The sequence below is a fragment of the Sminthopsis crassicaudata genome, chromosome 1, assembly GCF_048593235.1.
Source record: "Sminthopsis crassicaudata isolate SCR6 chromosome 1, ASM4859323v1, whole genome shotgun sequence".
Taxonomy (NCBI): domain Eukaryota; kingdom Metazoa; phylum Chordata; class Mammalia; order Dasyuromorphia; family Dasyuridae; genus Sminthopsis; species Sminthopsis crassicaudata.
Genome location: NC_133617.1, coordinates 572,942,735 through 573,187,734, shown reverse-complemented (window position 1 = coordinate 573,187,734; position 245,000 = coordinate 572,942,735). Strand labels below are relative to the sequence as shown.

General features: G+C 34.6%; 3 long non-coding RNA genes across 4 annotated transcripts; 2 read left to right on the top strand and 1 right to left on the bottom strand.

Annotated features, from left to right (window-relative positions):
• Positions 1 to 37,506: 37,506 nt before the first annotated feature.
• On the bottom strand, positions 37,507 to 84,223 carry LOC141555337 (uncharacterized). Its single transcript, XR_012486163.1, has 3 exons — positions 84,087 to 84,223; positions 46,413 to 46,501; positions 37,507 to 37,588 (listed from the first exon to the last, which is right to left on the bottom strand). It is a non-coding gene; the product is annotated as an uncharacterized LOC141555337 (long non-coding RNA).
• Positions 78,064 to 186,818, top strand: LOC141555332 (uncharacterized). Of its 2 annotated transcripts, XR_012486161.1 has the most exons (8): positions 78,064 to 78,218; positions 78,560 to 78,610; positions 79,501 to 79,708; positions 97,721 to 97,794; positions 102,206 to 102,315; positions 104,444 to 104,566; positions 185,118 to 185,164; positions 186,655 to 186,818. It is a non-coding gene; the product is annotated as an uncharacterized LOC141555332 (long non-coding RNA). The 2 variants fall into 2 exon arrangements; XR_012486160.1 differs by lacking the exons at positions 185,118 to 185,164; positions 186,655 to 186,818 and adding an exon at positions 110,357 to 110,686.
• Positions 92,209 to 97,005, top strand: LOC141555326 (uncharacterized). The gene is made up of 2 exons (XR_012486159.1): positions 92,209 to 92,333; positions 96,809 to 97,005. It is a non-coding gene; the product is annotated as an uncharacterized LOC141555326 (long non-coding RNA).
• Positions 186,819 to 245,000: the final 58,182 nt, after the last annotated feature.

Here is a 245,000-nt window from a genome sequence, read left to right as displayed (position 1 = left end):
ATTTCCAAATTAATGGGAACATAGATCCATTTAAGTAAGAAATTATGAATATGATGCATTTAAATTTAAAAATCACTGGAAGAATTTTGTGAATTGATACAAAATAAGCAGAACCATGAAAATAAAATCCACAATAATTATAGAATTTTACCTGAAAAGATCACTGAGAGGAAATAAAGCTGAATAATTGAAAAATCAATGAAGTTCTTCAAGAATAGGTAACATAGAATACCAGCCCTGAAGTCAGGAGGATCTGAGTTCAAATTTGACCTCAGACACTTAACACTCCCTAGCTGTGTGACCCTGGACAGGTCACTTAACCCCAATTGCCTCAGAAAAAAAAAGAACATATATATATATATATATATATATATATATATATATATATATATATATATATATATATATATATATATATATATCTCATATTATATATATCCTTTTGCAAACAAGAGAAATGGGGACAATAAGACAGGGTATTATTCACATGCAATTGTTTATGGTCACTCTATCAAATGTTTCACTTAATTGTTTTTCTTTGTCATTGAAGGATATAATCAGGATAGGAATTAAAATAGTTGTGATATAAATACCTAAAACATATTAAAACTTATATTTATAAGAAAGGCATGCCTACTAGTTCTGCTGCTGAAAATTACTTCTACAGTACATTGGTCTTAGCACATTGAAGCATTCAGTACGAAGCAAGAAACTGGTAATATGAAAAATATTGGCCTAGAATATTGAAGCAATTATTTTCTAATTGAAGCATAAGTAAACCCTCCCCAAGATAGCAAGCCAATTTTCACAAAGGAGTTTTTTTTTTTCTTTTCCTCTTGAATTATCTTCATTTCAATTAATGTGTGTAGATCCATTCCAGGACATATAGCAAAATGGCATAATGGGAAAGGTTTGGGTATGATCACTGCTCCTGACACTGACTATGTCATGGACTATGTCATGTTCCCATGCGCAAATCATGTAACTTTTCTGAGCCTAGTTTGTACTGGGTGAGTCACTTGACCCCACTTGCCTCTGTTTTTTTATCTGTAAAATAAACTGGAGAAAAAAATGGTAAACCACTTTAGTATTTGTTCCAAGAAAGTCCCAAAAGTCATCAAAAAAGTTAGATATAATTGAAATAATAGTAAAATGAGAATAATGATACCAGCAGTACCAACTTTATGTGGTTGTGAGGAGGAACAATTGGTATGTATCTATAGATATATGAAATACATAAGTAAATGAGAGAATGAATGAATGAAGCAATTGCGTGCAAAGCACTGTTCTAAATACTAGTAATACAAATAGGACAGTAAGACAGTTCATATTTATAAGGAATCAACTTTCTAATGGAGAGAAAAACACATTTGTAATGTTTCAGCTCCAATTTGGATGAAAAATTTCCATGATCCTCAGAGTACAATGGCAAAGAAAATGTGAAATAATATTTCTTTAATGTCATTTCCACTGATAAGGTCATATAAATTTTTACGCTTATTTGATAGTGTCAAGGACTTTACTGAAAAGAAGCTTCCTTTTCTGGGTCTTCAGGAATTGTTAATATAGCTTCTGCAAGCTGCATCTCCACAGATGTTGCTTCCCAGAATGATGGGTCTGGAAAAAGTGCTATTCTCGAGAGTCTTGGGATTGGGGTCCTGGGATGTCCCCATCAGTATCTGAGGGGAAAAAGTAGTCAAAGTGGACATGGTGGTTTGCTTTGCCTGGACACATGCTTCCACCTGTCTCTCCCATAGTAACCCTTCTATTTTAGCTAGAGTGGCTTACTTTCCTGGGGTTTCCAGTTGATGGTTGGTCGGTATGACTGCTGCCTTATCCAATGCATTTGCTTCCCTGAATGATGGCTGTGAGAGCTGCATTAGAAATAAGACAGGTGGTTTGGGGGTATTGCCCCTCCTGGGGCTTCAGGGCCTATCTGTATGTTCATGGCAAGATGTCCACAATGGTTTTTGGTGGTGATGAGGAAGGTAGTCCATGATGATTTCTTTCCTCAATAATGGCTTTGGGAACTCAGATGAAAGCAAGTGGGATAATACTCTTTATAGGTTCTTGGGCTCAAGTTGCCAGGTTGTCTCCATCAAAGTATATCTGTCTGTCTGTCTGTCTGTCTGTCTGTCTGTCTCTTGGCCTACATGTACATATGTATGTAAATTATTTTAAAGTGTTATTAAAAATTCCAGCTATCATTATTATTATTCTCATCAGAGTAAATTTAATGTTTTAATTAAAAGACATCTCCAAATACTAAATTTCAAATTTAAATCTTTGCGGCTTTGATTTTCTCAAATATAAAATGAGGATATTGGATTAGGTGACTTCTAAGGTCCATTTCCAATCCCAAACTGTGACTCTATAAGACACAAACAAAAGGAACTCTCAGGCAACAAATGCATTTTTATTCTGATCACATTGCTAAAATTTTTCATCCTAGCAAGGAAATATGCATAAAACCTTTATGAGTAGTTATATCTTTCTGATATGGCAAAGAGTTCAAATGCTTCTTCATTTGAGGGCAGCTAGGAGGTATACTAGATACAACACAGAATTTAGAGTCAGGAAGATATGAGTTCAAATTTTGCCTTAGATATTTAATTGTTTGTGATCCTAGGCAAGTCACTTGATACTATTTGCCTTAGTAAGCCATCTCTAAAATGGGGATACACTGGAGAAGGAAATGCAAAATCACTCCATTCATGGCCAACATCCATGAGAACAGATAGAGTTGGATGTGACTAAACGATTGAACAATAACAACTTTTAATCCTCAATTTAATCATCAAAGAGATAATTCCATGACATACCAGTGAATTGAATTTAAGGAAGAGCTCTGCAGTCATCAACCTCACTTTCCCCTCCAGAGCCAATTGTCCAGAGGCCAGATATAGGTCAGAATGACTGAAGATAACCCTCAATATCATTCCTACTTAATAGAAGCAAAGGATTGTTTTTTCTTCTTATTTGATGTCTTTTTTATAGGGGAGCGAGCCTTGTCATTGGCTCAAACATCTGAGTTTGCTGGCTTTTGGGGATTCTTTCCATGACCAATATTGCATTTTATTTTCCAAAAGTATTACAGCTCTCTAGGAGTTCTCTTTTGGATATTGCTTCACTTTTGACATTGTTCTAATGCATTTCTTTTGGTTCTAAAAGCTATTCCCCATGTCTAGAAACTCAATTTTCTTATTCTCAAAAAAAGCAGGTGGGATGAGGTAGAAAGGGAGGAGAACCAAAGTTGTTGCTAAGTCACAGAAGAAAAACAGACTAGCAACAAACTTATGGGTGAATATACCCACCACATCTATTTTTTGAATGTGTGTGCAGTGCTGAAAAGAAAGACAGATATGGACAAACAACAGACAGCTCTACCAGATCCCTCAAAACCTCCTTAGGGCTAGAAGGGACCCCTTAAATTGCCCCCATCCCTTGTCCTTCCTGCTTCCTCTGATGTGTTCCTGGCTTACATATGTTTCTGGTTATCCTGGCTTTTGTATGTCTAGTAAAGCAGACTGCAAGTCCAAAGTTCTATAGAATGATTGGCTCTCTCTCAAGCTGTTGGAGTTTACACCAATGAGCCAATATCCTTGAGAGAAAGCCAAAGATAATTTCATTTTGTTTAAAAAACAAAAACATTTTAAAAGATATTTAAAAAATAACTTCCAAGTATCAGAGACCAATGGAAAAGTTAAAGAATTTATGATTAAATTTTGACTTTTGGGAAACTGGCCCAGATCAATGGGATGGAGAAAATTTGATTCCATTTGAAGGTTAGGATTAAATGTATAGTTGCATTAGCCTCATATACAAAAGAACTTGCTCGCAGTGCTGAGATTGTGAGATAGGTTAAACACTTTTCTTGCAAGTTATGCTATATCATATTTTTATTCTAAATAGGTGTGGTTTGGAAATTACAATTTGATGTATAGTATAGCAATGTGATAACAAATAATGTCTTAATGACATTTTGTCATTTTTTTCCTGATATATTTTGGCATAGAGATCTAAAAGTCTCTTCTGTATGCTTAACTTTTTAACTGTATAATTTTTGATTCCTCTCTCTGGCTTCTATGAGGTAATGAGATAAATTGCCACCTTCCAAGCCTCACCAGAGCTTTCTGAAAAGCTCCAGGTTTCTAAAGAGAAAGAAAACCAATTCTATGCAATTACCTCCCCTTTTTGACTATTAACTGCAAACTCCAATGTGAGCTTTTATTCTTTTGAAGACTTAAAATAAGACAATTTAAAGTAAGGGTATAGTGGATAGAGGGCTGGACTTGGAATAAGGAAAATTCATCATCCTGAGTTCAAATTTGACCTCAGATACTTACTTGATAAAGTCATTTAATCCCAATTGCTTTTAAAAAGACTTAAGAATATTGAGAACAGAACTGTTTTCCTTCTTTGGTGAAGCATTCTGTCGTAGAAGGCAATAAGGCACAATGGAACATGCATTGGATTTGGCATGAGAGGTTGTGGGTTTGAGTCCTGCCTTTTGTTCCCTGCTGCCTGTATTCCCTCAGGCAAACATCTCTGGGCCTTAATTTCTTTCTTTTCTTTTCTTTTCTTTCTTTCTTTCTTTCTTTTTTTTTTTTTTTTGCTGATTTATATATATTTTTTGTTAATTTTTATAATTATAACATTTTCTTTGACAGTACATATGCATAGGTATTTTTTTTTACAGCATTATCCCTTGTACTCCCTTCTGTTCCGAATTTTTCCCCTCCTTCCCTTCACCTCCTCCCCTAGATGGCAAGCATTCCCATACATATTAAAAATCTTATAGTATATCCTAGGTACAATATATATGTGCAGAACTGAATTTTGTTGTTTTTGTTGCAAAGGAAGGATTGTATTCAGAAGGTAAAAATAATCTGGGAAGAAAAACAAAACAAAACAAAACAAAACAAAACAAAACAAAAAAAACAATGCTCACAGTTTACACTCATTTCCCAGTGTTCCTTTTCTGGATGTAGCTAATTCTGTTCCATCATTGATCAATTGGAATTGGATTAGCTCTTCTCTATGTTGAAGATCTTTATCTGTAAAATGAAGGAATTTGGATCAGATGACTATTAAGGTCTCTTCAGCTCTAGATCTATGATGTTTTACAAATGTTAATTATGTACAAGCAGTTTCAAGTTCATCTCAGAATATATCTAGATACTTCTCTCTTAGTTTATCAGTTCTCTACTACATATTTTCCATAGGGCTAACTGTGAGAAGAAAGGGTAAATAAGACAAGGAAACAGAAATAGCTGAAGCTGACATGCTCCATTTTGTAATTTTACCTTTACGATGTTCCATTGTATGGGACCACTATACATTAATCTTATGCCTGTATAATAATTCTGAGTATAATTTCAGTTTGCTCTCCAAAACACTTGGACCAGTTTACAATTCTACCAACAATGAATTAGTGTTCCATTTTTCCTCACATATCCTCCAACATTTGTTGCTTTCCTCTTCAATCATTTTATCCATTCTGTTATTTGTAAAATGAAATCTTGGTTATTTTAATTAGCACTTCTCTAACCCATACTATTTAGAATATTTTTTCATGGGATTTTAAGTTATTTTGACTTCTTCATTAGAGAACTGAAAAAAACAGACCAAAATAAGGTTGGATTCCATAGCTTTATATCTAAAACTAGAAGGAACCTTTTAAATCATCCAGTTTAGCACCCATTTTACATATGTGGAAACAGAGGTTCAGATAATGCATTCTCTTGTCTGATGTCATCTCATTAATTTTATCCAACATTATATTAAATATATATTTTAAAATATATCTTTATATTTGATAAATATACATTAAAGTCAATCAATTTTATTTTAAAATTATTTTGAATAAATTATTTTATTCTCCTGTACCATAACTTTCTGAATACTAAACACACAGAAATGTTAGTAGGATAGGGACTTGTTTTTTGACCATTTCTTCCTAAATTTCAGTGAACATAAAGATGAGAAGAATAAAATCAATAAACAATCAATCAATAAGCATTAATTAAATCTCTACTATGTTCCAGGCATTGTGCCAGACCCTAGAGATACAAAGAGAAAGATATGGGGTTTATGTTCTATTGCCAGACATAACACATATGTAAACACCTGTATTAATAATGGTTCATATTCATATGATAATATAAGGTTTTCATTTATTATTCTGCTAGATGCTCATAAATACTCTAAGACAGTTACAAGAATTGACATTTAACACCCCATTTCATCCACTTTCAACATAGAATTAACTTGTTTCTTCTTTAGAAATCCTTCCTCCCCAGTAGTCATTCCCCAGAATCTAATACCAAAGCAAGCAAACAGTTAATATCAAACAATTCCTCTTCTTCTTCCTTCTCTCTCTTTCCTCAACATTCTACTTATTAAAGTCAGTATTTATACACCTTTATAAATATATCCAGAAAATGGATCTTCCTTTTAGAGGACCAAGTAATAATCACTGGCTTAGAGAGTACAAAAATTTTCCTGCTTAGGTAAGGACAATGAAATTCTACTGTATAGTGATTTGATTATTGGGGAAAATAGAGAAAAAATGCCAGTTTCGTTTGTTTTTTTTTTTTCAGTATTATTCTCAAAGTTATTTAAATGGACTTGACCTATTAACCAGGAACATGATGAAGATAGAAATTAATCTCCTCTGCATAGCACCAACTCTGTTCTTTCAGACTTGATCCTGAGATGATTTACAGATTAGCAACCAAAGATCTACTAGGTATTAAAAGCAATTTTCTGATCATATTTCCTGCAAGAATTTAAACAAGGGCTTAAAGAGCAATAGGAGAAAAGCAACAGGAGAAAATTCAGCTACTTTTTCCCAAGCAAAAGGAGAAAAGTTCAGTTTAAAAATAAACCAGCAGATTTCACCAAAAATTGAAGGCTTCTGTTGGCTAGCCTACTGGCTGTGGTTTGAGGGTTTGAATCACAAAGGATCTAGTTAGTTCCTGAAACTAGATGCTAAAAGAGCTGAATAAGCTGTATAGCAGCAATACTCAAGTGAAGATCCCAACATACAGCCTAATGACATCATCAGAGAAGAGTTAGTGAAAGCTGGATATTTCATCTAGGATATCAACCTACCTAGCAGAACTAGCTTAGGTTCTATTTGCCATCTTCATACTCGCTCCACTAGTAATGTGGTAACTTCTGTATTCCAAACATAAGGAGACAAGTATGCAGTTTTTAATTTTGTTATTTTATATAAGTAAATGTATTTTGCTTTGAATTGTTTTATCTAGGTAAGTGGAAAAAGAAATCTGTTAACTTGGAGCATACGAACTATGGTTTGATTGTTCATGGATCTTGGAGTAACTTTTGGGGCTAACATGGAAGAGATGGGAATCCCCAAATATTGCCCCAGAATCAGGAGAATAGCTTGAGACACTTTTAAAACCCAAGTAGCAATTAATGGCATTGATCTTTTACACAAATGTTATATTTTCTCCACACATAGTAAGTAGCCAATCCACATCAGTCTTTGAATGAAATAAAACCAATATATCCATGATCTTTGTTATTCTCAATTTTAACTTATCTTTTGAGTATAAAATAATCCTCTGAGAGGTATAAATAATATTATTTTATGTAACTGCAATATTTGAAACATTTGATGTGGTAACACCACAGAAAATAAGAGATCCTAAGAATTCCTGTGATGGGAGGAACATTAGACATTATGTAACCCAACCACTCTTTTTTGAAATACTCAGAAAAATTAAGAGGTTTGACTAGGTTAGCATAAACAATAAGCATAAGGGCTGAGATTTGAATTCAGGACCTCTATTTATTTTCAAATCCAAAATCTTTTTTTAACCATCCACTATGCTATCTGAACACGTCAAGAGTCCTGGGAAGAACAGGCTGGAGGCCTGGCATCATTTTTTCAGACTTAAGTTTCACCTAACTGATCAAAAAATTTTCCAACACTCTGAAAACAGCAAGGGAAGCATAAGCTGTTTATAATTTATGTACCTCTGTAATAGCTTTTGGTAGAGAAGGCTTCTATTCAAGCTTGGGAACAGAAGCCTGGGATATTACTGTTATTAACATTAAGAAGCTGGAGATGGGTTTTCACTAGTATTACACAGTAGTAGCTTGGCTCGGGATGTTAATTTATATTAGAGAAAGAGAGGCAGACATAATTCGTCATGCTCATTTCTATATATTCTCCCCACTGAGGAGATAAGGATACCCTCTACCTTTACCTCTGTTAGATTATTCATGTAAGTAGAGACTTCCCATCTACTGTATTTCAGGAAGGTCCTATTCCCATGAAGTTGCAGAATTCTGAGCTTTTCCATATCCCTCCATAATTTGGAGTCTCATGAAAGTCATAATTCCATGAGACATTACTCAGGGTATGGGTGGAAATTGTTTGCAATGGGTCTCACTCAGCAACTCTGTGTGTTACTCTTTCTCTGTTTTTATAATGTCTGTAGCATTGATCTTAATAAAATTCACATGCCTAAGCACTGTGGTTGCCTGGAATTTTATTTCATTCAAAGATTAAGTGTTTGGATTGGCTACCATGAACTAGGCTACTAGGTAGGTAAGTACTAGTGAATCCAAGGGTGTTGAGATTTCATTATTGGGAGGATCTGGCATATGACTGACCCGCTGGTATGAAGAAGAATCATTGACAGGTATGTTTCTTTTGAATCTTATAACTTGAATGAGATGCTGTAAGATTTTAGATATTAATCAATCATAATAGATTAACAATTAATCATAATTAGATATCACTTAGATATCAATCAATCCTATCTTTCCAATGTTCTATATATGGAGTGTTCAGGGAGGGTCTCAAGTGTGAGAGCAGCTGAGTCAGTTTTAGAGCTGCTCATCCACCTTTGGTGTCTATCTGCCACCCGGTTCTCACTTGTAGCTCCAAGAAGCAGTGGCTCAGCAGCCACTAAACCGGGGTAATCAGTGGACCTCAAACCCATCAGTGAGGTAGACGGATGTCTATCCTAAGTGTGGGAAGCCTTCCCTTGACAGAATGGGCAGATTTGTTGAGGCTAAAGCAGGCCCGGTGGAGCTCTAACAGTTTGGTCTGATACCAAAGATTCCAAAGTCTTCCTGACTTTTGTCTTGCCACTGGATGTCAATGACTCTGGGGGAAAGAGTGAGGTTGGTGACTTTATGTAACTGCCTCAGTTAAATCCAATTCATGTGTAAGTTAAAGACATCACCCAGTAATGCTAATGGTTGTCTTTGAAAACATAGCCTACTCCCCTCCATATATTTTGCATTTCAATAGCATTGGTCTCCTTAGTATTCCTTGAACAAGATACTATCTTCTAAATCCTTTTCTTTTTTGCTGTTTGTTCCTCATTTCTGGAATCCCTCAGATCCACCTGCAGGCTTCCCAGATTTCAAGTCTCAGCTAAAATCTTACTTTCTAAGAGAAGTCTTTCTTAATCTTTAATATAACTGTCTTTCTTCTGAGATCTCCAGTTCACATTGTTTCTATAGTTTATCCATAGTTGTTTTTATATTGTTTTCCCCTTAGACTTGCCTTTTTGTTTCTCCAGTGTTTAGCATTATTCCTGCTATATAATAAATCCTTTCTAAATGCTGCTTGACTGAGAATCAACAAGCCTTCATTAAATGTCTTCTATGTACTAGGAACTGTTTTAGTGGCTAACAATTCTTTTAAAAGGAGAGAAAAAAGAGAGACTTACATTCCACTAGTGAAAAAACACACATATATAAATCTAAGGAATGTGTTACCCACATAGGTTTTCTAAGGGTTTATATAAATGCACCTTGCAGAAAGGTATGAATAAATATTTTTGGAGTGCCTACATTTCTCCAAGGGAGAGTTTGTCAAGAAAGAAGCAAGATAATGGGGCTTTGATGATGAACCACTGGTCTCCTCAGGAATCGAAAATCAGACTAGATCTATTTGTTCCCTTAAATTTTGCTAGTCTAGCAAAAAATATTTTTAGGTTCATGCCATTTCCCTGTTCTTTATCTCTTTTCAAAAAATAATAATAATAGCCTTTTATTTTTCAAAATATAAGCAAAGATAGTTTTCAACATCCACACTTACAAAATCTTTTGTTTTAAATTTTTCTCCCTTCTCTTCTGTTCTCCCTCCCCTAGATACCAAATAACCCAATATAGTTGTACATGTGCTATTCTTCTAAACATATTTCCACAATTGTTATACTGCACAAGAAAAATCAGATCACAGGGGAAAAAACGAGAAAGATAAAAAAGAAGCAAACAAACAACAACAACATTGAAAATATGTTCTGATCCACATTCAGTCCCCACAGTCCTCTTTCTGGATGCAGTTGGTTCTTTCTATCACAAGTTTATTGCAATTGGCCTGAATCATCTCATTGTTGAAAAGGGCCAAGTCCATCACAGTTGATCATCACAATCTTCTTGTTACTGTGTACAATGTTCTCTTGGTTCTACTCACTTCATTTAGCATCAGTTCCTGTAAGTCTTTCCAGGCTTTTCAGCCTGCTCCGCATTTACAATAATAGTCCATTCTATTCATATGCTATAACTTATTCTGCCATTCCTTTGATATCCACTAAGTTTCCCATGGCATCCACTAAGTTTCCAGTTCCTTGCCACTACAAAAAGGATTATATGTGCACATGTGGGTGCTTTTCTCTTTCTCATAATCTCTTTAGGATACAGACCCAATAGAGACACTGCTGGATCAAAGGGTATGCACAGTTTTATAGCCTTTCGCCATAGTTCCAGATTGCTCTCCAGTAGGGTTGGATCAGTTTGTAATTGTATTAGTATCCCATTTTTCCCACATCCCCTCCAACATTTATTATTACTTTTTTGTCATTTTAGCCAATCTGAGAATGTGAAGTGATGCTTCAGAGTTGTCTTAATTGTATTTCTCTAATCAATAGTGATTTACATCTTTTTTTTTTCTCATATGACTAGAAATGGCTTTAATTTCATCTGAAAATTATTTATTCATATCCTTTGATGATTTTTCATTTGAAACCTGGCTTGTATTCTTATAAATTTGAGTCGATTCTCTATATATTTTAGAAAGGTGGTCTTTATCAGAAACATTGGGTGTAATTTTTTCCCCATTTTCTGCTTCCCTTCTAATCTTGGCTGAATTGGTTTTGCTTAACAAACCCTTTTTAATTTAATATAATTAAAATTGGCTACTTTACATTTCATAAGTTTTTCTAGTTATTCTTTGGTCATAAATCCTTTTCTTTTCTACAGATTTGAGAATATCTCTGGTTCTCCTAATTTGTTTGTAGTATCACCCTTTATGTGTAAATCATGAACCCTTTTCAACTTTATCTTGGTATAGAATATTAGGTGTTGGTCAGTACCAACTATACTATACGATTTTCCAATTTTGCCAGAAATTTTTTTATCAAATAATGAGTTGTTATCGTAGAAATTGGAGTCTTTGAGTTTGTCAAACATTAAAGTACTCTAGTCATTTGTGTCTTGTGAACCTAACTTATTCTACTGATCCACTACTCTATTTCTTAGCTAATACCAAATGGTTTTGATTATCAATGCTTTATAATATAGTTTTAGGTCTGGTATAGCAAAACCATCTTCATTTGCATTTTTTTATTAATTACCTTTAAATTCTTGATTTTTTTGTTCTTCCTGATGAATTTTGCTATTATTTTTTTCTAACTTTATAAAATAATTTCTTGGCAGTTTGATTGGCATGGCACTGAATATGTAGATAATTTAGGCAGAATTGTCATTTTTATTATGTTAGCTAGGCCTACCCATGAGCATTTGATATTCTTCCAATTGTTTAGACTGATCTTTATCTTTTAATTAGGGAAAGAATGCCCCCAGCTTGACTATCTTCCCATTCCATGTTAGTTACTAGAAGACTATCATAAGCAAAGAGTACTGAATAAACACAGACTGATACAAATGAGGTACTAGCAGCTTCAGGGTTAGAAAAAGCTTCATGATGGAACTTGAACTCAACTTTACAGGAGCCTAAGAATTCTAAAATGTAGAAGTGAGCAATGGTGAGGGCCTCCTAGGCATGAGGGACAGCTTGGGCAAAGGCCCAGAAATGGGGCGTGGAATCATATATACAAAGAAAAGCAAGAAAACCAATTTAGCTAGTCTATATAGTATATAAATGGAGCATAAAGCATAATAAGGCTGAAAAAAGTAGATTGGAGCAAGGTTGCAAAAGACTTTAAGTATACAGAGAAATTTGTATTTGATTCCTTAGGTGTCAGGGACCTACTAGAGTTTACTGAATGGGTAATGACATGGTCAAATGTTTACTTGGTACTGAACCTGAGATATTACAGATTTAGTGTATGTATATAGAATTGTGGTGAAATGGAGGTCGTTCAGCTAGGTGAATTGCTTTGCAAATACAAATGGAGTCTTTGAACAACCTTTTCTCTCCTTTTAAATATTTACTTGTATTTCGAACATCATAATCCACTGATGGAAAAGAAAGATATTTTGTTATAGAAACAATGGTGGACTTGTTAGTGGCCCCAAAGTTAATTTCCTGAGGGACTATCTCTTTGTTTTATTATTTAATTCAGTTGGAGCTGGTACTATACAGAAAATGCATTCTCAGCAGGAGCAGCCTTATTCTTTTCACATGCAAGCTGATTCCCAAGATGTGCCTTTAGGGACACAAGAAGTGTATGTTGAAACCTTCATTGTTTTTCTTTCCTACATCACTCTGTATAATCTCAGGTTATTGAAGGGGTTTCTGCTCCAACTGAGCTCCTGGGGTTGGAGATTTACCAAGGTGATTTAGGACTTTGAGATCTTGGAATTTTCCCACAAAATAAGATTTACAACCCATAAATATAATGATAAAAGTGTGAAGATACATTTTTGTTCACACAAAGTTTACCAGGATAAACACATTATTTCATGGAAATTTCCAGCTCCTCCTTCATGTAAGAAAGAAGATTTAGTTATGGAACTTCAGTGAATTTTAATCCTGTTCGTGTAAGAAAAACATTTTCTTCCATTCACACACCTTCCTTTCTGAATAAGCACATGCATATGTGCATACACATGTACTTATACATAAACCACACTAAATACTACAAATGCAAGTAATTCCCTTTGAGAAAGATGCACAGATGTAGGAGGAATTGGAAGTTGGGGCATTCTATCAATGGGAAATGATGTGAAAATAAAGGCACTAGAAGTGATAATACTGATATGGGTGATATAAGCCAGGTGATGTTAGACATCAAAAGTTGGGATTCAGTCATGTGAGGAATGGCGATTCTCCTTGCCAAAAGATAGATTTATTTAAGGAAGAGCTTACAGACAAAATGAAAGGGTACAATAGACACTGGGAAGGGCAAATATGAAACAGAGTTGGGAGAACATAGAAAGATAAGTTCCTCAGTGGAACTCACAATTATCCCATGAGATAGGACTGGCAGGCTAAATCCTGGAAGGGATTTAACACCCAAAAAGATTTAGTTAACTATAAATAGAAGTGGAGTGAGAAGCATAGTAAAGGTAGGGAAGATACTGATGAGAGTTAGGAAAGGGGAAACCCCTTTTGGTTCGACACAAAGATACATAGTTAAATGCAGTCTAGTGACAGTGCAGAGTCCCCTGTAAAGGAATTTACAGGCCCAAAAACCTAGATTGATAAAAAAGATTTATTGTAGAGGTTTAGAAGTAAGGGTAAAGGTAGAAAGACACCAGGGCCAGAGCTGGTCATTGGGAGGACAGGAACCCTTTCATAGTCAGCGTAAGGACACGATGTTTAGGGCTCCTGCAAAAGAATGGACTCCAGGGTTTCCCTTTTTATAATGGGATTGTGGGGGTTGGGGAAACCTGAGCAGATAATGGGGGGGGGCTGGGAAAGCCCAAGTTAGCTCAGATCTCTTGGGGACTGGGAAAGCCTGGATATTATTGGAATTCAAATGGGTGCTTGTAGTGATCTTGAAGGTGGGTGGAGTCCCAGATTGGCCTCTGGCTAGAGCTTCAGCCAGGGTTAGAATTGAATAGAATTCAATGGGTTTTTAGATAAGGAGGAAGCTGTTTGTGGGGGTTGGGAATCAGAAAGGAATCTTAAAGGGACCTCAATCCACATCAATATCCCGGGATATAGGGAAAAGGGAAAGGGAAAAACACCATGAGTCAAGAGAGCTGTTGCAAACTGACCCAAGTGAAGGCAGCAGCCATGGGGATGGCCCATAAGTAGATTTTGTAGGGAAAACTAACCTCAGGGAAATGACTGGGATTTCTGATAGGACATCACAAGGTGAGACTGCTGGAGACCCCTATAGAGGGTGGACTTTAGAGGTTTAATAACTTGGATTTCTAGCTGGATGACCTATTTAGAGGGTAAGACCATAAAGCTAAATTGATCTCTCTTAATGCCTTCTCCCCTGTTTGCCTCAGGGATCAATCCTTTAGTTTCTCTCTGTCTAACACACCCTTCAGGACCTCATCATTAGACATGTCTTTTTATACCTGGTCATCCAAAGCAAAAGTCCTTCCCCTGATTGCCCTTTGACTATCACAGAAGTCACAGCTCCTAATCCCCCCAAGTGGTGAATCTCCATCCTTGCTAACATCATTACATCTTCCTTTGGCACTCACCTTATTTGGACATAGTTCAGTCCTTCCCTTGATCCCATATTGGCTGAGTTCTACAAAAGTTACAATCCATCTGAAGAGTCTAATTCCCCCATGTGAATCTCTACCCCAATTACATTATTATTTCTAAACCCCCCAATTTGTGTGTAAGTCCTTAATTAAATCTTCCCTTCCATTTACCAAAAAATCCCCACATCTGACTACATTTTACAATTAATTGCAAGATGGACTCCCCACCTACCCTGATTACATTTTCCCTCCATTAATTTTTGTTTCCTTGTTCTGAGTTCACCTCAAATTTTTTAGGTTTGAATTTTATTTTTTCTGATTTAAGTTTCATAACAATTAGAAAGTAAACCCTCATCCAATTTTCACAGTCATTACTTCTCTTCCCTGCTGATCCTGCTATTTGTTTCATTTTTCATTCTTCATCATCCAAAGAGTTGGATCTAAAGTAACACAGAACAGTGTGGAAGACATATAACAGGGAGTTAGAGTACTGGAAATGCAGTTAGGAAAACTTGAGTTCATATTCAGCTGCAGACCCTTGAGAATATGTTAACCTGGGCCAATTACTTAACCTCTCTGATTCAATTTCCACATCTGTAAAATTGGGATCAAATATGATATCTGTATAAAAGTACTCTGCAAACTCTACAATATTATATAAATTCTGAATGCTATCATTAAAGTTGTATGTTTTGAATAAATTCAATTCTGGGGCTTTTCTGGTTTAAATGTGTTTTGATATTCAAACATATATGGAAATTACTGATAAGGAGGGTAAGGTGAGCTCATGATGGTATATGGCATAAGATATGAGAATATCACAAGAGAAAGGAAAAGGGAAAAAAGGAAATTTTTATATATAATTATAAAAAGAGAGAAGGTAGAAAAATGTTTCCATTGATGATCTTTTTGCTCTTCAAGCAAATGATCACTTAAGAAAGCTTGGGAAAATGGTTGTATTAGTCAAAATCTTTTAGGACCACTCTTTTGGTTTTACCTAATCAACAATTTGATCAACTAATCATTACACGTGAGCATTTTTCAGGAAGTCACTGAAATGTGACACTTCAGATGTTTGATTTTAAAGACTCTTGTTGCTTTAATAGTCAAGTTAACAAGCACATATCAGGCACTTATATCAGACATTGTACTAATTGGAATTACAAAGGAAAGTGAAAAATTACTTGTCTTCAAAAAAATTTACATTCTAACCTTTTAATTTATGCCTTTTATATTTATACTAGTTATTTGCCACCCTGTTCCAGATTGTATATTTTCAATAAAGAAAAATGACTGAGCAAAACCATTTGAGACAATAACTAAGTCTGAGTATGTTTATATTTTTCTGTCCTAATAGTACTCACTGTTCTGCAGTAATATTTACTAAAGCTATCTGTCCTTCAGGAGCTTTAATTGGTTTTTCAATTTCTTTATTTATATCAGTGAAGTCATTTTGTATTTTGTTCTCATAATTCAACTTATTTAATTCTATATAATTAGCTGATAGAAATTTTATCATAATTCTCATAGTTATAATTTTTTTCAGTAAAGTAATATTCAAAACCATTCATATGCCATTCCTATCAACCCTTTGGCTATCAGTAGAAGGACACTTTGTTCTCAGTTCTTTGCTAGCACTAGTAATGTGTACTAGTAGATTTCTTAGGTCAAAGTGCACAGATAGATTAGATTCTTTTAAAAATAATTCCACATTGTATTCCAGAATGTTGGACTAGTTTACAGCTCCATCAATAATGCATTGGTGTGACTATCTTTCCCAGCCTTTCCAATACTGATTGTTCCCGTATCTTGTCATCTTTGTTGGTTTAAATGATCAGAAGTAAAACCTGAGCAGCTTTATTTGAACTTATTTTACTTTTAGTTACTTGGAACATGTTTTCAGGTGATCATTTATAAACTGAAACTCTTCTTTTGAAAATCATTGATATCCTTTGATAACATGTGAATCATTTATATATTAGGAATGGCTTATTAAAATAAAATCCTCATGAATTTTGGAAAATTAGCTTTTTTCAGCGATGTTTAGTCCAAATATTTTTTCTTAATTTATCATTTCTGTTTGATTATTATGATATCACAAATTATAATGGTATAATATTTAAGGAAAAATCTTGTTGAAAGTTGAAATCATAACTATAATTTACTTAATGGATCAAGGATTATTTGTCCTCCTAACATCATTAGTCAGCATTTTGGTATCTCATCTTCCAGGTGATCATCAGCCTTCACTTTCTGCTATTATCTGCAGATTATGAAAATTAGACCACATTTGAATACCTTTTGTTGATCCCTTGCCACTGCATACCCAATTTTCTCTACCATATGTGTTATATTGCTCAAATTCTCTCAACCATATGTGCTGATTGCTCAAAATCAATTCTCCTTTAATAAGTAAATGGAGGTTTATTACTAAATGCCTTATGTATGACCTCAATACAATAGGCTAGTAGTTTGGGAATAGTGGGAGAGGGAACATGATCTTAACTTTTTAAAAAATGTTATTACTATCATCTACTCCAAATGGAGGAATTGCAATCAAGTATTCATACCATTCTGCTGTAGAATTAAAAGATCATAGATCTGGCACCCCAGAGATCTAGTTCTAGGCCTGGATTTGTAATTGAGTCAGTCTAGACCTTGAACCCTTAAGGGATTTCAATTTTGTAGGCCTCAGTTTTCTCACTTTTTAAACAAGATGATTTGTAGCATTCCTTAGAGCTTAATATACTGTAATTTATGGGATAATCTCCTGTAAAAGGAGAAGACTTTGGTTTTATTAAAAAAAAAAAATCAAACCATCTCATCAATTTAGCAAAGCTCCTTCCTTTTTCTAGTGATTTGCAAAATAGCAGCTTTTTAGAACACATTTATTTTCCCAGAGGAGTACAGGAGAGTTGTCTATCAATAATATAGATGGGTTGGCTGCTGTAAGAGTGACTATGTGTCTGCTTTTAGTGCCTATGTTAGTAAAACTGTGAACACAACTATTTCCTAAGTGAAGCTATTTTTTCAATGGAATTTTGGGTTTCTGGCCTTCTTTAGAGAATTGAATCCATTCTTAATACTCAAAGAAAACAGGTACTGCTGGGGTACTGTATCAAAAGTGTGTGTGTGTGTGTGTGTGTGTGTGTGTGTGTGTGTGTGTGTGTGTGTATCCTAAGTTCTAAGTTCACATCACATTAGGTCTGCAGCATGGCAATCTTACTCCTCCCTCTTATTCTCAATTGCCTTCTTCATAAAGTCTATTCCAAAATTTCTTTTCTATTCTCAAGTTTTTCCCACACTATCATCTATTCTTGTTTTCTTAGATGATAATATTGCCTAATAATACACAAAAAAGTAGATGCTATTCACCTTGAGTTCCACCTTGAGTTCATTCTATTGGGCAAAACGGCATATACAATCACATTTAAAGTGAGTTAGTTTATGTTTTGTTTTGGACCTTCAAAATCATTAATATAAAAAGCAGGAGTGAAGAACTCCCTCTACAAATTCAAATAAATATATGTTCTGGGCATTAAGAGTATAGAGGAGTCACTTAGTGTTAGAAAGCTAGTATATGACAAGGTCTACCCTTGAATCCAGGTCTCACCATACTCCTAAACTTGTTCTTTATCCATTTTGTCACCCTGCTTCTCAGATAAATAGATATAAGGCAAATCCAAATTAATTTATTGAGAGTGGGGAACTATTAATAACTAGAAGGAAGCTTGGGTCAAAGAAGGACTTATGCAGAAGGTTGCATTGGAAAAGAGCTTTAAAAGGAGCTGGGGGATATTTGTAAAACATTTAGCACAGTACTTGGTGCATAGTAAGTGCTTAACAAAGACTTCCCCTTTATGATTGAGCACTTCTGTCAATGAAATAAAAAGAAAGAGTAGCTAAATGTAATTTGCAAGAAAGCCCAATTTTTTTCACTTGTGTTTTGGTATTCTCTCCAACAAATGGATTTTCTATATCAACATCTTCTTCTAAATTTTGTATTTTTAAGACTTCTAGAAAATTTACTGCCTTAGAATTATTCAATTCTGTATCATGCCTCTTGCTCTATATGATAGTAGCTAGAATTGATCATAGAAAGCAAATTTATATATGCTTTAAGGTTTATAAAGTGCCATACAAATAGTATCTCATTTTGTTTTTGTAACAACACTGGAGAATGTGTTATTTTTAATCATCATTTTATAAAGAAGGAAACTGTAATACATAGAAATTAAGTGATTTGTCCAAGATTACAGCAAGTGTCACTGGGTAGATTTAAATGCAGATCTTTCTAACTCTAGATCCAGTGGTCTATTTATGAATAAAATTGAATAATAATAAATTTATTTTGAGAATTCTAAAATATTATTTAAGATAATATGAGAATGATACCCTTGGTTATAAAAACAAAACAAGACAAACTAGGTTTAGGAATAATTGGTTAAATGGCTAATTTCAAACTTCTAGAATCCATTTTCCCCTTTAATTTTTAAAGGTGTTAAGCAACTAATAATGAGCAATATGAGTTATGTTATATCACTTTATTAATCTCTATTCATTAGTAAAATTAATCTAACATATTAATGATATGCATAATAGAGTATTTAACCATAAATAGTAAGTAGGTCTCAAATGGCTGTAATTAGTATTAAAGTTGGTACTAACAAGCTGGAAAAAATTATTGAGAGGATCCTTAATGAGGGGAGGATTATTAATAATAATAAATGTACATTTATTTAAATAGGAAAAAGTAGCACTGTTCAAAGTCTTATGCCTCCAAATTTTTGAGATCTGGTACAAAATTACAATTCAACTCATTCCAAAGATGTTCTTCTTTGTATTTAATTAATTTGTATCATTTGTCAGACACAATATACAGAGAAGTAATTGTGTCATAACATAGAAAACATTCTGTACAAAGAGACTGTTTGTAAGTTTGACTTAAATGAAGGAGGTAGAGAGGAGAGAAGGACAAACATTAAGACCTAAGGCACCATTCCCCTATAGAACTGGAGGGTGGGGTAGGATCAATACTTCATCTCCAGTACATGCAATCTCTCCACTTTCTTATCCACTTTTCTCCTACAAGTTCAAATTAATCTCCCATATTCAGTCATGCTTCTCTCTCATATCATGACAGGGAAGTTAGATGTGGTATCCTAGGGATTTAAGATTTCAATTATTCATATATCTCCTGAAAGTCTCATTCCTCTCAAAATAAAGGATCTTAAAAACTCTTCACTAATTCTTGTTGATAATTTCATTATTTGGAAGTTGTTGCAACACAGAGAAATGCTCCCCTGGATTTAATTCTGAACAAAGAATAACTGATTATAAAAATTAATGAAGTGGAAACCTATGTCCCAGAATTATCTTAGTTTAATGAGAAATGCTCAAAACCATAAGTAACACTTTTTAAAAATAATTATTTATTCATTTAAAACTTAAATACCAATGGGGCAAGGAGAGATGGGGAGAAGAATATTTCCATGTACACAGAAGACCATTAAGAAAGGAGTCAACTAATTTATAAGAAATCAAGCCATTCTCCAATTCATAAATGGTCAAAGGATATGAACAATTTTCAGATGATGAAATTAAAACTATTTCCACTCATATAAAAGAGTGTTCCAAATCACTATTGATCAGAGAAATGCAAATTAAGACAACTCTGAGATACACTACACACCTGTCAGATTGGCTAAGAGGACAGGAACAAATAATGATGAATGTTGGAGGGGATGTGAGAAAACTGGGACACTGATGCATTGTTGGTGGAGTTGTGAAAGAATCCATCCATTCTGGAGAGCAATCTGGAATTATGCCCCAAAAAGTTATCAAACTATGCATATCCTTTGATCCAGCAGTGCTACTACTGGGCTTATATCCCAAGGAAATACTAAAGAAGGGAAAGGGACTTGTATGTGCCAAAATGTTTGTGGCAACCCTTTTTGTAGTGGATAGAAACTGGAAAATGAATGGATGTCCATCGATTGGTGAATGGTTGGGTAAATTATGGTATATGAATGTTATGGAATATTATTGTTCTGTAAGAAATGACCAACAGGAGGAATACAGAGAGGCTTGGAGAGACTTACATCAACTGATGCTGAGTGAAAAGGGCAGAACTAGGAGATCATTATACACTTCAACAATGATACTGTATAAGGATGTATTCTGATGGAAGTAGATATCTTCAACATAGAGAAGAGCTAATCCAATTCCAATTGATCAATGATGGACAGAATCAGCTACACCCAGAGAAAGAACACTGGGAAATGAGTGTAAGCAGTTTGCAGTTTTTGTTTTTCTTCCCAGGTTATTTTTACCTTCCTAATCCAATTCTTCCTTTGCAGCAGCAGCAGCAGCAGCAGCAGCAACAACAACAACAACAACAACAACAACAACAACAACAACAACAACAACGGTTCTGCACATATATATTGTATCTAGGATATATTATAACATATTTAATATGTATGGGAATGCCTGCCATCTAGGGGAGGGGGTGGAGGGAAGGAGGGGAAAATTCGGAACAGAAGGGAGTAAAGAGATAATGTTGTAAAAAATTACCTATGCATATGTAGTGTCAAAAATGTTATAATTATAAAATTAATTAAAAAAGAAGAAAGGAGTCAATATAAAAACATAAATTTCCATTTCAGACTATTTATTTTTGTTCTTTTAAGTATGTAGTAAACACTATACATAGTTTGCAACACCATCCAGCTTGTTTGTGCTTCTGAATCTTATTGTTGTTCTCTGCTGTGACTTTTTTTTCCTCTTTTTCCCTCGCTAATTTTAGAGAAGACTACAATTAAACATATATATGCATATACATCTTTGTAAGATCTTACAATGAATGTTTATATTTCTCAATTTTTTCTCTGAAAATATATATCATCTTCCTTCATAGTTTACATAATGCAAAATTTTACATTTTTCTAATATCAATCACTTCATCATTTCTTTTAGAACAGGAGTATCCCATCACAATTATATACCGCAACTTGTTTAGTAATTCCCCAAGTGAAGGGCTTCAATCATTTCAGTCAATCTGTCAAATGAAGGTAATATCTCAAACTTAATTCTCTAATCAATGCTTTAGACTAGAATTTTACATGACTTTACATAATTTTGATTTCTTCTTTAAAAAAACTGCCTGTTCACATTGTGGGATAATCAACTTTGATGGGCTTCTCTCTTCTCAGTAATACAATAATTTAAGACAATTATAAAAGATTCCTAATGAAAAATGTTATCTACATCCAGAGAAAAACTGTGGAGGAAGTTTGAATGCATATCGAAGTATATTATTTTCACCATTTTTTTTTTGTTGTTGTTGTTGTTTTATCTTTCTTGTGATTTTTACCATTTGTTCTGATTCTTCTTACACAACATGAAACATATGGAAATATGTTTAATATGATTGTATGTGTATAATCTATATCAAATTGCTTCTCTTTTGGGGTAGAAGAAAGGGGAGGAGGGAAAGAAGAAAAATTGGAATTTAAAATCTTATAAATAAATATTGAAAACAATCTTTACATGTAATTGGAAAATAAAATAGTGTTAAGTGGAAAAATAAAATAAAATAAAAACACATTCATATTTAAAAATCACAACTGCTTCTTCTTTTCCTTTGACCATTAGTCAATTAGGGAATAATTCAAATTTTTATAAATTTGACAAAGTTCTTTATTATATTTAAGAAATGAGACCTTCAAAATTTCCCCCAATTTTCTAATCTTGGTTACATTGGTCTTATTAGTACAAGAACTTTTACATTTAATACAATTGAAATTATCCATTTTATATCTTACAATACTATTTTTTGTATATTCTTTTTTTAATTAATTTTATAATTATGACATTTTTGACAGTACATATGCATAGGTATTTTTTTTTTACAACATTATCTCTTGTACTCCCTTCTGTTCTGAATTTTTCCCCTCCTTCCCTTCACCCCCTCCCCTAGATGGCAGGCATTCCCATACATACTAAATATCTTATAGTATATGCTTGGTACAATATATATATGCAGAACTGAATTTTGTTGTTGTTGTTGCAAAGGAAGAATTGTATTTGGAAGGTAAAAAATAATCTGGGAAGAAAAACAAAAAACAAAACAACAACAACAACAACAACAAAAATGCTCACAGTTTACACTCATTTCCCAGTGTTCCTTTTCTGGGTGTAGCTGATTCTGTCCATCATTGATCAACTGGAATTGGATTAGCTCTTCTCTATGTTGAAGTTATCCACTTCCATCAGAATACATCCTCATACAGTATCATTGTTGAAGTGTATAATGATCTCCTAGTTCTGCCCTTTTCACTCAGCATCAGTTGATGTAAGTCTCTCCAAGCCTCTCTGTATTCCTCCTGTTGGTCATTTCTTACAGAACAATAATATTCCATAACATTCATATGCCATAATTTACCCAACCATTCTCCAATTGATGGACATCTGTTCATTTTCCAGTTTCTATCCACTACAAAAAGGGCTGCCACAAACATTTTGGCACATACAAGTCCCTTTCCCTTCTTTAGTATTTCCTTGGGATATAAGCCCAGTAGTAGCACTGCTGGGTCAAAAGGTATGCACATTTTGATAACTTTTGGGGCATAATTCCAGATTGCTCTCCAGAATGGTTGGATTCTTTCACAACTCCAGCAACAATGCATCAGTGTCCCCGTTTTCCCACATCCCCTCCAACATTCATCATTATTTGTTCCTGTCCTTTTAGCCAATCTGACAGGTGTGTAGTGGTATCTCAGAGTTGTCTTAATTTGCATTTCTCTGATCAATAGTGATTTGGAACACTCTTTCATATGAGTGGAAATAGTTTTAATTTCATCATCTGAAAATTGTCTGTTCATATCCTTTGACCATTTTTCAATTGGAGAATGGGTTGATTTCTTATATATTAAAGTCAATTCTCTGTATATTTTGGAAATGAGGTCTTTAACTGTAAAAATGTTTTCCCAATTTGTTACTTTCCTTCTAATCTTGTTTGCATTCGTTTTGTTTGTGCAGAAACTTTTTAATTTGATGTAATCAAAAGTTTCTATTTTGTGATCAATAATGATCTCTAGTTCTCCTTTGGACACAAATTCCTTCCTCTTCCACAAGTCTGAGAGGTAGATTGTAATGTGCTGTTGTCTCCAGAAACTGCCAGTCACTCTCTGGTCTAGAGGAGAGACTTCTTCCTTGGGAGAGCCGCCTTAAGTCTGGCCCAGACAAGACTCTCTCTATCTCTCGAAGTGCCACCCTTTTTTATCCTCCCAAAGAATGGGCAAGGGATAAAGCAAGGGTTTCTGGGAAAAATTATTTCAACCAATGTACTTGCTCCTCCTAAGCATGCAAGCTCCTCCCCAGGAGGTCACAGAAGTAAAACTCTCAATAAAGGCTGGAACTAGAGAATTGTCAAGTACGACTTAGCACTTAGTAAGAACTTATCATTTCATTATCTCATTAGCACTTAGTAAGAACCTAATAGTAGACTATCCTATTTTCCTCTAATTTATTTATGATTTTGTTCTTTATGCCTAAATCTTGGACCCATTTTGATCTTATCTTAGTATGTGGTGTTAAATGTGGGTCCATGCCTAGTTTCTGCCATATTTTTTGTATATTCATAAATTGTTCCTCTAACCATGAGTCTGATAGGTAATATATTCCACATTCTTCTTATTTTCTTGTGATATATCTCTTTATATATAGGTCATGTATCCATTTTAACTTTATGTTGGTACATAGTTTAAGATTTTGGTCCTTGCCCAATCTTTGCCAAAATGCTTTCTAGCTTTCCCAGAAATTTTTACCAAATAATGAATTCTTATCCCCCAAATTTAAATTTTGATGTGTGTCAAACACAGGGTTATTATAACTATTTACTACTGTATATTATATGTCAGTTCTGTTCCACTGATCTATCTTTCTATTTCTTAGTAGTACCAGATAGTTTTGGTATTTTCTGCCTTTTATAATAAATTTTGAGGTCTGGTTGTGCTGAACCTCCTTCTTTTTATCTTTTTTTTTTATTAGTTTCTTCAAAATTCTTGATCTTTTGTTCTTTCAAATGAATATTTTATTATTTTTTTCTAACTCAGGTAAATTTTTTTAGTAATTTAATTGGGATGACATTGAATAAGTAGATTAGTTTAAAACTGACATTAAAAATTATTGACTTTGCCTACCCAAGAGCAATGAATATTTTCCAATTATCTAAATCTGACTTTATTTGTATAAAGAGAATTTTATAATTATGTTCATGTAGGTCCCAATTCTGTTTTGGCAGCTATGCTTTCAATTATTTTATGCTGTCAATAATTATTTTACATGGCCTAAAAATATTGAATAATTTTGATGAAAGTGTAGTTTTCCTGTTTATCTTTCTTAATTAAATGTACTTTAGCTTTACCATTGTTTGAAATCATGGTTGCTACCCCTTTATTTTCTACATCAGCTGAAACATATAAATACTACTTTAGCCCTTTATTTCAACTCTGTGTTTAACTATTACTTTTTAATTGTATTTCTTATAATTGACATATTACTGAATTCAGACTTTTTATCCATTTTTATATATAGTTCTATTTGATGGTAAGTTTATCCAATTTACATTCAAACTACTAATTACTAGCTGTGTATTTCTCTTCAACCTATTTTTCCTCATTATCCTTGACACCCTATTTATACTATTCCTCCTCATCCATCTAATTTACTCCTAACTGTAAAGGGCTAGAACTGAGCAATGCACTTGGATGGTGAAGCACGTGAGACTAATTGCCAATTGGACGGTTCCCTATTAACTTGTTTAAGGTTGACCCTCCCCAGCTGTTCTGTGCTGACTTGATTGGTGGGACAAAGAGGGGGAAGTGACGTGTGTGGGAGGAGCAAGAGAAACTTGGGTGGTGGAACTCACGCTCACTTGCACTCGTGACCTGGCGTTGGAGGCGACGGTAAAGATCTAGAATAAAGACGTTTAGTGATCCTGACTCCTGCTGATTTCTGGAAAGATAGAGTTCCAGCATTTGGCGTCCAACGTGTGGCTGGCACCCTACTTCCACCGAAGTCCCCCTGTGACCAGGAGATTAGGTGAGTATTCTAATAGAAATAAGGAACTTACCTTGTTAAGGACTAAATCAGCAATCTCTAGTAACTGAGATGGGGCAGATGTTAGGTAAATCCTGGGCCTCAGCTGACCCTGCTCCAACCCCAGCCCCTGCCTCATCTAGCAATGCTATAGAGGATATAATTAAGATAATTGATGAGAAAAGTTTACTTGTTCCCATCCCACAAATGAATAATCTCATACACTCATTGATTCGCACGTCCCCTTGGTTCTTAAATGAAGAAAAACTACGTATAGATAAATGGAAGCTAGTGGGACTTGAAATGAAAGAATTTTACTCAAAAAATGGGAATTGTCAAATTTTCCCAGAGGTATTTTACCTATACAACTTGATTCTATTAGACTTAAGCTATCAAGAAGAGTTTAGAAGAAGGAAGAGTTCTAAAAAGGCTCTGAGAAGGAAGCGTGAGGAACAAAAGATAGAAGATAGGCAAACTCAGGACATTGCCAGAGGGCAAGGGGATTTGAATGAGGAATCTGAGGGTGTAGACTCTGATTGTCCTGAAGAAATTTCAACCCCACCTAGAGAGCAGATTATTGATCAGCCCACATCCACTCCACCTTCAGGGACGGAGGGAGGAGGAGTAGTGGGAGGGGCGGTGACCTCATCAGCGCCCCCCCCTCCTCCCACACAGAGCCCCCCCTCCCAACAACTGCCCACTCCTGTAACTAGATTAGAAAGAGGGCTTATTGAAGCAATTGAAAATGGAAAAGAAGTAGATAATGATTTCAAACTTCAAATTTTTCCCGTGATTCAACAGCGTAATTCTGCAGGTCAAGAGAGTAGAAGATATGCTCCTTTTAATATGGATGTCCTTAAAAACCTGAAAAAATCTTGCACTGTCTTTGGGGCTACATCAGATTATGTTAAAATGTTAATACACAATTTGGCTTATGAAACCTTAACCCCTAGTGACTGGAAAGTCATTGCAAAAGTGTGCTTAGAACCTGGACAAAATTTGTTGTGGCTTTCTGAATTTACTGAGCTCTGTAGAATTCAAGCCCAACAAAATAGTCAAAATGCAGCTAATACTTCCATCACCTATGACCTACTAATGGGTATAGGTTCTTATGCAGACGCTTTGGTACAGATTAATTACTCCATAACAGCATTTGAGCAAATTGCTGCTGCTGCTATCAAAGCATGGGCTTCTCTCCCCAGTAAAAACTACAAGGGTGAGACCTATACAAAAATTGTACAGGGACCAAATGAACCTTTTGCTGATTTTGTGGCACGTTTGCAGACATCTGTCATACAGGCAAATGGTGAAAATGAAGTAACAGACACTTTGGTGAGGCAACTTGCTAGAGACAATGCCAATGAGGTTTGTAGAAGGATTATACTAGGACTACGTAAGGATGCTCCTTTAGAGGAGATCATAAGACGCTGTGCCGCAATGGGCACAAATACCTTTTATAGCCAGGCTATGGTGCAGACTTCCCAAGATCCCAACATGGGGAGACAGGATCCCTTTTGGCAAGGGGTTTCCCGAGAGACTCGTCAATGCTTTCAATGCGGTAAAGTAGGCCATTTGAAAGCTCAATGTTGGCACAGAGACAGAGTGAGAAGACAGGCTGGGAGAACAAGACCCAAAACCCCATGTCCAAAATGCAACAGAGGACTCCATTGGGCCTCAGAGTGTAGACTGATTCAGGGAAACGGGATGAGGGGCCCAGCTCCAGGGCCCCAAGCAAAAAACACTTGGGGCATGATGGCAGCCGATGCCACACCCAGAGAGTTCCTCCAAGTCCAATACCCAGACATGATCAATCAGCCAGGAAGCCATCTGAGGGGAGAAAGGGATTACACAATCAGTCAGCCAGGAAGCAACATGATGGGAGAAAGGGACTACAATTAGGGAGGATAGAGTTGTATGCAGCTGGGACAATTGAGATACCCCCTGGAGAGGTGAAATCTGTTCCTCTCCAACCTATGGATCCCTTGCCTCCAGGCACAGTAGGCTTGACCATTTCACCTCCTGAGAGTACTTACAAGACAGTGTTCATTCATACACTGATGTGGGAAACTGGGGAATGTGTAGATAATATCCCAGTCACTAACACAGGGAGACAATGTGTGACTTATCAACCAGGGGAAGTAGTAGCATCGGGTTTATTGATACAGACTCCTAATAAGCAACCTGGTGACAGTCACCCATTTTCGGACTCCAAGCAGAAAAACCCAGGAATATACTGGACAGCAGCTGTGACAGCTGACCGACCTATGCTCACCATCTATATAAATGGCATAGCATTAGAAGGACTGGTGGACACAGGTGCAGATCGCACAGTCATTAGAAGTGCCAACTGGCCCAGTCACTGGCCAAAGACTAAGGCAGACACCTACATGTCTGGGGTAGGAGGATCAATAGCAGCTGAAGTTAGTGCTACCCCTTTAAGATGGGTATTTGAAGGTGAAACAGGAGTTTTTACTCCTTTTATAGTTGAAAAAATCCCCATCAATCTGTGGGGAAGAGACATTTTACAACAATTAGGGTTAAAAATGAGTACTTCGGTTTTTTAGGCAGGGCTGCTGTTGAAGGCCTGCCAACACTTTCACCTGTTCCTATCCAGTGGAAAACTGATACACCAGTGTGGATAGAACAGTGGCCCTTAGATAACAATAAAATTCAGGCCTTACTAGATATAGTACAGGAACAACTTGATCAAGGACACTTACAACCTTCTCTAAGTCCTTGGAATTCCCCAGTATTTGTTGTAAAAAAGAAATCTGGAAAATGGAGGATGTTGACTGATTTAAGAAAGGTAAATGAACAGATGGAAACTATGGGAACTCTTCAACCTGGACTTCCATCTCCTACTCAGTTGCCTAGAGAATGGCCTTTGTGGGTTATAGACATTAAGGATTGTTTCTATTCTATCCCTCTAGATAAGGAGGATATGAAAAGATTTGCCTTTTCAGTGCCCAGCGTTAACTTAGCTGAGCCTTATAAAAGATATGAATGGACAGTTTTGCCACAGGGAATGAAAAACAGCCCTACTATGTGTCAAATGTATGTTGCTGCTGCTCTTACTCCAGTAAGAAAAGCATTTCCAAAAGTAATGTTATTACATTACATGGATGATATATTGGGATGTGCACCTGAGGAACAAATGTTAGAAGCATGTCTACAAAAAACCATAGAAACACTAAGGAATTATAAATTGCACATAGCTCCAGAAAAGATTCAAAGACATGCTCCTTTTCAATATTTAGGATATGAAGTATATCCTAAGGTGCTTACAGTACAAAAACTCTCCTTAAGAACAGAGAAGCTAAACACCTTAAATGACTTCCAGAAATTGATAGGAGATATCCAATGGATGCGTCCCGTGCTAGGCTTGACTACCTGTCAATTGCAACCATTATATGACATTTTAAGGGGAGACAGTGCTTTAAATTCACCACGCCAGCTTACAAAAGAAGCTCAAGAGGCTTTGAGACAAGTTGAACTGGCTTTATCCAATGTGGTTGAAAGAGTCACTCAAAAACCCTTGGAAATATCAGTTTTTGCTACACAAGAGGCCCCCACAGCAGTCCTTCATCAAGGAGACAGTGTGATAGAGTGGGTGAACCTCCCAGCACAACCAGAACAAAGCCTTATTCCTTACCCAGTGCTTGTGGCTAGAATTTTATTAAAGGCCATTAAACGAGCAGTACAATTATCTGGGACAAGACCTGATAAGATATATACCTTTTATACTAATGCACAAGTTAATGTATGCTGTGAAACCATTCCAGAGTGGCAAATTTTATTAGCCATGGCTCCAAATTTTGCACACGGGTCTCCATTAAAGATAACCAGACTGCTACATAATTGGCAATGGATTCTTGAAGAAAAGGTTTCTAAAGTTCCTCTTAAAGGACCAACTATCTTTACAGATGCATCCAAACATAATATTTGCGCTGTGTATTCTCGTGACTTAACTATAAAGAGAGTAATCAGAACTCCTTTTCAGTCCACTCAGCAGAATGAATTGTATGCAATCATTCTAGCTCTTGCTTATTATCCGGGAGACATAAATATAATATCTGATTCAGCCTATTCAGTAGGTGTGGTACAAAGAATTGCCACAGCCCAAATAAAATTTGTAGCCTCCAATATATATCAGCTCTTTAAAGAGCTTCAAGAACAAGTGAGAAAGCATCCAGGTAAGATTTATATTTTGCATGTCCATTCCCATAGTGGACTTCCAGGTCCTATTTTTGATGGTAATTCAAAGGCAGATAGCCTTCTAACCATGCTGGCCAGTACTCCTTTATTTCAAGAAGCACAAGAGTCTCATTCTAAATATCATCAGGCTGCCCGAGCTTTACGTTTGCAGTTTGGAATAACAAGAGAAGAAGCTAGGAGCATAGTAAAAGCCTGTACAGCTTGCCTTCCTTTCCATGCTCCTACACTCCCTCCAGGGAAGAACCCTCGTGGTTTGAGACCTAATGAAATTTGGCAAATGGATGTGACCCATTATAAATCTTTTGGTCGTCTATCTTTTATCCATGTCGTGGTAGACACCTTTTCAGGATTCACATTTGCAATACCAGCAGCAAAAGAGACAGCCCGAGTGGTCACTGAATTCCTTATACAAGCATTTGCAATTATGGGCGTGCCACAAGCAATAAAAACAGACAATGGACCTGCATATACATCTAAACATTTTACACACTTTTGTGCACAGTATAAGATTTTACACACCACGGGCATACCCTTTAATCCTCAAGGGCAGGCAATAGTAGAGAGAAGAAACAGAGATATTAAGACACTCCTCCAAAAACAAAAGAAAGGGGGAGCCACGGGTAACCCTAGAGAACTTCTAAATTTAGTTCTCTATACCATTAATTTTTTAATTTTTGACAAAGATGCACTGGCTCCAGCAGACAGGTTTTATAACTCACCGGAAGGGCAGTGTCCAGTGCGAGCAGCTCCACTGTCTTTAGATAATCGCCAAGTGATGTGGAGAGACCCAGAAAGTGGTGAATGGAAGGGACCAGATAGGTTAACTGCTTGGGGGAGAGGGTTTGCTTGTATCTCTACAGATGGAGAAGGAATCAGATGGGTGCCAACGAGCCGTATTCGCCTTGTCCATCGGAGAGAGACAGAGCAGACCCTTGAAACGAAGGAGAAGGCCCAAGAAACATCGGGTGGTTCCGTTGCTGACTGTGCCCACCACTGAAAGAACCTGGCAGTTATGGCGTTTGACCCATGGACATCAAAAACTGTTGGACTTGAAAATCCTCAGAAATCATTGGATTCTCTGAGACATCATAAGACTATTGTAGAACTTGAAAGTCTCAGGAATCATTGGATTCTCTGAGACATCATAAGACTATTGTAGGACTTGAAAGTCTCAGGAATCATTGGATTCTCTGAGACATCATAAGACTATTGTAGGACTGAAATCCTCAGGAATCATTGGATTCTCTGAGACATCATAAGACTATTGTAGGACTGAAATCCTCAGGAATCATTGGATTCTCTGAGACATCATAAGACTATTGTAGGACTGAAATCCTCAGGAATCATTGGATTCTCTGAGGCATCATAAGACTGTTGTAGGACTGAAAGTCCTCAGGAATCATTGGATTCTCTGAGGCATCATAAGACTATTGTAGGACTGAAAAGTCCTCAGGAATCATTGGATTCTCTGAGGCATCATAAGACTGTTGCTGGACTTCAAAAACTTGTGGGGATCATTGGATTCCCTAACATATAAAAAGACTGATGTGGGATTTCAAAAACTTGTGGGGATCATTGGATTCCCTAACAGTGAAGCAATGGACAATAGATTGGTTTTGGACTATTTCTTGGTTGCTGAAGAAGGGGTATGTGTGTCTGGTGTCTACATACCCTCCTTCTAGGACTTCTGGAAATCTCTTACAATACCATGTTGATTTATATTGTTTGTTATGTCACTATTTGCATGTACAATTCCTGTTTGTTACACCACATCGAGTCTGCACTGATTGTGGGGAGAGTCACCACTAATAGCCTCTGCGTTATTGCTATGTGCTTGTGTAATAACTCCCATGCTGATGGGTTTGTGCATACTTGTCTCTAATAAGGCCCTTCAATCCAGAAACCCGCTAGCAAATCCCCACTTCTCTTTGGTGCTTCTCATCTCCCTTCCTGAGATGTCAGGGAGGGCGTGATTATCTCCTTTTTAGTGCTTTCATCTCCCCTCCTGAGAAGTCAGGGGGGGCGTGATCACGTCCTTTTTGGGGTTCTCATCTCCCTGAAAGGTCAGGGATGGCGCGACCTCCTGTGGTCTAAAACAAAAGAAAGCGGGAGATGTAAAGGGCTAGAACTGAGCAATGCACTTGGATGGTGAAGCACGTGAGACTAATTGCCAATTGGACGGTTCCCTATTAACTTGTTTAAGGTTGACCCTCCCCAGCTGTTCTGTGCTGACTTGATTGGTGGGACAAAGAGGGGGAAGTGACGTGTGTGGGAGGAGCAAGAGAAACTTGGGTGGTGGAACTCACGCTCACTTGCACTCGTGACCTGGCGTTGGAGGCGACGGTAAAGATCTAGAATAAAGACGTTTAGTGATCCTGACTCCTGCTGATTTCTGGAAAGATAGAGTTCCAGCACCTAACCATTACTTTGACCTTCTTTTCCTTAATCTACACCCCTCTAAGAGTCCCTCACTTATCTTCTCCTCCTAATTCTTAATGTACATGTCTATCTTGTCTCCTTCTTATTTCTTTATAAATTTAGAAGACTTTTATAATTTTCTATATGTTGTTTCCTCTTTAACTCATTTCCCATGAATGTTTACTTCATATTTCTTTTGGATCTTAGATGACGAATTTTCTATTAAGATCTGGTTTTTTAGTTTTTTTAGTTCATTAAGTAACCTTTTTCCCTCCATTCAGTATTATACTCAACTTTGCTGGGTAAGTTATTTTTGGTGGTAATCCCAATTCTTTTCCTCTTTGAAATATAATATTCCAAGACCTACAATCTTTTAATGTGGAAGCTGCTAAATCTTGTGATTGGTATTTATTTATTTTTCTTATTGTTTGTAAGGGTTTCCTCCTTAACTTGGGAGCTATGAAATTTGACCCAAGATATTTCTATAAGTTTTCCTCTTGGGATCTCTTTAAGTGATGAGGTGGATTTTTTTGTTTGTTTGTTTGTTTTCTATTTTTGCTTTACCTTCTTGTTCTAGAAGTAATAATTTTACTATCTTCCTCTGAATATGAACCTAAATCTTTTCTATTACCATAGTAACTGTCTATTGTTGCATTCTTTTTCCTTTGCTTACTTATTTTTACTTTATTTTTAGCAGCTTACTATTATAATCGGATTCTAGCCCCAAGTTGTGAGGAATGGTGGTCTTTTTTACTGTTATTTTCTAAATTCTATTTAAGGGCGTAATTTTGTTTTTTTCTCTGTACCCTGAACCGCAGTTAGGGCCTCCAGCCACACTGTCTCTACAAATGACCTTGCTTCCTACAGTCCCTCTGGGCAGCTACAAACTTCAGCTCTCCCCTCTACTCTGGAGCTAAAACCATGGACTTCACAACCATCCCTACTATTCTACTATGGCACTCAGAGGGCATGTGCTTGCTTCTTTCTCACCCCCAGCTTGTGTCAAAGTTTGGTCAGCACTAGGTCTGACATGCAGAGATAGCATAGAGTCTTTCAATTTTCCCTTGTTCAGTTTTCTGATTCTGACATTGTCCATAAAACCAAGGATGCTTCCAGGATGTTGTTTGGAGGTGTTTGCACTTCAGCCACTCCAAACCTCTGCTCCTGGAGGGCAAGTCTTTCCTGAGGTCCTCTCAAGTTGTCTTGGAAGGATAACTGCTTTATTTTGACTTTGCATTATTACTGTCACTCAAAATTCACATTGAGGTGATTTGTGAAGGAAATTTGGAAAACCTTAAGTTTTTTTTTTTTTTTTTTAATTAACCTACTCCTTACAACTTCCTCATATCTTCTCCAACTAAGACTTTTTTTATGGGAATAATTAGTTCAAGAATAAGACTAGACAGGCCTCTGATTAGGCCAGATAGTATGATGATAAAAACAAACAAAAAAATGTATAATTCACCTTTTTCCTATGTTGATGATTCAGTGGAAAGAAATCCATCTTCCCCAGGCCTTACCCTACCACCATCTAGAAGTTATGGAAGTGTGAATGAAGATCCCAATGGTACCTGAAATATTAAAGAATGTCAGAATGTAGTTTTCTGCCAGCAGGAAGAAAGGACTGGAAATCCCATGGATGCTGGGCACCAGCTCTCTGGTGGGATATGAGTAGAAATGGTACCTATTTGTGGACTAATTATTAGATTACAAATTCTTGAGATAAACAGCTATTTTTTATTGTTGTTGTTGTTTCTTTTTGTACCTCAGTAATTAGCACAGTGCCTGGCACATAGTAAGCACTTACTAAATATTTATTGATTGATTAAAATTACATTGAAAAGGACAATACTACACTTTTATTTCTTTTAAAAAAAGTAACTGTTGCTAATATTTCCAAAGATAAGTGTCATGGTCTAGTAGAAAGGGATTTTTGTGACCTAAGAACTTCTTGAAGTGAACATGAATTTTCCTTCTTCATATGAAAAAAGAAGCTTGGTAAAGTCCAATAAAATTATCTTTAAAATTTTTTTAAATGTATTTATTTTTAATATACATTGTTTCATAAATCATATTGGGAGAGAAAAATCAAAACAAAAGGGAAAAGTCATAGGAGAGATATAAAAAATAAAAAAAGAAGTGAACATAGCATGTGTTGATTAATATTCAATCTTTTTTCTGAATGCAGATGGCATTTTCTGTCCAAAGTCTATTGAGATTGCTTTGGATCATAGACCCCTATGAAGAACCAAGTCTTTCATTGTTGATCATCACACATTCTTACTATTACTGTGTACAATGTATCATTGGTTTTGCTTGTTTCACTCAGCATCTGTTCATATAAATCTTTCCAGGTTTTTCTAAAATAAGCTTATTCATCAGTTTTTCATAGGACAATAATATTTTCATATTATTTTCATATACCATAACTTGTTTAGTCCCCAGTTGATGGGCATTCACTCATTTTCCAATTCTTTGCTATCACAAAAACAGCTGCTACATTTTTGCATGTGTGGGTCTTTCCTCCTCCTTTATGATTTTCCTTGGGATACAGACTGCTGGATCAAAGGGAATTTACAGTTTTATTGCTCTCTGGGGATAGTTCCAAATTGCTCTCTAGAATGGCTGGATCATTTCACAACTCCACTAACAATGTATTAGTGTCCCAGTTTTCCCATATCCCTTCCAACATTTATCATCTTTTCCAGTCATTTTAGCTAATCTGAGAGGTGTGGGGTAGTACCCAGAGTTGCTCTAATTTACATTTCTCTAATCCATAGTGATTTAGAGCATTTTTTTCATATAATTATTGATGGCTTTAATTTCATCATTTGAAAATTGTTCAGTTCTTAGTTTTAAACCATTTATCAATTAGGGAAATCTTTTAAAATTTTAAATGTTTATTTATATCTTTTACTTTTACATTACGTCTTATCCCTATCCTAGTCATAATGAAGAAGAAAAAAGTATCATATGTGTATAGGAAACTTAATAGAACAGCTAACATTTTAAAAATAGGATATATTTAATATTCCACAGTCATAATTCCCTTCTTGTGCCTTATCATAAATCTTCCTATCTTTTTAATATTGATATAATTTCACAATATACAAATTCTATTGTGTTATTGTTATTGTTTCTTCCATTTACATTATTGTAGTTATAAATGTCATTTTCCTGCTTCTGCTTATTTCACTTTGCATCACTTCTTATAAATCATTCCAAAATTCTCTGAATTCATTAAGTTTGTTGGGTTTTTTTAAATAGCATGGCCATAATTTATTTATTGGTTTCCTAATCAATGGATATCTGCTTTGTTTCTAATTCTTTGCTAGGGAAAAAAATGTTGATAGAAATATTTTTATACACATGAATCTTTTATGATGTAGCCTCTTATGTGCACATCAATTATTCTCTGGGAATTCATTCTGGAATATGATACAATAAACTGATCTAGATTAATGTTTTGCCAAACTTCTTTCTAAAATATTTTATACATTCTGTAGTTATTTAAAATGGGATTTTATTTTCTCTTTGCCTATGTTTGCCCATGTCTCTCTCTTATTTCCATGATATTTTCATAACTATAGCAGTAATAGAGTAGACTGCCTTTTTCCCCTTGGATTTTGGCCAGGAAAGGGAGGGGATGACAGGCTATAATGAAGGATTTATTAAGGATAGAGGAGACTTGGGGCACAATTGTAAATAACAGTCAGTAGATGAAAAGAAACTGAAGATTAAAAAGTGAAGTGATGATTTGGATATCAATCTTCAGGTGAGAAAAGGAGAAACTAGAATCCAGAGTACTTATAGATGAATAAAAAAAAAAGTCATTTCACTATCAGAGTCAGGAGTAAAGAAAGAGAATAGTAAATGATGTGAATAGTTTTTGAAGAACTTATCCAAGTTAGCCAAAGCATCAACCAAAGAGGTAAATGAAATCAGAATATACTTAATGGTCTTAGAAAGTAGGAAATTGAGGAAACTAAAGTTAGGGTTTTTGAGAGAGGATTAACATATTCATTGAATATCCTCATACAAAGGCAGAAGTTGAAATGGAGAAGCATAGTGAGCCTGATACCAAAGTTCTTGGGAAGGAGAGAAAAAAAAACTTGAGACAATAGCTGCTAGGATCTGGATAGAAGGATAAATTTCTATATAGTTTATCTCAAAGGAGGAGACTTGGTGAGTAATAATGGCAAAGGGAGAGTTTTGAAGGGGCAGTAAGAAGCAACCTGATTCTTCTTCTGAGACCAGTATATTAAATATATAAGAAAAGATGAAACAAGTACTGGAAAGTCTGGCCAAGGGTATGTCTTCTGGAGGAACCAGATCTTAAATACTTTTCACCCCTGCATGTGCGCACACACACACACACACACACACACACACACACACACACACACAACTATACACAAAAGTTAATGTTTTATTATAACACCTTTTCTTTTCCTTCTTAGGCAATACCATTTCTTCTACTCCTCCCAATCCCTTCCCTCCATTGTTTTTTATTTTATTTGACCTTCACTTATATCTTTATTTAGAGATTCAAGCACAACTCATTTGGAAAAAGAATTGTCCAAAACCTATCTTAAATAATACTTCCATCCAGGGATTTCACCAGCATCAGGAAGTCAATAATTCAAATGGCTGATCTTGTTGACATGTTCAATTTTTCATGGATGCCAATGCTTGAACTTAGATTACTCATTTGATTACACAAAATGGCAGGAATTAAGAGGTAGGCGAATCCATAAAGTTCATAAACGTTTATAGTGCATACAGTTTCATTTTTAGTACATAGAGACCATCTGCTGTTTTGGAACAAGTACTCAGAACATAGGTTGTACAAAAACCAAAAGATGAGAATTCTTCAAAAGTATCATGAAGCCTCACATTTTCCTGTTGGAATAGAAAAGAATTGTAGTAGAAAGCAGATTTCCATTTACAGCCTTTGTTTTTAAAAAAAGACATTTTACCAAACCTACAGAAGGGGTTGGCATTTCAAATCTCTAAAAGGTTTTAGGTTTCAAAAATTACTTCGATATCACTTGTCAGCATACTGGAGGAAGAAATACAAATGCTGAAAGCAAGAGAATGATATTTTGAGGCTTGTTAGATTCTTTTGAAAAAAAAAAAAGAACATCAAACCTACCTTTATTTTGACAGTTTCATTTGTAATTCTCTTCCTTTCCTCTCTCATCACCAAAGACTAAATACAGAAAATCTGGAAAATACAATAATGACAATACCAAATGTAGTTAAATATAGGAAATTAAAACAACAACAACAACAACAACAATCTGTAAACAAACTACTCAAATGGCATTCAGTATATTGACAAATTAGTTCTATTGTTTATTTAGTCCAAATAGGCTGTTTTCTACATTTTCAACAGAACATCAGATTAGATTATAATAGGGGATAGGGATTGAACCTATAATTTAACTGGCAGAGAATTCTCCAGTAAGGTCAGCACCTTTTCTGTGACTGCTAGTCTTAGAGAGTTTCTTAATCCTAGAGACAATATTCAGAGCTTGAGTGATTTTCAGGGATCACACAGCCAGTGTGTGTGACAGGTCTTGCTGACTTTAGGGTCAGACTACCACTCACTAAACTAAAGTTATATATCTAAGATAGATAATTTACATAAACATTTAATATGTTTAAAAACATATTTTAATAGCATCTTAAGTTTTACAAAATACTTCTCATAAAAATCCCAGGAAGTAAATGCTATAAGAATCATTGTCTCCATTTTATAGATGAAGAAATAAGATTCAGAAAGGTGGTCATCTTCAAACTTAATGGCTTAAATGTGGGGGGAGTCTAGTTCAGTCCCTCTGTGTTGAGGGGGCCCTATATCTAGCTCTATCGTGAAAAGAGTGATCAATTTCTTCTACCTTGAAGCTCTTCACACCAGAGCTTCATTTGTTATAGAAATAATATAAAACAGACATTGATATAGCTATTCAACAATAGCCAGAAGTCCAAACCTGTGATTTCATTAGTGTTATGGAACACCTGATAATGAAACATTATCTACCAAAGCAAGTAAGCAACTTAAAACTTATAATGTTAGAGGGTTTCCTGGGAACATTGATAGGTTAAATGGGAGAGAGATGGGAAGAAGCATTTAAGAACCTACACTGTGCCAGACAACTTAAAAATATTTCCATTTGATTCTCTAAATAATACTGGGAGGTAGATTATATAATCTCATTTTTATATTATCTCATTTTGCAATTGAGGAAACTGGGGCAGTCAGAGGTTAAGTGACTTGCCTGGAATCACACTGCATGTATCAGGGTAAGACTTGAACCTAGAGCTTTCTGACTTCTAAGACAGCTCCCTACTGTACTACACTGTCTCTCACTGGTATCTGTCTCACTACTATCCCATAACCAACTGGAACTGGTAAGAATCTTTCATTCATTCCATTAAAAGAAAAAAAAACTTATTAAGCACCTATTATGCACTAGACACTGTACTAACTATTAGAGCTTAGACAATCCCTGCCCTCAAAGACCTTACAGTCTAATGGACTCCCTTTATCTGAGTTCTGTCACAGGTATATTTTGTGCAGAGTAAGATTAAAATTTACCCAAGTTGATGATTCTGTGTTCCTTCCCTATACATTAGGAGGCTTCACTAATTTTATTTCAATTCTAAGCCTCAACTCTGTGTTTATCCATTATGATTATATCTTTACTAGGAAAACAAAGTTATCCAAGAAAATTCTCTTTTTATTAATACTTCTCTTCTGGAAGATAGTCATTGAAATAAAAAGACCTACTCATTCCCTACTGCCTACAAACATGTGCTTATCATCCCCATTTTGAAAACCTCACTTAATCTTTTCATCCCCACTATTATGCTGTTTCTCCTGCTCTTTGTAGCTAAACTTCTCAGCAAAGGTTGTCTGAATCTGTGTCTTTGACTTCGCTTCTTTCACAGTTTTCTTAACCCCTTACAACCCAATTTCTTACCTTATCATTCTAGTAAAATTGCTCTCCCCAAAATAACCAATGATCTCTTAGTTTTCAGATCCAAAAAGCTTTTCTCAGTCATTGTCCTAGACCTCTCTGCACCCTTTGATATTATTGATTCCACTTTACTCAAAATTACCTTTTCTCTGGGTGTTTAGGACAATACTCTTTCTTAGTTCTTTTTCCTACTATCTTACCACTCCTTCTTAGTCTCTTTTGCTGGATCTTTATCCAGATTAGGCCCTTTTAATCATAAGTGTCCCTCAGGGTTCTCTCCTGGGCCTTCTTCTTGTCTTCCTCCACACTTCTTTACTTGGTAATCTTGTCAGCTCCCATGGTAACTTCTCAAATCTACCTATCCTCTTCCAACTTTTCTGCTGAAAGCTAATCTTGCATTTCCTTCTGTCTTTCATATATCTTAAATTGGATGTCCAATAGACATCTTAAATTAAACAAGTCCAAAACAGAATTTAGTATCTTTCGCTCTACAACCTCCATTCTTCTTCCCTTCTATAAAGTCTCAGAATTATCTTTGATTCCTTACTATCTCATCCCTCCTCCCCTGCCCTACCCATATTCAATCTAAAAGCCAAGATTTCATCTCTGCAACAGATTATTTTATCTACTCTTATCCTACACTGCTACCATTCTAGTACAGGCCCTCATACTTGTTGTTGATCCTTTGTTCTCAAAGAGGACCATGGCATCCCCTCCATGATGTCTTTTTGATGGCCAATCAATGAGAATCAGAGTGGTTTTTATTTAACTACTTGGTGGTTAGGTCTGTTTCAAATTCTTAATTTTTATGCTTTCCCTCGATTAATTATTTCCTATTTATAGCACACATATTTTGTTTTTGTAGATCATAAGTTCCTTAAGTGCAGGAACAGTCTTTTATCTCTTTTTGTATCTTCAATGCTTAATGTTTAGACATAATAGATGTGTAATGTTTATTAATGTATTGATTGACAAATTAAAATTTAAGTAGGACTATTTTTTTAACATTTTGGCAACATATTAATACACTGTTTGAGCCTTGATTCCCCAAATCACATAAGAATTTGAATTTAACCACCTCTTCATTTATCTATGCAACTTTTAAGAACAATTTATCTTTGACAAGAGAAACAAAAATAAGATTCTAATTTATGAATTTCTCAAGTATTCCTTTGCATTCAATGTCTTTTTATGTACAGAGTTCCATGTTCAACACAGGAACTGCACATATTAAGAAATATATGTCCTTTTCACAAGAAGCTTCAGATTTAGTAGAAGGTAATTCTAATACATAATTAAGTATAATATAATTTATTCTTTAAGTGCAGAGCATAGACTCAAATGTAATGATTTAAGATTTAAAATGGGAAAAAGTTCACAGAAGGGATGCATGAGGAAAGGGAGTTTGGTGAAGACATTAACAACTCTTTCTCCCCAATATATATATATATATATATATATATATATATATATATATATATATATATATATATATATACACACACACACACATATATGACATATGATATATCAAATGATTATGTATGTTTAAATATACACACACACATATATATATATATGCATATATATGTATATATATATATATATATATGTATATATATATATATATACACACACACATTCATATATCATTTGAGCCAGAATTAAAGCAAGGTTACTGGAGTTTTGCCCTAAGGTACCAAACTTAGGGGGAACTAATACCTCTTACCATCCTTCATCTACATAGGAATAGCTTTAGGACCTTACAAAAATAATTAAAGTAGGAAACTACCAGATGGTGCCCTAGTCTGAGCTGTTATCCTGTCTTGTCCCCCTCCTCATTGTAGTGGCCCCTCCAGCAGTGGTTTTCAACAAATATCAGCTAGTGGATCAATTTTATATCTCTCCCCTCACTCCTTTCCCAACCCCAATTAAACTGAAGGAGCCCTTTGTTAAGCTTGCCTGAGTGTGTTTTGTTATATTTAAACTCTGTTAAAATAACTCTTAGCAATATCTCCGCTTACTGTGTGGCAAAAGAAGAGAAAGAGATTATAGGTTTTTTTTTTTTTCATTTTGTGACAGCTATTAGGGTTAGTGGATAGACAGCTGATTTGAGTATCTGGAAGAACTAGGTTTTCATCCCACCTCTGATACATACAGGCTTCATGACCCTGAACAAATAACTTAACCTATCAGTGCCCCTAGGAAAATGTCCAAGGATATGGAGTTGCAATGCAGAGTGTAGCTCCGCATTGGTAGTAGAATCACCTGACTAAGAACTCTATGTGCCAATGAAATTCATAAGGATCTAATCAAAAATGATGATAGATAAATACTCTGAAGATATATATATATATATATATATATATATATATATCAAAAATATATTGACATACATAAGTATATGAATATATACATGTATACGTATGTAGAAGATGCTATATGTATCTTCATAAGTCTCTAGGATATAGCTCAGATGTGATCTGAATCTCTAAAATATCCATAATTCCAACTTTCTCCAAAGGAAATTTTTATTCTTTTTTTTTGATGGATAAAATCAAAAGTAATTTAATTTAATCCCCAAACAAAACCAAAATTTACTCTGTTAGTAGAAAAAGTCAGACAACATAAATCTCAGTGTATATTGTGAAATATTACAAGATTTACGAAATGCAATGAGAGACTCTTTTGTATTTTTATTATTGTCCTTATGGTTATCCATGTATATTAATTTTTTAAATACACATTTCTTCATGAATCATATTGGGAGGAAAAAAATCAAAACAAAAGGGGAAAACCATGAAAGTAAAAACCCAGAAAAAAAGTGAAAAAGTACCTTTATTTGTACAAAATTTTTTAAATTTAACATAATCAAAATTGTCCATTTTACATTTCATATGTTCTCTAGTTTTCCTTTAGTCATAAATTTCTTCTATTTCCAAAAATCTGAAAGGTAAACTATACCTTGCTCTCCTAATTTGCATATGGTATCACCCATTATGCCCAAATCATGTACCATTTTGACCTAACTTTAGTATGGGATATGAGAAATAGGTCTGTGCTGAGTTTCTGATATTATTTTTTCCAGTTTTCTCAGCAATTTTTGTGAAATGGTGAGTTTTTATCCCAGAAACTGGAGTTGGGGGTTTATCAAATACTACATTACTATAGTCATTGATTATTGTGTTATATGCATCTAATCTATTCCATTAACCACTACTCTATTTCTCAGCCAATACCAAATGGTTCTGATGATTGCTGCTTCATAACGGAGTTTTAGGTTTGGTACTCCTAGGCCACCATCTTTGTATTTTTTTTTTTTATTAATTCCCTTGATATTCTTACCCTTTGGTTTTTCCAGATGAATTTTATTCTAACTCTATAAAATAATTTTTTTGCAGTTTGATTGGTATGACACCAAACAAGTAGTTCAATTTAGGCAGAATTGTCATTTTTATTATATTAGCTAGGCTTGCCCATGAGCAATTGATATTCCTCCAGTTGTTTAGATTTGATTTTATTTGTGTGAAAATGTTTTGCAATTATGTTCATATAGTTCTTGGGTTTATCTTGGCAGGTAGACTCCCAAATATTTTATTTTGTCTAGTTATTTTAAATGGGATTTCTCTTTCTATGGAAATTTTTATTCTTGCTAGGAGGGGAACAGGAAATTGGGACCATGAGGTTAGCCCCTCTGTTCTGAGAAAGAGGAAGGAGTGAGGGAGAGAGAAAAAAAAAAGAGCTGGACAGACAGAGACAGAGAAAGACTGAAAGAAACACTCAGAGAGAGACAGAGACAGAGACACAGAGACACAGAGACACACAGAAAAAAAGAGAGAGAAATATAAAAAGAGACAGAAAGAGACAGAGGTGGAAAGAGACAGAGAGAAACAGAGAAAGAGACAGAAAGAAATTGAAACAGATAAAAAGACAGAGAAACAGAAAAAACAGAGACAGAGAGACAGAAAGATAAAGAGACAGATGGACAAAGATAGAGAGACAGAGAAAGACATAGGCAGACAGCTAGAAGAGAGACAGAGACTAGCCAAGAATTATATCAATTGACCCCCTTAAATATTGTTTGTTGTTGTACAATCATTTCATTTGTGTCTGACTCTTCATGATCCTTTTTGAAGTCTTCTTGGCAGATTCTGGAGTATTTCACCATTTCTTTCTCTAAATCATTTTACAAATGGGGAAACTGAGGCAAACAGGGTTAAGTGACTTGCCCAGGATCACACAGCTAGAAATTGTCAGGGTCCAGATTTTAACCCAGAAAGATAAGTTTTACTACTACATTGTTGGTGGAGTTGTGAATTGATTCAACATTCTGGACAGCAATTTGAAACTTTGACCAAAGAGTTATCAAATTGTGCATATCTTTTGATTCAGCAGTGTTTCTACTGGGCTTGTATCCCAAAGGATACAGGATACTGTATCTTAAAGGAGGGAAAGGGATCTACATGTGCAAAAATGTTTGTACCCTTTTTGTAGTGACAAAAAACTGGAAACTGAGTGGATACCCATCAGAGAATGGCTGAAAAAATTATGATATATGAATGGAATAGAATATTATTGTTCTGTAAAATATAACCAACAGGATTTCAGAGAGGATTGGAGAGACTTACATGAACTGATGCTAAGTGAAACGAGCAGAACCAGCAGATCATTGTACATGGCAACAACAAGACTATACGATGATCAAATCTGATGGACATGGCCCTTTTCAACAATGAGGTGATTCAGGCCAGTTTCAATGGTCTTCTGATGAAGAGCCATCTACACCCAGAGAGAGGACTGTGGAGATTGAGTGTGGATAGCAATAGAGCATTTTCACTCTTTCTGTTGTTGTTTGTTTGCATGTTGTTTTCTTTCTCACTTTTTTCCTTTTGGATCTGATTTTTCTTGTGCAGCATGATATTTGTGGAAATATGTATAGATGAATTGCATCTGTTTTACATATATTGAATTATTTCTGACTAGGGAAGGGGGTGAGGGGAAGAGAGGGAAAAATTAGAATACAGGATTTTGTAGGGGTAAATGTAGAAAATTATCCATGCAAATATTTTGAAAATAAAAAAGCTTTAATTAAAAAAAGAAATATAAGTTTTTCTGACTCCAGGCTCAGCCTACTATGCCACCCCATTGCTTTTTAAATATTATTAGTTTGTTTACTTTCTAGGTTCAAGCTGTGCTCATTATTATCCTTTAATAGGAAAGGGGGTGCTTATACCAGTTACACAAAGAGTGCATATAACGAATAGCAAAAAAAAAAAATCAAACTCATAACTGAGCCAACAGCAAACAGAAAGAAAAAAAGTTAATAAATAAGAATACATACGAGACAGTACACAATATACAAGCTCTCCTAAGTGGAGTGAAATAACCGGGGTTAACTAAAAAAAAGAAAGAATCTCAGGGCTCAACCAAGGCAACATTCCCTGAAGTCTTCAAGATAGGAAACTGAGGATAGGGACATGATTGAAGATCCAGATCCTCTAAATGATATCTACTTTCCAGAGTCTTTCTCTCTTTTCAGGTACCTTTCTCCATGAAGAGAATCTGAACTTTATCAAAGTTGGAAATTAGAAAATAAAATCTCTCTTCTTCCAAGCTCTTGTCAATACTAATTGAATCCTTGATTACATGCAAACACACCCCTAGAGAAAGACAATGATTGTCATTTATCTGAGTACTATACCAACATCAATTGCAAGACAACATTGGGACCATTTGGGATAACTATAGGGATCTAGCTGAAAATCTGGAGAGGAGCCTTGACCAGAAGGAGTTAATAAAATGTGACTGTGTTGGAACCAGAGTTATCTTGCTTTGAAAAAGGTTTGGAACAGAAAAAAAATTACTAGAACTATATTTTATCTCCGTATGTATGTGTAAATTTTTTATAATTTTATAATTATAATTATATATATATATATAAATTTATGATAGAGATAGAACTATATATATACATATATAGTTCTATCTCTATCATAAATTTATAGCTCTATCAGTCCACAGAATTTGTTTCTCTTAAAAAAGGAGGTATAAATTGGGTGGTGATATGAGGGACTAATCAATTACAAAATGCGGACTTTCTCTAGTAAAATCATCAAAATTGTCTTAGTTTCCGCCAGCAGTGAGGTTAGAGAAGAGAGATGAAACAGTTTCTGACAAAAACTTAGTGTGAGCCCTTCGGTTGAAAAGTCTCCTGAAATCCTATAAATTGGTCTCAATTACTATAAAAGCTTTTCCCTCCCTTTGCATACTGAGGGGCAAGCAACAAGCAACAATCCTTCATTTTATAAGCAAATCTGAATGCCTTGAAGACAAGCCTTCCTTCAACTATCTTGTACCAATGGGTCTTCTTGTCCAAATATCATTTCCAAAATGATCTCATTGTAGAAAGACTTCTCTCAGTTCTAAGTCTCTTTCTTGAAATGTACAGTCTCTCTTTTTTTCTGCATGGCCTGTTAACTTGACATGGAAGTGAATTGAACAAGCTAATCTACAGCTGGACCAGAGGCAGATGGCCAGGGATATGAGTCTCATGCATATTTCTTTTCTTGATTTGGCTAGAGACAAAAATCAAACATAGAGGGAAGTATATGGTGATTTCTAAAAGGACTGTAAAAGTTGGTAAGGGTGGCAGCGGGCAGCCTGCCATCCTTGCAGCCTTGCATGGTTACTGGTGCAGGCGTACATCTACGTCCTCCCAGCGGCTTCTCTTCAAATTAGACTGGGAAATAAAAAGTTACACTAGAGGGCAGGATAGCCTAGATTTTTTTTTCTTCCAAGGAAAAGGCAAATTTATTGTATTTGACTTGAAAACCTTAAAACATAAAAGTCGTACAAGTGAATAAAAACCTCCTGCTGTTCTTTCCACTCCCACCCTTTCATATATACTCCTCAGTTAATTTGAGATAGGCGCACTCCTGGTTTCCCTGGCTTCTTCCGAGTCTCAGCTCAAATTCTTCTCTCCTTCACCTGTCTATTCTATAGAGCAATAATAGAGCACTGGGCCTTGAGTCCAGGAAGATAGTTAAATTTAGCCTCAGATATTACCTGTATGATTTAAGTCAGCCTCAGTTTGGATCCATTTCACAAAATAGAGGTAATAATAGCATCTTTTATCCAAGGGTTGTTGGAAGCATCTGAAACAAAATTTGTAAAGTGCTTAGAACAGTATCTGGCAAACAGAAGGCATGTAATAAATACCCAATTCCTTCCTCTTTTTTTCTTTTTTAGTGACCCTTATTTCCTCCTTATTCATAAGGGAAGCTTTTGATGTTTCTTTACTCTGAAGTATAGAGGACTAGGTATGATAACTCTACCAAAAGTATAATTTTAAAGGGTTAGCTAGATCAGCCAAGGACTGGTATGGTAAAATTTCAGGCTTTAAACGAGAGGGGATTTCTTAGAACACCTGAGTTCCTATCATAGAAGATCCTAATAAGTTAGAGCATGATATTACTTCTACTCCCACTTACCACTTCATCGATCCCCAGTGCTATAAAACTAGTTTCAGATTTTCTGATTTTCCTTAGAATTTGGTTTCACATCACACATTAATACCAAGTATTTCTGTAAATTTTATTTTGCCTCAAAATATATTCTTATTAGAATGAAATCAGCAACAGTATCCACTAAATAATTCAGTTCAGGAAAATCTGGGCTCCACCAATATGTAAATCATGGAACGGAAAACAAATGTGAAACACTTATGGAAATCAGGACCCCCTGGTCCTAGTTGAGTTCCATCTGCCCCAGATTTTCTCCAAAGGGGAAGACATCCACACAGCTAAAACCACAATTCTATACATTTGATCACTTACAAGTTTACATGTGCTCCCTTTTTTCATTCCTTCAATAATTTCTAAAGCAAGTACTATATTTATTATTAGCTACCTTTCACAAATGAAGAAAATTAGACTCCCAGAGGCTTGATGAGTTGTCTGAATATAGTCAGAGAATGTGTGTATGCATGTGCAAACTATACTGTGTATGTATATGTATTATATGTGTATTATAGTATATATATGCATATTATGTATTTATATATACATACACACACACACACACACACACACACACACACACACACACACACATATATATATTCAAAACTCCTGACTCCAAGAGTTTGTTCCATTGCATAGCCTATGTGCCTTTGAGTTAAGGCATTGCCTCCAGAAGACCCATGCTAAAATAAAATAAAATATGAGAACTAATAGCATTCATTTATTCGAGCAGCCAGATGATACCTGATTGAAAACAAAACCTATAGAAAATAGGACATAAGGCAAATAAACTATGATAGGAGAGTAAAAATGACCCTAGATAGACAAGGATATCAAAAGAGTACTGTGTGCCTAGAGTTATTAATCAATAAGCATTTATTAGGTCCCTCTTAGGGAATAGTCACTATATTGACTATTACTGAAATATAATAGATTCGCTGGAAGGCCAATGGCACACATTTGCTCTCTTGAGAATGTTCAATGACAAAGGAATGCTCATTTAGCAAATACTTTCTCTTCTTAGCTTGCCTTAGAATTGGATATATTTCTATCTGTTAAAGAGGTTGTGAAGATGGTTTAAGCAGTATTACTAATATTCATGGGATGCCAGACTTAGAAATGGAAGGGTCTTTAGTGGTTTGCTACACTAATCCCTTACTTAACTGATAAGAAAATTTATACCCAGAGAGTAACTTGCCCAATGTCACATGGGACATAAATTAAAAGGCTAAGATTTGAATCCAGGTCTTTGTAATCTAAATTATGGGCTCCTTCCACCAAACCAAATTGCCTCATAGAAACAATCTATGCTTTAGAAGATAACCCCCAAACTTTCTAAGCCCTGGATATATTTTTTAAAGCCTATAAGCCTAAATTCTTGGCAAACTCAAGCAGAATGAGTCTTAAAAGTTGTGAAGATGCAAAAATAAGGTTTTTGGCTTGTTTGTTTGTTTTTTGGGGTTTTTTTTGCTAGGAACACAGAGAGGGGAAGCCTAGCATAATAAAGAGGATGCTAGTTTTGCAGTGAGGAAAATCTTGGTATAAATACTGCCTTTAACCCATATAGGCTATGTGCCCAGTACAAATCATTTAACCTTTCAATATCCCAGGCAAGACTCTAAGACTATAAAACATAAAGCAGTTCACAATCTGCATGACTGGAGAGTCACAGTGTAGATACATTCACAGGCCTGGATAAATACAAAAAAAAAAAAAAAAAAAAAAAAAAAAAAAAAAAAAAAAAAAAGAATACCACTTGTACTGAAAATGAAAAAGAAATCTATAAATTAAAATAAAATCTTCTTGTAAAAATAATTTGCATTACTAATGCACTGTTTCTCTCTCTGTTTTTCTCTTTTGGTAGAAATGGAAGATACAAGTACTATGCATTAGTTCATGAATTATTCAAAGACTTCAATCCTTACCTCTGATTTCTTTTGTTCCACAGTGGGAGAAGATGGCTTGCAATTATTGTGGGGACCAAAAGTATCATTATTATATATTATTATTTTTATTATAGCTCTTGTAAGAAATTATTATGATTTTGAATGATTATTCTTACAAGGTCCTATTATGATCCTGAATCAATCCACTATCAAACCCCAGCTCATAGCTCAGACTTCTCAGGAAAAGAATTCCATTTATAGTAATGCCTTCTATATATTTTATCAGTTTATCCAGTGATTGCCAAATAGAAGGCTGGGTTTTGCTTGGGTTGCTGGTATATTTCCTGACTAAGTAATGCTTTCCTAAGCATTTTATTTCAGAACAGAGGCAGAGTCCTAAGAAGTTTCTGACCATGACAAGGTGTGAGCTCAGAAGTTAAAAGTCCTTTGTTATCTCAAAAATTTGGAATCAACTTTTTGGAGAACTACTGTTGTCCTAGAAATAACATTCAGTTATCCAGTTGATTTGTGGTTTTAATGATATATTTGTGATACAAATCTAAAGGAATATAACTAATCTCTGTGGCTTCCTTTGTTTACAGCAGGAGAGGATTGAAGTAAAAGTGTATGTGTATCTGTATATGCTTTAGTTCTAACCTTCCCATATATAAAATGCATTGCAATTATTACAGTGGTTCTGTAGACTAAGTGACCACTCACAGAGCTGAGATTAGAATGTTTGGTGTGTTTTCTGCCTTTTTTTTTTTTTTGGTTTACTGAAGACTAGGGATTTTGTGGTTCAGGAATATTACATTTAGAAGGAGAGATCATGGATTCTAGTTTTTACTATTTAGTGTCTGTTTTATCTCTGCCATTTAATATTTCTGTCCCTCAATTTCCTCTTAGGCAAAAAAGAGAGAGTTGAACTAAAGAGTGTATAAGATAAATATTCTTTTTTATTTTTAAAATTTTTGTATTTTTAATTTTTAATAATAGTTTTTTTTAATTTTCAAAACACATACAAAAATAGTTTTTGTCATTTACCCTTGCAAAACTTGGTGTTCCTAATTTTTCTTCTTCCCTCTCTCCTACTCCCCTTCCCTAGACAGCAAGTAATCCAATATACATTAAACATGTGTAATTCTTCTAAACATATTTCCATATTTTTCATGTTGCATGAGAAAAATCAGATCAAAAAGGGGAAAAAAAGGAAAAAGGAAAAAAGCAAGCAAACAACAACAAAAAGGTGAAAATACTACATAGTGATCCACATTCATTCCCCATATTCCTCTTTCTGGATGCAGATGGCTCTCTCCTTCATAAGTCTGTTGGAATTGGCCTGAATCACATTGTTGAAAAGGGCCAAGTTCATCATAGTTGATCATCACATAATCTTGCTTTTTCTTGGTTAATTCACTCAGCATCATTTCATCTAAGTCTCTCCTGGTCTTTCTGAAATCATACTGCTGATTGTTTCTTATAAAACAATAGCATTCCGTTACATTCATATACCATAATTTATTCAGTCATTCCCCAATTGATGAGCATCTTTTCAATTACTAGTTCCTTACCACTACAAAAAAGTGGCTTTAAAAAAAAAGAGAGAGAAAGAAAGAAAAAGAGAGAGAAATAAAAGAAAGAAAGAAAGAAAGAAAGAAAAGAGAGAGAAAGAAAGAAAAAGAGAGAGAAAGAAAAGAAAGAAAAGAGAAAGAGAGAGAAAGAAAAAAAGTAGGAAAGAAAGGAGAGAGTGTAGAGAGATGGAGGAGAGAGAAAAGGGAGAAATAGGGAAAGAGATGAAGAAAGAAAGGAAGAGAGAAATAGAGAGCCCATTATTAAAGGCAGTTCATAAGTCTTCTGACTTTGAATTCAGTGTCCTTTAGGGAATAGTCTCTTAGCACACAAAGTCTCTAATTCGAGCCCTATCTTGTATAATCAAGTGTCTCTCAAAAAAGGAAAGCAATACAGTGGCACAGAACCAGTTCCTAAGCAGCATTCTTACTTTTATGATACTATAAATCTCTCCCTTTCCACATGCCTCTAGACAGTGTCCATAATGACAAACCGTTTTAAGGGTTTGTTTTAGCGTTTTTAAATACCCACAGGTGTTCCATTCTCCACTCCCTTTCTTGCCCACATGAATCGCTACTCTCTTCCAGAGCTGAAACAAATGCACATTAATTCTTTCATATGTTTATTTTATTTTTGCAGGTGCTTATTAATTTGAGTCCAGTTAAGCCTGTCTAGACCTTAAATGCCATCAGATCCCTTAAACACATTTATTTTTTTATTGTTTTTGTTAAAATCCTTATTATCAACATTAATGAATGCAGTTTTCTAAAAAGCTTATTATTTATTTACCCTGAAGACTGAATTTGAATGAGCTGTTCTGGTCCACTGAGTAAATTGAGATTTAATTACAGATGTTTAATTGCATGTTAGGAACTTGATGAACTGGAACTGAATGAGCCTTTCTATTCTCTTAGACATTTCTTTAAAAAATCTCAATACAACCTAGCTACAATTTGGGGGCAGCTGTCATTCCCAATCAAGGAACTGAAGCAGCCTGAAGTTAAGTAGGGGGAAAAAGTATACCTCTTCCATAGGAACCTAGGTCCCCAAATTCTAAAACTGTTAACACTGATTTCACTCTAGTGAATCTGAGAGATTTTATTTTAAGTATTTTAAGGATATGCTATGCTAAGAAAATAGAATTATCTTTTTTTTCCCACCTTAGAGGTGGGAGATATAGACCTTAGTGATTCTCTGGTCAAGTGTCTTTATTTCACAAATTAGAAAAATGAGCTCTAAAGAAGAAAAGGAGAAATGGGAAGGTGGAAGGAGAGAGAGAGAGAGAGAGAGAGAGAGAGAGAGAGAGAGAGAAAGAAAGAAAGAAAGAAAGAAAGAAAGAAAGAAAGAAAGAAAGAAAGAAAGAAAGAAAGAAAGAAAGAAAGAAACAAAGAAAGAAACAAAGAAAGAAAGAAACAAAGAAAGAAACAAAGAAAGAAAGAAAGAGAAACATAAACAGAGAAAAAGAGGAGAGGGAGGAAATGGGGAAGAAATAAAAAAGGAAGAAAAGAAGGAAGGAGGGAGGGAAGAAAGGAAGAAAGGAAGGAAGGAGGGAGGGAAAGAGAAGGATAGGGAGAGAATGGAGACAGAGGCAGAAAGATAGATATAAGCAATGTACAGCTTTGTAGAATGATGTGAGGACACTAAAAGATTAAGGAACTTTTCCACTGTCATTAGCCAGGATATGCCACGAATCTTAGATAACCCTATTTCCAAGATTAGCCCCTCTTATATCACCTTTTACCATATAGCATGACATTAGTGTACCATAAGTGTAGCACTAAGCAAGTGTTTGGATGATGAAGAAAAAGATCTTAGTAAATGTTACCCTTCAAACCATCAGTTGGGAAAATGACTTAAAGGAATGAAGATTCCCATTGTACATAGAAAGAACAATGGTCAACCTTGCAGAGCAGGATGAAGTTAGAAATGACAATGACTACAGTCATGCTCAGTGTAATGGTCCTGTGTCTTCTTCATGGTCTTCTGATACCTTAGCAATATCGCACTCCTGAATGTACCTACCCATGTGAAGGCTATGTTAAGACCAATAACAATCCCAACAGATCAGGTACTTGGTATGACATATGCCCAGAAGGCTGGCCAATAAGACATCACGACCAACCCTGAACCTTCTTTGCTGGCATTAGACACTTGCTAAGTACCTCAATTCAGCATGTGTATCATGAAGCATCAACTATGCATAAGGTACGATCCCAGAGGCTAAATATGCCCAGGTGATGTAACAACCAAGCTGCTGTGTTCAAGTAACTTGCACTCTTACAGGAGTAGATAAGGAACTTACAGGATATTTTAACAAAAACATATAAGAGGCAGCTAGATGACTCAGTGAAGAGAGCACAGGTCTTGGAATCAGAAAAACCTGAGTTCAAAACCATACTCAGACACTTACCACTTACTATCTGTGTGATCCTGAGCAAGTCCTTAACCCCAATTGCCTTAGAAAACTAAAAAGGTAAAAAAGATGAGGCAAAAGTAAATGAGGAGACTTATCAGCGCTATCATTGCAAGTATCATTCATCATTAACAGACTTGTCACCCATGTTTCCCTTGAAGAAAAACAATCCTCTTTTTATACATACTTCTGAAATACTCAAAAGATTTCTTCTTGGTCCTTTTTGTCAGGACCAGAGTCCAATGGGCTTAATGTAATACATGTAATACATTATATATGGTTGGTACATTTCATCATTCTATGTTATTGCATTATTTTTCAATTACATATTGTACTATATTATACATACATATATACAGATATTCACATATGTATTTATTATGTATGTATATATACACATATATAATATATTACCTCTGGAAAATGAGTGCTTTTCAAGTCAAATGGAAAAGAAAATAGTGTTTGGTATATATGGAATTTCCCTAAAATTCATCTTTCCCACAAACAGGTCAAGTGCTGGCAATTAATAAACATTGTTACTGGAAATCCAGGAGCATAATCTTGGAGGAAGAATTAAATTATCAATTAAAATCTATGAATTTTATAGATGAGGAATTGAGAGGTTAAGGCAAATAGGCAGCCAGTGTCTGAAACAGTATTTGAACTCAAGTCTTCTGGCTCTGTCACCTATTCACTACTCCCCACTGCTTCTCAAGAAAGTGATATCTTCTTTCTAATGTAATCACTTAGCTCTCTCTTCATAACTTGATGATTTTTCTCTTTAATGCCAATGGATTTTAGTATTAAGATCCCCTGGCCCCCCAAAAAAACCCATAATATTCTTGACCCTGGGAATTTGGGAGTATTTTCTTGGGGCCATTGGGGTTGTTTCAGTATCACCTGCAGATGTCTCTGTTACACACACACATACATACACAAGCCAAATAAGATCATACTCATGAAATGCCAAAGCAATTGTTTGTTTTTCTGCCTAGAATGAATGAATGAAATGAAGATGCTTTTATTAAGCATTTGTGTCAAGCACTATGCTAATTGAGGATATAAATAGAAAAGCTAGATAATTGCTTCCCTCAGAATTCACATTCTAATAATATATGGGAGGTTTCAATTATAAGTCATTTGGAAAGGTTCCATGATCATTTGGATATCGCTAAAAAACAGTGATCAAGAATTCTTTTTTTAATGTAAATTCCATTAATACAACCATAATCCATCTCTAAAGGGAACCATATGATGGTGCTGAGAACTTTCTTTGTGTAGCTTCACTAGTTGAGACTACTGAGGAGTTAGTCTACAGCATCTGGAGAGGCAACCAACAGGTTAAGTTTCTACAAGCATTGTCCACTTTGCCAATGGTTATAGGAGCTGGAAGCAGAGTTCTGGAAGTCACCGCTATCACTGGCAATCTTGGGTTCAGAGTCCTGGACTGTTTGACCTGAAGCCAGAAGAAAGGGTATGGAAGTGGTCTGACTCACCTGGTATGTACCCACTTCCATCTCTCCTCAGGATGCGATTCGGTTTTACCTATATTGGTGAATGAATGTTTTTTTTCCTTCTTCTTCTTCCTATTATTCCTTTCTTCAGGAGACAGGTCAATGGTTTCACTAAGAGTGAAATCTCTAGTATAAATTGGTAGTAAAATTTTGTCATACCTCTTTTAGCTGTTGTGGTAAAATATTACTAAATAGCACTAACACATGTTGGATCTGTCTAGAGCCCTTTGAGACCCAGGATAAATCCTAAAAACATAAATTGTGATTATTGGAATTGGGAGGTACTTCTCACATTTTCAGAATAATCCATTTTCCAGTAACTGTTGAAGTATATCCCATACTTTAAAAAAATATATTCCTGGAGTTTTTGTGGAAAAAATCAGAATTGCATAAGTAAGAAACTATAAGCATATCCAGGATATTCACTGGCACTTTATTAATAGAACCAAAACGACTAAAGCTTTGATCAAAAAACATAATGCAATATTCTATTGTAGGACCCTGGCTCCTGACAAAAAAGGGCCAAGGGAAAATATTTTTAGTATTTCAGAAGTATATATTGCATATATAATGCAATGCTTATATCAAATGTGAAATGTTATCATCCCTTATCCCCTAGGCATGTCTAATTTAAATTCCTGGAGATTGAATATTGTGTTATTTAGATATCTAGAGATCATGATTATAGTAAGTGATATTCATTCTGTGTGGTTAACATTACTTAAGTTCCAATAATGGAAATGATAATGATATTAATATCTTGCAAAGTACACAAAGCACTTTTCCCATTTATGAAATAAGTAGTTTGTATTGTTGTGGTAGTCATTGTTATAGTTATTATTATTTTCTTGGTCCAGATTTAAGATTTCATGGTTTAGGAAATTCCCCATTAGGAAATATACTTATTTCCTAATTTTTTTTCCTGAAGTCCTGACTTTAGGTCACCATAATGACATAGATCAAGTATTTTGCAACTTAAAGTTTAAGAGAACTTTCTGAGATATTGAAAAATGAAGTGACTTGTCCAGTATCAAAGAGTAAGTATATATCAGAAACTGGTTGTTTAAACACTATGCCACTCTACTTCTATTAGAATTATTGTCCCCATTTAATGGATGAGAAAACTCAGTCTTATTTAGGTTAAGTGACTTGTTCACAATCATAAAACAATTTAATACAAGCCTGAGGCCTGAACCAAATTCTTCTGATCCAAATCTAATTCCTGTTTTTTCTAAGGTATTATATTATTATTAATTATATATAACTACTATTACATTGAATATTATATATGGTCATAATAATATTTTATATTATATTACATTATTTTTATGTTACATATTTCTATCACCATATTACATCATCTTTTTCCATGGCCCAATTAGCACTACGTTTTTTGAACCCAACGATCTATCCCCCCACCCCATCAAAACAATCAACCAAACAAAAAATCCAGCAAGGCCTACCTAGAAATCAAGATTAATATATTAATTTTTTTAGTAAATATTCTCTCAAGGCCTATTAGTCTCTCACTTAGCAAATAAAGCCATAAATAGATAGATTCCAAATAGTCACTTGATTGAATAGTCATATGAATGGTATTATGGAAAGTAATTAGCCCCTTTTAAAATCATATCTCATTCTGATATTTAGTGGATATCTCTAAGTGTTGCTTCTATAGGAACACTGCTATTTTTCTTGGTTGTATTAGGGCGAACTCCTAAGCTTTTTTCTAAGAGATAGCTCAAGAACATAAAATAAGATTATGGTTCCTCAACCCTTCCAATTCCACATTGTCTGTGGCCATATTTTCCATTCCTACTACCTGTTTTTATGGCTCTCTGGCTTTGGGTAAGGGGAATAGCTTTCTGTCACATTAGCTTTCTCATCAAGGCCCTTCCTTCTATTGTCAATTAACTATTATGTCTTAGCATAACAGCCCTTACCTGAGTGTTTATTACATTGCAATGTAATTGCTAGGTCCTCTCAATTTTACAAATGTATATGTTTCCTCTATCTAACCAGCTCAAAACAAGATCAACATTACAGATGTACCTCTGAAGTGCTAATCTCTTCTGCTGGTCTTGGTACCCTTTGCTGAGGATGGGGAAATCCTAGTACTAATTGAGTCCTTGTCATATAGGCAAGACTCTTTAGGATTTCTCTGGAATTGTCAAGCCATGGGGTAAAATGTACAAAAAAAAAAAAAAAAAAAAAAAAAAAAAAAAAAAAAAGCAAAAACAGCCAAAGACTTGCCCATTGTACTTAAGTTACACTGGCTTTATCTTAGATTTTATCTTTTACATTCATTCCTCAGAACCTACGAATTAGGTGAGCCGCTCTATTATTCTTCCATTTAGCCATGTAGTTGGGTCACTACAGTCATTAATTTTGCTCAGTGGTATTTCCACTCTTTTATATGAATTAAATTATCTCAAGTAGAATCCATTCCTATCAGCCCAGAATTCCCTTGTGACACTCTGTGTACCTATCAGAGTATGTTACTAGATTCAATAAATAAGAGAGTCAACATGGTAGAGTAAATGATACAGAATTTGAAATTAGATGACCTGCATTTGAGTGCTAAATTACCTAACCACTTGCCATCTATATGACCTTAAACAAATCATTTATACTCTCCTAAGGTTCTTCATCTGTAAAATGAAAGGTATGAATTATATTATATCTAAAGTCCCTTTCAGAGCTAGATATATGATCTGGAAGTAGCAAGGGTTAGGGAGAAAAGCAGATAACTAAACAATTTAGCATATTCCTTCTGAAATTTCCTATAATTCATCAGGAATTCACTAAATAATTCAGTAAACGAGAATTGTTCAGTCTAATGTAATTCCTATAAACAAACACAAGTGCCAGCTGTTTCAGATCTGTGGAAACTGTATGTAGCTTCATGGTGACCCTAAAGCCCCCAGAGCTCCAGGAAGATTATCACTGCTGGTTGTTTTTGACAAAAATATGAACATCTATATTATTGGACATTCTGAAGGTACTGGAAAATATGTGCATATATATGTGTGTGTATATATTTACATATATACATGCATGCACCTATATGTATTTGTATATGTGTGTATGAGTGCAGCTATTTCATTTGGGAAAAGATTGCACAATCGATAGAGTGCCAGGCCTAAAATCAAGAAGATTCCTCTTCCTGCAGTCAAATCTTTATAGACACTTACTGTTTGACCTTGGGCAAGTCTCTTAATCTTGTTTGCCTCAGTTTTCTCATCTGTAAAATGAGAAGGAAATGGTGAACCTCCCTATAACTTTGCCAGGAAAACCCCAAATGTAGTCACAAAGAGTCAGGAACAATTGACTGAACAACAAATAATTTGAATAGGTCACTCTTGTTCATTGACCATCTAGGTTATTGGTGAGATATCTACAAGACAAGAAGAGCTTATCTGCACCAGTTCTTCAAAACTGGCTTGAGCAAGGGTCAATGGCCCTGCCAGAGTAGCCACAAAAGAAAGACCATCAGTGCTGTGCCTGGGACAGGATTGGAAGTGAGAATTAATTGATACAGGTAGAATCATGGCAGAGAGTATGAGCCTCACTCAAGGCATTTAAAATCCTTATCTTGGTCACAGAAGGGGATTTTTGAAGGTGAAAGTAGTTTGGAGAAAGTGTCCAAGTTTCTGCACTGATTTCATTATCAGAGTTCAAGCCTCTTGCCATAAACTCATGTACAAGAAGTAAGAATGGCCACACAATAGGATAGGAAATAGGAAGCCAGAAAAACCTGTGAATTTCCATGATAATCAGAATCAACCAGAAGATTTTTCAACATCAGTATTAACACTGAATCATCATCTCTAAAACCAGATTCTGAAGTTTCACATCTTAAGTTATCAGCAGGCAGAGAATATTACATATGTTCTGTAAAACCCCCTTGGAAAGGGAAATACACAGATGATCTAAGGATTGAGCCTTCATTTACCAATCTCTTTGTTACATGCAATAGCAATAATATTTACATTGAATCTTCAGATTTATAAAACACACTACATGTATATATTTAAAACCTCATTTGATCTTCATGACAATTCTCAAAAGTAGGTCTATCATCTACACTTTACAGATGATGAAATGGAAGCTTATAACTATTAAGTGTCAGAGACAGAATTTGAACCTAGCATTCTATCTACCATAACATTCAGCTGCCTCTTAGTATCAGCCATAACATTTTTAAGTTTGTCAATTACTTTGTATGGATTATCTCATATGATTCTCATGATAATCTTGTAAAGTGGATATTATTATTAAACCTATTTCAGATGCAGAAATGGGATCAAAGAGGCTAATTAATTTCTTACCAACAGCTAATCAGGACCAGGTAGGATCATAGTTCAGGCTTTCCTGAATACAAATCCAGCACTGTAACCAATATATCAACCATTGTTATTATGAGGAAGCCAAAGAGAATACTCTTGGGGAAAGGGAGATTGACTCCACAACATAAGGAGATACTATTTTTGAATTAACTTGACCCAGAATGACTCTAGAAATCAGGACAGTCCTAGGATTCCATTTATGTTCATCCTATATATAAATTTATGTGACTCTCTGGGAATTTCATAGGTAGTGCCAGAAACTAAAATGTCCCTTCCAAATGAAAAAAGGTAGATTTAACCCACTGGGTTGTTGACTCTACCAGTAGAAACTCCAGGGAATTATACAATCTTATACATCTAAAATTCTGGTATTGGTATTATTTGTGTCATCTCAAAGGAGTTACTCAGATATCAAATCACTGTTGAAATCACTTGATAAGAGAATCCCCAGATTCATCTGACACGGAACACAACTGAAGTTCACTATTCTGAAGCTTTTCCTCTCATTAACAGAGCATGTAGACAAAAGTAAGAGAATTTCTTGGTATTAGTGACTGTTAGTGAATTGCTCACTTCATTGGTATGGAATTTACAAAGCATAAGCTAAAGGGAGGATCAAGAAATAAAATCTTAATTCTTACAGAGCAATGGATTTTGTAGCCAGGTTTTTATTATTGCCCTTAAGATTCCTGTAGTCTTAAATTTATCTTACTTTTATAGATTTTGGTCCTGTTCTGGCTGGTCTAAAGATGAACATAGATAGCAGGTTTCTACTAGAAAATCTATCCTTCATTAGTACATAGAATAGATAGTATTTTGGGACTTGTCCTAGAGGCATGGAAGAAATAAAGACTCATACATTAATAAATGAAAATGAAATTCTTAGATAAATGTGTGATGTGTGGGAAGACATTTCCCAAGTTCAGAGTAAATTATGACTATTGGATGTGTTGTGTTTATGCCTGCAAAACTTACCCTGATATAACAGAATGAAAGGTCTGAGTTACCAGTGACAATGAGCATTTTTTGATGGATAAGTGTCAGGGTGACATAGTGGATAAAACTGTTGGTCTGTAACCAGAAAGACCTGACTTCAAATCTAGCCTTAAATCTCAGTTTTTCTCAGTTTCTTCATCTGTAAAGTGGGAATAATAATTGCTCTATCTCCCTGTTGTAGGGATCAAATTTGTAAAGTACTTTGCAAACTTTAAAGCACTATATAAATGTCACTTATCATCATAATGATCATTATTTTGTATCTTGACTTATAATTGACTTGTACAAGAGAACCAGTTCTGTATAGTGGGGGAAATAACTATCATTGCAATTGGAAGTCCTGGGTTCAAATGTTGACAAACATTTCCTATATATGTGACCTTGTGCTAGTCATTTTATCTCTTCAGCTTTTCCATCTGTAAAATAAGATCGTTGGTTTAGATGTCTTCTGAGATAATTTCCAGTTCAAGCTTTATAATACTATGAGAATTATAATATAAGAAGGCAACAGCATTATAGACCTAGGGATAGAGGGGGATTGAGGTGAGGAGTCTATCTATATGTGCAGTCTCCTGGCCTCTTAGCCCCGAAAATTGTGCTGGTTGCTAAGTTATAGCAGGTGTGGCTTGTGCCCTATGCCCATATGTTGCCTATGTTCCTACTACCTATTCATCAATTTGATTCATTTCAAATCAACAAAAATTTTATTGAAGGCAGTTCTATGGATTGTCCCTTGGGGAAACTGAATATTTCTCCTTTGGATTGTTGACAGTGTGATAGATAAGTTGATAATAATGTAAAATCATAGCCTTCTACAAACCTCAATAACTATTCCACTGGGTTGCCTTTAAGGACACCATCATTTTGGTGAAAATATACCACTGAAAGGCTTTTCAATGATATATGACTTCAATGCTTCCACCTTCTTTTTTTGATAGTTTTTACTCCAGTGACTCTAATAACACCATATCCTTATATTCCTACTCTATGATCTATCTCTTTTTTTCTTGTCTAACTCATCTTCTTTCAGCTATAGAGGATTGAGGAGAATTTGGACAAAAGGCTGGTTAAATGAGAAAACATGAATGATTAGTTATATGCAAAATTTTCCTCATTAATGAGATAACATATCCATTTAAGGATCAGTACTTAAGATAGCGAATTACAAGTAATTATTGAATAATTTGTTGGATTGATAGGCATTGTTATATATGTACTATATATACTATTACTATATATATATATATATATATATATATATTACAAGTGTCAAGGGAATAACATTTCATAACACAAAGCAAAATAGAATCATTGAGTCTTAGGGAAAAGATTTAGGAGAGGAAGGTGTTCTTGGATCTAAGAAAATGCTTCCATTTGGGGAGTAGAATTAAAAACCTGATGTAAGGGTGGGATAATTCATTTCCACTTCCATTTGAAGTAGATAATAAGATTCCCATTCAATTTCAGTAATGATCAAAATGTCTTTGAAAGCTATTTGATGACCAAAATAAATAAATAAATGAAAATAATACAAGAACTATCTGTCTTAAATTGGCTGGGAAGTTTTGTTATATCCTTTGGGTCCTGTATAAAAGTTTAGGTTGAATGGTAGGAACTTCCAGAAATTGGAACAAGTGTGGTTTTCTAGCACAACTCCAAGGAGAAACAACTTAAGGAAAAGGAAAATTCTTCGCTTTAGTCAGGTCTACATCTCCCATATCCTTTGATGAGAGGTCTTCTGGTTTTCTGTTCTTTTGAAGTCTCTGAAGGCTGTTGGATTTACCATTTCCTCCTCAGTGTCCTACATATCCTATCCCTGAAATACCTGGTGTCAGTGTCTGCACTGGGAGTCAAATGCAAATTGGGCAGATTCATTATGAAAAATAGAAATTTCTTGATTACCACATAAATAGGAGAAAGGAATTTACAATAACCAAGAAGTAGGAGTTGAACCTTTTCCATATGTGCTCTCTAAACCAGAGCCCACTTTCCCCCATACCCTGTGTGTACTTATGGGAGCTCAGGCATAGATGTTTGAGTGATTTTTTTTTGTACCAATTAATTATTATACAATCTTAGGAAATACATTTCTAAAAGCTACCCAAGCCCAGTTAGCTAAAATGACTCCTAATTGCTAATTCTGAGAGGAAGCACTCCTATACGTATTTAAGCCAGTGGCAAAAGAATAAATCTGACTCCTCAGGAGTTCTCTCAAAACCCTGAAGGTGTATGTGTGTGTGTGTGTGTGTGTGTGTGTGTGTGTGTTGGGTGGTAGGGGGCTATTGTAGCTGAGCTCTAGATATCCAACTCATCTGTGAGATTGGTGGTTGGGATAAGGATCATCAAAGTTTTCATAGGCTAAATTAAAATATACCTACATTCAGGGTAAGGTATTTGCATGGCTGAAACAAAGTTTGGAAATTGTAATTTCTCCACATTGGAAAAGCAATGTGTCTCATTGTCCTTAATTGCCTAGGTATTCAGTGTAACAAATGTTATTTGACTTAACACAAGAGAAATAGCTATGCCAGGAGATCAACAGTTTCTAGGACTAAAAATATGTTCATTTATATAATTTTTTTTACATTTTTGTCCCCAATTTATTGTCATATCACAGACCTACTCTTATTTCTGGGTATACTTGTATTTATTCCCATGAAAAATGCCATTAAAGCTAAAAATACTGAACCCAATGAGTTGTCTAAAAGAAAGCGGGAAATTTCATTTGAAAAATCACACTAATGGCAAAGGAATATAACAGTGATGAAAGTTCAGTTAAAATTCCATTCCAAGAATGTATTATTTGGCATGGATAGTGTTATGCTAACTTTGAACACTTAAAATAGATTCATAGTACTAAGCTTTAATCAAATGTTTCCTTATACTAGAAAGATGTTTGGCCCAAAATAGAAGGACTCTTCAGTATCAAATAGTCTCATAGTTTTTAAAAAATGGTTTTGTTGAGTGACATTTTAATTTGAAACAATTTGTCGTCTAATCAAAACTTCATTTAAAATGAGAACAGTTAGTCCTAGAATCTGCCTAAAACAGAAGATGTTAAGAATGAGTTTAATCAGATCCCTCTGAAATAATAAGACTTTCAATTTTATGGAAAAATATAGACATTTACTATGCTCATTTGCTTTATTCCTTTGAGTAATAATTTCATCAGAGCCATTATTTTTCTTAGAATGTTACACTTCTCAAAGCTTTTAATTAAAAAAAAAACCTCACCAATTAATATTCTTATTTTGGTATAGCTGTCAATACATCATTAGTCTTATCTGAAGGAATAATACACTTTAATCAAAATAAATAATCTTATTTCATTTGTGAAGGATCATTTCTTAAAATTGTTGTCTTATTGAAGATCCTATCATAGAAGCAGCACTGTCTTTTGGAGGTAGAAAGTCATTCCTTACTTGAGATCTCCAAAAAAAAGTCTGAATAACCACTTTGGGGGAACATTACAGAAGGTTCATTATGTTTTAAACTATGCCAGTCCATTAATGATATTAAAGGGTTCTTCACATAAGAATTAGTCCTGTCACTAATGCAAAACAACAGGACTTTATTATGGGTGTATTTTAAGTCTCAAAGGAAAGCTTGTGGCTTAATATGAGATATTTGAGGGAACAGGGAAATATTGGAAGAGAATAAAACCACATCTGGATCAGTTACTAGTAAGACAGGGAGCAGGATAGCCAGGATCCTTAAGGTTACAGCCTAGGGATGGAAGTCTTTCTTTAGATCAAGACAGGAAGAGAAAGGGAATCAATGATCCAGCCTAGTTTGGTATATGTCTGAGTTCTTCCCACTAAGAAGATGATTCTCTGAAACAGAAGAGGATTTATAGGGAAGTGATTTTCATCTTTGATGTCATAAGCGGGAGGGTGCCAATCATTGAAAAGAATCCAGACAAAGAAGAGGTCAGAAAGCATCTAGAAGAAAAAAAAATTCAATCATAAATTGAACTTAAACTGAAAGTTTTTCAGACAACCATAAACCAATTGAACTCTGATGTTCTATTATCCTAAGAACTCTTGAAGTAAAATCAATGGCATTCATTCCCCTTCTCTGTCTGATTCTCTTTCTATTTCTCTCTGTTTCTCTGTCTCTGTCTCTCTTCTTTGTCTCTTGCTTCTGTTTCTTTCTCTCTCTTTGTCTGTCTCTCCCTGTTTCCTTTCCTCCTTCCTTCTCCCTCTCCTCTGTCTCTGCCTTTATGTCTCTCTCCCTCTCTTTGTCTCTCTTTTTGTCTCTCTATTTTTTTCTGTTTGCCTGTCTGTCTGTCTCTCTCTTTGTCCTCTGTCTCTTGCTTGTTCTTCTCTCATATCTTTTTCACTTTTCCTTAGATTATCCTAATTTGTTATTCCCCCCCATACTTCCCTCCATCTTCTTTCACTCAGTTTACCTGTTCGAATATGTCCGATTATGATCCACTTTTAGTCTAATCTGCCTTCTTTCATACCCAGCACATAGTACTTTTTAATGCAAATATCCTTGGTTTATACTTTTATTTTTACTTCATTTCATTCTCCTTTGTTTCCTCCAAGACTTTCTATTAATATTTTCCTTAGTTACAAGTATTTATTTATTTCTCTGAACTACGGTATTATTGTTTTGTTCCTTGCTTTTGAAATTTGGAGGGAAAGTTTTCATATTCCTTTTCAGAACATTGCAGATTTGCCCACCATCCTGATTATAAAATTGAATTTTAAAGAAGTCTTAATGAAGATTAATAAATTTTCTCATTTATTCTCTCTGATCTTATTTTATGGATTTGAGTTTGAAGACCTGATTTAGGGATCTTGATAATAACAATGCTTTATATTTCTACAGCACCTTACAATTTACAAAGAAATATCACTTTTATTGTTTCATTTGATCCACACTCATGAACACTGTCCAGCAGGTAGGATATGTGTAACTGCATTTATTTTATGGTTAGGTGGTTTGGCCACATCACAGAGGCTGTAAATAGCAGAAATTGAATTTGTATGTAGATCTTCTCCCATCTCTTCTACTGTTCTTATTACTACCACAAGCTGTTTCTTTGAGTTTTTATTCTTTTAATTTTTTCCTCCATTGTCCTCTCATAATAAATATACTAATAAATCATTAGCATACTTTTCTACCTCCCTTTTTTCCATCAGGAACCCATAAGAAATGAGCCTATTCATTGTACTTGAGGGAGTGACCTACATATTTTATTTATTTTAATCATTCTGACTTCAAGGAATTTACATTCTAGTTGGGGGAAATAATATGTACCCAGATAAACATAAAATAATATACTTTAAGTGTACAAAATAAATGTAAATAATTTTGGAGAATAGAGTAGAGCATGTTGGAAAGGAATGATAGTAACAGACTCTTGGGAAACAGGAAAAATCTTTTGTAACAGGCAAATGTAAACTAAGCACAGAGGAATAAAATGGATTGCCTCATAAAAGAAACCTGGAATAGGTCAATTTGACCTTAACATAGGTGAATGGGAGGGGAAGCAATGGGAAATCATTCAGGAAACATAGGTTGTGAAGGGTTTTGTTGTTTGTCCTTTGTTCTTGAAGAAGATCATGATATTAGGTACAAGATACCATTGCATGCAAGTGAATTGGATTTAAGTGAGAGTGGAGTTTGCAAAGTCACCAGCCTCACTATTTCCTCCATAGTCTTCTGTATGTGAAGCACTTTAAATGTCAAATGGAGGATGTTATATGGTATCTTGTTAGCAATTGGGAGCAACTGAAGCTTTATGAGCAGAAGAGTGTCACTGTCAGACATACATTAGGAATGTTGATTTGGCAGCTGGTGGAGTATGAACTTGAGAGATATGAACATAAGAAAGAAAAGAAAAATGAACTAGTAATGTTTCTATCTTCTCTTTGACAAAACAGGCTCCTGAGAAATTTGATGAACAATGGGCCACATTGATCACATCTTCTTAATACAGAGCCAAGTCCTAGTAGTGTCTGGGGCCACTTGCCCAGGACACATGAAGGGAGATTCAGACACTGCTAACTACATTATAGGACCATGTCAGGGTCCTAAGCTGGCAGTTAAAAAAAATTTTGTTACACAACATTTGGCCTGACATTGCTTGTCCTTTCAGTTCTTATTCTAGAAATACCTTGATCTCTAGAGCTTGCCAGGTCTGTACACTTCATGGAGTCTTCCCTTTACATGCCTATAAGTGTTTCAATATGACTTGCAGAGACTCATGAAACTCTGATGAGTGAGGAGGCTCAGGAGAAGAAAGGTCTTGTTTAACCTCATTATCCATTCCCATGGTTGAACATATGCATTATTTTTAGAAGACATATGGTACACTAGGATCAAGGTTGCTTAAGTCAATGAAATTCAATTTATTTATGTCCCTTTTCCCTTTACTTTCTTTCCTGCTTCTCCAGAAACTGCAATGCTATGATCAGGATATAAAAAGGAATCTCATACCTTTGGAAACTGGGAATTTGAGTTCCAAAATGAATTGCAGTTTAAAGATATCCAGATGTAAGAGAGATTCAGTTATCTTCTAGTGTCCCAGACAGACACCTAAATTAAAAGAAATATCTATTCTCTTTAGAAAGGAAAAGAACACACCTGCACTATGATCTGCCTAATCTCCTGTCCCTTTAATTAAATTTAATCATCAAACAGGTAACACTAACTAAAGGAATAATTCCAGGGCATTAATAGGGAACTTCAGACATCTATTTCCCAATGAGAAAAGAATGAAAACTTTAGTATTCATATATGTATGAATGTAGATAAGTTTATGTTCTCCAACATGTATAGAGGCAGATGGCATCTATGAAAGCTGCAATTATTGCAGAACTATTATATACATACTATGATTTTTAAACCAATGCCATATATTTATCTATGAAGTAACTAAAGTAGAGGCAGCTAGGTAATTTAATGGATATAGTATTAGACCTGGAGTCAGGAAGACTTCAATCAGTTCAAACAGGACTAACTACATGGTTGTGGGCAAATAAGTTAACCTCTTAGTTTCAGCTTCCTCATATGTGAAATAGAAATACTTCATAGGATGGTTGTGAGGAGTAGATGGAACAATATGTAAAGCTCTTTGTCAAATACTGCAAAAATGTCAGCTATCATTATTGTGAGTTATGATGTGTGATTGTTGCTACATCAAAGATTGGAATTAATAAACTTCTAGAAGAAATAATAATAATAGAAAAAAATATCACATGCAACTAAAACAATTCAACCCTGAATTATTCAATCTAATTACTGATAGTGAAAAATGGAGTGAACAATAGAAATGATATTGAACATCAATTATAATGATTTTGTAATTAAAGTTAATGGAAGAAAATGGATTGCTATAACAAGGAGACCAAAAGTGCCTAAAAAGCAGTTTAGTCAGAAAATACTTGACTTACCTGCCAAGCAGAAAGAGATGCAAGCCAAAGGCAACAGGATATAAACTCATTATAAAATGAAACAGATGGGTGATGGATTTTTATGAGCAGTATTGCCTCAAAAAACAGAAACAGTCAGTAGAAGGTAAAATGAGTTTAAAGAATTCTTGGTGAAAGATCCAACTGGGGAAGGAAGAAAGGAAACACACATTTATTAAGTACTTATTAAGCATCCCAGGCACTGTGCTTAAGCTCTGGGGACACAAATAAAAGAAATGGGATGGGTGTGTGTGGGAATACAACACACAAAAGGGGATCTGAAAAGAGAGGTAGAGGAGATGAAAACCCTTGTGTGGGTATATTGTTTTGAAATCTGCAACTCAGGCACAGAGGATTTCAGAATGAAAATGAAAGGAGGACAACAGAAAAAAATAACTGGAAAAAATCTGCAAAGATTTTTATAACAAACTTTTCAGCATTCAAGATTGTAGTTCTCCCACATTTGTATTGTATTATCACATCCAATCCCTCTTTGACACGCCAAGTCTATAAATCTTTAAGGACAGCTCTCATGTCCCTTTTGAGTTAGCTCTTTGCCAGGAAAAATCAGCCCTCTTTCTTTTAATCAAAACTCCAGTGTTATGGTTCATGTCCCTTTACATTCTGTTGATAAGTTGATACTTCTCTAGATCCTCATCAGCTTTTCAATGTCCTCCTTAAATTGGGGTCCTCAAAATAGAATACAATTTTCCAAATGTTTTCGAACTAGGGCTGAGTAGAATGTGGGACCTTTTCATTCCTGGAGTTGTTCTACTTTAATTCGGCTCAATTTTGAGTAAGCTTTCCAGGTGGTCACATTATTCTTTTTATTCATTTTGAACCCACTGTACACTAATCTTTTTCAGATAAACCATGATCTAATGTTTGTGCACCATCCTATAGTTGTGAAATAGATTTTTTTAAAAAATACAAGTATAAGTCTTTCAAATCTATGTTGATTGGATTTCATTTTTGTTAAATTTATCTGAATGCTCTATCCCTGTTACAAGTTTGTTTTTTGGATCTTGATTGTCATCCATTATGTTAGATATCCTCCTAAGTGTCATCTGGTCGGTATACAATCTCTGTTTCCATTCATGTCACTCTTGGCATTTTTATGTTAAATATTAGAGCACTAGACATGAAATGAGGAAGATCTAAGTTCAAATCCAGTCCTATACTTTTCTAGTTGGATGACATTAGGTAAGTCACAAAACCTTTGTCTGTCTCAATTTTCTCATTTATAAAATAAAGATAATACAGTTATCACTTCTGCATCATAAGAATTAGGGATGTGGTACCCCTGAAATCTGAAAATCTGTATAAAATTTTTGACCCTGCCTTTTGTATCAGAAGAGAAAACTGAGAAGTACAAGATAAAATATATTGATATTACACAGTGCTAGACAAATATTTTATGCATTTCTGAGTTTCTAAACTTTTTCTGTATCATCTATTGTCTTCTATGTATTGTCTGAGACTCCTGCAAAACTCCCTCCAAATTCCTATTTAATTTCTTATGCCCACTGGCCTCAGACACTATTAAGTGACCCTGGGCAAATTTCTTCATTCTCTTTGCCTTAGTTTCATTTGTAAAATGAGCTGGAGAAGGAAATGACAAACTACTCCAGTATCTTTGCCAAGAAAATCTCAAATGAGGTCCTGAAAAGTTGAAAATGATTGAAACAAATGATTGAAACAGAGACCTTCTGTCAAGCTAGCATCAAACTGCTTCTAAACTCACCTAATTTCCCATATCTACTACTACAAAAAACCTCATCTAATGCCTGTATCCTGTGAATTCACAGACATATCTAAACATAGGCTGTATCCAACCACATATCAAATGATGCTCATAATGTACAATTTTTGTACTCATACCAGGACCTTCATTTAATCTTGCTTATGGCTTAATCTTTGGATATTTGTGTATAGATTTTTGTCATCTTTGACAATTGTTTTAAATTCTTTCAGAAGATATCATTTATGCCTAAATGAGTTACCTAAAATAGATTTTATTCATCCATTTTGACAAGTCTTTAGAGGGTTTCTATTATGGCTTGGATATTAGAATCCTTTGAAGAAAACAAACCTCTTTATTGCTGTCATAAGGCCTTATAACAGTTGCCTCTGTCCTCCTGAAAGAGAATGGTTGACTTACACTTGAAACAATGATCAAAGGGACTGAAATATAGCAAAAACATAAACATTTCTCATTCCATGCAAACCACTGCAACATCATCTCTCCTTTGCATATCGGTTAAGATGTTCAGATTTTTTTATATTTTTTATGAGTATTCATAACTTCTAAGTTCTTCTTAAAGTTCTTCTTAAAAAAAGTTCTTCTAAGTTCTTCTTAAAAAACAACAACAACAAAAAAAAACTTTGTAATTAATCCTCACCTCTTAGTGGCTTGTCAATTCATGTTACTTAGCCTCAACAAATACAACTATACCTTATATCCCTTTCTGCCTTATAACACCTTTCTTATCTGTTTCACTCACTTGTCACCCTCAATAAGCCACTGCATCAATTTAATTTCCTATCTTAATATAAAAGGGGGAAATCTCCTTGCTTTTTCTTTTCAACTCCCTTTGCTGATTATTTTTCTTTTTCCTTCTAGAATCCCCTTCTTGAAGGCCTTGCTCCTCTATTTTCCATGAACCTTATTAACTTCCCTCTCAATGCTCTTTTTCTTCTTTTACTTTCTTTAATAGAAGTCAAAGAAAAAATCTCAACATAAAAATTCTCTTTCAAATTTTCTTCCATTTTTCCAAAGTTTTCTCTCCCAAATTCAAACTCTAACATTTTTCAGTAGTTAAAACTTCTAAACTGCAGTTACCTTCTTATTCAAGCATTTCTCTTCTCTCCTACTCCTTCCACAATATTCTTTCACAGAAGACAGAAGTAGATGACAACCTGATACATTTGACCCTTGACAGAGCTCTTTATTTGCCTAGTGAGTGATACCTAGGGTGATTCTTGCTCATTGAAGGCTAAGGGACTATAAGCTTCTTCTTGAAAATTATGTTCAATATTGCAACAAAATGAGGCAGTTAGCTCATTCAATAGTTAACAAAAAGAAATTTACTTAGCCATAAAAGGAAAAAAAATACTCAATAAGAATAGGCATTGAGGACATTAAGTTGATTTGGCTGAATGAAGAGCCCATGGAATCTGCCTTTACAAGTATCTGAAAACATGCCCTTGCAGTATCTTGTGGCTATTTTGTCCTCCGGTGATGAGGAAGTAATGTCAGTAATATAAGCCAACCAAATTCCCAGAGCCAACCAAGGACTAAAGAAATTCTTTGAACCTTTTAAAGAAAATTCTAAACTAACATGCACAAGAGAGGAGTTGTCACAGGCATCCAATAAAATAATATTTGTATTCAGTGTGACTTAGGCTATCTCCAGGTAGCTCTAAGCCCTCATAAATTTTACTTTTCTTTTTAATTCCTCTTCTTAAGATATCACACTAGGATATAGCCCTATTTAGTGACATACTTAGACTGAGTAAAGAAACCCCCTTTCCTTTAAAAACTCCACCTCCAGCCCACAGCCACTTTTAAAAACATGTGGTATTTCTTGGAACTTATTAGCACAAAGTTCCTATGCTTGGTCCCATTTAACATCCTTGCCAGTATTTCTCACTCTATGTAAAAAAAGAAAAGGTGAAAAATCAAGTGGTGGAAAAGGAATATAGAATTTATAAGATGAGGGAAAATACTATATTAGTGAAACTCTTTCTGGAATTTCTTTTTTAAAACTTTATTTTTCATTTTCAATTACATGTAAAAAATATTTTTAACATTTGTTTCTTAAAATTTTGAATCCCAAATTCTCTCTCTCCCTCCTTCCCCCCTTGAGAAGACAAGCAATTGTGCAGTCATGCAAAACATATTTCTATATTAACCTTATTACAAAAGAAAACAGAACAAAAATTTTAAAATAGTTAAAAATATGTCATGATACTTATTAAGACTCCATCAGTTCCTTTTCTAGAGGAGAGTAGTATTTTTCATCAAAAGTCCTTTGAAATATCTTGGATCATTGTATTTCTGAGAATGTCTAAATCAAACACAATTGATCATCATACAATATTGTTGTTACTATGTATAATGTTCTCCTAGTTTTGCTCACTTCACTTTGCATCAGTTTATATGTCTTCCATGTTTTTTTTCTGAAACTATCCTGCTTATTATTCCTTATAACACAATACTATTCCATAATATTCATATGCCACAACTTTTTCAACCATTCCCCAACTGATGAGCCTACTGTCAATTTCCAATTTTTTTTTTTGAAATTGCTTTTCCTTTTCCTTTGATGTCTTTGGGTTATAGACCTTGTAGTAATATTGCTGGGTCAAACAGTATACACAATTTTATATCCTTTGGTTTACTTCCAAACTGCCCTCCATAATAGTTAGATCATTTCATTCCACCCACAATGCATTAGTATCTGTATTTCTCCACATTCCGTCCAACACATTGTTTTTCTTTTTCATTATAATAACCAATATGGTAAGTGTATATTAGTATTTCAGAGTTGTTTTAATTTGCATTTCTCTAATCAATAGTGATTTAAAGCATTTTTTCATGTGATTACAGTTAGCTTTGATTTCTTCTTTTGAAAACTACCTTTGATCTATTATCAATTTGGAAGTGAGACACATTCTTTTAAATTTGTCTCAGTTCTCTATTTGAAAAAAAAATGAGACTTTTTCAAAGAAACTTGCTGTAAAAATTCCCCACAGTTTTTTGCTTTTTAAAAAACACTTAGCTTGATTGGTTTTGTTTGTCAAAACTCTTTTAATTTAATTTCATCCAAATCATCCATCTTATAACCTGTATTGTTCTCTGTCTCTTGTTTGGTAATAAATTCTTCCCTTATCCATAGATAAAACAAATAAAATATTCCATGCTCCCCTAATTTACTTGTGATATCACTCTTTATGTCTAAATCATGTACCCATTTTGACTTTATTTTGGTATATGGCGTGACATGTTGGTCTATACCAAATTTATGCAAAACTGCTCTCCCGCTTTCCCAGTAAGTTTTGTCAGGTAGTGAGTTCTTCTCCCAAAAGCTTAAATCTTTGCATTCATCAGATTACTATAGTCATTTGGTATTGCATAATGTGTACCTATTCTATTCTCCTGATCCATCACTTTATGTCTTAAAACCTTAAAATTACTGCTTTGTAATACAATTTCAGATCCGGTACTGCTAGGCCTCATTCTTTCACATTTTTTTCCCCTTGATTCCCTTGATATTCTTGACCTTTGGTTCTTTCAGATGAAATTTTGACATTGTTTTTTTCTATATCATAAAACACTTCTTCAACTGTTTGGTATAGCACTGAATAAGTAAATTAATTTATGTATATTGTATATTTGTCATTTTTATTATGTTGGCTCAGCCTACCCATGTGCAATTAATATTTCTCCAACTGTTTAAATTTGACTTTATTTGTATGGAAAATACTTTGTAATTCTCTATTGTATATTGGTTGAACAAAACCATTTAACAATATTTGCTGACTACTTGGTTCTGTTATTTGAACTTAGAACTTGAAATAAATTATTTTTTTATCTATCCTCTATACAAATCTCTCAAACTTACTCATTATATGCAGTTACTTTCATTTTTCTTCTGGGATTCTTCACAAACTAGTCCAAGAAGTGAAAATATATGGGTGTACACATGGTTGGAATCATTCTTTTCATACTGGGATTTGAAACTGGGCAGAAATTTCATTAGACTTGTTATGGAAAGTGCCATCTGTATCCAGAAAGAGAATTGTAGAGAATGAATGTGGACCAAAGCATTTCACCTTTTTGTTGTTGTTGTTTGTTTTTTCTTTCTCATGGTTTTCCCTCTTTTGATCAGATTTTTCTTGTGCAGTATGATAAATATAAAAATATGTTTAGAAAAATTGCACAAATGTAACATCTATTGAATTACTTGCTGTTTTGGGGAAGACAGGAGAAGAGAGGGAGAAAAATTTGGAACACAAGGTTTTGCAAAGGTGAATATTAAAAACTTTTTTGCATGTATTTGGAAAAATAAAAAAAATATTTTAAAAAAAGAAACTGGGCATAATGAGCTTCAATGTACAACATTCTTAACAAGGAACAAGTTCCATCTTCCTTCAAAAAAATTGATGGGAATTCCTACAACCCCTTTTGAGGGTTCAGTTCCTGTCATGTGGCAAACCCTTGCTCCTCATCCTAGTGTCAATATCTTACTGCAGCAGAACCCCATATTATGAATATCTCTCTACTTCTTCTGTTTCTCTGTCCTGTTTAATTCTCAAATATGTCTTATACATTCATCTAGTTCTATCATTATGATAACTCATTAAACATTAAAGCATTGATATCATCCCATCAATTTTTAGTCTTAGAGGCTTTCCCAGGGTCACATATCCAGTATGTGTCAATAGCAGCACTTGAAGACAAAACTTTATAACTTAAGCTTTCTCTCTATTCCCTATTTCATATTTCCTTCTTAATAGCTTAAAATAATTTAATGGATTAGCTTCAACAAAGTTGTTGGCATTTTTTTACAAACATGGGCCACTATATTAATCTTCCCACAATGAACCTCCATAGTAGGATTTTAGACAGAATTATATTTGAGGGAGGGTCCCCATATAACATGGGGCAATTAGCTACTTTGTTTGATAAGGAGTACAAGTCAGTTAATGAATTGTGAAGATTCAATTCAAATTCAAACAATAAGCATAAGTATCTGCTCTGTGAAAAAATATATCGTGCCCAACCATGGACATAAAGACAAAAAAAAAAAAAAAACCCATCAGTTTTTGCACTCTTATATGAGTACTACTAGGGAAATATAGTACCTACACATTTAAGTAAATATAAAGTAACTTAAGGACAGATAGGATACCAGCAACTGGGTAGGAAAGAATTCTAGTAACAGCACCTAAGCTCAGCTTTGATTAAACGTAGGATTTTAAGAGATAAAAGGAAAGAGAAAGACTAATCCAAATATAAGGAACACATGTGAAAAAATAGAGAGAAAATTTAGAGTGCTGAGCTTGAGAAACAGCTAGTTTAGTTTGTTTGGCATAGAGTGATAAGAGCAAAGAAGAAAAGTTCAGAGAATTTAATAGTCAGGCAAGGGAGATATGTTTCAGTGTCTCTCTCCCTCACCCTTATCCCCAAGTTATTGTAGTGATTAGAGAGTTAATTTGGACTAGAGATAAATATGCTTACTCACACACAACAAATGTTTAAGTGGAGAGAGGATACAAAACTTAATTTTCACATTTTAAAGGATGGCTGCTTTAAGATGTCAGTAAATTATTTCATATCTTGTAAAGAATGTAAAATGTGTTTTCTGCGTTAAACGTGTTCAATCCTTTTAAACATATTTCCATACTTGTCATGTTGCATAAGAAAAATCAGACCAAGAGGGAAAAAACAGTAAGAAAAACAAACAAATAATAAACAAATGAAAATGTGAAAGTATTATGCTTTGATCTATATTCAATCTCCATGGTTCTCTCTCTGGATGCAGAGGGCATTTTCCAAGGGATTTGTAACCTCATTAGCATCTTATAAGGTACCAGATGCTTGGGAATACCTTGTTTGCATGTTAAAAGATCAAGAAAATAACTGAGTAACTTTCCCAGCAGAGATGCCTCACTTGAGGTAGAATTGTGTGAGAGGCACTCTACAAGGAGAAGGAGTATGGGGACCCAGAAGTACTCCAATTGTGATTTCTTATGGTTACATGTATTCCATTAATGTGTGTTTCACTATCATTGTTCTCTGAATTTGTGCCCACTTCTCATGTTTGTACAGTATGTTTTAGGGAGAGAGAGCATCCCAGGCTTATTGGGGGCAAGGTATATGTTGATACTACTGTTTTTAGCGTGTCACCCTATAAACACTTTTTCTAATAGCTAAGTGTATCTATTGGCTTATTTTTAGTGGAAAATGCAGCAGGAGGAGCTCAAATACTATAGTGTTAAAAGTATAACCCCACAAAATACCCTACCTCTGGAAGTATTCATACTCTGGGGAATTAATCTGCTGGTATGTTTCCTGGTTGGGAGAGTGCCTATGGTAGGTGAGGAAAATTAAAAATCATATTGAATTATGACAGTGAGTCAATTTTGCCTTTTTAGAGACATTTGGGGAAAAGAAAAGGAAGAGCTTGAAGGGGGAAGGAGGAGAACCAAGAAAAGCAGGAGAAAGGGAAGGAAAAGGAAGAAGAAAATGAGTGGGTGGTGAAAGAGGAGGAGGAGGAGGAGGAGGAGGAGGAGGAGGAGGAGGAGGAGGAGAAGGAGGAGGAGGAGGAGGAGGAGGAGGAGGAGAAAAAAGAGGAGGAAGAAAAGGAGCAGAAAGAACAGGAGGCTAAAGAGGAGGAGGAAATGCTCTCTGAAAGCCCTAGTGGATAGAACATTGAAATTAGACTCAGAAAGATCTGAGTTTGGATTCTGTATCAGATATTTACTAGTTAAATGCTCCTGAGTAAGTCATTTAAACTCTGAGCTACAGTTTCCTCATCTGCAACATGGAGATAGTAATTAGATCTATTTCACAGATAAAGGATCAAATGAAATAACACATGTACTTTATAATCCTTAAACTTACAATTAAATAAATGCTAGTTATTATTATCTTTATAAAAAATTTTATCCTTTTTTTATTTGATAGGTTTCAGATTGAAATGCTCCTGGAACAAATCACTATCTTGCTATCATTCTTTTATATTTCAATGTTTTGCTTACTGTTACACAAGTGGAGAAAAGAGCAACTTTTTATATTTATATATATATATATACATATATATGTATATATACATATATATGTATATATATATATATGTATGTATAAACAGATTTATAGGGGAAATTCAACCTCAGGGGTTTGACATAACTCAGATTTCTGATAGGACAGAGCAAAGTGGATCTAAGGGAAAGGAACAACGCATTATCCCCAGATGTATTTTCAAGCAAAAATTGAAACAAAATAAAACTTAAAGCATTGAATGATAAAAGAGTTGTTTTCCTTAGAAACATGTCTGTGGTTAATTATGTGGATAATTCAGAACAGGAGAAAAATTTATAAATCATGCCTCTATATCATCGATCTATGCAATCATCTATCTACCTATCTCCTTATTTATTTATTCATCCACTCATTTATCTATTTGTTTATGCATTTTTTTATTATGGTTTTCTGTATATCTAAGGGAAAAGTAATTTTCCCCCTTCTTTATATAATTGCCTCAATTTTAGCTTTATTTTATTCATACAGACAACATGGCATATTAGATAGAGAGCTAGCCTCAGACCAGCAAGACCTGGGTCCAAGATTCACCTCTAACAGACACAGTCAGTGTGATACTAGAGAAACTTCCAATAATTCTCAATTGTCTTAGACTCAACTGTGGAACAGTTGTTCTTCTTCAATGATAGAATACATTCTCTGTATGGTATTTCCCTAAATTAATGAAACCACAAGAGAATGTTTTCCTCTACTGCCATGGTTATAGATTGCCCTTGCTATGAAAAATTCTTAAGGATCTCAGATCTGCCAAGGGAACCTCCTTAATAAAAAAAAAAGGCACTGAGGGTGAAGGATGGCAAGCAGATCATTGAGACAAACATGTAGGAAGGGAAGAGTCCCTATGAATCTAATTATTATGGTATCAGGCAACAGGATGAGGAACTGCTAGATACCATAATAAAATTCATAACTAACCTAGGGAACAAAATTTATCATTTATACTTCTCATCTCTGTTTTTTGTGAACATTGAATGCATCATGCTTTCATTTTGCCTCTTGCTGAGGCAATGAAATCTTTGTGAAAAGATCACTAATTCTTGAGTCAGAAGTCCTGGATTCAAATCCTGTCTCTGATGCTTACTGCCCAATATGATGTCAGGCAACCCTTTGATTCCCCTTTAGTGTTCTCCAAACTCCCACTTAGAGCTGGGACTGAAACTCATAATACAATCAAGACAAGGCTTTTCAAGGAATGAGATCCCTGGAGGGCCAAATCCCTGAGCTTTGTTGTGTCAAGTCTAGAGAAAGCTCAGGTTATTATCATCCACTGCTCATACTTAAGAAAGCCAAGATGAGTCAGAAGTCATTGAGGTAACACTAATCAGACCCTGGATATTGTTATTGTTTGTCCTTTATTCTCAAAGAAAGCCATGACATCAGGGAGATAAAGCCATGACATGCAAGTGAATTGGATTTCAGTAAGGGAGGTGCTTTCATATTCCCCTAATTCTTTTTTTAATAATAATTTTAATAAATTTATTTTCAAAATAAATGCACAGTTAGTTTTCAGCAATCACTCTTGTAAAACCTTGTGTCCCAAATTTTTCTCCCTCCTCTCTCCCATACCTTCTTCTAGATGGCAAGTAATCCAAGCACAGCCAAGATGATGGGGTGACATAATAGTCAGATTCACAGTGACTCTTCCTTTCCTACATCTCTGTGGCCATTCTTAATGATTTGCTTGCCATCCCTCACTCTCAGTGCAAGGTCACCACCTTGGAGCCATCTGGGTCCAATGGCCAGATATAGATCTGGAGGAATGAATGACCCTCTGTGTGGAGCAAGAATTAAGAGAATATCAAAGAGATCATAAAAAAGGGAAAAGAATCTACAAAATGTTTGCAGCAGCCTTTTTTGTAGTGGAAAGGAACAGGAAACTGAGTGGATGCCCATCAATTGGATAATGGCTGAATAAGTTATAGTATTATGAATGTTATGGAATATTACTGTTTTATAAGAAAATATCAGCAGTTTAATTTCAGAAAGGCCTGGAGAGATGTAAAGGGCTGAAACTCTAAATAGGTGCACTAGAATCAGACAACTGAACACTTAAAGCTAATTATCTATTGGACAATACTCTATTAGCAAATGCTTGGAAAATGGCCTTTCTCACTATCCTGTGCTGGTTGGATCTTTTTGGTGTATACAGATAATTGTAGGAGGGATTAGGGAGTGGAGTAAGACAAGCCAGAGTCACTTTGGAGGAGAAGGGAGGTCTGTTGGTGGAGAGCTTGTGGCAGTTTCATCTATCTCCTTTACTTCTCCCCCTAAAGACTTTTGCTGCTCCTGACTCTGGCTGATTCTGAGGTCAACAGGGAGATAACTCGGACTTCACAGAGAGAGTTGCATGAACTGATGCTAAGTGAAGTGAGTAGAACCAAGAGACCAATGTATATAATAACAGCAAGATTATGTAAAGATCAACTGTGTTGAACTTGGCTCTTTTCAACAATGAGGTGACTCAGGTCAGTTTTAATAGATTTATGATGGAGAGAGCCATCTGCATCCAGAGAGAGAGAGAGAGAGTCATTGGGGGCTGACTGCATATCATAACATAGTATTTTCGCCTTTTTGTTGTTGTTTGCTAGTCTTTTTTCTTATTTTTTCCTTTTTTTGATCTGGTTTTTCTTGTGCAGCAAAATAAATTGTGGAAATATGGTTAGATGAAATGTACATGTTTAACCTATATTGAATTACTTACTGTCTAGGTGGTGGGGAGAAGACAGGGAGAAAAATTTGGAACACAAGGTTTTTCAAGGGTGAGTGTTGAAAACTATGCATATATTTTGAAAATTAAAAAAAAAACTATTATTAAAAAAGAATTCGGGAAATATGAAAGCCTCTCTATATTGATTATATCCATAAGGCTTCTCCCTAGCGTGGATTTTCTCATGTGAAGTCTTTTCTTTGTATTAAAGGCATTTCACAAGAATTACATTCAAAAGTTTTCTCTCCATTGTGGAGTCTGATATGAAGCAAGAATGGAACTGCATCTTAAGAGACTTTCCACACTGATTAAATTCAAAAGATTTCTCTCTTGTGTGTATTCTCTAATGGCCAATCAGGAGTAATCTGTAGCACTTTCATTAGATTTGCAAAACTTTTTTCTACTATGAATCTTCAAGATCTGAATTTCAAACAAAGCCCTTCCCAGCAATCTTCCCCTGGAACCCCCAAGAATTTATACCTGAAGGAGATAAAGGCAAGGAAACCAAGACCCACTCTGAAAAATATGGCAGCTCCATTCCTCCAAGAAAAACTTATTGTGTTTCTCTTACTTGGCTCAGCTCATATGTCTGGTTTAATGTAGATCAGGTATTGTTATTATTGGGATAGGTTTCAGACACTGAAGAACTTGTACGGGGAAAAACATTGCTTCTTTATTTTCACTAACCTTTAACTGAAACGTAGTATTGCCTTCAGTTATGAACATAGACAGCAACATTATTCTGAGGAGAAGTCATGGTCTTCCCCAGACTGCCAATGCCTCCATGGCATTAAAAATGTTGAAAATTCCTGATTTAGATTCAAAATAGCTTGACAAGTATTTGGGAAGCCCCTTATTCCCAGAAAAGGACCTCAGGTCTAAATACACAAAGAATAACAAAATAAAATACTGTTCATTTTTCTTCCATCCATATACTCATAGATTGTTGTATCTGGAAGAGATCTTTAAAGATGATTTCCATAAACCCCTTCACTTGATAGATGAGGAAGCTGAACTCCAGGAAAGTTGTGGTGTTCCAGATCACCCAGAGAGTTAGAGGAAGAGCCAAAGTTAAGGACCTGGGACTGAAGACAGAATCCAGAGCTCAGCAATTAAGTCTTCTTTGAATAGGAGTACTCTTTTTGCCCCGGTATGTGTGAATATTGTATATAGAAGTCTAAATGTGAGTTATTTCCTTTTCCTTTTTGCATGTTCACATATATATTTCAAATCAAATCCTAAAATACATTAATTTTATCAAGTTACTATATTCTGAATATACATGGAAAAGTCAACTTTACTTGATAGATCAGGAAGTTCCTTATATGAAGATAATTGGGAAAGGTTCCAGTCTATTCATTGATAGTATTGCTTTGTGTTTGGCATCAAAGAAAACTGTTCTGATGCAAATTTGTCTATTAGGGGTGATTTTAACATCTTAGTTAAACTTACAAGATTCCCTTAGTAGGAAGAATCCAGTTTTATATGGAACAAAAAAATGGAAAAGTCAGGCATTAAATCCTTCCAGTTTTGGTGAAGTTCTCCAAGAGAATTCTCAAATAGCTGTGCTAAAGTTGTAGGGTAGAACATGCCTATTTGCATGTTCCCATCTTTTCCCCTTCTAAATTGTGTATTAGTATTTTCTTAATAGATTGACACAACATCAATTGGAACCAATTGTTCTGTTCCAGGGAACAGAACAATTTTGGGGGGTTTTGTTTTTGTTGTTGTTATTGTTAAGGAAGAAGACTGAAGATAAACTTCTGAAACTACCCCCAACAACAACATACATCTATACACACACACACACACACACACACACACACACACACACACACTAGCTGTTAAGAGTTTCATGTGATCTGAGTTTTAGAGGTAAAGAAATTATAGAAGCTATTAAATTCAATCCTTTCATTTTCAAGATAAGGAAATTAAGGCTCTGAGAAGTTAAATAATTGACTAGGATCATACGATGAATGTCTAAATCAGGATTGGACTTCTTCATTCCAAATTCAGCACTCTATCCACTGTGTCACCTGGATATAATACAATGGAAAATCCAACTATTGTGTAACTAAAATAGACATGCATGTCAACATCCATTCTCAGACATTTTCTTCCATTTTTCTCCAAGAGATCAAAGATTTCTGTCTGCTTTGCCCTAAATTCCACTCTTTAGGAGCCTTGCCACATTATGGTTTGTTATAGAGTATGGTCCTTGGCATTTCATTACATTTTCAGCTTTTAAAACTCCTTTCATTTACATTGGTAGAAAACTCTTAGAATAATAATGTCATTTTATAACTGTCTTTTGCTTTACAGAGTGATCACTGCAAACTAGTGGTCTCCAAAGAGATAGCCTCAGATTTCTGGGGAGCCTGGCACATCTTTAAGAAGTCTATAGCATGACTCTTGAATGTGTAACCAATTAGATGTAGAGTGAGAAGATGTGTCCTATCTCATGCTCTCGGCATTTACTAACCATGAAACTTTTTTTTAATAAAAAACACCATTTACCATTCTACTCTTTTCTGCCCATGTACATCTCAGCCTTCCTCTTTCTAAACTGGGCATCCAGGTATTTCCAGAGCAGATTGAAACAACAACAATTGGAGGCAAATATTCTGGAATGAAAAATTGTTAAATCTGGGAGGAATTTAAGATATATAGTCTCTTGATATTTTACATATTCAGAAACTGGAGTTTAAGACAAGTCAAGTGTCCTTCTCAAAATTATACTGTCAAAAATAGTAGAGCCAGAATTGAAATCCAGATCTTGCTTCTCTAAGCTCAAATGCTGTTTCCATTATATTGAACTAGATCTTCAAGTCAAATGTGAAAAATTGCATAATTCTTAAAAGTGTTGGGAATTCAAAGAGTAAAAAGAAAAAAAGCCCCATATCTCTGTACTCAAGAAGCTTAAAGAATGCATGGAGCTATAGAATACATATATACATACATACATATATACATATATATATAAGTATATATATATATATATATATATATATATATATATATATATGAAAAAAATCAGAAGGAATGTGGTAAAAGCAAAGGAGAAATCCAAAGGGTTTTAAGAAAACTTGAGGAGGAAGAGGTATTTTCTCCAAATTGGAAATTAGGGAGGGATTCACGAAAGAGATGGCGCCCCAGCTGAACTCTGGGGAAAAGAAAAGATTCCCGTCGGTAGAAATGATGGATGAAGTTCATTCTAGAAAAGAAGCACAACTTTTGCAAAGGGAAAGATAGGAAAGAGAAGCACAAGTCTGGGAAAACAAAAACAAAAATGACTAACATAGATTAGTGTTATGGGAACAAAAATGTACGAATAGGTATAATATTAAATAAAGCTGGAGTTAGTCTGGAGTCATTGTAGAAAGATTTGAAGGCTGAGCTAAGCATATTTTATATTTTCAAGGTACAAGTATTTCCCATGTTCTGCATATCCACATGGGTTTGTGTGTGTGTGGATCACAGGAAATTGTAAATGGGTATCTCTAGAACCCTTCCTCTACCTATTCTTCTTCAAGAGAATCTAATTCCTGCCAAATGGAGAGCATATTTGGGCTGTCCATTTTGGTATTCTTAGAGAGGATATTACAGGCTATGATTATATTAATCTGTTTCATTCCCTTAAATATTGTTGATCAAAGGGAAATAGTTTTTAATTTCAAATCACCTTTCTGATACTATATCTTAATGGGTAAGGAGCTCTATCCAAAGGCATTAGTTCTTTCCTACCAAATGCTAATTGCACAAATAGCAAACGGTGAATAAACTCATTTATCTCAGCTAAAAGCAAGAATAAATCAGATAAATTATATAGATGATGATATATTAGATAATATATTGAGTGAGATTTTCCATTAGGAGTAAAATACCTCAACTGAGATGGTCTCTGATTATACTCAAGTGGGAAATTCCTTGAATACTTATATTCAAGTAGAATATTGTAACTTATACAAATATTTTATATAATAAACTGATGATAGGAATATCTTGAGACACTGGCTCCTTTATATTTTAACTTCTTCCCAAAATCTTTTTTCTCCTTCTAGATTCCTTTCCATAAAGAGAACCTAAGATTTTGTGTGTTTGCTCTCTTGAAGCCAAAAGCTAGAAGCACTAGAATCTCTCTGGCCTTGGCTCTCAGAAACTCTATCCCTCACACAGGGATGGATCATAGATTAACTATTCTCTTCCCCAGTTAAGGGAGTCATGTCAATGCCAGATTATATTCCATAGGCAATAGGGAGACCCACAAAAGGTTACTGAGGAAAAGGGTAATATACATAACGGGAATCATTTTTGTAGCTATTTGATGGCTGGATTCAAGAGGCGAAAGATTGAAGGCAGAAGATCATAGGACAATACTGCAGTAACCCAGAAAACAGATAATAAATGTTTGAGCTGAATTGACAATTTAAATGGAGATGAGTAGGAAAACATGAGAGACTTGGACTAGTTTGGCAACTTCTCCTTCACCCTCCACATGGGTGTTGGAAAAATGGTAGGGTGAGCGTACCATCAGTAAAAGTAGGAAAGGTAGAAAGAGGGCTGAATTTTGTAGGGAAGATAATGAATCTAATTTTGACCTACAAAGTTGATGAAACCTATGTTAAACCTATGCTGAGGTACCAACAAAATGCTGGAAATGTGGGACTGGAGTTCACAGGAATGCTCAGGTCTGGATTGATAGATTTGGGAGTGATTGGAATAAAGTTGATAGGTGAAATAGTGGGAGTGGATAAGATTATCAAAGGAAAGTGTGTAGAGAGTGAAAAAGCAGGATTATCACAGAGACTTGGTAAATATGTTGAATTTAAAGGGCAGGAAGAAGAAAATTAAAAAAGCATGAATAATGAGAACAAAACTAGCTGTTAAAACTCCAGTAACAATTCATCATAAGAATCTTCATAGGATCAAAGATTTAGAACTAAAAGAGATATTAGAAACTTTTTTTATCCAACCCCCTTATTTTAAAAATAAGGAAAGAAGTCTAAGGAGGTAAAGGAACATATTTGTCTAAGAATACACAGTTAATAAGTGTTAGAAATGGGATGGGAATTCAGATCATCTGTCTTTACATTTATCAACATTTCTATTGACTACATTCAGCTTTTTGGAAAAAAGAGAATTATATTCTAAATATTCTAAATAAATAGACATATGTATTTTCTTAGTGTCTCTCACACACACACACACACACACACACACACACACACACACACACCACTAATAACAGGTAATCCTAACTCAATGACCTGCTCAGTTTACATGCTATGTAGTATGAGAAAGCTTGGGACTTTGGTCATCTTGCAAAAGACAAATTGAGAAGTAAGAAAATAATATATTAACTTCAGCAAAAGGAGACAACCCCATTTAAAGATGAGTCAAGCATGGAAAAGAGTAGAGTGTGTTGAACATTGGAAGACACCATACGTGGTTTGGCCCTAATTCTTCCAGATGTGTGTCTGACAGTTCCCCATGGGAGAATTGTGAGTAGAAAATAATTAAGTACTTACTTCCCCTTTCACCTCATAGAGATTCCTCAGTTGATGTTGATTAGTATCCTTCAGCTTCTGAGATTAGGAGGCTTCATGTTTTAAAGAAAGTGTTCTTTCCAACAGACACATCCTTCTTCTCACAGTTCTCCTGATTACTAACAAAACAGGTCAGATTACAAGTCCAGAGCCAGATGAGCTTCCCTCATTGTGTGTACACATGGGAGTGGAATTAAGGGAACAGAGTGTTGGGGACTGGGCAGAGGGATGGAAGCTTTAGAGAGAGGGAAAAAGAGACCAGCGTTGATGTTTTTTTTTTGTTGTTCTCTTTCCCTTGCCAGTATGCTTTGGGGGTTCCTCTCTGCATTGAACTGGGCTTCACTCAAGTGTGAGTTAGTCAATAGTTTGAACTCAATGTTGGTCCATCCACATATGTATTCAGTCACAGGGAAGATATTGTTTCTTTTCCATATTATATGGAACATTAAAAATAATTATCTAGTGATGTGTCAGGGAGTTGTGTTTTTCCTAGTGTGTGGTTCTTGGCAAGGGATGTATGGTGGTTGGAAAAAAATCAACACAATGCCGTTATGGACAGTATTATGTCTCTGGTAGAAAGTGGTTTTGAAAGTTTTGTACTGAACAGGATTTAAAGGTAAAGACTCAAGCAGATACATAATGAGTCCTCTCTCTGGTTGACTGATTTAAAACTTAGATGAACAAAATCCTCAAATCCATAAAGGAGGGCAAATTTGCCATGTTTTCTTATTTAATTTGGATGTTGACTTAGTATTTTTAAATCTTTTTTTAAATCCCTTTTATGTACAAAGGATCAAACAGGCAAATGTTGTAAATCGGTATATTCCTCTGATAGCTAAATATAAAACTGCCTTTGGTTTTTATCAGGAAACTAATTAGATTGCTGGGTTACTGGTATTGCTTTGTGGCATCAGAACTTGGGAAACCATTGCCTCTGAAGACCTGAAGAATTCTTTTTTCTGTCCAAGGATCATTTGGATATTTATAACATCAATCACAAGCCATACAAAACTTACTTGGAACTTAAATAAGGAGAGGTTGTTTTACTTAGCTTTCATCTCCTCATTTCAACCTGTAGTTGCATTAGCAAAGGAATTTGTGGACCTCATATAGCCCATAGGCTGGATGTTCCCCGGCCTTCAACTAGAACATCAAGCTCAAAGCAAGGAAGAGGTACAGGTTGGGTGTGAGTAAGGTGCAACATATAACCAATGAGGAACTCTCAGGAAAAGTAGGGCTAAAGGTTGCTGTCAAGGAACTGGATGACTGAAAGAAAAAATAGGCTAGTCAATTGGTAAAAGCAAGGGATGACAGATGGACAAATGATCAGAGGACTCCATTGTTGATCTTGAGATAGCAGGAGAAAGTGAGGAAGACTTCTAGGATATTGGGTAAATCCCCAGTGGTGAACTTTACAAAAGACATGACTGACAACATACAAGATATAATGTCTTATGAGCTTGGTAAGGTGAATTGTAGTCTCTGTTATTGATTCAATTTTTTTGGGGGGTGGCAATTAAATGGATTGTTGACTTAGAAACAGTTTTTGCTAAGGACATCCTTTGGCAACTGACTCTCTTCTGTGGCCATCCATCAGGTTATCTACATTTTTTTCTCTTTTTTGCTTCATAATTTGCCTGTGCCCTACTGAAAAACTACTTTGCCCCACATCAAAAACATTCCATTCAACACATCACTCATTAGTGGTGAGGTAAGAAATAAATTTCCAAATCCTGATGAGTAGTCAATGAGCCTTTTCAAAATAGAGTAATATTTTACAAGAGAAACTAATGAGCAAAATGCATCTATCACACATGACAGTCTTTTTTTAAAATTTTATAATTATAAATTTTTGACAGTATATATGCATGAGTAATTTTTTTATAACATTATCCCTTGTATTCATTTTTCCAAATTATCCCCTCCCTCCCTCTACTCCCTCCCCTAGATGACAGGCAATCCCATACATTTTACATGTGTTACAATATAACCTAGATACAATATATGTGTGTAAATCCCATTTTCTTGTTGCATGTTAAGTATTAGATTCCGAAGGTGTAAGTAACCTGGGTAGATAGACAGTAGTGCTAACAATTTACATTCACTTCCCAGTGTTCTTCTCTGGGTGTAGTTGTTTCTGTCCATCACTTATCAACTGGAAGTGAGTTGGATCTTCTTTATGTTGAAGATATCCACTTCCATCAGAATACCTCTTCATACAGCATTGAAGTGTACAGCTATCTTCTGGTTCTATTCATTTCACTCAGCATCAGTTGATGTAAGTCTCTCTAAGCCTCTCTGTATTCCTCCTGCTGGTCTTTTCTTACAGAGCAATAATATTCCATAACCTTCATATACCATAATTTACCCAACCATTCTCCAATTGATGGACATCCATTCATCTTCCAGTTTCTAGCCACTACGAAAAGAGCTGCCACAAACATTTTGGCACATACAGGTCCCTTTCCCCTCCTCAGTATTTCTTTGGGATATAAGCCCAATAGCAGCAATGCTGGATCAAAGGGTATGCACAGTTTGACAGCTTTTTGGGCATAGTTCCAAATTGTTCTCCAGAATGGTTGGATTCTTTCATAACTCCACCAACAATGTATCAGTGTCCCAGTTTCCCCACATCCCCTCCAACATTTGTCATTATTTGTTCCTGTCATCTTAGCCAATCTGACAGGTGTGTAGTGGTATCTCAGAGTTGTCTTAATTTGCAGTTCTCTGATCAGTAGTGATTTGGAACACTCTTTCATATGAGTGGATATAATTTCAATATCGTCATCTGAGAATTGTCTGTTCATATCCTTTGACCATTTATCAATTGGAGAATGGTTTGATTTTTTATAAATTAGGGTCAGTTCTCTATATATTTTGGAAATGAGACCTTTATCAGAACCTTTAACTGTAAAAATATTTTCCCAATTTGTTAATTCCCTTCTAATCTTGTTTGCATTAGTATTGTTTGTACAGAAACTTTTTAGTTTGATGTAATCAAAATCTTCTATTTTGTGATCAATAATGATCTCTAGTTCTCCTCTGGTCATAAATTCCTTCCTCCTCCACAGGTCTGAGAGGTAAACTATTTTCTGTTTCTCTAATCTATTTATGATCTCATTCTTTATGCCTAAATCATGGACCCATTTTGATCTTATCTTGGTATATGGTGTTAAGTGTGGATCCATATCTAGTTTCTGCCATACTAATTTCCAGTTTTCCCAACAGTTTTTTTTTCAAATAATGAATTTTTATCCCTAAGGTTGGTATCTTTGGGTTTGTCAAAGACTAGATTGCTATAGATGTACCCTTTTTATCCTTTGTACCTAATCTGTTCCACTGATCAACTGGTCTATTTTTAGCCAATACCAAATGGTTTTGGTGACTGCTGCTATATAATATAGCTTTAGATCAGGTACACCTAGACCACCTTCATCTGACTTTGTTTTCATTAGTTCCCTTGCAATTCTAGACCTACAGGACAGTCTTGATAAGGAATTACTAGCTAATAAAAATCTCTCACCTAGGATAATTTGTCCTTTCATGGCCCAGATTGTATCTGTCCTAAGGGCAAATATAAACCTTTGATTACAACTAATTAAACACTGAGAAAAAGAGCAAAAAAATAGATGGGTAGAAGCCTTCAGACAGTGAGATATGATACAAAGTATATAGCTCAAATCTGTACTGATTTTGTGATCTCATCATTGGGGTCCCTTCAGTGTTACAGATTGCAACCCACTATGAGCCCTAAAATGGACAGATATTTTTAAAAAGAAAGCAGTTAGCTTTTCCTTCCATAAGAAAACAATAGAATATTTAGCAGTAGATAGAACCTTGGACATCTACAAATACAAATCTCTCAATTCACAGAAATGGAAACTGAGGTTTCAAAATGAGTAAATGGCTACTTTTAGACAGGATCTCAGGTCTCCTGTCTCTGAGAATAGGACTCTTTTCACTCTCTTGTATTGCCAATAATGCTTCACTGTCATTTTCTTTTAGAAACAGAAAAGGAGGCTTTGTGTTCTGCTCAATGATCTGCTCCCCCTCCTACTTCTGGTTTTCATCATGGGCCACACAATACGATTTTTACTCCCCTGGTACATGACTGGTAAATGTAAGCTTTGCTAAATGGAAAGGACATGAGTAGCACTGAGTTGACCTGTGGGTAGTAAATGCTCTGAGGGGACTATGTCAAAGCCAGTGTTTCTTTTCATGAAACCAAGTTTGAACATTCAGCCGAAGTGAAGATAGATAATTGAAACCTTTGCCCATCTTACTTTCCTCCAGGGAAAAGTGATTTCATTGGCATTCTTCCCATCCTGAGCTCATATTCTTTTCTTCTTTTTAGATATCCATGAAATTCTGCCCTGAAATGCTACTGTTCTTTCTTGTCTGTTCTTGACAGAATGACTGACTTTTGCTATGAGTGGATTGAAAGCATGATCAGGGTAGGGACTTAAAATGGCAGATCTGTGACTAATTTTGAAAATAAAATTCTAGATTTGCCATTTTCTCAATGTGGGGAACTGCCAGCATGGAAACATCTCTACTAATACCTGATCAATATCATATCTGTACCTTTTAGTCATAGAGTAAATTAAAAAGACTTGTTTAGGGTCATAGAACTAATATATGTTAAAGTTGTGATTTTAATCCAGTTCTTTCTGAGTCCAAGGAGGGCTTTAATCCTTTAAGCTTACTGAATCAAAATCACAGATTAAAAATTTTTGTCCTTTCAACAAGATATGACAGATACCATCATCATTGGCAACAACTTCACCAGTGTTTTATCCTAGTTTGATGGTCTCACCAGTGTTTTATCCTAGTTTGATGGTCTCATTAAACAAATGTATTTAGTTTCCTATTTGAAAAATATATTTTTAAAAAAACCTACAACTCAAATTGTCTATTTTGAATAAAAACAGAAAGCCTAACTTTATGTCATGATATGTATTTTCACATCATTATTTTAGAGATTCATTGGAGCCTTCTACCCATTGGAAGATTATGACACAGAGCTTGCTGGGGCGTTTCTTGGCCTCCTCAGTCTCAGCTTCTCCTTTCTTTTTCAAAGCAGCTTATTCAGTTAAGGGAAAGAGATTTGAATGACTTGCCAAAGTGACTAATACAAAAAGGAGAGAGAAAAGGCACTTGGTGTAAATTCTCCATGCTAGTGGGATAAAATTCAAATAAGGTTACATATTGACTCAATAAACCACATACAAATAAGATTTCAGGTTACATATTGACTTTTTTTTCAGGTTACATATTGACTTAATAAACCACAAATTAACAATATCTCTATTGTATTTTTATATCTTATGTTAACTATCCCCCAGTTATATTTTAAAGTGGGTTTGAATCCCACTCTAATGATACAGAGAGTTATGAATTCTCAAACATGGTATCACCCTTTTAACCATGTGTGAGCAATTCAACAAGAAAAATTAGATGCTGTATATGAAAGGTATGGCACTGATCATTAGGAAATGCCCCTTAAATGTTACTTTGGCAAGACTGGATAGATATATTATGTTTCTGAACATAGCATAGACATTGTTATAAAAATAGGTTAAACCAATAGCAAGGAGTCTGAGTCTATTAATCCCTGGCACAAATGATTGTAAAATAATAAAGATTTTGGGATTGTGAAAAGAAAAATTGTGGAAGGAAGGAAATATATTGGATGCAGACTAGAATTACATACATATGTGTATCTTTAATATAAACCATTTCATATAATAATCATATATGTACATATCCATATATAGTAGATATGGTACCTCAAAAATCTTAATGTAGGTAAAAGACTTAAAAGTTTTACATTGTACTAAGAACTTTGGATTTGAACTCAGATTCTCCTAACTCCATACGTGGCTATGATCCACTGACTCACCTTGTTGCCCCTAATAACCTTCTAATAATTAACAAAAGGAGGTTTTTGTAGTCATAGTATGAAAAGGATATGAAGCAAACACATGGCACTCCTTCAGAGATATAGATGCCTCATATAGAAATGTATCTGGTCCAAAGGTTGTGTTGACTGAGATAATTTCTATGGTTGTTTAAGACATCTATCAACTTTGAGGGGCACTTACTCTTGTGCCTTTTAAGATCTATTTCTGAATCAAAATCACAGATCAAACATTATTGTCCTTCCAACAATATATGACAGATACCATCATTATGGGCAACAACTTCACCAGTGCTTTATCCTGGTGTTGTGGTCTCATTAAGAAAATGTTTTTAGTTTCCTATTTGAAAAATATATTTTAAAAAACCTACAACTCAAACTATTTATTCTGAATAAAAGCAGAAAGTCTAACTTTGTTAGTTTTCTGAAAGGTCCAACCTAGAGTCTTAAGTTCTTGAAACAATTAAGTCTCAAAAACAGCTTTCCTCCCTTTTAGGAAAAGTAGCCCAGACTATATGACAATACTATTCCTACCACCATCATACTGCTCTTTGTAAGGAACATCTTGGTGGTAGGACACACATCTACCAGGAATCAGAAAACCTGTTGAAAACGTCTTTTGCAATGCACTTCTTTGCACATTTATTATAGGATTCACATGTGAAGATCTCTCCAAAACATCTTTCTATTAATTAACTGACTATAAGAACAATTAGTTAGCTCTGGGCCTAGTTCCTCCTAGGAATAGCTTTGTCTTGGTTTGGTATACTTAGAATCATAACAATTTGGGGCTGGAATAAAACCTGGAGATCACTTAATTCGGTTTTCTCATTTTAAAAACAGGAAAACATTTGACACAGTGTGAGACACTGTCAAAGTCTAGTCAAAATATTCATTTACTCCTCCTCTTTCTTTTTCTCCTCCTGCTACCAGCTCTGTCTCTGAAACTGTCCTGATGAGTTTGTAAAAGACATCCAAGTTTGCTCAGCCAACTTTTTTGGTCTTTAAAATGAGAAAGCTGGATTAGGTGATCTCTGAGCTTCCAGAATAATATTACTATTCTATTACTACTACAACTAAAACTACTACTACTAGTAATCCTAATATTATTATTAGAAATACTACTAGTAATAACAACAATGACAATAAGTTAGTGTTCATATAGCATTTAAATGCTTTACATGTGGTATTCCATTTGATCTTCACTAGGTTTCATGTTAGCAGCCATGTCTTCAAACTCAGAATATTTGTGATTTTCAAATGATAGCCATATCGGCTAAATAGAGGGGATTTTTTGGTGGGGAGTGAGAAAAGGGAAGAAATTATCCAAAGAGATAATACTAATCTTGTCTTATTAGACAATTATATATAAATGCAAGGAATACCACTTGGGTATTTCTTTTCTAAGGGGCTTTGGATTGCCTTATATGGTCTGGATCACCTGGAAGTCTATTAGGTCAGAGTGCTTCATAATTTTTTTACTCTAGGAAATAAATTTATGGCACTATTGGAACCATCTGTACTTCTTTCCTTTGCTGGCAGTGAAAGAAGACCCTTGTAACTTGAATACTTCTGTGATGTCAGCCAGTTTTCAAAGAAATGAATCTTTTTTTTTTTAATCTCTCTATGTTTTCTCAGGGTTTTTAAATTAATTTCATTTGGTTCACAGGTATTTGAATAAATTGTAATTAAAATGGAACTCTCTGCTCAAAACTATTTTGTGGCATCAAAAAAGTAGAAGCCACAGAAAAATTCAATTCAATTCTGAGGGATGAATTAGGGAGGAGAGGCGGGTTTACAACATAAGTTGTTTGGTCAGTGTTTTGAAACTAGCCTTTCCATGTGCGTTTCTTAAACTTGAAAAAGCATGTCCTTATTGTCCTGCTTAGAGTAAGTCATATCCTAAGTCATATCCTGATGAGGTAGAAAGAGAGGCTATGAGCAGAATGATGTCATTCTCTTATGTTTCTCAAGTGGTCCTCATTAAATTGCCTGAACAGACTATAAAAAGGATTTTAAAAGCTTGGAAAAGTTGAAGGCAGACAATCCCTTGTTCAGAGAATCAAATGGAGTAACCCATAACACATGGACCAAATAATATAGTCTTTGTTTTATGTCATAATTTCTACTTCCCTAATGCCTTGCCCCTGAGATGGATAAGAGACCTGAGTTGGAGGTCAAGTCATTGGACCCCTGGAAGTAGAAGAAATAGCACCACTAACTTTATGATTTGGGGGGCAGGTACACTGCTGGACCCCAAGACCCCAGGCAGCTTAACCAGTTAAATTATGAAGACTGCCTCCAGTAGGGTAAGTTTCATGCTTTATGAGTTTGATAATATTCAAGGTTGAAACCATTAAATTCACATCTGGGGGAACCCTGTATGAGTAAAGGTAAAAAGGTCAGTGAGAAGTGTTTTTAGAACAAAAATACTATCTTCCCTGAGGGGACTGGCTGGAATGAGTTCAATATTTTGTTGATTGAAATCAGTTGTTTAATATAAAATCAATAAAATGTAAGACCTTTAACAAGACCATTTCAACTCATGATCCCAATTCTTCCACTGTCTAAGTTACTCCTACACTAAAAAAAAAAATCAGCTTCTTTAAGACTATTTTAGCTCTATCAAGGTGGGCACACCCTTGCTAGAGTAGTCTAAATATATTTATATCCTACAGATTTAAATTCAAGAAAATTTGGTGACCATGATTTGTACAGGGCTAGGGGCTCCTTATGGAGTATTTTTCCTCAATAAGGATGAACAGCTTTGTAAATCCCATCACCATCTTATTATTATTACATTGTGCTTTACATTTATTATTTCATTTGATTGTCACAACCAAACTGGGAAAGAGGTACTATTCTTATCTCCATTTTACAGATGGTAATGCTTAGAAGTTTGCAAAGGACATTACATATATTATCTCATTTGATTCTTACAATAATACTCTGAGACAGATGTTATTATTCCCATTTTATAAATGAGAGGGAGAGAGCTAAAGTGTTTTCTCCTGGGTCATACAGCTAGTATCTCAGGAAGAATTTGAATTCTGGTCTTTGTGATTAAAAGTTTAAAATTCTGTCTACCACACCACTTGGTTACCTTCAGATAATAATCTTGAGGTGGATTGCTTCCTCAGTTGTGTACATTTCCTTTCATACCTCCTACATGTAGACTTGAAGTCAGAATATCAAAAGTCCATCTGAGGATACTCCATCTAGAACACCATCTTTCTTTGTAAGGGAAGATTAAATGTAAAGCCAGGATTACAATTTTAACTCTCTTTAACATCATCTATTTGTAACATTAATTTCTTAAATCAACTAATAAATCATCATAGTAATCAAATCAATCAACCAAGAAATAATCATAGTACTAATATGTCTATATTAAATTTAAGTCTACAAAGCACTTTCTTTGCCTTATTGCCTTTGATCTATATGGCAACCACTGTGGAAAATATTAAAGGGATTATTATCTCCATTTTAAAAACAAAGAATGTGATACTCAGAGAAGGTAAATGGAAGGCATGGCATGGTGCATGGTGAAGAGAGTGTCATACTTGAAGGTAGGAAGATCTGACTTTGAATCCAACCTCAGACACTTGAGTTTATTTCTTTTGGCACATCATTAATCCTCTCTAGGTTTCAATTTCCTCACTTGTAAAATGGGCTATAATAATACTTACTTCATCATGTTGTTGTGAGGACAAAATGAGATAATACAAGTTGTCCCAAAAATTTCAGTGTAGTTTGGGGTTTTAATAGATTAGAACTATATAAAGACTTGTGGGATACTTTGTATAAATTGTTACCTGCTACTATTATTATTATTATTAAATGACTTACCTATGATAATTTGACTACTAGGAATTAGAGGCAGATTTCAAATTCAGTTCTTCCTAACTAAATCCATTGGATAGTTCCAATATTGGTTATTGAGCAGCAGTTATGGCAAGTCATGGGTGGGGAGTGTTTACAATTTAGGTGGAGATGATGGCAGAAGAGAATGAACTTGATTTGAGATCTGAAAAATGGTTAGGATAGCAAGGAGAAGAGAGGAGAGGAGAGGAGAGGAGAGGAGAGGAGAGGAGAGGAGAGGAGAGGAGAGGAGAGGAGAGGAGAGGAGAGATAGGTGATAGGAAAGAAAGTTAGAGTGCTAGCAGTATGGAGTATAGCAATGGAAGCCATGCCCTTGAAAGTCCTTCTTCTAGTGTTCGTTTATTCTGACTGAGGATTTTTGACTATCAAATGATGAGAGACAAAGTTTGTGACTCAATACAGACCCATAAGCATTATCTTTCAGTTTATAAAGACTGGTAATTTCATAATTTATGTGTTTACTCCCAACATCCATTGTGCTGCCATCCTTATCATCATCAACAATAATAAAAAACAACATCATTTATTAAACATTATGTGCCTAGGATTGTGCTAAGATTCTGTATTTACTACTATGTAAAATGGCCTTTTGCTCAGTAAGAAATCCTCCAAATTTCCTACATCTTTTACACTGAAGAAAATAAACAGTTAAGTTGTCCAAGAGCAGATACTACTGAAACTCCTTCCTGAGAAGGAGTGGAGATTTATTTGTCTAACAATCTTAAAATAGTCCTTTCTAGAATATTTTCTTGGAGACCCAGAATTTTATGTTATAGCCTTACTGGAATTTATGGTATTATCAAACCAATGGGCACCATTCAATTTCCAATTTGAGACTATTGCCTGCCTCGCTTATATCTACTACACTATCTATCAGATATACATTTACTGTATAGCCATATAACCACTAAAAAGAAGAGAACACTGTGATTCAACTATTTCTAACTATGAAGCACTTACACAAGTCACTGTCCTAAAGTTGGGGGTTTCATTAAAAGTTTGGCTCCATCTTATTTTTTTTTCCTACCCATTTAGGAATAAACTCAAAGAGCAATTTTTGAATGTTAACTTGGAATAACATCTGGTAGTTTAACTACTCTCTGGGACATGATTTAGACTGATTCAGAAAAGTTTTTTGACAGAGAGGTGGACGTCAAGATAGAGATAGGAAAAAAAGAGAAAAAAAATATGAATTTGCCATGTTTTCAGTACAGAAAGGAGCTGTAAAAAGGGAATATTTTCTGATTTTTTTTCAAATTGAGGTAAATATTAACTGTGAATAGAACTTCATATATAAGTATTTTTCCTGTTTTCAGGTTCTAAAATTCCTGACCAGAAGAAGCCATTTAGATTGTAAATTCCTTGAGGGCAAGACTATCTTTTGTCTTTTTTTTGTGTATAGCAAAGCTTAATAAATGTTTATTGATTGATTGAGTCATGATGTTTTTTTTTTTTGTTGTTGTTGTTTTTTAGGCAGATAGCACACTAAATAGAATACCAGCTCTAGAGATAGGAACACCTGAGTTTTAATCTGGACTCACTTACTAGCTGTGGGACACTGAGTAAGTCAACCTCTGTGTGCCTCAGTTTCTTCAACCAAACCACAGCACCCATAACTCACAAGATTGCTATGAGAATCAAATTTTAAAGCACTCAGTATCGTGCCTATCACATAGCAGGTACTATATACATTTTTTTTTTTATCACTTCCACCCTTCTCCCACATTTTATAATCAATGCAAATTGTTTGATTGCATTTTGTTTTCTTTCTCATTTTTTTTTTCCTTTTTGATCTGATTTTTTTCTTGTACAGCATAATGATTGTGGAAACATGGATAGAAGAATTGCACATTTTTAACATATATTGGATTACTTGTCATTTAGGGTAGAGTGGGAGAGAGGGAAAAAAATTGGAACACAAGGTTTTTGCAAGGGTGAATGTTGAAAATCATCATATGCATATGTTTTGAAATTAAAAATCTTTAATTAAAAATAAAAAATAAAGCCACTCATTGAAATCTTTATACAAAGTCATCAAGAAATCAAATGAAAGACAATATAAATATATGTGTCAATTTCACTTCTCCTCCAAATTGGAATTGTTTGGTATATATAAGTATGAGGGACTTATTGCTCTCTCAACTGGAAGGCTCATGATCAACAGGGAAACAAAACCCTGGGAAGAACTGCCAAACATTCAAATTCTACTGCTGAGAGTGCAACTTTGATGGGCTGGCCACCTTGTTTAAGTGTCTAATGTATGTTTGTTGATCTAAAAGGCTATATATTTTTTTTTGGAGAACTCACATGAAGCAAGTGCTCATGTGGAGGTCAGAAGAAGCCATACAAGGACATTTGCAAAGTCCCTCTCCTTTTAACTTTGGAATTAATTGTGTGACAAGGGAGATGTTGACCCAGGACCAGCCAGCATTGTGTACCTGCACCTAAGAAGGCACTCTGCCCTATGGACAAAGCAGAATTGCAGTAGCTTGAAAGAAATGGTGATACATGCAAATTTAAAGATACCTCAATTATAAATGTTCATGTCAACTATTTGGACCTAACTAGGGTAGACCCTTCTGAACTCACCTATGTAGAACTTCTCTGATTTATGGTTTGCTATGATTTGTATAATGAGTTTCTTTGCTATTCACTGTGTTAGTTCATTGAGGAATTGGTATTTGATAGAAAAGGGATAAAGCCTTAGATATACATCTTAATGTCCTTCCCCCCCAAAAAAAAAATGACAAAAGGATCAGGAATTAAATTGAATCTGATCATATCCTATAGATTAACAATATTTAAAGGACAGATTGAAATAATTCTAGCCTGATATATTCTCCTCTCTCTAAGGAAACCAGAGTGACCAGTTGCCCCAATCTTCTATTTTCTATTCTGGCAGGAATGAATCTCCCTTGGAGAAGAGTGAGGGGTCTGTTTTGCCTCCCTTTAAGTCACACAAAGAGTTCTCACTACAAGGGGTTACATGTGAGTCTCTTTCCAAATGTGAGTCTCACATTCATTTTCTACATAGAACAACTTCTGGAATTTTCATTCAAAATTCTACCAACATTATCATCAATAAAATATTCATTGAGATTCTACTTGTATGGGGAATTTTGTTCTTTACAATTCACATGAAAAAGACATAGACATCAGACCTAGAAAGTACTTCAGAAATGTTTACAGAGAACTTTTAGGTCACATGATCATCAAGATAGCGGGTCAGTCACTTTCTCCAGATTACTTTCACTCACTAGTTCTATAAAAACAGAAAACATATGCCAGATATAAAGCTTAATTCATGATGAGAGAGAATTGTGAGAAGGCAAAATAATTATGAATTATCAACAGAAAACCCCAATCCTTAGAGTACACACCTGTGCTGATAAAACAACTGAGATCCAGAGAAGTTGTGATTCATCCAAAATAACATAACTACGTTATTGGCAGAGAGCTGAGACAGGACCTATTACCCCCTGATTCATTGTGCAGTGTCTTTTGAATTTATGTTCTTGCTTCTTAAGGCAAAAACAACTGGGAAGATGCAGGGCAAATAGAAAAATCTAGTCAGATTTTATCGTTGACTGCATTAAATCACTTGTCAAAACATGAGTTATTCCTATTGAGAAATCTTTGAGGACTCCCATTTATCATTAAGTTTAAAAAATCACACTCCTCAGTTCAGTTTTTAAAGTCCTTTGCAATTTAGCTCCAGTCTACAATTTTACATTGGTATTTTGCATACTCTAGATGTCAGTCAACCTAACTGCTGTATCTCCAAATCAATATGTCCTGTTCTGCTTCCACACAGGAGGACCTTTGCAATGAACTAGCTCCTCAATACTACTTCTTCGAATATATAATTTATTTAAAGACTCATCTCAGGTGGGAATTTCTTTGGAAAACTTTTCATGCTACCCTTAGTTGATAGTGCTTTCTCATTTCTCAAATTGTATTGATTTAACTTTATAAATCTCATAAACTCATGTAGTAAGTTTCTTGATATTGGCAACTCTTTTTCCTTTTTTTAAATTTAAAAAAATATCTGGGGTTTATCACCGGTGACTTTCACATTACAGATGCTTCACAAAAGGAAAAAAAATGAATGAAAACTTTCCTTAATATAAATCAATTTAATTTAATAAAATTAAATTATGTACGAATTTATCAAATACGACACTATTCCAGAATTGGGTGTTTGAAGGCAAAAAACTAAAGACACTATACATATATTCATTATTGGATCTAATTCTGTTGTTTACTAGCATCTGACACTATGGCTTTGGGGATCATGGTATGCCAGACTCTCTGTTTTCCTCTATCTCCAGTTTCCAGTTCTCATTTCTGGTAATTCCCAGTTCACATATTATTGAAGAATAGCTTTCAAATTTTTAATACATCTTTGCTGGAGTGTGAAATGAGAGCAATTGTTTTAAAGCTTGAACATTTTTTGGCACTGACTTTCTTTAGGTCCTTTTCCATTTCAGTAGTCACTGCTGATTTTCCAAATTTGGTGACATTCTGATTACAGTACTTTAATAGAATCATCTTTTAGGACTTTAAATAATTCAGCTGAAATACTATGACTTTCACTGTTTTTTTTTTTTTTTTTTTTTTTTTTTTTTGATGAGGCAATTGGAGTTAAGGGACTTGCCCAGGGTCACACAGATAGGAAGTATTAAATGTCTGAGATCACATTTGAACTCTGGTCCTACTATCTTCAGGGCTGGTGCTCTATCCACTTCAACACCTAGCTGCCCCTTTCACTGGCCTTTTTGTTAACAGTGCTTCCTAAGGCCCACTTGACTTTGCTTTTTAGCATATATGGTTCTAGATCAATAACCATACCATCATGGTTAACAGCGTGTTAAGATTTGTATAGTTTTTCTGTATATTCTTGCCATCTCTTCTTAATTTATTCTACTTCTCTTAAGTCCCTAGTATTTTCATCTTTTATCATGTCCATTTTTACATAAAACATTCTCTTGATGCCTCCAATTTTTTTCTGAAGAAATTTATTGTCTTTCCCATTCTGTTGTTTTCCTCTATTTTTTTGTATTGCTCATTTAAGAAAATCTTATCTTGCTTGTCTTTGGAATTCTGCATTAAGTTGGGTGTATCTTTCTCTTTCTTCTTTGTCTTTCTTCTTTGTCTTTCCCTTTCCTCCTTTTCCCAGCTATTAGTAAAGTCTTATCAGTAACCATTGCCATTTTTTTTTCCCTGCTCTTCTTTTTCTTTTGGATATTTTTAGTTGCTGCTTCATGTACCTCTATCCATACTTCTTCAGGCACTTTATCTATCAGCTCTAATCCCTTAAATCTATTCATCACCTCTATCATATATCCATTAGGGATATTACTTAGGCCATATTTATATGGTTCTGGTTAATCTTAGGAATCATTAATTTTCTGGAATTAAAAATATTAATTATGTGATATTAGATTGATCCAAGAGAATTAGCTAATGGATTTAGAAATGATTAAGAAAAATTTTAATGGTAGATTTTTAAGTGCTCATGAAGTAATTTGATACCCCATTTCAACTCTAGATTTAATTTGTTTTTGTTGCTTACATTCATATATTTTAAAATTTTAAACTCAATGGTGAAAGCCTGCAATATTTCATACATTAAATTTTAAAATTTTAGTATAAACTTAAATTGTAAAAGGAGATATAATAATAAACTGTGTGAATGAGGGATTTTTCAATATAGAAAAATACATATCCTGAGAAATTTATTTAAATAAGACAGATTAATGTGAAAAACAAGAAACACAAGAATAAAATAGAAAAAGACTATGACAAAGGAAGAAGCTTTACCTGGAAAACAAATTCATGAAATGATCTGGTGAGTTCTAAGAAGAAATTCAAAAGAACAAAGGAGGATAAGAAATCACATATAGAGAATTTCTACCAATTTTGAATCTTTTACATTGTTTGTTTGTTTTGATATTAGTTATCAGGCTTCTAGCCAAAAGGTAAAGATGAAAAGGTCTGTCTGAAATTTAATAAACTGCATTTAATAAACAATTACGCAGAATCCATGAAATAAAATTTGTTGCCATATAAAATCTATTGAAAGTCACAGAGTGTTCCTAGTAAAAGCTGTAGTAACAAAAGCCAAATTTAAATCTGCTCCTTCTGGGGTTTTTTTGTTTGTTTGTTTTTTTGTTTTTGTTCAATAAGAATTGCTAGGAAAGATGGTAAATTTTTAAAGGCTTCATTAGAGCTGGATTTCAAAAGAGAGATTATGTGACCAATTTACAGTAAATGTTAGTGATCCTAATCAGGGATTAGGAGAGTCTTCAGTTTTAGAAGCTTTGTAGATTTTCAGAAGGACATTTTTTTTTTTTTCAGAAAATCTGTCATATTTGTCCTCAGCCTGAAATAAAATAAAATGAAATGCAGAAATAACAAAATGAACACTATATGGCATACTAATATACCTGAGAAAACCCATTCATGTTGTTAACAATGAATTCAGAGTTTTATAAATGGAGCAATTGAGACACAAATGTGCATAGATATGAAACCATTTGCTATTAGGCATAAAAAATTTCTGTGTTCTCTCCTAGAAGAATATAGGCTATCTGATGAAAGGTTATTTAGTAATTTTGTTCCTCCTTGTTAACATATTGCCTTTTACATTGTGAACACTTAATAAAAGTTGAATGGCATCAAAATATTCTTTCTAGGAAATTTGGGATTCAATACTGATATCAGACATCCTCTACATACATATAGACTCAGCATGGATGTAGAATGTTTGGGGAGAAATAGAAGCCTGGGAAGGTCTTCAATAGCAGACTTTACATATTTTTTGCTTTAAAGAGCCTTAAACGTCTTGAGAAAAGGTTTAAAATATATAGAACAACTAAAACAAGTGATTTAAGGCCACACAATTGACTTAGAAATGTGATACTGCTTTTATAACTTCTTGGGTTTGGGGTACTCCTACCTGATAATACTGACTTTAAAATACATTTTGACATTTGACTATGAGATACTTTACTAAGAAAATGGCAGCAGTGTGGTTTTCTACCTCAATAAAAAGCTTCACCAAACAAAGCTCATTCCAAAGGCATAATGTAAAATCAAACTTCTTTTTTTTCTTTTGCAAAACAATCTTTGCAGCCTAGCCACTGCCCAAAATATTACTCTACTCTTCAAATTTCATGAATAAAACAAACAAAAACCCCTGAGATATTAAGGGAAAGTTATAAAGATAATAATCTGTATTAAAGTAAAAGGGAGCCAGAGTCATTGAAAGAGTCCTGTCAGAGGACCTGAGTTCAGAACCTCTTACTTTTTTTGTGACTGAGCAAATCACATTAACCTCTTTGCATTTTAGTTGCTTGATCTACAAAATGAGGACATTGAACTAACTAGCCTTTCATATCCTTCTAGTCCTAAATCTGTGATTCTAAGAAGTGAATGTGATAGATATAATAACCTCTAAAGTGAATGGCCTAAAATATTGATTGTATAAGTAGAAATGCTGAATTATCACAATAATATGAATTTGTATGTTTTTTTAAAGCTAGGAAAACAGAATGCAATTATGATATAGTTTTCAAGTTATTTATAATGTTTTTTTTAAAAGCAAACCAAATATCATCATAGGCAGTATTGTTGCTTTTTTCCACAAAAATTAGTCCTATTTGTCATTTGTCCCTTTTATGGTGACTGATTCCAATCATGACATGAATTACTAGTTGATAGATAAAAGCAATTACTCAACAGGAAAATAAAGGAAAATGGGACCAGATCACTATAATCAAAGAACTGAGGCATTAGATAGCAACTTTCTTGATCTAAGAGGAAATTTTTTCATAAAGCACACCCACTATCACCATCTTCTAAAAGACATGAAGCCCTCTCAAGGCTCATCTTGTGAACAAATTATTTCTTTTCTTGATTAGTTCTAATAACTTCTCATATTTTCAGCTTTATTTGTGGCATTGATAAGCTAATTTGGGTAAGTTAGTGAATTTCCCCCTCCTGGAGATCTTTGAAAAGAAACTGGGTTATTCTTTGTTGAGAATGTAATAGTGGAAATTGTTTTTAGGGAGAATAGGCTGAGCTAGATGGCCACTAAACTTTTTTCTAACTCTCAAATTGTATAATTCCATGATTATTCCATAGAGAAAAAAATTTGTTGTTTCAGTCCTTTGGGGAACCAATCATAAATTCTCTGGTGAAGTTCTGGAAACCTGGGTGGGAATGATTCATTCTTGTGTTGATGGCACAGAGTTCTGTCCTATTTAAAGGTGTTTTGTGGTCTGTGTTTTGGCAGACTTGTAAAACCTTACTGAAACTCTGCTGTTGTTTTGATGTGGATTCTCCACTAATAAGAATTGAAGAGAAAACATCTTTAGCAGAAAACAACTGAACAAAAAACTACTTGTAAGTAGCACCACTTACTCATGTATTCAAAAAGACTGTCAGAATTTCAGACCCTTCATTTCCAAAACACACTGTACTCTGCATCCCCACCTTTAATAAATATCACAGAATGGTCAACATGGAATCAGGGTGTAGAGACCAAGTGAGCAATGAGCCCAGCCTGGGCCAGAGAAGTCCAAGAGTGACTCAATTTGTTCTAAATCACTAAATCCCACTGGGACTCTGAGACCTTTTCAATAAGGAAGTTGAAATATGTACGAGAGCCAGCTCAGCTTTCTTCATCACCAGACCATTTTGTAGCACTCATCAAAGAACCATCATTGGAGGCCCAGACTAACGATGTCATGACATATACAGACTTCTGTCTGTCAACCACTTTAGTCAATGATTGAATACCTTGGAAAACGAAAAACAAACAAGCAATCTCTCAACAGATTATCTTGTTTTTTTCCTTCTTCTTCCATTTTTTGTAATTCAAAAAATCATTTTATGGCTTAGCTATATCAGATATAAATTTATAAAGCAGTTATAAAAACCATTTAGTATTGATAAAAAAATAGAGTAGTGGATCAGTGGAATAGATTAAGTACACAAGACAAAACAATCAGTGACTATAGTAACCTAGTATTTGATCAACTCAAAGATTCCAGCTTCTGGGATAAGAACTCACTATTTGATAAAAATTTCTGGAAAAACTGGAAAATACTGTGGCGGAAACTAGACAATGACCAATACCTAACATTCTATATCAAGATAAAGTTGAAAAGGGATCATGATTTAGACATAATATATAAGCAAATTAGGAGAACAAGGATAGCCTACCTCTCAGTTCTGTGGGAATTTAAGTACAAGCTGAAGCTATGCAGGAGGTGATCCTGGGCACAAACATACTCAGTATGGAACAACAGAAAAAGAAGGGAGAAAAAACCAATGACTCCATATAGGGTTAAGATCTTCCTCTCAGATTACTAAGATATCCTAGATGCGTCAATATTATGCCTTCAGAACATAAGGAATAAAAAAGTCCTATCCAGCTGTCCATCAATCAAGTCCTAGACTGTCCTCCATAAACTAATCTAAATTTGAAGAAGTTTTTCATCAGAAGGTTAATGACTGGGTGATAATGTTTTACAATATATATATATATATATATATATATATATATATATATATATATATATATTTTTTTTTTAATGACAAGGGAAGGTTGTCAGTTGAAAAAATACACACAAAGATGAAATTCTGATGTTTTTGAAGTGTTATCTACATAGTCATTTGAGTTATAGTTTAGAAATAAATTTAATCAATTAACGTATTATATGTCTATTTCTTGCCCAAAAGTACTAGTGAGAATGTGGTATGTTATAAGCAATTTTTAAAGTTTCTTTATCAAGGTAAAGTCAAAATGGATAGATGACCTATATATAAAGAGAGAGAGATTATTTTAAAAATTTAAAGAATTTGGGGCATCTTCGTTATCACACTTAGGGATAAGCAAACAATTTATGAAAAAAACAAGAGTAAATTCTAAATTGAATAATCTTGATTATATCTAGTAGTCTAAGAGGAGGACTTTAGTTGAATATTTATGTATACTCATAAAATAATCAGCAAATTAGAATCATAGGTCTGGAGCTAAAAGAGACTCTAGAGAATGTCTAATCTAAACCTCCTCATTTTACTGATGAAGAGACAAAGGCCCAAAAAATTCTTGCCCAAGATTACATAGGTAATATGTGGCAGAGAGAAGATTTGAATCCAGGTCCTCTTTCTACAAAGTCATTGTTTCCCCTCTCCCCGCCTTTTTTTTTTCTGTTGTTCCATATTGAGTATATTTGTGCTTATATGTACCCAAGATCACCTGCATAGTTCCAACTTATGGAGGACAATTCTATAGAAAGCAGTAAGAGTGGACCATGTCAATTAACTTTTATTAGCTTCTATTTCTTACCATATTCAACACTGAGAATACATTTTCTTTCTGCCTATTTAACTAATATCTCAAATGACTCTTTTAAAATATATTCAACATAATTTTTCTCTTCCCTTCCAGAAAACCATCCTTTGCTCAACTATCAGATAACTACCCCTCTCCAGTAATTTTCCCATTTTTTCATTCATTTGACAGATCTTTTGAGTGTCTACTACTTTTTGACACTAAGCTAGGCCTTTAAGACTTGCTTTTTACTCTTGGAGGACAAGACATCGCCTGTGACAGTACCAACCTTTCCTTCAGGCTCTCTTTCATCAGGTAAACACTGAATGACTTATTATTCTATAATCTGACTTTGTAAAGAAGCCAAGCAATTTTGTAATAAAAAAAATAAACATAGATTAAATAAAGTTAAACCAGCAAATACCACAAATATAAATTAAATAAACAGAAAACAGATTGCTTAGCAGAATGGCCCATAACAAGTGAGTTTATATTCTCTAGAGATTGTTTTTTTTCCATATTAGCAAGAGTAATTCTTGGTCCTTTTTCACCACATTTGTTCAAATGAACATGGCTGTCTTTCCCCTCATATTCCCCACTATGGGACAGGATAAAGATATGTTAAAAGAACATTTATGTGGAATGACTAAAAAAATAAGAATGTGTAAGTCATGAAGTCTACAAGCATTTATTAGACACGTATGGGGTTTTCAGGGAGGACAAGCACCACTAGTTGTGAGAGCTTACTAAGTAAGCCCTGTCCAAGTCTACTTATCTATCTATGATGTCTAAAATCACCCAACTTTCACCTGTGGCTCCAAAAAGCTGTAGTATGGGCAGTGGCCACACCTGCAAAAGATCATTTTGGCAGAGGCATTAATCCACTTGACAGTGAATTAGGGAGTTAGTGTAGTATCCCATGCATGTGAAGAATTTCTCTGGCAGAATGGGTGTAGATGAAAACAGTTTCTTCCAACTGTCATGAAGATGGCTGAAGCAGGAGCATTTAGAGCTCAGTCAGACATCAAAGATATCAAGATCATAAATTGCCTCCTGGGTCATCATCAGTCATCTTGATTTTTGTCACTGGATTTTGATGACTCTAAAAGAGAGAGTAAGACTGATGATTTTGTAACTCTGCCTCAAATATAGTTCATGTGCAAGACAAAATATCATCTCATGATGTAATCAATCTTCTTCAAGAAATTAAGGATGAACAACAAAAAACAAAGATGCCTGAAAGTAATCCCTCTGCCTTAGGCATTGCCCCCAACAGGTATTCTCTTTTAAAATGAAAAGAGAAAGAGAAACATCTTTCTAAAGGAACATTTAACCATAGTACCTGGGATATAGCAAGCAAGAAATAAATATTTTTAACTGATTGACCAACAAGATCAATGGACAATGTAAACACTTTCTGTGTGTCAGGCAATGTATAATGAATTAAGATGTGACGGGGTCTGTATCCCAAAGAGATCAGAAAAAAAAGAGAAAAAAAGAGATAGTAGTTCTTTTGTGGTGGCAAAGAACTGAAAACTGAGTAGATCTTCATTAATTGAGGAATGGCTGAATAAGTTATGGTGTATGAAAGTAATGGAATATTTTTGTTCCATAAAAATGATGAGCAGGCTGATTTTAGAAAAGTCTAGAAAGATTTATATGAACTGATGCTGAGTGAAACAAGTAGAATCAGGAAAACATTGCACGCAGCAAGTACAAGATTGTGTGATGTTCAACTAGGATAGATTTGGCTCTTTTCAGCAATTCAATGATTCAAGGCATTGCCAATAAACTTTGGATGGAAAATGCCATCTGCATCCTGAAAGGGCACTATGAAAACAGAATGCAAATGACAGTATATTATTTTCACCTTTTTTTTTCTTCTGTTTTTTTTTCATGGTTTTTCCTTTTTGTTCTGATTTTACTCTCCTAAAAATGATTCATATGGAAATATGTAAAAATGAATATACATATATAACTTAAAAATTTTAAAGAACAAAAAAAATAGAAATGCAAAAAAAGTCAAATAAAAAACACAAGAAAATCTCAAAACACTCTCTGATCTCAAGGATTCACAGTTTAATGGGATAGAAAATCACAAACAACTTAAAGACAAAATATAGACAGGATAATTGGAAATAATCCAAGAAGGAAAGCTTAATATGAAGGGGGATTGGGAAAAGCTTTTTTTTTTTTTAAAGAGTAAATAAGCTGGGATTTGAAGGAAGCCAGAGAAGATAAGAGTCAGGGAGGGAAATTACAAGCCTAAAGGACAGCTCATGAAAATGATTAGAATTAGGTCATATTCCAGGAACAGGAGGAATTAGAAATGAGCATAGAGAGTAGAAACTGTAATCAACAGTAGAACAGAGAACAGAAGTTTATGACTTTTTTTTACCAATGTTAAATCAAAAATCAAGAAGTACCATTTTCAAGACAGGACAAGAAAGAAGCAGGAATAGATGTGAAGTTTTTGAGGAAAGTAAAGGTCTACAAGGGAAGAAAATACAAGCTTGGAGGTGGACTGGTAGTCCTATACACCTGGTCCTGAACACCCATGATGAAGTATATAAATTCAATAAACAGGAATTTAATCTGGAACGAGGAGAGGACTTAAAGCCAGGTTGTGTGTGTGTGTGTGTGTGTGTGTGTGTGTGTGTGTGTGTGTGTGTGTGTGTCACAGAGACAGAAACAGAGAGAGAGAGAGAGACAGAGACAGAGAGAGAGAGAGAGAGAGACAGAGACAGAGACAGAGACAGAGACAGAGACAGAGAGAGACAGAGAGACAGAGAGACAGAGACAGAGAAAGAGAGAAAGAGACAAGGAGATAGAGTCAGAGACAGAGAGAGTCAGAGAGACAGAGACAGGAAGACAGGAAAAACTGGAGGAAAAATGGATTGGATTTAGATTGAAACAAGTAAAGACAATTAATACTGATTTTATTCCCTTTCCCCATCCTTTTCTTCTTCTTTTTTTTTTTTTTTAAAGAGAATGGGGCACAATGAAAGAAAGCATTATAACAGAATATGATGGAGGGAAAACAATTATAATTTCCAACTAGAATAAGAAAGCTTCACACAAATAATGGAAGGAAGTGACACAATGGATCAGAAAGCAAAATTCAATAATTGTTTATAAAATAAACACATTTGAAACATAAATATTCAGATACAATTAAAATGAGAAGCTGAAAAAGAATCTACTATATCTCATGAAAACATTAGGAGTGATAATCACAATCTGAGATAAAGCAACAAACAAGTAGTTAACAGATGGGTAAGAAAACTACATTATGCTTACATTTATCATAGTTAATAAATCAATAAGAAATGCATATGCACCCAGTGCATAACATGGAAAATACCTGAAGGAAAATTCAACCAAATTACAAGAAATACTACAAAGAAAAATATTTACCAAGAGGGAGCTCAATATGCCCATTTAAAATCCAGATAAACCTTACCTAAAATTAAACAAGATAAGAAATGTTAAGTATCTAAGCAGAACATTAGATAGAGAATTTTTTAATTATGAAAGTATGTGAATCAATGCCTAGTGAAAATAAAAAATCCAGGAGAATATTTTACATGATGATATTAAGCAACATTAAAAAACAGTAGCCCTCAGATCAATGAAGTGACCATTTTTAATTCCCAGAAACATCATTGTTTAACATACTTTCATAATTAAGGTACTGAACTTTAGGTGAGAAATGAAGAATAAGATTTTGGACGTGGCCAATGTATTTATTTGTTTGGTATAAGTGTACTTGCTACAAGAGAGTATTATATTTGAGAAGGGACCAAATCATCTTTGTAAAGTGACTGAGATTAAAAAAAAAAAAAAAAAAAAAAAAAAAAGATGCCTCAACAAAACATGTATTTAAAATGCCTGGGGGGAGGGGAGGAAAGTTTACTGTTGTCCTGTGTTCCACCACCTTTTTCCATTTAAAAAAAAATTCTTTTCAAGTATTTGGTGGTTTCCATTTTTGTGTTTGGAATAAGAATATGGACATTCACATTTGAAGTTTCTAATGAGTTTATCTCCTAAGCCAATTAGTAACAAATAAATATTTAGATAGCATTTTAGAGTTTGCAATTGTTTGTTTTTCCTCAATTCAACTTCTCCAAAAGTTTATGTCATGTGTAGTGCAGACATTATTCTTTCTTTTATGAATCAGGAAAGTAGGGCTTAGACAAGAAAAATAGTATGTCTAATGTGATACTTTAATAACTATTAGAGGGAAGGCTCAGGCATTCTTGACTTCAAGTGTAGTGTGTTATGCATTATATAAGCCTTCTCTTGCAATTACAAATATAAATATGCCATTCATTCATTGGCAGAGCCGAAAATAGGAATATTTTGTATTTTCAGCACTGAAGTCTAGAAAATTTAAAGAGGACCCAGGGATAGAGAGGAAAGGCTACTTATAGTCCTGGGTGGTAAAAAGGAAGGCTGGCATAGCCAAAAGAGGATCTATGGAGATTGTCTGAACTTAAGTCCAATTGTGAAACTATTCTCATGAATAATTCATCACTGGGATGAGGTTCAAAAAAGCAGTTATCAAGTACCTACTATGTTTTGGAAACTTTAATTATAAAGTCACTGGGGATGACTCTGAGTGGCATTTCTTCAGTGATTCAGATGCCAGGTGTAAAAAAGAATGACATAAGCTTTAAAGAGTGGAGCAATTTATGATTCATTTTGGAAGAAATATCTAGACAAGAGGAAAAAGTAAGAACCATTGGATGAAATTTTCAGTAATACTGTCAGACAAACTAAGGATAAAGACCATTTCCATATGATTTAGAATGAAATGGTGGCTAGAGATGATGTAATTGTGGAGTAAAAAGAGACAGTGTAGGGCTAGAGAAATCATCTGAACAAGTTACTAGGCATTTGGGGATGTTATGAGGAAATATATAAACACAAATTAAATCTTTAGTGAAGGGAGGTTGGGACAATTCACTGACCATAAATCTTTTACCTGAAGAAGAAAGAACTTACCACAGTGATGTTGGATAGTTAGGTGCCAGCTATAAACTTGGATCTAGATTATAAGCATGTTTTACCATAATTTTTGAGTGTTTTTATGTAACCCAGGGAAGTACAATAACTCACAGTGGGAAAAAATATTATCTAATGTTTTCTGTGTAGCGAGAAAGGATGTGTTTACTCTAGAATAAATGGAGGAGACACGAAGGCAACAATTTCAGGGAATAGAGTCTCTGTAAGAAATAGTGCAACAAACAAAGCTGTTGCTAAGATGCCTTTCTTTATGAATCCATGGAAACACTGGTTCAGGAGTCACAGAATCTAGGTTTCAAGCATACCTCTGATATTTACTATCTATGTCACCAAAGGAAAATCATTTAGCTTGCCTGAAACTCAATTTCTTCATCTATATAATTAGGATTTGTACAAGTTTAATTCAGAGCTCTCTTCCAGTTTTCAATCCATGATCTTATGATTCTCAAATAAAAATTATACAAAATGTATCCATTCTCACTATTTTCCTTATTTAATAATGCATACATAGCAATACACAAGAAACTAACTGCTTGAACCAGGAGATCATTCTATACTTCAACAACAATATTATATGATGATCAATCCTGATGGACATGGCTCTCTTCAACAATGAAATGAACCAAATCAATTCCAATTGATCAGTAATGAACAGAACCAGCTAGACCCAGCACTCTGGGAAGTGAGTGTGAACTACAACATAGCATTTCCACTCCTTCTATTATTGTCCGCTTGCATTTTTGTTTTCTTTCTCAGGTTATTTTTATATTATTTCTAAATCTGAATTTTCTTATGCAGCAAGATAACTGTATAAATATGTATACATATATTGTTTTTAGCATATACTTTAACATATTTAACAAGTATTGGACTATCTACCATCTAGCGGAGGGGGTGAGGAGAAGAAGGGGAAAAGTTGAAACAGAAGGCCAATGCTGAAAAATTAGCCATGCATATGTCTTGTAAATAAAAAAGCTATAATAATAATAATAAAGAAACCAGCTGCTTCCTGATAGATATGTAATTCCCTGGTGTTCATTCAATTGGTTCTCTTGTTCATTCTCTCCTATTCTCAAGGGGGTAAAGGAAGAGAAACTAAGTAAGAGGAAGAGTGGAGCTGCAAAGTACACAGAAAATGAGTTTGGGAGGACCTGCAGGAGAGATATCAGAGTAAGCAAAAAGGAGGACACAACTGATGTCATGACCACTGAAGAATGAACTAGCAGGGATGGAAAGTTGAGACAGTAAGGCAAGGAATAAATAACCATACAATGCAAGTGACACACAGTAGACACAGTGAATGGAGCCTTTGATGCCACTGAGAAGAAAACTAGGGACTAGCTACTTTTCTACTCTTTGCTTTATTTTCAGTGTTGTGTTCTTTTGGAAGGATATAATTCAGTTTTATGTGACTCTTCATGAGCCCATTTGGGTTTATTTCTGGAAAAGATTCTGGAGCAGTTTGTCATTTCCTTCTCATTTTATAGATGAGGGAATTGAGAAATTAGCCAAAATTGTCTAGCCCAGGGTTAGACAGCTAGTAAGTGTTTGAGGCTAGATTTGAACTCATGAATATGAGTCTCCCTTAGCCCTCTATACCACTTAGCAGTTCTCCCTTGAAAGGGTACTAAACGTGGATTCCTACTCATTTTATTTTTTTAACTTCTGATTTCAAAAAGAAGCCTGTTTCTCTTTAATAAAATGGTTAAGCATTGCATTGCGGATCTCTATAAGAATGTTTACCCAAATGCTACCAGATGATGTAATAGTTGATAATGTTCACAGAAGACAGATTTTTTTTTTTAATGGCTGGGACTTCACAATAGGGCCTGGAACTATACAGAACAGAGGGGAAAATGTAGGTATTATTTTCTTGATAAATATATTTAATAGCAATCTGACAACTGTATGAAGTAGATCTTGTTAAGGGACAGGTCAATTCTCTGAGAGCCTCCACAGTTGTGGATAATAACATCGTTGCAGGGCAGCCTTTGCTGACACAGGTGTTGCAGATTGGGAATGAGATAAATTTTAGGCAGAGGAAAGAGAAGGGAGATCAGACAATGCAATAGCCTCTCAGTCAGAGAGGTTAGAGAGCAGCAACTGCCTCTCAGTCTCCTTGTATCATCCTCTCACAAGAGGAGATCCATTCTGGGTTGGATGTCTAGTAGTCACTGTCACTGTTTCTCCTTTCCACTTCAATTCCTGTATTTGGCAATACAACTCTCTCCAAATGTGGTAGCTTAGCTTCTGTACTGGGAAAAGGGGAAAAAAAACCAAAGCATTCAAAAGCGAGATTTATTAAAACATAGTTTGTATGTCTGAGGAAAGCCTCAGAAGAGCTAAAAGTACAAGAAAGGTCCAAAAAAGCATTCACTTTGGGTGAAGTGTTGGCAGTTCAAAAGGTGGTTTCCTATCTTTCAGGAAATATTCCATCACTGACATTTGTCTTTTTTTTTTTTTTTTTTTTTTGAAATGGCAATCCTTTTATTATCTTTTTTAAAATATCCTTTGGTAAATAAAATTAAGCAAGGACATCTCAGATTCTTACTTGTATTACTATGCCCTCATATCTATATATGTGCTTCCTTACACATGCTGCCTTGTCTTTTTTTTTCCTTTTTTTTATTATTTAGAATTTTTTTTCACAGTATATATGCATGAGTAATTTTTTTATAATATTATCCCTTGTATTCATTTTTCCAAATTATCCCCTCCCTCCTCTACTCCCTCCCCCCGATGACAGGCAATCCCATACATTTTACATGTGTTACAATATAACCTAGATACAATATATGTGTATAAATACCATTTTCTTGTTGCACATTAAGTTAGATTCCGAAGGTATAAGTAACCTGGGTAGATAGACTGTAGCATCACTGACATTTGTCAAAGAGACAGCCTTTTCTCAGAAATGTCTGGATGGTAATTAATAGGGAACAAGTTAGGGTATTAAATACAATTATAGAAATGAAATCAAAAAGACTTGGATTCAAATTCAATCTCCGATACTTACTGTGTTATTCTGGGCCACAACTGTAAAACAGATATTTGTCACATTTCCTTCACAGAATTATTATGACAAATATAATCCATATGAAGTACTTTTGCTAAGCCTAAAAGTATAAAAAATTTTGGTTGCTATTACAAAAAAGATAATAATGCTTGTCTCTTATCTCTGTTCCCAAAATTATACTTTGGGATCTCTGAGCTTATTATTGATAAAATTAACTGAGCACCACAGATTTAAAATGTCCCATTATCTATTCAACATTATCTGTTTTCTCAATGGCTGAAAGGGGAGGTGGAAGGAAGGAGAGAATTTGGTACTGAAAAGTTTTTTAAAATATATTTTTAAATTATTTACAAATGTGACCATGAAATTTTATCTGTGATCCTAGATTCTGTGGTATTAGCTATGATGTTATAATTGAGAAAAAAGAAGGTGATTTTCTCTGCTGATTTTAGAGAGTTAAAGTAGAAAAAAACAGATGAGAAGAAATACAAATAAAAAAGATAAAGAGAACAGCAGACAGTTAATAAAATGCAATCTTCCCAGAAAGCTTTGTCTGAACAATGCCTGGAAAGCAATCTGGTGTTGTTCTTTCATGTGATGATCCTAGGCCTTCTCATAAATGGGCTTCTTGCTTTTTCCATATTAATTTATGAAAACAATTTACGATAAATATTAAAGTTGGAGGTATAAGGGGATGTATCAGTGGAGACAAACTTCCACTGCACAAAAAGTCCAACATGAGGGGAAAATCCTCAATTATTAATATAGATATGGCATAATAAATAGAGAACTTCCTAAGTTTAAACAAGATCTGAGTTGAAATCTCATCTCTGCAATGTACAGGTTTAGTAATAACTTTGGGTAAATTACTTAATCGCTCAGTTTCTCTGTCAAATCATTATACACTGCAAAGGAGGTGTCAATGTGCATTGATGAGGAGCAATTCCTTATCAGGTGGTCTCTACTCAAGTCACAAGTATAGTAAATTTTTAAAAATTAAACAAAGAAAAATATGTATATGCATATATGCATATATATGTATTGTACATTTATATATTCTAGTAGGAAATAGCAATTAAATTCCCTCATGCAGAGTGATAAAAGCACTTCATAGTTACAAAATTCTAAAATGCAATCAATCGTGGCCATCATACATATTCATATATTACACCAATATATTTATGCTCACCAATAAACCAATAAGAAAGTATTTATTAAGCACCCTTTTTGTACCATGGGAATGTAGACTATCACTGCAGGTTTATGAGAAAAGCAAAAATTCTATGAATGACCTTAAGTATGAACAAACTGAATGTGCTTATTATCTTTTTGACAAGCAATGAGTCATGAGCAGGAAGATGGAGTTATATCTTGATGATTCTTTGGTATCTCTAAGGTTTATTTTTAGTAAAAGGAAGTTTAATTTGAAATTGCCAAATGTTCAAGAGTGACTATTCAGCATGCACTTCCCTTCTTAGAAACCTAAGAAGTATGCTTAATGTCTCATTTGATGAAATGAGAGCTGATAATGAACCATTTTATCTTTTACTTAGAAATGAGTGCAAATTAGTCAGACATAAGAAAAGAAAAGAATGGTTTAGTTTTTGTTAATAATATCATTGTTTATTCAGAGCTGTAATAATCTGAGAAATATTATCTTTTTACACGAGATCAGGAGACCTAGAATGAATGGTTGGAAAAAGCATGTATTAAATGCTCTACTATGTGCCAGGCACTATGCTAAATACTAGAGATACAAATACAAGCAAACAAAATGGCTGTCCTCAGAGATTCTATGTTCTAAGATAACATGTAAGTGGAACCAGAATTGGAAGGGAGAATGGAGCATAGACATTTCTGGCTTGGACTTAGCTGGAAAGTTCCATGGTAGACATGAGTCTCAGCAAAGTAAGATGAAGCCAACCAATCAGAGACAGCCCCCTCCACCTCCATTTTTTACTCCAATATTCTGCAGGCTTGAATGTCCTCTTTTAGTAGGTTTTGGGTTTTTTTTGTTTGTTTGTTTGTTTTTTGTTTTTTGGTTTTTTTACATTAAAGTGCATGTTACTTTGAGTTGAAAGGGGATAGAGAAGGAAAGGAAAGAAAAAAAGAGACAGAGACAGAGAGACAGGGAAGGAGGAAAAGAGGGAAGGAGAGAGACAGAGAGAAGAAAGGAGAGGGAAAGAGATCAAGAAGGAGAAAGGGAGGAGAAAGAGAAGTTAAGGGAGAGAAGGAGTGAAAAAGGAAAAAAATGAAAGAAAAGAGAGAAAAGAGAGAGGGGAAGATAGAGGAGAAAGGGAGAAGGAAAGAGAGGAGAGGGAAAAAAGAAAGGAGAAGGAAGCATAGAGAATAAGAGGGGGGAAGATAGCAGGAGAGTCAGAGATATAGAAAGCAACTAAATAAGAAAAGGAATGTGTGTGTGTGTGTGTGTGTGCGCGCACACACATGCACGCACACGTGTGAATTGTTTTATAATTCTAAAGATTTGAGTTTGCAAGTTAATGGTCCTAATTCCTATAGAATAGGAATAATGGTCCTATTTCAGTAGTAGAATTACTACTAATTCTAGTAGTAAAAGAATTATACTAGTATTGCAACAATAATACATAAAAATTCTGAAATGCCAGTTTTATTTTCTCTCTGACCAAGTATCTTAGACATGCCTATCAATTAATGAAAATTTAGTGAGAGTAGCATGCAAGTAGCACATTAGTTTTGGCCATAGAAAGTGACATTTAAAATAGTCTTTGTGAAGTAGAGCCAAAATGGTATATTAGGGGTAGCCCTCACCAACTCTCCAAACATTCCTCTCCAAATGACTTTAAATAAAGCCACGAAAATTTAAGAAGCTGGCAGAAGTCTGTGTCATGGAGAGGAGGCCTGCCCCAAGCCCAAACATGATGGCAACAGTGGTTGTAGGATCAACAGCAATTTCAGGAATTCTCAGTACCGAGATGGTAAGGATATTAGACAACTGGTCAAAAACGAGATTCAGTGCTCTTTGTTGGCACTGGGTATAATGAGCATTGATCATCAATTCTACTGCTTTCATGTAATCATCAGAAACAATTCCAAGGCAGAGAGAAGTGTTTGTGATCAATCACAAGGGAGCAAGGGATCCTCATCATAGCTACAAAACAAAGAGTTAGAGGGGTTCAGGAGACATTCCTGGGTAAAAATTAGAGCATAGACTAGAATAGCCATGATCATACTTCTAGAATCATTCTATCCTGGCAGGCCACCAGAATTGACTTTGAAAATGCGGCACAAACAAGTCTGAAGCTTGGATAGTGCCTCCCCACTCTCAGAAAAGCAACTTCAGAGATCAACTTTAACATAAAGGCTGGAAAAATGAGCAAACAATAAAATTAATTTGTTCATAAAAAGGCTATTATGGTGACAGGGAAGACTAAAATATAAAACCAGAAGAAGACAGCTTTTCAAAAAACACAGCTACCAAAAAAGCCTCAAAGAAAAATTCTAATTGAACCCAAAGCCTATAAGAATTCTGGGAAGGGTTAAAGAAAGAGAAAAGGTGATAGCAGAAAAATTGGGAAAAGAAATAAAAATGATGAAAGAAAATTATGTAAAGAGAACCAACAGCTTGGTAAAGAGGCACAAAAATTCAGTGAAGAGAAAAATACCTTAAAAAGCAGAATTGTCCAAAAGGAAAAAGATGTACAAAATCTTAAAAGAAAATATTGTTAAAAAACTGGAATTGGGAAAGTGGAAGCTAATGATTTTATGGGACATCAAGAAACAATAAAACAAACTCAAAAGAATAAAAATATAGAAGAAAATGTCAACTATGTTAATAAAAAAACTGACTTGGAAAACAGATCAAGGAGAGAGAATTTAAGAATCAATTGACTTCCTGGAATCTTGATCAAAGAAATACCCTGATATTATATTTAAAGAAATTATTAAGGAAAACTATCCTGATATCTTAGAGTCTGAGGGCAAAATAGAAAAGGGAAGAATTCATCAATTATCTCTTGAAAAAGATTCCAAAATGAAAACTCCCAAGAATATTATAGCCAAATTCTAGAGCTTCCAAGTCAAGGAGAAAATAATGCAAGCCTCAAGAAAGAAACAATTCAAAATCTGCGGATCCATACACAAGATGATACAAGATGTGGTTTCCACATTAGAGTTGGAGGGCTTGGAATGTAATATTCTGAAAGTCAAAGGAGTTAAGATTACAACCAAGGAAATATACCCAGTAAAACTGAATGCAGAAGTTAAAAATGGATAGTTAAATGGTAGACTTTCAAGCTTTACTGGAGAAAAAAAGATGAATAGAAAATTTGACATTCAAACTCAAGACTCAAGAGAAGCATAAAAGGTTAGGTGACATAGTAATCATAACAGCCTCAAAAAATTTAATTTTTAACATTTCTAAATGGGAAGGTGATACATGTAGCTCCTAAGAACTTTATCATTATTAGGGAAGTTAAAAAGAATTTCTACAGAGAAGGGTATGGATGTATTTCAATTATGGTGGGAAAAAATGTTGGCAAAAATGACAAAAGGGCTACACTGGAAGAAAGGGAAGGCAAGTTACAAGAATTAGAGTTCTATACAAAAAAGAAGTGTTCAAAAAAGAACATTATAATAAAAAAGGAAATGGAGGGAGGTTGGGGCTATGACTGAACCTTACTCTCATCAGAATTGGGAAGGGAGGAAAGGGGAGGGGAGGAAGGGAGAGAGAATTAAAAGAGGCAATAATTAGAAGCAAACTAGACTTGAGGAAGGACAGATTAAAAAAAGAAAAAGGGAAGAAACAAAAAAAAATTGAATTGAGGGAAATGTAATCATAACTGTGAATGTGAATTGGATGGCCTCACCCAAAAATGGAAGCAAAGAGCAGACTGGATTAGAAACCAGAATCCAGTAATATTTTGTTTATGAGAGACACACTTGAAAGAGAAAGATGCACACCCACCAAATTAAAAATAAAAGCTGGAGAAGAAACTAATATGCTTCATCTAAAGCAGGTATAGCAATCATTATTTCAGGCAAAGCACAAGCAAAAGCACAAATAGACCTAATAAAAAGAGATTTAACTATATTTTGCTGAAAGGTTCCATAAACAAGGAAATACTATCAAAAAGTTCTATAGCAAGTTTCTCTGATAAAGGCCTTATTTCTCAAATATCTACTGATTACATAACTGAGTCAGATTTATAAAAATAAAAGCCATCTCCTTATTGATAAATGGTCAAAGGATATAAATAGGTAGTTTTGAGTAGAAAAAAACCAAAACTATCTATAGTCATGTAAAAATTCTCTAAGTTTCTATTAATTAAGAGAAATGCAAATTAAAACAACTATGACAGATCACTTCACACCTTTCAGAAATGACAAATGCTAGAGGGGATGAAGAAAAAAATAGGTACACTAAGGAACTATTAGTAACATAATGATATGTTCCAAACATTTTGAAAAACAACTTGGAAATATTCCAAAGGGCTATAAATCTGTACATACTATTTGATCCAGAAATACCACCACTAGGTCTATATTCCAAAGAAATCAAAGAAAATTGAAAATGACTTATTTGTACAAAAATATTTTTAGTGGCTCTTTTTTTGTGTGTGTGAATAATTGGAAATCAAGGGAATGCTCATCAATTAAGGAATGCCTGAACAACTTGTGGCATAAAATTATGATGAAGGAATACTGTGCTTTGGGAAATGACAAAAATTATGATTTCTGAATAAAGCAAACATATAAAGAGCTATATGAATTGATGAAAAATGTAGTGAGAAGAACTGGGAAATCATATGTGATAACAGCAATATTCTAATGATGATCAATTATGAAAACTTAGTTACTCTAATCAACAAAATGATCCAAGACAATTGCAAAGGATCCATGATGAAAAAATGCAATCCATGTCTATAGAGATAAATAATGAATTCTGAGTACAAATTAAAAATTTAATTTTTTCACTTTTTTTTGCTTTAAAAATATGGCTAATACAAAAATATGATTTGCATAATTTCACATGTATAACGTATATCATTTATCCTCTCAGTGGATGAGAAAGGGGGCTGTAGAAATGAAATTTTAAATTCCAATTTTAAAAGAATATGAAAAATGAATAAATAATTGAAATAAAAAATAGTCTGTCTATATAACAATGTAATGGAGAAGACAAAACTAAAAATAAGAGCAGAAAAATTACATGCAAAATTGCATTGTTCTGATCAAGTGAAGCAATTTTTGTTAGCAGGACTTAATATTTTGCTTCTATTGCCCAAGCAATTTTTAGTTAAAATGGATTTATCATAGGTATAAAAAGTGTAATAAACCAAAGATAAGGAATATATGAATATTTCTTTTCAATCTAATGACAGAAAGAGGGGAAGGAGAAAGAAAAGGGAAAAGGAAACAGGGGAAAAAGAGAGGAAAGGAAAGGAGAGTAGCTTAATCTCTTGGAACTGGGAATCTTGGCTCCTGTTTCTAATTTTATAATTTTTATATATGATTTTATACAATGAATTTAATTGTCTTAAATTTCCATTTATTTATGCATTCATAATAATAATAGCGACATTTATATGGTGTTTGAAGGTTTTTAAAGAACTTTACATATGCTAACTCATTTAAGTATATCCATTTCCCTAGCTCTTTCATTGCAATATTTCTCATTTCTTTCATAAAATAAACTAATTTTTATTCACATTAATTTTTGATGATTTGTTGTGGAGAGTAAAAAAAAATCTGGATGTAAGTGATGTAATTGCAGACTTCAGTGATATTAGAAGAAGAAGTGCATTAAATTCCTGATAGAGAACATATTTGGCTCAAACACTTGTAAGTGGTATTAAATTACTGCTAGGTACTTTGTAGACAAATTAGGAGCCATACTTTCATTGTTACCATAGAAGACTACACTAGCCCACCCTAGCCAATCTTGCTTTTGGCCTTTATAGACAAGAAAAGAAGGGGCAATAGAGATGAAGAGAGTTGATGGAAAAAAGAAAAAAGGGAATGAAACTGTAATTGTAAATGAAGGAAAAGAATAGATGGGAGGAACACTCCGGTTTTACTAAATTCTTCCCTGTTTCAAAGAAAGTTGTCACTCTATCTTGAAAGTCTTCCTTTAGGCACTGATTTCTTGAAATCTTAAAACCTATGAAGATTTCCAGGAAATAACTAGGCTTCAGGCCTATTATCTTTAACCAATTAAGGTTATTTACTAAGAACTGTTTTAACAACTTATTCACACATTAACCCACAGTGTAAACAAAAATAACTAGACATTTCCAACTGTCTAAATAGTATACACTGCTTCTTACAGCAGGTATGTTTTCTAGGATGTAATGCTAGGAATTGAGAGAAACTATATATATATATATATAGAAAGAAAGAAAGAAAAATGTTAATTTATGGTTACTCTGAAACTAAATCAAATGAAAATTTATGGGGTTTTTCTTTCCATTTTTCATTCCTTTCTTACTAAAGAATAACAATCATGAAAGTATGGGTTACACTGAAGAAGATGGTGTTTCCAATGAAACAATAATAAGATAAAGACAAAGGATGTCAAACAACCATAACTGAAATAGGAGAAAATAAATATTTTGTTACCTAAGTTAAAGAAATTGTATGATATACTTCTATACAGAAAACTTTCGAAGCTTTTTCTCTTAAGTGATACAGGAGATATATCTTGTTGGACATGGTCCTATATTCTTTCTTAGCAGTTACTTTATTAATCCTATAATTCAAATATAACAGTGATAAATACTAATAATATAGTATTACTACTAATAATAATAATAAATAAATAAATAGAATTGGATTCACTCCTGAGGGAATCTGATTTCTAATACAAGTGAGGCTAGGGTCTTTTTTCCACTCATATTTTTTTGGTCATTAGGTTTCCTTATCTCAGGACCCATTAGATTAGATTAATGTTCAAATTCAAGATTTTTCTAAAATAGGTAGAGATAGAATGAAAGGAAAGCAACATACTCAGTGAATCAGGTATGGGACAAATGCATAGGAAGGAAATGCTAAACATAAAATGTTCACAACATGCATTCAGATAATGGCTTTTAAAAAAGATTTAATAACTCAATTTCCAACCGCTTTTACAATTTGCTAAGAAATTGATATTTAGAACTTTGTTTTATTTTATGCAGGTAAGAAAACAGATGATTAGGCATTTTACAGTTCTCCATGATCCAAATAATTAATTCACAGTATGTGTGCTGGTTATAGATAGGCTAGACTTGGACCAACCTTTTTCTGATCAGTAATCACCTTCTCTCATAAGGAAATTCTCCTTGTTGGAATAAGCTTCATTCAATGGACCTAGGACTTCTGAGGCTCTTGATTTCATATATCTAAGCCTAGATACATTTATCTTAATGTAGGTGCTTATTAAGGTACTCCCTAGGGAAAAGAACATCATTACTTCCATTGAGTGCCAAGGAAAAATATAAAATATTTTTTGTGGAGTTTTGCAAATGCTGATGTAAATCGTCTCCCATTTCTTTAATCCTCCATGTAATTGTAGGTCCTGAAAGACTCACTGTACTAAATAAATTGGCCTTCTCTGGACACATCTCTTTGGCAACAGAAAGAAGGCATTCTTTAACAAATTCTCCCTCCACGAGTGCGTGCTATTAGCTTGGCAACTTGAAAACTTGCTCACAGCTTCACAAAAATATTTTGCTGAGTTGTCAATGTATTTTTCAGTTTTATTATTTTATCTTTTCTCTCTTCTCCAACCAAACAATCATATTTATCTTTATGTTGAGTTTCATAGTGTTGTTGCAAATTATATTCTTTGAACACAGACACTATATTCTGGCATATCAGACATACAACTCCTTCCTTGTACTGCATGAAAAAGTAATCATAAGTCCACTGTTCTTTGAATATTCTACACTCCAAGTCAATTTTTCTTTTTCTTGATATCATTATTTCTAAGGGATTCCAAATTGCTATTAGTAAAATACCTATATATATATATATATATATATATATATATATATATATATATATATATATATATATATATATATATACACACACACACACACAGTGCTACAAAAACAATATACCAGCAATAACTTTGCCCACACAGAGACATACAGACTGCAATGCTCAACTTCCTCCAAGCTGCCTCTGCACTGTGACGCCTCTGTTTCTCGCACTCTCTCTCCTGCTTCAGACCTTCACTGCATGCACACAAGTCACCACTCAGGCAGCCCTCCCAAATGCCCTGGTTTCCTCTGAATCCTGGGATCAATTCTCATCATCCAGTGTTGCATGATTGTATGTGCTGCACTCATAATTTATCATAATCGCAGGCAAGACTGTACATATATGTATATAACTGCACAATATGTTGTATGTGCAGAATGAGCTTCAGTGACAAATCATAAATTGGGGCTTCCGGGGGAGGTCATCATGTGACTTGAAGCTGCACAAGTGTATGGACACCTTAAGAATCTGGAGGGGGATGAAGCAGTACACCAGTTCTGCACCCCCTCATACTCAGGATAAGTGGGGAGGGGGCACTAAGATCAGACTCCCAGTGATTATAAGGTGATGACATATGTTATTAATATTCCATCTCTTTGTGAAACTACAGAACATAGGCACAATGATAAAACTGATGACCACAACAGCCAGACATGAGGTTACTATGGATACAGGGCCACACGACCTGGTACCAGGAGCCTCACTCTGGGCAACAACAGCAATCAGTACCACAACATGCGCTAGAGAGGAAGCCGTTACATTGTCATTACAGCATAATGACAATGATAGAGTCAAGCTGGGACTTGTAGTACTAACTGTTACTATACCCGCGCACCAGACACAGCCCATATATTCCCCTTGCAGCAGCTGTGACATGTGCAGCATGCATTGTACATCCCTTGCGCCTGTCCGTTGTGGTGACTTCCATTACTTTACAAGGCTGTGGGCTGTCAGTTCTCTGTCTTCTGCATCTCTCTCCCTTCCCCACACCATACACCCTGGCCTGGGAACTCACCTCACCTTGGTATCGCCTCACACTTTGTCTCCCCTGCCTCAGCCCAGTGCTGGAAGTGTGCATTGCTAATGGGAGTTTAGGTCGAAAGTCACTTCCAGTCTGATTTTGCCATAACCCGGCGGGCCTCATACACATCCTCACATATCTTGGTCGTGGGCCATAGTTTGAGGACCCCTGATCTAGGGAATGGCACTTGTTATACAAATGTTGTCAAGTTGACTTTATATTATTCTTATGAAATCTTTCAAGAGATCCTAGAGGCTGACATTTTATGGTATTATCTATTAATATTATTTTAATTTTACAATTAAATTTTTAAGTTTTTATTTCTTATGTGCATCATCTTTTTTTTTTTTTTGCAAGCTGGAAATGCATGAAAATGTAAATAATCAATGGGTGAAAAAGATAACAAAACATTTTTCTGCACCATGATTAAACAATTTCATTATAGACTATAATGAAGATTGTAGCAAGTGGAAGAAAAAAAATGTTTCCTAAAGAGTATAAAACCAAATTGAATGGTAACAGTAGAAAAGCAGAAAATCATCTGAGAGACTTTGATGGGCCATTTTGGGAATGTCTGAGTATAGCACTGGTTCCACTATATTAAAAACTGTTCCACTAGTGGAGAAGAGCTGAGAGGCTAAAATCTGTTTGCAATTACCAAATCAAAATGCAATTAACTAGTCACTTGGAACAAACAATGATTTCTTTAAATTCCCTTTTTGAAATGCAGAATTGGTGAGAGGAATCAGATTCCCAAAGTTAGGATGTTTTCACTTAGAGAACCTTCCTCTGAAATACCCTCAGAGGGCCACACCAAATAGGCCCTCTGGTGAGTAAAGGAGGGTAAATGGTGGGGGAGGTGAAGAAAGCAGTTAGCAAAACAAAGCAAAGAACTTTTCTATTTAGATATTTAGAGCTTCTTTTTCTTTCTTCTTTTTGTTTTTCTTCCTCTTCTAGTTTTTCTTTCTTCTTTCTTTTTCTTCCTTCTCTCTCTTTTCCTCTTCTTTTTCTCCACCTACTCCTCTTCTTCCTCCTCCTTTTTAAATATATCAAAGAACAAATTGTTTTTTGCTTTTTATGCAGACTTTTGACCTCTTTCATAAAGTGTAAATTGATTTGTAAACACAGTGCTAGTACTAGATTTGTCTTCCCACTTGATTATGAGCAAAGCATTTGTTATGGATGGATCATACTATTCAGATTAGAAGAAATCTTAAGTTCAAAATATTGTGAAATTTTAAAACACAGAATATTCCCCGAGTCTTAGCTCAGCTTTAACCTATTAAAGCTTAAAAGTACATTAAGACTTTTAGGACACCCAAAATAAAGGCACAGCTTCTAGAATAAACAAAACTTTTCACAGTTAAAATGCACTTGTATATTTAACATTTTAACCTCTTAATTAAAATTTGCAAGAGATTTAAAAGTCTAAAAACTCACAAATAATGGATTATTAATGAATCCACTACCTGAGTAGGTTTTTGGATTGTTTTTTCCATAAATCAACAAATTCATCAGCACCTTCTTCCATCTGTGCATTAAACATTCCACCTGCATCTTCTCCCTGTGTGATTATTGTCCATACATTTACCTTAATTCTACCCTCAGACTTTCCATCCAACAGGTACAAATGGTTTTCCTCTGGGCCACTCCATCCATCTGTTAACCTTTTTTTTTTTTTTTTTTTTTTTTAATATGACTCTCCAGCTTCACTTTCTGAAAATACAAGGTATTACTCCTTGAAGTCTGTTAAATCAGTCAACAAATATGTATTAAACATTTGTTATGTGCTTGACACTGTGCTAAATTCTGGAGATATGAAGACAAAAATGAAATGGAGGGGTTAAGAAGTAAATACAAATTAATTTGAGAAGGAGAGTACTAAAAATTAGACATAGAGTGAAGAAAGTTTTTTCTTCAGGGTTTTTAAAATTAGAGATCTTTGAATTAAAAAAAAGAAAAGAAAAGAAACTCAACACCTAAATTTCAATGACTTTCTTGATAATCCTTTAAATAAAGTTCTAAGAAAGGTATGCAGTCTTTCTCAGACTACCAAAAGGTCCAGGATACAAATAAGGTAAAAAAAAATTAATAAACCTGTTATTTGGGAAGTTATTTGGGAGTGAAGTCCTGAAGGAAACTAAGAATTTGAGTAACTGACATTTATATAATGCTTGAAATGTTGCAGACCTTCATCATCCTCTATGTGGTAAGTATAAGAAGAATTTATATCCCTATTTTGCAAATGAAGACATTGAATCTGAGAAAGGTTAAAATAATTTGCCTTGCAAGTCACACAGCTAGTGAAGCAAGATTTAGATCTTCTGATTCCAAGTCCAGCATTCTATCCATTAAACTTATAATGCTTCCTGGGATATTGAGGAGGGTGAAGGGATAACAATTAGGAAAGTACTACAATAGTATAGGTTAAGAGGTGATAAAGACTTAAAACTAATGACACAAAGATATTTTATATCTCAAAAGACATGGATATGGATATTAAAGATGTCATATAGAATTAATAAGACTTAGCAACTGATTAGACTTATAAGTTGGGTTAGAATAGGGCTTCTTAAAACTTTTTCCACTCATGACCCCTTTTCACCCCAATAATTTTTACACAACTCTGGGTATATAGGTATATAAAGTAGGTGTACAAATCAAATGCATATAATAATAAATCATTATTTTGTGACCCCAACATTCAGTTTTCCAACACTATATAGGGTCATGAACTACAATTTAAGAAGCTTTGGACTAAAAGAAAGAGCCAAGTATTACTCCAATGTTGGGATCTTAAGTGATTGAATGGATGATTATGCCTTTAACAAAAACTGGGACACTTCTCATATGCAACTAACTAGAATTGCTGATATATTTCAGTCTTCTTAAGTTCACTTTGAGTTTCTTTGTCCTTTGATTTATTTTTCTGGCATATTAATATCTGTAATATAGGCACTTAATAAATGCCTATTTCTTTTTATGTCCTTTCTCCCTTTAAAATGTGCTACATTAAATGATTTCATTTAATTTCTGTGGTAACTATTCTCACATCAATGTCTTAGTCTTACAAATGAAAAAGTAGTCTCAAAGAATTTAACTGACTTGGCCCAAAATTGCATAGTTAGTAAATGGGAAGAATAGGACTAGAGATTATAGATCTTTTACCTAATGCAAGTCATTTCTATTCCTTTCCTTTATAACATACTACCCAAAATGAATGATGTTCTAATTCATGTAAACACCAAGTGTATTCAGTAATCTGGGGAAATAACAATAAATGGGTTCCTTTTGGTCTGAAAGGGCAAATATCTGGAAGATGAAATCAATGTTTCTCAAGACTAATTGCACAGGGAAGTGGAATGAGAAGTGGTAGGAGGTAGCTATGGTTTTAGGAGCTTGCCAATGTTGCCTTTGATAATATTGACATTGTTAATTGACTCATCACTATCTTCTAGCTATTAGAATGGCAGGAGGTATTACTAACAACCTTGGGGGGATATTACTAACAATCTTAAGGGAATTATCATATTTCTCACAGTTCATTTCTATCTAGAACATTAGGGCAAAGATAATGACCCATTTGACTCTCCCCTTCAAGTGAGCCTCAACATTTTCCATAGTGATAAAGATCCCAGTGGACTCTACAACATGCTTGACTCCAGCATCTATCCATTTAATATTAGTGAAGATGATAATGGTTTTTCTATTGATCACCAGTTTTCCATTCTCAGCCTTGACAGTACCCTTGAACTTACAATGAATGAAATCCTATTGAAACATACAAACCATATAGTTAAGATTAATGAATATATCATTGATGGTCACAATATCTACTTTGCCTAAGTTGAAAGCAGCCTTGGTCACAAGACTCCCAATGAAAACAATTCTGTTGACTCTGACCTTCACCATCATTTTTCAGGATGCTACTATAGGAGCAGAATGTTGTAGTGAGTTTGAGAGAAGAGCTGAGAGCTTCTATTCCTTTTTAGGATTGTCTATATAGCTATTACTCTAGAATTATTGTTCAAAGGTATATTTTCAATAAAGAGAAATTATTCTAATAGGTTTACATGTTTGTAATAGTCAGAAATTCCCCTTTACCTCAACAAATTCATGCTCTTACAAATCCTGATTTTATAACTTCTTCTCACAAGAGGAAAACTGTGTCTATTTTTTAAGTGGAATTCAGCCTTCTTCCATATCCTAGTGGCCAAATATGCTCAAGAGTTGCTGGCAGGGAAAGGGAGTCTAATTGGGCCCAAATTCCTTCTTGAAGCAGTGTTTATAACAGAGAGATGACCAAATGAAGAAAATGCTACATGCCTATTTCTTTTCCCTGTTCTGTTAAAACACACACATGGCATAAATTATGTGGGTACACAACTGATCCTCTATTTTTCTAATTTTCACATATCTCTAAAAATGTGTTATAATCTCAAAACAGCAACAGATGTATTCTCTGATTTCTTATTGAAAGTGACAAAACAGATAAATACTTGGCAAGATGTATATTTCACATATCTCAATATTTCAGAAATAGTCATCAAACAAACACATGGAGAGCTAGTTTTCAGGGCTCATTCTTTGAACTCATTTAACCTTTTTGAATTTTCTTCTTCTCTTTGTAAGGCATAGGAAATGTGAGAAATGGGTTCTATTTGAAGTCCAAAGTCTTAGCTGTGACTTAGCTAGGCCATTTATTATCTGTGTGACCATAGGGGATCCACCTTCTTCCTCATTGAGAAAATGACAAAGCTGAATGAAATGACCTCTATTGCTCTTCTTAATTTTAAGTTTGTGATCCAATAATCAGTTTATCATCCAGAAACAGAAAAGCAGCCAGTGATGTCATTTTGTCACTAATCTAAAAAAATAACAAAAAAAAATAGAAACCAGAAAATATTTCTCTTTTAAAAATGAAAGTGTAGGGATCTGGGAGATATTTAGATGATGCAAAAACCAAAAGGGATCAGTTTTTGACCTGTTCTCAATTTTATGTTAATTTACTTTAATTAGATCAATACTTTTCAATCAATAAGGAAAAAAATCAATTACTTAGAAAATATATCATGTATATATATATATATATATATATATATATATATATATATATATATATATGTATATTCTGTATTGTATATGCATATGTTGAAATTTTGACTTTTAAAAATGCATGTACCAAGGTAGGTACATATGGGTTTCTAGGAACACATGGGTGCATTTATTTGGTGCCATTTTCAAATGAAAGAAATAATTCAATATTGGTCAGAGGGTAATACCAGCACACTATTAAACCTGCTTCTGCCAAAACAGGGGCAGTTCTTATTGAACAAAAACTTGAAGAAGATATGCCTAAAAGTCAATGCGGAAACTTGTGTGGACAGCATTTTAAATTCTCATCTATTTTGAATCCATTACATTCACAATAACTTCAATAAATAAGCATAGTTAAGTGATTAACATCCCCATTTTACAAATGAGAAAACTGAAGGAGATTGAGAAAGTTCATAGCACTTACTATCAGGTAATATGCTGGTCCTGAAAACAAACATAAACAACAAACCTTCATGTAGCTTACATTCTAATGAGGGAAGAAAATATGTAAAGGGGTGGTATAAAGGAGGTGGCACAAAGGATTTGGGGGATAAAGGTAGTTGGTGAGGAGATAGAAAAGAAGGTGGAAGAGTGTCTTGATTCTGGAGTGAAGATTGTATGTTGGGTCTTCTGCTAAAATGACTATCTATTTGAAGGAGTCACCAGTCAGTAGAGCAGAACCTCACGATGAAGAATTTTCATTCTTTCTCACTGAAAAAGTGGTTGGTGAATAGATGAAGAAGTATTGAAGATTCCATAGCTGCTAGTTGATGATATTAGGAATAGAGCCCCTAGCAGGGTTTTCTAACTCCTAAATGAAGCTGTAACTAAAACGGAATAATTAAAGCTTTGTCTTAGGGTACCAGCAGCTGGATGATACATACTTCCTCTCCTTCAGGGAATCAAGATACAGTTTCTCCTGGCTGCAACTGATATTGCTACATCTCACCTCATGTTGTTGTTCTAGTGCTTGAGATATATAGGGCAAAGAAACCTGGAATTCCAGTTCTAGGTTCCTGTACTATGGCATTCTCCTGGGACCTGCTTTTCTTTCTAACCTCTGAGGAAAGATACAGCCAAACTTTCAGGGAGTAAGCCACTCCTTCTAAATGCTGTTGTTTGTCCTCTGTTCTCAAAGAGGATCATAGCATCTGTAAGGTAATGACATGACTTGCTCGTGAATAGGATTTAAGTAAGGGAGAGCTGTGCAAAATCATCAGCCTCCTTCTTTCCTCCAGATCCATCTGGGTCCAGTGGCAAGTTCAGGTACTGGTGATGGTACCAGATGCAGTGGGAGACCTTAACCTTTTTAAATTAAGGTTTTTTTTTTTTTCCCCCAGGTCCAGTTTGATTGAAGCAAGGCCATTAGATAATTAGGGCTGGATAAAAAAGCAGGGAAAAACTAGTACATCTATACCTAAAGATGAGCTACTCCCTGTCCTTGTGCTCTCTCTAACCATTCAATTTGTCCTAGGTATGTAGATTCTTAATTACAAAGCTTTTTGTAATTATACAGTTGTTTCCGTTGTGTCCTACTTTTTGTGACCTCATTTGGGATTTTCTTCACAAGAATGACTTGCCATTTCTTTCTCTAGTTCATTTTACCTATAAGGAAACTGAGACAAACAGATTTCAGTGACTTTCCAAGAGCCACACAGTTATTAGGTGTCTAAGGCCAGATTTGAATTCAGGAAGATGAGTCTTTCTGAGTTTGAACCTGGCATTCTATTAACTGCCTGGCTTCCCCTCAATGCAGCCATATATGCCACATAACACATTCAAAATAATCATTGACTCAAATGACTTTCATCAATCAAAAAGCCCAAAGTTACCATATGTAGCTTTGTTGTTACTTGTTTTGACACCTCAGAGTGCATCAAAACAGTGTTTGTGGAGCTTGTCTGGCAAGGGGATACATTATGTTTGTGATTATACTTTCTTTCCAAGGGGGAATCTTGGCTGTTTTTAATGGACCAAGATCCCTAAATAAAGATGCTAACTAAAGAAATGACTCAAATGTACACTAAGAGCAAAATTAATCCATGTATATTCCAAAGACTCATTAGTAGACATTATCTAACTGATGGACTTTATGTAAGCATGTACATAAATCATCTGCAAGGTAGATGGCCATTCTTATCATGGAGTAGTGGGAAAGATAGAACTCTAGACTCTGGAAGAGGGCAACTAGGTGGTTCAGTTGATAGGATGCCAGACTTGCAATTAGAAAGACCTCAGTTCAAACCTGGCCTCAGACATTTACAAGTTTTGTGGCCCTGTACATGTCACTTCACCCTGTTTTTCTCAGTTTCCTCCTATGTAAAATAAGCTGGAGAATAAAAGGGCAAACCACTTCAAAATCTTTACCAAAAAAATGACAAAAAAAGGGTCACAAAGAGTCAGACATGACTGAAAAATGACTAAACAACAACCAAAGTTTATATAGTCTCCAGACTATATAAGCAGTATATATGATTGGATACTTCTTCTTACCAATATGGAAGGGATTTATTTATAGATCCCCATGAGACAATGCGATTTTTATCTAAATCTCTGATTAGCTAAATTTGGCAAGAGTCATCCTTACAAGGCTGGACCTCAGTTAATATTTATTTCAGCTGTAATCATTCAAGAAAAAAATCACAGAGATGTTGTGACACTTATGGAATAAAAGAACATTTCAAATGTTGAATATGAAATACATATTTATCCCCATGGACAGAGAGCTAGCCTCAAAATCAAGAAGATATTGGCCCATTCCTATCTTTGATATATTGGTTGTGTGAGCTTGTACAAATCATTAATCTCTCAGTGCCCAGGTAGCTGTCAAAGACTCTTAGTTGCTGAGAAGGTACAAATTTGCTTCAGTGGAGGGAATTTCCATACTAGGAATTGACTGGGCCAATAAAATTACATACAGTTCCAATATAAAACAAATATGTCTACATAATTTGAGAGGAAGACACACAGAAAAAGAAACAGTATTACTTTCTGGATCAAATCAACTATATTTTTAACTGTAGTCAAAAATCCCTAGGAATTTTTTCTCTGAAAATTATTGTTTTCCTCTATAGTGTAGTACACAGTCACCATGGTTAATATGTTATATATGTATATGATATATACATATATATTATAAATGATATATGTGACAAATATAAATATATATAATAAACATGAAATAGGTACTTCATATATGTGCATGTATATACATGTATTTTCACATATACATATATATCCATCTATAGCTCTATCAATATCTATCTATCTATCTACCTAAGTATTCCCTACTTTCCTGCTGAATTGTTCCTTGGTTGTAACGAGCTGTCTATCAAGTCAACCTGAGTTCTCACCTTGTAACTATCCAGACAACCTCAGTTCTCACTTAGTAATCCTAACACTTGGTGATATCTCTACACCACCAGTGATCTCTCAGAATTCTTTTAGAATTTTTGCAATCTGCTACCCCAACTCATTTATTCAAATAATTGACATCAATAAAGGCTAGTTAGCTAAAGAAGAGAATGTGAAGATTGCAGGTAGCAAAGTATCCTCTACCCCCTTATTTCAGGAGTAGAAGTCATTTAAATTGGATAACTTCTCCGTTTGAGGGCAGTTACATTACATAGTGGAAAGTTCTGGGCTCAGAATTCTCATCTTCATGAGTTCAAATCCAAACTCAGACATTTCCTCGCTATGTGACTGAGGGCAAGTCATTTAATCCTGTTTGCCTCAGTTTCCTCAATTGTAGAAACTGGAAAAGGAATTGGCAAATCTTTTCAATATCTCTTGAAGAAAACCCCAAATGGGGTCATGAAGAGTCAGACACAATTGAAAATGATTGAAAAATAACTTATCCTTTTAATGTTTGTCTATATTGGGAGAAAATAAAATGACCAGTCTTCTTATGTGACTCAGGGGAGGGAGTAGCTTTTAGAATTTCCTTGCCATTTTTCACTATGGGTGGCCTACATTAAGAGACAAGGACATCTCCCTGGGGTGTTACTCTCCCACAGTGGCAAGTAATAGGTCTAGATGAATCAGTCAGGAAAAAGAAGTCATGGGGCATGATCCTGTAAATTCCAATGTGCTTAACATGGAAAGGATCTACACTCAAAGCCCAGACAGAGGCCTGTGGGGATCATTCTACTGACAGAGGTCAGATGTCATTGGCACCAATTTCTCCCTCTTGCTCAGTGTTTGTTTTATTTCCTTTTTCCAAGTGATAGAAGAAAGGAGAAAATCTCTTACAAGGATGCATTGAATTAAAAATGAGGCACATTTTGTTTTAAGATAATTCTGTTATTTTGTCTCCTTACTTAATCTGTATTATCATTTTTTTCCTCGTTGAGTTTGGAGAATTCTGTGATTCATTCCTGAGTAAGCTAGAAAAAAATTAATATCTTATAGAAAAAACTATTATTCTTATTGAAGATAAACTATATATTGGGAAAGATCAGTCCCTCCCCACCTTCAACCATATAACTGGACCTATTTTCCCATTTCACCCACAGAAAAGAGATGGCTTTTATGGCCAAACAATTCATCACTCCAGTGATGAGCCTCTCCAAATTTAAATAAACTTGTTCTTTGATGATAGAAATATTGTCCTTCCATAGAACCATTCCAAGACTTTCTTTCTAGACTAATAATATCTGTCACAATGTATGTTCAACTGATATCATCTTTGATATCTCAATATAATCATTATGACTACTGAGTGGACTTCAAGGAAAAATACATTTCAATGTTTCTCCTTAAATATAGACATTTTTGAAATGACTTTGCTTTTTCCCCAGCACTAACCAGTATAATGAATGTCTCAGATACCAGTCTTTTTTTTTTTTTTTTTTTTTAATTTTGATTAGTTTTGTCACTTAGTTCCACTAAGGATCAGTGTTTAATCTACTTTAATTATCCAATCAGCAACCACTTTCTTTGCAAAACAAAGACAAGACAAAACTGTACAGATTTAGTAATCTAAGCCTTGAGAAGAGTGAAAATTCACAATAATGAGCTATAAGTGAAGAAAAAAATAAAGCTTTTAAACAATATACTTTTTAGAGATCACAGAGATACTCCTACAGTACAGGTTCTATAGAAAGAAGATGGCAGTGTGCTATATAGGATTGTAAAAGAAAAGAGAATCACTACAAAGGGTTGGTCCAATTTGTGGGGTTGGACTTGGAGTCAGGGTGGTGATGCTGATGTTCTATTTTAGATTTCCTTAGTCTCTTATTAAGCTTTGTCTCAGTCAAACAAACCTGGGAAATACCTTACCTTAAAAGGGCCTGCATCCAAGCCTATCTCAACTTCCTGATCTGTATCTTGCCACTGGGCACATACTGAAGTCTCTAGAGGAGAAAGTGAGACAGGTAGATTATGCACAGCCTTCCTTTACTTAAATCCAATTCACTTGCTTATCATGACATCACCTTCCTGATGATTATGGTTCTCTTTAAGAATATAGGACAAAAAACAACTGCAACAACATATGTACTACATGTATAGCCCATACTTGTGTGTGGGCTGCTTGTGAATCCTTTTCACTTTTTACATTCTCTTTGAGGTGAAAAAAAAAAAAGGCAATCTTATACTCAACATGCAATGTAATGCCCTTAATACCATTATAGGAGCTATTGACCTTGTTTCCTTATATTTAGAAAAACCTTGATACCATTTATGCCAAATTTATATTAAAAGATTTTTTGGAGTAACTTCAGATGGGAATAATGAGTCAAAATGTCTCATTCTTCTTATTCTTAAATTCAGGATTTAGGTCTGTACCTGGTCTATGGAGCCCAAGGCCTTATTGAAGGGGGTCTTGGGTCATGGATGGAAATAAGTGGGGGGAAATATAAAAAAAAAATTTGTTTTTTCCTTATTACTACTTCAGGAGTGATTGTGGATATCATTATATCAAACTACACAATATATGTCAAAAACATTTTCTAATTCCATCTATAAGGTACAGCATAGTATAATAGAAAGGATAGTTTGACTGGGAATTAAAAGACTTGGAATCTAATCCAAACTCTGTCATTATTTAGTTATGTGGCCTTGGGCAAGCCATTTATGCTCTCTAAGAGTAGAGTAGATTATCTCTAAATCCCTTCCAGCTCTAAAATCTATTATTCTACATATTCATCTGATATATTATTCATGGCAGCTTAGATCCAGAAATAAGATTTTCATGAAAAAAAAACCCCACAAAACAGCTTTAAATTTCATCCACATTTCTAGTTAGAAATCTAAAATACATGGAGGAAGAAAAAATCCACTTAATTACTTTTGATTCTTTTCAATTTTGTTGGCTGTTTTCTCATGCATAAACTAATAACTATGCACTAAAATCCTTCTCTGTTACATGTGTGTGTATCAGAACTACATAGTCTATCCATTACTAGGTCACTTCTCAACCTTGTCTTCTTGACTCATTCCCACATTTAATCATATCATTTCTTTAATAATTACTAAAATTTCAACATGTTTTCAATTAATAAAATCAGCTTAGACTTCCATCCCAATGCATCAAATACTGGATATTTATTTAGCTAGAGACACTTTTTTTCTGTGTGTAATTACTTATTTCTCTTCATGAGAGAACCTCTATCCAATCTTTTAGGATTAAACCTCTAATCTTTTAGAATTAAACAAGTATGAAAATTATTGAATTTGCAATATGTAAGCAATAAATGAGAAAAGAAAATATAGATAACTATTTACATTAACTTTTTCTTTGAGAAAGATCACAACTATAATAATTTTTAGCTATCAATAAAACTATATGTTTTGATATGTTGTCCCATTATTATCATTTTTTGATGAAATTATTATTTCTACAATTTGCTGTTTGACCTACTCATTCTTTAGAATTAAATTTAGAAAAAGAAAAAGTCAAGAATCTCAAGAGAATAGGGGAAAAAATGCAAAGGATTGTGGCCTACCCATACCAGACCTAAAACTGTATTATAAAGCATCAATCCTCAAAACCATTTTGGTGCTGGTTAAAAAATAGAGTAATAGATCAGTGGAATAGTTTAGGTATACAAGACACAAAAGTCTTGTATTCAACTCTTTAAACAATCCAAAACTTCTGGGATAAGAACTTACTATTTGACAAAATTTGCTGAGAACACTGAAAAATAACATGGAATAAACTAGGTATAGACCAATATCACTCATCCTATACCAAGATAAAGTCAAAATGGGCACATGATTTAGACATAAAGAGTGATACTATAAGCAAATTAGAAGAGGAAGATATAGTTTACCTATGAGATCTTTGGAAAAGGGAAAAATTTATGAGCACATAAGAAATAGAGAACATTATGAAATTCAAAATAGATAATTTTGATTACGTTACATCAAAAAGTTTTTTGCAGAAACAAAACCAATGCAGCTAAGATTAAAATGGAAGCAGAGAGCTGGGAAACAATTTTTACAGCCAGTATTTCTGATAATAACCTCACTTCCAAAATATGTGTAGAACTGAGTCAAATTTGTAAGAATACAAGCATTCCCCAATTGATAAATGGTCAAAGGATGTGAACAGACAATTTTCAGATCAAGAAATTAAAGCCATCTATAGTCATATGAAAAAATGCTCTAAATTACTATTGATTAAGAAATGTAAATTAAAACAATTCTGAGGTACCACTTCACACTTACCATAATGACAGGAAAAGAAATGTTGGAGGGGATTTGAGAAAACTTGGACATTAATATATTGTTGGTAAAGTTGTGAAATGATTCATCCTTTCTGGGGAGCAATTTGGAACTGTGCCCAAAGGGATATAAAGCTGTATATACCCTTTGATCCAGTGCCACTACTGAATTTATCCCAAAGAGGTCATAAAACAGGGAAAAGGATCCACTTGTACAAAAATGTTTGTAGCAGCCTTTTTTGTGGTGGCAAAAAATTGGAAAATGAGTGGACGTCCATCAACTGGGGAATGGCTGAATATGATATGGTATATGAATATAGTGGAATATTGTTGTCCTAGAAGAAATGATGAACAGGCTGATTTCAGAAAAGACTGGAAAGACTTATATGAGCTGATATTGAATGAAGCAAACTGAACTACAAAAACATTGCACTCCCTAACAGAAACATTGTATTATGACAAACTATGATAGACTTAGCTCTTTTCAACATTTTAGGGATCCAAGGCAATTTCAAAAAACGTTGGATGAAAAAATGCCTTCTACATACAGAGAAGAACTATGGAGACTGTAGATTGAAATACACTGTTTTTCCCTTTTTTTTCCCTTTTTTTTTTCCTTTCCTATGTCTTTTCCCTCTTGTTCTGATTTTTCTCTCCTAACATGATTCCTAACACAGTATGTTAAATAAGTAAAATAAAAGTTTTCAAGAGGCAAATTTATTAAATATCTATATGCCAGATATGTTTTTATTCAAAACAATATTGTTGTCAGGAGATCTTTGGGCTGGCTGGAAAACAAGTTGTGAGTCAATGTTCTTGAACTGCTGTTTCAAAGTAATATTTTTCCTTCTTAATGCTTTTAAAAATCTTTTGTATCAAGGCAATAGTTTATTTTTTTTGTAGTTTTGGGCCTCTACTTCACTTTACAATTTCTCCTTTATAATATTTCACATTTAAATAGTTTTGGTTATCAAATTTATCCAATGTTCTTTGAATATCAAAGTTTCTTTTCTCCCCAAATTTGTGGCTTATATTTCCTCGTTTCTTGAAGCTGGTTTCTTGGGCATTAGCTTCCTTCAAACCAAAAGATATTTCTCCTCAATTGTACTTGGCATATTTATGGCCATCTAGTTCACAGTTATAACAGGTTTTATATGTGAATGTCATACTGATTTTTCATCAACTCAAGGAATTTATATTCTAATAGGGGAGGATAACACATTTAAAAAAAAAACTGAAAAATTGATAGGAAAAGAAGGAACAACATGGAAAAAGTCATCAAGAGAGAAAGGGGCTGTACCAGTTTAAAAGTGAGTAATGTTGGATGCCAATAAAACTGACAATCTAAGTGAAATGGATGAATATTAGAAAAATATGAATGATCCAGATTGACAGAAGATGAAATAGCATAGAGGATTTAAATAATCTTACCTTAGAAAAAGAAATTGAACCAACCATAAATAAATTACCTAAGAAAAAATCCCTAGAATCAAATAGATTCACAAGAGAATTCTACTAAACATTTAAAGAATAATTAATTCTAATACTATGTAAACCATTTGATATATTGGTAAAGAATTAGTCATATAAAAATTCCTCTATAATATAAATATTGTTTTGAAATCTAGATCAGAGAAAGCAAAAAGTGAAAAAAGCTATATGCTAATTTCTCTAATAAATATTAGTGCAAAAAATTTAAAACATTAGACAGGAGATTAGAGCAATGTGTCACCAACACCTTACACTGTAAGTAGTTTGGGATCTATACCAGGAAAGTAGGTTAATCCAATATTAGAAAAATTATAATCATAATTGTTCATATCAATAAGAAAAATAACAGAAATCATCTGATTATCCCTATAGATGCAGAAAAAGCTTTTGACAAAAGCTTTAGTCATGCCTATTAAAAATACTTTAAAATATAGGAATATATGGAGCCTTTCTTAAAACAATAATATCTATTTTAAAATCAAGTTCAAATATTACCAGTAATGGGAATAAGCTTGAAGGTCTTCCCAATAAGGTAAGAGGTAAAGCAAGAATGTCCATCATCACCACTATTATTCAGTATTGTGCTAGAAATGCTAACTATGATAATAAAATTTAAAAAAGAAATCCAAAGAATAATATTAGGCAATGAGGAAACAAAACTCTCATTCTTTGTAGATAACACAATGGTTTAGGAAATCAGTGAATCAACTAAAAAATTAGTTGAAACAATAATTTCAGCAAAATTTCAAGATATAAAAACACATATGTAATCAACATTTCTATATATTACCATTTAAATTCAGTAAGAAGAGATGGAAAGAGAAGTTCTATCTAAAACAATGGTTGACAATATTAGTGAGAGTCTATTAGCCAAAACAAACCTAGGAACTATATGAAAACAAATACAAAATGCTTTTCACACAAATAAAAGCAGATCTAAACAATTAGAGAAATAATAATTTCTTATGAGTAGGCTGAGATAATATAATAAAAAGGACAAATCTACTTAAATTAAAACTTAAATACCAAACTATCAAAGAATTATTTTATAGATCTAGAAAAAAATTAAAACTCACCTAGAAAATCAAATTAGTTTTAAGACACAAAGTTATCTATTTGTTACTGTGGGCAGTTAGATGATGTGATGAATAGAATGTCAGGTCTAAAGTCAATAAGACTCACCTCCCTGAGTTTAATCCAGGCCCATACACTTACTAGCTGTATGACCTGAGCAAGTCACTTGGCTGCCTCAATTTCCTCTTCTCTAAAAAAGAGCTAGAGAAGGAAATGGTAAACCACTCTACCATCTTTGCCAAGAAAACTGCAAATGAATGTGACAAAATATTACTGAAAATGACCCAGGAGTTTCCCCATACAAAAGAAATCTCAGGTCCAACATGAATCCTTGTCCCTGTTCCCAGAACTTAGCAGAATATCTGGCATCTAAATACATTTTTAATTAATTCTAACTGATTGACTAATTTTAAAAGCCATCTTTCAGGGAGTCAACCACATAAAATAAACACACTATGAAAAGGATTTTAAGTGTGACTACTTTGAATAATTAATCAAGCATGTTAATGACCTTGTGAAGACCACCTTTAAAGAAGTGAGTGATAATAAATTTTCAATTAGAAATTCTATTATAGGTTTTATAACATTAAAATACTGTCAGTTTCATATTTATCTCATAATCCTTGTCAAAATTCTTGTTTTTAATTTTTTTTCTTTTTAAAATAACAAATTTAAGTGGGATATATAATTTAATTACTTTCATGATTTTGTAACTTTTAAATAAATATTTATTGTGGAGGTAATCTAATAGTTCATTGGGTTTGGAGTTAGGAAAATCTGAATTCAAAGTCACTGATTTACATTCATTCATTACATCCCAGTTATCCTTTCTGAGGGATTTTTTCCTTAATGGTTTTTAAGGTCCCTTCCAGCATTATTCTATGAACTCTCCCCTCTAATGCTTACAGAACTGCCTATTTGGCTATGTAGATTTCCTTGATATTTTATTTTTTATTTAGAACATCCTAGACCATGGTGAATTCTCCTAATTCTTACTGGATGCTTTTATTTAAAGACTTTTTGCTGCCAGAAGACAAACTCCCTTGTCCTTCTAGAGTACTGGCATTAAGACTTTTAGAATGATGTGAGAGAAAACAGAACAGAGAAAGAGGCCTGTAGGAAATGCCTGCTTATGCCACATAGCAGTTTTGAGGGACTGAAACAGCCACAAAAGCAAACAACATTTTCAGTTATCATTTAAACAGAAAAGACAGGCTGAACTTCCACAGTTTAGATTTTGTCAGACTTTGATGGATATGCCATAGGTGGAAAGCCAACTTTATTTTCCCAATGGACGACAGATTAGTCTACAATTTGGAGATTTATTTTGTGAGATTTTTGGTGTTATTTTTAAAAGTTTTTTTCCCCCTCCCAAGACAGAGTGTGTGGCCCAATGGTGAGAGCCTAACTTGGGCACTGGGAATTTGTGAGGTCTTGTCCTGGCCCTGATTGAGTCTTGGGACTTGATCAAATTGCTGAATAGCTTTATTCTTTAGAGTGGTGGAAAATAAGACTTCCTTCCCTTCTCCCTGTGGGGTTGTGGTGTGAATTAGTTAATGAGTCTGGAAAAGTGAAGGTTGAGAACTACTGCTATCTTTTAGAGGAGAAAGAAAGGATCATTTTGTTCCAGAGAGGGGACTGAAATTATTCTCAAAAATATTTGGTGAGGACGAGATTCTGCCTCTAGACAAGATTACTAGCTAGGTTTAGTAATTAGCATCCCCTACCTTCAAATCCACTGGAGAGGAAAGCTCTTGTCAATTTTCTATGACTTGAATAGCTCTGATTCTGTGCAATTACAATGCAAAAGACAGATTTAAAAATGTTAATGATTTGTTTCCTAGAGAAGTTAGATTCTAGATCACTGGCTCAGATAGTTTTTCTTATATTTGGAGCTCAGAAGGAAGAGCACTGACTCTGAGGTGGGAGAATTTGAGTTCAAATTTTCTCCTTTAACTTAGCTTATGTGAGCAAGCCACGTAATCTTGCTGGGTCTCAATTTCTAGCTTTAACATTTTCTGCTTCCAAAATTAGATTAGAAGGTTTGTTGAGAGCAAGGCCCTTACTACACCTATCCCCATCACTTAATGCATTTCTTATTCAGAAAATGTATGATTTTTCTGAGCTTAACTGAAATAAGTATTTTAAAAAGATATATCATTATGGATTGGAAGGGGGAAAGTGAAGGGGATTTGTTCCTTCTAAATAATTCTGTTATCTATTCTCATTTCAGATAACACAAGGATTATTACAATAAAAAATGAGTTTAATTTTTATGATAATTTATGTTTACTTTTAGAGCTAGAAAATATCTTTGAGTTTATCTACTGCAAACACCTCTTTTTACAGATGAAGAAATTGAGACCCAGATTGTAAAAGTCCTTCTTCTGGGGCAAAGCTGACATCAGTCAGGCAATTAATGGCTATTAAAAACCTACTTTGTATCAGGCATTATTCTAAGTTCTGAAGATATAAAGAAAGACATCTAGGTTTCTCATTCTCATTCTAGGGCACTTTCTATCCTAAAACACTGATTTGACTCTACTTATCTTGTTCATTTAGGACATAATTGAAGTCTTTATTAGGAATATAATTATCTCATCATCATGTTCCTTTCCTCAATCTCTGCAATTACTAGATTTTTTAAAAGGCAGCTAGGTGGTACAGTGAATAGTGCTAGGCCTGGAGTCAAGAAGACATGAATTGAAATTGGGTCTTTGCTATGTACTAGTTGTATGTACCTAGACAAGCCACTTAACCTCTGTTTGCCTTAATCTATTACAGAAAAAAATGGCAAACCACTCTAGTGTCTTTGCCAAGAAAACTATGTAGATAGTATGATGAGGTCATGAAGATTCAGACACAAGTAAACAACAATATAAGGGCACAATTTGTAACTATTTTTAACTATTCAAGGTTTCATTGAGAAAACCTTCCAGAACAGTATTAGGTATAATTTTAAGGAATTGTTGAAATGTTGAATAGCAGTAAATGAGAAGAAATATGAAGTTCACTTAATACTTCATTTGCCCTGAGAAGTCCATCTTGAAGAAATAGATGCTGAAGAAGAGAACAAATGAATCATGTCAAAACGATAATGATGATGATTTTTCATGGTGATGATTCTGTTAACTAATACCAATGGGTAAAATCTGTGGAGAGAAGGATATCTGGCTCAAAATCTTTTTAAAAAGTAGAAGAGGATGCTTCATAAGCAGAGTCAGCTCTAGAAAGACTTCAGTTAGAGGCTAGATGACCCTGTCAGGGAAGCTGTGGAGTGGATTCTTATTCAGATACAGATTGGATTAGATTTTATTGAGGTACCTTCTATCTGTGAGATTATGTGGTTCTGTGATTATGGAGAGATCAAGAGAGTATCAACTCCCAGTGTGTTATTCAACAACTAATACCTCTTTAAAGATCATTTGACTTTGGGGAGGAGACAGAGAATGATGTAGAGAAGGGAAAGAGGATGATTTGGCTTATTGATTAGTAATCAATGAGCCAACAGTTACTTACTGAACCTATAATCTTCAATTTTGTTTCTCCTAGATTGTAAACTCACTAAGAGCAGGATTTTATTGAAATGTTGCATATCTTCCAGTATAGAGTCCTATGTATAATGCAGGAGCTTAATAAATATATGGCTTTGAATTATGAATTTTATAGAGTTACTGGTTCACTCTGTTTTAGTCTTGACTACTTTTTATGAATCCTGTTAAAGACTCCACCTATTTTAAGCTGGTTTATAGGTTCAGTCATTTCAGTTATATATGATTCTTTCTGGGGCTTTCTTGGCAAAGATACTGGAGTGATTTATCTTTTCCTTCTCCAGTTCATTTTGCAGATGAGGAAACTGAGGCAAATAGGGCAAAGTAATTATTATTGCAATTATTAAGTGGTCATATTTGAGTGCAGGAAGATCAGTCTTCCTGACTCCAGGCTCAATACTCTATCCACTGTGCTACCTAACTGCCTAATGTATATAAGACAAGGACTATGTATTCTGCTGATAAAGGAAATTTTCAACTGAGGAAATTCCTTCTAAAATGCAAGGAAATTAGGGGTGTCAAACTCAATAGGAACAGGGATCACTAATCCGTGCATAAGGATTCTTATGGGTCACATATTGATGTAGTTTTAAAATGTAATATTATCTGTGTTTTATTTATTTTTATGTATTTTACTAAATATTTCAAAATAGCATTTTAATATGATTCACGAACATTTGGGACACTGAACACTTTTTGCAGCCCTCTGACACATCTGGCCTAGAATACTTAAATATTAAATGACTTGCTCAGGATCACACAGCTAGTATGTGTTAGAGGCAAGATTTTCATCCAGATATTCCTGACTTCAAGGTTAAACCTCTATCCATTCTGCCATATGGCTTTCTATGCTGCCTCTTAACTGGTAAATATATAGAACAGATTAGAAAAGCTAGGAAGTTAAAGTTGCCAGTTGAGCATACTAGTCTCATTATAAGTTGGGTCACATTGATCACATCACTGTTGTTGAAGGCTATGGAATTCCTGGGTTGTATTTACAAGTTTCTATTTTAATAAGATTTAGAGTCAACACTACAGTAAACTCTAACCTTCTTAGGACTATCCAGTTAACTTCACTGTTTTTTTCCCCAACATAATTTGTTCCAAATTGCTCTGAATCATTGGAAAGAATGATTCCATTTCAGCACTTTAAGGACAGAAGAAAGTGCCTTTGTCTCTAAGTGATTTATTTGAGAAAAGAAATGGCTAAATAAAATTTTTAAATGAAGGAATGAAAGTGTGGCTCTTCATGATTGAAGAAAAGATTAGGAAGGATCAAACTCTTTATTGAAGAAAAGGTTAGGAAGGATCAAACTCTTTATTATTAGATGTCTTGTCCCAAACAAAAAACTGGAGAGACAAAGGCTATTAGAAAACATGGCCACACACATTCAGTATTTGGCAATTGTTAGAAGCATGGGGAAGGAAAAACAAAACAAGATATAAGTTTGCCAATATACTGAAGTATCAGAGAACCAAAATCCAAAGGCAGAACCATAGATGCTGCTGCTACAATGGTTTGGTTTATATACATAGATTCCAGAGCCTCTTAACACATCTCTTCTCCTTAAGTAGAAACCTGGCTTGAGTCATTCTGTGGTTCAGCAACTATTAAAAATATGGCTCACTGATGAATTTACTTTAACAGTTATAGTGATTAAATCCTGATTCAGGCTAGTCTCTGGTAGTTTGGGGTGATTTTAGAATAAACAAGATGTTCTTAGGTCATCCAACAGTAAGCTAAAGGTTATTTTAGCCACAACAATAAAAGGATACTCAACAAGAATAAAGTAATAAGTTCCAGTAGATGTGCTGGAGTTAGGAGGCCTTGAGTTCAAAGCCAGACTCAGAGATTAGCTGTGAGACCCTGAGCAAATCATTTGACCCTATTTGCCACAGTTTCCTCATCTATAAAATGAGTTACAGAAGAAAATAAACAAAACCCCCAAAAGGGTCATGAAGGCAGATACAATTAATCTACTAAACAACAATCTCTCTCTCTCTCTCTCTCTCTCTCTCTCTCTCTCTCTCTCTCTCTCTCTCTCTCTCTCTCTCTCTCTCTCTCTCTCTCTCTCCCTCTCCCTCTCTCTCTTTCTGTCTTTCTCTTTCTTCCCTTTTCTCTTTTTCTACTTTTCTCTCTCTCTGCCTTTCTCTTTCTTTTCCTCTTCTCTCTTTATCTCTCTCTCTTTCTCTTTCTCTCTCTCCCTTTCTCTGTCTCTGTGTGTCTCTCTCTGTATCTCTGTCTCTCTCTTTTTCTCACACATACACACACACATACACACACACACACACACACACACACACACACACACACACCACTTACCTTCATACAGCATATAGAAATAGTCTTATCAGCATGGCAATGTATAGTGACTCACTTGACCTGGTATAATTTTATGGTCTGAAAGTACCTATATAAGCACAATTCTATTATGATCTTACCTGAAATAGCCTGAGGAAGCTAGATCAGTAAAACCAGATACCACTAGGAAACTATTTCAAAAGCTTGTGATTTTGACTTCATCTCCTGTCTTGGAGACAGCTTCCTTGGCTTAAAGAGAATCAGCCTAATTTACATTATTAGATAAATGTAGAGGTATGAAGAGTACTGACAGCAGGACAGTCAGAAGAACTATGTTCAAATTCCACCTCTGAAAGCTGACTGACATGAGATGCTGGGTGAGAAGATCATTTTCCAGCTCATTTTACAGATGAAGAATCTGTGGCATACAGGGTGAGGTGACTTGACCTGGGTTACATAGCTAGTAAGTGTCTGAGGACAGATTTGAACTTGAGAAGTCTTCCTGATTCTGTGCCTTGAGCTCTATCCACTATGCCACCTAACTCCCCAGATGAGAAGTAGAGGGTCTTCTTTCTTCCCCATTCCCCACACATGGGTGTCTACTATCACCTGGATTATGGGAGACCTAATGGAACAAGTGCTATGGGTTGCCCTTCTCCCTTAACTTTACTGCTAATATCCCATTCCCTTTCCCCAATTTTATTTTGACACCCCCCCACCCCCACGACTTTTTTAAAAAAATTAATCCTGTTTAAGACCCTACAGAATTTAAATTGCTACATAGAATAGAAATAGATATTGGATCTGTTATTTCATTGATATAGAAAATTCCCAGATAAGGAAAGTTTCTTTATAAATATGAAGGAGGGAATCCAGAATCCTTATCTCTCTGATCCATTCTCCCCTTTCCAATAATGATAAGTAAGGCTTCTTCAATCCCCTTACCCTGAAGACATGGCTACTCTGACCACTTGGAGAATCCGAGGCCACTAATTATAATTCTTCCAATAAAATGGAAGATCTCTAGGCCTTATCAGTTTATCTGCCACATCATTATATAGGCTCTCAGGTACCACCCTGATATGCTGAAGTACCTTAAGAACCACTGGCCTTATTATACTCACCATTGCTATTCCCTTAGAATTTCTAGGTCATTTCACAAACTGTAATTACACTACCTTATATGTATTATGTCCTCCGGTTAGAGTAGGATGTCCTTGAAAGCAAGGGAATTTTTTAAACCTTTATTTTCATATCCTACAATACAAATGTGTAATAAGTCATTCTTAAAAAATCATTAATTCATTTAAGTCACAATCTCTCTGAGCTCTAGTCTATAAAATGGAGTTGTACAAAATGATATCCTTATCACTTTAGAGCTTTTACCTAGATAAAGAGTAAAGAAGGAACTAGAGCCACACAGAGGCTTTGCCTCTCCAAGGTTCTGAAGACAAGTCCCCAGTGTCCCCAATTAGACTTTAAAAAGTATTTATTTTCCCATAGAAATATAACAAGAATTTCCCATAACAAACAAAGTTATAAATGGTGATTAGGTGTAATTGAAATAGCACTTTTCATACCACATTAAAGGTACATTCTTGGGTAAATGGTCTTTTGTGGGCTAGCCTGAGTCTTAACTACCAGAATAAGTGACTTACAAATGAACTCTCAGAAGGCAAGGTAGGGGCTATTTGGGACAATGAAAAAAAAAAAAAAAAGATTATGGAGAATTTAAGTAGAAATTAAGAAAAAGTTATTTAATGGATTTATCAGATCAGTTTTGAGTGAGTACTTCTACAGAAGGATTCTTAGACTTTTTCACTGTCATGGACCCCTTTGGCAGTCTCGTGAAACCTATGGACCCCTTCTATTAAGTTTTAAAATATATAAAATATAAAAAATAATGTAAAATGCATAATTTGCTTATCCACTGGCCTTCTGAACCAGGACAAAGTGGCCAATGCTGCTTTATTTTGGCTAAAAGTCTCCCATTAGATTCCCACATGGGGGTCTTTTTATCCTGGACCTCCCTGTGCTACACCTGTGCTGGGCCTTGTTGCCCACCTGTCCAGTTGAGACAAACCTTTTCTGAAATCTTCTAGCAATATCTTATACTCCAAATATTTGTGTGTTTGTCACTACAAAATTTGTTCAGAAGCATGATCTTGTGTTGATTATGAGGGAAGCCGAAATACTTGTCTCCTCTTCACCATCTTGGCTTTGCCCTAGGTATATATATTTGTAATATAAGCCTTATGATTTGACAAGTGATCTTAGAATCAAATAGATCTCAGTTCAAAGGTTATCTCTAACTTTTTTTTTTTTTTTTATTTAAACAATCTTGGAGTGGAGAAAATGTAAGAAAATATAAGGAAAATAAAAATAAATTCTCTCTCTTTTCTCCCCAGTCTTTATTGGTTATATCATCAGAAATAATTGTGCAGAAGAAGATAGTACATGATGCTAGAAGCATGAGGAGTAAGCCCATCCAGCTTGGAGCAATAGCCCTCCAAAGCAAATGAGCATAAAGAATTGTTACCTCAGGGCAGCTAGGTGGCTCAGTGGATAGAGCACCAGCCTTGAATTCAGGAGGACCCGAGTTCAAATGTGGTCTCAGACCCTTAACAATTCCTAGCTGTATGACCCGGGGCAAGTCATTTAACCCCAGTCTCAGATTAAAAAAAAAAAAAAAAAAAAAAAAAAGAATTGTTACCTCAACCTGGAAGAACAAAACTGAAATATAGTATTTAAAAAAGACACTGAGTCTCCAAGTATGGTAGAGAGCTGAACCCAAGAGGAGCTTCATGAAATTACCATTAAGGGGAAAAGGAACTTGGAGTAATTGGAAATTTTAAATTACCCTTTGGCCAACTGTGTTCTCTACAAGTGAGTTTCCATACTTTAAAATTTTGCCTTCACAAATTCTGTGCCCATATGTGAGAAAGTGTGGAAGGCTTTAGTAAAAGAAAAGACAAGTTTGCTTCTGAAGAACATCAATTAGGGAGGAATAAAAAGATTGTCTTGCTATTTGGAACTATGCTCAAAAAGTTGTCAAACTGTGCATACACTTTGACCCAGCAGTGCTTCTGCTGGGCTTATATACCAAAGAGATCTTAAAGAAGGGAAAGGGACCTGTATGTGCCAAAATGTTTGTGGCAGCCCTCTTTGTAGTGGCCAGAAACTGGAAACTAAGTGGAGATTGGCTGAACAAATTGTGGTATATGAATATTATGGAATATTATTGTTCTGTAAGAAATGACCAGCAGAATGATTTCAGAAAGGCCTAGAGAGACTTGCATGAACTAATGCTGAGTGAAATGAGCAAAACCAGGAGATCGTTATACACTTCAACAACAATACTGTATGATGATCAATTCTGATGGATGTGGCCATTTTTAACAATGAGATGAACCAAATTGGTTCCAATAGAACAGTAATGAATTGAACCAGCTACATCCAGCAAAAGAACGCTGGGAGATGATTATGAACACTACATAGAATTCCCAATCCCTCTATTTTTGTCCACCTGCATTTTGGATTTCCTTCATAGGCTAATTGTACACTATTTCAAAGTCCGATTCTTTTTGTACAGCAAAAGAACTGTTTGGACATGTATACATATATTGTATTTAATTTATATTGTAACATATTTAACATGTATTGGTCAACCTGCCATCTTGGGGGTGGGGAGGGAAGGAGGGGAAAAATTAGAACAAAAAGTTTGGCAATTGTCAATGTTGTAAAATTACCCATGCATAGTGTATATCTGGTAAATAAAAACTATTATTATTTAAAAAAAAAAAAAAGATTGTCTTGCTGCAGTGAGAACCCAGTTGAAATTAGACAGCATGATTTTATAATGAATCCAGTTAGGATGGTCATATGACTTCCTTTAGCATTATTCAAGAATATATGAAAAGGATCAAAGGATACTGATAGTGATAGTAATACAAGCATGGTGTTTCTCAAGAATGAATATCACTAGGATAGAGTTTGGGGATTCAAATTTATAATAATATATAGTTAAATTGGTTAATTATGGAAAAAGAATAGGAATATAAGAATGTGAAGTTACGTGAAGGAGAAATGGTTTGAAAAAAGGGGTCAGTGGAGGGATTGAAGGGTCATGGTGAAAACAAAGAACAGATTTAATAGAGAAGTATAAAGAAAGATGGAATGGTGGGAGATTACGATCAGGCTGAAGATCAGTTTTACTTTGGTGAAGGGATTTTCCTTATCAGAAGTTTCTCACAGCATGAAATCACAGTCTCTTTTTAGCTTTAAGTGTTGTGATTTGAATTAATCATTTTCTTAATGATATTAATTTGTCTGTGAGTCAAGAAGATCCACTAGAAGTAGAAATGAAATAGTCCTTGACTTAAAAAGACTTCCATTTTGTTGGTTAATTTGGTTGATGTGATTGCCATTCCAGCATCTAAATATATTAGTCTCTTTGTTTATAATGCCTAATTTTACTAGATAATAAAGTTTAAGATTTCATAAGGAAAACTTTCTGATAGAAAGATGGAAATATTCATATACTATATACATGTTGTTCATTACTATTCATGCCCAGAATTCCATGGAATGAATACTACAGCTTTTATCTCCATTTTAGAGATGATGGTATTTGAAGCTTAGAGAGTTTGAATTTTTTATCACCTACAATGTTTGATTTCTATGTTCACAAATGTCAAAATTCCTTTATTTGATCACTAACTGTTATCATTTCATCTTTCCCTATGATTATGACCTCTAACTTTCTTTGTATCCTCACTGTGACCTCCATTTCCTCCACTCTTTTAAGTTATACCAGGCCATCATCCCTATACAGTCTATGTATTCTTTCCTTCCTTATCTTAACCATTTTTAAATCCACTCAACTCCACCCTATCCTAAACTCCAGAATCCCTTACCCCAAAGTCCCATTACTTATCAGGTATTATTAAGCCCCAACATTCATCTCCCTAGCTTCTATTCATATGCTATTGAAGGAAATTAGAAGTATGCAAAACACAATTACTTAGGTTCATTACAAATTTATTTCTTTAATATCATTAAGACAAACATTCTATCCTTTACTTATATTCCATTCTTCCCATAACTGTTACAATTGTTTTCATCTCTCTTCACACCTTCTCCCATCCTCTTAGGTAAAACATTATCACCCCATCCTTCACCAAACATTTGATGCCATTCACCAAGAGACCTCATTTTCCTGCTCATTATTTCATATCACCTAGACACTTTCTGACACCATCTCATTCATTCTGGTCTCAGATGAAAAACTGGCCCTTTAATTTAACAAGATCAACATTTCAACATGCACTATGTATCCCATGCTCTCTCTTTTTCTAGGACTTTGTCTCCACTCTTTATCTTCAATTTCTCCTTAAAGATTGGCTACTTTCTTAAAAAACAAACAAACAAACAAACAAACAAAAACCTTCACATGATCTAACCATCTTCACTAGTTATAATTTTATATCTTGTCTGTTCTTTTGATTAAATTCCTTGAAAGAGCACTTTTTCTAAACACTCTGCAACCTAGCTCCTAGTCTCATCTCTCAACTGAAACTGCTCTCTCCAATGTTAGAAATTCTTTCTTAATTGCCAAATTAAATGACCTTTCCTTCACCTCTACAGCCTTGGACACTGTTAATCATCTTCTCTTGGATGGTCTTTCCACTCTATGTTTTTGTTATATTCTTCTCTCCTGCTGTTCATCCTAACTGCCCCTTCTTTGTCTCTTGCTGATTCTTCATTCAATCTTCAGCTATTTCTTAGTTTCCACGGTTTTCTTCAAGACTCAACTCAATTGAGTCTTCTGCAGGGGGCCTATTCCAGTTCTTCAGCTTCTACTGCTTTCCTGTCTTTCCAATCTAAGATAACATTTCATCTCTTCTATTATAGATTTTTTACATTTTACATTTTACAATTATTTACATTTGTCCTCACAGCAATCCTGTGAAGTTGGTGATTCTGTTATTCCCATTTAATAAACAGGAAATCAAAGATGAGAGATAAATAAATGCCATGTCACACAGTTAGTATTAAAGACAGCATTTGAACTATGAATTTTCATAATTCTAAATCTAGCATGTAATGTAATACCCCAAATCTCTGTCCTCCAAACAAACTCCATTATTTGAGACCTAGGGCTATTAAGATTTGATCTATTTTTTGTGGTTTAATAAGGAAAAAAAAATTGGGTAAATAATGCAGCATAGTTGAAAGTGCTTGCCTTGTAATTGTACTATTAGATATTTAGGTGAACTTTATCACTGAACGTTTTTAAAGTAGAAGAATTCATTTGTTTTCACCCCCAAAATAGACCTAGATACTTCAGAACATATATTTATGTTATGTTGCTGGAAAATATGTTTTCCTATCACAAGATTGTTTTTAAAAAATCCCAGTTAAAAACGTTTAGCACACTTAGTTTTAAAAATATCTTCTCCCTTACAACTGTTATATGAAATATGTCTTTTCTATAAATCCAGTGTCTGTATAGAAGATATATTTCATATGGCAGTCATAAGAATTACTCTTCAACTCTTTTGATGATTTTTCAAATCGGAAAACAGGGGACAGATGGAATTACAAGGATCTTAAACTTTATTTTGGTATAGTGCAAAGTCTGCATCTACAGAATTCCTACTTTAATGATATTCCATTTAGACTGTGTCCCATTAGTTACTTACTGTATAAAGTGGGCTAACAAAGGATTATTATGTTCCTGAATTAAGAGTTATGGGAAAGATCATAAATTATCTTTATGGGTCATTTCCTCCAAACAGTCATTGTAGTTCTGCTAATGGAGAATGGGCAGCATTTCTGTGTTGCTTTTGTTTGAAATTTGTGGGACTGGAATGGTACAAAAACTACAATTTGGCCTTTTGTGGTAAGACTGTGCATTAATTGCTTTTTAACACCTTATATTATCTTACAAAATCTTACAAATTCATCCTGTCAGCCCTTAGAAGTGAATTAGCATCCTTAGCATCATGGCACTGGTGAGATAGTATACCTCAGAGAGACTGCTTAATAAAAAGTTCAATTTACATAGTAATTTAGGATTAGGTAAGAATTGTCCCCAATCTCATTCTGTTTCATTATGTGCTGATTATTTTAGGGTATCATTTAATAAATATTAATTGAATTTAATTGAATGGTAGAAGTAGACTAAGATATTTTTAATGATTTTAAATCCTTTAGTTTGTCGGAAATATAGATTTTTGAAACCTGAAAATGTGGTTAGTTTTAGATCATGGATTTGTTGTCATTTGTTTGTTTATGTTTTATATGTGTCGTGGTACCCTTTGACAGGCTGATCACCGTCCTTCTCAAAGTAATGCTTTAATTGCAAAAAATAAAATTCATAGAATTATGGAAGAAATAAATTGTTTTAAGTTAAAGCAGTCATATATTCTAGGTTAAGAAAATCTGTTCTAGATTTTCACTGTTTATGAAACTATTCTCTGTCTTAACCAAACAAAAACTCATATTTAAATTCACTGTTGACTATGAGAGATGGATCTTTGAGACCATCTGGTCCAAAACCCCATTTGCAGTTGATGGAACTGAGTTTCAGTCAGAGGAAATGATTCGATCTTTCTATATTTAATAGTTAGAGACAGACAACTCAATGCTTTCTACTGCATGGTGCTTTTTAGTGTGAATTTAAAGAAGAAAAAGTCAATTCACTAAGAATATCTAGAATAATATGATATAATTATGTGAAAGTTATGTAATAAATGTTTGCTGAAAGTTGGAGGGAATATTATTGTCTTTAAAAGTTATTCATTATGAGCAGTTTCCATGGTTTTCATTTGATATTCCTGAGCTGGTGACATTTCACTATTCCTTGACCCAAACTCCATTATTTTCATTCTGGTGTGATCTTGGTCAATGATGGATCTTCATTTGTCTTAACCAGAACATGTGTTTGTTGTTGTTGAGTCATTTCATCATGTCTAACTTTTTTTGACCCCATTTGGGATTTTCTTTGCAAAGCTATTGGAGTGATCTGTCATTTCCTTCTCCAGCTCATTTTGCAAATGAAGAAACTGAGGCAAACAGGGTGAAGTGACTTGCTCAGGGTCACTCAATTAGTCACTCATGAAAATGAGTCTTCCTCATAAATCCAGTGTGTTCTCTCTTCATTGCACCACCTAGCTGCCCCAGACCATGTGCTATTATAAATCAAATATATGTATCAATCATGTACAAAACCCAATATCAGATGATATTCTGAGGTGCCTATTAAGTTCCCTGATTCTTTCTCAGGAATCAGGAAGCCAGCTGCCATTCACCTCTTTACTGTACCATGTTGCTGGAGTCATCTACATGGAGGGTGAATTAATCAACCTCCATCTACTTAACTCATCTTGTCTTCCTTCTACTGTTGCATTTCTGTCCTTTTTTTTTTTTTTTTTTTTTTTTTTTTTACAAAGTCCTTCTTAAATGGAACCTTCAATCTGAATATTAGAAATGAATACAAATAAATTAGTACCCAGCAAATGTGGTTCTTTCAATGTTCACTTATATCAACCCTCCTCTCACTCCTTTCCCCTCCCAATTGTCAAACCAAAACCCTTTATTCCCAGTGGGAAAGCTAAAGGATATTTCTCCAGGGCTATTCATTCACAATAGACACTTAAATCTACACAAGTATAAAAAAGGAGTTCTTAACTTGGAATCCATAGACAATTAAAATTTTATTTGATAAATGCATTTCATTATATCAGGTTTCCTTCACAATTCTATTTTTTATTTTATGTATTTAAAAGTATTTTCTGAGAAGGGACTCATAGATTTCATTAGTCTACAAAAAGCTAGGAACAGCCTAAGGAAGGTTCCCCATATGAACAAAAACTGCCTCAGTGCTTTGTCCTACCAAGGAATTTTTAAGAAGAGACACTTGGTTCTAAATCTTCTCCCCCTATTTCACTGTACACATTTTTTTCTCACTATGCCCTATCTTCCTCCATCATTACATGGTTGTATGTATTTTTTGCCCATACTAGGCCCTAGAACTTTGTGGATCAGGCACATGACTGCTTTTGTAATAATTTTTCATCCTGGAATCATTTTGGCAGTTATTTCATTTCATGAATCCCTCCTCAGTGAATAGAAGGCTAAGTCAGTAATCAGGAACATCAGAATTCAAATATGGTCTCACCCATTTCCTAACTCTGTGACCCTGAGTAAACCATTTAACCTTTAGGTCTGCCTCAGTGTTCTCAACTATAAAATCAATACAATAATAACATACACAGGGATGTTATGAGAATCACATTAGATAATATCTATAAAGTACTTAGCACAGTATGTGGCACATAGTAGTCACTTATAAATATTTGTTCCCTTCCCTTCCATTTAATTTTGTACGAAGGCCATATTACATAATGATAATTAGAAGATTAGAATGAATGTAAACATGAATTCTGTAATCTTTGAATAACTCACTTAGATGAAAAATAAATTCTTCATCATTCTTATTCTCTTCATATTTACTAATATAAGAATAGAAAGAAAGAATAAATGAATGGAGGGAAAGAAAAAGGAAGGAAAGAAGACGGAAAGAAGGAAGGAAGGAAGGAAGGAAGGAAGGAAGGAAGAAAGGAAGGAAGGAAGGAAGGAAGGAAGGAAGGAAGAAAGGAAGGAAGGAAGGAAGGAAGGAAGGAAGGAAGGAAGGAAGGAAGGAAGAAAGGAAGGAAGGAAGGAAGGAAGGAAGGAGACAAGGAAGGAAAAGGAAAGAGAAAGAAACAAAAAGATAAAGGAAAAAAAAAGAAGTGATTACAAACCAACAAGTTTGGAGTAATGGAGGGCATTTAAGATTGTTATAAAATTTAATAAATGTCTCCTAATAGCTCCCTATTCTGTTACTATGCATTTCATGTCTCTTTGAGGTAGAAACATGAAACTCCAAAGATATGTTTTTCATTAAAAAACCTAATTTTTATTGTTGGTGTGTAATTCCTGTTTTTCTCCTTCTTCTTTCTTTCTTACCCCCTTCCCCCACCTGCCCCAGTTTCTACACCTTGCTTTTGGAGCAATTCAAAGGATGAATTTACAGAGCAACCTGTTAACAGAGCAATAACCACAACCTTGTATTCAGCTACTGCCTGTCAACACTTCCTCCAAAGCCCTTTGAGATGATCCAATCCCTATTGTTTTCCTCTCCCTCTCTTTTATCAACTAGAAGCCATTTCAAACACATGTATGTTATTGGTTCTTAGAAAGGCTTCAGGGAATGCTGAAGTCTCTTGCCTACAACCAAGACTTTACAGAATCAGGAAAAAATTGAGAGGTCAATGTCTGGGGCTATATAGAACAGGATATCATCACAGTGTCTCTGTATAACCCTCTTGGAAAGAGTACTTATGCCAGAAAGAGCCAGATTCTATCTGAACAATATGGAATTGTATGGCATATGAGTTTATTATAAAGAAAATGCAAAACCACATGGTCCTCCCATGTTAAATATAAATGTTAATTTTATCTCTTTGAGAAGTTGATATGAGATACATTTCAGTATTGGACTGAAAGATTCAGGCTTGTAAATAAGCAGAAAATCAAAAAATCACATATTCATGACTAAGTACTGGTCCTCCTTTTGGGTCCCTTACCCAGCTTTTGTTCTTTCATTATATTAATTAGCCAGTTCAATCTGATTAATTGCATGTCTTGCATACATGGGCACATACACACACACACACATATACACACCACATGACTTGTATCCTTGGAGAGGTGTTACCTGAAAGCTTGTCATCTTTATTGAGTTTTCTTCTTTGTACTGGGGACTTTAATTTGCAGAAGGTCATTGTTGAAGTAAAGTGGTTCCAGGTGTAGCAAGCCTAGTTCAAATGGTAAATCATTTCTTTCATAGGTTAGACTATTCAGCTGTGATTTGTTTTCAAAATGCTCTTATGGAGGAATTTCTTCTAAAATTACATCTAAAATTATTCCCAAACTATGTAGTTAAAATGAGTACTTCCTAAAGAAACAAAAGCTCTCCTGATTTGAATGTCCAACATTTCTCAAACCTTCCAAAAGTGGATGATGCCCAAGCAAGTCTCTTCAAATGATCAGCATGGAAAGAGCCTAATTTGAGTCAGGAAACCTGAGTTTGAATCCTACGTATGTTACTATTTGTTTGACCTCTCTTTGTCTCAGTTTTCTCATTTGTAAAAATAAGAAAGTTGGATTATAGCTAATACTTTCTGCACCTAACTTTATGATATTCACAAATCTGAGATAATAATTATAAAGATGATTATAATAAAAAATAGCTAGCTTATTGCATTTAAAAGGTTTGCCAAAAGACCTTTGCATATGTTATTTAATTTCACAACCTGGTAAGGTAGATGCTATTATTATTGCCATTTTGCAGGTGGGGAAACTGAGGCTTAGATAAATTATGACTCATCCAGGGCTTGTCCACAGTTAGTCATTGTTTTCACCATTTTTGGGGTCTTCCTGACTTCATTTCTAGTACTCTAGATACTATAATGTTTTTATTCCCACTTTATGGATGAGGAAACTAAGATTCAGAGAAGTTCAGTGTCCTGAAAATAATCACAGAGCTAATAAATATAAGAAACAGAAACTGAATCTAAGTTTCTTGGTTACAGGGACATCACTTAATCCATGACACTACATTGCATATAACTTGTTAATATATAGATGCTTGTATGTTGCCTCCACTGGAATGTGAGCTCCTTGAGAAGAGAGGCCATATTTTTTGCCTGTCCTTATATCCCTAGCACTTATCACAGAGCCAGGCATAGAAAGTCTCAAAGGGAAATCAAGTGGGAAATGTTAAATAATGGTTCACTGATGATATGAGATTGGTGTTCCAGAGAGAGATTTGAAATGGATACAAGAAAATCGCAAGGTCTTTGAAAGCAAAGACCTTATGTTTCTTTATACCCACCAATGACTAGCACATCGTCATATGTCATTGTTTGGACTGAAACTAAAGCCAGAAAATCCCAATTACAAAAGTACTATATAAATAATTATGTTAGTGAATCTCACTTTTAAAATTCAAAGTCTTTTCTTATCAATATACAAGGTACCACAAACTTTAAAAAACAAACAAATTTAAAACCATATTAAGACTTTTGTTATACTCTATATAGAAATTGATACTTGATAACACAAATTTCTTTTAAAAATTTCCAACAGCATAATACCTATCTTTAGGGACTCCCAATTAAAAATTTCAAAGCCAAGATGAAAGACCAGGTGGGGTTGCTTGAAGTGTCCTAGTTATATTACATAGGTTTTTGTTTAGGTCAGGGTAAAAAATGTTCAATAAAATAAATCTCCATGAAGATAAATTACTCAATTACTCAATAATAGGAATATACATAGATATGTGCTATAAATTTAAAATAAACACATCCTTGAGATTAGAAACCACAGCTGAGTAGAATTGCTAGCCTTGACCAAATGTTTCCAAAAATTTTGACTTGTTGATTAACAAAGTGGATATCTTAAAGTGGCCTTTAAATTACTTTAATATTTTAAATCTATCTGCTACATTCAATTTTATGGCATTTTCCATGTCAACAACCAAGTCAACAACAATTTATTAAGTCACCATGTTCAAAGTCAGAATAAAGAATGTAGAGAGACATTCCCTCAGCTGAGGGAAGATTTGTTTTCAGGTCACCAATAAGTATACTGAAAGAGAAAGTTAGCCAAAGAAGTTTGCATTCTGTTAGAATGTATAAGTCCCTCTTCTAATTCATGTATGATTGTCTATTCCCTTCCCCTCTCCTTTAATCTTCCTTATTTGAGTCCTCTCATTTGTAGACAGTTTTTCCTGGCTCTCATCTACTAGACTTGTTGAAGATCTTAGCTTAAAAAGACCAAGGTCTCCCACTGCATCCAGGGCCATCTCCATTCCTCCTGATCTATGTTCGGCCACTGGACCCAGATGGCTCTGGAAGGTAAAGGCAGGTGACCTTGATTGAATCCCTGCATAAATAAGTTATGTCCTTCTCTGTTTTCATATCCTCACTTAAATACAATTCCTTTGCCTGTCATGGCATCACCTCCCTGATGTCATGGTATTCTTTGAAAATGAAGGGAGAACAACAACAATACAAGATCAAGAGCTGAGCCAGCCCTGTATGTGGCTGAAAAGGAGTAATCATTAGACTTGTATAGATTGAAGAAATGATAGATTAGAGTGTTTAAAAAAAAATAACATGAATGCTGAAACCTATAATAAGGATAGGGATTGTGGCAAAGAAGAAGACTACAAGCCAGATGCTGAAACCCTTGAGAAAAAAAAGACTATCTTCTGACCACCAGCCTATAGGTAACAGCCACTATAATCTGAATTGTATGATAAATTTAGATAGTCCAACCTCCAGGGGAGGTAGTTCAGTGACAATCTGGAAATGCTAATGGAGAGGAGGAAGTATCCCAACTCCCAGTGTCCCACCCCAGGCCAGTGTGTCTTAAGTATAAAAGGAAAGATACAGATTGAATAGAAAGAATGCATAAAATATAGAGTTGTCTGGAAGAAGCCAGGACTCTGTATTAGAATATGAAACAAATATGAGAAAGAGATATAAGATGCGTAAGAGGTTGTTAAATGTGGAACAGAGATTCCAGAGGGCACAAGTGAAAGAGAAGACATATTTGTAGAGCACAGTGGAGGGGTAGGATAAGATAATGAATGGCAATAGAATAGGATATGAAAACAGAAAAGAACATAACTTATGCAGGAATTCAATTATTAGGATTGAAAGAACAAGAAAGGTGGGAATTTGAGCAAAACAGCAGCAGATTGGGGTATCATTATTGATGACTAAAGGTTGATGAACACTGGCAGTTGGCATCTCTTTGGTATTTCAGCTCAACCCCATGGGCATATGAGCAGAAATGAATAAGAATAAAGAACTATTTTCCATCACTTTTTAACCTGAGGCTTTCAGTGAAATAGAAAATATGAAGAATTTATATTTATCAAATTACAGGTGATACAATGCAGAAGGGGGGAAGACTGGACATGGCTACAAGAACAGATGAAGAACTGAGCAGGAAAAGTGTCTCAAAGTTGTTTTAAAAGAAATATCTAATGGAAAAAAGATGGCCAGCTTTGTTTCAAGAGCACAGAATAATTAACAAGCAGCTTATATACTCCATTCTGATCTTTACAATATCAAGACATCTAGGAGATCGCTCTAGGCCCACTGTAGACTGAAAAATTTACAGTAGCACATAGATGGTCTCACAGATAAGTATGCCTGAGTTTCCATCTACAATGTTGGAGGTATTATCTTCATCCATGACATGACAAATTCATTATGTTTAAAAGCATCCTATAGGACTTTTCCTAAAATTGAATTATCTAGACACAATGGTTTCTTTTACTCTCTCTTTCTTGTTATCTTTGGAAACCTAATCCCAAAGGACATTTTTTTAGCCTTTATCCCACAGACAAACTTCTTAGAAAGAAACCATTTCTTTCTCCAAGGAAACACAAAAGCCATTTGCTTTTGCTTCAGTACTGAAGACAGAAATTCCCCCAACCTTCAAAACAAGACAGCTAGGAATTGAGGTCTTTTGATATTAGGTGATTATTGTTTCATCTATTTGGTTAATAAAACATTACAACATCTATTCATCTGCATATTAAAGAGGGATGGGTTCACTTGTTCAGTGTTGGTTAATCATTTTTTTAAAAATTAAAAATCATAAAATTTCAGTTCTTTGGATTTAAACATATTGAAATAGTGTTGCCTATTGACTGTAATGCTGCAAGGCAGGGATTATAGTCTCATACATCACTGTGCAATATACAACCCTAGAAGTCCTTTGGAAAGTCCCTCACATCTGGCTAGTAGTGAATGAGCCTACTGTCAAACTATTGCTGCTGTCATACCTGGTTTCCCAGGAATTAATGACCAGTTTTGACCAAAGGAGTTAGGGGAGTCTGGGGGTCTGAGACAGGAGTTTACATGGTCTTCTTTAAACAAAGGAGGCCCTGTTTTCATATGTTACTATACTTAATGAGGAAGTGAATTGACCAGGGATTGCATTAAGAATCACTTATTTAATAGGGTACTGGGAGTTTTGGTCAAAGTTTATTTTAGGTCATATCATACATTTTAACCATGCAGGGGGGTTGTATTTGCTATATCTGACTTTTTATGTTTTCGGTTTTGCTCTGTCTTTGGTCATGGATAGAACCTAGTAAAAAGGAATATGGCAGGAGTAGCTCCCTAGAAAGCATAAGGTATGAAAGAAAGAAAAAAGTAAAAAGACCTTCATTGCATGTTGGATTGTTATAAGCTAATAATAACTAATAAGAATAATAGCAGTTATATAATACTTTTTCAAGTTTACAAAGCACTCATAATCCCTCATATCAATCCTGGGAGATATGTGCTATTTTTATCCCCACTTTACATATGACTTTAAATGACTTTCTAAGGTTAAAATTTCAGCAAATAGTTGAGGCAGGATTTGAAATCAGATCTCCTGACTTTTGTCCCAGCAATCTATCATAAAGACTACTTGCTTTTCTTTGTATTGGAAAGAGTAATAGATGTGGATTAAGGAGACTTACATTCAAACACTAGCTCTACTATTTACTACTGTTTGTCTATTCTTGGCCAGATCAGAAAGCCTCCTGAAAAAAAAAAATTAAAAATATTAAAACATAAGCCTCCTAAGCCTCAGCTTTCTTATACCTAAAATTGAGAATTTGAATTAGATGATCTCTAAGGTCCCTTTCAGATCTTTGTCTCATGATTGGATAAATAGCCTTCTTAGAATCCTAGAGACTAAAGTCTTCCTGGGACTGACTACTTGTTATCCCAGAATCTAATGAACTCTTGATTTCCCCCACCCCAGAAATCTTTATCTTATCAGATTAAGCTATTTACAAATGATCCAGATTTTAAGCCATAGTAAATAGAAATAGTTTAAGTAAGAAAAGCATGGTAATATCAAACAACAGCAAGCATGTGTAGAATGAATGACAGAACTTGGAGCAATAAGTGGAAAGAGCAAAGAGACTAATTTAGGCCTGAGGAAAAGGAAAAAAAAAACTTCCTAACAATTAGTGTTATCCAAAAATGGAGATGGGGATTACCTAAAGAGATGGTAGATTATTGCTCCTTTCTAATGGTTTTAGGTAAATGCTTTTTATTAATGTAAGGGAAAAAAAATTTATATCTATATTTTCAAGTGTTTTTAATAGAAATCAGTATTGCACATAAGAAAAAGTTTTTCTGCACCTATAATTTTAAAACTTTTATTATACATGTAATCAGAAGAAAGAATTGATAAATAGAAATTTGTATAAATTATTTTACATATATAACATATTCATATACACATTTTTGTGTCTAGATCATCTCTGTCATGAGAGGAGGAAAGGAAAGAAAAACAGAAAGTTACATTATAATTTTATGTATTTAAAAAGAATAGTAAGTTCTAAATTATAGACTTGCAGTTGCATGTTCAATCATCTTTTTTCCCCTCTAGTCTACCATGTCATGGAAATGCTTATTTTATTTCTCAAGTTCCAGAATAAAATTAATAAAAAATATTAACTAAAGTTAAAAAAAGAAAAAAAAAATTCTCTTTGCCCGTTTTCAAGCAGACCATTTGTCAGGTGTGTTGTGTATGTAGTTTGAGGAAAACAGCCAATGAGGAACCTTTCTTTCTTTTTTTTTTTTTAATTATATCTTTTTTTATTGGCAGAACATATGCATGGCTAATTTTTACAACATTGTCCCTTGCAATCACTTCTGTTCCAACTTTTTCCCTTCCTTCCCTCCATCCTCTCCCCTAGATGGCAGGAAATCTTATACATGTTAAACATGTTAAAGTATATCCTAGATACAATATATGTGTTCAGATCCACATAGTTTTCTTGTTGCACAAGAAGAATTGGATTCAGAACGTAAAAATAACCTGGGAAGAAAAACAAAAATTCAAGTGGTCCACATTCATTTTCCAGTGTTCCTTCTCTGGATGTAGCTGATTCTGTCCATCATTGAACAAGTGGAAATGAATTAGATCTTCTCTTTGTCAAAGATATCCACTTCCATCAGAATACATCTTCATACAGTATCGTTGTTGCCGTGTATAATGATCTTCTGGTTCTGCTCATTTCACTCAGCATCAGTTCATGTAAGTCTCTCCAAGCCAATGGGGAACCTTTCTACTCAACTGCTCCAATTCAGTAGACACAGTTCCTTTTCACAATCCAGATTATCATGGAAGGGAAAGAGGAAATAATTTGTCTGTCTTCCCATGACTTCTCTTTTGCTCCTCAGTCACATTAATCATAAACTACAAACACCCCTTTCTCCTTTTATCTCCTCACACCTCCTCTCACCACCATCCCTATCCTCCACCAACTTCTAGGGTGGAGTCTGATGTCTCTATTTCCAAGATACCCAAGAGGAAATTAGAAGGTTTACTGTCTTCACAAACCTCTATCTTCCAGAATAAAAGGAGGAAAATGTCAGTCACTTATGGCAGCATAAGAATTGGGGTGAATTGTGGGAGTTTCAAAGATTCTCCTATATGGAGCTATTGATAAAGCTAAATCTCTCTGTTTAAATAAGTCATCCCATTCCACCCCATCTCCTCCAGCAGATGGTCCTTTCTATCATTCCTACTCTTCCATTCTCTATCTACTGGCCCATTGCCTACTTTATAGAAACATGCCATAATTCCCTTAAAAAAAATCCCTTACAACACTGATACATTGTTGGTGCAATTGTGAATACATCCAGCCATTCTGGAGAGCGATTTTGGAAAGAGATATGTATGTGCAAGAATGTTTGTGGCATCCCTCTTTGTGGTGGCCAGAAACTGGAAACTGAGTGGATGCCCCTCAATTGAAGAATGGCTGAATAAATTGTATATGAATATTATGGAATATTACTGTTCTGTAAGAAATGACCAGCAAGATGATTTCAGAAAGGCCTGGAGAGACTTATATGAACTGATGTTGAGTGAAATGAGCAGAACCTGGAGATCATTATATACTTCAACAATGATGATCAATTTTGATGGACGAGGCCCTCTTTAATAATGAGATGAAACAAATCAGTTCCAGTAGATCAGTAATGAATTGAACCAATTACACCCAGCGAAAGAATTCAGGGACATAAGTGTGAACCACTACATAGAATTCCCAATCCCTCTATTTTTTTCCACCTGCATTTTTTATTTCCTTCACAGGTTAATTGTACACTATTGCAAAGTCCAATTCTTCTTGGGCAGTAAATTAACTGTATGGACATGTATATACATATACATACATATATATATACATATATATACACATATACATACATATATATATATATATAATTTAATATATACTTTAACATATTTAACATGAATTGGTCAACCTGCCATCTGGGGGAGGGAGGGAGGGGAAGGAGGAGAAAAATTGAAACAAAAGGTTTTGCAACTGTCAATGCTAAAAAATTACCCATGCATATATCTTATAAATAAAAAGCTATGATTAAAAAAAAAAAGAAAAGAAAAAAATCCCTCACTTGATCCTTCAATCTTTGATAAGTATTTTTTCTCTTTCCTATCTTTTGTGATTAAATTCCTTTAAAAGTCCATCTACAGTATCTGCCTCAAATTTCTCTTTCATTTTTTTATTAATTCCTTATAAAATGGCTTCCTATCTTTTCATTGCAAACTGTTCCCTCCAAAGTTACTAATGATCTTAGTTGCCAGTTCTCTTTCTTCTTGATCTTTCTGCAGTCTTTGACACTATATAATCACCCTCTCTTCTTTGATAATCTCTTGTCTTTAAGATTTCAGGGTATCATTCTCTTCTGATTCTCTTCCTAGTTATCTGACCTCTTCTCTGCAGATTTCCTTATTGGATCTTCATCCAAATAATAACTTCTAACCATAGGTGTCCCAAAAGGTCTTATCATGAGTCCTCTTCCCTCCCCTCTTTGTACTATTTCACTTATTGATCTCATCAGCTTCTATGGATTCAATTAACTATCTCCACACTAACTGTTTTCAAATCTTCCTATCCTGCTCCAGCCTCTCTTGTAACCTCCAAGCTTTTATCTCCAACTGCTTTCCAGACATCTTGAACTGAATATTCACTAGACATCTTAAACTCAACATATCCAAAACCAAACTCATCTTTCCCCCTAAACTTTTCCTCCTTCTTACTCCCTATTATTGAGGGCAATATCATTTTACCAGTTCCTCAAGCTAGCAACCCCAGTGTCATCCTTAACTCCTCCATGTTTCTTAACCTCTATATTAAATCTGCTGCCAAAGCCTATCAATTTCTCCTTTGCAATATCTCTCATACATGCCCCCTTCTTTACAGTGACACATTCAGTGATCTATACAGTGATAAATTCAGGGTCCCCTATGCTTGCTTTCTAATTGGTGCTTGGATTAGATTCAGGTCATTCCTATGGCCTGACTTTAAAATGCTTAGAATTGGGTTTATTTTATTTTTATCTTCTGGTTAAGAATCTTCATGTGAATTGTTTTTTGGTCTGAGGCTTCTTATTCTTTTAAACATGTTGCTTTAGTGGATTATCAGAGCTTACTGCTAACCCACTAGTGGTTTGCCATATCCAACATTCTACAGGCAGACTCCCTACTCCATGCTCAAACAAGTCATGATATAAATGAACACTGATGTTTTTCTGTGCATGATTTGGGACTAGGAACCACATACCTTCCATCCTACTCAGTGTTTATTAAGTGTCTGCCTAATAAATCTTCCCTTCTCCTTATGTGTGGCACTATTCAGGTTGCCATATAGGTCAAGTGGAAAGGAGGGGCACCTGTTCTTCTGGATCTTACAACATAAAGCACCACTGGCATTTACTCATGTAAAGAACGAGTGAATAACAGCAAGAATAACTCAAAATAAATGAGTGAATACATAACTAATTACACACAAGTCACAGGATGAATGAGATCATTACAATTTGAGTAACCACAGTAGCTCTTCATTTCCAGAGAGGGCAGAGAAGAGAATTCTGTTTCCATCATCTTTTGCCATGCCAGAGATTGTATGACATTTAAGTAAAAAAAAAAAAAAAAAGAGTTGACAGGAGTAGGAGAGAACTTGAATGTAGGAAAGAACAGGAAAGAGTAGTGATACAATGCAAGAAAGATTGTTTAACAATCATATCTTCTGTTTTTCTTTAGTGAATGAATTCTATTTGATGAGTTGATTCTCACTTTAAGAATTGTTGTCAACAGCACCATGGAGAGTTACCCAATCTTTGCTCTTCCTTCCCCTCCCCATCAGTCTTTCAGAATCTCAACAAGCAGTCTCTCCACCACAAAGAGCCTCCCCAAGTTCTCATAGCCACATGTTGGTGAGAAAGTCAGCAAGCATTAGTAAGAAGAAGCACATTTATGTTTTTATTTTCTGTCCTATTTGGCATGTGCAGCTGTGTTAAGTGTGCAAGTGAATGAATCTGAATCACATAGGGAAAAGTGAAATACAGCACAAGGATTGCTAGCAATGGACTGGAAGAGATAATTTACTGGACTGTTTCCATCACTAAAAATCACAGCAGAATTGAGGTGAGGTTGCTACACATTATGATATAAAAGATGATCAGAAACTTTTCTATTTTAACAATTACAGAAGTAATCACTTTATAGAAAGTTATTGGAATTTTCCTCCTCTAAATCAAAATCACCAAAAAGATAAGTTTTAGCAACAGAATTGGTTAGTATCCTCTTTTCCTAGGTGCATGTTATTCCTATTAGCCTGCCTATAGAGATTTTCCTTTGTCCATGAGACTGCTTAATGCTTACTGGAAAAGGTATTAGCCCTTTCTGAGATATGGTGAATACTAAGTTTCTTTTTAAAGCACCATACAACTGCATAAAATTGTAAACAATGATGGGAAGGTACTGAAGGAAAAATTAAAGAAATACATGTGTACTCTATATTAGACATGTATATGCATATCCATGAATATATAGATACCCTATATTAGACCATGAATACTTATACATTGTAGTATATTAAATATATGTGCATATGTATAAATGTACAGGTATGCCCATATAAAATGTCTAATATACAGTCTATAACTCTAACATGTTTTAACCCATCTTTGTTATTGAAAGTATAAGCTGAATTTCTTCCTCCTTACTTCCTGCCCTTGGGACATATTTTAAACAATAATAAAAGTGCATAGGCATTCTCACTATTCCATGTATCTTGGAGAAAGGTTAGTTTGTCTTTGTAGTGAGTGATTGTTCCTTTCTGGTCCCATAGGAAATAATATCCCCTGTGGAGCACTGAGAGATGGAAGTCCTCCATATCCTCTCTTATTTTTTGCTGTAAATTCACCTAAAAATCCATTTGGATGTGCTTCAAAGCAATTAAAATAATTTTAAAGCCATGCTTCCTTTTTCAAACTTTGCCATCTATAGTGGTATAGGGAAGACTTAGGCAGATAAACAGGGCTAGGGTTCTGGGGAACAAAATCAGAGCAAAATGACAAATCTGATTTAGTTTGATCTGCTTCTCAGAGCTGATGTGGATATCATCCAAATTCAGCCCATCTTCATCTCATTGATAGTCTTGACAAGATGATTTTTCACCTTTGTATCTCTACTGCTAACTAACTTGAACTTATTAGAATGACCCAAAACGAGTGGTGGAGTTTATATTTGATATGGAAGTTCTCTGGGATCATCTATTTGGCAGTATGTGGAATCATCTTACCTGACTTGTCCTGAAATAAAGTGATTGGAAGTTTTCATGATGTTTTTTTCTTTAGAAGCAATAAACTAGAATCTAAAAACCTTGTTTAGAATCTTTGGGGAATAATTTTTGGAAAGAGGGAAAGCAATAAGCATTTATTAAGTAACAGACACTTAATAAATATTTATTGAGTAACCATGTGCCAGGTACTGTGGTAAACACTGGGGACACAATTAAAAGCAAAAAGAAAGACAATCTGTCATTAAAGTAGTTTATGTTCTAATGGAAAGGAGAAAACATACAAAAAGGAGCTAAAAAGTAGTTGGCAAAAGGGAATGAAGATACACAGTTCGGGGGTCACAGCTCAGAAATCTAGAGGATATCAGGAACTGAGAAGGGAGAAGAATGAAGGCAGATTATCCTAGGTCCCTCCACAAAGTGGAGAGTTCAGGAGACAGTTACCAGTGAGAGATGTGAGACCATCCTTGTGGAGGGATGTTCCATAGTGAGAGGGGCCAAGTGAGTGGTCCATTCCACACTGAGGAAGATCCAAGCTCTGATGGAAACTCTGGGATAAATCAACAATAGAAGAGCAATTGTTCTAAAGTTCAGATGAAGGGTAAAAAAAAACCTTTGTTTCCCCCTTTGCAAAGTGTTGATGGTACTTGAATTGCCCACCTATGAACTGTTGTGGGAAACAAATGAAAATATGGATTTACAATGCTTTGTAAATGCACTTACATATTACATAAATGCACTTTATTACTATCCCTGTTTTTTCCTTCATATCTAAAGATGACCCTCACCATAATTCATGATTTCAAATACATTGACAATAGAAAATATTCCTTTTCAGAGAAAACCTCATAAAACATCAATATTGATAAGCACACATGCAGATATGCTCAGAAATATACTTTTTATATCCCAGGGCATATCCTCAAAACTTCAAATGAGTTACAATGTCAATATTAATCAATAAACATTTATTAAGCATCCACTACGTAGTACATACTGTGCTAAGTATTAGGTGTTTAAAAAAAGATAAAAGACAGTCCCTGCCCTCAAGGAACTTATAACTGAATAAGGGGGACAACATGCAAACAAATCTACACAAAATAAAACTATATTTAGAATAAACAAGACATAGTTAATAAAGAGAAGTCACTGGGATTAAAAGAGGTTGAAGGTTTCTTATAGAAGGTATGATTTTAATTGGGAATTAAAGGAAATTATGAATATAGTCAAAGAGGAGGAGGAAAAAACTTCTAATGTGGTGGACAGACAGAGAGAATATGATGAAGTGGCTTGATCATGAAATATGGGCACTTCCTCCAAGGATACATACTGCAACACATTCAGGCTTCTCTTCCTGTACAATTTTTGTCCATGTCTTAATCAGAGGATAATAGATTTATAATTGAGAAGGACTTCAGAGGTCATTTAGTCTGCCTCATGCCTGGAATCCTCTCCCTCCGCATCTCTACTTTTTTGCTTCTGTTGAGTCTCAACTAAAGTTCCATGTTTTAAAAAAGTCTTTCCCAGGTCTCCTTCATATTAGTGCCTTCCTTCTCACCCAATTTATCTTGTATAGATCTTGTTTATACATAGTTATTTGCAAGTTGTCAGCTAATTCCCAATTTGCTATCAGTTTGGATAATTGGATTTCTTTGCAATGTATATTCATTGTGGAATTATTTTGTTATTTGGTGGGAAGGGAGTCAATCTTGGAATATAAAGCTGGGGATCTTCCTTTCCTTATTAATAGAGATAAAAATTTATATCTAAAAACAATATCCCCTAAACTGGTGATATTTAAGGAAACAGATATAATTCTTGCCTGGTACTCCATTCTATCTGAAAACATCAGAGTGGTCTCTGGTTCCAACCTCTTATTTCCCTCCTTTTAGCAAATCTATCTTGGAGAGGGACCATTAGAGTCACACAATGAAACCATTGTGCTATATTTAGGAGACAGTCTTAATGTACTTGTATGTTGTTTTCCCCATTAGGCTATGAGTTCCTTGAAAATAAGGTTTATTTCTTGAGACTGTGATGTTACAAATGAAAATAATCAGATTCCATTCTCATTGATAAGAAAAAAGTATGACACTTTTCCTTAGCTTTTTGTCTTTTTCCCAAGTCCATCCCTAAAAACTGATTTAGTCTAATTATGTACCATAACAATTTTGTGAAAATTCATCTTTCCTGAATGGATGTCCATCAATTGGAGAATGGTTGGGTAAATTATGGTATATGAAGGTTATGGAATATTATTGCTCTGTAAGAAATGACCAGCAGGAGGAATACAGAGAGGCTTGGAGAGACTTACATCAACTGATGTTGAGTGAAATGAACAGAACCAGAAGATCGCTGTACACTTCAATGTTGTATGAAGAGGTATTCTGATGGAAGTGGATATCTTCAACATAGAGAAGATCCAACTCACTTCCAGTTGATCAATGATGGACAGAAACAACTACACCCAGAGAAGGAACACTGGGAAGTGAATGTAAAATGTTAGCACTACTGTCTATCTACCCAGGTTACTTACACCTTCAGAATCTAATACTTAATGTCCAACAAGAAAATGGTATTTACACACATATACTGTATCTAGGTTATATTGTAACACATGTAAAATGTTTGGGATTGCCTGTCATCAAGGGAAGGGTGTAGAGGGAGGGAGGGGATAATTTGGAAAAATGAATACAAGGGATAATGTTATTAAAAAATTACTCATGCGTATATACTGTCAAAAAAATTATAAATCACATTAAAAAAAAAAAAAGGAAATTCATCTTTCCCTCCACCATTTGCAGTGTTTAGATAACTAATACTATTTGCTTCCAAATTCACATAAGGTGTGATAAGCAATGTTTTTCTTGCCTTTTTAATGTTTTAGGGGTGGTGAATAGCGATAATGCTGGGAACTTAAAATAAAACACAGTTTAAAATCAATTAAAATTTTCAATATCAAAAAAGATGTAACAAATTTATATTCCAAGCTAGTCTTGCTGCTGCCTGCTATTTCTCTTTTCTTGGCAAGAATGTCAAGTGTTTTCTAGAAAAGGTAACTTTTAGCCCTCTTGCTTCCTCATTTTGGTGGCAGCTTTACATAGCATAACCTTATCTAAGAAATTTCAATAACTATATCAATGCCTTTCCTATTGTCCATTTCCCATTCTTCAGAGTCAATAGCTTATTTAAATGGATCACGTTAGCATTGCTTTACTGTATACTATCTCCTCTTATCAATTTTAAGATGGTTCTAATTTGGTTCTGATTTTCATCTTTGTTTTATTGAGCTTATCATCTGACTGAACATAGACATCTGATTGATGAGATCACTGTTACATTGGCAACCAATCATTGCTGGTCTTTTAATATTTCATTTTGTGTATGTGATGTTATCCAGTGTTTGAATGTGTAATGCTTTCCATCTCTTCCTGAAGCATATATTCATTATAAATTGACAGTTTCTTTGTGATATGTAAGACTTTGGTCTCTCATATTTTTTTCTGAGCAGGAAAGAGCCCAATCCTATAGATATGGAAACAGAGAAAGCAATTAGGAGGCTGGTATAGTAGTTCACCTGGGCAGTACTAGAATATCTCTTTCAAGCCCTTCATTTTATAAATGAGGAAGCTGAGACCTAAGGAGAAGTGATTTGTTCTAAGATTGCATAGAGAATAAATGGCAGACAGGAAAGACTTAAATAAACTGATGCTAAGTGAAGTGAGCAGAACCAAAAGAACATTGTACATAGTAACAACAAGATTATATGATGATCAACTCTTATGGACTAGGCTCTTTTCATCATTGGAGTGATTCAAGGCAATTCCAAAAGACTTGTGATAGAAAGTGCCATCTGCATCCAGAGAGAGAAATATGGAGACTGAATGTGAATTAAACAATAGTATTTCACCTTTTTGTTGTTGTTTGTTTGCTTATTTTTTTTTGTGTTGCTTTTTTCCTATTTTATCTGATTTTTCTTAAGCAGCATGATGAAAAGGGAAATATGCTTAGAAGAATTGCATATGTATAGCCTATAATGGATTACTTGCTTTCTAAAGATGGGGGAGCGGTAAAGGAAGGGAAAAATTTTAGAATGCAAGGCTTTGCAAAAGAGAATGTTGAAAATTACCTTTTTGTGTATTTGGAAATAATAAAAAGCTATTATTTAAAAGAAAAGAAAAGGAATAGCAGAGCAGGGCTCTAAATCCTTATTCTCTGGCTCCAAAAGTGATAGATTTTCCACTGCATGCTCCATAAGAATGGTTTAGAATGCAGACAAGTTTTGCACTTGGGGAAATCCAGTGTTTCTTTTATAATTTTATAAGTCCCTGTATTCTAAAAAGAAAAAGAAGTCTTTTATAGTTCAACCTTAAAACATAAATATATTAAAGGTTAAATATAACTTTCAAATCATTAGAGAAAGGCCATTTTCCATTTTTAAACATTGCATTTTCATAAGAACATTTTTCTAGAATACCATCATTTGAAATTTTATTTTTATTTTATTTATTTGCTGAGACAACTGGGTTTAAGTGACTTGCCCAGAGTCACACAGCTAGGAAGTGTTAAGTGTCTGACACCAAATTTGAACTCAGGTCCTCCTAACTTCAGAACTGCACTACCTAGCTGTCCCAATCATTTGAAATTAAAAAAAAAAAATGATCACACACACACACACACACACACACACAAAAACAACAACACCAAACTGAAGTAATAGGCAGAAGCAGAGAGGAAACAAAACTACCATTTTTAGCATATGATATGATGGTTTATTTATAGAATCCTTGATAGTTAACTAAAAAACTAATCAAAACAACTAACAACATCAGTAAAGTTGTAGGACATAAAATAAATCCAAAGAAATCATTTGTATTTCTTTATCTCAGCACTAAAATCCATCAGGAAAAGATAAAAAGAAAAATTTCAATTTCTTAAAAAATAACAATAAATAAAATACTTGAAAATCTATCTGCCAAAACATACACAGGAAGTATATAAAATACAGTTACAAAACATTCTTCTTATAAATAAAGACAGTTCTGAAAAAAATGCTAATTTTGCATGTAGGTTGAATTAATATAATGAAAATAATTCTACTTAAATTAATTTACCTTAAAAAAGCTCCAGACTTTACAAGCCATGAAAGAAAATATCCAAAGTATGGTGCCTATAGAAGTCAAAGGATTGTATGTTGCTAACTAATACTTGGTTTCCTTGTCTCACTTCAGCAGGTGACTAAATAGGAACCAATCAATCAACACATTCTTATTGAAAGCTATTCATACTAGTGTGCCTCATGTTAAGGCTACTATTATCAACCCCTTTATTTAAATGTTGGAAAGAGAATTATTATTGTTCATATAATTGGAATATGTGTATTATTGTATTCAGGAAAATCATCTAATGACAAGCTTAAATCTCTTCACTACTTCACTACTATTCAAAGTTACCTGCCAGCAGAAATACAGAGATCGGTAAAAGGCAATCACAAAGCACTAAAAAAAAAATTCAAACTGAATTCCATTATTCTTCTGGGGCACTGAAGATATGTTCTTCTTTTAGCTTTCTGAGAGGATTAAGATTTCAGTTTAGAACCCTCCTCTTACTTCAATTACTTTGGAGAACATCCAGAAGTTTGAGGAATTTTTCTGCTTTCCTTTTTCCATTAAGGGGTTATTTTTCTTCATATTCATTTCTCTAGGGGAGACAAAAAAAAAAGTAAATTGCTGCAACTGGATATACAGACAGAGAGAAACTATCTTCTCTGAGAACTTGGCTTGGAATATATGTTAGCAAAAATTCTTCTTAATAAAAACGTAATATTCTTGGCTGAAGGCCTTTAGAATGCCAAATTGTTACCCAGTCCTGGCTCTTAAAGCAACAAGTGATATATAATCATTTTCACTATTTCAGAATATTTCAAGAATACTTGCATTCCAAAAGAGTAGAATCTCAGGAGGATGGGATATTTGTCCCACAAAATAGCCTAGATTGAATTTATATGATATTTGATTCTTTCTTTAAAATTGACTTGCCTTGTGTTTTATGGATTTCCACAAGTGGTTATCATTAATTTCTGTAAGAAATAAACAATTTTGAGGACTGTATCTAGGCCTCTGATTTGAGTCTAGTTTTAATTCTACTGCTCAGTACTAAGTGAGTATATATTATTCTAGATCAAGATTTCCTACCTGATTGTTTTTCCTCATTTTATGGTCCATCCTCCAGATTAGGGTTTAATACTAGATTTGGGGTCAGAAGAAACTTGGATTTGAATACTGATATTAACATTTAGTAACATTTTGGGTAAGACAATTTCTGTCCCTGAACTTCAATTTCCTTATCTGTTATTACCAAAGGCTTTATGAAAAAATGGTAATAATATCTAAGATTTACATAGCTCTTTCACGTATGCAAAGCACCATATATATATTATCTCATTTTATAATGAAGAGAATACTGGATTCAAATCAGGATTCAGACACTTATTAACTATGTGACCCTACAGAATAACTGAGACTTTAGAGTCTTTAGCTATAAAATGAAGGGACCTTGATGACATCTAAGTTCCCTCCCAATTCTAAATCTGCCTCTTGTGGTTGTGATTATCAAATAAAATAATGTATATGTAGTATTTTCTGAACTTTATAATTAAATGTCAGCAGCTGTTATCATTAGTGTCAAATGGAGGTTCTGAAGTCAGATCTGAAGGACATTTGAATTTAACTTCATCCTTATTTCAGTGAGAAAATTGAGAAGTGAGCTGTTTGCAGTCACATCATTTACTAAAAACAAAATGAGATTAGGGAAAAGGTTTGCTGATGCTTAATCTGGTTCTTTCAAGTCTAAAATTGCACATTATATGCCACATAGGTGATATACACACAGCTACATATACATACATATATATATATATATATATATATATATAATTATATATATAATCAAGAGACAGACAGACAGATATAGAAATGCATATCTGTGTGATTTTGTGTATGTAATAAAGAGTTAGAATTTTCCTGAATACAGTTATGTATATTCAACCATACAAACAATAACACTTTCTTTGTTTTTCCCACCTCAAGTATTGGTCATTGCCAGATTATCTGAATATTAGTAGAACATTCTGTAAACTGTTTAAATTGAATCAAAGTGGACTTGTCTTTTATAATTAAGCAATCTTCCAATCCAGTAAAACATTGACTTTCAAAACTTGCACTGAACTCACCTAAATTGATAAAGATTTCTTCCTTTCCCTGTTAAGTCTTTCTTACCTCTTTCTACTGCTCATATCACAAGATCAACATTTCTTAAACTTTGCATTAGGATCTTCAGGGAGGTCTTAGAGGAGGGGAGCGGAGTTTTTCTAGTCAGCTCCTTTTAGAGGATTAGCTGTGGGGCTGGGATATAATCAGTTTATAGAATGTTCAGCTTAGAAGAGACCTGAAGTAGCTTTGAGTTTGACTTCCTCATTATATCAATGAGAAAACTTTGAAGAAATGAGTGGCTTACAGTCACACCATTTATTAGTAACAAATTGGGACTTGGGAAAAGATCTCCTGATGTCTAGTCTGTTTTCAGCATTCTTTCAATTATATAATTGCCAGACTACCTATCTATTTATCTATTTTACCCTCTGTTTCTAAAACATCTGGGGAGTTCTCTTTGATAATTTCCTGGAAAATAGTGTCCAGGATCTTTTTTTCCTCATATTTTTTAGGGAGTCTGATTATTCTCAAATTGTCTCTCCTTAATCTGTTTTCCAGGTCTGTTGTCTTTCCAACAAGGTACTTGACATTCTTTTTAATTGTTTTGTTTTTCTGGTTTAGCTTGACTACTTCTTGCTTTCTTCTTGAGTCATTCAATTCTACTTGTTTGATTCTAATTTTCAATGATGTATTTTCTTCACTCATTTTTTTATATCTTTTTATAATTGTCCAATTGAGTTTTTAAGTGGGTTTTTTTTTTCTTCTATGGAATTTTTTTTTCCATTTCATCCATTTTATTTTTTAGAGAGCTGTTTTCTTTTTCCAACTCACTAATTTTATTTCTCAATGATTTGTTTTCTTTATCCACTCTGTCTTTAAATGCCTGGGATGACTTCTCCAGACTCTCTTGCCAAGCTTCCCTTTCCTTTTCCCATTTCTCTTCTAGCTCTCTTGTGAGAGCCTTTTTGATTTCCTCTATGAGAGTTTTGTGTATTGAAGAGCAGATCATATCATCCTTAGGGGATTCCTCTGGAGACAATCTGCTTTTAGTCTCCTCAGGGTTTGAAGTCTGCTCTCTATCCATACAAAAGCGGTCAATGGTTAGAGCCCTTTTAAATTTTTTGTTCATTTTGTCAGAGCAGAATGGAAAAAAAACAAATTGACAATAGAAACAATTGGTCTGTTTCTGGGGGGGCATGGGGCTGGATGGTGTTGCTGGGCTTCCTCTACAGACTGAGGGAGACAGCAGTGAGGCACTAAGAGGACAGCGATAGCTGCACTGTGTCTGTGCTCTGAGGCTCTAAGAGCTCACTGAGTCACTTAGGGTGGGGGTGGGTGTAGCCAGGTCTGCTAGCTTTCCAGGGTTTTATTCTTTACCTCCTGTGTTTACACCTTCTCTGCTGATCCTGGCTTGTTGCCAAGAGTGGATATCCACACTGGGGTAAAGGTTGTTCTGCAGAAAAGGCAGAGATCACACCCCTCCCCACTCTGGTCTGAGCAGTGTGAGCTGCCTGCCACGATCTTGCTGCTTGCCCTCAGCCTGTGCCCAGTCTGTTCGTCCCCTCCCCAGAGCAAACACAGACCTTTTCTGGAGAATTTCAAGGATGTCTTCTGTTGGTGATTATTTGTGGATTTTTTTTCCGGTCAAGCATTAATTCCAAGGCTTGTCATGAAGTAAATTCTGAGAGAAAACTCAGAGCTCAAGTAGCTGTGTGCCTCCTCTCTGCCATCTTGGCCGGAAGTCATTCCTAAGACTTTGATGACTTACTTGTCCTTTCTACTTCTTCTCTCCTTTTAAATTAATATAGCAACCACCTTCAGTTTTGTTTTGTTTTTTTAAATAAAACTCAATGCATCTCACAACCATCTGAAGAATAGCTTGAGAAAAATCAAATATCTAATCTGCCTGTTTTTTATTTATTTTTTTTCTCATTTTTGATTTCTAAGGGATGAATGCCTATTGCTACTTGATCATTATCATCATGAAGACAAAAACATTTTTGAACCAACACCCTATAGTTCAGGTTGATAACAACAGAATCCTAGAACTTGAAGGAACTTTTACAAAACAATTTAGTGGAAAAACATTGGAACCAGAGACAAAAGACTAAGATCACATCCCAGTCCCACTACTTACAAGCTGTGACTTTGACAAAATTGCTTATTCTCTAATGAAATAGAAGTTGGTCTAAATAATCTCTAAAGTCCTTTCCCTCTTAAATTTTATGATATTTGTCATAGATCTGGATTCAGGTGTCTCATCAAATAGAACTAGAATTCAATGCTCTTTCAACTGCACCATATAATTTTGGTAAGTTTATACTGTTTAGAATAACACTAGAGATCACGGTCATGGTCATTTAGATTTATTCTAATTCATTACCCCAAATTTACTATTGCAATTGAAGTCCATTCTACCCTTTAAATATTTATGTCTTTGTATACTAGGAGCACTAGGAAAGGATTAATAAATGGATCAACATGTTCAACCAGACTAGAGATGTTCTGGAACCAGTTTGAACCCACTCAGAAAAGTTGATTTTTAAATATTTAGTGAGTATTTGCCTTGGAAATCAGAAAATTATTTATTGTTTTATTGATTTCTAGACTCAAAAAAGCAAGGGAGAAAAATATTAATAGGGATTAAACTTAAAAATTGTTGTGTGTACCTTTTTTTTTTTTCTGGAGAGCCATTTGTTGAACATTTACCAGCAATATGCTTCTCTAGCCCTCACATAAATATAGAATTCCTCAGAATTTCTCTGGTTCAACTTATATTTTTAATCATCTATTTAGAAAACTTTGGCTTGAGCCCCCATTAATATATCTACTGGCCAGACAATACTAAAAACTTTTAATATTTAAAAGCAAAAGGTATTTAATTAAAACAGAAAAATAACAAGGAATAGAATCCCACAATAACTGTTTTCTGTATATATATACAAAAAGACTATCATCTCCCATGTTTCCATGACAGTGATACTCAAATACTTTCTAATCCCTCTCCTTCTTGTACCTATAATCAAGACAAGAAGGCACAATCAGTTCAGGTGGGAAAATTCAGTCATTTGTCTTTTGAGATTTTTATCCAATTTTTCCTTTCCTCAGTAGGGCAAGCTAGATAGAAGTTATGCCTTGGAATTGGATGACCAATGAAGTCTCCCATATACAGTTGCTTCTGGAATCATCACAAAAACTGTCAGATTGAAGCATGACAACCTTTTTATGCATTCTCTGATACTAATTTCTCCCATTCACCAGCACCTGTGATTTTTTGAACATTTCCTTCCAGAGTCATTTTGCTCTCTTTTCACATAGTTTCTTCTTAGTCTCACGTTCCCAGCTTATTTTTGCTAATGTACTCATGTCTAAACACAAGATACCCTGGAGATCTGGAATCCCAGAGCTTTTTCTGATCAATAGCACTTCTCTGAACTGTGGGCAAACTGAAACTGTGCTGGAGAATCTCTAGTCTTCAGCTCAAGTTACAAATTTAAACCTCTTTCTTTTACTAGAGAATTCAAACCTTCAGGCAATGGTATAATCTTCACATAAAATGGATGTTATAAAGTGCTGACTCTTTTATATGTTGGTTTCTTGCCGAAATCTTTTCCTTCTTGAATCCCTCTCCAAAGGGCTTTGGAAACCCTGTGTTTTCTCTCCTGCAATTCAAGGTGGAAGCCAGAAAACCAGGACTCCTCTGCTCCCAAGCTCTCATTAATGCCACCCTTCAGAGCATTAAGTATTTGGTCTTCACTAATAAAGAAAGTCTTAGTAAATTTCTTTTGAACTGAGGGTTATAAATAAAGAAACCTTTTATCTCAATTTTTAAATTGTTTTTAAAACTGAATAGGGAGGAAAAGGGAAAAACCAGCAAGTATACTGAGGAAATTTATAGAGTTAAAGATGAAACAAACATTAATCAGGTACAGTCAATTAGAAAAACAATACCTCCAAAATATGATGCCCTTCTAATGTAGACCTTGATCTTTTTGAGCCTATGATTTGGTACTAACAAACCTTGATGTTTTTCAACATGAACAATCCCACCTCTTTTATTAATTGTACATATATATATAGTGTATGCACTTATTGGCTAGATCTAGATTATGTGTGATAAGTGCAATTAGGAATTTTTAAAGTACATATTAAATTATTCTAATGGAACAGTGAATCATATGGAAGATACAGAGTAATGAGGACAAGGTGGAATAAGGGAGAAATTACAAGAGTGATTGCATAGGTAGGAGAGAGGGAAATCAACTATATGAAGGAACAGAAGTAAGTATAATCTAAGGAAACTGATAGCTGAGCAGAGACAGACAAGGAAACCTGAGACAAGAAACAACTTATTGTAGAGCAGTAGCAGAAGAGTCTAATTTGAACCAAGATAGATAATTTATTAAGTGTTTACAATTAATATAATAAATACTAGGAATAGAAATAAAAGAAAAAAGGAAAATAGTACATTCCCCCAAAGAGCTTACATTCTTTATTTTTTTAATTTTCAATAGTATCTTATTTTTCTAAATACATGTAGATAGTTTTTCAACATTCATTTCTGTAAGACTTTGTGTTCCAAATTTTTCTCCCTCCCTCCCTTATTTCCATCCTCCCCAAGACAGCAAGCAATCTGATTTAGATTAAATCTGTGCAATTCTTTTAAACATATTTCCATATTTGTCATGTTGTGCAATAAAAATCAGACTAAAAAGAGAAAAAACCATGAGAAAGAAAAAATAAAAAAGGTGAAAATTCTATGCTTCATTTCACATTCAGTTTCCATAGTTTTTCTCTGGATGCAGATGGCATTTTCCACCCCAAATCTATTGTAATTGCCTTGAATCACCACATTGTTGAAAAAAGCCAAGTCCATCACCATTGATCATCCCATAATCTTGTTATGATGTACAATGTTATCTTAGTTCTGCTTATTTTACTCAGCATCAATTCATGTAATTCTTTCCAGACTTTTCTGAAATGAGCCTGAAAGAGCATACATTTTAGAGATGACAAAACATTAAAAAGAGATAAGGATAAGGGATAATAGCCTAAATCAAGAACTCAAGACATTTCTAATTATAGGATCCAGTCAGGTAGAAAGTACCAATTTAGGATGAGACATAAAGAACTAATAATTCTTTATCATAAAAAAATGCCTCATGATTTTTAAAAGTTGCCTAGGATTATAGCATCAACATAAGACAAAAAACTATGCTTGAGAAAACCAGATAAATTCAGATTTTATCTTCCTCTCAGACTTTGGAGGTGGAATGTTTAAGTGAGAGAAAGAAGAGATCATCTCGTCTGAGAAAAAGGGAATGGCACTGAAAAATCAATATTATCTGTTAAATGGAACAAAGCTAAATTGTGTAGGCATGTTATGTACCTGTAATTTGCCTATTTGCATATAATTTGTACTCTGAGATTTTTCCTCCTATGTCTTCAACATGAAATTGCTGGGTATGTGGTATGTTGATGAACCATTACTCTAGAAGGATACCCAAAAAAAAAAAAAAAAAAAAAAAAAAAGTAAGAGATAAAAGAGAAGACTCCCTTTAATCTCATATGTGGTGATAGTGGAGAATGTCAGCATCTAACAGAGGTGGTGATACCATATAAAGAGTGAGTGGAACTAGCTTTGGAGTTATAAACATGTGGTTCCAAGTCTTATGTTCACATATGCTACCTATGTGACTCTCAGCAAGTCATTTACCCTATTCCCAGGCAAATTGCCAATATTCTAAGTTACAGACCAATTGTCAAGAAGGGATTTTCTACAGTAGAAGATGTCTATCAATAAAATCACGGACTTAGATCAAAATATAAAAGGGAGATGACAAGTACATATTTTATTTAATATTTTTCCATAAATAACTAAAGACTATAGGCTTATTAATTATTTCAAATAACATTTTATCTTAAGGTTAGTAAATAGTCTTAAATTGGAAAGTAATCCACAGTGATATGAATACTGTTTTTATTTTTCTCTAATTTTGATGATAGCTATTTTTGTTATATTTAATTATATCTAATTATTATCAATTATATTGAATACATTAATATATTTGGTTATATCAAATTTTATTCCAATAATTTAAAAATTTGAATTTATTAACATGTTTATTAGCAAAATTCAATTATCTATAGCATATTGTTGATACTTTGCTTTCAAAATCCTTTTGAACCTGACAACTCTTCCACTTATTTTTTTTTATAATTACAAAATTTTTGCTTATTCCTGTCTTGCAAAATTGGAAAATGAAAATCTTTTAACCAAAACATTATTCTCCCTGTCACAAAAAAAGGCAGAACAAGAATTAAAGCTCTTTCAGGTGTTTAATTTTATGATTTTAAACTTTATTAAAAGAAGAAAACAAAAATAGTTTTGTCAACCTGACCAGATCACATTTGGAAAATAATGTACAGTTCAAGCTGCCATGTTTCAGAGAAGATTTGGCAGATATATCTAGAGAAGGGTGGTTGAAAAGGTGAGAGAAATGAAAATGATTCAAGACATGAATCTGAGGGTTCAATACAAGGAACTATATATCTTTAACATAGAGAAGAGATAACTATTTCCAAAATAATTGTGGTCGTCACATATTTGAAAGATTGTCATATAAAAGAAATGTTTCATTCATTTTATTTACTTCAAAAGACAACAGTAGAATCAATGGACAGAAATTATAGGGAAGCAGTTTTTAGATCATTAAAAAGAAAATGTTATAAAAAAGTAAAGTTGTCCCAAAACGGTGCATCAATGTTGATACTATTAGTATTTATATTTCTGCCTTTGAATATTGGATCTAAGTGTCTTTCAGAATGAATGGTTAGAAACAAAATTAATAAAGATTTTTACCTTAATTTCTTCTGTATAATCAGGAATATACTTTAAAATCTCAAAATAAGTTACTTTTATATAGACCATTTGGTGAGGTCAAGCAAAGTACAGTAATTCCAACTCACTGATGATAAAATTGGCTTTAAAAACCACATTATTTTTAGCTATTTGCAAGTTATGTGGGAATTCTCTCTTTTTTTTTTTTTTTTTTTTTTTTTTTTTTTTGGTTTTTCATTTGAAAGGCTCTCTAGGAACTGTTTTATGAAAAGTACCATAGAGATACACAATGTGTTTGTTCCATCTCCCCTCCTTTTGGAAGCTTATCAACAGCCTGATCATCTATGGAATGTTTAGAAGAATATTGACTTCAAGCTATATTTTTTCTTTGCATGGGAATCTATCTCCTCTGGATCTCCTCTTCAAATTCACTCATACTCTCATGCTGGGTCCCAAGAAAAATAACTATGACTATTACCAGAGATGTAGGGGGTAACCCTCAGGGACTATAGTCCTAAAACTATAGCTTCCATGGTAGTGGTGGTGGTTGCTGTTGTTCAGTCATTTCAGTCATGTCCAACTCTTTATAACCTCATTGGGGATTTTCTTCACAAGAGATACTGAAATAATTAACTATTTCCTTTTTTAGTTCATTTTACAGATGAAGACATTGAGGCAAATAGGATAAAATGATTTGCTCAGGGTCTAATAGCTAGAAAGTGTCTGAAGTCAGACTTGAATTCAAGAAGATGAGTTTTCTTGACCTCAGATAGAGCACTTTACCCACTGAGCAACCTAGTTGGTCACTCATTAACAATCAGCAGTAGAAGTAATTAGCTTTTAGAAAAAAAAAATTTACTCAGATGGTATAGTGTGAACAACTGGATAGAAAACATCTCCCCTGACAAAGCCTGGGATGTTTTCTCCCACAGATTTACACATAATATATTGGGGGGTGGGCACAAACACAGAGTACAGTGTGAGAGGCTTACACTTAAAGAACATGTGTTCCAAGAGAATGACTCATAACTCCCGAAACTGGAAGTCCTTTGTCCCTTTATAGAGACCTTGTGAAGTTTCCCCTGAAAGTACTTTTTTGTCGTGCTCTGAAGATCTATTTCTTTCTTGAGCCCATAGTCAATCCCTTTCTCTAAAGTTTCTGACCTTGCTGTGTCTCTGCTCCTGATGTAGATAATTTCTCTGCTGTAGTTATTGCTATGCCAGGGATTGCTGCTACTGCTATCACAGCTACAGTCAGCCAGCCTTTCACATGGCTGCTACTTTTACACTTCTGTGTACAAGTAAACATTTAGCTAAGATCAGTAAAGAAGAAATGTAACAGGAAGGCAATCATAGCCACCATGGCTAGATGGGAGATAGAGCAACATCTCCTCCATCTAGGTCTTAGAAAGCAGAGCAAAGTAGCCCAATGTCTCTCAAAGCTATGAAGGAAAAAAGAGGAACAAAGAGATAGATTGCTCTTAGTCCACTGAGTTCTAGCTCAGTATCCCCTGATGTCATAATCTGTCTTGATTCATCTATCAATTAAAGAAGTTCATAACCATTTATTACAAATGATGCCTGACCAGAAATAGTTTCCTGGTAACTTTCCAAGAGGCAAAATAGAGAGTTAGAAAGGAATTATCTGAGGATACTCTTTATAATCCAACAAATATGAAGGACAAATATGAACATGATCCATGCCTGGTGGTTATCCTTGTAAATTTGAAAAAGCTGCTCAACCTCTCTGAGTCTCAGATTATTCATTTGCAATATAGAACATCTTGGTTGGTTGATTGTTGTCTTCCATTCTCACAGAGAACAAAAATAACATCAATATGTTAGAGTCAAATTACAGTACATTTGACTGTGACTGATCAAGCCAATATGAGTTCAGAATGCTCTGTCACAGGTCAGGCACAAATAGTTCATATAAACATTTGGAATGGCTCCTCTAACCTTGCATATCTCACATTGCTTCTGAAGTAATTTGGTTCTTCTCCATTCACAGAACACATCACTTTCTCTGTTGAGGGCATGGCATGCTGGGTTGTCCTGTGCCAGTGCCTTCCATGTCACATGATAAATTCCAAAGCTCTTAAGAGAGAGACTTTGAGGTCTCATTTCCAAAATATATAGAGAATTGACTTTAATTTATAAGAAATCAAGCCATTCTCCTGATAAATGGTCAAAGGAGAGGAACAATTTTTGGATTAAGAAATGGAAACTATTTCTAGCTATATGAAAAGATGCTTCAAGTCATTATTAATCAGAGAAATGCAAATTAAGACAACTGAGATGCCACTACATACCTCTCAGATTAACTAGAATGACAGGGAAAGATAATGCAGAATGTTGGAGAGGATGTATACATTATTGGTGGAACTGTGAATGTATCCAGCCATTCTGGAGAGCAATTTGGAACTATGCTCAAAAGGTTATCAAACTGTGCATTCCCTTTGATCCAGCAGTGATACTACTGGGTTTATATCCCAAAGAGATCTTAAAGAAGGGAAAGGGACTCGTATGTGCAAAAATGTTTGTGACAGCTCTCTTTGTAGTGGCCAGAAACTGAAAACTGAGTGGATGCCCCTCAATTAGAGAATGGCTGAATAAATTGTGGCATATAAATGTTATGTAATATTTTTGTTCTGTAAGAAATGACTAGCAGGAGGATTTCAGAAAGGCCTGGAGAGCCTTATATGAACTGATGCTAAGTAAAATGAGCAGGACCAGGAGATCATTATATACTTCAACAACAATACTATATGATGATCAATTCTGATGCACATGGCTGTCTTCAACAATGAGATGAGCCAAATCAGTTCCATTTGTTTAGTAATGCAGAGAACCAGCTACATCCAGCGAAAGAACTCTGGGAAATATAAGATATAAGATGTATGAATATGTATACATATATTGTATTTAACATATACTTTAACATATTTAACATGTATTGGTCTACCTGTTATCTGAGAGAGGGTGTGGGGGGAAGGAGGGGAAAAATTGAAACAGAAGGTTTTGCAAGGTCAATGCTGAAAAATTATCCATGCATATATCTTGTAAATAAAAAGCTATAATGAGAGAGAGAGAGAGAGAGAGAGAGAGAGAGAGAGAGAGAAGCAAGAGAGAGAGAGAGAGAGAGAGAGAGAGAGAGAGAGAGAGAGAGAGAGAGAGAGACTTTGAGAGTTTCCTTTTATTGTTTTTTTTCTGAACACCATGTGAGCACTTTCCTGTGTGAATTCTCCGTCAAATAGTCTTTTTGGCAAGCATACATTTGGCATTCAAACAATATGGCCACCCAATTGAGTTGCCCTATTTGTAGTAGAGTTTAAATGTTTAGCAGTTTAATTTGAGAATGACCTATGTCTGATATGTTATCCTGCCAGGTGATCTTCAAAATATTCAAAATAAGATAATTCAAATGGAAGCAAATCGGTTTCTGGCATGATACTAGTAGACTGAACAGATTTCACAAGAATACAACAATGAGAACAGCACAATGACTCTGTAGACTTTCAGTTTGGTAGTCAATCTAATACCTCTCCTTTCCCACACTTTCCTTAGAAGCCTCTCAAACATTGAGCCATCTCTGGAAATGTATGTGTCAACCACATTATCATTGTTTACATTTCTAGAAAGTATACTGCCAAGTATATGAACATTAATTGTTAGGTCAAAATTAGCTCAAGCAACTGAGAATCAATCCATATTTTGTTGCTTCTCAGCTTCAGATGTTGCACTAAGTACACAATCATCTGCGAACAAAAAATCAAGCATTGATATATCCTCCATTTTAGTCTTGATTTGTAGCCTTTTCAAATTCAGTTATGTCATATTAGTCCTCATTGAAAGCATTTGACAACATGGCTGAAAATGTTAAAAAGTTGGAAGCAAGAACATAGCCTCACTTCACTCCACTAGTGACTGAGGAAGCATGAAAGTATATTATTCATTATCCAGAATCTGGGCAAACATATCACTGTGAAATTAATATACAATACAGAGAACTTTTCAGAGCAAATTTTGACATAATTTTCCATATAAGCCTTCATGACTGACAGTATCAAAAGTCTTGGTCACTTATAGGGATGATGGTATTCTTGAACTCCTGGGAGATAATCTCCTTTTGAGAAGTAATAAAAAATTCCATCCAACTTTAGGATAAGCAATGGGACCTTGCAAATCTCAGCAGGAATGGAATCCGTGTCATGTGCTTTACCACACAAAAGGGGCCTAATGCTATGCAAAACTTTTTCTTCAATTGGAAATTCAGGTAGAGAGGGATTAATTTCAATTTATGGTAAATGGTCAGTAACTTCAGCATTGATTCATGTAAATTGATCACTGTGTAAACATTCTATGTAAATGTTCAGTCCATCTTTCTTGGATCATGTCTTTATCTGTAATCAATGTAGCTCCCTATAAAGGTAAAAGGAATCGGTTGTTCTGTAGTTAATCATAGGGAAGGTATTTCTCTTAGTCCATTCTGACAGGATTCTAGGATAATCCTTCCCCTGGAATATGGTGATCTACAAGAGAGATAGTATAGCTTGAGAAAGGACTAAGGAAGGATCAATGTGGTGTTTGCTGCCCAACAACTCCAGGAGAAATTCCAGGAACAGAAGAGAGATTTATACACAATGCTTGTAGATGTGACCAAGACTTTTGATACTGTCAGTCATGAAGGCTTATATGGAAAATTATGTCAAAATTTGCTCTGAAAAGTTCTCTGTATTGTATATTAATTTCACAGTGATATGTTTGCCCAGATTCTGGATAATGAATAATATACTTTCATGCTTCCTCAGTTACTAGTGGAGTGAAGTGAGGCTATGTTCTTGCTTCCAACTTTTTAAAATTTTCAGCCATGTTGTCAAATGCTTTCAATGAGGACTAATATGACATAACTGAATTTGAAAAGGCTACAAACCAAGACTAAAATGGAGGATATATCAATGCTTCAGATTCACCATAAGTTTTTGGCCCATAAACAGCCTTTAGTGCATCATAAAAGCACTTTGGATTATTATTATGGGCATAAAACTGCCTTCTTTCATCTGTCTCCTTAATGAGCCAAGAATCTTGCATCTCTCTGAGCTTTGCTTGTACTTTATATTTGATGGAATTAAATTCTTCCCTTCTTAGAGATGGATGAATTGTGCTGCTGGTATACACCATGTGAAGTCTCATTTTTTCATTTAGTAGCTTCCAAATTTCTCCATCATTTTTGTTAAACCAGTCTTAATGTTTACAAGTGTTCTTACTCAGATGACCAAATGCAGGATTCCACTGTTGCCCCCTATGTGTTGACTCAGCTTTCCCTCTAAATTAATAGCAAACTATTTCCTCTCAGAGAAAAGCTCTAATCTATTGACATTAATTCTTTGGTAATCATTTTGCCTTTGCTTTTGTTGAATGCACATATTTAACTGCAAAAGGAGAAGTCTATGATCAGTCCAGCACTCTGTGCTACAAGTTGCCTTCTTTGCTCTCATATCTTATCTTTTTCTTCTCCTTATAATTATATAGTCTATTAAGTATCAGTGTTTGTTGTGAAGGTGTATGAAGTTTTATTATTTTCAGGTAAACAGAAGACAGTATTGGTAATGAATAAGTCATGAAATGCACAAGTCTTCAGTAGTAAGTGTTGTTGCTGTTTCTAACTCCATTCTTCCCAGACTCCCTGCCATGTCTGGTAGTCTGAGCCTACTCTAATTTTAAAGTTGCCCAGGGTTATAAATTTGTTTTCTTTTGGCTCATTGATGATTGAGTTTCAAGATCTTCATAAATTTTTTCTTTGACCTCATCAGGTTTTGTCGTGTTCCATCTCTGATGATGGTGATGTGGCATTTTTCATGTAAGTATCAATCACATTGTTATGAGGCTGTCATTCACTCCTTTTGGGAAGCATATACGATTGTTAACTAGATTAGTTTTTTTTATTTTTTTAAAGGAGGGAAGGAGGAAAGGAGGAAGAAAAGATGAAAGGAAGGAAAAAAGAAGGGAGAAGGGACAAAAGTGGCTTTTTAAGTTTTTGCAGAGCATGGCTGTTGAAGCTAATAGGAATGCTTGTTAATTAGAAGACTACTTCCATTAATAGGTACTTAAAGAATCTCCATTATTATTATTTCATGAAGAGATCTTTGTTTTTAGCAATTTAAAAAAAAAGACATTACCACTCTCTTCCACTGAGTGTTATTACAGATTGCTGTACCTGTTTTATCCATTAAATTCTTTAGTTAGTTTTATATGAGAAATTCTATTAATTTACTTTTAGAAATAATCTTAATGAGAGAAACTTGAGTATAATACATAAACACCTCATCTTTATAATTTTATTCACCATTCTAAAATATTTTGGAATCCAAAGTTTCTAATCTTTATGTTTTCCCCCAAGAAAAAGTAAGCAAGAATGTTCTCAGAAAAAAAAAAAAAATTGTATAAAATTTTTGGGTTTTTTTTTTCAGGCCTTTACAATTCTAAAGATGGTAAAAATCCATTGATTGCTATGTCCCTGGGATCCATTTGATCCAATCATTTGGACACCATGCAAATGAATTAACTATGGCAACATGGATTATGTGTTCAAGCTAGGTGTGTGACCAAAGGTTAATCTAACTGAATGATAACTGACATTCATAGAGTACTTTACAGAAATGACTTTACTTGAGCCTAGAAACAATCCCACAAGATGGGTATGAAAGTTCATAGGTTTACAAATTTAGAGCTTTAAGGGATTTTAGAAGCTACCCTCTTGTTCAAGCCTCTCATTTTACATATGAGGTAACTAAAGCATGAGAGAGATGAAGTGACTTGCTCAAAATGACATTGGCACTAAGTGCCAGAGATCAGATTTGAACTAAGGCTTCTTCCTCAACCTTTGCTATTATCCTCATTTTATAGATGCAGAAGCAAAACATATGAAGGAGGAGGCATTTTTTTAGCCTTGCTCCTCTGGGCTCCGAATCTAGCTTTGCAGCTCATATTTCACCTTGCCTTTCATCCTTGTTAAGGTCAGGTTGCTTGATTTTATAAGGACAAAACATTATAAAAGGTTAAAACATCAATTAAAAAAAAATCTGTCTCAGATAAATCTCAATTCATATTTGCCCTTTCTTGTATTTTGTCAACAAAAATAACCCACCTACCATTTGGTTCACTGCTCTGAAAAGAAAAGGTTTCAATAGTACAATCAAGAGGTAAATGTTTAACATGAGTTGTTTGTTGAGGTTCAATCTTTGTTTCAAAGAGGATCAATGACCTTATAAGATGATTTCTTGACTTGAACATGAATTGGATTTAAGTGATGGAGTTGTACAAAGCTGTCAGTTTTCTTTTCTTTTCCAGGATCATTGAAGTCCACTGACAAGACAAAATCAATATGACTAGTGATAGCCAAGAACTCTATAAATGTTCTTAGCATCGACAATGTCTGATCAAGCTCTCAGTGCTTTATAGTGTTTCTTCATTTGTCTCTATAGACATTGGACCAAATTGTTCTCATTCACCCTTTCCACCAGGAGAAGTCTTCCCCTGCTTGGGGTAGATATCCCCCTAACTCTTCAAGAGCTTTGAGTCTTGTTGGTTACCCTTAATCTAGTTAACCTGGATTTGCCCATTTGCCATGATGGTTTTACTGGACTATGGTCTCTGCTCATGCTACAGTTTCTTGGAACTACAGATGAGAGTTGTGGGACAGATGAATTCTAAATGTGGATGCATAATCCTGAAAATTACATCTCACACCAGAGGACCTAGTCCTCCCAAAAACACTCCATACATTCATATGTCAATATACATTGAGTGTTAATTAAAGTCGCTTTTTAACAAGACAAACAAAAAAACAATTTTGTGATTCCTCTAAAGAATAATAATCATACCTTGTATGGAAAAGTGACATTGCAGGATTTTTTTTTAAAAATGGCCATCTATCTGTCCCCAGGATCTATTGCCTCTTAATTTCTAATTTTTTGGGGGTGGTGGACCAGACATGATTTCATAAGTGTAGAGATCTCTGTGTCCAATATTGTCTTGGCAACTTATAGTCTTCAAGCTTTATCTGTATTGAAAGGTTAGTAGCTTTCCCAATGTCATAAAGCAATATATACCAGAGGCAGGATTTGACCCCTGCCCAGTTTTATTAACTCATGTGGCCAGTCCTAGAATAGTTAGTAATTTTGGTTAAAAAGGAATCATACAGACTTGAGTTCTTAACTTCCTTACAGAAATTAAATCAGCCTTCCATGTGAAACTTAATGCAATTCTAAACAGAATACCCTCTGCATTTTCAAATAAATTCCTGTATATGAAAGTAGCTCTTAGCATTATTTTCTATTGGTTTGTGAAGTTCAGATGCCTTTAGTCATGGTTTATGAATAATGTTTGACATCAAGGTTTGTATTATTAGACTAAGTAAAAAGCAATTTGGAATGGGTTCTGGGATGCCAAAAATAAGGAATAGATGCAGGAATGTAAATTATAAGCAGGAACATCAGGCTGTTTAGAATCAGTACCAGCTGCTGCTGGGCACAGCACATCACACATCAATTGGTCTTTGTTTCTTTGAAGACATTTCCATATTGTCACCTCCAGTGGCCAACTGGCTTAAGCCTGTTCAAATACTATCCATCTCTGAAAAGGCAGAGAATATATTCTAGCAGGCATTCTTAACCTGTTTTCAGTCACAAGCCTCTTTGGCAGTCTGTGAAGCCTATTGACCCCTTTTCAGAATGTTTGTGGCCTCCATTCAGTAATGGAAAAAAATGCTAAATTTCAGTTAGAGATGAGTGAAAATAAACATGTACTTTTATCCCAAATTCATAGATCCCCTGAAATCTATAATGGGCTCCTTATACCCCTTGTTAAGAACCCAGACATTAGAAGCAGTAGCTAAGGAGAGGCAACATGATGTAATGGAAAAAGGACTGGTCAGTGGGCGTGTATTCAAATTTTGGCTTTACTTCTTACCATTTGTACAACTTTGTAATTGTCTTGAAGACTTCAATACATCAATTACCAAGAATTTATTAAATATCTACTATGTGTTAGTACTGTGCTTGACCTTGGGTATGATCTAATATGGTCTAATAGCTTCTCCCTAAGAACTTTTCTTTGTGTCATGTTCTTACTTAGAGCTGTCCCTGACAGCATTATAATTTGTTAATTTTGCTTCCATTCACTTTCTATTAGAACCATCAGATTTTAGTTAATGTCTAAAAAAAAATTTAAGTCTTTATAATAGAAAGAAAAGAACTCTCAACTCTCATGCAAACAACTATCATGGGCTACCAAAGTATCAAACATAGACTATGCTTGAACAAAAAGGGTTTGTACTCAGTCTCACAAACAGCTGAAACAACTCTTCTCTTAATTATGATAGTACCTTGGGTCGACTCTTCTAGAAAAGAAAAAAAACAAGATTTCTTGCTAGTCAAGCAAACCTCCCCTATGGTAAGCTTTATTTCACTAGCTCTAGCTGGATATATATTCTATTCCTACTTTACTTCCAAGGATTCCCCCAACCCACTGGGGAAAGCACTTATGCTTCCTAGAGTCATATCTAGGTTCCAAACAAATTAAACTGTTAGCAATTCCTTAAAATCATTATTTTTCAACCTGCCTCTGGACATTTCCACAGTCATTTTTTGTTCCTGGAATATATTCCCTACTCCTCTTCCATCAGAATTTTTATCGTCTTTCAATCAAATGCCACCTCGTCCATGAAGTTTTGCCTGATTTCCACCCCCCCCCCCCTGCAAGAGATGAATGTTCTATGTTGTACTATTTATCTGTTTCCTTATTGTCTTACTTTAAGAGAATATGATCTTCTTGGGAACAGGAACTTATTTTTCTTTGAATGTTCAGCATAAAGATGTAATAGATACTAAATAAATGTTTGTTGATTCTGTATTGAATTCTTCAATAGTTTCTACTATTCCCTCCATTCAAATGACTTCTCAGTGAACATTTATTAAATGCCTACTATGTGTCAAGTAATGTGCTAAGTAAGCACTGGGAATACAAAGAAAGGCAAAAACCCAGTTCCTTCTTCTAAGTTTGTCACAGTCTAATGAGAGACACTATGCAAACAATTATGTACAACAAACAGTTTAGAAGGCAAATTGGTGATAACCAATAGAGGAAAGGTTGTAGCATTGAGAGGAATCAAGAAGGAATTCTTATAGAAAGTGGGAATTTATCTGGCCCTCAAAGAAGTCCAAGGAAACCAAGTCTAAGGAAACCAGGAAGTAAAGATGAAGAAAGAGAATTCCAAGGATGGCAGAGAACAAGTTAAAGTACTCAGTGGACATGTGTAAGAAACAACAAGGAGACCTGTCAAGACATAGAGTATATAAGTATATACGTGTAGGGATGGGGTAGGGGCTGTAATATATGTGAAGTATAAAATGGAAGACTCTTAGATCTTAAACTCCAATAAACTTATGTACAGAAAATCAGCCTAAACTCTACAAGTTCCTATTAGACATTTTCATTTGGAAATATTAGAACTATAATATCAAACTTAATAGATATATTAAGACTGAGCTTATTATTTCACTACCCAAAACAATCTCTAACTTCCCTATTTCTCTTAATCATTAAACTTCAAGGATCTTAAAGCAACTTTAATTCTTCTTTTTCTTGCTCCATAATAAAGTCACTAAATTCTGAAAAGTCTTCCTTCTTTATCATTATACTTATATTTGATTCTTCTCTCCCTGTTTCAGTCTCTCTGTATCTCTATTTCTCTGTCTCTCTCTATCTTTCTGTCTCTCTCTCTCTCTGTCTCTTTTTTTCTCTCTCTCCCCAGAACTCAATATCTCACTCAAATTGGAAGTGCAGGGTCCATTCAGAGATCCAATCCCAATCCTGAACATCATAGAAGCTTTACCATTCCTGATTTTTTCCTGATCTAGACCAGTTCAGTCCTTCCTAAGCAGATTTCTGGTCCCAATGCCTGGCTCACTATGTTGATGGTAGACTTATGGCAGACACACTCTTGACTTAGCAAATTGTGGTTCAGAACTCGATTTGCTCAATAAGACAATTAATTGTTTTATGATTCCAGGATTAAAATTGTGCACTGCCATGACCAATTGGCCTCCTTGTGTTTTTTTCCTTATTTCAAATACAATCTCCATTTGTACCTTCCTTTATTCAACAAAAAATTATTATGCTTACCAATTTCTTGGTCATATGCCCAGTGTTGAATATGCAAAATCAAAAATGAAACATTCCCCCCAATCAAGGTGCTCATAGTTTATTGGTAAGGGGTGAATGATATGAATGACAACAATATCAACACAGAAAAAAATCTCAGTGGATCGTCTGAAAGCCTAGCCAGCAAGCTAAAAGGCAAGTCCCCAACCCACTTCCCATAATTTAGTTCCTACGAGTTGTGGGTGTATACCTTCTCACCAAAATGATGATTGGTGTGTCAACTTATTCTCTTTTGCTGGATTAGAGGTTTTTTGAAGATAGTGAAAAATATAAATTAAAAAGTAGGATAGGAGCTAGTTTATGGAGCCTTAAAAATCAGACTTAAGAATTTATACTCTACTGTTAATAAGATAAAGCTGGCCTTACAAATCGATGCTTAGGATATTAATTAGTTAAACTTGGATTTTATCTTACCTAAGGTCTTGGAGAATTGAGAGAGGGGTGATGGTCATCACCAGAAAATCACCAATGAATATTTTGCTGTTCTGTTCTTTTAATGCTTTCTAATGAAGTCCAGTAGTCATTGTTCATGAGTGTTCCTTTTGCTCAATAATTCTCACTGATATCTGTGTGGAGAAAGATAGTAACATCCAAACAGTTGTGGCTTCACCTCAAGCTAAATTGTTCTAAAACCCAACATCTGGAACCACAATGCATTTAAAACCTGGAAGTATCTGTATTCTAAGTGGAAACTTCAAAATATTATCCATTTATAGTATATTCTCATTTAATTTTTAAAAGAGATATTTAAGGCACACCTCCAGGAAATTTATCTAACTTTTCCCAGAAAAGAATTCAAACACCGGCTCTTACAGCAACTTATCATAACTTTGGTGATGTTAGAGAAATCACACAACTTCTCTAAACCTCAGTTTCACCATCTGTGAAATAAGAGGTTTGGACTAATTGATTCCTAAGCTCCTTCCAAATCTAAATCTTAGGAAACTAGGATCCTATCTTTAAATTGAGGAACTTTTTGCTATCTCTGAGCAATCATGACATTATGAGGTACATAGTCAGAACTGAACAAATATTCAAATCTTGAGACAAAATCAGAGAGAAAAAGAGAGAAACAGACAGGAAGAGACAGCAACAGAGATAGAGAGACACAGAGAGACAGAGACAGAGAAAGGGTCCCCAGTTCATATCTATGCCTCACCAACAACATACTTTAGAATTAGAAATAAGGAATTCCTATCAAGTTAAATTGCTTGCTGGTTTCTTAGATAGTTAAACTGGGAGGATGCTTCAGAGGCTAATGTTCATGTACAGTGTGCCTAACCAGATATTTCTGTTAGTTTAACCAGAAATTATCTGAACAGTTTACATAGACTTCAAAACATGCCATCATTTGCCAAAATTTTAGCATGATACAAAATTATTTATCTCATCTTTTCAATATGCACTTGTAATTTTGCCTAAAAAAATTTCTAACCAAAGGAAGAAAAAAGAAAATAGGAACAAAGAGGGAAGTTTTATAAAATAGATTATCTCGGCTTCCTAAATATGGACTTTTCCTATTCTTAAAGTCCATTTTCCAGTAGATTAGTCATACAGTTTTCTGCTCTGATTCAAAATTGGTATTAAACATTGGACAATAAAAGTAGAAAAAAAAAAGAGTAACATCTTCCCTTACTTGTTCATCAAATCAGTTCCTTCCGATTTGCCAAGAGAATAGTACTGAATTTGAAGGGAGCAATGAAGGGTGAGATGGCAAGAAAAAATAAAGCCCAAAGTCCATTAAAAAAAAAAAAAAGAAATCTGTGTCTGGCTTTCTCTATGAATTATGACTATTCAAAGGGAAAATCTGAAGGCTTGCCAAAAAGACTAACGTGTAAAGGGACAGCTGGAGTTTGCTGCTAGAGGTTACAATGCATTACTGTTCCATAGGAGGGGAAAAGAAGGATCACTTACCATAATAACTTATGAATCACATGAGACATCAGGCTATCTTTGCAATAGAGATGGGTTTTCCCATAGTAAAGGAAAAGAATATTAAAGAAAAACCATTGTAGAGACTTGAGTGAGAGACATGTGAACAGAGAACTCAGCACTAGCTTAAATCTTTTAGAGACACAAACAGAAAATAACAATAAAAGCATGGAGCAGAGGCTGAATAAAAATGGTGATGTCAGAATAGTAACAGAAGTGATCTAGTTCAAACTAGCTCAGGCTGGCAAGGAGAAAGAAAATGACTGAGTTTTTAAACACTTCTTTTTGGATCAGACTAGAATGTTTCTGAGAGAGAGGGAGGAAATTCCTTCTACTAACACATATTAGTTCTTACTCTGGAATTTGTAGTCTTACATCTAGATGACACAACAGACATAGCATTGGACTTGAAGTTAAGAAGAATTGAGTTCAAACCTAATTTTAGATATTTAATAATCATGTGACCCTGGGATCCTTAAACTCTACTTTCCTTAGTTTTCTTACCTGGAAAATAGGGATAATAACAGCACTTACCTTGTTTGAGGATGAAATGAGATAATAATTGCAAAGTTCTTAATAGAGTGCCTGGCATAGAGTAAATACTTGCTTCTGTCTTTCCTCTCCCCCTCTTTCCCAATTTCCTTTCTTCATGTTTTTCTTCATTTCCTTTTTCCTTATATTCTTCCTTATTTATCAAAAGAATTTCTCAAGTCACACAGTCAATGTATGTTCAAGGTATAATTTGACTTAGCTCTTACTGACTCTTGGATCAAATCATTATCTATAATGTCACATACTGGGAAAAAATAAGAAGTTTAAAGAAGGAATAGGTTTCTTTTGGAGTAGATGGGATGATGTACTTCAATGCTAATTCTTAATTAGCTTATATTTTCTATTTTAAACTGGAAAGGATAGAACAAAAGGTCTAATAAGAAATTCAGAAGAAAGTAAGTAAATTTAACCTTTTGTGTAGTTTTCAAAAGAGATTGGTTGAGTTGTCTCTTGACAAGTGAGCTCTCTTCCAGGGTTCTCTAATTTCTGAGGGGATTTCAGAGTTTACTTGACATCAAACTATACAAAATGCTATTTCTTTGTTTGTTTTCCCTCTGACTTTAAAGGAGTCTTGAAGGGTGGAGAAGCCAAATAAGTGAAGAGATATAGAAAAGCAAGTTAGGAAGACTGAAGTCTATGACCTGGAAGAATTGTGGAGAAAATCAGAAGTTAGAACCAGAGCAATATCCTGGTTGGAGTTTATAAGCAGAAATCTGCCATCATAGAAAGAGCTGAGTCCTGTCAGATATTACCAGTCTTCAATGACAGCAGCTAACACTGAAGAACTAAGGGCATAATTCCAGAGCTACACAGCAACCATCTAAGACATGAAAATTGGGCTATTGGTGAAATTGATTTGGAGATTTTAACTCCTTTTCTTTTCTTTTTTATGTTGTCACTAAGTCATTTTTCAGTTGTGTCAAATTCTTCATGATCCCACTTGGGGTTTACTTGGCAGAGATATTGGAATAGTTTGCCATTTCTTTCTTCAGCTTCATTTTACAGATGAGGAAATGAGGCAAACAAGGTTAAGTGATTTGTTCAGGGTCACATAGCTAGAAAGTGTCTGAGGAGAAAATTTTGCAAAGGTGAATATTGAAAACTATCTTTGCATGTATTTGGAAAAATAAAACACTAAAAAAGAAAAAATAAAAGTATCTGAGGTCAGATTTGAACTTAGTAAGATGAGTCTTCCTATCTCCCACTATTCCTATCCACTTTGCCACCTATTTCCTCTCCTCCTCTTTTAAGGTAGATAATTGCTTAATCTAATTAGTGGTTGCTTTACTCATTCTCTAGTGAAGAAGTAGATGGAAGAAAAGTCAGTTGCACTGCTCCTAGCCTGTTACATGAAGTAGTGAAGTGGATATTTTAAAACCTCGTGTTCTTTTTGTTAATTGTGTTATCTTGAGTGTTTTCTCACTATGTAAAATAATGTACTAAAATCTAGATAGCCATGGGAACCTGTAAACAGTGAGAATGGGAAATTAGGAACCAAAAAAATCAGATATTTTGGCAGTATAAATTGCCTGGAATTCAGTCTACATATTTAATTGAGGGTTCAGGTCACAAAAAAGAAAAAAAATATTATTTATCACATATCATGAATATATCATGAGGTTCCTCATGAGAATAAAGTAATACAGAAGTACCAGGTTGTAAGTAGGCAAAGCCTAAGTAAAAATATTTCTTTCCTAATCGAGTCATTGAGAGAAGGGAGCAGAGATTTTTTAAAAAACATCTTCCCTTTGAAAAAAATAAAGTTGTTTTTTGTAGCAACAGGATGAGGATACCAGAAGGGAAAGCTTCTGATTCATCTCCGTTACACCCTAAAAAAAAAACCTCTTCATCCTAGAAAATTACTTTAATTCTGAAATTCATACCTCACAAGTACCCTCAGCCCCTGTTGCTTCTCCAACTGACTGGATGCTTTTTCCTAGAACCTCCATTTAAGGAGGACACCAGGCCATCTATCTCTTCACTTCTTACCAGACTATAATCCAAATTCATGACTTTAGCCAAGTATCTTCCCTCTCATTTATCCTTCCCTTTCTCCCCCCACTCCCCAGTCTCCCAGTTTCTTAGGTCCTTGTTGTGTGTTATATTTCTCCAATAGAATGTTTGAATTTGTATCACCAGAATTTAGCACTGAGTAAGCACTTAATAAATGTTTGCCAACTTGACACTCAAGCTGAATGCCATCATAAATTGGGCCAGAAATGAAAGGTTTTTGACAGGTAAAAAGGATGGAGTATATTCCTGACTTCTGGGTGAAATTGAGTGAGGCGAAGTGGAACCTTACCACAAGATAGAGATTACCACAAGATAAAGATTAATTTGATACCTTAGATGGAGGTCCCTGTCCTTATAACTGCATTTGAACTATAATTCAGGGATAATTTTGTTACCTGCTTAAAAGAGACAAATGCTGAAATATTCCCTTTTGGGTTTCTTTGACTGAGCTCACTGAAAGAGAAAAAATTGTATAAGTTTTAAGGGTCTATACTTGCTATTTGGAATGACCAGAGGACAAGGAAGCAGAAAGTAGTATAGATACCACTTTGTAAATGACACAAAATGAAAGGAGGAGCCATAAGAAGGGTGATGACAAAGCCAGATTCTAGAGGAGTGGATAATTTTTGGTGTGCTCTCCCACATCCAAGAAGACTATATATCTGACTCTCAAGGTTCTAGGACTTCCTGAGAGTATTGGGATTCCCTCTTTCTCTACTGTTATTACCTTTTTCAAATGGTTATTTACTTCAAAGATATAACAAGAACAATCATATAAACATATCCCTAAATTTCTAAAATTTAACTGGATCCACTACTTTCATGACTAGATATAGTCAAATAAATCTGTCTCACATATTCCTTATAACATTGATACTGTACTGACTCTAAAACCCAGCTTAACACTCCTGGATTCTTATGACTTGTTCTCTTTACCTCCAATCTATTTCACCTAAAAGGGAAAAAAAAGAAAAGAAACATAAAGGCCAAGTACTGAAGTGATTTCACAAGGCCATGTAACTGCAGAGTAGAGAAGGCCACCAAAACTTTTCCCCTTACAAGAGAGATGTCAAGCATTCAGCCAACTGAACACATGTGATCCATAACACTCATTAAGTCACCTGAATCAGATTAAAATGTAATTGGGAAATATTTAACAAAATAAATAAAATACAATAAAATATAAAATACATTTTAAAACTGAGTCAATAATGTGATCAACTAAGATCCTTATGTACATAGTACATAAGTACACATATAGTAGTTTCATTTCTATTTTAATTTGATATCACTGTGCTCTACAATATTGTCTCTTGCCAGATCCTGGGATGGAAGATTTAATAGCATTAGTGTATTGAGATTGGCCAAAGAGACTCAGAGACTGACAGCCTTTCTGAAGCTGTCTCTAGATCCAAATACATGGCCAATAGAAAAGGCTAATAGACCACAACCAAGTAGCAAATATCTACAAATTTCAGTCTCTCCAAAGCACTTCCATTCCATGCCATTACAATTCTTCTGGAAGCAAACTTCTTAGTCTCTCTGTGTAGAGATGCCATTAAAAGAAATTCTCTTCACATGTGTCAGACAGCACAATACTAGGAAGAATGAAGAACTACAAAAGGGACCACAAACCAGGGAGTGAGACTCAACTAGGATTCTCCCTAACTTATTATTTATATGTGATCTCTAGGGAAAGCTCGCCCATTGACACATATTAGTAGTATATGTTTTGTTTTCTTCAACTCAAAAATAAAACTTGCTTAAAAATTTTAGAAAATTTTTTTAAAATGATGATTTGTAACAACACATTAAGTGGTATCATAAAGTAAGTCCACATTTTTCTTAATGAAGGTAATAAGCCAGAGGAATGGAAATTCCCTAAATGCATTACATATTCTTGATATTTGAAGGCCTCTGACATAATTTTCTGCAAAATTTAATAGTTTAGAGAATTCTTGATTTGAAAATACAAAATCTTGATTCCAGGAGTGATTTAGAAAGCACCTATATGGTTCAGTGAATAGAGTTTCTGGCCTTGCAGCCAAAAAGACTTAGGTTCAAATCTGGCCTGTGGTACCTATGTGTACCAATGTAAAGCTTGACAGAGTTTGTAACCTTTTCCCTACTCTCCTTGACTTGGGAATCTGATTTTTTCTAAAAAAGAGGGAGTCTACTGTGTCTCTCAGCTTTGGAGAACTTTCACTTCTTGTAGGAAGCAGAGACTATGGAGAAAGATTTTTCTCTGCTTACTTTCCTTCCCATTGGCAATGACATCTTGCTATAGAAGCACATGATTCTAATTGTGTCCTCTGGTTGATTGTTGAAAGGAAAGCACATCAATAGAGACATGTAAGAATGGGAGACACAGGAGGACCTTGAAATCAGAGCAGCCATCCTATGGGGGAAAACTAATTTGTGAATACCAGGGGTTCTGGGTATTACTGCTAAGGGCACTACACTTTAAATGAAAGAGCTGAATTATAATAAATTTTCTCTGTAAGGTCACTGGAAACTTTGAATCCTATTAATAAGTACAATTCTCCTTAAGTACCAGGAATTGGTAGTTTGTCTCACATTCTTAGTTTAATGACAGTCAAAATATTGACTTTTAGATGTTAAAGGATTAATCGTACTTTACAAAAATCAATATATATATTTAAAGATTACCTTTTTTCAGCAACAATTTTGTTCCCTATTTTAATTTCTAAGAGCTTAGTTAAAAATTAAAGGAGTCTATCTCAGGTCACTTTAAAATATTAGTTGGATACACTATACATATATCTATGTATATACATATACCCATATATAATGTACACATATATGTGTATGCAGTACATATATATACATCTACTCTCATGTGCATGCATGCATGCTTATGCACATGCATGTCCATTCACATATTGCACATATGCAATGCATGCATACATGCACACATCCAAAATATATGCATATACACACATATACATGCATATATGCATACATACACATGCACAAATTAATACATATAAATACCCACATATATATATATATATATGTGTGTGTGTGTGTGTGTGTGTGTGTGCATGTGTGTAAAATTTTGAAGTATTTAATAGGAAAACTGTACTTTCAAAACGGACAGAACAAAAGCAAAAAGCATTGTTCCTTTCCCTGAGAAACCACAATTAACAAGACCTGCCTTTCTTCAAAAAGCAAAATCTTTTGATCTGCATTGAGACTAAACAGGGGTTTCTCTGTTTACTTTTGGAAGCCCTGAGTGCTGAGAAGCTAACTCTAGGGGATAAAATATTAAAGAAGCTTTCTTTGTTTTAGGGGCACTGCAATTCAACATTTGTGGAAGATTTAGTGAAAACACATCATGGAAATCCTGCTGCAGGACCTTGGTTCCTTGGTGGCAAAATCAAGTTATAAACTTTCAATAAAGTTTATGTACATTTACAAGAAATGGATGGCGAGAGGGATGGACTGGAAATGTAAACATTTTGGAAAATCTATATTCATAGGCATGATGCTCTCCTGCTCTTTTTACTTCTCATTCATTAGGAGACTTGCTGAAGTAACACATCCATATTGTCTGGTAGTTCTGTATTTTTGCAAAATTTGAAAGAACTTCAGTCTCATTGTTTTCCTATGGAACCAAAAACTATTGAAGATGGATACCTATATCCTACATGCATTGTCCTTCGCATTCTGTTTTCCAAGTTGTTCCAGATCTAAATTTGGGTTAAATTTGGGCTGTATTTATTATGTGAAGTAAAGAGGAGAAGAGAAGAAGGAAGGAGAGGAAGGAAGGAAGGAAGGAAGGAAGGAAGGAAGGAAGGAAGGAAGGAAGGAAGGAAGGAAGAAAGGAAGGAAGGAAGGAAGGAAGGAAGGAAGGAAGGAAGGAAGGAAGGAAGGAAGGAAGAGAGGAGAGGAGAGGAGGAAGAACACATATGAAATGCTTATTATATTTCTAGCCCTGTCTCTTCCCTCAATTTGAATTCTAATAGGGAAGACAGCATATATATAGGGAAACGTTTACTATGGAGGGTTTATTTTCTTTATTTCTGCAAGTTATAGGGCTGATGAGTTGGCCATGAGGAATAAATGGACAAATCTCTTCTAAAAACAATGGATAGAATTAAATGGTTCCAATTCATGGTTCTAGAATTCAAAGGTGAGCAATAAGAAGACTATATATATAACTGGCAAGATGTAGGAAGATCACTAGGGAGCAGGATGTAAACTGAATCATGACTTTAGTCTTCTTGAAATAAAGGACCAGGAGAAAAAGTCCCCAATGGAGAGAAAGAGGAATAAACAGGGAGAGGGAGTTTGCAAGGCAGAAATTCAAGAGATAAAAGGATTAAAATTTCAGAGCCACAATCTCTAATAGTTGCTGAAGTGTAGGAAGTGTAAAAATGTTTCCACTCTCAAATTTTACCCTCCTTTATCCCTGTTAAAACTCTTCTCAGTAGCCTCCTAACTGGTCTTCCTCCTTCTTATATTCTGATTCTTCTTTCACAGGTTCCAGGATTGTCCTTATGCAAAGATCTAGAAACTTAAATTTATTAAAATTAGAGCAACTAAATGGTACAATGGATAGAACACTGGCCCTGGACTCAGAAAGATTTTTCTTTCTCAGTTGACATCTGGCCAAACTCACTAATAATTGTGATCCTGGACAAGTCAATTCACTCTGTTTGTCTCAGTTCCTCATTTACAAAATGAGCTTACAAAAGGAAATAGCAACCACTCCAGCAACTTTGCCAAGAAAATCCCAGATGGGATCCAGAAAAGTCAGACATAACTGAAACAAAAATCTGAAAAATACAAAGTAACTTGAGCTAGAGATATAATGTTTCATTTTGATGAAAGTGAGACTTTAAATGCCTATTATTTAAAATGTGTTCAACAGTATTATAGTTATAGAAATTTTCCAAATATTTTTTAAAATTCTTTACCACAATGATGGTTGTTCAGTAATTTTTAAAAGTCATTTTCAACTCTTCATGATCCCATTTGGGGTTTTTCATGGCAAAGATACTAGGGTAGTTTGCTAATTCCTTCTCCAAAGCATCCCCATTTTACAGATATGGAACTGAGATTAAGTGATTGCCTAGAGTCACACAATTAGCTAGTATCTGGGTCAGATTTGAACTCGTGTTTTCCTGACTTCAACACCTTTTATTTTATTGATGTGCTATGGAGTCTTTTACACTATAGTTTTATACCCCAAGTTAAGTAAAATTAATACACATAATTACCTTTTTACACAGCACATCAACATTCCATACTGCAAGCAGATCACCTTTGTATTAACAATAATTAACAACAGGAAGTTGTGTTTCAACTTTAGTACTCTGAAATTGGGATTGGCCACTGCGTGTAGTCTAAGTTCTGTTGACTTTTAGTATCATTTTATTTTGTTGGGGTTTTATATATATATATATATATATATATATATATATATATATATATATATATATATATATATATATATATATATATATATATATATATATTATTGTATTCATTATATTTGGATATTGATATTGGGATGGATATATTTTTTCCTAGTTATATTTTCTTCACTTAACAAATCATCCTGTATTTCTCTGAATGCCTCCTTGTTCATTCTTTTTTTTTTTTTTTTTGTTGGAAAAAAAAATTCCATTCCATTTATCTACTACAATTTGTTCATTATTTCCCAATCTATATAATTAATTTCTACTTCTTTGTCAGTATAATAAGTAATGCTATGAAAATTTTGTTATAACTTCTGGCTATTGGCCTCTTTGAGGTATATTCTCAGGCAGAGTCAAAGGGGCAAACAGTTTAGTAAAATTTTTTTCACATAATTCTAAATTGTCTTCCTGAATCAATAGTATATCCATGTGCTATTTTTCCTTCTTCAACACTAAATTTTTACTTTTGTTCATTTTTTACCAATCTGATAGGTCTGACTTGATACCTCAAACTTGTTTTTATTTTAATTTTTATTATGCAATTTTTCATATAGTTTCTCATAGCCTAGATGTATTTTTTTTTCAAAAACCTCAAAAGATTTGACCAATTGACCATCTGGGGAATGATTCATCTGTTTGTATAAATTTTCTGTCTTGGATATCAGAACTTGATTTGAGATATTTGAAGCAAAGACGTTTTTCCATCAACTAATATTCATAGCTTCATAAGGCACCTGGATTCAAAATTCTCATTTTGCAGATGAATAAAATATAACCCAGGGACTTGACCAAGATCACAAATGGCTAGCATTTGGTCCCAAATCCTCTGTCCCTAGATGTAGCCCTCTTTTCCCTATTCTATATTCTTTTTATTCTGCTCTCATTTTACAGAGAAATCCATAGAGGTAGTGACTGATGACAATAATAATAGTAATAATAACAACAGCTACCGTATTTGGTACTGTTTTAAAGTTTACCAAGCCCTGAACAAAAATTACCTCATTCATTCTTTGCAAAGATTGAATTGAGGTCAGTACATGGAGAGAACACAACTACCACAAGGTTAGTGTTGGACTCCATACAAAATTCCTTTAGGAAGAATGGTTCTCCATGACATTTCATAATCTAAAGAATAGCAAGCATAAAATTGCTACAGCAACTCTTCAGCTCCATTGCATTATAGAAAGAGCTTTTAAAATAGACTTGGGTTTATTGAAGAATAAAAAATGAAAGCAGATGCATAATTTTGTAAGTAGTACAAAATGATTTACAGATGGTTAGACTTTATTTTATTTAACATGAGTGATGTTACACTCTCAATTACAGCAATACAGACTAACTCTCCATTTCGCTCCTGTTAGGGCCTAAACCACTGACCCTCTTAGGTATAGAGAAAGAGAACTTTCCCATGGCCTTCTTCCAAGGATTTTCCCTTGATCCCATCACTTGTTTCAAGGAGAACATTATTTTCCTGTAATTGTTGGTCTCTGTGGCCATAAATGAAACCCTTTTCCACCTTGCTTCAAAGATGTCCATGATTATGGACAGGGAATAATGGAAAAGTGGCCAAAAGAATAGAGGCCCTTTTGCCAGCATCCTTTTCCTTACACTCTCTCCTTTGTCCATATTGAGGAACAGCAACATATTGTAACAGTACTGTGTTAGGGAACTGAGAAGGGAATCCTTTCCTTCTGTAAGCTCAGCTTAAGGAAAACCATCTTCCTCCCCCTGTTTACCATGGTTTGCATATATTAGATACTTAATAAGTTTTTGTTAAATTGAATCCATGTGCCCAGAAGATGGAACTGTTGTATGTAGGAAGAAAAAAAATGAAAGGTTTTTTTAATAGAGGGAGAAGAAACCAGAGGCATTTAGTCTCTTCATACAGGTCATAAACATGAGCATCAATGCAGCTGATTCAACACATCATTTTCAAATGTCACATATGCATATGCATCATGTGCCTTTTGGGTTGTTGCTGGGCAAGACACCATTTGCCGTATCATCAGGAATAAGAAAAACCAGATCCCCACATCTGGCTCTCGGTTGGGATGAGCAGAGTGTCACACACCACAGAGAAGCATATGTTGATGTACGTGGCAGCTGTTACTCCCTATGAATCCAGACACATCCTAAGATTTAAACAAAAAGAAAATAGAAAGAGAATGAGTGATCTGCTGGAAACTTATTTATTTTGTTCCATTTTCTCTATTTTTAGGGGAAACAGGAATAGAGAATAATCTTTGATTTTACTAATATAAAGAACTAAATCCCAGGTGGAGAAATTCTGACCATCACAACAAAGTGTATTACATTTTAGGAAATTTGCCCAGAGAGCAATGAGTTGTGATTTGCCTAGATTATATATGTGATATTTGTTAGAAGTTGGGGTAGTTAAAATTGGACAGAGTCATATCTACCTTTTAACAGAAGATAGTTAATTCTTTCAACAACAACAAATAGATGTGCATATGAGCAAGTCACTATTCTACTATTCACATATATTAGATGCATTCTGGGGAACTAAAAAAAGCGATAAACATGTATAGAACTATATTAGGAAACATTGAAACATATTCAACAGACCTTACTATCTTGCCTGTCATTGCCTATCTCAAAATATCTTCCTTGCATATGACCCGGATATCTCATTGCCCTCTATCATCCTGCATGAAATTCTATAAATCACACAGATTCATTTGAATTTTAAAAATTAATTTCTATTTTAAAAACCCAAGTTCTTCTGAGAGGTAAATTTATAGTTATTCCATAAGATGATATAAAGATACTCAATATTAGCTATTAAGTGAATTATGGAGAATGAAGTTATTAATACCTGCAATATCCACCTTTACAGAATTGTAGTGAGGCTCCAAGGAATTGATGCATATCAACATACTTTGCAAATAGTAATGTCCCTATAGATTTTACTTATTATATTATGTATTTTATTATATTATAGTCATATATTATTAATATCATTATATCTTTGGTCAAGTCTCTGTGATAGTCATCCTTCATAGTGATGACCAATACCTTGGAGAGCATACACATTCCTATTTTATGCCTTCCTTGATATTTTTTATCAAAAGGTAACTGAACAAAGTCAAATCTATTATTTCAACTTTAATATTTTATGATTTTTTTGTATTTGTGGAATACAGCATCTTTGCAATGTGTCCTTTTTATAATGCTACTTGGAACACTGAGAGGTCAAGTAATTTACTTAGCCTTTGACTTTAGAGGAAATGGTCAATATGTCAGTGGTAAAACTTAAACACATGTCTACTTGAATTTAGAGATTTTTTTTATCTATCGTGCCATGCTGTTTTTCAAATATGGATTGACAGTTAATGAATTTTTTCTCAATTGCCTTTTTAAAAATATTATAATTAAAGCTTTTATTTTCAAAATATATACATGGATAATTTTCAATATTCACCCTTACAAAGCCTTGTGTACTAATTTTTTCCACCCCTTCCCTCCATCCCCTTCCCTAGACAGCAAGGGATCAAATATATCCAATAAACATGTACAATTCTTCTATACATATTTCTACAATTTTCATGCTGCACAAGAAAAATCAGGTCAAAAAGGGAAAAAAAGAGAAAGAAAACAAAGTGCAAACAAACAATAAAAAAGGGAAAATACTATATTGTGGTCCACATTCAGTTTCCACTGTCCTCTCTCTGGGAGCAGATGGCTTTCTTCAACATGAGAAAACCATTGGAACTGCCCTGAATCATCTCATTGTTGAAAAGAGTCACATTCATCAGAGTTGCTCATCACATAATATTGTTGTTCCTGTGTACAGTGTTCTCTTGGTTCTGCTCACTTCACTTAGCATCAGTTCATGTAAGTGTCTCTAGGCCTTTCTAAAACCATCCTTCTGTATCCACTTTTTTTTTTAATTGCTAAGGCAATTGGGGTTAAGTGACTTACCCAGAGTCACACAGTTAGAAAGTGTTAAGTGTCTGAGGTCAGATTTGAACTGGGGTCTTCCTGACTTCAGGGCTGGTGCTCTATCCACTGAACCATTTAGGCGTCATGGTATCCACTATTTTTAAACAAACACTCCGTATCCTTCCCTCTCATTTAAATATATTGAAAATAATCTTTTCAAGCTGTCAAAATTGTGTCACTTCTGGCATAGACCACTTTTTATATTGGTCCTGCCCAATTATTCTTCCCATATTTGTTTTATTTAGCAATTTTTCCACTTCTTCATATCATACATTGGGAACTGTGATTTTGCAGTATAAGTATTATTAGAAATCCTATTGTTATTAATGTAGGAAGGAGTTTGCTATAAACAATTTGATAATTGTACTACCTTTTTTATTCAATTCTTGCAATTTTATCCTGAAATACTCTCAAGATAATCTGGTTTAAATCTGGTTTGAGTCTTTTGCCAAGCTGTGTGTAAAATTATTTTCCTTTCACTGCTTCTTACTGTTTTATGAAGTGATGCTGCTCATAAGAAACATCATGCAGGCCTTTGACTGAGTGACCATTTACCTCAATGTATGTAAGATGTGCAAAGATGTATCCATTCTCTGGGCACACTGATCCTTCCTGGACAAAGAGTGAGAGAGACTTTTGTCTTCCTTTTCTCTTTCCAATTCCTTTTCATTATATATGATGCTCTCTGTTATGGATCCCAGCCACCTGGTCCACTAGCTTCTCAAGTAGAGACAGAATGATCTTGAATGTTCTCTAATTTTTGAGTCATCTTCAAGTATAAGTTGAGAGGAGGAAATTTGAGTCATTCTTATTCCTTTCAACTCTTCTAGTGACTTCCTAGTGATTCTTCTCTGACATTCTTCTCCTTTTTTCCTATATTTTTTTACCAACCTCATCTTTTACAATTCATACCTTCCTTAAGACATAATGTATATTTTCAAGTACTCATATGATAGGGGAGAAAAACAGGGAAGGGAGAAAGAAAGAGGAAATCAAAAAGGGGAAATAGGGCAGAAAGGAAAAAAAAAGTAAAGGGGAAGGGGAAGGCTACAGAAGTGTAGAAAGAAGAAAGGAGGAAAGATGAAAAGTGAAAGAGAAGAAAAAGGGGAAAGGGAAAAGAGGGATGGGCAAAAGAGCAGAAGAGGAAGGGAAAAGAGCAAAGAAGAAAGCAAAAATCCACTGCTTAAGATTATGATAATTTCATACTTTACTTTTGGATAAACTGTTACTTTATAATATGTAATGAATGTAAACTATAATACTAAAATAAAGACAATGAAATGATAATATTACCAAAAGTAATTTATATTTTAATACTATGCCAATCAAATTGCCACAGAGATTCTTCATGGAACTTGATAAAACAATGACAAAATTCATTTTGGAAAAAAATTGATCTAGACAGGGAAATGAGGAAAAGAAAAAGAAATAAAAGGAGAATAGCACTCCTTGACCTCAAACACTATTATAAAACAGCAGTCATCAAAACCATATGTTATTAGTTACAAAATCAAGAAACAGATCACTAGAACATATCAGAAAAAGAGAACCAGCAACAGCAGATGTCAATAACTCGGTATTTGATAAAGTAGAAAACATTAATCACCTAGGGGGGGGAAATTCCTTATTTGATAAACTGCTGGGAAAACTGGAAAGCAGTCTGGTAAAAATTAGGCTTAGATCAACACCTTCTAAATGGATATGCATCTTCAGTATTAAATATATATGTACATATATCACAGTTAAGGACAGAAAATAAGAGATAAAGGGAATTATAAAAGATAAAACTTATATGAAACTGAAAAGTATCAGCAAAAACCAAATTCACTTCAGATAAGAAGGGGAAAAGACAAATGGGGAAAAATTGTATCATATGTCTCTGGTTAAGAATTTTGTATCCAAGATACATAAATTACACATACATGCACGCACACATGTATATAGGTGTATATATATATATATATATATATATATATATATATATATATATATATATATATACACATATATATATATATGACAACAGTCATTTCTCAACAGATAAGTCATCCAAAAATATGAACAAACAGTTCTTAAAAGAACTGCACAGTATTCACAACCACCAAAAAATGTTCTAAATCATAAGAGAAATGCAACTCAAAAATGACCCTGAGCTTTTACCTCACATTCTGAAAATTGGTAAAAATAGTAAAAATGACAAAACTTGATACTCGAAGAGTTGTAGAATGACAAGCACACTAATGCATTATTAATGAAGTTGCAAAATTGTACAACATTTTAAAAGCAATTTGGAATGATGAAAATAAAATGATTCAAATATCCAGAGATTCCATTATTGAGTTTATATCCCAACGAAGTTGTTAATAAGAAGAATGTCCCATATACTGCATGTATGTATGTGCATATATATGTATGTTTATGATGGCAAGGAATTGGGGAATAGCCAAAAGAAACTGTTGTATATGAATGTAATGGATTAGTATTGTGCTTTAAGTATTAATTATTAATTAAGTATTAATTAAGTATTGTGATGAATACAGAGAAGCATGAAAAGATCCATATGAACTGATACAAAGTAAACAATCAAGAAAGTGTACAAAGTAACTGCAACAATGAAAATAGAATGACCACACAACAAATGAAACATGAATAACAAAATTGTAAAGATTAAGCAGAACTTAAAATTACATGAGAGGTTACCTTCATCTAGAGGTGGCCCATGAGCCTTACTTTTCATGTTTTCTGATTTTTTCAGTTTATTGCTCAGTTATGCTAACTTTTTTGCCCCTAAAAATAATATTTTTGAAAATGTAGAAGATTTTCTATAAGAGAAAGGAGGAGACATACTTGAAATAATTATTATTATATAGAAGCAGAAAAATCAATAAAAAATTATTTTCAAGAAATGGATATAGAAAGTAGTTGGTAAGTTCTCTGAAATCAGCACAAAAACCCACACTGTAATCTTTATAAGTCATTAGCTTGCATGGCTAGATATAATTCCTACATGGATTCCTACATGGAATTAGGGTGTTTCCTACATAAATTAAATCGCAGCACCAGACACCAAGAAAAACAACAAAAGAAAACAGAATAAAACAGCATGTCCCAAAAGTCTTAGTGTGATTTTATGCTACTAAAGCTTAATGGAGCATATTTTAATAAACTTTTAATGTTACTCACTTATTTAAACTATCAAAACCTAACACTTTCCTAAGACTTTTGGGACACACTGAAGAAAAATCAAAATGACAAGGCCTAGTATGCATATGGATCCAAAGATCCCATCCTGTAACTTCTCCATAGGTTGTGAATTACCTATTGAAACCACAGATTTTAAGGACATATCAGAGCTGCACAGATCTATCTATTTCAATCTCATTAGGGCAAGGACAATTTTGACATCAGTGCTGTTTCATTACTGATGGAAATCTCTCATGGAAATATAAGAGGATCAAAATTTGCTGTTTATCCCAGAATACCAAGATCTCTTTACAAGTTGGCAAAACTGTATAGAGTCAAGACCACATTCACTGACCTTTCTCCTTGGCAGAGTAACTCAGATTGAGATTTGTGGCCCATTCTTGTTAGTGTCCTATCCCTTTGTTTATAAGAAACTTAACTCTATTGACTTTCTGGAAAACATACAGCTTTGCCTATTCCAGTCATGCCCCTCATCTGGGTTCTGTGTTTGGGCTGAGCTCAAGAGAAACAGAGAACCAGTTGATCTTTTCCTACATCAGCTTTTCTCACGTCACACTGTAAGGAATGATCTGATCTTTGTCCCTTCAAAAACAATGCCTTTGAGGGCTTCAGTTCACCAATATTTACATTCCATTTATTTGGGTTGTATCCCTTGAGAAAATGGCAAATTCTTTTAGAATGTAAGAGGTAGAATTGAAGAAAGAATTTTAGGTTTTAATCAAGCCCTGCTTATATACAACCACTGAATCAATTATTTGAGGGCCAAATAATTTTTAGTGGGTTCTACACATTCTATTGATTCTATCACATGGGCATTCTCACATGATCATTTGAATGTCTAAAGTCCCAGAATTAACTAGTTTTGACTTCATCATAAAGACATAGACTCTATCTCAAGATAATCTGTGGAAAAAAATTAGGGCTCAACTCCTTTCCAGAACCTCAGTAACTCAATTCAGTCTTATGCATTCTTGTTTTTATTTAACAATTTCCTAAGACATTTGTTAAGTACTTTGGAAAGCACTATAAGGTTTTTGTTTTATAGTGATATTCACTGGTATGTTTTTTTTTCCCCTGAGGCAATTAGAGTTGTGACTTGCCTGGAGCCGCAAGGCAAGGAAGTGTTAAGGATATTCACTATTTTAAGGAGAAAGTCACATTCTGAGCAAGTTCTCAATGGAACTTTCCATCCTTTAGAAAATGATATCTTGCATCTAATAATAATGCGCTATTTTTTAAATTAAGTACATTTCAGGGTTCAAACAGTACAATTGTTTCTATTATATTTTGTATAACAACTACAGTAGTTAATTTAGCATTTTACAAAGCATCTCCTATGGAAAAATGAGGATAAGTGCTGGGGCAGCTAAGTGGCCTGAAGTCAGGAAGATTCATCTTTAAGAATTCAAATCTGCCTTCGGACATTTATTAGCTGTGTGATTCTGGACAAGTCATTTAACACGGTTTGCTTCAGTTTCCTTATCTATATATTGAGTTGAAGAAAGAAATGGTAAACCATCATCTTTGCCAAAAAAAACCCTAAATGGAGTTACAAAGAGTTGAATATGATTGAAAAATGACTGAATATAATAAGTGGCATTGGAAGAAGGTCCTTTGATTGAGAGTGTGTGTAAATATATACATATATATGTAAATCTTTATCATCCAATGGGGGATATTTAATTTTGTGAAAAGAGTAGAAATGATAGTATTCTCATAATCACAGAAATATTATACATTTTCTCTTTTGATTATAAACACAATCTAAGAAAATGATGTAATTCCATTGATTAGATCGTCCATGTTGTGGATTTTTTATTACTGATATGTATCAATATAGATGTGACCATTTTCAACCAAAAACCAGCTTCCAGCTCTTGACTACCTAATTTGAGCCCAGGAACTCATTAGAATCTGGGCACGGAATAAGGAAGGATTTTTTTGGTCCTATCTGGAGCATTCAGCTAAGGAACATGAATGGCCAAGACTGTCTACAAGGGATTCAGGGATGGGGTAAATCATAGTATGTGCTCATTTAAGCACCAACCACTTACAATACCTTATTGAATACTGAAAATACAAAGATAAAATTGTAAAACAATTCCTATACTAAAGGTACTTAAATTCCACTGTGGTTTAGGAATTCTGTATTGGAGTTTAAGTCCCAATTCTTCCATTAATTAGCTGTGTTAATTAACTACCATTAATTATCTTGGACAAGTTAATTCTCCTCTTTGCCTCAATTTCCTTCTTTATAAAAAAAGGAGTTAAATAATCTTCAGGATTCCTTTCAGTTCGAATATTCTGTGATTCAAAAAGTCAAGGAAAAAAATTTAAAGGTTTGGAAAACAATTTATATGTTCTTTCATTTAATCCTCACAACAACTCTATAAGTGAGGAAACTATTACTGAAAGAGTAAATAAATTACCCAGAGTCAAATAGCTAGTCAGCATCTAAGACTGGATTTGAATTTAGGTTATTCTTCACTCCAGCTCTAGTGCTCTAATTACTGCACTACCTAGCTGTTTATCAGTGGGGAAAAGTTGATATAAAGAGGGCAATATGGATAAAAAAAGAGGAGCCAACTCCTTTACTTTGGCAGTAAGGGTGAAGAATGGAAAGGAGTTTAAAACTATGGGATGAGTACATAAGAGCCTCAGGTCTTTTTTAAGTAACACCTCCTTTTCCTGACCTGTGGCCTCCCTCAGTCATCACTACCCAGATTCTTAGAACTCCAAATCCCTTCAGGGCTACATGCCCAGAGTAGTGAAAAAAGAAATAAATATTTAGAGAAGAAATTAATATCATATTTCCTTATTTTAATCTAATCCATTTTCATTTCTTAGTAATAAACATGACATTTAACTCAATCATGTCTTTTTTAATGTTAGGCTATTACCTTTTTCAAATCATAAACATAGTCAGCCCCTGTAGTATGCTCCTATTTGTCACATTTATAGTGCAAGCTCTTTCTCCAAAACCTGGGTCTACATTCATTAATGGGAGGTGACTTACAAGGAAATCTATTACAGGATATTTCTAGGCTTTTCTGCATTGTTCTTAATAGACCTAAGGTATGATGTACATTTTAAATCTTTTTTCTGGTCTCTGCTATCCTTGCAACTATATCCAAATATCCAGAAAAAAATATTCAGAGGCATTTCATTACCATCACATAAACAAGAAGGAGCAAAGGATAGGCTGAATCCAGCTGTTTTCAAGGAACTTAACTAGCTAGTTTGATAGCAGTGAAATAGTTGCAGATGTGTTATCCAGGCTGTTCTGTAAGATCCTAATTATGGAACCAGCTGCCATTATTTCAACATTTTCCCAATGCACCTTTTTCATACAAGTTATACAATCCTGCTATGAGTTTATTTTCTGGTCTTGTCATTTAAAAAAATAAGAAAATGTACCAGGGGACTGTTTTAGAGTTTTTATCAATTTACTCCTATTCTCTTAATATTTAAAATTATCACTTCCTCATTACTCCATAAGAATCTATCTCCTAACCTGAATTAGCAGCTCAGTAGCTCCTTCCTATTGGAGCTTCAAAAGCATTTAAAAATGTTTCCAAAACGCCATTCATATTTGGAAACAATGAATAAAGGAGTTCAAAACTAGGTTAAAAAATATGGTCAGAAATGTACTCAAGCTCAAAGAAATGAACTAAGTATTCTACTTAAGGCTTAAAAAATACACTTGACCCAAATGACAATTTATAGTCAATGCAAAAATCCAAAAGAATAGCAGTTAAATTGAGAGTCCGAATGACATTCTGCCTCACAGAATCTTGAAAGCTAAGATCACTGAGTCAAATCCTTTCATTTTATGGATAAGACAATGGGATATGAAATGTAATTGGGAAATATTTAGCAAAATTAATAAAAATATAATAGAACACAGATAATGTTAATATAAGATTTTCTAAATCAATGTGTGGACATCAGGGATCCTTATCCATGGTGTATTCTATTTGAGGTTGATACCAGTGAGAGAAGAATCTGGATCCAAGAAAAGCCTAGTCTGTCTCTGAAAAATACAGGTTCTGACATGTTTAGCAAGTGACCTGACCTCTCTTAGTTTTACAAATAGTGCTCATCTACATTAGTAGAGAATATTTTGTAATTCAAGAGTTTCCTGTGCCAAAGAAATTGTGTCTGTCCCTTGATCTTCATCATCATTCAATTTAGTTGAAAGTGACTGATCTCAACAATAGGCTCATAAATCTATAATTGGAAGTGACCTCATTGGTCATTCAGTACAACTCTCTCATTTTACAAATGGAGAAACTGAGTCCTAGGGAGGAGAAGTGATTTTTAAAATTCATATAGTTGGTGTCAGAGAAGGGATCACTTATTCAGAATATAGTTGAAATGAACCCCAAAGTGAAAACAACTTTGTAAGAGTTGATTTGGCAGTATCATATAGTCTGTTCTCAAAGCTGGTAGATAGATCAATATATAGATCCTCTATATGTCAGGCCTCTGTAGAATAATCTCTCCGCTCTCTTTAATTTTGCTATTTTATGGGTTTATGAAACTATCCAAAGCTAAAAGTTGCATAAGAAGCATTTTACTTTGACAGGGAAAGTTCCTCACAGAGGGTTCCCTTTACTCATGAAATCCCAAGTTGGTTAATTTTTTTTTTTCTTACTGTGTAGGAACTCATGTATTGATCCCAGTTGTAGATCACTTTTGTGTCATCTGTTTACAATAGTCCAGAAGAAAGAACATCTGTTTGCAGGCAGGGGAGAGGTCCTGTACTTATCTTGCACCTTCATTCTGGGTTGTTGCTTGATTGAAAGAAAATCCAAAGCAAAGCAATCAGAAGTGGAATGCTCTGGTGTCTTTGCTCTGGTGACCTCCACTCCTGATTTGTGTTTCTCTCCTTGTTGCTTCAGCTGGTAATCTTCTTCCTTTCATCTGACACAGTCCTCTGCAGTGAGAGTCAAACTCCTCACCTCAGTGATGTCGCCATACATGCAATTCTCAAATCCCATGTGATTTCTCAGTTTTTGGCACTGGGTGCCTGAACATCTGTTTGCTTTGGGCTTTTGCTGACATCATTCCCACACATTTTTGAAAGAAAAAAAAAAGATCAGAGAATCATACATTTAAAGCAGGAAAAGAGTTTAAAGGTCATTTATCCTAATTCCCCTATTCTTCAAGAATATCAAGAAAAGTGAGTTCCAGTCACTCAACGTCCTTCAGATAGAAAATGATAAAATTGAGATTCAAACTCGTCTTTAAATTCTAAACCTAATTTAAGAAGAGATGGAATGGAAAATTCTTATTGCCAATTCCCTAATTTATCCAGGCCTCTAAAATAATTTCTGTGGAAAGGACTCATTTCATTCATCCATCCATGAATCTATACATCCATTCATCCATCCATCCAATTAATATTTCTTGTGCACCAATGACACACAAAGCTTTATACTAGGAAATGCATGGGGATAATTCCCTGCTATCAAAAACCTTACATTGTAATGAGGGAGAAAATTAGTATATCTAACATTATTGTAAAATATTTCTTTATATATTTGTGATTTCATCAATAGGGTGACTTACTTCACCAATATAGATAACAATTCCTTTGTGATTTTGTTGATGATTTTCAAAGAGTTGTTGTGGCTAAAAATTCTATCAAGACCAAATGAATTATTGATAAACCTTTCTGAATTTAGCTGTTACATAATTTGAGACTTAGAAGGGATTTCAATAGCTGGCTAGTCTAACTATTGCACAAAAAGAATCCCCACAATAATGTATCCAATAAATGGTTCTCCAGATTTGTCATGAAGACCTCTCTTAAGGGGGAACCTATTATCTCCTGGAGCAGTCTCTTCTACTTTTAGATAGCTCTAAATAGCCTCTTTGGAAACTTTTTTCTATCCATTGCTCCTGTTTTTACCTTCTGGGGTAAAAAACAACAAGTCTAATCTATCCTACTTCACATGCTCGAAGACAGCTATCACATCCCCAGAGTCTTCTTTTCTCCATCTTAATCATAACTAGTCTCTTCGAGTGATTCATATCATGAACTTCTGGAGGACCTTCACTCTCCTGGCTAGCTTTTTCTAGACACTTTTCAGCTTAACAATTTCTTTTTAAACCATTGTGCCCTGAACTGAACATAATATTTCAGATGATCAGTACAGAGGACATTTAGATTCTTACCTCTCTGTTACTGGAAACTTTTACTCTCTTAATGCAACAAAATAATATTATATTATTTTTGACCTTCAAGTCATATACCTGATTTACATTAAGCTTGAAATCACTAAAAATTCTCCACATATTTTTTAAGAACAATTACTTTCTATTTGTGTTTGCCCCACTCGAATAGTTGATTTTTTTTGTACTCAAGTGTGTCTTTACATTTATTTTATAGAATTTCATCTCACTCTATTAAACCCATCAAAATTCAAATGCATCAATTTAAATCTTGACTTTGTCATGTACTGTTTTAATTACATTTACCAGTTCTGGATCATCTGAAAATTTGACAAATACAGTATACACATTTATTTCATCCAAGGATGTATATATATATATATATATATATATATATATATATATATATATATATATTTATTTATTTATTTATTTAACAGCATAAGATCAACTCCAGATTCCAGGATACTCCACTAGAGATATGCCACATAGACTTTGTACCATTTCATTAACCATTTTCTGAATCTAGTCATCCATTCAATTCTGTATCCATCTGATATCAAATTCATATCTTTCCATTTTTTCCATAAGAATAGTATGAGACAGATTTTATTAAAATCATTATAATCTAGGTAATCTCTCTTTATTACATTGATATCACATGCTGATTTAATAATCCTTTCAATAAAATGAAATTAAATTAGTCTGGCATAACATGCTCTTGATGAAGCCGTGTTGGCTCTTTGTAATTATTGCTTTCCCTTCTGGATATACATTAATCCTTTCTTCAGTGATCTTTTCAAACTCAGTGCCTAATAAATAATATATTCTCTTTCCTCTTTTGAAAATCAACACATTGATCTTGTTGTACCTCTGTTCTTTCCTGTGAGTTTCAGAACACAAAGATATAGTTCATCTGGGTAAGATCATTTAAATTCATCCAGTACATCTAGATGTTCTCTTAGAAACTTCTTACTTGTTAACAGAATCAACTTTTTATTAGTCATTTTCGTTCTGTCATTTCCAATAAAAATGACATTTTCCTTTGTAGTGAATGCAGAAACAAAATTAAAACTGAGCAGCTACAACTTCTATTATTGGTTATCATCAGTTTAACCCTCCAAAAGGTCTTCTCCCTTCTCTTACTCTTCTTTTACTCCTAATATCACTGTTTAAAAACTTTAAAAAGCAAACAAAAAAATCCTTCTTGGTCTTCTCTCAATAGTCTCATCTAATTCTGAGCTTTATCATTCTTAATAATTTTATAGGATTATCCCTTGCTATTATTTTCATCCTTTATTACCCATCCTTGCTTCTATTATCTTCCACATTTCTTTTTTGAAAGTTGAGGTGACTTTCAAGTTCTCTGCAATCCCCATCAGTGTCTTCAGATAAAGCCTATCTTTTCTCTGTATTAGAATTTTTTTTCCCTTTTGTGTCATTCTTGAGCATCCCCTATGCATCTTGGGATAACTTCCCTTAAGATATTTTAGTCTTTGGTATCCTGCCTATTTTCCTTATGATTTTTTTTTATCTCTACTTTCCCAAATTCTAGATGAATATCAGATTATGTTTAAGTTTCTTTTTTCTCTGTCACAAATTCTTGGACAAAGTAAACACTTCTCTTCAAGTCTCTCAACACTTTTATCCTAGAAAATAAGTTCCTTCCTTTAATGAGAGTAAGATAAAAAATAGAATTTCCTCTTATTTATTTCTTCATTGTGAAGGGCTGAAACTCTTGAGCCAATGCACTGGGGTCAGACAATTGAGCACTTGAGGCTAATTACAGATTGGATAATACTCTATAAGAATATACTTGAAAAATGGCCCTTCCCACTATCCTGTGCTGCCCAATCATTTGGTGTATACAGAGAATTGTGAGAAGGATTAGGAGGTGCAGTGAGACTAGTCAGGGTCACTTCTGTAAGAGAGATGAGGCGGTGAGGTCACAGAGATCCTATGCGTCCAATCTCTTCACTTCTACCAATAAAGACCTAGCATAAATACTTTTGCTTATTCTGACTCCAGCTGATTCTAAGATATCCAGGGTGCTAGCGCGATCGCCACATTTGGTGCCCAATGTGGGTCCAAGGACCCTAATTTCACTGAAGAAGTTCTTGGGTTCCAGGAAATAGGGTGAGTATTTTAATAGACAAACAGGGAACTTACTTTGTTAAAGGCTAAACCAATAATCTTTCCTAGCTGAAATGGGGCAGATATTAGGAAAAGATTCTCCCCCAATCCTACCCACACCCACACTCCCAACATCACCCCTAAGGAGATCTACAGGAAGCATACTCAGACTGAAAAAAAGACAGGGTTTAATTATGACTTGGGAGCAGATTGATGAATTCATGGATACATTAGAACGCACGTCCCCTTGGTTCTTTAGTGAAGAAGAAATAGGGCTAGATAACTGGAAATTAGTAGGAGATCAACTTTGTGAATATTATAATGATAATGGTTCTAATTAGCTTTCCAAAGAAACATTCTATACATACAACATAATACAATTGGCCTTAAAGAATCCTGCAAGTTATAGAAAAAAGAAAAATTTTAAAAACAGTCAAACTTTTCTAAGTCCTTGAAATTCTCCAGTATTTGTTGTAAGAAAGAAATCTGTAAAATGGAGGATGTTGACTGATTTAAGAAAGGTAAATAAACAGATAAAAACTATGGGAACTCTTCAACCTGGACTTCCATCCCCAATCAGTTGCCTAGAGAATGGCCTCCTTGGGTTATAAACATTAAGGATTGTTTCTATTCTATCCCTCTAGATAAGGAGGACATGAAAAGATTTGCCTTTTCAGGGCTCAGCATTAACTTAGTTGAGCCTTATAAAAGATATGAATGGACAGTTTTGCAAAGGGAATGAAAAACAGCCCTACTATGTGTCAAATGTATGTTGCTGCTGTTCTTACTCCAGTAAGAAAGCATTTCCCAAAGTAATGTTATTACATTACATAGATGATATAGTGGGATGTGCACCTGAACAAATGTTAGAAGCATGTCTACAAAAGACCATAAAAACACTAAGGAAGTACAAATTGCACATAGCTCCAGAAAAAATTCAAAAGACATGCTCCTTTTCAATACTTAGGATATGAAATATACCCTAAGGTGCTTATAGTAGAAAACTTTCCTTAACAACAGAGAAGCTGAACACCTTAAATGACTTTCAGAAACTGATAGGAGATATCCAATGGATGTGTCCAGTGCTAGGCTTGACTACCTATCAATTGCAACCATAATATGACATTTTAAGGGGAGACAGTGCTTTAAACTTACTATACCAGCTTACAAAAGAAGCTCAAGAGGCTTTGAGAGAAGTTGAACCAGTTTTATCCAATGTGGTTGAAAGAGTCACTCAAAACACGTTGGAAATATCAATTTTTGCTATACAAAAGGCACCAACAGCAGTCCTTCATCAGGGAGACAGTGCGAGTGGGTGAACCTTCCAGCACAACCAGAAAAAAGCCTTACTCCTTACTTGTGGCTAGAATTTTATTAAAGGCCATTAAGCAAACAGTACAATTATCTGGGATAAGACCTCACAAGATATACACCTTTTATACTAATGCACAAGTTAATGTGTGCTGTGAAACCATCCCAGAGTGGCAAATTTTATTAGCCACACGGGTCTCCATCAAAGATAACCAGACTATTACATAATCGGTGATAGATTCTAGAAGAAAAGGTTTTTAAAGTTCCTCTTAAAGGACCAACTATTTTTACAGATACATCCAAACATAAAATTTGCACTGTATACTCTTGTGATTTAACTATAAAGAGAGTAGTGAGAATTCTTTTTCAGTCCACTTAGCAGAATGAATTGTATGCAATCATTCTAGCTCTTATTTATTATCCAGGAGATATAAATATAATATCTGATTCAGCCTATTCAGTAGGTGTGGTACAAAGAATTGCCACAGCCCAAATAAAATTTGTAGCCTCTAATATATATCAGCTCTTTAAGGAACTTCAAGAGTAAGTGAGAAAGCATCCAGGTAAGAGTTATATCTTGCAAGTCCACTCTCATAGTGAACTTACAGGTCCTATTTCTGATGGCAATTCAAAGGCAGATAGCCTTCTAACCATGTTGGCCAATACTCCTTTATTTCAATAACACCAAGAATCTCATTTTAAATATCATCAGGCTGCTCGAGCTTTATGTTTACAATTTGGAATAACAAGAGAGGAAGCTAGGAGCATAGTAAAAGCCTGTACAGCTTTCCTTCCTTTCCATGCTCCTACACTCCCTCCAGGGAAGAACCCTTGTGATTTGGGACCCAATGAAATTTGGCAAATGGATGTGACCCATTATAAATCTTTTGGTTGTATGTCTTTTATCCATGTTGTGGTAGACACTTTTTCAGGATTCACCTTTGCAATACCAGCAGCAAAAGAGATAGTCCGAGTGGTCACTGAATTCCTTATACAAGCATTTCCAATTATGGGTGTGCCACACACAAGCAATAAAAACAGACAATGAACCTACATATACTTCTAAACATTTTGCATACTTTTGTACATAGTATAAGATTTTACATACCACTGGCATACCTTTTAATCTTCAAGGGCAGGCAATAGTAGAGAGGAGAAAGACGCTCCTCCAAAAATAAAAGAAAGGGGGAGCCACAGGTAACCCTAGAGAACTTCTAAATCTAGCTCTTTATAATATTAACTTCTTGGTTTTTGACAAAGATGCACTGGGTCTGGCAGACAGGTTTTATAACCCACCAGAAGGGCAGTGTCCAGTGCGAGCAGCTCCACTGTCTTTAGAAAATTGCCAGGTGATGTGGAGAGACCCAAAAAGTGGTGAATGGAAGGGACCAGATAGGTTAACTGCTTGGGAGAGAGGGTTTGTTTGTATCTCTACAGATGGTGAAGGAATCAGATGGGTGCCAATGAGCCATATTTGCCTTGTCTATCAAAGAGAGACAGAGCAGACCCTTGAAACAAAGGAGAAGACCCAATAAACATTGGATGGTTCTGTTGCTGACTGTGCCCACCACTTAAAAGAGTATAGTAGTTATGGTGTTTGACTCATGGACATCAAGAATTGTTGGACTTCAAAATCCTCAGGAATCATTGGATTCTCTGTGACATGATAAGACTATTGTAGGACTTCTAAACCCTCAGTAATCATTGTATTCTCTGAGACATGATAAGACTGTTGTAGGACTTCTAAACCTTTAGAAATCATTGGATTTTATGAGAAATGATAAAACTGTTGTAGGACTTCAAAGTCTGTGGGAATCATTGGATTCCTTAACACCCAAAAAGACTCTTACAGGACTTCAAAACTTGTGGGGATCATTGGATTCCCTGACACATGAAGCAATGGATAATAGATTGGTTTTGGACTATCTCTTGGCTGAAGAAGGTATATGTGTGACTGATGTTTACATATCCTCCTTCTAGAACTTCTGGAAATCTTTGATAAGACCATGTTGATTTATATTGTTTGTTATATCACTACTTGCATGTACAATTCATGTTTGTTACACCACATTGAGCCTGCCTTGGCTGTGGGGAGAGTCATCACTAGTAGCCTGTGCATTATTGTTATGTGCTTGTATAAAACATCTCATGCTGATGGCTTTGTGCATATCTGTTTCTAATGAGAACTTTCAGCCCAGAAACCTGCAAGCAATCCCCACTTCCCTTTGGTGCTTTTCATCTCCCTTCCTGAGATGACAGAGAGGGTGTGATCATCTCCTTTTCAGTGCTTTCACCTCCCTTCCTGAGAAGTCAGGAGGGGCATGATCACCTCCTTTTTGGGATTCTCACCTCCCTGAGAAGTCAGGGATGGCTTGACCACCTGTGTTCTAAAACAAAAGAAAGCAGGAGATGTGAAGGGCTGAAACTTTTGAACCAATGCACTGGGGTCAGACAATCGAGCACTTGAGGCTAATTACAGATTGGACAATACTCTATAAGATTATGCTTGGAAAATTGCCTTTCCCACTATCCTGTGCTGGCCCAATCGTTTGGTGTATACAGAGAATTGTGGGAGGGACTAGGAGATGCAATGAGACTAGCTAGGGTCACTTCTTCAAGAGAGACAAGGCAGGGAGATCTAAGAGATCCTATGCATCCATTCTCTTCACTTCTACCAATAAAGACCTAAAATAAATACTTTTGCTTATCCTGACTCCAGCTGATTCTAAGATATTCAGGGTGTTAGCATGATCGCCACAGTTCATCTTTTGCAAGATAAAATAATCACTAAGTTAAGTTTTTTAAAAGTTGATAGCTGCTCTGATTTGGGAGGAAAGAGGGAGAGACAGAGACAAAGGAAAATGGACACAGAGAGAAAAGAGAGAAAGAAGTTTACAATGTTCTTCAGTTAGTAATAAACAATTATTAAGCATCTGCTATGTGCCAGATACTGTGCTAAACTCTGGGTGTACAAAGAAATTCAAATGATAGTCCATGCTGCTGTAGAGCTCAAATTCTAATAGATAAAGAGAAAAAGGAAGAGAAGGATGGAAGGAGGAGAGACAGACAGACAGAATTCCAAAAGATGTCTAAAATAGTCACTAAAAATTTATTAAGTGCCTATTATGTGTGAGCCACTAAGCAAGGATGCCAAAACAAAACAAAACAAAACTCTTTATTCATCAACTCTTTATCCAAGGACTTTACAGTCTAATGGGAGTGAGGAGAGGAACAATAGTCAAGCTATTAATGTACAAACAAGAATAAGTTGAAGATTATCAACTAAAGAAAGGCATTAACATTAAGAGAAACCAGGAAAGGCTTTTTTGACAGGAGATGAGATTTTAGCTGGTACTTCAAAGAAACCAAGAAACCATTAGGTAAATATGAAGAAGAACCTTCTAGGCACAGGGAACAGCAAATAAAAATATAGTCAGGAAACTAGGTATGCTGTGTGAGGAACAGTAAGGAGGTCAGTATCACTGGATTACAGAGCATTTGGTGGTGAGTGAGGAGGAAGACTACTGAAAAAGGTATATACTGAGTGCCAAGGAAAAGATTTTATATTTGATCTTGGAGGTGATAAGAACCGAATGGTGTTATTGAATGGTTAGACTTATGCATCAAGAATACCATTTTGATAGCTGTTAAAGGATTAATGGAAGTAGAGAGATATTTGAGATAGACAGCAACCAAAAGTACTATATTGCAATGGTATAAGCATGAGGTGATGAGGACCCTGCACTAAGGTGGTGGCAGGGTCAGAGAAGAGAAGGGGACAAATAAGAGAAATGTTACAAAAGTAAAATTTATAACACTGGGGAAAAGTATCTAGAGAATGAGAGAGAGTGGGGAGTTACAGTTCACAGATATAAGTTAAAAGTCTAAGCAATGGGAGGATAGTATCATCTACAATGACAACAAAGTTCAGAAGAAGGGACAGTTTTGGGAAGAAAGATAAAGTTCAAGTTTTGGATATTTAAGAGATATTTAGGGGACATACAAGTCAAGTTGTCCATTAGACAATTGGAGATGATAGTGTAGAGGTTAAGAAAAAAAGTTAGGGCTAGATAAGATCAGCATAAGAGATAATAATTTTATGTATTGGATCTGATGAAATGGAGGAATGAGAGTAAAAGAAACTGAGAAGGAGCAATAAAAGAGGTAGGATGAGAACCAAAAAATAGTCTAACCAAAACCTAAAGAAAATGGCAATAGTAATGGTCTTGGTTAAGAAACTGAAGGTCATAGTTGAACAAGTTATATTTTCTTTACTGTTTTCCACTGAAAGCAAGAAACATTAAAAAAAAAAAAAAGGTAAAGATAAGAGTGAACAGTTTTGGTAGAAAGATAATAACTTCACTTTTGGACATTTTAAAGACATTTAGGTGACATACAAGTCAAGCTGGAAATAAAAGTCTGGCAGTTAAGAGAGAGGTTAGGGTGAGAATCATCAGCATAGATCATAATGATCATTAAATATATTGGAGCTGATAAAATCACCAAATGGCTGAAAATAAAAAAATGAATTAGAAGGAACAGTAAAAGTTAGGCAGAGAATCAGGAGAAAGTAAAAATGAAACAAAATATCTGTTAGTAAAGTGTAAGTGGGCAAGAATCAAGGATGAGGATTAAGAAATGGCCAATAAAAAATCATCAGTAACATTGGATAAAGCAGTTCAGCTGAGCAATAAAACCAAAATATAGAGATCTAAGAAAAGAGTAAAAGGGAAGGTAATAGAGCCTCCTCCTTTAGATGATTTCTCAAGGAGTTTAGTCATAAAAGAGTGGAGAATTATGGGATGAGATGTGGTACAGATGAACAAATCAAATGAGATTTTTTTGAGGATGGTGTATACATGGGCATGTTTGTAGGCAGTAGGAAACAGTCAGTAGAAAGGGAAAGATTGAAGAAAAATGGATGATAGAGGGGACAATCTGTGGGAGGAGGCATGTGTGAGATAAAGGGATCTCTTGTATGTAGAGGAGTTGATTTTAACAAGGAGAATAGCTATGTCTTCATATAAGACAGAGGTGAAGGAGGAGATAGTGACAGAAGACTCCTGTGTAATATGAGCTGAGTTATCCCTCCCTATCATAATTCTTTGTCAGATATTGTGTTTTCCAAAGTCTTCACCAATTTTCTATTTCTGACCATTTGGTCATTATATTTTCATGAAACAATCATTTTAGTTTCTCTATCTTTAGTAGTAAAACTAGTTCCCTGGATTTTTCTTTCCTATGAATTTCTGAGTTATTCTTCTACCTTCTTTATAAGTAATTTTATTGCATCACAATTTGTGGATAAATATAAACAGTTTTCTTTTTTTTGCAGCCTTTTAAAACAAAGCTTATTTGATCAGATTTGTAAGACAGTAAATATGTTCTCACCGTTACTTTTAGGTATGCTTCATATATGACCAGGAATTTGTCAACCCTATATTATAAGTGTCATTTAAAAATCCCACTTCCATTCTCACATATTCTTCTTGGCCAACTAGTAAATTGCTAATTCTTTTTTTTTTTTTTAACATCTCTTACTTTCAATGGGAAACTGTGAGGAAACTAGAACCTGTTCCTCTATGACCTTCACTTTCTTGACCAAGACTTCATTATTATTAGCAAAACTTTTAGGTTCTTTCTGGTAATATAATTTATGTCCATATAAATCACTGGGAGTGGGGAGTTATCTTCTGTTCTACTAAGTCTTGAAGGTTTCTCTGTAATGCTTCATATATGCCTGAGGAAGACAACAGATCTCTCTCTGTTATTAACAGCTCAACCAATAAGCTGCTTTAGTGATCCCAAAAATGGAATCGCCAAGTACTGCCAAAACTCCTCTCTCCTTCCTTTGACTTTTGCTGAATTTCATTCACATAATGAAATCAGTGGATTTATTATTCTTGAGAGGAATAGTAGGTTATTACTTCCCAGAATATCTAGCTTTCTTTTTTCCAGAAAAGTTTTAAATCTGTTTTTAAGCTTTCATTATACATTTTTTTTCCTTTCTCCTCTGTGTAGCACTCTTCCATTTATTATTATCCTGAGAAGGGTCAAGTTTCTTCACCATTATCGTAAACCTATTCCCCCCTTTTTATTTCACTGCTACCCAAAGTGTGGAGAGACATTCTTTTGAGTCCTTTCATACTTTCCTCTAATAGGGAGGAGCATAGATAATAGTGATTTGATCATGGCAGAAATATAAACATTATCCATTTTATGCAAAATACTGCACAATTTCCCCTACTCTCCTCTAATTTTTCCTCTCTCTTTCCCTATTCTTCTCCCTTTCCTTCTCAACTCTCCTGCCACTTATTCTCACCTCTCTTTTTTCTTTAGTTTTTAATAAAATTATATTTGGTTAAATAGCTATAAATCTATTAAAAAAAATAAGTTATGCTTCTTCTTACCTTTTTTTCTGACTTCAGGAGACCTATTTGTAATGTTCTGTTTCTCTAAGTCATAGTCTTTCTCTTGGGGGCAGGTTCCAGCCTATAACATCTGTAAGAATCCTAACACCTATTTTTCTCAATTGTGCCTCTTTCCTCCAATAGTAAGAACATGGAAAGGTCCTGGAACTTTGGTTCCCTTCCTTAATTCTTTCCTAAGACAGCATTCCCTAATTGAGAAGAATGTGATTGAATATATCTATAAGTTTAGGAAGACCTCTTTCTGTCCCTTGGTTTTTCCTGGAGTCATGAAGGAACTGGCATTTCTCTAACATCAAATCTGAGCTTCTCCTTGGAATTTCTTTGGAATTAAAACTACAAGGCATCTTCTCACAAGATCTCCTAGGCATCTTCCTGGATAAGGAGAAAATTTTCAACTTAGGGGCCCTGGATGTCTTCCTTGAGTTAGGGTTCAATTTTATTTTTAAAAAAATACTTCATGAATGGGCGTATCTTTTAAAAAGTGTTTAAGCCAATTATCACTTTTTGAATAACTTGACAACTCTGTTCAAATTTCTTTCCTTTGCCTCAATAAATTCATGGCAACAGCCGCAATTACAACCACACCAACTTCCCTTTATTCCTTCTTTAATCTCTTATCTGCCTCCCCACTTTGCCTTATCCACCAATCTACTGAATCATTTGCTTAATTTGCTAACTTTTCTACTTACCTTTGTGTTGTTGTTTAGCTTGCTTTGTAGTTTTTTTTAATTACATTCTCCTTATGCTTCTTAAATATATTTCTTTATATTTTGTTCCTTAATCTTCCCTGATCTACTTTACTTACAACCTAGAGATGTTGACCTGGATGCTGTCCTTCAAATTTTCCCTCACATTAGACCAATTTCTCCTCCAAAAATTGAATCTCTGACCTACTTCATTAGCCCAGTCACCTACAAGATTTTCTTCTCTTTATTTGCCTCAAACACTTCCCTCTTTTCCTATTCCATTCTCTACAACCTTGGGGAACTGGAAGTTCCCCCTGGAAACTGGAAGTAGAATTAGGTGGTCTAGTGGATAGAGTTCTAGACCAGGAGACAAGAAGATCATGTTCAATTGTAGCCTCAGATATCAACTAGATATGTGATCCTGGGCCAGCATCTAACTTCTGTTTTCTGGGGATAATAATGTCACTTCCTAAGTTTATTGTGAGGATCAAATGGCATATTTATAAAAATAAAAATGTATATTTATATAACCCTAGGGTGTCATGAAAACTGTGTTATGAGAACACAAGTTCTAGCATATCTAACCAAGCTATGGAAAGCTTTTGAATATAAGGAGTGGTGATAGAAAGAAACAAGCATTTTTAAAGCAGATACCACAATACAATGTTTGGAATACACATTAGTGTTACAGATTGTGAAAAAAGAACATATAATTGCATAAGAAAAGGACAAAGTACTACTAGAATTAAGAGGAGGGATTGATTCCTTTCAGCTGGGAGACTTGGAGAAGTCTACATGGAGAAACTTCTAAAAGCATTGGCCATCAGATTTAATATGATTTACTATGTCTTCTGTTAGCACTGAGAACAATCCTCAACCTTGCAAGAGGGTAGATTATACTGAAGATTTCTAGTTATTACAAAGTAAAAGTCAAGATGCTTGCATTATATTTTCATGGCATTAACTTAGGAAGAGAAAAGAGAGGAAAACTATGAAATCATTGGTATAGAGATCACTCAGGTATGGAAGAACCATTGCTGGTTGATACCTCTCTTGCAATTTAGAGGCTTAGATAGTTACTGAAAACACTGAGTGTTTAAGTGCCTGAGATTACTCTTTACTGGTAGACATGGGATATAAAACCAGGTCTTCCAAGTTCTGATTCCAACAGGCTCTCTATCCACTAAGCCAGTGTATAAAATTCAGGGCTTCATATTGAGTTTGAAAACAAATTAACATTACCTAAGTTATATTTTTATTCATCTCATTAAAAATTTTCAAAAATACATTTTAATCTGTTTTGGACTGTACTAGGGAGTTTTGTAGGTCAGCGTGCGCATTTAGGGTTAGGGTTAGGATTGTACACTTCTGTATTAGGCCACATTACCACTCATATAGGTGTAGGTAAATTAAAAAAAAAAAAGTAAAATTCTAATGTTCTTCTATTTGAAAGCAGTTCTACAGAGCTGGGGATGAATATGCTATTTAAACAATCTACAATTTGACTTATACGTAAATATCAACATAAAGGAAATTGGATGTTCCATTGTCCCCAAGTGAAGCAACATTTTATTCCCTAATAGAAAAATTATAGAATGACTTAGAGATATACCTTGAATTAGGAAATATAAAAGTTTAGTGAAAAGAGCATTTATTTGATGTTAAGATTGACTTAGTGTGAATTCTGCCTCCAATATAAACTTAACTGTGTTGTTGTGAGCAAATCATTGCATTTCAGAGCCTAAGTTTTCCCATATGCATGAAGACCATAGTGAGAGAGAGAGAGGGAGAGGGAGAGTGAGAGAAAACAGACAAAGACAGACAGACAGACAGACAGACAGACAGACAGATAGAGCCTATATACACAGAAGACCTAACAGAAATTTCTGAAAATTAAATGAAACCAAACATGCAACACATTTTGTGAACCTTAAACCACCTGATAAATATCAGCTATGATCAATTATATTTGGGACTATATATGATAGGTAGAGAACAGTAACAGTAAAAATATCATTTATATGGGGTGGTTGGGTGACATAGCAAGTCTTTTAAGCCTGTTTGCTTTACAATTTTTTTTTTCATTTGATCATCATAAGAGATAGACTTTTATATTGATAGATAAAATACAGAGAGATGACAGAGATAATAGGTAGATAGACATAAAAAAGATATTGATAGATATATGGATGAGAGAAATGATAGAGAGAGTGAGACAGAGAACACATTAATTATATGTTTACAAATGCCAAGAATTGTGCTAAGCACTGGGAGAGACAATTCCTGCCTTTAAGGAGCTTACCTTACAATAGAGGGAGAACACATAAAAGGGAAATCAAAACCAGAGGAAGAGAATGGGGGTTAGAAGAGGTGGAAAGTATCCAGAGAAGGGAAAGATGGAAGAGTTCTGAGAATCAGGAGCTGAGGTGTTTCTATAAATGAAGGAGTCAGGATGAACTCGCCAATTCGAGAATTGAAGGAAGAGGCTTCAAGGGTGGACGAATCTCCAGCTTGAAAAGATTGCTAACATTTCCTATAGGTTTTAGACTTAGAGATAGAAAGGAATTTAGAGATTCTCTAGTCTAATTATCGATCCATATCTTCCCAAAGGCCCTCCAGTGTTTTGATCATACTCTCTACCTCTTCATTTTTTACTGAAGATACCATGTCACTGTCAGTCCTCTCTTTGGAAAGTCATTGTTCTTTTATTCTTCCTAATTCATAGGACCAGGTATCCAATATGGAATGCACTTCCTCATCCCTTAGAAGTACAAGACATTAAAGAATTTTAACCCTTCAGTCCCACTGTCCAACTATAATCCCCTATCATTCAACCACTCCATAACTATTGTTGTTATTGTTCAATCATTTCAGTTATATCTGATTCTTTGTGACTCTATTTGTGGTTTTCTTGGCAAATATATTGGAATAATTTGCCATTTTCTTCTCCAGTTAATTTTACAGATGAAGAACTGAAGTAAATGGGGTTAAGTGACTTATCCAAGGTCACACTTCTAGTAAATGTTTGAGGTCAGATTTGAACTCAGGGAGATGAGTCTTTCTAATTGTAAGTCTAGAGCTCTACTGCATCACCTAACTGTCCTCCTTCTCTCTAAATTTACATTAAACCTACTCTGCCCTCACTAGCATCTCCAGTTCCTTTACCTTTCCCCTTTCTTTTCACTTATTTTCCATGTTGCTCATCTGCCTCAGTCCATATCAGCCTTTAGTCCATGAGATTAATTGTTTATTCTCTAGAATCTAGAATCAGCCCTACTGACATCTCATCATTCCTAACATTTTAATTATAATCCCTGAGTAAAGTCTGCTATTGAATTTTTCTATTCCTCCCCTAGGGATAGGTACTGAAAATCACTGGAGACAGTCACAACATTGAGTTGATTTCATCAATACAATTATGTGGCTTTCAGCCTCAGCTGAAACTGTTTCTGCTGCTTAAAGTTCCAGAACCACAAAAATTACAAAATCTCTGGGTTACAGGGACCTCAGAGGTCATCTAGTTCAAACCATAGCAGAAAAAAGATCTTTCCTATGAGAGATCCCTATCAATTTGATAATCTAGCCTCTGCTAGAAGACCTCTAATGAAGGGTAAACCACTACCTCAAAGAAGTACCTAAAAATGAATTAGGATTCATTTTGAATAGCTTTAATTTTCATGTTTAACCCCTTGCATGGCACCCTTTATCCAAAGAGCTGTAATGCAGCTGGAGTAGAAGCCTACAGGGTTGTTATAGAAATCATGAGCATGTTCTGATCCAAAGACTATGGGAATCAAGGGGAAAAAAATCAGTCCTTCTCTACCTTCAACAGAAAGAAAGGGCAGACTGCAAAACTCTCAGGAAGAGAGAGGTGACCCAGACACTTGACTAGGATAATAGGACCTTGCAGCACAAGAGAATGAGGATGGGGTAGCAAGCTGCTCCATAACACTGTGAACACTTGCTGCTTTGATGATGCTATGACGATGAATTTTCAAGAGAAAGTCAAGAGCATAAGGGCAGAGACATGAGCTCACCCAAATCTCAATAATTAAACTCAGCCCTCTGTCTCCTGCTGGATAGTAGCTTTTTAACTAAGCGAACTTCTAATTCCTCATTCACTTTTTATATTGGCCACATATTCTGAAAAATGAACCTGCTTTTCTGAAAAGGGTGTACATGTGTGTGTGTGTGTGTGTGTGTGTGTGTGTGTGTGTGTGTGTGTGCTAAAAAGAAGTGGAGGGAGTACTATTGCTGGAGAAAGGTAGAATGAGAGACAAAGAGATATACAAAGAAAGAGAAATTTTCCAGAAGATTAAGCTGGGGACTTGTGAAGGGAAAAAAGAGAGAAGGAAAGAAGAGGGGAAAAAGGAAAAAAAGATGAAAGGAAGGAAAAAATAAACTAGTATTTATTGGATGCCTGCTGTGTGTCAGGCACTGTACTAAGTAAGTGTTTTACAAATATTACTTAATTTGATATAAACCTGGGAAGTAGGTATTATTGTTATCTCTAATTTACATTGTGCTGAAACTGAGGCAAATAGATGCTATTTAGCATCTAAGGCTGTGATTTATATTCTGGATTTTCTGACTAGGCCTAGTGTTTGGTGCATCCGAATGACCTTTTAAGTGTTCAAAGCAATCAAGGATAAAACAAAAGGTTTAAACATCATCAGAAACTTAAAAATAAAGAGAAGTTCATTTATGGAGGAAAGTTATTATGTTTGAGGTATTTTTTTTTTTTTTGCATTTTCACTATTCAAACTTCTTAACAATTAGATCCAAATTTTACTCACCTTAATTACTTGACCTCATAATTAGGTGGTAATTCTTCCAACTGAATGACAGAGTGAAAAGAAATGAATTCCATTAAGGCAAGCCATCATCATATGACAAGAGGGTCAACACTGTGGATACCAGGACGGACCCCAAGAAGCCAGTTAGCTCACTCCTCATTTTCTGGTTAGGGAAACCAAGGCTCAGAAAAGGGGAGGCACTTGCCTAAGCTCACATAGAAATGTGTCAGAATTGAGATTCAAACCCAGACAGGGCCTCTAGCTCAAAATTCTCAACTTCTTCCCAAAGAACTCATTGCATTAAAAATGTATTTGTCAAATTCTGTTTGCTTATGGAATTGAACATAGGCATGAGGAAACTTGGGATCTCTACATGTGGAAATTTAGTTTTTACTGAGAGTCAGATTTTGGTCTTATGAGACTTTATGGTTTTAGGTTCTTACTAAGTGCTAATGAGATAATGAGATATTAGGTTCTTACTAAGTGCTAAGTCAGTACTTGACAATTCTCTAGTTCCAGCCATGACTGGGAGTTTTACTTGTGAATTTCTGGGGAAGAGCTTGCATGCTTAGGAGGAGCAAGTTCATTGGTTGAAGTAATTTTTCCCAGAAGCCCTTGCATTATCCCATGCCCATTCTCTGGGAGGATAAAAGAGGGAAGTCACTACTCTGGGCCAGAGTTAATGGCAACTGTCTGGAGACAACGGTTCTCTACAGGAAGAAGAATCTGTCTGAGAGATTTGAGTTGACACAGCAGATCTCCTTCCAGAGAGGGATCGGCAGCTTCTGGAGAAAACAGCACGTTCGTTACATATAGCTATAGACAAAATTATAAATATGGAACTTTTAAAAACTTCCAATTCTAACTACACTTCATGAACGTCTTTGTTAACTAGAAAAGAACATAAGTGCTTTGAGAGAGAACTATGGTTAACATGGATCTACTTCATTTTAGGAAGTGGGAAAAGTTGAATTCAAGATAAGCAGCTCCTCCATAGCTGCCTTTAGAGGACATTCTTGGAACTTGTTACCCAAAGAGCCAATTGGATACTAAACAGATGACTTCTGTCTAGAAAAATGAGCTGGGGGTAAGTTGGGAATGGGAGCGGGGTGGGGGACTTCACATAGAAAGCAGAATCAAGAAATTTGCAAACAAAAACTTAGGAAAATATTAGTTTTAAAAATGTAAAGACAAGCCGTGATTTCCTGGAGAAGGCTCTGGTTGAATTTCTCCCAGATTCTGATTTATTGAAAGAAGCTGTCTCAGGGTAGTTGAGGTTTATTTAAACAGGAAGAATAGTTGCTCTGGGCCTCAGGATTGTTCTTCAGCCTATTGAGGAGGTTGGGGGGGGGGGGCAGGGAGGAAAGATACCTTGAGGTTTTGGACTTCACCACCCAACTTAAGGCTTGGCTGAGTTTGGGGGAGAGAAATTAGTCAACTCCTAACCTTGGATCCTCTCATTTTCTTTTATATCCTCAGACTCTGTTGGCAAAGTGAAAGTTCTGGGATATCAATTGACAGGCAGGAGTGGAGATCATGTTATTTTCCTTTCCCTTGGTCCTCCTAAATTGCAGAATCACAGATTTCTAGGATTGGAAGAGATTTGGAAATCATCTTATTCCATTCCCCAATGCAATTTTACTATTGGGCCTAAATGGGCTTTTTTTTTTTTTTTTTTTTTTTTTTTTTTTTAAGAGTCTGGTAAATTGCTCTGAAAACAAACAGCTGTTCAAAGTGATCTATAAATGTCCATTAGTAATGCACATGGGAGCCTGCCATTTAAGAGAGAGTATTTCATTACTAGTCTCTGAAAAGAATGGAGGGAAAATTCCCCACACATCTCATGCTACTCAATATTTACATTTCCAGCTCAAAAGGCTCTTTCTTAATTAGTAAAAGAAGCACTTGAGTCAGTATAGGATCTAGCTTCTAGAAAATTGGGAGGCTGCCTCCCCAGGAGCCATTGTTTGAGTTCCTAAAAAAAGAAACTCAAGGAGAGGATTATGTATTTAGACTCTTGGAGAGAACTTCCTGTTTGTCCTTTGAGAGTGTTTGCTTCTCCATTAATGTCAAGTAGTTCCTCCCCTCCTCCTCCTCCTCATTTGAGGCTTGGAACTCTCCACCATACACTATATGTGACCTTTCTCTTTGGGTCTTATATGGTAATCGTTTAAAAGCATTACAGAGATCAGAAATTCTTTAAGAAAGTAAGAGCTAATGAAAACATGTGCAGGAGCCTGCCTTCTGACTTTGGTTTTCCTGAAAGTCAGTGCTAGTTTTCTGTGATTCCTATACCCTGCCCTTGATGAGCCTATTACTGTTTAGCCCTAAACATATCCCCTATTTAGTCTTCTGTTTCATATGAACACCCCTTTCCCCTTTGGTTTACTAGTCCAAACTTGCTAATTTCTAGCTACCTTCTCAAATCCATTAAAAACAACAACAACAATAAAAGACAAAAAACAACTCACCTTCACCTGTCTTGGTCATAGTCTTTGGTCCACCTGTAGCTCAATGACATTCATTCATTCATTCGTTGATGAATGAGAAGGCAGAGCTGAATTAAGATTTACCATTTTGAAAATAAAATTTTTCATTTAGATTCATACTTAGTGGGATAAAAAGAATGTAGCTAATTTTATTAGGGAAGAGAAAGTAGAGAACAGAGTGTGTGCTGGTGAGATCTGCTAACAACAAATATTGCAAATGTTAAAGAGAAGTGTGCAGGGATCAGGGGCCCATTGATCAAGTATTGTGGCTTCTGGTCATGATTTAGTCTGTGATACCATCAAGTATAATTGCTAATTGTATTTTATTGCCCTAAAATACTCCCTGCTATTTCTTCACCTTGATATTTAAAGCCTGGAAATGACTCTTCCACATTGGAAGAAATTAGGGGGAGGTATTTAAACTGGAGACCACAGAAATAATTCTGAATTGACCCCACATAGTGCTTTAATAATAATATGACACTTCATAAAGCATTCTACATTCATCAATTCACTTAAGAATAATCTTGAGAAAGATAGGGACTTCCAGCCAAGATGGCAGCATGGAGGCAGACAGCTGCTTGAGCTCCGTGTTTTCTCTCAGAACTTACTTCATGACAAGCCTCGGAGTTAATGCTTGACCGGAAAAGAAACCCACAAATAATCACCAACAGAAGACATCCTTGAAATTCACCAGAAAAGGTCTGTGTTTGCTGCGGGGAGGGTCAAATAGACTGGGTGCAGACTGAGGGCAGGCAGGGAGAGTGAGGCAGGCAGCTCACACAGCTCAGACCAGAAGGGGGAGGGGTACGATCTCTTCCGTTTCTGCAAAAAACTTTTACCCCAGTGTGGATACTCCGTCTTGACAGCAAGCCAGGAGCAGCCAGAGGGTGTAATTACTGGAGGTGAAGAATAAAACCCCGGAAAGCTAGCGTCTCTCGGGAACTGGCCACCCCCACCCCCACTAGGAGTGCCTCAGAGTGTTCTCAGAGCCTCAGAGCACAGACGCAGCACAGCCATCACTATCCTGTTAGTGCCTTGTTGCTGTCTCCCGCAGTCTGTAGAGGAAGCCCAGCAACACTATCCAGCCCCATCCCCCCAGAAACAGATCGGTTGTTTCTCTTGTCAATTTGTTTTCTTTGAGTCCTGCTCTGACAAAATGAACAAAAAATTCAAAAGGGCTCTAACCATTCTGTATGGATAGAGAGCAGACTTCAAATACTGAGAACACTAAAAGAAGATTGTCTCCAGAGGAATCCCCTAAGGGGGATATGAGCTGCTCTCAATACAAAAGAATCTTATAGAGGAAATCAAAAAGACTCTCACAAGAGAGCTAAAAGAGAAAGGGAAGCTTGGCAAGAGAGTCTGGAGAAGTCATTCCATGCATTTAAAGACAGAGTAGATAAAGAAAACAAATCATTGAGAAATAAAATTAGTGAGCTGGAAAAAGAAAACAGCTCTCTAAAAAAATAAAATGGATGAAATGGAAAAAAAATTCAATAGAAGAAAAAAATCTCACTTAAAAACTCAATTGGACAATTACAAAAAGATATAAAAAAGTGAGTGAAGAAAATACATCATTGAAAATTAGACTCAAACAAGTAGAAATGAATGACTCAAGGAGAAACCAAGAAGTAATCAAGCAAAACCAGAAAAACAAAACAATTGAAAAGAATGTCAAGTACCTTATTGGAAAGACAACAGACCTGGAAAACAGATCCAGGAGAGACAATTTGAGAATAATCGGATTCCCTGAAAAATGTGAGGAAAAAAAGAACTTGGACACTATTTTCCAGGAAATTATCAAAGAGAACTGCCCAGACGTTTTAGAAACAGAGGTAAAATAGACATTGAAAAAGTTCATCCATCACCTACTGAAAGGGACCCTAAAATCAAAACGCCAAGAAATATAGTGGCTAAGTTCAAGAACCATCAGACAAAGGAAAAAAACTGGAAGCTACTAGAAAAAAGCAATTTAGATATGGAGGAGCCACAATAAGGATAACCCAGGATCTACCAGCATCCACATTAAAAGAACGAAGGGCCTGGAACATGCTATTCCAAAAGGCTAAGGAACTTGGTAAGCAGCCAAGAATAACTTACCCAGCAAGAATGAGCATCGTTTTCCAAGGAAAAAGATAGACATTTAACGAAATAAATGAATTCCATCTATTCTTGATGAAAAAACCAGACCTACACAAAATGTTTGATTTTCAAATACAGAACTCAAGAGATTTCTAAAAAGGTAAAAAGAAATCTTGAGAACTATATTTCTGCCATAAAGATTTGTAAAGAATATATGTATAATTTGTCCTAGAAACTAGAGGTGGAAAGGAAATTATGTCATTAAAAAAAAAGGTATAGTGGTGGTACTACATCTCATGAAGAGGCAAAGGTAACCTATTATATCTGAGAGAAAGAAAGGAGGGAGATGAACATAGTGTGTATCAATAGACATATTCGATTTATGGTGAAACTTCTTCCACTTCATTGAAAAGTGAGAGGGAAGGAGTAAGCTAAGGGGAAGGGAATACAGAAACTGTGAGGAAAAGGGGTAAAATAGGAAGAGAAACTTTAAGGTGGGGGAGGGATACTAAAAAGGGAGTGCTGTGAAAAGGAAGTGGTGTTCACAAGTTTAATACTGGGTAGGGGGTAAGAGGGAAGGAAAGGAGAAAAGCATAAGCAGGGGTTAACAGGATGGCAAGCAATATAGAATTAGTCCTTCTAACCATAAATGTGAATGGGGCAAACTGCCTCATAAAGAGGAAGCAGTTAGCAGACTGGATTAAAAGTCAGAATCCTACTATATGTTGTTTACAGGAAACACACCTGAAACAGGGTGATACATTCAAACTAAAAGTAAAAGGTTGGAGCAGAATCTGCTATGCTTCAGATGAAGCCAAAAAAGCAAGGGTAGCCATCCTCATCTCAGATCAAGCAAAAACAAAAATTGATCTAATTAAAAGAGATAAGGAAGGGCATTATATCTTGCTAAAGGGTAGCATAGATAATGAAGCAGTATCAATATTAAACATATACACACCAAGTGGTGCAGCATCTAAATTCTTAAAAGAGAAATTAAGGGAGCTGCAAGAAGAAATAGGCAGCAAAACTATAATAGTGGGAAATCTCAACCTTGCACTCTCAGAATTAGATAAATAAAATCACAAAATAAATAAGACAGAAGTCAAAGAGGTACATAGAATACTAGAAAAGTTTGATATAATAGATCTTTGGCAAAAGCTAAATGGAGACAGAAAGGAGTATACTTTCTTCTCAGCAGTTTATGGAACCTATACAAAAATTGATCATATACTAGGATATAAAAACCTCAAAATCAAATGCAGTGAGAAAGATAGGGACTAAAAATATTGGCCCCATTTTATAAATAAGAAAACAAGATCTGAGATACTCATTTATTTACCTCACAAACTTAGTAAGTAGCAAAAATAGGACTATTGCCTCTTCTTTCAAATATTGCAGCATAGACTGCTGATTGTCTCACCTTCATTGAGTACTCTTAATGCTTGGGTTTGTATATCATATCCTTCTGAAAATAAATGACAAAGTCTCTCTCTGCACATGATGATTAAATTGGACAGAGGCAGGAAATTAAGTAGAATACAAGATCAGGGTGAATCATTACTGCTTCAAAGTTTTCTATCCAATATATTTCTCCCAAGTTTTTTCTCCAATATATTTGTGGACAATGTATGGCAACCTTTCCTCAAGTTAATATTGTAAATACCTTTAATGCAATAATCAGGGCATGGAGGAAGTCAATGGAACTACCTCCATTTTACAAAGAAGAACATCTGGGGAGGTACAAAAGTCACTTGCAAAATCATGATGTGAGCACACAAGCTATATTAAACTGCACTAAGATTCTTCAGATATTTTATATGATAGCTACTTGTGTGAAACTATTTTCATAAGATATCTAAGTAAAAATGTGAAGTAGGTATTTTCTACATTTCTCATATAACTTCTTCAGGTGGCATAAAAGGCAATCACGGAGCTCAGAAAAATTAACCATCTTGAGAGAAAGAGAACCATGGTCCAGTGTGGGATCTAACAGAGTAACCTAGCACACACAGTTGAGTAGGCACACACAACCAGAAGAGTGAACAATCTCGGAGTTGCAGGCTTTGGGAGCAATGGTATATATTCTAAATTCCTGCTCTGCTCTGATGAATACATATGGTCACAGACTTTTCCTTGCTTCTTCCTGACTCAAGCATGCTAAGACCATTGGTTCACCTCATGTTTCATCTTTTATTTTAATATTTCCCCCAACTCATCTATATCTCCTCCCTCTATAGTAACCTCTCTCCAACTGTATCTTCTCTGGGTGCTCTCAGCTGGCTGTTAACTAATCACTGCTGAGGTTGTCTCTTATAGGTGAGAGGCATTACTCTTCCCAAATGTGTTTGCATTTTAATCATCAACAAGCATTTGTTAAGTACTTACTCTGTTCCAAGAAGCAGTAGGTGGCCCAGTGAATAGAGCACTAGGCTTAGAGTCAGGAAGACTTGAATTAAAATTGAAACTCAGAAAGTCACACTAGCAAGTCATCTGACTTCTGTTTGTCTTAATTTAATAAAAGACTGTGGTTGCACCCAATCTGATTCTCACTGGCCACCAATAGGTCCTAGACCAAACCCCATTTGGTCATTGTTTGGGTCCTAGTTGACTCAGATTAAATGTAAATAGCTGTCATTTCTGCTTTGGTCAGAAATCCTAAGGGTCTTCCCCTTCTAGACATTTGTTTAAATATTTTTTGGACTAGATGAAAGAGGAGATTCTTTGCCTCAGTTGCTACCTAGCCTTAATTACTGAATGGGTGCAACCTCGGTGAAACTGAGACCTGTTGAAGACCTTAACTTAAAAAGTACAAGGTCTCCTATTGCATCCAGGGCCATCTCCAGTCATTCTGATCTATCTGTGGCTACAGGACCCAGATGACTCTAGAGGGGAAAGTGAGGCAGACAATCTTGCATAGCCCTCCCTCGCTTAAATCCAATTCACTTATATGTCATAGCTTTATTTCCCTGATGTCATGGTCCTCTTAGAAGATGAAGATCAAACAATAACAATAAAGAAGGAAATGGCAAACTACTCCAATGCCTTGCAAAGAAAATATCATGTAGAATCAAAAAGAGTTGTGCATGACTGAATAATGGAGTGACAACAGAAAGAACTAGCTAAACACAATGAAAACAAAAAAAAATTTAAAAAAAATAAAAACAACAAAACAAAATCAACGTTTTTTTCAATACAACTCTCTGTCTAATGGGGAATACAATGAGCAAACAACTATGTACTTAAAAGATACATAAAAACTAAATTGGAAGCAGTCTCAGAAGAGGGGCACTAGCATTGAGAAAGAAGCCTTTGTGAAAAAAGTTAAGACTTTGACTGAGATTTGAAGGGAATTGGAAAAGCCCAGAGGCAGGGTCAAGAAGGAAGACACTTAAAGGTATGGGGGATAGTTAATGAACATTTTAATAGAGTATTTAGGAGGTCTTGAAGATAAAATGAAAAAAAAAAAACTTTCAGTTTTGGTATTCATGGCACTTTACTAGTCAGTTGGAGAAAATGTTTTTCTTTCTCCCTTAAATTATTATATATAAAGCAAAATAAGAAATTGAAACAGAGAAAGAAAGAGAGGGTGAAAGCAACAAATGGACATAAAAATACTTTAAAAGAAACTTATGTAGAAAAAAACAAAAACCTCCATGTAGATGGCTGATGGTTGATGATGAAAATGACTCTGATCAGGTCTTGTCTTTCTTGCTTTCCTTAATAATGCAGTTCACTCAATTATTTCAAAAGATTTGACTCTTCACACAAAAGCCTGTGGGTAGAGTGACATTATTCACTTTGATTTCCATGGCCTCAGCTTCCTCCTTGAGAAAATGAAGAATTCCTACAAGAATGGTGTGAAAGGAATGAAATGAAGGATATCTATGGGAGCTTCTGGCCCTAACATTCTATAAGCCTTCTCTTCTATAGAATGTTAAGCTTCTTGAGGTAATGTATCCTCTGTCCATAGTACCTACCATTTATGGCATGTAACATTTCCTTAAGAGTAGCCTATTGATTGACTCTCTATACTCAGAAGTACCACAGAGCAATGGGACTAACTGAGCTATTATGTTTGCATCCTTTCCAAAAAAGGTCCAAATATTCTGCCATAGTATAATAAGAAGAAAGGCCAAGGAATTATCTCTATTCCCTATCTTATTCAAGGATATCACAAGTGACAACATGAGAATTTATGAGAACATTGCATTCTGAGAAGCACATCATTAGTTTTGTCCTAGACATGAGCATGATAATTTATGAATAAGACAATAAAGTCAGCAAAAATTTTGTTACAAAGACATTTTTTCTTCTTGAAATTTTTTAATTGATTTAAAAATTCTTATATGGTATTATATCAAGCATAGGAATTGGTTTTACTCAATTATACATATCTACAACTAGAGTTTTCTTCATGTTTTTTCAAAGTGAAGGAAAGAGGAAGAGAGAGAGAAGGCAGATCTTTGAATTTAAAGAAATTTTTAATATTTAATAAATTTATTTATTTATTAAATATTATATTTATATATAATACATATTTAAAGAAATTTTTTAAAACTTTACATTTGGAAAAAAATAATATATAGATATAGATAGATAGATATAAAATGACTACAGTGATGGAAATGTAAAGAGTTTCCAATGAAAATAATCAAATTAGAATGTTATGATAAATACTTTTAACTTGACTTTTGTTCTTAATTTTCCCCCCGCCAGTTCTTTTGTCAATGATGAAATATTTTTTCAAGCATATTATAAACTGAACTTTTTAATATTTACAAGAAAGGAGCATTTTTCAATAGAGATCATTTTTAAGGCAATTTATAAGCAGCTGATTAATTTTATAGAGTATTTCTTTAGGATGATAGAATATAAAAATTAGAGGGGACATCAGGAGTTTTTTAATTCAAACTATACCTAAAACATTAACCTTTCCAAATTCCCAACAAAGGGTACAGACTTCCCTTAAAGACCTCCAATGAGTGACCTCATCTTCCAAGACAGACCATTCTATTTCCAGACAGTTCTGATCATTGGGAAGCTATTCTTTATATTGAATTGAAATATGCCTCTATGGAATTTCTATGTGTAGTGAATGTTTTAGTTTCCCAGAATCATATTTATAACAAATAACACTTACATAATACCAGTTCTTAACAGGGTTGTGCTGGAAGCAGTTTGAACAGGCTCAGCAGGCAGATTGTTAAATTTTCAGTGTAAGAATTCATACTGTGGGAAATTGAGAAATGTTACAACCAGGGCTTATTTATAGATTATTTATAGTTGATTTCAAGATTTACCAAAATGATGGTGAAAATGTTACTAATGTATATTAAACTTAAATATCCTATAGTACATGCTTTCTTTTTTTCTCCCAGAGAGCCAGTTGTTAAACATTTACTGACATAACACTTCTTCATGTGTACTTTGGGAATAATAAAATTAACTATAACAGATTTTTAAAGCATCCAAATAAAAAAAACATACAAAATTAATGCCACTCCTCTAAGACCACTATAGAAAAATGAAAAAAAGAAAAGTGTCAATATTCTCAGAGTACAAAATGAACGATTTAAAAAACAAAACTTGGAACAATAATTCTGGAACAAACAGAAACCACTTCAAAGATAAATAATAAAGGCTAACTTTCTCTCTCTCTCTCTCTCTCTCTCTCTCTCTCTCTCTCTCTCTCTCTCTCTCTCTCTCTCTCTTTCTCTTTCTCTGTATATGTGTGTGTGTGTGTGTGTGTGTGTGTGTGTGTGTGTGTGAATATATAGAGACAGAGAGAGAGACAGAAAGATACACACACACACACACACACATACTACTACTACTAGATATGTTGAATGTTACCAAAATTACTTTACCTCTAGATAGAGCCTATGAAAGACCTAAAAGCCAAGACTGAATCAAAATGCCTTAATTGTTGGATTCAACCAATAATATACCAACCAAGAAGTATAAAAACAAGTTGATGAACTGAAATTTGAAGTAATTGGAATAGAGAGATATTTCAAAACCCAGACTTTACAGTGAAAATTGCTGAAAAATTATCGTTAAGGATTTATTGATTAATGCAGATTATACAATAGTAAAACAATATCTCATGGTAACAATTATTATACACCATTTATAAATGAGCAAATGGCAAATTTCCTAAAGATATTCTTGAAAATTCAACAAACAAACTATATTAGAACTGGAGCATTATTGAAGACAAAGCTACTTTCTAAAATTATACAAATAAATCATTGATGTATTTAAATTTTACAACTCCAAAAATCGTTTTTATAACCTCAAAACTGTAATGAAAAGCTCAGGAACATAGAGAAGAAAGATGTGCAAACCAAGTGAAGTATGCAATCATGACCTAACTAGCATTCATGGACCCATAGAAAATGAATTAAAAATCTTCTAGTTTTATCCAATTAGAGAAAAATGATAATTTTATTTCCCTGTACAATAGTCCTTAGAATATGAAACCTAAAGACAACTTTGTTTCCACCTTCTACCTAAACTCCATTATGTAAAAAATAGGGAAAATCAGAATGATTAGAACAATACTTTTGATATAAGTTTGCATACATTTTTCTCATTTCATCCTTCTTAAGGCATGGACTAGTTAACTTTTAAAGTTGCTTCTAAGTCTGAAATTCTGTGATTTTGTGATACTACATGAAACTCCTCAGAGTGTGAAGTCATAGGAAAATTACCTGGCTTAGAGTCAGAAAACATTGAGTCTCACTTGTGATGCTGGTAATTGTCCTTTATTCTTAAAGAAGACCAAAATGTCCTCACTAAGCTAGAGTCATGTTAATGTGCCTGACTGTGACTGAACAGATCAATACAAGCTCTATATCCTTTGCCATAGGTCAGACAGAAATAGTCCCTATGAATATTTGGGATAGATTCTCTAATTTTGCATACCTTGCATTTCTTCTGAGCTAATTTAATTTTGATTCATAGAGCACAGCATCTTTTCTGGTGCATGTGCCATTGTCTCCCATGTCACACAATCAATTCCAAAGTTCTAAGAGATACCTTGAGCGTATCCTTGTATCACTTTTTTTGATCACCACATTAGCGCTGGCCCCTTGTGAGTTCTCCACAAGCATACATTTGGCATTTGAACAATGTGGCCAGCCTAATAGACTTGTGGTCTCTGCGGTAGAACTGAATGAATGCCTGGCAGTTTAGTTTGAGAAAGGGCCTCAGTATCTATTATCTTATCTTGCCAGGTGATCATATCATCTCCACTAGTGCTTCCATAACTTCATTTGTAGAATAAAGATCTTGGTCTAATTAAAGTGACTAAAGGAAAGAAAGATTAGGATAGAAACTTGGAAATTATCAGTAAGTAAAAGCAAGAGAAAAATTTCAACAGGGGAAAGAAAGAAGAAGAGCCTCATGATTAGATCCCTTGGTGAAAGGCAAAATAAGGTACTAATCAACCAATTAATCAACAAGCATTTCTTCAGTAACTACTATCTGCCAGGTACTGGATTAAGTAGGCATTTCAGAAAAAAGCCATAAGCAAAATTCTCTCTACCCTCAAAGAGTTTATGTTCTAAGTCATGAGCAGGAAGATCAGGAGCTTACATTCTAGTAGGAAATTTATGTATTAGATCAAGGAAGAAAAAACAAAACAACAACAACAAAACAAACAGAAAAGCAGAAAAAAAGACAAGAAAAGGTACTTCCATGGAAGTCAATGCCAAGAATCCTTTAGCAATTTAATGAAGCTTATGGATCTCCTTACAGAAAAAAAAATTAATGCATAGAATACATTTAAAAGCATAAAAAAGAAACCAATCATATTAAAAGGAAAATGTAATTTTTTTCCCAGTCAAGTTTATGAATCCCCATCAATCTGTCCCTGGACTTTAGTTTAAGAACCCTAGACAAAGAAGATAATAAAAAAAGAAAAGAGTAGTGGGATAGCAATAAACCAAACATGATTGATAGTTTATAAAGCCAGGCCTCAGGGAAAAAATCCTACCAAATTATAATGTTGACTAGAAGCAATAAAAGAATGGATTATTCAAAGAAAATAGAGAAGGGAGGAAAGAATTAGGATGCAGTTAGAATGGGTAGCAGAATATTTCCCCCATTCCTATGTTTCATCTTTAAAAAAAAAACACAAAACAAAATAAAACTACCTTCTTAAACCAAGCATAGGTAGAACTGTAATTGTTAAAACACCTGACCCTCGCACATCCTGTCATGAGGGCTCCTGGCGTCATTTACTCCCAGACACCATTCCAGGGGCTCTTTAGGTTGACCTTGTAAACAGACTCTTTCCCCCTTTGTGGTCCTAGTGGTTTCTGTGGCCTCTATTTGATTAATGTGCTTGAAACCTTTTAAGTTCACCTCTGTGGCTTTGACATCCAACTCCCCGGGGGGTTCAGGTGCTGGTTTCCTGTTACTGATTTGTTCCTTTGGAATAATTAAAGAAAAACTGCTTTAGAGCAAGGTCATCTTTGAAAATACACAAAAATAATAACTTTATGGGCAGGGCATGGGATGGGTTTTCCTATTTCAGTCTTTTCTTTTTTTAATTTAAGCTATATCTAGATAAAGATATATATACACCATTCATATTTTATATATGCAATATACATTTTACAACATATGTATGCCTATATGTACAAATATATTTCTTACAAATATATTTGCATATGTATTTTATATATTTATTATATGCATTTTTAATGTAAAACATATATACACATGTATGTACATAACTATAGATAAAGATTTCAGTTCTAGAAAATGGAGTCTTTGAGTTACTTACCATGTTTGCCCATTTCATAATATATTCTAGTCTTCAATATCTTTTAGTAATTAAAAAGAGAAGACATTTAATGTCAGGAGAATACTAGAACCCAGAGTACAATGAAATGTACAGACTGTCATAATAAGAAGCTTAGCCTAAGGCTTTTGGACAGATCTCTGGCCCTGTTGGCAGAGTATTTATAACAAGAGAAAAAGTCACTGACAGACCATCTGTGCCCCTCTCCTCCTTTATTGTACTCAGTAGGGGAACCAACAATCCACTGAATAGCTATTGCTTTACAAGATAACTGATTATAGTAGAAATTTCACAATTTTTTTTATATTTTGAATGTGAAATTTTGTTAGCTCTACCACATTGTAAATTATCTTTTCTTAAAAAGTTAATTACAGAAAACTGGAATAAGAGATGGGCTTGAAAAACCATAGAACTGGCATGTAGCCTGATATCTTTCATGCATACAACATGCTTAAACCATGTAAAACAAACTGGGGAGAGATTCCTCTGCATTTGAGAGAGAGAGAGAGAGAGAGAGTAGAGAGAGAGAGAGAGATGAGAGAGAGAAGAGAGAGAGAAGAGAGAGAGAAGAGAGAGAGAGAGAGAGAGAGAGAGAGAGAGAGAGAGAGAGAGAGAGAGAAGAGAGAGAGATGACACAAAAACATGTACAGAGAGAGACAGAGAGAGAGAGAAAGAGAAAGAAAGAGGTAGAGAAGGAGAAGGAGGGAGGAAAAGAAAGATGAATATTGGAGACTTGATCTTCATTGATCCAGTGGAAAGAGTGCTGGCTTTGACTGGAGTCAAAGGCTCTGGATGCAAAGTATGGGTTATATAAAACCTCCCTCCCATCAAGAAGATTACTTGGAAGCTAGTTATCAATAATCATAGTTTGTGTGTTTTTATATATACATATACATATGTATGTATATACATATCTATACACATAATGCATTATACATTAATATATTAATATTAATAATACATTCAAGTATCTGTACATAATACATTATACATTACTTCAAGGTATATTATATATAGTGTATATATGTGTGTATGTATATACACACATACATAGACAGATGTATATAAACCCACCTATAATATATATGTCACTTCAAGATATAGAGTATATACATTATATACACACACACACATATATTTGTGTATATATCTATTACATACATATATATAATGTATGTATTATATATGTGTATGTATACATACATATACATTATATATACACATATATGTATATATATATACACACCCATACATAGGTATATATGTACAAGACATATATATATATATATATATATATATATATATATATATATATATATATATATATACACACACACACACATACAAACATACATATCACTTCAAGATTTGCAAGGATCACATTTGATCCTCCAACCAACCCTGTAGAGTAATTGTTTCTATCATGATTTTACTAAATAAATTGAGATTAACAGAGCTGAAGCCACTTGCCAAGAGTCACACAGCTAATGGGTGCCTACAATAGGATTTGATCTGATTTCCTAACACATCCATGATTCTATATTATCTCATCCAAGTAAAAGACTTTAAATCTTTCATATTAGGAGTTGAATAGATTGAGGACAATGTGAGAGGTCTGATAGTTATTTTTGTCACTTGAAACTTCAATTTCAGTCCTTTAAATTACATTTTTAATGCTGAAAATATCCTATATTTTTGCATTATTTTGAGGCATCAATCTTTAAGCAAGTCTGAGAGAAAAGCAGCAATATGTAAGGGGAAAAACACTAGTTCTAGAGACAGAGCACCTGAGTTCAAATTCCTCTAGTAATGCTTTCAATTTTGAGACAATAGCACTGTCATTTAATCTCCCTGGGACTTGGGTTCTTTACTTGAAAAATCAGGGAGTTAGATTAGATGACCCTTGAAGTCCCTGCCAGCTCTAAATTTATGATACTACTCTAACAGAGTTTCCAGATGATCACACGTGATATCTCAGGGCTTTAGGGAGGATGAAAAGATCCCCTTATTGACCACTAAGCAGGAAAATCCTATAACTCTTTGTGTCTTAAAAACGTGTCTTTTCTCTTCCTGTCTGTAGATTGTGTTAGGACTATTGCAGTCCTCCCTGGAGAAGAGCAGAGCATTTGGTGCTCTTCCCATGACAGAGTTTGAAGCTAAAGCAGGAGGTTGGAAGGTCAAGTTGAACCTGTGCTTACATACTCCTGATTGTCTTTATGCTTTTTTCTCTGAAATAGGGTCACTGAATGGCAATTCCATTCAATGTGGATGTGTACAGTCTTGGAAACAACCTTATGATTTTGAAATGCCTGAAGATATTGTTTCCAACTTTTGTATTAGAAAGGGAAGTTTCCGCTTTTGAAGAATTTCATCTTGGAGCTGAGAAGGAGTCTACTCTTTGGCTTGACTTGCCAAAAGTTGAGAAGGATAGAGAAAAGT